The sequence below is a fragment of the Diorhabda carinulata genome, chromosome 5 (genome assembly GCF_026250575.1).
Source record: "Diorhabda carinulata isolate Delta chromosome 5, icDioCari1.1, whole genome shotgun sequence".
Taxonomy (NCBI): domain Eukaryota; kingdom Metazoa; phylum Arthropoda; class Insecta; order Coleoptera; family Chrysomelidae; genus Diorhabda; species Diorhabda carinulata.
The window spans coordinates 12765039-12982498 of NC_079464.1; the positions used below are offsets into that span (position 1 = coordinate 12765039).

A 217460-nucleotide genomic window follows, 5' to 3' on the forward strand; every position below is an offset into this window, starting at 1 on the left:
AATTTTATTATATACAGGGTGATTCATTAAGAATGTCCAATCTCTGAACTGCAGATTCTAGACCTTAAAATAGGATGATTCTGCTCAACATGCCTTATTCAAATATTACTAGTTTCCGAGATACGGGATGTTCAAAGTTTAAATTTAAATTTTGATTTTCTCAATAATTTTTTAAGTTTTTATGTTTATGTTTTCACAATTTCTCTTCAAAAATTGGAAATTTTACGTTTTTTCGCATGAGGAATCATAATTTGCACTCTAATTTAACATTGGTAATAGAGGGCGCTAGTTACACTTGTTTGTGTTAATTAAATCAAAGTAAATTTTTTTTGGGCTAAACTAACAACTAAAATAATAAAAAAATATTAAAAGCGTAAAATTCTACAAAAAAAAATTGTTCTTTGCTTCGTGTAACTCAATCGGTTATCGAGTTATTTGCTTCTAAAAAGTTCAATAAATTTTAATTTATTCATAAAAAAATTTTATTATTCCTCAAATTTGTAACAATTACAAATTTGTAACAAAAATAAAAAACTTCAAAGCAAATGCTCAAAATGCCTATCATTTACTTCAATACACTTTATGATCCGCTTTCGTAGAGTTTTCTTATTATATTTTCCGTCGCAGTTGTGTAAGAGAAGTAATTTTTTCTTTGTAAACTAATGCCTTCATTTGGGACCAAATTGAAAAATCAAAAGGATTTAAATCGGGGCCTCTTGGTGGCCAAGCAAACTCACTTCCACGACCAATTCATCGAAGCGGAAACTGTTCGTTCAAGTATTGACGAACTTGTAAAGAATAATGTGATGGTGCTCTGTTGTGCACAAACCATATATTTTGTCTTAAAGCGAGAGGTATATCCTCTAGTAATTCGTGTAAATGTTTTTGAAGAAAATCTAAATAAAGAGGTTCATTTAAATTGTTTGGCAGTTTAAAAGGACCAATTAAATACCCACATATTACACCATACCAAATGTTAACCTTAAACTCGTGCTGAAAGTGTGTTTCCCTCATAGCATGTGGATTTTCAGAATCCCCCAAATGATTGTTTTTAAAATAAATATTCCTCGTCTGGAAAATGTTGCCTCATCAGTAAAAAGAATTGTATCCAGAAAATCTGGGTTAACATTTTGTTTATCTTGCAAAAAATCTGTTTGCAGACTTAATCGGCGAGTACTGATATCTGGATTCTCTGTAACACAAATTAAAATTTCATTTTCTTCATCGGCAGTGATTTTTTTTGTAGCACTGTGCTCAGTTTTAGAGCGTAAAGACCCCATTTCACCTAAGCGGTTGTACAGGTTTCGTTCGGTACAGTTTGTAATTGGGTTGGGAAGCAAACACACAAATCATATCGCGCATCTCATTATTGGAAAAATCGTTGTGCCTAGGCATTATTTGATAAATAACTATTACACTTGTTAATTACTAAATTATTAATAAATGGTATACTAATGTATTACTTATTCTTATTATTATACAATTTTTGCTTCTACACAAATCAAAATTTAAATATAAACTTTGAACACCCCGTATCTCGGAAACTAGTAATATTTGAATTTGTTGAGCAGAATCATCCTATTTTGAGGTCTAGAATCTACAGTTCAGAAATTGGACATTCTTTATGAATCACCCTGTATATTGTCAATATTTATATTATACATCCTAATGTCTCACATCTATAAAAAACAAAAATTCTTGAAAAAAATCACTGTAAATATCAATTAGAATACTTTTTTCTTTTATAAGGGGTTGCATTTTTTCTTTTTAAAAACCAACAGTAAAATATCAAAATATTTAAAATAGGCTTTTTTCACATTTCCGAAAAATGGCATTGCTTGTTCACAGATCTAAATTGACCAATGAGCATCTTAAATCTCTTTCAATAATTTGTACAAGTAGAATTAATTCACAACTACAAACAATTATCGATGAAAAATCACAATTGTATAAATCTCATAAATATTTTTTTTGCTTTTAGGTTTATTAGTCGGGATTTGTTTGTTGTTTGTTTGTTATTTGTTAGTTATAAATATGTTTAAGCTTAGATACCTACTCAAGTTGTATTTTTGCAAGTAAATAAAATTAAATAATTATCTTTTTGTGTTTTCGTTTTCTTCCATTAAACACAGCAATAGTAACAGCACTAAAACATTGGCTGTCGTGTCATACCTTATACATGGTGGCCTATTAGTGTGTGCAAGTGCAATAACTCACTTAATATAGAATATACAAAAAAAAAATTAAATAAAAGTTGTTATATTTACATAAATACACATTTCTAAAATATTTTGAGGTATACAGGATGTTCAGCCTAAGGGTGACAACATGAAGTAAAGTTCAGGACACCCTATATATTTGTTTACCGTAGTCTAATTAAGCGTAAAAGTCTGCATCTAGCCCTGTCTTTTCTTTTCCCATAAATTGTGAAGTTAAGTTGGAGCGAAAAATATGAAGATTTGACGAAATTTGGTGCAATATAATTGCTGCCCAGTAAACGTTATTAGTGAGAAGTAACTTAACTTGTTTGGTAAATACGAAGGTAAAGGATGGCTGAAGTTTCGTTTGGGGTTCGTAAGCATTAATTCAGGAGATTTCAATTAGCAGAAACTTCATTTTTATAAATGGAACATCCAGTATATTATTCTACCCTCTTATAAAACTATTTCATCCCTTAAAGTTTAGTTACTTCTCACTAATAACGTTTACTAGACACCATTTATAGTCCCCCAAATTTCGTTAAATCTTCATATTTTTTGCTCCAACTTGGCGACGTCACAATCTATGCGAAAAGGAAAAAAACGCTAAATTCGATGGTAAACAAATATACCGGGTGTCCTATTTAAAAAAACTTTACTTCATGTTGTCACGCTTAGACTGAACAGCCTGTATACCTCAAAATATTTCAGAAATGTGTATCTGTGCAAATATAACAATTTTATTTAATTTTTTTTTTGTATATTCCATCTTAAGTAAGTTATTGCACTTGTACACACTAATGGGCCACCTTGTATGTAATTCACTGTCTAGTATAATACCAAAGTATTTATACTCGTTAAAGACCTATAATGTTCGATCACACAGAGTTAAGCTCTCCAATGTGGGTCTATGTCTAGTGAAAAACATAATTGAACATTTTTCAGTTGAGAGTGTCATACCAGTCCACTCAACTACAGTTTGCAATTTCCAAAATCTCAAGACAATCAGCGCATGTATCCTGGATGGAGTGTATAAATATGGATGGAGTGTATATAAACTGTATGCAACTTATCGTTTTTGAAAAAAGTCTATGTAAATCAGCGGATTTTATATTAAATGAATCAAGGACTCTAAATCAATCCGGGATGAACAATTCTGGAAACGTGCAATGCATTTTTACTTAATCCGAGCAATCCTTTCACTAAAAACCAATATCTACTATTTTATTTTTAAGTGAATTGATATCCACACAATCATAAACAAATCTCATATCAAGAAAAAAACAAACAAGATATTTGTTTTTAGGAAATGTTACTTGTATATTATTTTCTAAATGAAACTCATTACATTATACTTAAAACGAGGCAACATGCTAATCTGGTACAGAAATGTCTTCTAAAGTTATTCCATATCCCAGGCGTGATTGTTCTAATCGCGAGCTTGATTCGTCTGTTTAAGTAATCCAAGCTGAGAGGTTCAGTTTTGTATACAATATCCCTACAAAAAGCAGTCTAATGGTATCAGATCAGGAGATAGTGCTGGCTATTGTATCGATCCGCGTTTTGGAAAAATTTGGTGCAGTTACTGCCCGATATTGATCTGGTGGCGTGACAGCGTTCCACCTTTCCGAAACTATATTATGTTCTCAGGAATTAGTGAGTTTGCTGGATCGGGACATAAAGAGACCTACGATTTAATGTCCAACAATTTCTGCAAAAAATTTTTTTATGCTCTTCTCTCATCCAATGAAGTTTAAATGTGCTCTCATTAAAATGCATTTCATTTTCGAAAAATTGATGTGTGGCTAACGTTAAACGGCGGAGTTGCTTTTTGACCAGAATTATGTGGGTTTTCTTGAAAGTCAAGCATGATATCCAGTTTCATATCAACATTCACTGTATCGGCAGGTACTTTTTTTGTCTTACATGACCAAGCTTGCGAAATTGCTTCTATATTTTGCTAATTGCTTGCTTTCTATAAATCTAGGCGATAATAATAAAAAAATTACAGTACAAGCAATAAATTCCAACATCTTGCCACCTGTCGGAAAGTAGCAGTACCTATGAGTTTGAAATAAAGTGAAATGTACATCGACATCTCTACTTGTTGAATAGTTTTCTATATTTATCAATAGATGGTGAATTGCAAAAATCAATGGATGAAATGAAATGAAATAAATTATTTTTTTGTTTTTTCTATTTTACTATTTACAATATTTATTTTCAGCTCCTTTCAATTAATATTGCACAAGATTGCTACAATAGATAGGTTATTAAATTATTGTATGTTGAAACGATGAAAAAATACTTATACAGGGTATTTCAAAACAATTTTTGAATATAATTTTGCCAGTAGTTGCGGCAAAATTCGTAAAAAATGTGTATACGCCCTTTATAGTGGAGTTACGAAAATTTTTTACTGAGCAAAGCGCAAATATCTTTCAGTTTTCTAACTAAGAGAGGGTTCACCTTTTTTTGAAATACTTTGTATATCAATGAACAGAAGTGTGAATATTTGAAACATTAATCAAAGTATGGGACTATGGAAACGACGTATACGAGGTCTGGCTTCTACATAACGAGATTGCGCGCCTAGAGGGAGACCTTGACGGTTGTGGTAAAAAAACTAATAGTGCGTTGGGGATTTAGATATCTTGTCTATGCAATCGATCTTTTTGTCGATATTAACATCCTCAATGGCTCGCAATTGCAAGGAGAGTTTCTTAAGCACTAACTAGTTTCGACGTTATTACGTCTCATCAGAGCAGTTTAACACCCGTCGTTCGGGCTTGAGAACCGAACTGAAGACGACGTCAAAGAGCGTCGCATTTGGTACATGTAGTTAGACATTTCTCCATTAGGAAGTCATAATCATTTGAAGAAATTTGCAAAAGTGTTATAACAAAATTTATTTGTCTACAAATACTGATAGTTCAATAAAATATTCTACGTTCACAAGTTTCGTGTATTTTTGGATTTGTTCGAATATTTGCTAATATGTTGTCGTTATCTAACCATGATAACAGATAAATTTAATACCTAAATCTTCTTTCCCTATTTTTGATGCTGCTTGATAAGCAAAGTGAAAATATAGAGCCAATTATCTGAAATAAAAAAATATTGGGTAAAATATTATTCATCACCTTATAATCACAATAACATTTGAATCATCACGACTCCCTAAGAGGTCACTAGCGACCGACTCTCAAAAACTCAAAGAATTTTTATATTTTATGCCATATTTTATTTCACTTTTAACAAAAAACACTTTTTTCAATCATCTCAATCAGGAAGAGTTCATCATTCTGGGCATTAATGGGTTAAAAAAATACAAACAAGAACAAAAGTTGGATTTCTTGTGCTGACGGAATACCTCCGCCGTTTATAACTCATAAATATTTACTCTATAAACTGTTATCAAAATTTATTAGTATTTACCTCTAAAGATGAAAGGGTCAAAATAACAATTCCGATAATTTTCAAGGAGTTCTCCAAAAACTCGTAAAAAGCTTCCGCACAGCCCTGAGTATATAAAGTTCCTGTAGAATTCTGATTTGAATAGCAAGTATCCGGTGGGGTAGTCCAATCACTCGAAGATTTTATACCACAACACTTAAACTGAAAAAAGAATAAGAATAAGGGATTACATCTCCATAAAATCAATAACAAAAATTTGTACAGTTCGGATCATGTCAGTCGGCGTGAAGTCATGATAACAGGAATATGTTCCATTTGTTTTTTTTTTAGACTGAATTTGAAAATACCGCCAGTTGTTAGTTGCGGTCATCGATAAGGTTTTTGTTTGCGAAAACTTAAACCCTATGGAACCCACGAGAAATTCATTCTCATTGTCTCACTCTGAATCCTTCGATTCGGGTCTAAAACCGACAATGATCAGAAGCTGAGCGATCATAACAGATCATTATTCATTAATTAAATCGAAAAAATTAAAAAATATAGAGTCAACATTGTTTATTTCCTTCACTTACAAAGAAGAAATTGAGCGAAAATTACTCGCTCAATCACACTTTTTCAATTAACAATGAGGTCTATTTAGTTATGTCAAATATCGTTATAGACATAAAAATATCGAAATTGTTTGATTCCAAAGCAACGTGATTGAGAAAACCGTTTATTTATCATTATAAACGCGGAGATCGAACGAGAAAATGACAACGCGCAAAGCAGTTAAACTGAGTGTTCGTAATTACACTGCTTCTGATTCCTTAAAGTCAATCAGAAGGATACCTTCGTATTTAAATGTTCTTGTAGGATCCTTAGAGCACTTGTTTTGGAAATGTCAGTCTTTGCTGGAATGTTTTATGTTTTTAGATTGATAACTGACAACAAATTTTTTTTATTAATTTAATGTATTCTGGAGTAGTCACCATCACAGGACCTCCCGCGCGTGTGTCATCTTCTAATGATTCTCGTCCCTAGCGAAACAACTCCAATTTTTAATTGTTGAAAATGTTGTTTTTGATTTGTGTTGCTCCAAATCCTTCTTCAAATTCTTGAAGGCCAAGGACTCATGGACTACACCATGTCAAAAATACAATTTATATATCAATAGTATTGTTTCTTTCTTCCAGAAATTTTTTCTTCTTCCCCGCTAGAGGGTTGGCGTAGCTCAATTGAAATCTAGCTTGGGTTCAAAATGAGTGTGACGCGGCTCTTTTGTGAATTTTCTAAAGTTCTCTAACTATATAGTTTGTTATGCTTTCAAATTAGAATTTGATAAATGAAATATTATACAAATATATACAAAATTGAAACTTACCTCTTTTTGGATGAGGTCTACCAGCTCTTTGGTGGTGTTATCTGTATTTTGTATGACCGGAGTAAATACCTTTGTTATAGCTGATTCTACTTTAGTTTTGAAAGTATCCTCGTTATTCACTTCCACCATAACAAATATTCCTATAGCAATTTGCATGAAGAATATGATAAGTAAAATAACAGCGTACTAGAACAAAAATAGCCAAAGAAATATTAGAAAATAAGCCTCAAATGATAGGGCTTAGAACAACAACTAGGTAACTTGGACTTTTTTTGGAAAATAATGTTACATAAAGGTTTGTAGCGTTATGATTCAGTTCTTTCTAATGCTATAACTAGATAAGTCATACGACATTTCAATTGGAGGCGCTAAATATGTTTATGAATAGGTATCTTTTAAATCAGATAAATCCTTGTTACTACAATCAGCTATTTTGAGTTACCTTGTTCTTGCTAGACCAAGACCTCGCCAAATCCAGTTTTCTAGTTGTTCAATTAACATATTGTAAATAACCTGAGTACATGTTCAATCCAATGTTCGTTCTGGTAAGTAGTTTCTTCTGGAGAAGCTCATATTTCTACCACAAATAAATTTGTTCCTAGAGCATGCTTGCATGTAATATAATATGTCCAAAAAATAGCTTCCAAAAGGCAGATTTTGTGTTTTTAGAAAGTACTGTAGAGTTGTGAAAAAAGTTACTACTACTAAAGCATCAAGATAAAACTATACTGTTTGTTTTTATCTACAAATACAAAGTGAAGGTTTGCAAGACCACGTTTCTAAACACACTAGGCATTCGTAAAGGTGTTGTTGACATTGCCATGACCAAAAGTACAAAAGAAAATACAATCAAATCCGATCAAAAAGTTCGATACATAGGGCGGATCACTTTATAGCCAATTTGACATAAAACGTAAATATCTAGACCCTTCACTCATCATTAATCTAATGTGTGAGGTAGCCAAACCCTATGCATTTCGAAAAATTTTAAATGAAGAATATAATCTTGGATTCCACCACCCTGTAAAAGATCAATGCCATATTTGTATAAATAAAAAAAACCTCAAGCTCTAACGTTGAAGGATTTGAAGAAACTTTTACGTCTTTTGGTAAAGGATGAAACTAGTTGCAGCATGTTCTATTGGTACCAAGACATACTAGAAATAATGCCCTCTTTCACCAGCAGCGATTTAAGTTGTGAAATAGCAACACTTCCTCTTGGAATTAGTCGCATACCGTGTTTCAGTGATCGATGCAGCATGTTCTATTGGTACCAACAGATTCTAGAAATAATGCCCTCTTTCACCAGCAGCGATTTAAGTTGTGAAATAGCAACACTTCCTCTTGGAATTAGTCGCATACCGTGTTTCAGTGATCGATGCAGCATATTCTATTGGTACCAACAGATTCTAGAAATAATGCCCTCTTTCACCAGCAGCGATTTAAGTTGTGAAATAGCAACACTTCCTCTTGGAATTAGTCGCATACCGTGTTTCAGTGATCGATGCAGCATATTCTATTGGTACCAACAGATTCTAGAAATAATGCCCTCTTTCACCAGCAGCGATTTAAGTCGTGAAATAGCAACACTTCCTCTTGGAATTAGTCGCATACCGTGTTTCAGTGATCGATGCGGAGGACAAAATTTAAATAGATTTGGTGCAACAATGTTTTTGACTTCCACATTTGTACCATAGATTTGAAGTTCTTGGTTGTTGGTCATATCGAAATCCAATGAATTCCACTGTAACTACCGAGTCGGAAAAGGAAACTGGCCGACAGTCTGGAAAACAATTGTCCGAAGTACGAGAAAAAAAAGGAGACAAACATCAGAATATCCACGAAATGTCCTTTGTGGAATCAATAGACTGGAAAGCTTATACCGATAGTAACTTGACTATTCGGAAAGACGTTGTAAATAGTAAGTGGTGAGCTAGCAAAAAATGTGTTGGTTAACTTTTGTTCGGAAGAACGTCCATTTACTATGAGATTTAAAAAAAATTGAAGGAGAGTGTAGAACCCTTGATTGTACCAAAAGAACGAGGATCAACAGCAATTGGAATCATTGCCAATATCAAACGAAAAGTGTACCGATTAAAAATTTCTTTTTACATCTATCCCTCCAGCAAAAAATTTGGGATACAAACCATTATATGAGAATATTCATCACAAAGAAAATATCAAAAATAAGAAAATTGGGAATTTACGTGATCAAGAACTTGAAGAGTCTGGACCTGGGAATGACTTAATTTCTTATTTTTTTAAATATATGAAAGTTTCACATTTTACGATCCAGGTATAAATTGAATTTATTCAGTAGGAGTTCTTCTTCTTCTTCTCATTGCAGGTTGGCGACTATATTTTTAAATGCGTCTCTGTCCTTCGCAACACGTCTCTTCTTCCTGCTGATGCCTTTCTTTCCCTCTATTCTGCCCTGCATTATGTTCTGTAGCAGTAGGTATTCGTCGTGTCCTATGTAAGATGTTTTCCTTATCTTAATAATTGTAAACAGTTTTCTTTAGTGACCAATGCGTCTTAGTACTTCGTCGTTGGTGATTCCGTCAGTCCAGGGTATCTTCAGGATCCGGCCACATCTCAAATGCTTCAAGTTTTTTGATCATTTGAGCTGTCAAGGTCCAAGTTCCCGGAAGTATTGACCACACATAACATTCCATGAATCCTATTCGGACGTGGAGATTTACATTTCTGTTTAATAATGGTCAACAGCTTTCTTTAGCGACCAATGCATCTTAGTACTTCGTCGTTAGTGATTCTGGCAGTCCAGGTATCTTCAGGTTGCGTCCACATCTCAAATGCTTCAAGTTTTTTGATCATTTGATCTGTCAAGGTCCAAGTTCCCGGAAGTATTGACCACACATAACATTCCATGAATCCTATTCTGACGTGGAGGTTTAGATTTCTGTTTGCAAACATTGAGGATTACTTGACAAATGCCTTTCGAGCCATTTCTAGTCTGATCTCGATTTCTTTTAGTTGTATACGAGCAAAATTGTTTTGGAACACGCGGATCCGCGCATGTCAAACATATTTTAGATCGTATATCCTGCTTTGTCGAGTTGGAAAACATTTTTCAAATGAAGATGGGGTATTTAGTCGTTGGTGGAGAAGAAAATGAATGAAACTGTATTAAATATAATCCTGATTTTCTTCTTTTACCCAAATTTGGTAGAGGTAGTGTTCGCGCAACAATTTAAGGCATGCGTGGTGTTTCGAAGTTCGAAATATGGCACGTGTCTATTATCTGACGCATCATATAGAGACAAAAGCACGCGATAATCATGCATAAACTCTACATATATAAATTAAAATATTGTCTATACGTACTGTGGTTAGCATACATGAGCTCTCTCTGAAGGCTCCGCAGCATCCAAAAAAAGCTATGACAAATATAATAGATCCTACTATGATGGTCAAAACAGGCGCTAGACCTATTGATTGATAATCGTCTGGAATTGCATCTGTGTAGTGACTGAAATTCACCTTATATAAGATGCCTACGATCAGAAGAGCGAGTCCTCCAAGCTAAAACAAAAAAAAAATGATTAAAAACAGTTTGAAATTGATATTCATTTCACGAACAAGTTTATTAAGAAGAAATATCAACAACCGAGTTAATTTAACTTGCTCCATCGTTTCCTGCATTTACTATTCCTGCTTACTACTCTTCCTATTTGCCTCCTAATTTTTTATATACATTGTCTTCTGGTCAGCTTGCACTTTATTAGATTTTATTTGGAGTTGTACATTTTAGTTTAATTCATTCTGTTCTCCATTCCTTTTAATTGTTTTCCACTACACATTTTCTCTCACTTTTTTTCTTCTTTCCTATTCATACTATTTGTCATTTTTATCTGTACCAGTCTGTAATATTTTCTTTTTGGCCTGGTCGCTTTTTCTCTCTGTTTAATTTTCTGTATTATTATTTTATTAGCCGCCTTCTGTATCCTTTTCTTTAAATATTTCCATTCATCGTTTCATTTTGGATTGATCGATTTTGGATGCTTTCGTAAATATACAGTTTTTTTGGATACCTATAAATAAAGTTTCACGTGCGAGCTCTTGAGGTTCCTAGAGTCCAGTTGTATCCATTAGAAAAGAACTAATTTTCGTCTGTTTGTTTATTTGTTTTTTCATTCGAAATAGATAGAGAAACTTTGAATATCGTGAAAGGTGTTTATCAGAAATTCGAGTGTTAAAAATATCAAATATTCATCGAAAACATTAAGAATATATTTTCAAATAAGATTTATCAATTACTCACAGAAATCGTAAAGTTAGCTCCTGATAAGTAAAATTTCACACAACTTTCACCAAACGCCATTATGTGATTCTACAAATTATTAAACAATTTTCTTTGATCTTCTATTCAGTAATTACTCATACCTTCTGATAAGTAGGACTTATCTAAGTTTAGTATTTATCTAAGAATGAACGTCATTGAATCATAAGATTCTTAAATAATTATATTTCGATATATAGATAATAATAATAAAAATGATAATAATTCAATTCTCCGATATGAGTTTCGTTGAAGAGGTTCTATAACTTTGTTTTATATTGATCGTTGAATTGGAAAAAGAAAGAACAAAGTTTTATAACCAAAAACACAATGGGTTACAGAAAGACTTTTCGGAAACTATAACTAACCCATAACGAGATTCAGATCACAATTTTCTAACGTCGCATTCAATTCTCGGTGGAAACTTTCGTTTTTTGTGTAATTTTTTCATGATATTTATTTAGTTATAAAATCGATTTTAGGTCTTTTAAAATTGTTATTGAGCAGTTATCAAAAATTCAATCCATCACGCGGATTTTGCATTTTAATACCAATAAGCTGAAATACCGAAGAGTATAGAAACGGCAAAAATCAGTGACCTTTCAATAACGCAGCTCATGAAATTTAACAGTAGACAGTCGTTTAAGGGTAACAAATAGTTTTTACCGTTCAAAATCATATGACTGCGAACAAATTGACTCGGTGAGTTTTCAAACAACAATGAATGTGATCTGTGCTAGTTTCCGAATATTAAGATCAGTCTTAGAGATAATAAAAGTAAAAAGTAAAGGACAGCGAAGTTCAGAAAAAGGAAAAAGTGAATTGTGACGAGGCATTACATGGAACTCGATCAAGATATATATCATTATGAGAGCGAAGAAGCAAAACTTGGTTTAAAAAATACAGTAGGAAGAAATAATAGATAAGGAGTTAAAAATTAATGTTTACAAAGTAGGATGAGTGTAGATTTAGTGAACAAGTAGGTTTTCATAAGAGAGTCTAAAAGATGTTACTGAGTGTCTGCGAATAAGGAGATATATCGATAAAATGAGGTTCCAACGAAAAGCACAAAGAACATAAGTATGTGTTACATCAAAGATTCAAGAAAATTTGCTGTACGGAATTAAAAATAGGTTTTATACAGGATGTTCCGGGACTTGATGCAAAAAATTCGGGAATGAATAGATGAAGTGACCATACGACTCCTCGTTTCTGGGTCATATGCCGAATATTATGTATTTTTAATGAATGATTACGTATGTTTATGTAGTGTGATGAAATAAATAAATCTACACTACTACCTGGAAGCCGGGGGCGGTTCATGTCCTATGGTTAACAATCCGTAGCTTTTATACAAGGACAGTATAATCTAAAGATAAAAAAATGAATTTTTCAATCAAAAAGTACTCTTTGTTTAACAATATGAAATTTATGGCTTAGGAGATATACAGGGTGTCCCACGATGAGTTAATACTATCTGTATATGGCAAAATACTTATAGTAAAAACAAAATTTCAACTAAAATATTTTTAAAGATAGCCGACTTTGTTATTATATATATCAATAGAGCATACTTTATATTAATATATTTTTGAAATCTACGTAAATTATAGTATACTTTTGTCTGAAAACTTTTTTCGGAAAATACATACTTCTTGAGTTATTAATTTTTTTTGTCAAAAATTGCAGATCCTTGTAAATTATTTTTTTACGAGAACACCCTTAAAGATATGAAAATGGTTTCTATCTGGTTGCTATAAGCAGGGTTAGACGTATTTGAACCTATGTTGAAAAATTATTTTATACAGGGTGTGTATAAAAAGTGTACAAAGTTTAACTTCATGAATATTGAATTTTTTCATTTTTTTAATTATAACTACCCAGTTTTTTCTATTTTAATGCATTCAAGGATAAAAAATAAAGGAAATTCATGCATACTTTTCTATACCTAAACCTTACCGTTATCCAGATATTAAATATTTTCTGTAAATTTTTAGACATGCAATGAAGAAGAAATTTGATATTTATAAAGTTAAACTTTGAACACTTTTTATACACACCCTATATAAAAAAAATTTTTTTTCAATATAGATTCATATATGCCTGATCTTGCCTAAAGCAACCAAATAGAAACAATTTTCATATTTTTAAGGGAATCCACGTTGAAAATACTAATAAAATAATAATAAATAAAATACTAGAAGTATTTTACCATATACAGATAGTTTTAATTCGTCGTGGGACACCCACCCTGTATAGATTCATAAATTATTATACATGCCAAAAACACCGTTCGTCATAAAGAGACATTCTGATGGAAATTATCATAAATTGTAATTATTTATTGAAAATAGGTACGGGATAGGTACGGGAAAAATTAAAACACAATAAAACATTTCTAATTGAATTGCATACTGTCGAACATCGTGTAACTTACATAAGGAAAAAATTGAAATGCAGAAAAATTTGAACAACGTGGAATTCTCCTGGAATTAGGTCAACTCTAATCCATCTCCCAATATGGTTCGATGATTACTTGATGACTGTTTCATATAGTGGACCAAATTTGATATTTTTGAATCAAAGGGTTGTGAGGAAATTTTTTTTTACTAATATCGAGCCTTATTTTAGAAGACCTATAATTCCCCTTGGATCAAAATTGATATGGAGGTTAATTGCTCACAATGGAGAAGTTTCATGATGTTGTTAATATTATATTTAACGTGATGCTATTAAAATATAGATCAAAAGTAATTAATCACTGAAAAAATTTTTGAAATCCATCTATAAATGAATAAATTATTAAAGTTTACGTATTTTAGTACGGAACGTCTGTGGTTTCTGATTCGCCTGTGACGTCATTTGACCTATTCAATATCACCGCACCACGAATCATTCAAGTATTAGTTTCCGAGTTGCGCTAGGGTTCTTGCTTCGTTCTTGTTTATTTACGTACGTTTTTAGTTATTTTGTTTATGGTATCATTGCAATATTGAGGCTTGATTGTGTTTGAGAAGGAGCTAACTGAACTTGTACTGTTCAGTGAAAATATTGATGCTTTTGATTGGGAACTGCTTAGAGAAGATATCGATATTGTCGATGGAGAGTGCTGAGGAGATTCATAAACAATTTGGGAGTATTTATTTCCCGTATTTTTCGCACTGTTCCTCCTTACAATTGTTTGCACTCCTTTGTTTCTCTTTTTATTGGGATGATTATCTGATTCTGTAAAAATAATGCTCTCTGGTAGCGGATACTCTATTTCATCTAACTCCATTTCATCACTCACAATCATTTCCAAAGATTGAAACGAAGATGATTGACTTGAAGTCGACGGTACTTCTTTTGTTAATAGATTTTCATAAAAGTCAATTCGACGTCTTTTTTCATACGCTACTCGTTCTTTTTGAGGTTTCACCGCCTTTTGACAGTCAATTTATGAGGACATATTATGTTGGCTTTTAACTTCAATGTTCCCCCAACTAGTCGATGTTTAACTAAATTTTCTGTGTCATTTTCAACCTGTAAATAAATTCGATATTCACAGTGCTTACATACATATGAAGTAGATAATAAATATATTTACATAAAATATATAGTTATTTTTACTGAATTAGTTATTCCGGACCTACTTACGATTCAATAGGTATATCGATCAGAAATAGGCACCTATTATTAATAGTTACTAACATCAAAATGATCTTCACACACATATTAGTGCTTTTAGGGCCAATTAAATCAGTTTGCAAAGATGGCAGTTTCAAAACAGGACACGGAATATTTTTCCTGCTTTCTGATATTTTTTCAGTGCGCTAAATAAAAAAATACAATTGGAATCAACCACTTTTTCCTTGTTGTTATATTATTTGGTGCACGAAAAAAAAATTATTGGGATTTTTAACTGTTGTGCTTTGACACATAGGAACAATACAATATTTGTAGGCATTTTTTTTAACTTCTGTTATCGGGTAATAAACAAAATGCGAATCGAACGGCGCAAGCAACTACACAACAAATACATTCGTACGTACTCAGCGAATACGTTCTGCGTCGTCTAGGTCAAATGACGTCACACGATGGAGCGCCGCATGTAATAAAATTATTCTTGCAAACGCAACTTCAAAGTCCCATAACTTTTTAATTTCTTGAGATATTTTATCAATTCTTTCACGTGTTTATTTTATTTTACTAAAATTTTTATAATTTTTCTACAAAAAAAATGAAAAACTTCTTCATTGTCATATTTTGGACTCCCCTATACGCCTTTGCTCTGTATCGATTCTTATGCGAGATACCCTGTATTTTACTTTGTTTTACTTCATGCTTTCAATCTAATCACACTGTATATTATTATATCGACCCCTTCAGAGTATTAGGTTAACTTAAACCTAAATGATTTGTCTTTTTCTCCCCAATACTCTTTCTTCAATATGTAATTTTAGCAAAAACTTTTCGTAACGTTTTTTTCCAAGGAAATGGGATGTAACTTATCAATCGGCCTGTGGCGGTTTTCTAAAATATTTTGTCATTTCATTAATTATTGCATAAACACATCCAATATCTAAGAGAATCTGGTTTGTCGAATTTCAATTTATATTTTATATTTCTTTCACAACTTTTGATTGCTTCATCTGGATGATTCCTGATTATTTGTTTGGTATTACTCATTTCGAGCCAAACCGTATTAAGCGGTGTGAGGACGTATTATCTATGTTTAATCATTAAATAAACACCAGGAAATAAAAGTGATAAAATGACTATCCTTGATTGCTACGATTACGTGGAAATTTTTCAGGTGGAAGACGACATTAGATAGCTGGACTACAATCAACAGTGGAGACACTTATTCAGCAATCTGTGTACTATAGTACATACTTTTTGTGTAGGGTTAATGAAAATTACTTATAACTACATGATTATATTTGTTAAAACAGATGGTTTAATTATTTTAAGACGCCGGCTTTTACTACTCCGATTAAATAACCTTTTATCTGGTCTATTGACACTTTGTAAAGCTATTTGTCACTGAATTGTACAATCACCTCGCTTGAGCGTTCACATTGGCAACGCTCAAGCGGTAAGTGTGGAGCGATGCCGCTCCAGCGGTGTTAAAACATCTTTCTGGCTATAGATTTTAAATGAATGTGTACACAATGCAAAAGACCGCCGCTCAACGTCGCGCGATGAAACGCATCGCGCTGCTAGAGCTTCGATCTTGTTCGTTTTTTTGAGCTTCATCGCCTCCAGAATATTCTTCAGAAACACATCTTCAAGAAAAACAACAAGGATTTACAGTACCTCCAGAATATTCCTCAGAAACACATCCTCAACCAACAAGGATATAGAGTGCTTTCAGAATATTCTTCAGAAACACATCCTCAAGAAAACCAACTAGGATATATAGTGCCTCCAGAATATTCTTCAGAAACACATCCTCAAGAAAACCAACAAGGATTTACAGTACCTCCAGAATATTCCTCAGAAACACATCCTCAACCAACAAGGATATAGAGTGCTTCCAGAATATTCTTCAGAAACACATCCTCAAGAAAACCAACTAGGATATATAGTGCCTCCAGAATATTCTTCAGAAACACATCCTCAAGAAAACCAACAAGGATATATAGTACCTCCAGAATATTCTTCAGAAACACATCCTCAACCAACAAGGATATAGAGTGTCTCCAGAATATTCTTCAGAAACACATCCTCAAGAAAACCAACTAGAGAATATATAGTGCCTCCAGAATATTCTTCAGGAACACAAGCTTGTAGATTGCAAAGCATCCATTACTAGTTACATGCATTGTCCTTTTTTTCGTTTTATTGTATTTACTATAAACGTATCATAAACATACAAATAAAAATGCATAACTGATTTTTCTTGCTTGATTTTTCCCAGAATGTAATTAAACTTTTCCACTGATATTCTTAAAAACTGAAAAAATCTTATTGGATCACTACGAAGTTCATGATGAAGGTGATGGAATTCACCATAAGCAAATCTATCTCTATTAAGTTCATGAACGCCTTGTATTTTTTTGCTTTTCTTCAAAATGTGCGCAGTACCTTGTTTTGGAATCTGCAGGATCTCTATGTTGGAATTGCTGGCTGTCCTCCAGAGCTAAATTTCGTAACTCCATACCGCCTTGACCATGCTTTTATTGCCTTCGGTCTAAGTGAAGTCCTAAGTATTTAACTTGTGGAAGTTTTGCTTCATTAATTTTTTACAAGAGGACATGTTTCCTTTCCAAGTGTAAACGTAACATGAACGGACTTGGATTCATTGGTTTCAATACGCCATACTTTGAACCATAAATGAATCTTGTTTAGATTCAGCTGCAACTTCCTTGAGGCAGCTGTGGGATATCTGTGGGACAATAATATGGCAGTATCATCAGAGAATGTCCCCAATGCTGTTTTGCTAATTAGTAGTAGATTAAATACAATTTGTACTATAATACTACTTTGACGAAGGCTTGTGAGATGTCCAAGAAGGCTGCTGAGCAATTTCTTTGATTAGTCGGTGTGCCTTGTGCCATGTTTATTTTGGAATCCGAATTGATGTTGTGGTATGACTTTTGTTTCTTTTAAAATGCTATTTGATCTGTTCATGTAATTAGATTTTTTCAAATACTTGGACAAGATGAGCAGCAAGCTAATAAGTGTAAGGTCTAGTAAGATGTGGCTTTATGTTGTCTTTCCCTTGTTTTGGAATCATAATTATTTGAGTTAATTTTCAGGTACTTCGTTATATAACTAATTCTGCATTTAAATTTATAAAACAAGAATTTAACAAAATTAACAATGTCCAATTAAAGTATATCGGATGTCTGCGAAGTAGTAACGTTTTTCGTATTTATTTACAATCATGTTCTTCATTCATTTACATACTATAATTCACTTAACTTATAATAATTTAAATAAACTTAGTTATATACCACAAATAGAATTCTACAAAGTTCTAGAACAAAAAGAAACAAATAAATAGACAATTCTAGATATTATTTGAAAGAAATATTGTGAATAAACCGCTCGCTATAATAAAAAGTTCTAAGAAGGAACATCAAAAGCGCTTCCGCCATTTATAAAAAAGTAAAAGACGCCGCGTGAATTCGCCGAATTATTAAAATTTCATACTAGCTGGACAGGGCTGGCCTAGGGAACCATTTTGCGATCTTGTTCATAACAATATGTTATAGAACGATTAAGACATTATGTCCATCGGATAATCGCACGATTTAGTTGTTTTAATTATCCATTTAGCGGACAACTAGTGATAGATTATTATTTTCTTTAGCCACTACTTTTTCTAAATATTTATCAATTACCCAATAACGTAAATTGAATCAAATCATATGTGTTTGTAAATACTTGTTAAAAGAAATTTCTTATTTGAATGTAGGAGTACTTACAGCAAAAATTAGATTTGCTCCGGCAACTAAAAACTTCACAATCCCCTCTGCACAACTCATGGCAGCACTACACATATTAATTACTTATCTATTGTACAGTTTATTAGACGAGCCAGGTACTCCAGGTTATCTTTCACAAATAAAGGTGACACTATTGATAAGGCTATTTTTATATGAATTCTACCACATAGATAACACTAATAATTGTAAACATTTTTACGCGATAGATCTACCAAAATTTTCACTCACAAAATAAATTTATTTTTTTTACTTCAAATTCTTCTTTTTATAAATTACAGTGGAAATATCCATTAGAGTGCATAGTGAGTTATTGAAAAAAATTATGTTAACTTATCTAGAACTAATTATATTTTGGTACTAAATTTAAAGTCTTCCAAGTATTTGAAAAATTTCTGTTTGATAATGAGGATTTAGAATTTCTAGTAGAGTGTTTCAAAAATCTTCTTTTTTTTAAAATGTTGCTGGCAACTAGTTGAGTAGTATTACCAACTGTCAAAATCAGCTGTGGCTCGTATAAAAATGATCATCGTGGGGTAAACAAATGCTTTTACCGTAAGTTTGTGTGTGGTTTGTGAAGTTATTTGTTGAATTTTACACCTTCTGATGATTTATAGTTTTATTTCTTGAAGAATTACTACGACTTATTTTTTTTTCGACTATTCAGTGTTGGGCTTAGTGTAGATGAGCGTTGAATATATTGAAAGGTGAATAGATTGGAAACTAAAGCTCTCTTTATCTAATGAAAAGAAATTAACTCAACCTAAAGTTTATCCTTATACCTTTGCTGCAATTGAGTTATCACTTTGCATCTTTTAGCTTTTTTTTTTAAATATTGCTGGCAATTAGTTGTACGGTCTCACCAACTGTCAAAATCAGCTGATGCTCGTATAAAAATGGTCGTCGTGGGGTAAACAAATGCTTTTACAACAACCCTCACTAACGGAAAAAACCAAGAAAAACTAACATGGGTATAAACGTGAAAGTTGATTGTTTACCCCACGGCCGTATATAAGCTTACCCTAGATTGTCTAATTAACAGTTTTTTGACACAAAAATCTGCTTATGCTGCAAGTGCTTATGGAATCATCATATTATGAGTATCCAATCAGCAGTTTTTGAAAGTTTGGTAGGATTCACGCAAAAAGGGGATCCTTTTTGCAGTTTTTTTCCATAACTAGATTGGTTGCTACTTTCTAGATATTTCTGAGGTTCAAATTGAAGATATTGTCTACGTATAAGAGCTTTTTTATATGTTGAGTATGCAGACCTTATGTATGTATGTATGGATTTGGGGTCTCTCATACACTGCGACCCAAGGGATTGTTCTTTAAATATTGGGTGTTTTTGTTCAAAGGCTGAAAGTATACTACATAAAATAGTTACAGATTTCTCCATTGCAGTCAATGTTTACTTAATACCGGTAACTGAGAAGAGGTACCTAAAATGTTATGTGGGCGAAAAGGGGTAGCGTGTATGAGAAACCCTGCCTTTTAATGAGATCCAAACCATTCATAAAATTGATGCATATCAATAGGTTGGGAGATATATAAATAGTGAATTCATCTTATTCTTAATAATAATCATTTTTTTTATTTCTTGCTTTTTCAGTAAATAGTAACGAAAAAAATCTGGCATTAAATATTTGAGTCGATCCCTGAAAATATATTCAATACCTGCTTTAATGAATTCATAAATTTACGGCTGTGTTTATTTCAGAAACGTTTTACGTTTAAAACAACAAAAATCAAATTTAGATTTATAAAATATGATTTCAGTGATAAGTCTCTGTAAATACCATTTTAGAGAATTTATATACTTTCCAGAATCAAAACGTTTTGAAAAGGATAAACTTCCGAAAAACGCCAAGAGGATTTGGAAAGTAAAAATGATAGGGAATGGTCACAATGGAATAAGGACTAAGAAAATATACCTGGGATCGTGCGCATGCACGAAAAATGGTCAAAAAACGCCTATTCGGGCCCCGGAAAAGAAAAGAAAAATAGAAATACGATAGTTAACGCACTGGACCTAACCTAACCTAACTTTATCTTACCTAACTTAACCTAACCTAACTAAACCTAACCTAACTTAACCTAACCTAACTAAACCTAACCTAACTTAACCTCCTAACTCAACCTAGCCTAACTTAACCTAACCTAACTTAACCTAACCTAACTTAACCTAACCTAACTTAACCTAACCTAACTTAACCTAACCTAACTTAACCTAACCTAACTTAACCTAACCTAACTTAACCTAACCTAACTTAACCTAACCTAACTTAACCTAACCTAACTTAACCTAACCTAACTTAACCTAACCTAACTTAACCTAACCTAACTTAACCTAACTTATCCTAACTTAACCTAACCTAACTTACATTTTTGAAAGTATTCCTTTCAATTTTAATTCAAAAAACCAAACTACAAAAAATGTTTTAAGCTTGCAATGTTTTATTTACCACTAATTTAAGGAAACGAGCAAAATGGCGGATATTTCTTCTCCTACTTACTACCTGCGGATGAAATGACCACGATTTTCGACCTTGCGAGGTCGCGGGAATTTCAAAAATATTGACGTCACCTGTAAAATTTCATTGGCGTTTTTCGGAAGTACAGCAAAATATAAAAAGTATTTATCTAGAAATTATTTGCAGAATCGTTTGGTTTACAAAATAAAAGGTCACCCTGTTGTCTTAATAAAAATTAATAACACCTATTATTTTATTTATTTGGAAGGTGAATAATCATATTTTCCATCTCAGTCATTTGATATCAGTAATATTTTATTTTAATTTACACCGTTTTGTTTGTCTAGTTATTCTACCATTCGACGGTTTTACTTTAAATCCTTTATGCTGAACATGCGTCATAAATATGACTATAATATTTTTATGGTATACCTAATAGATAAAATCTCTCGATTTGTCAATGTTCGACAATAGCAATTCTATGAACTGATAAATAAATATCTGATGATATTTTATCCATATAGAAACCTTTTTTATTAGTGGTTTTATGAAAAACAGTTATTCTTGATAAAAAGTTCTGCATGGTTCAAAAGTTATAATGCAATTATCAGATATCCATTTTTTGATGCAGTATACGAGGTTTGTCAAAAAATTTGAATATTATGCAAAAGTAAAGAATCCTTATTTTTCGCAATTCAGAAAAATGTTATAAAGTTGTTTTGAATTAAAAGTTATATTCAAATATTCAATTACAGCCATTTATTATGAATATTCAGTTATTGTGATTATTTACTAATCATTACGTATTAATTATCCTGGCTGGATACAGTTTATCTTTGTACCTGTTAAAAATATGAAAACCTTTCTATTCATCACTGTTTTTGGTAATTTTTTAGCTTAGGTTGCATACGCCCGATTTACTTAAAATTTTAGTAAGTTATACAGCTGAAAAAGATGTATATATATATATATATATATATATATATATATATATATATATATATATATATATATATGTTGGGTGGCGCGGAAAACATTACTTCACATAGTTTTTATGGTTTGAACATTGGAAAATATCTTGAATAGTTGGTATTTTGCAAATACTTGATGTTGGAGAGGGTTAGGGACAGGGGGAGGGGCTCTGGTAAAAGCTTTTGTCAACTCTCCTCCCCGCCCCCAATCCTCTCCAACAATAAATATAATTAGTTACGAGTAATGTAATGACACAAATCAATTTCTAACAATAATAATTTATTTACACGTACAAATAATTCTATAGAATACATTCGTGACATTCCTTCAATAATTGTTTCAATTCTATTTGAATATGAATAATTTATTTTAAATAGAAATTCCCCAAAATTCTGACGATAATGAGATCTAGTTCTTCCATAACGAGGTAAGTAACCTAGCCTAACCTAACCTAACCTAACCTAACTTAATCTACTCTAAGCCAACCAAACCTAAGCTATCTAAATTTTCAATGTAGAAAAAGTATGTGAAGGAATAATTTCCGCGCCCAACATATATACATCTTCTTTTTCAGCATCAAAAACTGTATGAAATACTAAAATTTCAAGGAAATCGAGCTTGTGCAACCTAAACTAAATAATTACCCTGTTTTTAAACAGCCTTGCAATTTACTTACGTAATGAATGCATGATAATTATTTATTGTAGAAACTGAAAAATTCATACGAATATTTATTAAACAGAAACATAATTAAAATGTCCTACAGCTTTGATATATCCACCTTCTCTTTGTAAACATTTAATTGTTCTTTTGTCAAAATCTGGCATTACTTTCCGTATCATATTTGGAGTAACTTTTTAGCGCTCTTAGAAATAATCCTCTCCAAATGGTCTGCATCATCAAATGGCTTTCGCTGATAAACCTGCTGTTTTAAGTAACCCCATAAAAAATGTCAAGGGGAGTCAAATCAGCAGACCTAGGAGGCCAAAAAATATCTGAATACCTGTGAATCACCTTCCCATTAAACATATTTTCAAGGAATACTCTAACGTTTAATGTACTAAGGATGGAAGCACCGTTTTGTTAGAACATTCTTGTGAGATGGTGCAAAAAATCACTTACTTGATTTTCTAATTAGTGTAAGTATTGTGCGGCATTTTAGAAATGTCGAAAAAAAAGGTCCAAGAAATTTATTTTTGTACACACCACACCATACATTCGTTTTAAAAGAATATTGATCCGAGTTTATATTACAAAGTTTTATATATGAAACGCCTCAATTTTCTTGGAAACGGCTCGTAGGATTTTTAGAAATTTTTGTGTATATGGGCGGTATTATGATGGTATTTACATTGTTGACATATTTTTCCTTTTTCCGGGAAAATAATGTGCTTTGTTATTTCAAATGGATCACCCTATATATTTTGTGTCATTAGAAATCCTTTTATTTATCCATATCATGGTGCAGAAACAACATACAGTAAAGTTGATTACAGCAGATGCACAAAATGTTCACCATACATTTTAATACAAGCCAAGCGATTTTGAAAACTTTGCAATACATTTTGCAATATCCTTGACTTCTCAATTCTTCTATCTCTGTAGTAATCCTGTCTTTTAATTCCTGAATATTGGCAGGTTTTGTTTTATAAACGATGATTTTTTAAGTGACTTCATAGAAGATCGTCTAAATGATTCATATCGGGTGATCGCGGGGGCCATTCGATAAAACCTTCCAATATATCTTCTGGAAAACATATAATTTAGGTATTGCCTCACCACACACATATAGTGAGGTGGGACGCCATCTTGAAAATACTTGCTTGGAGCTGGGAATATTCAAGCCAACTCAGGTATAATACTATTTTCAAATAAATCTATATACTCCATTTAAGCCACCCTCAATGAAAAAGGGACCAATTATTTTTTAGCTTATTATTCCAGTCCATACCTTCAGTTTTTCGGGGTATTTGGTGTGGGATTCACACATCCAACGAGGATTGTTACGTGACCAGTATTTACAATTATGCTGATTTACGTTTCCATTAAAACAAAAAGTGACCCAATCGCAAAACATAACAATACTTGAAAATTTGGATCGTTCTGATTTTTCCATTATCAGATCTGCAAACTCTTCACGTCTATTAAAATCGTCATCGGACAACTCTTCAACTAACGTTACTTTGTATGGATGGAATTTATCATCACGTAAAATTTTCATTTCGGATGTTTGCGAAATATCAAGTTTCCTGGATATTTGTCTAGTACTGAAGTGTAGATCGTCTTCTAACAAGACACAAAAGATTTGTTTTCAGTTGATGCAGTTTTTCCGCGTCCTGATTTTACTGTTTCGTTAAACTTTTTCACTAATTTACTGACAGTAGCTGTTATGAGGTTTCGGTTAGGATATAAATTATTGAATGTATTACACTTTTCTTGTTGCTACGTCTATCACCATATCCTAATATCATTAAATCATCAATTCTTTCTTCTTCAGATAAACCATCCATTGGACTTTTTACAACTTCAACAAAAATAATTTATTAATACGTCAAATTTGCTATTGTAGCAGTCATAGCCACCTTAATGTATTATTTTTACGCAAATGTAATTATGACATTTAAGTAAAGGGAACATTAGATGAAAAATAATTAGGATTTCGAAAAGTAAAAAATATACAGGGTGATCTATTTGGAACAATAAAGTTCAAAACTCACTCTGAATATATACGTAAGCACATATACAACGCATTGTTATTCGTTTTTTGATCAAAGTTAATGTGAAATTCGCGAAAATTTATCGAAAGCTATTTTAGCAATTTGAAGTATTCAATACCTAATTTTATAAACGGTGTTCTGTTTTCTGAAAATGCTGAAAAGTGGTCGTTAATCTGCCCCAGATCAAGTATTACCGAGAAGTGAAGTTTAATAAACATATTCATCAAAGTAACTCGGAAAAGAAGAAAGATATCGATATGCGGCTTTTGTATTTCAATGATAATTAAGTTTAGTTTTGAAAAACCTACATAAACTTCCATGCATCTATTTAAATTTGCTAAAAAAATTTTGCTTCTCTCGTTTCATATTTTCAAATACGCCCTCTAGTAATGTACTTTAAATTCTGAAAATAGTTTCCACGTGATTCTCGGGCCTTTTTTCTAATTTTTTTCCTCGAAGCTGTAATATAATATAACTTTCGCACAACTCTGTATATCATTGTTCTGATGGTGGATTTTCACAAGTAAATGAACTATCTACAAGCAATACGTCGATTTTCAAATTTTGTTTTGTTTTTCTATTAATTTGAATTTATAATATCTATTCGAAACGATCCTATTTACATATACTAAATAAATCTTAAATCTCTATCGCCTTATTTAACCCTAAACTTTTTGGAATATCACTTATTAAAACATAATATTTTTTCACACCAATTGAGTAAATTATATTCACACCTTTATGACCTTTATTGTTTTCTATAACCTTTAACTTAGTTTTACGTGAAAAGGAATTCAATGTCCGGTTATGAATAAATTAAAAATTCTATTTTTCACATAAATATTGATTTTCTTTCCCATTGCCAACATTTCGTGTCGAGGTGCGAGAGTTGTTGCTGTTTCTGGAAAAATGGATATCGTACCTTGTGAAGTTGTTGTTTCTGGTATTGGCGGGTATTTTCCCAAAGCTATCAATGTAGAAGAATTTAAAGAAAGGTTATTATCCAACGAATCCTTACTATCACAACGATTCAACGAAAGTAAGTATAAAAAATTAAAACAACTTGTAAATGAACATTTTCAATATACTCATCTGGAAACACCTCGTTTTCATCTGTTTTTACAAAGACGAATAGGTGGAATTCTCAAAACAGTGCGAGGAAAACTTTTTCAGAGCTCCGATTTTTGTTTCGTGTGCTAGACAAAAAATTCAATCGAAATTAATTATAACAATAATAAATATATCTTTGGTATGAAGAAGTTTAATGTTTAATATTATTATGATGTATAGGGTGTTTCAAAAAAGGCGATTCTGCTTCTAGGATAAATAGAAAACTGAAAAATATTTGGAGTTTACCCAGTAAAAAATTTTCTTCATCTTCCTTGTTATTTGTCTCATTAGATATTGTTAATCAAAATGTACTCAAATAACCTTAGAAAAGTGTTTAGGAAATTCCAGTGCAGTTGTAACGCGTTATGCAGAAAAGTTAGTTTCCTCAAAGAACCTCACCAAGTAAAAATATATTTAGGACCATTGAACTGGGAGTTTGAGACGTAAAAAATAAATTCTGGTAGGTCGTGAACAACAAGAACCATTGATAAAGAAAATAAGATTTTAAATTCAGTCATTCAAAGTTAGCCAAGATAAACAGTACATGGAGGATATTTAAATAGCAACAGCTACATCCTCATCATTACAGATGACTTCAAGAGCTCTTACCAGACGATCTATCGGTTAGAAAATTACAAAAAAGTCCTCAATATCATTGGTAGATAATAGCCACGCTTTCTTTCGACCCATTTCTTCACGCTCCTGATTAGCATTAATTTTATTCAAGTAAATGGAATAAAAAATCCTTTATTGCTAGGTTCAAGGACTGTCAGTGGCATAAGCAGAAGTATGAATATGAATTAAACTTTTTACAAAGCGAAATTCGGTGATGATACTTCCTTATTGTAATAGGGACAGAATTACCCTGTTTGTTGTAAGTTACCATTCCTCCAACTGTTTAAATATATGTTAAACTCAAATTCTCATAACAAATTTTTCAAGATTTTGAACATATGTAAAAAAAGACATTATGATAGAAACTACGACTTGAAAAATTCCAAAAGAAGCAAACAATAGATCTTTATCGGAAGAAGATTCATTTGAATTACCATTTTCTGTTCTCTTATGAAACGATAATTTCGAGAGAATGTCTCCAAACATTTTAATGGTGTCCACTTAGTATCGATTTGAAGTTATCCTCACACTTACCAATAAAAAATTTATCAGTTCTTTCTGATTTTTTTGAAGTCCCCGATGGAATTGAGAGAAATTCGTTGAGAATTCTAGTTACAAGTGTAGCGTCCCTGAGAATAAGATTGAATGTTGGTTAACTTATATTTAATCCAACACATTATGGCAGTTTTGTATCAATTCAGCAGTATTGAATACGAAGCAGAAATACGAAGAAAGAAAGCAAAGAAAGCGAGATAGGCAGACTTCGGAAACAAACTGGGAAGAGTCAGCAAAAGAAACCAGAAACTGTTTCACAAAACAATGGATCTTCAGGAAAGGGTAAGAAACAAAATGGAATATACATAAGGGATGAAAAAAGTAGAATTTATTAGAAGAAGCAACAATAATAGAAATATGAATGTCGTAGAAGAAACTGATAAAATAATTAAAAAAGACGACTACGATGGTAACGAAGAAAATATAACGAATTAAGAAGTTATACAAGCAATCAAATAGCTAAAAAATTCGTGAAAGCTATGGGAAAAAGTGGTATAAACCTATTTACAAAAATATGTAACATAATTTCGAATACGACAGATACCAGCAGACAGAAATAGCATTGTTATATATAAGTACGTAAATAACAATTTTAGAAGAATTGTTCGATAAAATCCTAAATAACAAATTGAGAACAAACGTAAAAAATACATTTAATGATGCAAAAAGTGGCTGTTCGCCTCGAAAATACAGATACATTATTTGGTTTTATTGATATGTAGTAAGCTTTCGACAGAGTACCGAGAATAAAAGTATTATAAAGTTTAGAAAGAAGAAAAATAAATATTTAATTGCAATTATGAGTTTATATAATCGAAATGTGAAATGTAAAATGTGAACTATTAACAAAGTAAAAACCTAAATTCAGAGGCTTTTCTAACCATAGAAGGAATAAAGGGGATTGATTGAGATATTTCTAAATGATATAATAAATATCTGCTTATCCAATCTAGAGAAAATTTTGCATACAAAATTCTGAAAATACTGAAAATATCTGCAAGAGCGTATGTTGATGATACAGACCTTGTTGCCTACAATCAAGATCTACAGAAAAACTTTGACATTTGAAACAACACACTAAAGCAGTTTGCTATAGAAAAGTCTACAGAAAAGGCACTCAAACAACAAACAATAAACATAGAAATAGACGGACATAGGATTAAAACTGTGAAGCACATTAAAATACCTATAAACAGAAAGCCAAACTTATAGGTAATGAAGATGCAGATATTAGGGAGGATTCAAAATACATTAAATACAAATTAAAGCATGAAAAACGCCTGATAAATTAAAGAAAAGTCACAAGAAATATTGATCTTCTTGAGTATCTAGTGAGAAATCCAATTTATTGGAATGAGGACACTTAAATTAAGAGGAGATCTCTTAATTCCCACTGCGACTTTTCACTGTTGAAGTTCTGAAAAATATAATTCTTAAAATGAAGTTTTTCATTGTCTGGAGTTCCTTGATGACGGTTTTGTTCACCGATTCATATGATGTAGAAAAACAGTCTAATAGTGGTCTGCCAGCTTCCCATTTCTATTAGCTACCACTTTCAAAACATTCAATCTCTTTTGACGTTCCAAGGGTAGATTATTCATCTATATTCTGCAAGTTAATTTGCTGTCTAAGTGAATTTTACAGATGCTAGCATTTTCAGATTATGGCCATGCAGTCTAAGACTAGGTTGAAAGTTCTAATTTTGCAATAGCAGTGGGTTTTAGATACCTAGAAACGGACACCTGTTTATGAACACTAGTTTTCCAGGTGTGAGAGAAAATTTTGGAGAACATTATTCATTGTTGTCAAATTTCTACCTTCCATAAAAACATCTAAGTCATCAGGGTGTATTTTTATTTCAAGAGTTGTTATTATAATTTCTAAAGTACTATTTGATTATACAATAAATAATGTTGAGCTTATTACACAGCCTTGCGCTGTCCCATTATCTTGTAATTTATTTTTAGACATGTGTTCCATCCACTCAAATTTCTTTACATATGATACCTTGTCAAGTGCCCGATTAATATCGAAAAACAACAAGGTGTTGATGATTGATATATAATTTGCTTTGTTAGACATATAACTAATGCATACATATATTTTAGATGATCTACAATCGGCGAGTGGTCTTGTTGGTTGCATCGATAGCAATTTATTCGACAACTCCTATTTTGGAATACATAAACAACAATGCTTTTACATGGACCCTATGCATCGTTTAGCTTTAGAAAGAACTTTTGAAGCTCTAGCTGATGCAGGTGAGAGATAATATAGTTATTCTAAAATGCATATTTCGATATTCAATACAATTTTAATAAATTCGCAATTTGTTCAGGTGTTAGTCTAGCGGAAGTAAAAGGAAAGAGAATAGGAGTTTTCATGGGATCAACCATTGGTGAGAACGATCATTTATTTATGGAGTCAGTTGTAAGTGGTTTTGGTGTAACTGGACACTCCAGGGCTATGTTGGCCAACAGAATTTCATACTGGCTTAACTTAAAAGGTAATTGATTTTTCCAATATCAGGAGAAAATAAAACTTTTCGTACAAATTTGGAAATTGTATCAGAGTTTATATAAAATGTTATTGTAGATATCACGATGGAGTTGTATTTTTTGTCTATATTTCATGACTACTTTTACTTTGTCTAAAATCTCATTATAATTTATTGTAAATGATATCTAAAAATTGAAATAACCTCACATCACTCTCACACATGACCGAATGCATCGTCCAGTCACATGTCAGAAATAAACTATTTTCCAAGGACACCAACCCACTACAGAAATTTACTAAAAACGTTTTTCTAACAAAGTCCATTTTTTCACAAAAATGTTTACCAGAATAACGTTAATCTAATATCGAAGCAGAGAAAATAGAATTTATGACAACTTTTCAAAATAAATGTACCAATTTAAAATTAAATTTCTTCAATTTCTTATTTCTTGGACCTTTTGATATATTAATGCTTCTAAATGTTCTTGATTTTAGGTCTCTTCTGTTTTAAAATTAGTTTTTTTTATAATTTTCGAAAGAAAGATCAAATTTGACCTTTTTTAAGTCTTTATTGTAATATTTTGATGAAGACTTAAAGAAACGTCGAAACGTCAAATTTTATCTTTCAACAATTATTTAAGAAAACTAATTTTAAAACAGAAGTGACCTAAAATCAAGAATATTTAGAATCATTAATTAAAAAAAAAAACGTGACGAAAGCTACTAGTAACGATTTTCTTCACTATAGAAATTATTCATATTAGTTTTGGATACTTTACATATCTGTATATGCGACTCTAACACGGCTGAAATGATTTCTTCACAAAAGATTAGTGAATCAACTAAACAACTACTCATTAATTATCGAATATTGAGGAAACTCACTTTCGACGGAATGATTGAAGTAGAGTTCATAAAAGCGTACCGACACGACCCAACGTTCGCAGTTATCAGTGTTTTTACAGAAATGGATCAAAAAGTTTTTGTAATGCAACAGGAAGTTTTTGTGAACTATTTTTATATTAGTAGAACAATGAACGCTGATTCTTAATCTTAGCTGCTGAGTCTCACTAGATCTTATAAAAGATCTGATTTGTCGATTTTGGTTTCACATCAGCTCTGGATATTCTTAAATCTCATAAATTCAGTGTGTATCGTAGCTCAGGCAAAGTATATGGATTAATTTGTTCCTCAATAATATATCAAAAATATAAAAATTACTAGAACTATCTCTAGATGCTTGATCGTTTTAAAAGTATAAATTTATTTATTCATTTACTCGTATGCAACAATAATTTGTTCTTCAATAATATCCATCCTCAATTTTTGAACTCTAAACCATTTTTCATCACGAACACTGGTAGTAAGCAGTGTCGCCAAATACTAAGAAGTTACTTTTTGCTAAGATCTACAAATAAAGAAAGTTTTCCAACTTTGGTCTTCTAATACACACAAATTCTTTAATTACCGAACATGTATCCGTTACAATCATCTCAGTTCTACAACAATCTCGTAAAAATACTGATAACTGCGAACGTCGGGTCGTGCTTATATGAACTCTACTTCATTCATTCCGTCGAAAGTGAGTTTCCTCAATATTCGATAATTGATGAGTAGCTGTTTAGTTGATTCACTAATCTTTTGTGAAGAAATCATTTCAGCCGTGTTAAATCCGCCTATATAGATATCCAAAATATCCAAAATATTTTTAAATTAATGATTCTAAATATTCTTGATTTTAGGACTCTTTTGTTTCTATATCTCAGTAACAAGGCCCCGTAGAAATAAACATAACTCATCAAATTTCAGGTCCAAGTGTCGCTTATGACTGTAACTGGGTAACCGGCGTGGAAATACTTCGTTTGGCTTATTGTGCTATCAAAACAGGACAATGCGATTCTGTCATAATTGGTACTACAAATTTGGCTATGCATTCACAATATCATGCCATGTATGAAGAGATGGGATTATTATCCACCGATGGAAGCACTAAAGCATTCGATGCTGATGGTAAGTAATTTCTTAACATCGCAACCACTGTCGAATTTTTCAGGTTCATTAATTCGTACATTTTTTCACAAACACTTCAAGTACCTCCTTGTAAAATTACAAATTCCCATAGGTTTCTTTTTTCTACAATTAAAGGAGAGCAAAACTTTCCAAAAGAAACTTAACGAAGAAGAAATCAAACTATTACCTATTGCAAAAGACAATAGACAAGTTGAGATTTTAGCTAATTTACCAGGATAATGGGCAGTTGGCTGGTGGCGCGCCACGCATACCTATTATTAGCTAAATTAGAGTATTAGCTAAATGTCGGACCATAGATTATTCGTCGAAAAATGACCAAGTGTCTGTTTATTCTCCTGGAACTTTAGCTAAAGATGACAAACTATTGGGTTTACAGAATAAGATAAAAAAATAGGATAAAAGAAGTCTTATATCAATCAATCATTTATTGCAACACGTGAAGGCTTGTTTAGGTCAGGTTAGGTTTAATGCATCACGTGGAGGCTTGGTGACATTGTGATACACATTTTATTTTAATTTTGAAACAAGAACAACGGTTTGTTACACATTGTTTATTTGCGGGCTTGCATCCACATACTTTTTTAAACCCTTGTTCTCCTGAGACTGACTGCCTAGAAGATGTTTCTAGTAATGATATAAATTTTTCTTTATCAACATCTGAATTTTAGCTCCCAGGAGAATAGACAAACGTTTGGTCATTTTTCGACGAATAATCTATTGTCCGGGTGTATCTTATACTCCAGGAGAATAGGCATGCGTGGCGCGCCATCCGCCAACAGCCTATTATTCTGGGATATTAGCTACAATCCTTGTCTATTGATCTACGACATATACATCAGATATACCAGAGACACAGTATACAACAACAGGAACATTCTCTCTACTAATGAAAAACCACAAACACCAACAAAGAATGTTCATCTTAACGAATTACAAGAGTAGTTTCAAAAATAAAGCATTGGAGTAAATGAAATAAAATCTAAAGGGAACGTGCCAAATACTTGGGAATCCACCTAGACTAATAACATCACGTGACAAAAAAGCAATTTGATATAAAAGCAAGAGAACTGAATTGGTTGATAGGAAGAAAGTCCTGCTAGAAATCAAAGTGTCTCAATAAACCTAAACAGACATATGGAATTGAGCTATGGGGTTGCGCTTCATAATCTTATCTGGAGATCCCAATCGAAAATACTTTGAAAATTAGAATCTTGATCAATTGTTATACGCTAATAATGTATTAATTTAATTCCTTGTAGCTAAGGGATATGCTCGGAGTGAAGGTGTTGTCATTTTATACATTCAGAGATCAACAGATGCGCGAAGACAATATGCCAGTGTTGTTAATGTAGCTACAAGATTCGATGGAACCACTTCGGACAAATTTCTGTCTATAGATGAAGATAATATGGTTAAGTTTTTAGAAGAGTTTTATGAGAAGTGCGAGGTTAAATCCAATGACGTAGAATTTGTAGAAGCTTATGGCTGTGGACTTAAAGTGAGTTCGACATCGACAAAAGCAATTGATTTTTTATTGTCATTTTTTTGCAGGAAATCGATAAGAGAGAGCTCAACGCACTAGAAAGAGTATACTGTAAAAATAGACCCAAACCACTTTCAGTTGGCTCTATTAAAACTATAACTGGTCACGCCGAAGCGTCTTCAGCACTTTTTTCAATTGTTAAAACGTTGTTGGCAATGGAAACTGAGACTATTCCAGCAACTTTACAGTATACCACCCCCAATCCGGAGATTAAAGGATTGTTAAATGGAAATCTCGAAGTATTAACGACTAATAAGAAATGGGAGCCAACTTTTGCAGCTGTAAACGCTTTGGGAACAAGTTCATACTTCGGTCATGTTGTTTTTAAAGCTAATCCTAAAAAAAAGGTTTTGAAAAAAATCAATTTTCCGGTATTGCTTAATGTTTCTACTAGAACTGAAGAGGGAATCAATAAAATTATGGAAACGGTAATTATTATTCAAATGTTTATATCTTCTTGGGTACAGATATCGTTTTTATCCTCCTTATTTATCAATTCAATAGAAAAGTCGTATTAAAATGTTATGTGATGTGATTTCTACTTAAACCTATAGCTCGTGAATATTTTTTTACTGTATGTATTTACAACTTGAATTCCATCCATTTCCACTGAATGTTCTACAAATTGTTCTTTTAAGAAGCCATTGACTTCATAGTCATCTTCTATTTTCAGTAGGATTCTTGGATTTGTCCAGTCTTCATCTTTACAAACCATAATTTAATTGAAATTTCAACCTACGAATTGTTCTTTTCAAAAGCCATTGACTATATAAATTGATAAAAAAAGAAGAAATGACCCTTTTTAGTAGCCTCATGGTATTCTACCTGAAAGGCTCCACATATGGTGAAAGTACTGAGATGACGTAAAATTTCCTCTTGGCTTATCCTGTACTGAAGAATCCACTATTTTCAGTAGGATTCTTGGATTTGTCCATTCTTCATCTATATAAACCATAACTCAATCAAAATTTCAACAATTATTCTATTTTAGTTACAAAAAAAACCGCATGATCCAGAGTTCTACAATTTAACTCAACAGTTCTTCTCACGATCAATCCAGGGACATCTCTATCGCGGTTATATTCTTCTTGGTAATGAACAGCCAAAGCAAGAAATAATGGTGAGTGTTATCGTTCATTTCAATTTTCTCTTATTCCAATATTCTAATAACATCACGTTATAGAATTATATGGGAAATAAGAGACAAATTTGGTTCGTTTACTCCGGTATGGGGAGTCAATGGAACAACATGTTGGGAGATTTGATGCAAATAGACGTTTTCGCTGAGTCTATTAATAAATCATGCGAAATATTGAGCAAAAAGGGAGTTGATCTCATGAAGATATTAACCAGTGAAGACAAGACAATATTTGACAATATTCTACATTGCTTCGTAGGAATTGCCGCTATGCAAGTACGTATAGAGTAATTGAGATGTTGATTTAGCTGTAATGAGCGAATATTTTATTCTAGATAGCTTTAACAGATGTTTTAAGAGCTCTTGGGATAGAACCTGATGGTATTATAGGACACTCAGTAGGAGAGTTGGGATGTGCTTATGCTGATGGTTGTATGACTCATGAACAAATGATCCTTTCCTCATATTCAAGAGGAAGGGCATCTCTTGAAGCTACTCTCATTAAAGGAATGATGGCTGCAATTGGTATGTTCTACCCCTAACTTTATATTTTGTTCCATAACTATTTTCTGCTCTAGGTCTTGGTTATAATCAAATCAAAAACAGTATTCCTGAAACAATAGAAGTAGCGTGTCATAACGCGGCCGATAGCTGCACTATTTCAGGTCCAGAGGAAGATATGGAGAAATACGTGAAGGCTCTGTCCAGTCAAGGAACTTTCGCCAAATTAGTGAATGTAGCTAATATAGCATACCACAGTCGATACATCAAACCAGCAGCACCACTCCTTTTGAAATATCTCAAGGAGGTCTTACCGACTCCAATGCCAAGATCTTCGAAATGGATTTCGACTTCCAATTTGGAATCCAACTGGGATACTGATTTGGCTAAAAACTCATCAGCTGAATATCATACTAACAATTTGCTGAGTTCCGTGTTATTCGAGGAAGGGATCAAACATATTCCTAAGGACTCCGTTTTGATTGAAATTGCACCACATGGTTTGCTTCAAGCTATTTTGAAGAGGGCTGTTAAGGAAAGTATCAACGTTCCACTAACCCGTAGAGGAGCCCCAAGTGGAACTGAGTTCTTACTACAGAGCTTTGGAAAGTAAGTCAATTCCTTTCAGAAAAAATCTCAAAATCTCAATCTCTTTCAGAGAATAATTCTGCAATAAGCAACTATTGCAATATTCTGCAATAACCCTATAAAATATCTAGAGATATAAGATCTGGATAACTTGGGGCTCATACTTTTGGTCACCGTTTATCAATCCTTCTCTTAGAAAAAATTCTTTGTATAAAATGATAAAAACAAGGTGTTTTCAGATAAGTATGACATAAATTGACTTTCAGTAATAATTATATTTAAAAATTATTCAAATTCCATTATATTCTGATATTTCTCATTGTAAGAACTTCAATATATCGTGAAAATAACTAGAAACTTGCTAATAAAGAGTTTTTTGATAGCTATCTAAATTTCAATCTCGAGAGATCGATAAAAACTTCTTCAAGTCGTTACGAATTCACAGAAAAAACAAGGAAAACAAACTTTGTTTTGCTATTGAATTTGATTTTCAGGTTATACTTAAATGGCGTGGACATGAATCTCTCTAAGATTTATCCAAAGATTGAATATCCAGTTAGTAGAAATACGCCCTCTTGTTCTGATCTAGTTCATTGGAATCACGCAGACAATTGGAGTAGATACGAAGATAGTCAGAAATCGAAAAAGGGAGTTCGAAATGTGGACGTCACTCTCTCATCCACCGAATTTCTCGAATGTAATGGACACAAAATCCACGGCAAAGCTGTTTTTCCTATTAGTCAATTTTTGGTGAGTCGACAATCATATAATACCTGTCAACGAATAGCGAAAATGTTATCAAGATATTCGCCTTACAAATCCATTAAGAACTGTACCAAGTTGTACAGCGAAAAAAATTTCAGTAAATTACAAAGTTGAATTGGTTGCTTCAAAGTTTTAATTGTAATACAAAATCTAGAGTACTTCATCACTTTTTGATGAGAGTCATTTAGGGGGCTAGAAAATATTTGGCAAAAAAGTTGTTAAGAACAGTGACTAATTCATAACAATGAAATCATATTAGGTAATAACTTTTTAAGTTCATAGCTATGAAAATTTTAAAATTGTGACTCCTCGACTTTTTCCTCTGTGGTTTTCATTTATAATACAATTAATTTAAATCACTAATATCGTAGTTGCTTCTTTGTATAAGGCTCATTGAATATGAATCTTATACAAGTAGAAACTCCTGTATGTCTGCTTTAGAAGCATTCGTCTTGAATTATACAAGGCGTTATCTAACACAATTACACTGTTTGAACATAGAGTGCTAGTATCAGCTTTTATTCGAACTAAACCTCGAAAAGAATCCCTTCAATAACTTGTCATCCTTGAGATGCGTCTGAATTGTTTTATTATCCAGAGCTTAGAAAAAACCAACTAACACATGCTCAGTTTTAATCTCTTATCTGAGTTTAATATCATAGACCTAAGACCCAGGAGCATTCTATAGATTGTTTCGCTTATCGTAGTTAATCGTGATTTTTGAAAAAAATTCCTATTTCGTCTGAATGCCATACTTTGCTGGGCATTTTTGTAGTTTAGTTCAAGAAGTATTTGTCAAAAACATTATTCCGTGGATATGTATCTCTTGAAGTTGAAACAGAGGTTTGAACCGCTTTGTGACAGATGTTGCTGTTCCTTTTCAACTGTTTGGCTCTTGTAAGACGTTAATCGAATCTGTGAATCGACATGTTGATGGTTGATCTTGAAACCATGGTTGCTGTATACTTTATAGTTCACATAACTTTTATTTAATTTGATATACAATACACACCGCGTATTGGCAAAGTTTACAGCTAATTACTGCCTCTGAACCAGGAACCCAACTAAAAGTACCATCTGATGATTCACCAATCGGTTTAAAGGGATTTCCAAGGATTAATTTTCTATTTAATGTTGTCGTTTATCGATACTTTCAAATGATTTACTGAATCTGGAAATTAACTAGTGATGCCCTGACCTGGAAAAGTTGTTTATTATCCAATTTTAAAGACAATATTTTCGCTATTTGATGATATCACACTTCTCTGGTAGATTTCTCCGAATATAAACAAAATAGGTTATGTTTTTTTTTGTTTTAGAATATAATACTACAAATATCAGATTCTGACACAACATCAGGAGTCATAATCTTCGAAAATCTGCATTTCAAAAAGTCCTTAATTATACCTTCTGCAGGCTCAATTCCCCTAAACGCTATGATTCAACTAGGCAGTGGAGAATTCGAATTTTTCTCAGACAATGATCAAATTTTGACCGGTAAAATGACTGTCTTAGAAAATGAAGAAGATGTAAGTTTACAAGAAGTTAAAGTTGAATTGAACCAAGAAAATGTAAAATTGAATGACGATGATGTTTATGGGGAACTGGAGCATCGTGGTTATAAATATAGTGGAGCTTTCAAGAATATTAAAAATTTGACATTGACTCTTGATGGTTCGTATCCAAGAGAAGCTCGCATTACTTAAAATTAGAATTAATTCTTATTTATGAATTTCAGGTTCTGTTGGTAGAGCTCAATGGGATAATAGATGGTTGACATTAGTCGAAGCTATGATCCAACAGCAACTTTTCAACGAAGGAGAAAGAAATCAAGAGTCACGTATTCCGAAACGTATTCAAAAAATTATCGTGGTATATAATGGATTACCAAAGAATGAAACAGAAGTTGATGTTAACTTCGAGTACGATACTAGGATATTAAGCGCTCCGGGAATCGAAATCACCGATATCGAAACTGTACCGTTCGATCAAAAGTCGCAAGATATTCGGATTTGCAAAATGGACTTTGTTCAATTGGATAATAGCGTTTTGAATGTAAGCATATAAACTGTAAAATAGAGTATTCCGGAACTTGATGCAAAACATTCGGGAATGAGTAGGTGATGTAAATATAATGCCTTCGAAGTTACGAAATCAGAACTTATGTTTAAGTATATTTTCTAAACTATATATTCGATTTTATTGGATGATTACGTATGTCCATGTAGTGCGATTGACAGAGTAAATAATTCTACACTACTATTTGAAAGCCTTACATTTTACGGGGACAACCTGTACAATCTAAAGATAGCTTTTCTTTACTTAACTCGACAAAATTCATGGTTTAGGAGATATGTAGATTTTTAGATCATTGTTAATGCCAAAGAAACCATTCACCATAAAGAGACATTCTGAAAAAAATTATCATAAATTGTAATTATTTATTGAAAGTACTTACAGGAGGTATTGAAACGCAATCAAACATTTCTAATTTAACTGCCTACTATCAAATATAGTTAGGAAAGATTACATTAGTTGATCAAATTGAAACTTATCAAATAAAACTGAAATGAAATCTATAATAAATGTTCGAAGAGGGCACCTTGCACCTCTACACACACACACTACCGAAGTTTTTGGAAGATATTTCTTTGAAGTTGGAAGAGCATTCCAAGATTCTTCCTTATAGCGTCTCAATGGAAGTTTATTCTATCGATCATTTCGTTCCTCGTGTTTACCGGTGTTGCAAATGGACATCCCCGACTTATTATGACAAATGTTATCAAGATGATTTTTTACACAATTTAAGTGGAAAAGAGCTACATCGTGCATGAACCACATGTCTACAGCTTTAAAAAATTGGGGAAAACCATAGCAAATATTATTCCAGTAGCTCTCCATAAGTAAAAGGAAAAATTTTTAGTTAAAATGACGCGAAGCTCGGAATGTTTCTTATTAATATTCAATCTCTAAGACTTAAAACAGATGAACCGTGTTTTTGACTGAAGGATCCTCATTTTCCAGAGATTGTTGCCATCACTTAACATTGGTTAAATAACAATGAGTCAAAAACTATACCACAGTAGCCAGATGCAATAGAACTAATTTATCTCATTCTTGACCAGCACCAGAATAACTAAAACCAGTTCCAGTATTATAGACTATGTCGTGATATTGTATGATCCAGAATCCACAGACTGTACTGTCTTTATTTCAGATCCAAATCCAATACTAAAAATGCTTCTCGCAAATTATGCCAAATTATTCGGAAAAAAATATTTAAAGCTTCAAGCACAGTTATCAAACAACTGACTGGTACATGCTCTCTAGTGATGTGCATTTAGTATTTTCTAGATTCATAAAAACACTAACTAGTCTGGCATCCAATTATTTTCCTCTCAAGCGCATAAAAAATGAGCAAAATAAACCCTAGTCCTCAAAAGGTTTACAGAACACCTAAAGCTGACGTGCATACTCTCTGTCACAAACTACTGACCTTACTAGAGTCCTTACCTCTCAAAAGCAAACTTATTCCATGTGGCGATCTCAATATTCATTATTCCAGTATGTGTGCTGATCAAGAATATCTTCAGTCTTCAATCTCTGCGAATGTTTAGATGAATATCACATAATATGAGTGGGGAATCATTTTGGTGAAATTCTGAATATCTCTGATCACTATTCCTGCCCGGACATTAACACAAAATCGATGTTGAATCTTCGTTTAAATTGTACCTTGAAGTTTTTCATCTGCCTTAAATCTTGTGTGAAACCAGCTTATTAGTAAAGAGTACTTTTCCAACAAATGTTTCATCTAATCGTTATTTATCTAGAAATCATCGAGCGTAAACCAGTCTTACTGGATAATCCTCTATTTCCATGGCATGCATTTTCCGGATTAAAAAGAGATTAAGAAATCCTATGAATCGTTGATGCGTTAAATTGTAGTGACATTTAGCGTACGCTAGTTGTGGGATCAGCATCTAATGCGTTTTGCTCTAAAGCTGGTGTTCGCGTAGTTCGGTATTAACCCTCGCCAACTTATTTTGGTAAGACACTTCCTCTATCATTTTATAATTTCAAATGGTTCTGCGAGCTGAGGACTTTCGACTTTTTCAAATTGGCAACGTTTCGATCTTTTATTTGGTCTTTATCAAGCCTTCAACATTCGAGTTACCTCTGTGTGTTGTCGAGAAGATATCATTTAAAAAATTATTTTCATTCCTAGTATGTCATCTACCTGAATTTCTTGCATTGCATCCAGGAGCACAATATTTAAGAATCTAGTGAATTCATTCGATTATTATTTCAGAATATGGCGGCAGGAATCGAACAGGCACTACTGTTATGTATGGCCAATTTCAATCAACAGAACGTTACGAAAGTATATGTCTCCGAATTAATCACTAGTGACTCCTTACAGGATCATATAAAGGAAGTTATCAAGGACTATACCATGTATTATGTAAGTTGATATGATAAAGCTTGTACTGCAATAGGTACGATCACGAAGGTTGTTTTAAAATATCTTTGTTTCAGATAAACTATACTTCTGTTAAAGAACTCAAACATATCACCGTAACAGACTCATTCCCTCAACTAATAATTCTAAATGATATAATTAATAAGGATGTAATAAGATTGCTCAATCAATCATCGACTTCCTTTTTGTTAGCAAAGGTAGATCGTACGCAACAGTTAGATCCGAAATTATCTCGCGTAGCATACTTCCGAATAGGTCAGGACCATTACATAATTTGTAGGAAGGTGAGAAAATATTTTTTTTTGTTAAAATACGTACAAGATATATTTATGTGTTGTTATTTTTTAGGCTACCACTGTTAAACCGAAGATAATAAATGTGAAAGAAAATACTGTCAGCTTTAGAGACGTGCAGAAAAAATCGACTCCATGGGTTTCAGAACTTCTTCGAACGTCCGAAGAATGCGCCAAAACAGCACTTCCAATAATGCTAGTTATATCAACAGTACCAGCAGAAGGATTTAATCACTTCTATGAAAAAATCAAAGCTTCACCCAATATGCAGAATATCCGAATTTTCTACAATTTAGATAAGAATTCAGATAAACTAAATGAAGCAATAAGAAGGGATATTTCGTTGGTAGTACTTAAAGACGGACAATGGTTTTCTCACCTACCTCTATCTGTGAATATTCAAAAGAATAAGATTTCAGAGAGACCTTCCACTACTCCAATATTGGATAACAAAACTATTAGTTATCTTGGAGTGAATTTGGTTGATGAAACATTGAATGTTGAAAGCAAATGTGAAATTGGTAATATTGATTATTGCGGTGTCGCCAAAAACGGCCAAAGAGTGATGGGTTTGGGGTATTTGGATACAGAAAATTCCAAGTTAATCGTTGATAATAAATTGACGTGGGAAGTACCTTCCAACTGGAATTTAGAATCGGCTGTTACTGTTCCAAACGCATATGTTTGTGTAAGTGAATATTTCTATCAAAAAAATCATTTCTTCTTCTCCTTTCATCAATTTTTTCCGATCTGTCGCTTCCTCATTCACCTTCTATTCTTAAATCTTTTTGCCTCTGTTAATTTTCTTGAACATCTGCTTGGTTTCCTATTGGACCTTGTTTGAGCCCCTCCTACATTATCCCAGTTTTATCCAATCCATCGTTTTCTTTGCTATTTTCTTAGGTTGCTTCATCTCCTTCTCCATATAATAATGTAGATAGTAGATACAGTTATTAAGTGGTATACTTAGCCTCTTCGCAGCTACAGATGTTTGCAGGCATGCCGAGAAGATCCTTGGCCATTTTCGATAATGACGGTAGATATTTTCATCTCTTCTACAATCTCCCTACAATCTGAATACACTGTTTTCTCTACCACTACTACCACTATATCAGCACTCATAATTATACTGTCTAACGCGTCTTTCAATAACCAAGTTATCGTCTTCAGAGAATGAAGGTAAACTGAAACCTAATGACTTGACCTATCTGTTTTATACTATATTTTCAACCAATAAACCTTCTCCCGTGAAAATTAATTTCCCCTTTGGAGACAAAAGGTCAAATACTCACAGTCCATTCTATAGTTTAGTTATCAAGGAACAATTGCGAAGATTGCCAGGAATCCAATTGGAAGTACCTAGCTTCAAATATTTCTTCAAATTTTTGGAATGCCTTTGATTGGAGAAGATTTACTCATAGAGAAGAAAAAAATACTTCGACTTCATGTCGACAATCCAGAATAAAAACTATACGATTAATTTTGTTATAGTACTTCAGTATTTTATCTCTGTTAACAATATTCTATATGTGATTCTTGTTATCTTCTTCTTAGACTTGTATGATGATCATTCTCTGATATTATTCATATTTTCATTATTCTAGTTATTAATGTGTTTATTTCTAACTCTTCCTTATCTTGATCGTAAATAATTTTCAATCTAAAGTTAAATTAAGTAACACCATTTTCTTTATTCTTATTGAGTTCAAAGCTCATCTTCCAGTGAATTGGTACTTTCATTTACAGGCGTACTACATGCTGGTGATAAAAGCAAGAGTCAAACATGGAGAGACTGTTCTAATACATTCTGGGTGTTCGGCTATAGGACTCGCAGCTATTTCTATAGCTTATAGCTACGGATGCCAAATATTTGTTACAGTCGCATCCGAAAGGCAAAGAGCTTATTTGAAGAAACAATTCGACTTTGTAAGTTTATCATTCTTATTTATCAAGATTCAATCATCTACTCATAGCGTCACTAGATTATAGGTGTGAGCATACGATTCAATGAATTGAATTTTATAACAGCAATTACTTTAATGCCTTTCACCTATATGTGTTGAAAAAAGGATCAACTTTAAGCTCTGCGTTTCAGTGTAATATTAAGTCTCAAGAAAAGTTGAGATTGCGCTGGTTAGAGGTGAGCGCGATTAACAACTTAAATACTAAGCAGCAAAAGAATTACGAGTGGAAAGCGTTGAAGAAGTGACTTGTTACAACTGAGGATCGTCACTCAGAATATGGTGTGTAGCATCCAGAACCTCATATATATATATATATATATATATATATATATATATATATATATATATATATATATATATATATATATAAATATATATCTCCTTAAAATGGTAGGAATCAAACTCAAATTGCCGAAATTAACTGTTATATTCACAAAACTGTTACGGCGTTGGAAATAATGTAGATTCGTGCAGGTGTACTGCTGCTGGAAAACTTTTCTGAATCTGTTGTAGTGTATAAATGTTTGTAGCCACCTACATCGATGCATGGCATGGTATGTAATTGGAAATTACTAAGTCGAAGACTCTTTGCTCAGATATGGTTTCCGGGTCTTTCCAAAGTCCTTATTTCTGTTAATGTCGAACAAAGAAAGATCACAGATGAGTGTTCATAATCCGTTCATACTCTATGATGTAGAGGTGTAGAAGATATTCAAAGTAGAAACAAATCGTAAGCGACTTGCATCGTTGAACTACCTAAAGGGGTATTGAGAGAAAGATCGAAAACGAGAGAAAATATTTCCACTCTCACAGTAACGCTGGAAAACCTAACGTTGACTTTTAGGTTTATTGAGTGTACTCGTCATTGGGTTTTATTCTAAGATACAAAAACGAAGAAAAAGACAAACTAAACAATATCAAAATTTTTCAATCACTAGGCTGTTCAATATAGTATCAGATTGGATAATACGTAAAATCGGCCTAAAGAGAAAAGGGACACTGAGAAAAAAAGGACAACACAAGTATTGGTCTACGTGGTAATCCTTTCAGAATATATATCAGAAAATATCAGAAAACGAGTTCAAGGATATTTACAGAGCTTCCATAGAAACGGAAGATAAATTCAAGTACTTGATAGTGACAAGGTAAAGAGCAATGAAAAGTTTCTTAATACAACTAAATTAACAAGAAGTAATAAGCCTACAACAAGTTCAAAGTTATGTATTTCTTGAGAGAGTTACCATGGACGAAGTTAACGAAGGAAGAAATCTAAGGGAAGTAAACAATTGGAAGTACTGAATGCGATAAAAAGTCTAGAAACAAATTTCAAAAACGCGAATCTACATCTGTAAAAAATAATACCAACAGCGACTACGGAGGCGGAATGTGTACCAAGGAGGATACTAGGGAGTGAAGAGGAGTAAGAACAAATAACAGAATATGGAATTTATTTGGAGAAGCAGAACTGAGCAAAGTAATAAGATATAAAAGAATGGAATGACTGTGTCATATACAGAGAATGGCAGATTTTAGAGCGATAGCGAGAGTAGATTTTTAGGAGGTAGTTTCTTTCAGAAGAAAAGAAAAACATCATATTTTGTTATACGTTAAGGAGTACTAAAAGATCTGTTTAAGTTTATAATGTAGTTAGTTTAGAAAATTGTTCATAAGTGATATTAGTGATTTGAAAGTGGAGATTTATCAGGATTTATCCATTCTACTAAACAAAGTACAGAAAAGATATTTGAAGATAGTCCAACTGCTTATTTAAAACGTTGCAACATCATTGAGAAGGCCATGAGACAGCAGATTGGAGTAATTCCGAAAAAAATGATTCCAATAACGGATGCAACTTTAAGATGAATGCCTTTCTAGCTACACAGGAGATTTTTGATCACACATCATATCATGATGAATGTCCGAATTTCTTTTCCCTGAGGTTTCAATACATATTTTGTTTTTCAGTTACAACTTCGAAATATCTTAGACTTCAATACTTCAAAATTCGAGAATGACCTTTTGTTTGCGACTGGCGCTAAGGGAGCAGAAGTTGTTTTAAATTGTGTTTCAGGAAGTTTACTTAAGAGTTCTTTTCAATGTATTGCAGCATATGGTAGATTCATCCAGTATGGTAAGTTATTTATCTTATCAAATCGTCACTGATATTTATTTAGGATTGCTTGGATTATGGGTTATTACTTTTCTAATTCTCATTAAGCGCATCGAATCTCAAATTACTTTAATATTCCACAGGAAAATATGATATGGAAGAAGGTACTAGCATCGGTATGTTCAAATTTTTGTACAATGTCTCTCTTCACTGCGTAGATTTGCAAAATATATTTTTCCTGGATAACGAAATCAAAGAAGAGATTCACCAATTGATAGAAGACGGTATTAAAAAATATGTCGTTAGGACATTAAGAAGAGTTGTACTTAAACCCGATGAAATTAAGGATGTTATTAAGTGAGTTGTATAATTTTTTAGACCATTTATGAAATTTTATGTATATAGTCTTTCTTTAACTCTCTCCATGTCTTTTCTTAATTTAATCTATATTATTATTAAGAATTGTTTCTTCTGGGTTATCTCCAAGTTAGAGTCTTGCTACTAAAGGTGATATCAGACGGTTCAATTTTGGATTCATTCGGATGAATGATCACTCAAGTGAATGTTCAATTTTTTTTTATTCCACGCTCACAAGACACACATAAAATGAACTTTATTCGCTCATTTCCTCGAATATGTCGCGAACGAACTCGAGTGAACGTTCACTTTGTGTTCATACGTTTCATTTTTCGTTTATTCAGGTGCGAGTGATTGATGCCGAATGCCGAAATCCAACATCGCTGGATTGGTTCACTAATAAATTCATTTATCACTTTTGATTCATTTAATGCCTGGACGTTTCATTCGAAGACAGAAATGAATAAAAAGTGAACCGTCCGATATTATCTTTAGAAACACTTATATTATCATGAATTATTAACTAGCTTGTCCTCGTCATCATAACCTTGTTATTTAAATAAACGGAAGGGAAATAAAACAAATGAGAATAATAGGGGGACAGGATAAACAACAGAAGGAAGGATCAAAATAGTCGGCCCTCAAACCCACCATTAAGAATTGTTAGGATTGCTTTTAATATAACAAGCGAAGTTCTTCCTCTTTTTCCTTCTTGTATGATAGGTTTGAAACCTGTTTCTTCTTCAGTAGCAGCCTCCTAGATAAAGATTGTCACACTATCGCTTTCTCGGTCCACCAATACTTCTTCTGCCTGTTGGCGATTTATCCCTCGCGATACGCACTAGTCTTTCGTTTGTCCTCTTTATGTTTTCACTTCTTTTTCTGTCTAAAAGTGTTTTTACTACTATTTTCTGGAGTACTTTCATTTCCGTTGTCTCTAGAAGTCTTTTTGTCTTAGTTGTATCAGATCTTGTCTCTGCTGTGTGTGTCATTATAGGTCTAATTGTTGTTTTATATATTCTGCTTTTTGTCTCTTTTGTGAGATGTTTATTTTTCCAAATAGTGATATTGAGTCGTCCTGCTACTTTATTTGTTTTGATGACTAGCTGTCGCACTTCATTCTCGACGTTTTCATAGCTCTTTATCTCTAAATTTTAGTACCTGTTTACTTACTGTGTTGAAGATGTGTACTAGTCTCTGGAGATCGTCCTCGGAATCAGCGAACAGTAATCCTCATCAAATTTTGTTTCAGAGTCTTACAAGATCCAGAAACAATAGGAAAAGTTATAATTCAGACCGGAAACACAATGAACATCAACAAAATAAATTTCAAAGATCCAAGTAGATTTATATGTAATTCGCAAAGTTCATATTTAATCTTAGGTAAGTTTCTTGTCCAAATTAATGATGATAGCAATAGCAATATAGCTAAGATGGTTGCCCTCGGAAAAGTTATGTTGACGTTTTTCCCATGAAATCACATCCTTCAAGTTATCAGACTCACGCCTCATTAGTTTTTCAACTAAAATAATTTTGAAAAAAGAATTCGCAGGGATTGATATAATGAAATATCATCGCATTCAATAGCGACCTCTATGAATTGGTTACGATAAGAAACAAGCAAACTATGACTTCGAATCCCCTCTTTGAGATAGTTCTTTGGCCCAATAAACGGATCAAAAGGCATAACATGTTCGACAATGATGTTGTCTAAGTAATATTGTTGTCTAATTAATATTCATACGTACGTATAGGGACCAATTCCTCCCCAACGCATTTTGAAACCACCCCTAAAAGGCATTTTAGGACACTACAGTTGGAAAACATTTCTGTTTGTCTTTGCCAGACACACTTACGTCAATTTCGAGCTTTAAGGCTCTAACTCTAGCTTCATAGGAGAACTAAATTCTGATGTAGAATTTGAATGTAGAATGTAGAATGTAGAATTTGATCTCTGAACTTTGTGTTCTCTGGTAAGCAAGGATTTTTGGCTGGTCTTCTGTTGCTGGTCTTGCTTCATATAAACGTCTTCTAATGGTTCTGATAATTCATTTTTTAGCAGATTGTTGGTGACTCTCCTGTCTCTAAGAATACGCTGTTTCAAAAAACGATCATCAATTTGATTAGTTCAACGTTTTAGCTCTTGTCCTGGTCTTTAATTGTAAGAACCAGCTTCATTATTCAGGAGGGTCGATGCCCGCACTGTTTCCTTCATTGACAAATTTCTTTTACGGTTTATTTTTTACCTGATACTCTCCCAATCCCACTATTTGAGAAAATAACACAGTTTTAGTCTAAAACGAAGTTCGATACGATACTATAGTTAACTTAAATAACGATTGTCATAGTCAAGTAATGTCCATGACCTACCTGTCGGACAGTAATCTCCAGTTATTCAGTTATTGTTCTAGTCTTATCCAAAAAATCAATCATGATTACTCCATGGCAATACCAAAAAACTGAAGCAAGAACTTTTCCAACAGATTTTTGAACACGAAATTTCTTAGGTCTTGGAAAACCAGAGTGTCGCTATTCCATCGATTGTTGCTTTGTTTCTGGATCATAGAAATGTACTCAAGTCTCATCCATGCATGCTCTTGGCCAACATTCAAACATTTGGGGATCCATTTTGCAGCAATTTTTCTCATCTCCAAATTGACGTGAACTATATGATGAACGCGTTCGTATGAAATATTCAGTGCTTCAGATCAAAACTGTTTTAGCCGAATTCGACGGTCTGATAAAATCATGTCATGAAGTGCTTCGATATTTTCGGGGACTAACAGAGAAACTGGCCTTCCCGATCGGTCATCATCTTCAATGGAAAATTTACCTCTTTTGAAGCTTGTATTCCAATTTTTCGGTCGCATACGAAGGACATTGATCACCAAGGGTATTAAGCATATCTTCGTAAATCTGCTTACCTCTTAACCCTTTTAAATACAGATACTTGATGAAGGCTCGATACTCCAATTTTTCGATTTTCAAAATTTCGGTTAACATCTTCTTTCTTTTAATTTATTGCGTAACTCTGGTTTACTTTTTTGACGTAAAACTTTACACTGACACTTCTAATAAGTTATTGTTTGTTGCTATGGTAAAGCAATATTTTATTTATACATGGAACTGGTCTAGGCTAACTAGATATCAATACATCCTCGTATTTTCTAACGATAACCATATTTCTTGCCGAAAGACCGCTGAAACTAATGAAAATGTTATAGATAGTTTTGTTTATTTCCTTGTTAATTAATATCCTAGAACATAATGTGGTAAAAAGTTCAAACAAAAGAGTATAAAAGAAGAGTATAAAATACAAAGAAAATATGGAAATTATGGAAAGTGAACTATATAATTTTTTTCGAAAGACTGTACAAGATTGATTGTCACTGTTTTATAATCTAAGAATGATTTTTGTTGTATCTTCAAACTAACTCTGCACTTGAGAATGAAACCAGCGAAATTTTAACAATTAATATTGTGTCATTCACACTTTTGGGACAGATATATTAACACGTTAAGCCCCGGTGCGGTCCATAGGTCCGCAACTGAACTTTCCCACAGACCGGAGCGATAATATTTACGACGTATTTTATTTCATCTTCTCCTTGACCCAAGTGACCGTATTTAAATATGTTTACAGTTTGGTTAGACCGTCCTGGGTCATAGAAACATTATCCTACACTTGATCTATTCGATTTTTTTACATGATCTTCAACTCCATTGTAATATAGAAAACTTCACTTTTCATATTTTTTCGCTTTTTTCAACATAATTCGAAGAATAATCGTTAAACTTTCCCTCGGGTCCACAAAAAAGCATCATTTATTCGCATTTCTTATTTCAAATAAATTTTTTCTTGGATCCACACTTCATATGGAGCGTAAAACCACAAAAAAATTATTTGGAAAGTTTATGTTTGGTTGGCGCTCAACGTGTTAATATCCTGATATCAATTATTCAGTTCATAACTTCATCAAATATTAAGAAAAATATCTTTAGGTTGCATATCCTTATAATATAATGATGAAATTAAGGTTCCAATTAATTTTTTTGATAATTTTTCTAGGTGGATCTGCAACGAATTGGGCTTATGTAACAGAATGGTTGGTTCACAGAGGTGCGAGAAAAATAGTTATAGCTAGTGACCATAAACCTAAAGAGAACCAACTCAATAGAAGACTTCAAATTCTTCAAGAATATTATGGTGCAACATTGATAATCGGATCTAGTAAAATCCAAACCAAACAGCATGCCTCACAACTTTTAGCAGAAGTTGGTAAATTGGGAAAACCACACGTGGTTTTCACATTACCTCAACAATCGAATAGTACTGGACATGATGATTCGGTTGATATTTTCGAGTCTGTACTGAAAGATGTAGCTCCTGAAGCTATTTTGGTTAATTTTGATGATTCGGCTGCAGGTAAAGCAATAAATCAAGATATTAGCTTATGTCATCAACTATGAATTATATTCGGTTTTCAGTACCCAATTACCAAGTACCAAATAACCCAAGCACATTGATAATTGATTGAAAAAAATTTAGTAACAGATTTGGAAAGCTTGGAAACAGACCGGTTGGTTTTGGAGTGATTAGTAATCTTTTTTTCTTTGGTATTCAACTCAATAGCTTACCCAAACGCTTTTGTACAATTTTCCAATTTCCAATGGGCATATTATCATACCAGTGATCATTTTTCGATTTCCGGTGACGATTTGTTCATTGAAATTATCTGTTCATTTTAATATTTGTATCCCATTGTTTTCTATTGACAATTTGCTTTCAATACACATTCTTGTTGAACCACCTTGGCAAGCCATCATCATCATCATCAAACTTTTCAATCCTTTGATTTATCGCTATCACTTTTAGCGATTTAAAATCCTTTTTTGTTTTCTTTTTAGTATATATATATATATATATATATATATATATATATATATATATATATATATATATATATATACTTTATCTTAGCTGCTTTTTATATCATTTTCCATTCCTTTCGGTCCTGGCATTTTGCCCTCCAGTTCTCTATATCAAGTTTTATGATTTTGTTTTTGAATAGGTTTTTGTTTCTTCCATAGGCTTGTTGAATACAGGGTTATATTTAAATTTATTCACAACATTTTTCTTCTAACAGTTTAATTGTTGGGTTCTACATGGTTTGTCCGCAGTTTCTATAAATATTGTATCATATTTTCTTATAATCACATCCCAATACTTTGCAACCAGTGCAAATTTTTAACGCCGTCCGATTTCCATCTAATTGATATTTTACAAAAGTCCATTAAAGCTTTAATACGAATTTTTCACTCATGGTTTGATGATAAAATAAATCAATATGTATCCTTGGCAAGGTGATGGAGTGAAAACAACCCATGGGATCTTGTAGTCGTCTTTAGTTGACTGATTGAATTGGATTTCTATTGGATATATATATATATATATATATATATATATATATATATATATATAAAGCTTTTTATCGATTTGAGATAATTCTCAATGCTATTTGATTTGTTTTAGGGGTATGTTATAGAAGATCCTCTTCAGATTTTCAAACGTATAATATTATCCCAACAAATGGGGAAGATTTGAGAGATGCAATATTTGGTTTGGATGCTATTCTAAACTCAAATCTGAGCAACGTCCTATTGAGCCGAGACAATGAGGAAACTTCAACACAAGAAATGTTCAAGGCTGTAATTAAAGGTAAATACCACTTCTATTTATCGCTAGGTGTTTTCTTAATACACAACATCTATCTTCTTTCAGATGTTACAAAACTTGTACCTAGCCTTGATGATATCCTGCATCTTCAAAAGAATACTTCTAATGAACCTGAATTGGTTCAAGTACTAACAGAAGGCCCTATCGAAATAAGAGAATTGGCGCCACTATTCCTTATTCCTGGTTTGACTGGTTTCACAGAGACGGAAGAGATGCTGAAAAATTTGCTATATCCCACTTTTTGCGCTGTTTTACCAGCAAATCCTTGGCCATGGGAAAAGCTTGCTGATGTTTATGCTCAGGTAAGATTTGACATTTTCCATATTCATACCATAATCAATTTTCCATTTTATAGAAAATGTTCGAAGTATATCCTAAAGGCGTCTTCAATATAGTCAGCACATCTTCAGGTGGCGCTTTGGCCATAGAAATAGCGAAGCAGTTAACAAAGAGAAACGCCAGGCTGAACTTGTTCTTCGTCGACAGTAGCCCACTTAGAATACAACAAGGATTGCAAGATCTTGGAAATGGTGTTCAGTTCGAGATAAACCTTTTAAGGGTTATATTCGAAATAAACGATTCCGAGGTAGGGAAAAAACATAAAATCTTGAAGTACACATCCATATAAAACCGTTTCTTTTTGTAGATCGTCACAAAATTGAACAATTGTCCCAACTTTGAATCAAGAATGAATTTATTACTTGGTTTACGTGAAGATAAAACTGAGAAGAAAATCAGTGTTTTGCAAAAAGGACTCGTTAATATCAAAGACTATATTGAGAAGATTAAAGTATATGCTCCCGATGGAAATCTGGTACCAGGAATAGTACATGTTCTCGTACCCTCTGATTGCAGCCCATACGACAGCTACGGCTTATCATCTGTAAGTATATTTATAATTTAGTATTAATTCGTTAAAATAATCATTTTTCCACTAGAAAATGAAATATCGGGTGTACACTTATATTTTCAATTTAAGTTAATTGACCGATTTGATCCCATTATTGCACTAATAAAAATAAAACTTCGATTTTTTGTAGAAGTAAATAAACGAGAAAATAATTAACAAAACTTCTAAAAAATAATATAAATAAATAATATATATATATATATATATATATATATATATATATATAAAATAATAAGTTATAGTGAACAATTGTAATAGATTTTCAATTTTTATTAGACAATCTTTTCCAAGAAAAGTTGTAGATGTAACAGAAAAAAGTGAGGACAAATTTTGACTCGTTTTATCTGAATTTTATGTATCTGAGTTGAGAAGCTTTGTGCATTTCCATATACTCTGTTTGGAGTTTACGAGTTGAGGGTAAAGTTTCTCAGACAGAACTAAGACACTGAATGAAAACTCTAACGACATAATAGAGTGTAGGAAAGCACAGTCATTACTTCCTCTACCTTTCGTTGACTCCCAGGGCTTTACAGATATTACGCAGTCCTTCCAAATTTCCCATAATCACACTAGATTGCTGAGTATACTCAACTTTGACCTCCTCACTATTTAGAAAAAAACCCAAAGTCTTATTTTCAGTGAGATTCTTGCGCATCACTAAGAATTATACCTAGGTCTAAATTCCAATCCGGTTAGGTTAGTTGAAATTGTGTTTTGGTCATAAAATCCCGACAAGTTCTTTCAAATTCATCCAGATCTATTAATTAATAAGTAAGCTCCTGGTAAGAAAATGGTTAACCAGAATTCAATATTTGGATATCAATATTCCTGGGAAGTGTAATTAGTTTACATTTCGTGGAATATCTTCCTAACGCAATTAATATATGACCCGTACAATAACCGGGATTATTATTTGACTGTGAAAGTTAACTCGTACGCAACCGATTCTTGGAATTGAAATGAATAAAAAAAATGATGAGGAGGTGTTTTAGATTCTATGATATGGCTACGTAGTTTTCAATACGAAGGGCTTTTAACCAGTCCAAACCTTTTTCTATTGCTCTACTACATGTTATGATTATAAAAAGCTGATAAAAGAACAAAAACTTGTAATGAATCATGTAAATTTATGGAAATTTTAGGAAATCTAAATTATTCTATTAAAATATTTAAAATGACAGTATTAAGTTTTGGAGCACACTGTAAAAAATTATAATTTATGGATAAATTCACTAATCAGTGTATGTGAATTTAAATTTTATTAGATAATTAAAAAAATTTACCTGTAATTTTACGATTCTTCAATATAAATCTTATTTGGACACTAATTATATTTAACTGTTTATTATTTTTCAATAACAATGTTTCAAGATTGAAAAAAATTCCTAGATTTTGATTTATGTTTCATTTTAAAATTACAAAAAAATTGTGATGAAAGTAGTCAATAGATGGCGCTAGCTACGCCGTTTGCATTCATCCTGGAGGCATCTCAGTTTCTGATTTAATAAATCACAACTATATATAATAGCTTGACAGAAACCGATAGTTTTGTGATATACTGAATAAAAAACTTTATTTTGTTATTCAAACTGAGTTCAAGTTAATTGAGTGGTGAAGTTACAGCACTACATAGTAAATTTACTGAGTATCTCACACATTTTTGGTAAGATTACCAAAGAAATTTTTAACAGTGTAGTGAGTAACTTTTAATACTTTCTCGTAGGTAAAAATAGGGTATAATGCAATGAAATTGAAAGTTTATAAATATGATAACATATAAATAATCCATATAATGATTAAGTTTTTTTTTGTTTCAGTATTTCAAGGCCTTGCCGCTTATTTCGCAATTTGGTGGTGATCATTTGAGCATCATAAACAATTATGATGCTGGTGAATATATTAATAAGAATCATAAACAGTACTAACAAAATCTTGTGAAATTTTAATAATTCCCAGAAATTCTTTCAATTAATAATAAAGGTTTAAATAAGTTATTTTCTCTGTTTTTCAATTATTTCATCAATATTTTGTATCCTATACACTGTACCAGCATTTAATGTGGTAGCAACTTCGTTTCCTTAGATGGACGTACTTTTAGTACAAAATTTCAAAATCCTATTCCGTTCATTCTATCCTATTCCGAGGCTTTTATTACAGTTGGTCTTTCAGGGGACGGGGTCGTTAGCCCCAAGCCCAACCTCTAGCCCAAAGAAGGAGATATCGCCTTTCAAATTTCACCACCACGACTAGTCCATGTCTTCCCAAGATCTGCTGTACAGTATTAAGGCCAGTTGTCATGTATGGTTATGAACCTTGGGGAATGACTGATAGAAACAAACTCGTGAAAGAAGAAAGTATCTCGGCGCATCTATAGCCTAATCCAAGACCAAGGAAAATGGTGCATACGTACTAACGCTTAGAGATGCCGAAAGGTCCAAGAGTGCATACCGGGAAAATCCAGACTACTAGGACGACCTAAAAGAATTAGGCGTCCCAAACTGCCGGAGAAAAGTATAACATCGAGAAGAATGGAGAACAGTTGTCCGGAAGGCCAAGGTTCTTCAAAGACCCTAGCGTCAATTGGTAAGGTAAGATGCTTTGAATGATGGAATTATTTCTACTATGGTGGGCATTAATGATCCCTTTGGGCTTTAATATGATGAATTGAGTTATGAAAAGAATACAAACCATTCGTTACACGATAACTTATTCATTAGATTTCTACGTATAAAAAATAAAATAAATGTATATCATCTTCGTAATCCGTTAGATTAATTGGTAGGTTGATCATTCTCAAGTCATGAGAGCTTGTATTAGTACTAATTAGACAGCTAATTAGAATTCATTATCTTCTTGTGTTTATAAGCAAGAAATATTATTTTTACAAAAACAATGTATTCTTAATTCATTGGCCAGTGATAGCGAACATAAAGTGCATCGTAGCATTGTATGGAGATCAGCGTATGAAGCAATGAAATTTAATTGTTGTATTCCCACCAAATTATGCTTCTATCTACAAATACTATAGAAATAATTGGTAATTGATACTGCGCCTGAGAAAGGTATATTCGGATATGAACTTTGTAATAAAATCCATCACCCTACCTCTTAAATTTAATATCTGCTCTCATGTTTTCTGAGCTCTTTCTGAGGAGAGAGAGAGGTAAGGAGAGAGAGAAATATTGTCAAAAAATTATTATAATTTGTAAACAAAAGTTTGTAAACTAAAAATTATCTGAATAAAAATACAGATACAATAAAATTCCAATGTATAGAATAAAACCATAATGAGTAACTAAATTATAGGTAATAGTAATACGTAATAATTAGTACATGAGTTCATAGCAAAAATTAGAGAAATATGCAGAATTAGATATTATTAAAATAGAAATCGTTTATAGAGTAGAAGGCACTTTCCACTAAATATGCCCTTAAGCTACTGCGAAATGCGGGAAAAGATAATATCGATTTCAATTGGCAAATGATTGTGCATTTTTTTAAATAGTATTATATTGAGCCCTCAACTAATAATGAACGTGGAGTAGGTAGATAAAGGTCGTGCTTCACGTTCCAAAGTGGAGAAGCGTGATTACGAATTAGACAAATGGTTTCAAAGATAAATAAGGAATGAAGAGTCAGAATTTTTAATTTTTCAAAGAAGTACCTGCATTGAGCCCTACTGTTTAGTCCGAGTAAATATCTAACAGCTGTCTTTTGTAGTTTGAAGAAGAAATGATAAAATGATTTTTGATCAATATTTCTATTATCTTAGATAACGTGGGAAGGAGTGCAATTGGGTGATAATTCGACGCTTGTTTTTTATCTCCTTCTTTGTGCAGAGGTATAATTATAGTGATCCTGAGGCAATTGGAAAAAGTGCCATTTTAAAATGAAACGTTAATTAAAGTGGTAAGGTAATTTAATGTGGAATCGGGTAGATTCGAAAACATTTTTGATGTAAGTCCATCAGTTCCAGATGAGTATTTATTTTTGATGTCATTAATTGTACTGCGAAGCTCTGCTTAAACTACGGTCATGAAGAAGAAACTGTAAGCTAGCATTAGCATCAGGTAGATATGAAAGCGGATAATGAGAAGGAGTTATAGAATTTGATAATTTTTTGGCTACATTTATAAAGTCATTATTGAGTTTACCAGGTGAAGTAGAGATTATGATAATGAAGAAGCCTTATTTCTTAGATCCTTCACAATAGACCATGTTTCTTTAGAAACATTACGAGAATTGGCGAGTCTCCTATTATAATAAATATCTTTGGCAGCTTTTATTGTCTTATGATAATTTTTTCTGTATAATTTCATAATTGCGAGAAGCATTTTCAGTATTGGATTTAGACCTAAATTAAAGACAGTACAGTCGGTGAATTCTGGATCGTACGATGACACGACATTATCTATAGTACTGGAACTGGTCATAGTTATTCTGCTGTTAATCAAGAATGTCTTCATTTTTGACCAGCACATACACTGGAATAATCAATATTGAGATCTCCACAAAGAATTAGTTTGCATTCTAGAGGTAAGAACTCCAGTAAGGTCAGCATACTTTCTTAGATATTATATCATTGAACTGGTTATTTCGAAAATCTCGTTGTTTGTAGACATGAAGGACTTCCATGAGATAAATTACTGAATCTGGCTACTGTTGTATAGTTTTTGACTCATTATTATTTTGTTCAGTGATGGCAACAATCTCTAGAAAACGAAGCTCCTCTAGTAAAAGATACAGTTCATCTGTTTTTTGTCTTAGTGATTGAATATTAATAAGAAACAGGCCGAGAATACTATCGTTTAATCCTTCAGAGAATGCTTGCTTCTCTGATCGCGTCATTTTAACTAAAAAGTTTTGCTTTTACCTGGAGAGCTACTGGAATAATGCTTGCTATGGTTTTCCTTAATTTTTTGGAGCTGTAGACGTTTCTCCTTTGAAGAGAAAGACCTGAAGGCGGAAAGATCTGCGTCAACTTCGGCTGAACTAACACCAAACGCGTTGTGGAAGCGATAATATAACTCACGCCAAGATTGCCAGCCTTGGCAATATATAGCGTCCATTTGCTGCATCCGAATCTCGCGATAGGTGGAGTCATCGGATCTATATGTGAGCAATCAACTCTTTTCGCATTTTTGAGACCTTTCTATCTTCTGGGACTTACAAGCAGCTATTGCCTCCCTGTCAGAACCTATTTTAACAGTTTAACAGGGGAACTTTGAATACCTTGTATTTATTCTATTTAAGATCAAACTTTTTTTTGTTATAGCCGTATAGTGAAGAATTGAATATGTACAATAACGAGTTATTAAATAAATAACATCGTTTTATGCTCAATTACCATTTATAATTTTTAATACCACTCTATGTACCAAACAATTAACTAATTATTATTTTCTATTCGAGTGGGAATTAATCCAACTGGTCAATTATGTCATTATTATTTGATCCCATAATTTGCAAATTGTATAAGCAATGAAAATTCCTCAATACGGAATCATCTTTCGAAATGTTTAGTTGTAGTCATTTAAAAATTTTGAAGATACTTATGATATTAGCCGGACAATGGAAATTCGATAATAACACTCTTATAAAAAAAATTTACAATCACTTTTCAGATGTGGTACTCATTTTGTTTACCATATGTACCCATTATCTCCTTCTTACCATCGTATTTTATAACAAATGTTCCAAAGCCGTATTCGAATCAGTGTTTTATTACGTACATTTTATTATAGCGATTATATTAACTATTTTGTTGAAATCTGAAGAAATTAAAAAAAATCTCAATTGGATTTTGGAATACGAACAAAAAATAATTTTGAACAAGGAAAAGGAAGCACGTAATATCTATGAGAAGTTTTGTTGGAAAAACAACGCATTAGCTCTATTCTTTATTATAAACGTCAACATTGTTTCTTGGATGTGGTATTTTCTAGGACAAAGGTAATTATAGTAATTTCCTTAATATTTTTCAAAAAAATTTTTGAATAAGCATAATAACAATAGAATATGAGAGAGTAGATAATCAGAAGAGTAGGGGAGACTGTTGTACCTTGAAACATTTTTCTGTAATAATCACATTGAATGGGTCATTTTAATTTGTGTCCATTCATGTATCAAATTCGTAAATAAAATTTTGAAAAAATTTATGCATTAAGAGTGGGTAACACAAACTTTGTATTGTTTATATTGCTTTCCATTGTAGTTATGTGCAGGGTCCTTCACGACGAGCTGAATCGCATATGGGAAAGTACTGCGACTAATTTTCTGAAATTTGCATGGGTTTTCCGAACTGCTCGTTTCAGCTAAAATAACTTCTGTTTTCTGAAACTTCCGGTTATACCGGAAGTGGACCCAAACTTCGTTATTTTATACGGAATGCTATGGTTTTTATTAAATTGTTGGAATGTAGGTAAAATTTCAATATAACTTTACATGAGGCTTGGTATGCCTAAAGTTCACCATTTCTTAATTCTTTCAAATTTTTGGACCCCTCCACTGAAAAAAAAATATATTTCTAAGTTTAAGTAAGTCAGGTCTAATATTTTTGGGATTTGGACGAATGACACAGCTTTCAAAATCTTTGAAAACTTTGACAAAAATGTATATAGGGTGTTCAGAAAATGGTGCCGAATTTCACTATTTAAAACTTGGAAAACTTCATTTTTTCAAATGGCAACCCTCATTTTTTTCTTTATTGGATTTTACGCTTTAAATTAAGGGGTCTTTGTTAGTAAATTCATATATCTCAAATTAACGGTTTTTGTAGAAACTTGAAAAAACTGAAATTTTTATAATTTTTAATTGTCACCTGGCGAGGACCAACAACGAATAACATAAGTTACCGTATTAAAAATTAAAATCAATCAATTGAAAAAAAAAAACTACACTAAGAGGAAAAGAGCAAAACTAAGATTTAAACCAAAGTAAATGTTCGAAATGAAATTTAAAACCATATCAGCTTTTTCAGGTTTCTACAAAAACCGTTAATTCAAAATATATGAATTTACTAACGAAGCTCCCTCAATTTAAAGCGTAGAATCCAATGGCTAAGAGAAAAATGCTATTTGAAAAAATTAAGTTTTCGAAGTTTTTAGATAGCGAAATTCGGCACCATTTTCTGAACACCCTATATAAATTTTTGTCAAGGTTTTCAATTAAACATAGAAATTATTTTTTTAGTGAAGGGCTGCATGTGTCTAAAAATTTCATAAATGTGAAATAATTAAAAAATGGTGGACTTTAGGCATACGAAGCCTTATAGTTATATAGAAATTTTGAGTGGATTCAAAATAATAGATAAAAACCATACGATTCTTTCTAAAATAATTTCTTTTTCAAGGGTTTCTGCAATTAAATTCAAAGCTTTTAATGCCTGACGACCCAGCTCTTGGTTCATCTATTGTTTTTCTCCATTTGAGGTTAAAGACTATTTATCATTATTAAGAAATTTGGGATGTGGTACGTTATTTTACAATTCTCGATCCGTTAAAAAATATTTCGCCGCCGCTCGGCAAACCGATTCAATGAACTCGATAGTGAAGAGTGCGTGAAGTGATATGATCTGATTTAGGTGGGTAATACTATGGGGGCTCCAAATTATATGTTGGGTTATGAAATCGGTCTCATTGGCAGAATCCTTAAGAAATTTGGGTTGTCTACTGGAATAAAGACATGTTGAAATATGGTTTTAAAGACAGAGGCGTTGAAGAGTTATCCCTCCTTTACTATCTGTTTTTTGGCCAATAAACCTGTAGAATTGTTGCAGGCTCAAATTGAGTTCCACGCTGTTTTTGACTGAAGAAATATTACAAAATAGAGGCTTTTTAAGGCAAATCGTGTTCATCATTTCCAACAATTGAAGATTGTTTCGTTAGAGACGTGAATAAATAACTGCCGACTTAAGAAGAATTTGCAGAATACAGAATTTTTCGAAAAGTGTCCCGAGGGTTTTATATGAATATTGAAATATGACAATAATTAGTACAAGTAGAATGGTTGGAGCGATTTTTAGAGCGAAGACCAAAAAGTAGAAAGGAGAGCTTGTGCCAACAGAGGAAATGTGACGAAAAACAGAAAAAATCAAATACAACCATGAATGCAGCATATTATTCTGACTTACGAAGGCCGTTGGTCAAAAAATTATAATTAGAGGCGCGGCAAAATCAACAGAGGTGTCCACTTGCTTCATATCAATGCTCCCGTCCTTACTACTTCGCTTTCCAAAGCTTATGTACACGAATATGGCTCACAGAGATTGAACACCCACTATATAGCCCCAATTTGTCCCGTTCGACTATTTTGAGTTGAGAGATAAAAGAGTTAACAGCGATGATAAAATGAAACAGTCACTGTACGATAATATTAAATTTAAAGATATAGAGACATAGAAGCTTTAGTTATACGCCTGAATAGTTTGTAGAAATAAAGGAAGAATATATAGAAATATGATTATTTTTATTTATGGTCTTCCTGCCTATGCCATGCTAAAAATTTATGTACTGCACTAAGTATGGAAATTTTAGAAATACAGTTCTAACAAATTTTCATGTTTTCAGTGACTCTGAGCACGCAGAATTCGAACCTGATTGTCCCTACAATAAAGGTTTTGTTTTCCAAATATGGTATCCATTTTCTCCTGATAACTATCCGTGGATATGTTCTGCTTTTGACAAAATAACTGTATTTTGCGGTATGCTTTTGTTTTCTTACTATAAAACAGTACCGTTGTCTTTGGTCATATTTTTTCTAAGTCAGGTTAGTTTATTGAAGTATTATCTGAAAAATATCAACTTCAATAAAGTTGAAAAGGATGATAGTTATTTCGAAAATAGAAAATCAAGTGATTCACGTCTAAGATATTGCGTCAGAATGCACCAATACGTGATAAGGTAAGAATCTAAATTTTCCGCATTTATAATAATATAAATATATATATATATATATATATATATATATATATATATATATATATATATATATATATATATATATATTGATTGATTGATTTGAGATCTCTTCTGATTGAATTTTTTAAAATTATACAAGAAACTTTCAAATCAGAAGAGACCTAAAATAAAGAACATTTAGAAGCATAAACATATCAAAAGGGCTGAGAAATAAGAAATTTTTCCAGTCCTGAGTTCCTTTCTCTGTTTGTCTTATTTTATTGTTTTGTATAGATGTGGTTTCTTATTCTTATTAACGTATTCAGTGCTCCCAACTGTTTATTTCCCCTTGTCATTTTCGTTACCGTCGTCCTTGATAACCACCACAAGATGTAGATAACTTTGAACTTGTTCTAAGCTCATTGCCTTTTCTTCATTAAGTTGTATCGACAATCTTATTATTGCTCTTTTCCTTTATGGTGTTATCATTGCCAAGAACTTCGATTTATCTTATTTGACTCGTAGATTCATTGCTTTGGCATGAAGGCTCTGCAAGTTTCCTTAAGCTCATTTTCCGATTTCGAAATTATCACTGCATTGTCTGCGTATGCCAATAGGTCTTCATTTTTAGTGTACCTGTTCTGCTCAAACCGATTTATAACTTAATATTATAGCCACGTCGTTCTGCTAGGGCTTTCTCCAGTTTCTCATCGTATTTTTTCTTTGCTGTTTTATTATCTATAGAGATACCTGCAGGTATGCTTGAGATTGCTTTTGAAACTTTCAATAGTTACTATGAACATATTCAATTCATAGTAGAAAAAGAATCTGACAAATGTGGACCATTGCTAGACACAAAACTGATACTAACCAATGAAAACAAGACAATCCCTGGCTGGTACGTGAAACCTAACAGTTCGGGGAGATATTTCAATTTTAAAACAAATCGCACATACACAATAACAGTTAATTGAGCGCTTGGAATAAAAACAGAATTGCAACAATTTCGCACCCAATCTTGATCTCAAAATATAACAAAAAACGCACAGATACCCTACATAAAAAAGGGTATCCTATTGAAAAGTTTGATCTATAACAGCGCTACTCGAAACACCACTGATGAAGTAGGCACTGATGATAATGAATAAAATATCTCCGATAACCAATGGTTAGTTTTTGAATCTATTCCATATATCAAAACTCTTTCTGAATAAATTAGTGGAGAATATATAGAGATATAAAAAATCTTCGACGTCTTTCTTGATTAGTCCAACACACTCTTAAGACCTAGACGCATTTAGGCAGAATCTACCATATATTAGCAATAGGATATAAATTAAGGTCTCTCATTGGTTGTTGCTAATCACTGGTACGTTTTCTACAGCTGAGGCTAATGACACATACTCGATGGCAATTTTTGCATTAGGAGATAACGCCAAGGAATGGGATTTTTATGCACCGCTTGTTGAAAGTAAGTCCATCAGCTGCTTAAATAATCCAGATTTAAATGAAATAGGTTTAAATTATGAAAATTATGATGCTGTAAATGAAGATACTAAAACACTGTCAGTCCTAGAAAGCAAAAATGCGAATGATAATGAGTTTGAACATTTCCTAGATGCACTTTTGAGCAGATGTTTAAAAATGCTGGATTAAGCTAAAACAAAAAAGTATGTGCGGTAGTGGCCTATGCAATCGAGCTGGTGCTTTCAATAAGAGTTCAGCCGACGTCCATCTCCAGAAGGAAACCAGGTGTAACTAGAGGCAGTAAGCGCCGACCAGCAACTGGTGAAAAAACACACTCAAAAATGAAAAGAAATTTCAATGTAAATGAAAATGTACCAAATGCGAAGTCGCACTAAATATAAAAATGTTACTGTAATAATTTAAATGTTTAGATAAAACATACCACTGTTAGCAACATTAAGGTAAATCCTTCCTCCTATTGGCAATAGTGCGCATAGTATTCCCAGGGAGACAAAATCTACCCGCGATTAGCAATTTTTGTACAAAACGTACCAGCGATTAGCAACAATTAATGAGAGACCTTAATTTATAGCCTATCACTAATCAATGGTAGATTCTTCCTAAATGCGACCCTGCCATCTTAGAAACTTATGGGTATGGGGTGGGTTTTTTTAGGTACTTTTAGTGACAACAAGAACTTTTTCTTTTAAATGAAAATGGACAAATCATACAAATAAAACTTATCTTCTTGAGAATATCCTTAGTAACTTTATTATTAAAAATCTACAAAACCGTTATATTTTCCTTGATAATATTAAGAAGTTTATGATTATGAGGTTATCAACCACACGCCATTTGCTACGTAATTGACAAAATGTCAAGCATTACAAAAACGGACGCTCCGTGGTAGTTGCAGTTTTATGCATGGCTTTAACTGAAATTTAAACTTGTAAATGTGGTCTACAAATCAAAATTTAAGAAGAAGAGTAGTGAATTGTATGAAATGATTGATCGTTTTACGTATTGTGGATGTAAACATGCCCAGAATCAATAATATATTAAGAGCAACAAAACAATTGTCAACTATATCAAATCTTTCAGATTGATGAACTGGATACAATTTTCTTTGAAAGGAATCATTTTCATACAATATTGTAGTTACGTTTTGGATATTGCTGCTTTTATGATACCAATATTAACAGTAAGTACATATTATTAATGATGTAGTTTGGGCGTTTATGATTAAGCCGGTACTACACGATGCGCTTAACATTCACCTTGCTACGCACAGCTAAACATTGAACGAATACTGAAACTTCACCTAAGCTTATTTAAAGGAATGGAAATGTGGCAACAGCATACAACAGATATAAATTGAAATAAATTCGACGATACTGGCAACTCTGGTGTTTCTTAAGAAAACGTAGCCTTCACGCGCAAGAAGACCAGAAGTATATGTAGTTGTACCACAAGTTTTGGTTTCATCTCCATTTTAATGGTAGGTACTACTTAGACGCGGGTCAAAATAACCCATTTTCCATGGCCTTAATGCCAACGTTGGCCATGGCCAACATCGAAACTATTCAGTGGTTAAGTCCCTCTCCCAGTCGATTAACATCACGCTCTTCGGAGGAGTTGTAATTCAATATTCGTCGAGGCATTAGCCAGGAAAGTAGCTGTTTTCTCCTTTGAAGAACGGCATATGGAATTTCGGAATTATTTAAGAGGTTAATAGTAGAAATCTTTTATTATGATACATACATATAATTACAAACAAAATTAGTGTTTAACTTAATAACTTTTCAACAATACCCAACGCTAAGTAAATAAGTACATGACAAGACTAAGGTCCCGTATGAGGATACATAAAAGGAAGGGGCAAACAAGTTGAGGAATTTCAAGTTGCACGTATTTCTTTGAAGGTGGCGTTCTTCATATACCATAGCAAGTTCCGAAGAGTTAAACAAAATATATAAAAATGATATGGTTTTCTCAATGATCAATTAATTTCGACTTATAATAATCATCATAATATCTATGCTAAAAATATTGCTAGGTTTTCATTATTTATCTATATTTCTTTATTATTGTGTTTCAGGAAGATTCTCTCGAAATAAAAATACGTTGCTTTGCTGCATTTTCGATGTCTGTAATACAAATGTATTTCTTCTTCTATTTTGCAAACGAAATTCAAGTTGAGGTACGTACAACTCATCTTACAGAACAAGAGGATTTGGACCAAAGTTCATCTTTTATGTTCCGATTCTTTCCTTTTGGATCACTTAAAGAATACACACTAGATTTATAACAAATTTCTTATACTTTGCACTTCCTGATCTTGAAGTTTTTGTAATAGCATTGAAATATTTTTGATCTACTGCTTCTAATTTATTCATTAAATGCATACGAGGTCTGGCTATTAAATAACGAGACTGGTTACGAAAAATGGGTTCATTATAAAAAATATCCTACATTCGAATGCTTCCCTTCATTATACTCCCCTCACCTCGCCAAACACTTTTCAATACGTTTTTTCCATTGATCGAAGCAGTACTGGAAGTCTTCTTTGATGAGCCTTCAAGAGCTCTGCTTATCCGCTTCTATAGACTCAAATCGGGTACCTTCCAAAGCAGATCTTTTTGTAACCTTTCAAAGAAATCTGAGCAGACCCGCTGACGCAAGAGCTTTTGATCATGAATAAGATTTTTTTGGCAGCAACTTCGCACAGCCTTTTGCCATGTGTAATTCCTCGAGTAACATTTTTTTTACCGTTCCTTTATCGGTGATTACAGCCTCGGCAATCATCAGGATGTTCATTCGACGAACTGCACGCACAGTTTGGTTGATTTTGGTCACTGTTCACGGAGTTGAAACAGTCACAGGGCGACCTGGGCTCTGGTCATCTTCAGTGCTCTCTTGGTCCTCACTAAAGCGCTTACACCACCCAAAAACTAGCGCACGAGTTAGAGAATTGTCCCCAAAAGCCTCTTGCAATAATTTATGGCACTCAATTGGAGATTTTTTAAAATATAACTAGAAATTTGAGATTAATACGTTGCTCTTCGTGACATCGTTGTATTTCATTAGAAATCTAATTTGTGGGTCATCAAATATACCAGGTTTCAATTTTTTTTTGTATTTAGCCTGGAATGTGGAATATCTCGATTTGGAGTATAATTTTATCTTTAGCCAGTTTCTAAAAGATTGTTTTTCAACCGTTTGTTTTCACAAGGTAATAAGTAGCCCAAATCGATGAGACGATAAATTTCAAAAACAAAATCTAGTATTTGATTTCAGAGTACATCCGTTTCGGATGTAATTTATAATGAAACCAATTGGACGGAAGCAACACAAAAAGCAAGAGCAACTCTACTATTAATGATGATTAGATCCCAACAAACATTATCGTTGAATTCTGTAGCTATTGGAAAAATGTCTCTTGAATCATTTACAAAGGTACTGTATAAATATTTCAATTAAATCTCAATAATGAATCATACCATATGGATTGGGAAATAAATTTATTCTCAAATACCAGGTGAGTCACTAAGAACGGCCGTCGGCCATATCTAAGAACGAGATTATTTTACAGCTTCAAAGAAATAAAAATTATAGCAAAAATGGCACCGTCAAATACCAGAAAATTATTCTCAGATTCTCACGTTCCCCACTAGAGAGCATTTTTGAAAAGATAAAATTAGTTACCGAAAATTTCCATACACTTTATATAGTATAATCGAATTCTTTAGAAATCTACGCATTTTTCATGGGGGAGAGTGGAAACCCTGTTATGATCAAGTCCGGTTCTGCTTAGCCGATTTTCTTAAGCAAAATATATACAATATCTTATAAATTTCATTAGCAACGTGAGTGCGTTATTTCATATATTTTAGATATTGTGATTTCTCTTCTCAAATTTGAATAGAAGCGTAGAACATCACGTAGCTTTTCCAAAAGAAAACTAAGTTAATATTGAAACAATGAAAACTTTTATTTTGCCACGAGATATCTCTAGAAATGTGTAAACGGCGAGAAATCTTCATTAAACGGCTAGTAAGCTGAAGAAGTTGTGTTGAATTTTCTCCGTTATTTTAAAATATTTTATATAGTTTCTAGTGAATAGAAGCGGAAAATATGGGTAGGAACCTACATATTGTGATGAAACTACGTTCCATAGTAATGGTAGATTGAATCGTCAAAATATCCACTACACAAAAAAAAATCCATGGCGATTCAACATCGGGGTCGTCAGTATGTAAATGTGCAGACATATAATTGGGTCATTTTTTCAATCATACATTTAATGGAGAAAGATATTTCGACATTTCAAAAAACGAATTGCCACTTCTTTAAAAAGGCATATCTTTAGCTATTCATCACATGCCCATCATATTATTTCATATATGGTCGGCATAATTTACATCAAACATACCCTGATAGGTGGATAGGATATGGAAATTTATTCATTTAGTCATCCATATCTCCACACCTAACTCACTGAGATTTTTATTTCGGATAAAGATTTCGTTTACACCAATAGAGCTCCGACAAGAGATGATAAACGACTGATTTTCGAACACCTAGGGCGCCACTAATTGCATTAACTAGTTATCTAGGTTATTATTTGTTGGACTTGTTACAAGGTTTATTTGATGATTTGTCCGCATTGTTGGTAGTATTATCTTTACATTTAGATAATGACTTCTAGCAGCAATATTTTGATAACTTTCTATCCAAAATAAATTTCCGTTTGGGTGATCTATCATAATAATCGCAGTTTACAAATTTATTAAGATATCTCGGGACCAAAAAAAGATCTCCACATACGGTTACCGTTATTTCCATATTCATTTGGTTTACTTTCAAAAAACTATTCAAACTATTATGGTCAATAGAAATCTCAATATCTAAATGATATGAAATAATGATGCCCTCTAACGTTTATATTGCTAAATACGAGGATGTATTGATATCTAGTAAGCCTAGACCAGTTCCATGCGTTACCATAGCAACGAACAATAACTTATTAGAAGTGTCAGTGTAAAGTTTGACGTCAAAAAAGTGAACCAGAGTCATACAATAAATTAAAAGAAAAAAGATATTCACCGAAATTGTGAAAATCGAAAAATTGGAGTTGTATCGAGTTATCATTAAACCGAATTGTTACTATGGATGAGATTTGGGTACATTTCTACGATCCAGAAATTAAGCAACAATCCATGGAATAGCGACACTCTGGTTTTCCAAGACCTAAGAAATTTCGTGTTCAAAAATCTGCTGAAAAAGTTCTTGCTCCAGTTTTTTGGGATTGCCATGGAGTAATCATGATTGATTTTTTGTATAAGGGTAGAACAATAGCTGGAGATCACTATTCGACATTACTGACCACTCTACGGGAAAAAATTAGAGAGAAAAGACATGGAAAGCTAACCAAAGGTGTTTTGCTTTTGCAGGATAATGCCCCTGCACACAAATCTCATGTTGTCATACGAATAATTCGTGATTTAGGGTTTGAATTACTAGAACACCCCCTTTATTTACCAGATTTGGCTCCGTCCGACTATCATCTCTTTTCTCAACTGAAAAAAGTAAATTTTCTTCCAGCGAGGAGGTAATTAAAGCTGTGGCGGTCTGGTTTGCAGAGGAAGAAGAAATATTTTTTTTTTGAAAGTTCTAGAGACGTTGCAGGTTCGCTTTCGTTATTTTCGAAACAATGAATTTAAAGCAATTTCGTGTGTTAATTCATCATTGCTTCAAAAGTGTTTGCTCTAACGAAAAGAGCCTTTAGTTATTTGTTTGCTGGTTTAAACGTGTTCGTACAGCCACCGATAAAGCTGAACGTTTTGTTCGTTGAATTGAGAGAGTTACTCCAAAAAACATCAAAAAGTCCACAAATTGGTTGTATCTAATCGTAAATTGAATAGCTGAGACCGTAAAGACATCAAAAGGCAGTGTGTTTTGCTTTTTTAAATAAAAACAATAATCATTTGTATGAACTGCAACCGGTGAATCACGTCCGGATACCGTTAGGAAGTCTATATTCAATTTATGTTTCCTTTAGTACAGTCGTGAGCCTCCGTGCATCTGTTTAGGTTTATTGGGATCAATTTTTTTATGTTTTCGTCTCTTGCGTCAATGTGGCTTTTACTTCTATATTTTGTTGTTCTTTTTTCCCTTATATTGATATATTTCTTTTCTGATCCGGTCTGTTTTGGAGCTGCCTATTCTGTCGAGGCCATTATATTAGGATAGTTCATAATCGTATTCTTAGCATATTGGACATTTATTCACCTTTATCCTTTCCCATACCTGGTTTATGACTATGCCCTATCTTATGTTAGTCTTTCTGAGTAAGGTTACGATATCATAAGTTGGTAACATTGTTGTGATGGTTTGTGTTTTAATTCGCATCGACCTAAACACGCTGATTTAATACTGGTCTTTCCATCTCCCAATCTCTTTTTCTAATCCCTCTATTGCCTCGTATATGTGTTTTTTTCTGTGCTTCAGTTGATAGGCTTTTATACCTCCTTCCATTGTGCCTATTGCTCTTTTTGCTTCGTCTACATCTTCATTGTTTTTATCTATTATTATTAATAATTCATCTCAGGGCTTAAATCCACCTACAGCAAAGAGGCACAGACTGATCATAGTACACATAGGTAGTTCAGAAGGTTTTGTTGAAGGTGGTTTATTTACTTTTGAGCTACTCGTTTCGGTGATGTTGATGTTTTTAAAGAATCGTTCGACCATATTATAGATCTAGATATGTTTTTCATACACCGTGGAAAAATGATTGCACCTTTTCACCTTAAGCTGTTTATTATAAGCAGGTTAATTAGGTGAAAATATTAGTGCATCCACTATATATTTATTATATTTACACAAATAATATTTAATAAGAAAATGCTCGTGATATAACTTGAAAAAATATTTCAAATGTCTACCATAGAAGTGCTTCCTCGTTTTATTACTCTCTTATGTTTAAAAATAGACTATAATTTCAATTGAGAATTATGATCTTCTATTCAATTTTCTTAAGTGTCTTTTATTTTTTTTTTTCAGATAATGAGAATCTGCTACAGTACTTGCACATTTTTCACAACAATGTATCACGATTGAAGATATTTTATTTTATGATTTTATAGTTTTCTTTGTAATTTTAGAATATCAGTTTATATAACATGCGCACTTGGAACAAATTTGCTGTAAACTACATAGTTTAATGAATGTTATCACTTTCTGTTGTTATTGATTGAATGGAACATAAAGACCTTTCTTTGAATAAAATAAATAGCATTGAATGTCGAGATTTACTTGAACCAATTCGTATTTATGTTTATCTATTTGTTGACAAAACAAATCATGTCAAGTTTTTAATAAAAAAATCTTTATTAATATCGATTAATATTTCATATTCTTCTTATTACATTGAAATATTCCCTTCTTGATAACCGGTATATGCAGAATGTGATAAAGTGAGATATATATAAGGAATCAAGTTTTATTTTTTCATCAAAAATTACGTGAAACTATACAGGTGTTCCACGACGAATAAAAACTATATGTATATGGAAAAACTCTTATAGTAAAATCATGAAAATGTCTGCGTTTGGGTTTTCGGATACAATTTTTTTAACTAAAATATTTTCAAAGATGGCTGACTTCCGGTTCTAAAGGAAATTGACTTTGTTATTTTTGATAGAACATCCTATATATTAATAAATTCTTGAGATTAATTTTTTTGTAAAAAATTTGACCGTTGCAGAACCTTATAATTTATTTTCTTAAGAGGATACCCTTAAAGATATGAAAATGGTTTCTGTTCGGTTGCTTTTAGCAAAGTCAGAAGTATTTGCATCTATGTTGAAAAATTTTTCATTTTATACAGGGTGTGTATAAAAATTTAACTTCATAAATATCAAATTTCTCCATTTTTTTGAATAGAACCACCCGGTTTTTCCTATTTTATTGTATTCAGGGTTGAAAAATAAGTCAAATTTATATATACTTTCCTATACCTAAACCTTACCGTTATCCAGATATTAAATGTTATCTGTAAATTGCTGGTGCTTTTAAATTTGGTTTGGTTTAAATTTGATTTATTCGTTATTGAATTTTAACGATTTTTGACAGTACGAACAATTGACTAATGACGGTTAAATAAACGTCATTTATTACAAAGCCAAAGAATTTGTCTCATTTTTTACCCCTGAATGCATTAAAATAAAATATACTGGGAGGTTCTATCTAAAGAAATAAAGAAATTTGATATTTATGAAGTTAAGCTTTGACCACTTTTTATACACACCCTGTATAAAATGAAAACTTTTCATCATAGATTCAAATACTTCTGACCTTGCTTAAACCACCCGAACAGAAACTATTTTCATATCTTCAAGGGTATCCTCGTAAAAAAAATTATAAGTGTCTGCAACGGTCAAATTTTTTACAAAAAAATTAATTACTCAAAAAGTATGTATTTTTCGAAAAAAGTTTTCAAAGAAAAGCTTATTAAAATTTTACATAGATTTGTATAGGGTGCTCTATTCAGAATAACAAAGTTACAGTCGACTACCGGTAGTATCGGAGATAAATGTGTTCTGTGCCTTATCACGTACAAAGTTTTATGGACCAATTTTTTTGCGAAAATAACTGTGACTGAAATAACGTACCTAGATTCTAAGGACTTCATTTTTCAACAGAATGGAGCTCCACCCCATTGGAACCTCGATGTACAAGGCTTTTTACATAAATCCCTTCCTCGCAGGGGAAATGAAGACCTAGCTCTACACTTCTGACCACCGAGATCTCCTGATCTCACCCCATGTGATTATTTTTTATGAGGTTATGTTAAGCAACCTGTTTTCGTCTACCAACAATTCTGAACGATCTGCGGAACCGTATCACTGCTGCCGACCAATCAGTAACAGCAGATACACTTTCCCGTGTGTGGAATGAGTTTAGCGTAGATGTTTGCCGTGCAGCAGCTAGAGGCCACATTGAATACTTGTAATAAATTAAAAAAAAAAACTTTTAAACTTCCTCTTTTCATTACTATAAAAATTATTCATGTAGTATTTGTACTTTAATAAATACGAGTTTTTAAAAATGGGTCCTCCATTTAGAATTATCCTGTATTTCTTTCACAAAAATTTGGTAAGTTAAGTGCATATGACTTTACTATAATATTTTTATGATTTGCTGGACATAAATCGGCTTCCTATATACAGACGTTGCTGATTTGACATTGTGCTAAAGACATGTATGTTTCCTAAAGTCATAACCTGACCAACAGCTGAAGAAATATTCTCATTAACCTAATACCATTATTATTCTATGGAATTTCGGTCTTGACAAACACGCAACTGTCTGTACGAGTTTTTGGATTGTGCTTATTGATAGATTGACGAAAAAAATACTTTTTTAGACGACGCCACCTGAAAGTTGTTCATTTTGTATTCATTTACATACCGAAAGTTGCGTTTTGAGTGTTTCATGTAGTGAAAGTGACAGTTCCGTACTGCAAAACACTTCCGGGACGTTCTGAAGTAGACAACTTGAACTTCCTTAAATGTAACTCTAGACAATTCAATGTCGACAGTTGACAGTTTCACTTCGATGATTTTGATAAACCTTAGAGCTTATACAGTATGGTGCAAATGAAAGGAATAAATTCGTTAGCCGGTGACTTTAAGGAAAAATCCCAAAACTCGTCGATTTTTATTTTTGAACAGGCTACAAGGATACCTTTTTATATTGACGTCATCTATATGAGCGTGATGTTGTCATCGCTAAAATTTTTAAATGGAAATTTGGGAGTTGTAATATATTATTTGAAAGGTCTTTTAAATATCTATTCAGCCATATCAATATGTACAGTAATTGATTTGCGTATTGACACAAACAGTATTTATGAAATTTCAACAGATTTCTTAATAAAATGTATTAAGTATTGGTATGATGTATTTATTGACACCCAAAAATAAATTTTGTAAAGGCTGTCACTGGTAATGTATTATCTACCTACTTTTTACCTTTTTTAAAAATCTAGTTACCTTATCAACATCAACATTAGTACTTGGACATAATTAACTTTCTGTCAAATGATTGATAGTATTAGACGAATTCAAAAAGTCTTTGTATCTATCAACATGAAGCTGACTGAAACGCAAAGAATCGAAATTCTAATAATGATTGGTTGTGGAGATAAAGCACGTATGCAGAAAGAAGTATGTACGTTATTTGATAATAAATACCCCAACCGAGAACCAATTTCACAATCCACTATAAGCAAAATTAAGAAGAAATTCAGAGAAACGGGTCATGCCAAAGACCTCTCTAAAGGTAATAGAAAACCAATATAAGAAAACAAACAACTAGATGTTCTGTTAGCCTCTAAAAATAATCCCCATATCAGTTCACGGCAAGTAGTATTAGATAATGACTTGAACCATTAAACAGCTCTTAGAATCCTAAAGAAGGAAAAGTTGCATCCCTATAAAGTAAGAGCAAGATCTTATGGAAGATGATTTTGATAGACGTATTGAGTTTTGTGAAATTTTGATGAAACAAAATAACAGAGATCCGATGTTTTTAAAGAAGGTTCTTTTCTGGGTGAAGCTACATTTCTACTAAACGGTCATGTCAATCGTCAAACTTATCGGTACTGGGCTACAGAAAATACACACTGGATGCAAGAGTACCGTACTAAATACCCAGATAAAGTTAATGTTTGGGCGGGAATAAGCGGGAATGGGATTATTGGGCCATACTTTTTCGGAGAAACTTTAACAGGTCCTCGATATTTAGAATTTCTTCAAAACTTCTTGCTACCTGAATTGAACCGGCTGTTTCCAAACAGAAATGATTTATGGCTGCAGCAAGATGGTGCGCCTCCACACTATGTTGTATTGGTGCGCAACTATTTGAACAATGTCTTTCCAAATCGGTGGATAGGTCGAAGAGGAATAATAGAATGGCCGTTTAGGTCACCTGATTTGATTCCTCTTGGTGTCTTTTTATGGGGATACTTGAAGAGTAAAGTGTACCAAAATAGACACAAAATATCAATGAACTCAAAGAAAGGATACGTATTAAGATTGCACAAATAACTCCGGAAGTTATAGAGAAGGTTCGAGAAGAGTTCGGGCACGTCTTTCTCATTGTATTTTAGCAATTTGAGCACTTAATTTGGGTTTCGTCATCACGCTCGCATAGATGACATCAAAAAAAAGGTATCCTTACGAATAGCCCGTTTTAAAAGAAAAATCGACGGGTTTGGGGATTTTTCCTTAAAGTCGCCGATTTACTAAATAACGAATTTATTCCTTTCATTTGCACCATACTGTATAGATGACTCAATAACAAATAAGATTGAAATTGCTAACAGAAAACAAATTGTATCGAAATCACAAACATATCTACAAAGATTCATCCAATGAATATTAATAAATATTAATAATTGTCTTGGAGGTACAATCAACATTTTGTAAATAATTGATAAATTAATATTGAAATTGCAAATATCATTAAGTACATTATATTGTTCGATAAATATAATGCTTATAATTCTCTATTATTTATTTTCTTTCCTTAGTGTAATTGAAAAAGTTTTGGATCTTATGCGTCGTCTAAAAAATATTGTGTACGCCGCGGCTGAAATACTACTTTGTAGAGTAGCACTTTCAGTCCTTAGTATACAAATAACTATGACACCCTGTATATATATTCTTCCTCGAATGGCAAACAAAACAAATACGAGCTGTTAAAAAGATTCATCCACTATGTGTGAAGGGTTGGATGCATTACTTTACAAAATAGATTATAATATGAATTAACTCTTTAAGTTCTTACTCTATCCGCCCCTATTAAGTCATTTTCCAACTGACAGCGAAGAAGTAATTTCTAATTATCACAACAAAGAACGACATTGCAGTGGCTGCGCGCTACACCTGGGCCCCACCAACCCGTGCGACTCCCTACATCATGTGAGTATTTGGCGGCAGATTGTATGGATTTCTTGGATCACAATACATAAAAAAATTCACAATAATATCATGTGCGACAAAAATAGCGACCATTATTAGTTCGACTCAGCAAATAGTCGACAACATCGATGAGAAATTTTTTTTCGGTGCGCAGTCACTAGTCGTACGAATACACGCGTTTTCCTACGGTTTTCCTCTAGTTTTCCACTGTGGTTGTGTTAAGTAAGTGTAGCGAGGGGTGTTGTCGGACTAATGCGAGGGTTTTTCTATTTGGATTTAATGCGGTATTACCAGAGGTGACGCAAATGTTGAAGGTAATTCGCTACTATTATTAAATTGTCAACCTCAATTTGTTACATCTTGCGAAATTCTAAGCTAATAATATATTATTTTGAGAAATAGATTTGACGAATTCAACCAAAAGAGAGTGTTTAATATATTTATGGTCTTTCAAACATTATTTTTAGAATGAACAAATCTGATAATGTCAAATATATAAAAATAAAAACTACGACAGTACTTGGAGTGAAAATATACTTAAATTATTATAAAAAAACATCTCATATACAGGATGTTTATAAGAACTAGTGACAACCATTTCAATAGTTTTTCGATAAAGTCAAAAAGAAATCGATTTTGGTAAAAAATATTTTAGAGAAATTACTTAAATTCTTAATTCTTAATTTAAATACTTAAATAAATCCTTAAAATAAGGATTTATTTTTCAAATATTTTGAAAAAACTTCAGTGCCAGTTCCTAGTCGAAATCAATTGCTTTATATAGTCGCAAATCGTAACTTGAAATATTATAACTTTCCGCTTTCGGTTATTTTTGAGGTTATTGTATGTGTTATACAAAAACTTACGTTGTGGTATTGTTTTGCGTCGACCGTAGTAATCAATAAACTAAAAACCTTGTTATATTTATAAATAAAATCAATGTTCTTATTAAATTTTAACACAGAAAAACTACAATCATTTATTAATGTTGAATCAATCATACAAAAGATTATTCAACAAATAATTATAATTATTCAGCTGTTACTATAAATAAAGGACGAATTGATATTTGAATCAAAATCCTGTACTATGCCGATGATGTAATGATATGTAGCGAAAACGAAGATCATCTTCAATCTAAGAAGAAGTCAGTAGAGATATTGAAACTGATTGAGGTCGATTGTCAGTTTATGTTGATTGAAAATTTCTGATTTCTATAGACGCCGATTGATGTCGCATCACAACAATTCTTATATATTTGGGTGTATTGGCGTTCACTTTTGTCAGATATATTCGATTCACATCCATTAAAGCCGATTGAGGTCGATTGTTAATTTATGTTGTTTAAAAATTTCTGAATTTGATTTTTGATTCTGATTAAAGTCTCATCACAACAATTCTTATATATTTGGGTGTATTAGCGTTCACTTTTTTCAGATATATTCGATTCATATCCATTAAAACCGATTGAGGTCGATTGTCACTTTGTGTTGTTTAAAAATTTCTGATTTTGATTTTTGATTCCGATTAAAGTCGCATCACAACAAACAATGGAAAATTTGAAAGAAAACGAAAGACGTGAAATAATTGTCAAACTTTATGAAAAAAGCAAGATCCGAAGAAATCGTTTACGGTTGATCATAAATAATGGTAATAGCCAGTCAAAAAATTTACGATATCTGTCGGCGTGTTGAAAAAGGTATTTCGATTGAGAGGATCAGACAAAAAAAACAAAAAAGAAACCAAAAAAGAATAGAGAAGCTTTAGTTGAAGAGGCTCAGGGAGATAGTTCATGGTAATTGGACAGAAATTTCAAAGTTAGTGACAAATATATAAACAACATTCTAAATGAACAGAATGTAGTTCAAAAAACAAGAAAATTCTCAGAAGTTACAATTGGAACAAAAATCAAAATTTAACAGACTCAGAGACGAGTTTTCGCCCGGTAAAAGTTTGGAAATTATTTTCAATGACGAGTCATATTTCACTTTTGACAGGAGTGAAATGACGAATATTGAGACCTGTCACAAATAGACCGGGAGCTGGATGGAGTTGAGTATGCAAAATGTGAGGTCAGCATTCGGCTCTGAACTCAGAAAACCATGTTTATCATGAATCTGATTGTTGTATTGGTTCATTTTTGCTTAACACCCCACTTCCTTAGAAATCTAATAAATGAACTGAACACATATTTTGGTATCAATAGAAGGATTGTTTTAGTGAGAATATCCCATTGATTTTTATGATTAATAAAAAAATGATTATGATAAAAAAAATGGAATTTGGAATATTTTGTTGAATCATCAAATCCTCCACGAATAGGTAACTCGCAGCAGTACGTAGAAATCGAACAAGCTGTAATTTATTTACAGTGCCTGAGAAGAAATTATTTCAATTAGTTGGGATTTGAAATTATAAAATTTTTGCATCATTTGACCTATATTTCGTAGAGTAATTAATTGAAATATTGGGCTACAAATTCCTTTTTATTGTCTACTCAAAGCTCAAGGACTCAGAAACTAACCGAGCAGTGTGAAGGATTGGGAAAAGGGAAACTCCATCCGGCGCCTGGACTAAAAGACAAAAAAGCTAATTCGAAAGTGTAGTTCAAAAGATACAAAAAGTTTCTCGGCATACATTTGTCCTTCTGGAAATCCTGTAAGCGCCAAAATAAATGAAAAAGAGTGTGTTAGATCCTTATTAATGCAATTCATAAAAAAGGCTTGCTGAAGGATATTCTACATTGTGGAAGTTTTAATGTTAGTTCAATTTTGAAAGATCTATTTAAACTTCTGTACTTCAATTTGAATATAAAATATATGAAGGCCCTCTTGCATTCACGTTGCTAACTGAATTGCTTTGAATTTATATATTGATGGATAAAAGCTAAATTTTGGTTTTTCACATGCTTATTATCAAATACGTCCACTTGTCGTAGACCTAAAATTCAGGAAATAATTTCTTGGGACCACTTTTGTACCAATTTCTTTTTCCCTGAAGTCTTAGTTGCCCACCCGGTAAAATCGATAACGAAATAGTGAATTTAATCATTAATTATTCGATCTATAAATTTGTGTGACCTTTTCTTGACTAGCAAATCTTGCTTCCTCATTTTTAAGGCGTGTTATTGAAAATTTGAGAGTTTGGCACGTTGACAATTTCGTAATTTCGCAAGTCATCTGCTTTTATTTCACGACACATAAAACATCAAAATTTGGTTCCCATAAAGTACAGGTAAACCATCTGTAAAACATGACTTAACCACATAAAATTCGCTTTCAATATATATAACTTCTTTCATGCAGTTTGCTCCAAATATTTTATTATTTGACACATTATTTCTGAAGTATGATTGCATCACGATGTTCTCTCTAGTCGCACTTCCACATTAAATGATGAGAATGCTGGATAATATGATACATCTGGCATCGTTCAAGTGTGCCTACAGTCGCTAAAACTGGAAACAATAAAAAATCCGTTCAGCGAATTTTTATGTTTGAAGATGGCAAAATTGTTTGAGGCGTTTCATTGAATACTATTGAAAATGACCCATTTTATTGCAAAATTATTTATATTAAAATGAAAAAGATGTGTTTGTGGAATCTGTGATAAGGATAGTGGCAGGCGTCCTTAAGAAGATGACAAAACAAGACCACCAGCATTGTTCCAAATAAGGTTTACATGGAGCATTTTTGATATAGAAGTCAAGTATATACTAGTCATTATAAATAAAATGTATTGATTGAAATTGAAATATTTTACGGAGTCTATTATTTTAAAGGTTTTTCAAAAGTTATGGATGATATGTAAAGAATATCAGAGCTCCAAATATCTTAGTAACTCCAGTGAAAGTTTCTCGTCGAAATCAAGGCAATACTTTTCTTTCCCTTTCCATCTGAACATTCAATATTTTCTTCTAGACATAGTATCATTAGGTGTTTATTGATGCAGAATTTTTCCTTTAGAAGGTTGGTTCTGAAATTCTGAAATATGGCAATACTGATATGATTTTTTCCAATCTGACATTGATATGATGAAGTTTGACACTTCTAATGGTGAGCTTATTCAGAAAGTGTTGTATACGAGTGCTATTTAAGTTGTTTACTAATAATCGAAAAATTCATCTTTGTCAAAAAAAATCACGAAAATTTACGTGCGATAATTTTCTATCACTTTCGACGTAGATTAAACCAACTAACTCACTTAGACTTTTGGTAATCAAGCATCATGTTTAGCTAGTGCAAATGCAAATGCAATCATGGACCCACTTCGTTACAGGATGAATTTCGCGAAGGTCGTCCAAAATCAACGTGGATTGAGCCGACCGCCGACCAATCGTGATAGCATTTCGCTACATGATGAATTGACTGCTGTGTCAGAAAACATCGATGCAGTGCGTATATTGCGAGATTGTCATGTGACAAACCGTGAAATTGTTGCATACTTAGGCATTAATACCACTTGCCTTCATTCAATATTGTATGAACATTTGGTTGTCAAAAGATTTGTTCGCATCGGATCTCGCGTAATTTGAGATTCGCTTGAAAAAATCTCGTTTCGATTGGTGCAAAGATATGCTGAAAAAATTCAATTGCGATGGATCTATGCATATAAACTCTAAACCGACTCTATGGGTCTTTTAAGACGAGTCAAATCAAACTAAAACTGTTCCCGCACGAAGCACTTCGAAGCAATTGTTTCTCGCCTGTTTCCTGGTATACCTGGATATGTCACCACCGTTTCATTAGACGTAAAATGGTCGATTCTTAATGGCACACTAGCATTTGTTTGCCAGTAGGGAAACCCATCACTTTTTTAATAAGAGGATCCATAATTCGTTTTCAGATTCTTTACAGTCATAAAACTACTTGTACCTTAGATATTTTGTCACCATTACCAATCATGGATTGATCACCAGGTGTGATATCTGATGATCTCTAGAGTTTTGGTGGGGCCAAAGTTCTCGTAATACATAGAGAGGCTTCATATTTCATTGAGGGTTTTCTTGATATAACTCATACTTTGTTATTCCAAATTACCGCATCAAATCTGATTATAGGTATCTTGATAATAATCTACACCCCGAGCAGTAGTTTAGGTTTATAATCTTAATTTCTACCAGCTAGAAATATGTAGATAATTAATTGTTCACAACATATTTATTCCAAAGAGGCTTGCTGTCCCGGGTTATTTTTAAATATTTGATTCCACCTTTCTACCCTATTTCATATTTAATTAAGGATATATATTCGAAATTTAAATGTGAACTCCAAGCATCAATATTCAACAATTTTGAAACCTCCCTCACATCACAGCAAATTTGTATGTGTCTGTTTCCATTCAAACAGTCATTGTAAAGAGAATAGATTCATTAATTTTTAGGTAGATTTCATTGAATGGTATTTAAGGCATAATTTGAACCTTAATCACCTCAATTCACATACAATTGAAATTAAAATGTGTATAAAATCGTATATGTCTTATGATTTGTCCGTGCATGATTTTGTAGCATTCAGATATTCTTTTACATTCACACGGAAGGCTCTATCAGTCTGACCTAAATACTTTCAAGGACAACTATTGCATGATCATGACTAGACACGAGTTTAATATATAAATTGTGTGTATATAGTTGCCAAATTATGCTTCGCATATTGATTTCCAGAATGGAATAAAACAGTAGCGGACGTGATGTTTATTTTGTAGATTTTTCATTCATTGGGTTAATCTTTTTATCATTACAGAAATCTTATTTAAAAAACCTCATTAACAAAAAAATGCGATAAATACTTATTCGTTGAATATGAATTTTCACGAGAGATTTTCATTTTGGGAAGCGAAGTATTTTTTAACTTATCTCAGAACCAAAAAACTTAATGCCCTGATTAGAAAAAAAATTTTCTTTTGATTTGATAACATTAAAATGAAACCTGAAATAGGTAATACGAAATCTACGTCTAAATACACACGTATCAGCTGATCCATAAGCGAGAAATGGGTATCTATAGACAAAATCGGAAGAAAATCATCGATTTTTTGAAACATGTTTTTCTAAAAGAACAAAAAAAGGAATGAAAAGGCAATCAAGCTCATATTTTCATGAAAATATGAAAGAAACGTTGTAAATTAGCTGATTTTTCTGTTTGTAAGTTAACTGATTTCGCGAAATAGCTGATAGGTTAATATAAGTTTTTATTTCTCTAAAATTCATTGGTAAATAAAATCCTGAAATTAATTTTTTAAGTCGAAATCGAAACCCAGTTATTTTTAATGTCTATTTAGCTATATTACTTAATTAAAAATCTTAATTTTTTACTCGTTATTACACAAAAATAATTAGGAGAAAAACAAAGGTTATGAGCTTCAAAACAAACTTGGTTAAAAAGAAATAAATTTTACAATTTAAGTTGTAATAATAATTAAAAACAAAAAAAAAACAATATAGAACAACTGATCAATTAATATTAAAAAGATAAAAATTTTGAAATAAAAATATTGGGTATTAAATTTCCCAAAATTTGTCATCTAGTTCATGTAGAAAAATAAGTTTCGCAGCCATATCCTCTGAGAGGTGATTTCTGAGAGAGTTCAAAATCAGACCTGCTTGGGAGAATAGACGCTCAGATAGAAAGGAAGTGGCGATTACAGGTACATATTTGAATACTACTTGAAAAATAGTAGAGTAAGTGTCCTTCATCATTTTCCAGAAAGCCAGAGGGTTCTGCTGAATTTTCTCGTTTGGGGAATTTAACTATAACGAAAGTTCTTCGGGTATTGATTCATCTATTGATTGTTTCTTTTTTTGCCATGCGCTCTGAATTCACTCAAAACGTAAACCCGTGCTCCACAACCTTTTTTATTCACGGGAGGGGATTTAAATAATGAAATAATTAGCCTTGGCTAATTTGAAATATATTAATTGAAGTAACTTTCAACAACTAGGATTTATTGACATTACCAAAACATCGATTTAAAACCATCGAAAACTGCAAAACATCGAAATAAAATCATGGATTGAAAAATCATCAATGTTTTCGTGAAACCATCGATACCTATCCCTACTTTATTCAGAGGCGAGCAACTGTGTTGTTTAGTGAGATTCTAAAGCGTCCGGGAGCACTTGCGTAGCCTGCTGGAGGTTAACTTGACGATATAAAAAACTTCGTTAAACGACTTTAAAATGTTTATTGACCGCAGTTATTCAGGAATTAGTTTTCTTTCTCAATTGGGCACCTAGTATTGTATTTGAATAGCCCAGAGCAAACGTGTTAATCTCGTATTGAATTTTCGAATTACCCCTCTTTACAATCAAATTGCCCCCCTGTTGTGCGTGAGCCCTACGTTGGGAAATACGTTTAGTAGATACCAGATCACTTCTTGATATCACTTGATAGCAATATTTTCAGGCTTTCTAATTGAAACCTCTGGGTGTCGTTTAAGGAAGGCATTCCCTACCAGTTTCTTTTTTCCCAGCGTTGAATGAATTAGGCTTATTATTTTTATTTGCTTAGTGGTATAATTTAGATCTTTAACCGTAAATCCATGTCTAATAAATTTCTAATAAATAAGCAAAAAGCAAATTCTCTACAGACACAGAGAAAATAGTTTAAAACCTAATAGCATGGGTGATTTTTTATCAGATATTTTGTTCAATACTAGTCGAGTAGCCTCAAATTTTCTCTCTAATGTCGTCTGTGGCACATCAAATTGTTTATCTGCCTCAAAATAACCCTTTTTCAATCGAAAACTGCTTGGAGTACTTCCCATGTGGATTCTTTGGACCACGACCTTTTGTCAGCGTTTGAAGTCACGAACCATTCTGAAAAAGCAAATTATGACAAACACAAAAAACAAATTGAATTTTACTATACTTCGTTACCCCATCACAAAAACTATCCAAAAATCTTAAGGAAATACAATGCCTAACGTTAATCACAGTAACATTATTTAACAAACCACAGACACGTGTTAAACCGGCCGGTGGGTCGAACGATGACTGAACGATCGTGATTGGTTGATTTTAGCTGTGAATTTCTTTGGGTACCTTATCTACTCCTCCTCCCCTATCATTCTTTAATCACTTCCCAGACACAAAACAACTGCACCAATTGCGACGAATATTTGTACTTTACTTCAAGAAACAACCGCAGAATAAAGCCGCAGCTGTACCCGCCCGTCCCAAATTAAAATATTAAAAAAAAAACTCCAAAATTCCAAAAAAGCGAAAAAGAAAACCCCAAAAATAAAAAATAAAACAAACAGAGAAGAGCCGTTTTTAATTACAAGCTTCACCACTTCGTTTTCTTCGGCAAAATTCCCTGTTATAAATAGTTAAGCAAACACATCCCAACGAAACCACCACAACCTCAGCCCTGCAGAGGAGCTTTTTCTATATCAGGGCCTACTCGAACAAATCACATACCTTACAAAAATTCCAATGAATCTCTCTCTCAAGAAACAACTGCTGAGTGCAGCTGTAGATGCAAGCAATCTTTAAATAATAAAGCTGCAGAGTGAGAGTCCGTAGTGAGCGACCTCTGAGTTAAAAAATTCAATTCCGGTGTATATTAGAACCACCCTCGTACTTATATTGACATCAGTTCTTTGTATTAAAACATATGTCTTAAATATATGTCTTAATATATATATATATATATATATATATATATATATATATATATATATATATATATATATATATACATAAAATTTTCTGTCCGTCCAATGGATATGATGGATTGGAAATAAAACTATTTATTTTTGAATTACAATCAAATTCTCATTGTGAACTACGCATATTCAAACTATTTTGATTTTATTTGTCTATACATTAGTTTTATTGTGTTTTTATTTTGGGAATTTCATTTCAGTTCCCATTGGCTCGTACACTAAATATTTAATTCATCGTTTTCGTCAACTACAGACGACTTTAAAATTTGGCATGATATGTGATTTTATCAATTTGTAATATACACGAAGAAAAATAATATAAGAATGGTGTTAAAAAATATAATATAAATATTCTTCACTTTCAATACATCGGTTAAATAAATTAAATTCGCCTCAAAAAATATTCAAGTTGTACTTCTATCCATAGAAATCAAACATAATAACATATATGTATGTATATAAGGAAAGTTTCCATAAGTGGAAGCTGTTCCGACTAAGAGAGACAAAATGACAACGATTTTTCTATCCTCTGAGGTTTCACTTCGGTTCTGCGCATTCTCAAGCATGCGCAGTATAGATAAAGTGTCTCGAACGTACCAACTGTATTATATATATATATATATATATATATATATATATATATATATTCATAACAACAAAAAGATCGATTTTCTTCTTCACAAAACTAACTAGAAGATATACGTCATGTTTTCTTCAAATTAACAGTAATAATAGTAAAAAGAGAAAACGATATAATTGACGTAACCTGAATAACTGGCCATACTAAAAGTTGATGGATGGAACGTGTAATAATGTTAAATTCAGTTGTTTTGAGAACTAATTTCACTTCTTATTCACTTTTAGATCAGTTATTACGAATATAATAGATCATCAACTTAATTAAGCTGGAACTTCTGGAATCGTAGGTGATATTGATACTAAATACGACGTTTACACCACCTCTACACCAACACCAAAATAATGTAAACAGTATGTTTAATACCTCGGGCTGTCTTTTTTTCAACCTCCGATATGCTATAAATAAAAGACAAGTTCATATAAAACAATAAACAAAACAAAGATTGGTTACTATTCGACATCAACGAAGAGATTGAGACATTTGGCATATCTGTAGACAAGCTTTTCAATACCCCTTCAAAGAAATTTGCTGTCAATGAACAAACCTTGAAACTTCTGAAAATTCCGTAGACAAAGCAATAATGGTGATTCTGCGGTTTTCTTCAACCATCATTACACATCATTACGGCCATCTTTAAGCTTTCGACACCATTCACGCACAACACCATAGCTCATGAAGTTTTCTCCATACACAAGACTCATTTTCCGTAAAATTTCTCCAGTAATATATTTTTCGCCTGTAGGAAACGCTTCGAAATTCACACTTTACGTTTCCGCTATCCGTATTCAAGAAACGTTGAAGGAAACATGCACATTTTTTACGATTTTGGTGCAACTACTAGCAACATTGTATCGAAATTTTATGCGAATATGCTTTGGAAGGTGATACGTACATTGAATTTGTTTTTATGTGAGAGTCTCATCGAGGGCGCTAGTTACACGGTTCGTACCAAGTAGTAACTTTTTCAATATAAGATTTATTAAGCAAAATTTAAAGCGAACTCAAACATCATTCAATTTCTCACCAAAAAGATACTCCAACGTTGCTATAATCCAAGCTACCATGCTTGGTACTGCTCCTCTCTTCGCAGAGTCTGATGGAGGTCTTGGCATGTTGCGCTATCTCTTTATACTCCATAGATTTTTCCAGTTTTCTGGTTATACCATGCAGGACAGAGACAGTCGACTCTCCATTTTGGTACGCAAATTGATTTGTATGTAGAAGGACCTTTATAAGCAGTTCCGATCTGATGTTCGAATCAATAATTTATTTCCATCGATTTCAAGAAAGAAAATATACTAATAGAACGATAGAATTAAGCTTTTAATCTAGGTTTTCTTTCTGCTTTGGAGATGAAGTTAACCTAAGTAATCTCCAGGGCTTAGGGATGTGACTTCATGAAGGTAGCCCGAAAAAGGACTATAAACCTCCTTATAAAGATTGGTAGTCCTTTTTGTAGTGGAATAGGTTAGATTCGGTCTTTTCCTGGAGATTTGTACAGCTTGGAAGATTATATAGTGATACTTTTTGCCGTTAAGACCTCACGAGAGCCCCGCTTCGGCTTCTCAACTTTCGATGGCGGGTCTGCTTCCTTCTATAACAGCGGAGCCTGGAAAATTAGTATTTAAGAGTGGCAACATTGTTCCACCGTGTGTTCTACTCCAGGTACTTCCTTTGCAAGCTCCTCTTTTCCATCGTTATGGTCCTTTGCTAGGACTTTGTGTATTTGTGTGTTTCTCCGATTACACGCCACGTTTTTCTTTGAGATTTACGCACTATTCCATGTTGGCTGCCTTATATGCAGTCTTGTCCTCTATTTTCCTGGAGGTAGACTATTTGTTATAAAGGGATCGGGCCCTTTGTGTCAAACGTACATGAGGGCAAGTCTCGATTGTTTCTGAGATATTTCAGTGCATTGCTGTTTTCTTATGCCGAAATTATTAGTTGAGTAGTTTCTGTGGCTCAATTTCTCAGTAGTGTCCACTACCAACTCTCTTGGGTATTTCTCATCGACTCGGAATATTGGTCTCAATTCGTGCGCTCCAAATTTCTTTTTATTGTTTATTGCTTGACATTTGATTTGAGATTGAAGCGAATGTTAATATGTTGGGAACATGAAGCTTTCCTGGATATATGCCTATTGCCGATATTATGTTGTATTGCAGGACTTATAAGTGTGAGATCTAGGACTTTCTCTCTAAATTACAGAAGGATATTTTTAATTTAAATAGTTATAACGAAGGAACATGGTTCCAGCAGGACAGAACAATTTTATGAACATCAAATAAATAAGAGAAATGACATAAGTTTGCCTCCCCTTAGTCTCAATTTAACACCCATGGGGCGAGGTTTTGTCAAATCTAAAGTTTATGCTAACTTCCGGGGCACAATTAAAAGGAAATATCTGTTACAAAATGGCAGATATCACGGAATCACGGAGAATACCTGCATAATAGACAATTTTATTTAGAGCTGGATTGAATAAATGCCGATGCTATTTTTTTCAATAAACTCCTTATTTCTTTTAAAATTATTTCTTTTAAGACACCTTATATCTTCATTTATAGAAAGTATGTTTATAAAGTATACAAACTAATGCAAGACATATTGTGAGGTTATGTTGTTCATCAATTATAAAAATATGTTCTCACTAATTTTACTTACCTCTTCAAATGTACTACTTTCTCAAAATTAATAATTCTGTTTCAAGAAAAGAGAGTCGAATAACATATATGGTGATTCAAGATGTCATCTTTCCTCTACGCTCTCATAGTAATTTCTGATTAAAACGATTATGGCAGAGAGCCTTTGAAACTGCCATTTAATATTTGACAGTTATGTACAACTTCACACTTCCTATAAAAATAGCCATCACAATGTCAATGCTGCTATTTATCGATATCAACGATGACGAGATATTTTTAAATTAGGACACACTGTATACGTAGTATTTAAAAACCGCGGTTGTAAATACCAACTGTTGAATTCATTCCCAATTCCAGAATTTGTCTGAGATATAATAAAAAACAACTTTCCACATCATATAAATTCATTTTGAGTTGCAAAGTACAAAATTGTACAAAAATGGTGTTGTAAAATTTTATCAATTCACATGCTTTATGTAAATAAGAAAATAAGCTTAAATATTTATACCAACGAATTTGTCATTAGTTCTAAAAACTAGGTAGGTATGCAGATTGAAATAAAATGTTTTCTAATAGTACACAAGTTTAAGGTCAGTAGCTAGGGATAATTATAGCTTCTTGGCCCACGCCGGCATATTTCGTCGAAGATAAAACCACTGCACTTTTGGCAAAACATACAATTAGTGATTAATAATTTTAACTAAGTGTAAATGAAATATATCATATTATTTTATAATATTAATGGAATGATTTTGATACAATGAAATAACATTATTAGAAACTAAACGACATTTTCCAGTATGAAAAAACAACTACGAGTCTTGTTGGATACTTTTGTGCACGTTGAAAATAGACATGGTTAGTGACCTAAATAAGGCCACATTAACCTTTGCCGATTTTTAAAAGGTGACTCTTGACTGAAAAAAGTAACAGTAGCTGAAAATTATAGTTAACTTATTGACAATCAATACGCGTTTCAATTTTACAAAAAAAAAATTTGTAAAATTGATTCTCGCGATTTTTTCATTTTTTTGTAAATTTTCAATTTCTACATTAATTTTTAGTTGGTTATGTTAGGTTAGGTTCGGCAAAATACCAAGAAATCTCTACAGACAAATAATAATATTTGACAGGTTTGAGTCAAAATTATTATATTTTAAAAGCTGAAAATGATAGTTAACTTATTGCCAATCAACACGCGCTTCAATTTTACAAAAACAATATTGTAAAATCTATTTTTTGCAAATTGGTCTTATCAAGGCCAGAGGTTCTAAATAAGGCCAATACAAGAAACACGTTTGGTGTTTGTTTAGGTTAAAAAATAAAAATAAAATGACTGCAAATGAAAGTTCATTTTATTTCACTTCGTGTAAAAAGAAAAACATTCAACTTTAAAATTGAAAACATGAAAACTCTGAATAAATTTAAATGTAAAAGTTTTATTCATGTAAAAGGTACATTTTGGGCAGATAAATTCGTCGTCCCATTTGGTAAGTTCCATGTATTCTTCGTGAACATACCGTCCACAGGAGTAGCACATCCTCATAACTTTGATCTGGTCCTCGTCACAAATGAAACAGTATTAACTGTCTTTCTAGGAGACACCTTTCTCCGAAGACTCTGTTGATGGCTTGATAATCACACTACATGTAGACGGAATTGATGGATTAAAAGCTTGACTGCTTGAAGATTCGGTTTTCATTTTCTTTTGGAGAGGTTTGAGCTGTTCATTTTTATTTTCAATACTTTTCTCAGGTACAGCTTTGTTTTTATCAGAATGAGCGTCAAACAAGTTAACCACCAGCTTTTGGGCTCGTGAAATTTAAGGATTTTTTCCTTGACCATTTTTTGTCTTAATCTTGGGGAGTGGACAACATATCTGTAAAGGACGTGTTTAGCTTATATTTGACGTCTTCAAAGGTTCCATTCGTCGTCTGATAAGCTTATGTTATGAACCGAGTAATCCGAAGAGTCATTGCTTTCAGAGCAAACATCTTGGTCTTTGGAAGAACGTTTTGATCCTCTTAGCTGAAGATTGAGTAATCGGTTCTGCAGAAGAACTTTGTTCACTTTTTCTTCTGATTTGAGGAAGTGGTTGAGCAAAAGCACACTCTGGAATTACTAAGGGTATATTCCCGTAGTTTTGAACCCTGACATAATATTCCCAGGTGTCATTGCCTTAACCCATACTTCAGAAAATATTTTACCAAATACTGTACGTCTTATCGAGCGTTCAGGATTATTTATCCAATAACGAAGAACCTCGTCGTTCCAAAAAGATTCAAAAGATTTGAAAACCGACTTGTCCATAGGCTGTAGCTTAGGAGTTGTGTTACTTGGCAAACAAAACAAAGTAATATTGTACTTTTAACAATCTTCGCATCCAAATGAAATTTGACATCTTCAAAAATCAATATAGCGTTTTTACCTACTACTCGAAACTGTTGAAAATGTTCGATCCACTTTACAAAAACATCGTGTGTCATACTTCCTTTGGGTGTCATAACGACCTTGGTTCCAGGAGGAAGATTTTTTCCCATTCTGGTTTCAGCCTTTGAAGCTTAAATTATATCATCGGTGGTATGTACTGATCGCTATCATTGGTACATGACACAATTGTCACGTTTTAAGCGTGCTCAGTTGCTACTATATGCATTCTCTTGCTTCATTTTTTGGCAAAAACTTCCTGTTTGTGGTGCATTGTAGAACGGAAGCCTTTTTCATATTGTAAATGTTCCTAGGCTTACCAGCAACATCCAATTCCTCCATGACTTCAATTTGTTAAAGAAATCAGTGACAATCACTGTATTAAGTTTACTTGCTCTTGACGGATTCAAATTTCGTGTAGCCACATCTGGATGGCGAAAAGTCTCAACCACTTCCGTTCAGCTTTTTGTTTCTCTGTAAGAAAACACATTTCTTAGAAGTATCTTGTAATAAGCATTCCAACACCATCCAACTGAAAGATTCTTGAGAAAAGTTCAGTTTCTTGATCAGATAATAAAATTTCGTAAGGTCCTCCTTGGTATCCGAAAATTCCTTGAAGCCTGGTTGACGGACATTCTGTTTCCAATAACATTCAAAGCCTGCTCCATTTGCTCTTCATTACATTTAGCTCGCGTTTTCTTAACTGCATTTGATTCCATATCGTATGAAACATAGGAACAAAAATAATTAGTTCAATGCAACATACTAAGGCTTATATTTCTAAATTATTTATATTTATAAAACTTAAAGCACTGCTAAAAAGGTTGTAATATGTATTAAACAACTTCCCTAATAAGGCCAGCTGCTGGCACCCCTGTTTACCAATAGAATTTGATACAGTTTGTTTCAAAAACCAACTTTAAACCACAAGGACATCATCATCACCGATAACCCACTGGCAGGTTCTGCGAGCATCTGCCCAGTGTGAGTACTTATATAAATAAAAGCTTTTAGCCTTATTAGGGCCATGGCCTTATTTGGGTCACCTACTTTATTTGAAATAACGGATAATTGTTAGCCAATGGCAATCAGCAAAACCATAGAATTCCTATGATTTCACTAAATTACAATGGCCGAAGAGAAATTGAGAATTCTAGCAATTTCATGAAGCAATTAAAGTTTTTCAATAACTTTCCTTCGAAATTTATCAAGGATTGACATCACCAACTTAACACAAAGATTAATAACAAAAATTGGAGCGTTACTTGATTTATTTCTCGAAGTTCAAATTGAAATGTTAGGGGATGATGAACGGTGCGCAGATTTGGTTGCTCAGAGTACGGAACCTATATCCATATTCTCTTGAAATGTGAAACACTCCAGAGCACTACACCTGGGAAACTCTTTAAAAGGAGTGGGATTAATGTATCAGTTGTAAACCCTGGGTTCTCCAGTATCGCATCAAGAAAGAGGGACTCAGTAGATTGTTTGGATTGCAGTGTATACGAAACCCCAAATCTATATATACATAGGGGATTATGAAGGTATGGAGGAAAATGAATCATTTCAAGATTCTTAATAGCATAGCCAAACAAATTATGGGTAACTTTAATAAATAAATGCTGAATAATGTTGGAAGAGGAAGTACTGACAGTTGTGTTCATTAAAAAGGAAGTATGTTTCCGTCATAGACCTGTGTTGAATTACCAACCATTAGTTTGTCGTCTTTCGATGGTGCATTCACAATATGGCGTCAATTCAACGACCTATCTAAGGACATCTTTGAAGGGTGAACCAAGAGGTTTAATTAGGGCATTAAAAACAACAAAAACTGAAACTAATTATTATATATCTTATGAATCATAGCAAAAAAAGATATGATAATATAGAGAAAGAGCTTAGCTTTTTTTGTCAAAAAATTGTTGTCATTTGTAAACAAAAGCTTGTGAAAACCGGGAAACAAACATAAAAATAACTAAATAAAGATTGATTTCAATTGGCAAGTGATTGTGGATTTTTTGCATTGAAAAATATGGATCCCTTAACCAATTCTAAGCGTGAAGTAGATAGGTAAAGGTCGTGCTCCACGTTCCTAAGTGGAGAAGCTTGCTTACGAATTAAGCAAGTGGATTCAAAGATTAATAAGGAAGGAAGAGCTAGAATTGTTAATCTCTTAAAGGAGTCCCTGCAGTGAGCCCTGCTGTTTAGTCCGAGTAAATATCTAACAGGTCTCTTTTGTAGTTTGAAGATTCGCTCAAATTGAGTCGCACCATACGTATCCCAGAAGGGAAGGGCATATCGGAGGTGCAACTCAATAAGGGCATAATAAACTGTTGAAGAGATGGATAAGCTCAGTTCATATTTCATTAACGGAAATTATTGATGCTACACAAATTCATTTAAAATGTCTAAGGGCGTTAAAGCAACCAGTAGAGTCATGAGATGTTTTGTTAATACCAATTATCACTAGAAACTACACGTGATTCGCGAGCTACAGGTTGCCTATTCCTGTTACAGTTGCAAAATACAAGAATGAATACAACTGCTACCTAATTGACTCAATTAATTAAATAAGTTTAATTTTTGTTTAACTTTAAATCATCAAATATTCATCTATTTATACAGTATGAGAAATTTTTTTCGATTTAAAAATAACATTATCGAATAATAAGCTGAACCATTCTCTAAATAAGATGGAGGCATCTTCAAAACTCTCCGATGAATCGTCCCCTTTTAATTGATACACCAATTTCGAACTTCGCATAAGCATGAACGTTTCTAAACAATTTTCGATGAAATGGAACAAATCCAGAAAATGATTGTAATAGCTTATTATTATAATTATCATCTTCTTTTCAGGTTCCATGGTATCGCGTATATTGCTTATGGAAAGGACAAAAAAATATGTTAATATCCTGAAACGAGGCTGTCACATAGACTGACTTCGCCCGTTCTTAGGACAAATCCTTCTACCAAAAAGTGAGTCATTTCTCAAATTAATTTGTATAAATAAATATATACTCAGTGATATTGGGAGTGTAATAAATTATTGACCATGATTTCTGGGTAATACGATAACCTGATAGAGATTTGTAAGATCTCTTAAGTCAATTCACTCCAATAAGAGTCTAGACATTAATTAAAAGTTAGTCAATGTCTGCCTTAAGTATCTTCCTTCCAATCAGATAAGCAACTAGACTTTAAATAAGACGAGTTGATATGTTTATACAAAAAATTATTGCAACAATTGCTACTCCAAGTCACGCGATAATGTCAGCTTATGTCTTGTAATTCTCTCAATCCGTTTACCAGAAACTCTCGTGGTATATTTCTTCAACTTGTTTCTTCAGATATATGTATATATATATATATATATATATATATATATATATATATATATATATATATATATATATATATATATATATATTATAGACATAATTTGATTTAGACCAGACTTAAACAACCTGATGGATATGTTTCTTGGAAAAACTAAATAATGTCGTGCAATAAATAGGATTTTAGAATAGGTAAAAAGCAATATGGTAACCGTTTTTTAACCTTATATATAAGGGCTTCATGTCAAACTCTATAGAACGCTTGGCTAGTGTCCGGGAATTCCACTTTGTGGTAGGATTTACTTTCTAGAGCTAAAGATATCTTTTTCACTACTTTATGTACCTGTTCAATAGTGCCATGAGCAGATCTAAAACCGAACTAGTGGTTTAAGATAAGATTTCTGATTTTTCGAATACTTTTGAAAGAAATGGTAGCAAGCTGACTGGGCGATACGATTTCAATTCTTCTGGCTTTTTCCCGGGTTTCAGTATGCTGAATCTATGATTTGTGGTGGTATTACTAAGCCAGTATTCATTCATTTTGGTTTGTCTTCGTGATCTTTTATTTTCTTTTTCTAGACCTTTAACTCTTCCTACTAATAACTATTTGCCAATCATTATTAACACAGTACATTATTTGGTTCTTGAATTGTAGGTTAATAGGTTGGTATGGCAATATAGGACAGATTTGCAGTTGTTGTTAATGAAACATGAATGACTCTGAAACTGTGGATTGCACGTTGTTGACTGGGAACCGAAAGATCCAGGTTGGACCATAGGTATCGGTGCTAGACTACCAGTCCTTTAATGTGCGGTATTAGTCTATTTCATTATTATAGTTAACCAGTTTTTAGACTTTATAAATTACAAATGAACGGAATGATTACCGTAGGATTTAAGTCACGATGTTCTCTATAAAGTTTTTGGCGAGATCGTGACACTAATTTTTAACTCTAGCTGCCGAACTATTTGTTCTTTGCAATCGTTTGTGCACTTTGTCTTTTGCTTTACTATCTTATCGAAGCATATAACCACAACGATACGTCTTTATTAACTCCTGGAGTTATCCTGATATACAAGCTTCACATTCTACCATGGGCAAAGATCTCATTACTATTAAGTCCTGATCTGACGCGAACGGTCTCTGTTCAAGCACTGAGAAAACTCTTTGTTTTATCCTACAAAGAAGTTTCACGTTTCACAACCTCTAAACTTCAACAATGACTTCATACGATCTTCAAATTCGATTAAGTTTCTGTACATTTAGAGACCTTGGCAAAAAATTATCATCTTGTTTTTCCATTAAATCTGTGCCTGAGCAACTCGATCCTCGTACTGCTCTACCCTACTGGAAAAAAAATTTACTTAACTATTCTGATCTGGTAAAAAATTCCATTATTTTCAACGTCAAAAAATTATTCAATTAGTCACCTTCAGAATTAAAAGTGTCAAATACATTTAATAAATTCCAAATATGGACAAATGCATGAAAACAACTACTTTCTCAGCTAATGCCTCGACGAATATTGAATTACATCTCATCTGAAGAGTGTAATGTATTCGAATTTCGAATTACTCAAACCAATCTAAATATCCAGTTGCAGATGATGTAGTAATATTATCAACAAGAATAAAAAAAATTGAAAAGACGTGCAGGGCTTCCATAGAAATGGCAGAAGTAGAGAAAATAATCACCAGTAAATTATTCGAACATCTACTTAAACAGAGACAACAGGAGGCCTGCAATTCGGTTTCAGAGCCGACCAACAACCGGAGCCTCCAGAAGGTAATCGACACCTTTTTGGAACTGGGCATATACTGCCACGCGGTGCAATTGTGGTGCTAGCAATATAAGACATGAATAATGCCTTCAACTCGGTCAGGTAAGTGGACATCCTAGAGGCACTTAAGACCGCTTCGGGATCCCAGATTACTTGACCCAAGTGGTGGGAGATCGTCTGAGAAACAGGCGAATAATCTACGAGACGACAGGTGATTAGACAAATTACCGCAGAGGTCGCTCATGGGTCTATTTTTGGACCTATGTATAAGTCTATATGATAGTCTGCTTAGAGTGGAATTACCTCTTGGCGTGCTTCTCGTTACTTACGCCGATAATGTCATAGTTGTGATTATCGAACAATAAGCAGAATTAGGGCAACTTAACTTGAACCAGACAATAGGGAGATGAATGACAGATCACGGTCTTCAATTTGCTATGGAAAAAACTGTTCCTCACATGGAAACGGATACATACAAGGACTTCATATCGAGATCGGGCAAACGAAATAGAGTCTAGATGCGAAATAAAGTATGTGAGCATAGATACGAAGATGACTTTCACATGCGAAAGACAGCTTAAAAAGCAACCGAAAGGACAGCATTTTTGAGCCGCTTAATGACAAATATTACTGGATCACGGCCGGAGAATCGAAGGATGCTGATGGCGAGAACTTATTTAATTCTTCTGTATGAGGCGAAGGTCTGGTCAGACGTCATGAGAATGAAGAAATTTTGCAAAGCGATGACGATGGTAAACAGACAAGGTGCAATAAGAATCGCCAGCTCCTATCAGATTGTCTCTGAACAAGCTGTCCTATTGATGGCGGGTAAGATTCCCGTGGACCTGCTAGCTTTCGAGCGTATGAAGATATATAGAAGCAGCTCAGATATAACACGACAGGATGCGGCAACTATCGAACGCACTAGAACAATACGGACGTAGCAACATAGAAGAGAAATCAGCGGAATGGACGTAACGACTAATAAAAGGACTGAAAGGAAGTTTAGAAAGGTGAACTTTTACAATACCCAGCTTTTGACGGGTCACGGCTACTTCCAACGGTATCTTCACAAAAATGAAGAAGTACAAACACTTGAGTGTACGTATTGTGAAAACGATACCGAACACACGTTCTTCGTGTGTAACCACTGGAGTGGTTTAACGGAGAAGGTAGAGGAGACTGTCGGTAGCATAAATCCTGATAATATCGTCCAGGTGATACTGCAAAAAGGTAAAATATTGACAACTGATTGCTACCTATACAGAGAGAATTCTTAGGCGATGGAATGTAGGCGGTTACCTGGTATGACCATATCATAATAGAAATGTAACGAATGGAATCATACAAGGATAGAGCCATCATACAGAAGTAATATTAAAACAAATCCTGATTCTCTTTTATTCATCACAAACCCGATCAATGAAATCTTGGAAATTGTAAAAGTTTTTGATTCTTTAGTTTTCTTTTTTCTTTAAACCGTCAAAACCTTTTCACGACAACCCTAAATAAATCAGGGCGTGGCTCAACTTGTTCGATAATAGTCACTGATATATTTTCAAATGGTTACTGACCTAGTTATGTCAGATTATAAAACGTTATTTTCCTTAGTTGTCCAGGATCACGAGAGAAAAATGTATTAAATTAGTCAACGAAATGAGGTGAATTAAATAAAATGCAAATGTATGGTGTGAATGAAGCTCATCAATAGTTTCATAATTTTCATTTATGAGAGGGTTGGATGATTTTAACACCGTTTAGGCCGGATTCACACTATAAGGTTCGTTGGCGGTCCGATGTAGGTCTGGTGAAATCCAATCATATTTAGAAACTATCTAAAATAAAACCTCATAGTATTTAATATTTTATAATATTCGCTGCCGGAGATTGTCATTGAACTTTTCTATAGAAGAATTAGCTCTTATATCTTTTATTCTTGATCAAGAAGATGGTATTATCAACATGAAAAAGAATGTGGGTGCATCCAAATGAATTGGAGTAGGTTTAAAATAATTTCAAGGAAAATCACTAAGAAAATAGTTAGAAAAACATAAAATTACGTGAAGCGATTTTTCAACGAAAAAAATTCATTGTACACTGTGTCCCATTTTGGTTGAAACTACTCTATATCTCAGCTATTATTGAAGGCATAGACATGAAATTCATTCTTTTGTAAAACTCTCAAAGCCACAAACAGAAAAATTGCAACTACTTTTGTTCCTGGAATACAAAGACAAAACAAAAATGTTAATTTTTGGAAATGTTATTATTTCTGTCCTGTATAAGATAGAAAAAGGAATGATACAATACATTGATGTATCACGACCTAATTTATTTGATAGTAGCTTGGATTATAAAGGGTGTCCTAATTCTTCAATATCGACATCAACTTTGGAATTTTAAATTGAACACCCTATATTTCAGTGCGTTTTCTGATTTAGTGTCAAAAACAAAGGGAACTTTCATGGAACTAACTAATTTGATTACGGTTTACCACACGGTTTAGGAATATTTAAGATCATTTGAACTTTTATTGAAAAATCTTAATATTTGGAAAATTCCGTAAAATAAAAATGGGGCTAACTGGCATCATTCGCAAAATAAATTTCCAGACACAAAACTTAGGTTCATTGAATTTTCGTGATTTTCGAGCCTAGAATCATACTGGGTGTCTTTTTTTACTGTACGAATTTTGTAAATAACAAAATCTCCTTTTTTAATGGCACACACTGTATATTATACCTTTAATAAACGCACATGAAAATATATCATACATACATTTCCTACACCTATGGAATTATTCCACCTTCTCTATTTAAAGTATGATTCTAGACTCGAAAATCACGAAAATTCAATAAACCTAAGTTAAATGTTAAAAAATTCATGATACCATTTTTATTTTGCGGAGTTTTCAAAATTTAATGATTTGCTTAGGACCTCTAGATGGAAAACATATAAGATATAATGCATCCATTGATGGATATATTTTAATTACAAGAAAACATTTTCCATGGTACTGTCGGGATTTGTAGATTTTTGGACCAGAGCTTGAATGCACACATAATTTACATTCAATAATATTTCATCGGACCTAGTTCGGACCAGGAACGAACAGTAATATATAGTTGGGCTAGAAGAAAAAAGCTACTAACTTTTTTATAGAGTCACGCATCCAATGGAATCGTTTCTCATTTCTTTTATTCTGTGAGTTTAAATTTATTAACGAATACTTGAAGGAAAACAGATTTCTTAAAGTTTGAAGCATTCCCATTTGATAATAAAAATCACAATTCTAACAAACCAAACTTTTTCAATCTACCTTCAGTCGTGATAGATTTCGAGTATTTTAACTAAAATGATGAACTACATCGAATTATTTGAAAAAATACTTCAATAATTCAAAGTAGATTCCCGAAATGAAACCCAGCAGCTTCTATACTTTTCTGTTGTCGAATTGATAATTGCTTTATTGAATTATGGATACACTGGGGATAGTTACTAATAATATTACGGAAAAGTATAATTCTATCAATTAATTACTCTCAGTTATCAATATTCTTCTTGTAAACTCTATCGTCCTCAAATATGATAATCAACGGGATAGGTCATAGATTAGGACGTTGCCTGTTGCAATAAACATTATTTGGATGTTGTTTCACTGCCAGTAAAAAGTGAGGGGATGCCTCATCATGGTAAACATAGATCCCTTGGATAACAAAGTTCGCCTTGACAACCTCTAAAGGACGATCATAACCTACTAATTGGTCGATGGTTGTTAATTCATCTCTAAAATTCCAACCTCAGATTTCATCTCCACGATGTAATTACTGAACCATGTGAATATGATTTGAGTACTTTTGACTGAGTAGAATTGAGTTCTTGACTTGTTTAGTGCTTATTGTAGAGTTCATAGTAACAGCGTTAATAATGTCATCTTCCTACGCTCTATCCATATGTAGGTTTTTCCTCTGAGAAAATTGACATTTCCTCGCAAATAATTAAAAACTGACCCAAATGTTGGACGACTAGCATTTTGACGATCAGGAAATCTGTGATATCCTATAGCAGCAGCTCTATCACTACAATTATAGAACCAATAAACAAATATTCAACGCCAGTATTGATTTTAACAAAGCTCGTGTTGACAACCTCTAAAGGAAGATCAAAGAAATGAGGACCTACTAATTGGTCAATGATTGTTAATCCATCTTCAAAATTCTAACCTTTGATTCCATCTCCACGATGTAGTTAGTGAACCACGTGAATATGATTTGAGTACTTATGATTGAGTAGAATTGCGTTCTTGACTCACTTGTTTAGTGTTTATTGTAGAGTTCATAGTAACAGGGTTAATAATGTCATTTTCCTGCACTCCATCTACATGTAGGTGTGTTTTTCCACCAGAAAAAGTGCGATTTCCTCGCAAATAATTAAAAACTGATCCAAATGTTGGACGACTAGTATTTCGACAATCAGGAAATCTGTGATATTCCACAGCAGCAGCTCTACTATGACAATTATAGAACCAAAAAACGAATACTCAACGCTAATCTTAATTTTAACAAAATTCGATTTGATAACCTCTAAAGGACGATCAAAAAGTGATGACCTACTAATTGGTCGATGATTTCTAATCCATCTACTAAATTTCAACTTTAAACCTTTTTAGAGTTGCTCGTTGTGTCTATTTGGTACAGTTGATGAAATTTTACGTCAGATAATAATACATTATCTTTATTTTAATCTTTAATCTTTAATTACAATCGGCACACATTTACACATACATGAGATTGAACTTTTTAATCAATTGAATTTATTATTTATCGAAAATAATGCCCCAATGCGATTTTTCTCTAAAAATTGAAAACTATTTGATTTGGCCCTTGGAGATAATACAAAGTGACAGTAAAGATACAGTTGAATTGATATATGCATATCAAATTATGTGTAGGTACTTATTTCAATTAATTAAACTTGAAATTTATAAAATTTGCTTAAATCATTACTCAATTAATTATTATTAATCGTTCTCTTAAATTAAAAAAAAAAAAGTGTGACAACTTTGTCGCATATGTAGTTTGAAAATCACTCATTGAATTTGAGAAAATAATAATATACAGAGTGAAATACTCGATATGTATCTCTAAATCGATTTTTTCAAAGCCGATCCAGGACTTTCCAGTCGATAGTAATGTACTGGATCATGTGAAATTTTAATAAATAAAATCAGCTGTGTGAACACTATAGATAATCAAAATTTATAACCAATTTCGCAAATCACTCTGTAAATTAATAAAGAAGAGGAATTGACTCTTTTTAGTATCCAATATTAACATTAAGTAAATTAAAAAAATTATTTTCTTCATACCTCAAATTTCTTAAGACATAACAACCAAAAATCAGTTCATATACGAATATACTGCATGATAAAACTCTTAACTTCCATTTTTCTTCTTACTAAGTATAAGTTGAGTTTCCTGCATTCTCCTAGATGAGTTAATGACTCTATCGATATCTGATGAAGCCAACCACTCCGTTCTCTCGTAGGTCTTACTTCGAGGTTTTTCCTTTCCTTCCTCCAAGTGATTTATGGGGATGTCATTAATTTCTAGACTCAATTTAACATCTCCGCTATCAACAGAGACACAACGTTTAGTTTACTATAAAAACGACATCATCTCTAATTATTACAACAATATCTACTCTCGAATTTCATTCAACTTTTTTATATCAAGAAATTTTCACATGTTAAAGCGCATCCGTTCATCGATTTTCAAGTTCATAGTTTTCTAGGTCTTTTTATACTCTGTTCTATGTCAAAGATCGTTAAAAAGACATTCTCCACTTCTACCACATGGAAGTATTTCAAGGAAAGTGTATCTTGAAAAGAGAAGTTAATGAGAATTTTCCCTGCAGCTTTAAGAGTTAAGAGGGTTACATCATATCGTCCTTTGAGAAGCGAATCTACTACTACTTAAGATAAAAGAGAAGAAAAAGTTTTAATGTGTGACGAATGATTACTTCATAGCAGTGCCGGATTAAGGCAGCCCTGAATCTGTAGCAAATTCGGCTAGGAGTCCTTAGCTAGATACTCCTTACCGAAGGAAATAAAATACCTTCAAATCAAGGTACCACACGATCCGTTTTTTATTTAATATTTTGGAGGGGGTGCTTATAATTCAGGGAGTGTGCTGGAGGGGGATAATATTTTGATATTGTCAATTATCAAATAAACATCGACCTTTATCAGGTTTTTTTACATAGTACATAAAAACGTTAAAATTGAATTCATTCCATATATATGAACCGCATTGTATATTAGTGTTAATAAATGACATCCATGATAGTTAAAAAAGAGAGTTAGCTTATTAGGATTAAGCCATGAGAACTAACAAGAAACTTTGACTACCCTTATTATACAGTGAATTAAACTTACAATATTAACAACCTTACTTTGCACAAATTTTTAATATCGCGGTTAGGTATTCAAATGTTGAGAATTAATAGTTTCTAATAAAGCTAGTTTTCTATAAAGTTTTCTATGCATAACCTCAAGGTATGCGTAAAATATCTTACATGTCTTATGGGGCTTGCAAGATATTTCACGCTTATCCAATTTTGAATTGTCTGACCGCGATTCGCGGGGGCCTTATCATTTGCTACTCTTGCTATGTGGATAATCCGATACTGCTTTATACTGAACCTTTCCTTTTAAAAGAAGAAGCGGGTGAGTTGAATATAACTCAAATACAATTCACTATACAAAGGAAGGATACTGAAAAGTCGATCCCATTCCTTGTTTTGGATGTTATATCAATTATTGTTCATATCATCTCCGAAATCAATTTCATTCAACTGAAGGAGAATAGAGTTATGAAAATTGCTAATCCAATATTTCAAAGAAAAAACCTAAAAATATTTTTCAAATTTCTTCATGAAAACAATATTATATTAAAGTGACTTACAAACAAAACTTGACTCTTCAATCAATAAATTAATTAAAATATTTTATAATATTTCTTGTTTGAATTATTGATAACTCACAGAAGTGACACCAAATTATAACAATAAAAATTCAAAATCACTTTCAATAGCAACAAGTATCAACAAACTTAATATTCATGTTACGTGTTATTTGGAATCACATGAATTTGATAATCTTTGATAATCAATAAATGCAAAAAATACTTTTATACAAATTTTCACATCGTACTTAGACCATCATTTTAGTCAGTACCCTTTGGTTTTTAGCTTCACATCCCACTAGTACGACATAAATGCAGAAATTATCAGAACAGTTATAAAATTCAAAAGCACTTTCAATAGCAACAAGTATCAACAAATTGTAGGACAGGATCAAATTACATTGAAGATAATATTAAGAAAGAAATAACGAAATCGAAACTCAAATACTAAATTCGATGGCAAAATATAATAAAATTCTGTTATATAGGGAAATATTTTGGTTTAAAAAAAAAGTTTTTGCGATTTCAGAATTCCATTACCATTCAAAAGTTGCAGTTTATAACATAGAATTCGGTAAAAGTATTAAAATAATTCTAACTTGTGTATTATAGTTCGCGCATGTAGCTTAAAGTAGAAAAAAGAGATTGGAATAAAAATAAAATAATATCCGGACTCATGTCTTTGGTGTAAATCTGTGGAATCAACTACCAAGGCACATCTTTCCCGAACACTATAATTTACAGAAGTTGAAGATCAATATCCACAGACATCTCCTCATGACAGGCACCAATCATACTACTCGTGTGTAAAAGGGGTTACCCTCTTATTATTGCTGTCTTTTTTCTATCTATATCGTTTCCTATTTTTTCTGTTTTCGTTTTTTATTTGGATCTTCCACCATTGTGTCAATTTTTTGTTGGTAGTTGTTTTGCATATTCCACATACTTGCTTATAGCTACATTGAAAACATCCCACGTTTGTTTCATGTTTCCCGAAAACTACTTGAATCAATCTATGTAAAAGAGATGTTGAATTTTTTGTTGGCAATAAAGTTTGGCGTACTAATATGGTTCTTTAGGATGCTGCAAATAAGTTTACAACAAAAGTATATTTTCTCTATTGTTAAAAAGTTGGTTATGAATTGACTAATGTTGACGAAACTAAAGCAGGGGAGTAGCATATGAAAGATCTCAAGCCTTATTATGATGGAGTTTCAGCCTATTGGCTGAAGCTGTGGAGTACAAAAAAGACTTAGTCCACGTCTGGTACCCTGTTTAAACCAAACTCCGTTACAGGCAGATACATTTTACTCGTCTATTCACGTTTTATAATTCAATATTCAATTATGGCAAGTTATCGAGGTATAATAATTATATATAATAATTTTTTTTCCAAGTAGGACTAGAATTAAGTGCATTTGTCTAAATAACGGCGTGTAATGCAGTCCAATTTATAATAATTCGATTCGCTTTTTAACGAATACTATCTCGCATTAGATCTACATATTTTTTGAAGTATTTTTAAAAATAATAAATATATAAAATGAGGTATCTACGCCTAATGTAGATCAAACAAATTTGTCAGCAATGGTTTCGAACCAGTTTTTATAATCGGCAATTGATATTAGAAGAACGATATCAATATTTTTAATATAAATTAACCAAACCAAAATTGTACAATTCAGTCTGAGTTCAGTCTTAGTTTTTTTATATTGTTAATTGTGTATACTTTTAAATTTCTTGTAAACATCGTAGTGCTTATGGAAAAGTGAGTTTTCAAGAAACGACTCATATTTCACATAAAACTAATAATCACCGTAGAGTACATCGGTCGATAAGGAAGAAGATGATCCTATTTAAGGCCAACAACCTTTCTCACAATATCCAATGACACTGATTTTCGAATCAGTTTGCAAAGGTGGCAGTTTCAAAACAGGACACGGAATATTTTTCCTGCTTTCTGATATTTTTTCAGTGCGCTAAATAAAAAAATACAATTGGAATCAATTAGAAGCAAAAACATTTATTTATGTTTAACGTTTTTCAAAAAAACAAGAATTAGTAGGTATTAATACTTACAATTATCGTACAATTTGTATTATTGCAAAAGTTAGGTCCCTTTGTATTTCATTCTTTAGAACTACAGATGTCGAATAAGGCGGTTCGCAGATTTTTATTTTACTGATGGAATATCGCAGTGCAAGTGAGGAGGGTTAAACATTTTTTTTAAACGACGCCATCTGAAAGTTGTTCGTTTTGAGTATTGAAAGTGATAGTTCCGTACTGCAAAACAGTTTCGGGACGCTCATCAGCGATGAAAAGTTACTGGAATCCACGCCCCCTGATCTCACCGAAGAAAGCAATGCGGCCGTTCTTAATTCGTTGTCGGATAAATCTCGAAAATCTAGTGCTCGCTTATTTTTCAGAAAAATCTAAAATCTGGAAAAGTTCTACTTCATGGTCTACATTGATTAAAACTTCCCTTGAAATTAAACAAGATGTTCACATCTACAAATATCCAAAGCCAAATTACACTAGCGAAAGAAAATAAATAATAGAGAATTATAAACATTTAATTTATTGATCAATATAATGTACATAATGGTAGCTGCAATGTCAATATCAATTTATTAATTATTTGCAAAAAGTAATGTTGTGTCAATGTAATTGAAAAAGTTTTAGATCTTATGCGTCGTGTAAAAAATGTTGTGTATGCCTCGTCTGTTGCTCGCCTCGCTTGGCTTGTCTCGCAATTTTCAGACTCGTCCAACACTTTCAGTCCTTGGCATACAAATAATACTGTGATACTCCTATTTTTTTGTTTTATGGATTCTTATATTCTTCATTCGAAGTACGTTTTAACCCATGTCAGGTATGGAGATAACACCTACGATTTCAATATGCTATAAATAATCTTCAGTAGTTCATATATTTGGCCGTAGATCTGCATATTTAAATTAGAGTGCACAGGGCTCGAATGTACATTCCTCATTTGTTGAACTTTTTGACATATGATTTCTTTCATGTCACAAAATCATAACAATGAAGCGGCCATTATTTTCCACATCGTCTAAACTCAAACAAATTATCTCCCACTCCTAATGGAAGCCAATTAAGATCTGTCAACCATAAGTTGAGTTATACAATAAGCCTCTTATTTTATTCTCTAACGTATCGTCTCGGATAACCTCAAGATCTATTGTAGACTAACCGTCCTCAATGTCTTACTTAAGCAGTTCCAAATGTCCCTTGGACATTTGGAAGTTAGATTATCCAAATTACTTATCCTCTTATATTAATTATAACTTTTGTATTCAATAGAATTAGTATTTAAGAGAGCATAAACTAGCATAGATTGTCATATACAGAGCGGTCGTAAAGTATGAAATAAATTCAATAATTTCTAATCCAAGAGATATTTTCAAAAACCCTCGGACACGTCAATTTTATTTTTCGACGAGGATTTTTTTGAAGAAAAAATTAATATACAGGGTGTTCTCAAAAAAGCTGGGCAGGTAGCAACTTTGTTTTTTTAAATAGACACCCCCAATTTTTTTACATTTTCGGATTCCTTGTAAAATTCTAAGCATTTTTCATGTAACACTCCCTATACCTAACTATAACCGTTTTGAAATTAGAGCGTGTTAAAAAAAATTCGCCTCGATATTACATTTAAGTCAAAGTAGGATATAAGCAGCTGCAAACAAGAGAAAAATTTATACGAAATTAATAGAATCCATGGGTTTTCAGGTAACATTTTTTAAAAATTACGATTTTTACACGACATTTCAACTGTAATACCTAGTTTACATAATTTGATTTTAACAAATGTTGAAAATGTCTTCCATTTGTTAACTGGCAATAACCTAACCGATTAATAAATTCATTCTGGACACTATTAATGACTTGTGGTGTGATACGTCGCATTTCTTGAGTAATACGATTTTTTAATTCTTCCATATCTGCAGGTTTTGTTTTAAAAAATTTTCCTTTTATGTAACCCCACAGAAAAAAGTCTAAAGGGGTTAAGTCCGGGGACCTTGGAGCCCATTCGATCGCCCCCCTTCTTCCAATCCACCTATTCGGCAAGATTTGATCTAAATATGCGCGAACTTGTGCATGTTAATGTGGCGGGGCGCCATCCTATTGGAACCAAATGTTTACATTAGGTAAATCCTCTCCCGGATATAACGTTGCTAGGGCTGGTAGAACATCGTTATGTAAAAGCTGCAAATACCTTTCACCAGTTAAACTTTCTTCAATGAAAAAGGGCCCTACAATACTGTTTCCTACAATACCCGCCCATACGTTAATTTTTTCCCTATACTGAGTATGGCCTTCGCGCATCCAATGCGGATTTACGTCCGACCAATAACGGTAGTTTTGCGTGTTTACTTCTCCATTTAAATTAAACGTAGCCTCGTCCGAAAACACAATATTTTTCACAAAGTTTTCATTCTCAAGGCACATAGCTTGTAAACGTTCGCAGAACTCGAGACGTCTGTCATAATCGTCTTCATAAAGTTCTTGAAGGACTTGCATTTTGTAAGGGTGGTATTTGCTTTTATGTAATGTTTTGATCACTGCTGTTTTACTAACATTTAATTCTGAGGCCAGTTCTCTAGTTGTACATCCAATTGTGTTTCTTCTGAGACAGATGGTCTACCAGACTTTGGAGCATCTCTTACATGACCAATTTCTCGAAATTTTTTTTCAATCTTACTTACTGTTGATTGCGAAATTGGAGTCCGATCGGGATATTTTTGGTTAAATAACTCGCATACTTCCTGTTGCGTTCTGGTTCTATTCCCATAGCCAATCATGATTAAAACTTCTATCCTTTGCGTCTCAGTAAGCCGCATCTTGATAATAAAATTAATTATAAAAATATTTTTTCAAAAAGAAAAAACTATTGCGACCATGCAAAAAGATACTTTGATAGATATTTAGAAATCGAAAAACACTTTAGGCAGTATCGAATTAAAAGCAAAATGAAATAAAGTGCTGTTTTGTGTCAAAAAGTCATAGCCTACTTATAATTTAATAGTAAATTGTTCATTCCTCTAATTTCAAAACGGTTTCAAGTTAGGTATAGGGAGTGTTACATAAAAAATGCTTAGAATTTTACAAGGAATCCGAAAATGTAAAAAAATTGGGGGTATCTATTTAAAAAAACAAAGTTGCTACCTGCCTAGCTTTTTTGAGAACACCCTGTATATTAATTTTTTCTTCAAAAAAATCCTCGTCGAAAAATAAAATTGTGTGTCCGAGGGTTTTTGAAAATATCTCTTGGATTAGAAATTATTGAATTTATTCCATACTTTACGACCGCACTGTATAGTCTTAGCATCGAACGAAAACACTAGTCAGATTATTGAAATCGCTTTATTTATATTTTATGTTAATAAATAGTTTTTCAAAGATGTGAATTAAGTTATTTAACTAACGTATTGAAACATTTGCGCTATAGATCCCAAACAATAAAATCACTTGTTCTGCCGTTATAAGCTTGGACATTTTTGGTATATAGCCCAGAACATAGTGGTGTTATAGACCTTTTTTGTATTCCCAAGAAATACATGCGAAATAATTTCCATTCGGATTTATTATGAAACTCACCTTGACCCACCTTGACTATTGATAAACGATAATGGAAAAAAATGATTTTTACCATAAGAAAGCATCTTGAAATTGAATTGAAGTAATAACGAAATATTCTTCATTCAATCCTAGCCAGGCACCAAAGTCTCCTTAGACGTCCATAAATTACATATTTACATTTTTCCTTGAACTAGCGTGTTTTATAATGATTAAATGGAAATTTATTTCCCTCTCTCTAAATGAAATTAGAGTGAAATTAATTCTATTTCATATTAGCCGATTTGTAGGATAGAATCAAAATAATATTCACTAATAAAACTGAACTAATTTATTCCTATTTATGAAAAGTCTTTTCCACCAGTATTGATTCTGAAACTAAATTGAATACTGTTACTAACTGCGCCTTGGTGACTCGAAATTACAGTTTTTTTATCAAAAGAGGTGAAAATTGATAAATAAAGGAAAACACGAAATTTGATTAAAATGTGCCCTATAATTTGGGTAATAGTACGTTATATAATGGAAAGAACATGTATATAATAACTGCTTTTCACTAACACATCGCCGTTCCCAGACAAATTTTATTTATCAATCTCTTATCTGACTTTGCTATAAAAAAATTTGACATTTAAAATGGTGAACGTACTTAAAACGTGTTATTGGAATTTTTTACAGATTCTTTAAACATTTGTCTTGGTCAAAAATGGTAAAAATCAGTCAAACAAAAACCTTTTGGAACAATCAAAACATTGAATTGATGGATTATCAGCCGTACAGTCCTTGTTTGGCACTCATTGATTTCTTCTTATTATCGCAGATCAAAAATGTATTGCGAAGTCAACGTTTTTCTACACCTGAAAAAGTACGAGTTGATGCATCCAAATCACATGTTTTGGAGGTACCTCAATCAATAGAAACAAATGCTTCGAAAATTGGTTTAAACGCATACCAAAGTTGATCTTAACAAAGAATATTTTGAAAAGCAACTTTTCGATTTTGCCATTGAAGATTCGATCAGCTAGCTCTATTTGGGCCAACAAGAACGGCTATTTCTTATAAACAAAAAATATTTTCCATATTTAGATATTTCATTTGCATGGTAGAAGAAAAATCTAGTCTCCGTTCCATCTGTTTAAAATTTAATTTGTTAATGTTGTTTCTATTTATGGTTAAATTGTGTTATTTCTGCTGTTTTTGTTCATAAATCTCACTTCAAATTCTCCTTATAAAACAACTGTTCGAGCTCAGCTATGACGACAGGTCGGAAAGTATGGACGTTGTTGAGAAACTGGGAATGTGAGACCTCGAAAAATAAATTTTTGTAGGCAAAGAACCATTAATAGAAGAAGAAAATATGATTTTAAATTAAGTTGATCGAAGCAGTAAGCTTAAGGAATGTGGCAAGACAAACAAAAACGTCTTCTCAAGGTACTTGGAGGATACTTAAAGAGCAACAGCTACATTCTTATCATTAAAGACAAGTCCAAGAGCTCATGGCAGAGGATCTACTGGTTAGAGTGGATTTTTTGTCAAACATTATTAACACTTATTTAATGTTAATGTTTGGGCAGCAACTTTAAATAACAAATTGATAGGTTATCACATTCTACCTGGAAATTTAAATGATAATATATACCTAGATTTATTAAGCAATTACTTATTCGAGATACTCGAAGATTTAACACCAAACGAGGGATGATCTATATTTTTAATGCACGACGGTTTAGTAACCATTTTCCGAATTGATGGATTGGTAGAGGCTGCAGAAACTCCGATTCATTGGCCTCCGGCGATTTTAATCCCTTGGATTATATAATTTGGTCGTATCTTAGAGAAAAAGTTTATAGTGAAGAGGTAAATTCACCTCAAGAATCGGAAGACACTTAATGACCTCAAAGCTGATTCCCAATCGTTTAGGAGGTTAATGGATTCTTTAGAAGATAGGATAAACTTGTGTATTCTTGAAAACATTCTGAATACCTACTCTAATTGAATTTTTCTTGTAATTTTTAGTTTAATTAATACTTTATACCAGCATCGGTTATATTACTTTATAATTTTCAATCAAAATATTCCGAAAACTGTATATAGTATCGAGTTTTATCAAAAGTACTTTTTTTGGTCTAAAATTAAATGATATTCAAGTTCACTTGAAATTTTGCTTAATAAATCTAGTATTGCAAAAGTTATGTTCAATATTACTTGGTACGAACTGTGTTACTAGCGCCCTCTATGAGAGTCAGACATAAAAACAAATTTATTGGATGTATCAGCTTCCAAAGCATATTTGTAAAAAATTTAAATACAATGTTGCGAGTAGTTGACGCAAAATCGTGAAAAATAATTTTTTTTCTTCAACGCCCTTCATCTTTACGAAATTCTTTTACCGAACAAACCACAAATATCTTTCAGGTTTTTATCTATCCTAGAGGTAGATTTTCATTGTACTTTCTAATTTGTTTTCCTATTAACGCGTGTTTTCCTTAGTTTTTTGAACTATTATGTATTGCCTGTTATAACTAAATAAGTATTCAAAAATTCTACTTTGAAAAAGACAGTCGACCCGTTCGATGTCAAGGACAATTATTTAAAGCTACCTCGCGGGGTCGAAAGGACAGGAGGCGTTAGCGCACTATAATATTTATAAAGCAGTGATCGATACACAATAACGAAATTAAATAGACCGAAAAAAAAATTATCTAAAAAAAGGGAAGTTCACATAAACTTATTTTGTCACTAACATTTCCTTCCGTTTCCGGGATACGACCTTATAAGAGGAAACATAACTCAACAGTTGTGGAATTCACCAACCTTTTAAATGCAGTATTCAGGCTTCAATACGTACCGATATAGGGAAGAACAGAAAAAGTGGTAATGATACCCAAACTAGGAATAACCAATTATTCAAAATTATTTGAGAAAATACTATTGATAAGGATACAAACCATACTTGATCATTTTGGAAACATTCGCGTAGGTTTTTCAGCCGGGATTTTCTCTTTCTACTTAATCCTGCTATCTTGCCTTTCACGATAAGCTGTAGCAAACCGTATGGCCTAGGTAGCACGCTTTTCTTTTCTTAATAGTTACAAGCAATTCTAAATCTTTAGCCATTCTTCTCGGTACCTCCATATTGGTTACTCAATTCAAGGTATTCTTGAAATGCGTCTTTACAGCCACATTTCAAAAGCTTCTAATTTTTGCATTGTTCTACTTTTAGTGTCCCCCCTTCCTCCACACCGTGAAGTAGCTCAGGTTGCGGTTGATCAAGAGCTTTCTCATTAATAGTTCTAGAAGTGTGTCGTGATTGATAGTTTCAAATGCTTTCTCGTAATAGATAAAGCAAGCATAAACATCGTTTTGTTGATCCAGACATTGTTGAATCAAGACCTGCATCGCAAAGAGGGGTTCCCGTGTCCCATAGCCGCATCTAAATCCAAACTGTATATGACCAAAAGCTCTTCTAATTTTGTTCTTATTCTGGAATTAATAATTCTTCAGAATACCTTCAGGGTGTGACTCATTAAGCTTATCAGGTGATATTCGTTGCACTTTTTTAGGGAGTAGATTTCAACCAGTCGGATGGAATTTGACCGGTATCGAGATCTTATTAAGCAGGTTTAACACGATATTCAGATTATTCTCATTGATAATTTTTAAAAATTCAACAGGTATTTTTTCGCATCCTGTTGCTTTTCCATCCTTTATTTGATCTAGTGCTTTTATTATCTCGGGTCCATCCAGATCAAGAGTGTTCATTGCATGACGATCATCTGTGAACAAATTTTTGATGTAGGCTTTTCATATCTCAAACTGCTCTTCTTTGTCTATAATATTCTTGTTGTTTTCGTCAACCAATTTCCCAACCTGTCTTCTCCTGTTAGTATAGGTAAATTCTTTGACTCTGTTATGTACAGCTCTTCTATCTCTTGACATTTTTCTCTTAACCATTTTTCTTTAGCCTCTCATATTTCTGTTGGCTGTTCTACCTATCTCTTTACAACGCTCGGGATTGTTCTTATTTTCTTCTTTCCTCGGATAGATGTAATATTTACTACTTGATCATAACGAACTTTCTACGGAAATTTTTGAAATATCCAACTGCTTATTATGTTCAGATAATAGATTCCTACCTGAAAGACCGTTCATTAAATAAGAATATTCGACTTCGACTTATTGAAGCAGAGGTTCCTCAAGGCAGTATTTTGCGAATAAAACTGTACCTTTTACATAATTATGACATCCCTGTTACGGAAAATGGGTACATTTGCAGACACCGCAAAACTAGTTGTTGGAGAGGTTGTCAAGAATCTTCATAATTCAAATGACAAAATAGATACCTGGACTAACAAAGGGCGTATCAAAATCAATTAGGGAAAACCTGCAGGTATCAACTTCACCTATAAGTAAATAAGCAATCTACCAGTTACACTAAATGATAAGTTTATCCCATATAAGAGAACTATATCTGGAAACAATTAACATTTAATCTTGGTAGACCATTATGGGGCTGTACAAGTAATCATGCTTGACTGCAAAGTGTACAAAAGTGAATACTAAGGAAGATTGTTAACTTTTCGTGGTATATCCAGAATATAGATATACATCAAGATCTCCATATAAAAACGGTCAGAAAAGAGATTAAAAAGATTGCTGAAGGTCGCGAAGAACGACTCCTTAAATTTGGAACTTCGTGATAATCAAGACTCACTCCGCAGGTTCAAATACACGAATCCTTTTGAACTTGTGTGAAAAGTTATATATCTTGAGTAAATCATTGGGAATACTTAGGATAGTAAAGTACTTAGAAAATTGAGTTAAATGTGAAATGTCGGTTAATAGTAAGACCAAGAGCATTGTTCTGTCATTAGAAAAAAAAAATATTTTGGCTTGATCTTTGGTGATGTGCTCTATTTTAATTATTCGATTTAATTATAAATTTTATCATTTATAATCCTTTGTACATGATTGTTACACAATTTTTATTTCTATGACGTTTCTTGTTCTTATAATGGATTCATCGTATCAATTTTCAGCGTTTGTATCCACGTTTTCCAATTTTGTTAAAAGGTATCTCTGAATGCGATATCCGCTGTCAACCACTAAAGATGTCTTCCAAAGTGTCCTTCCTCAAACTGCCATCTACTATATTCGAAACGGAAGCCGAGCATCGGATATAATTTATACGATTAATAATAAAAAAACCTTTTTAGACGACGCCATCTGAAAGTTGTTCATTCTGTATTCATTTACATATCGAAAGTTGCGTTTTGAGTGTTCCATGTAGTGAAAGTGACAGCTCCGTACTGCAAAACAATTTCGCGGCGCTCTGGAGTAGTCAACTTTAACTTCCTCAAATGTCACTCTAGCCACTTCAATGTTGACAGTTGACAGTTTCACTTCGATGATTTTGCATAACCTCAAATTTTTAATTTTCTGAAATTATTTGTTTTATCCCTTTTTTTGTCTAAATTAATGAATAACAATGAATTATGATGGAAAAGAAAATCTGGAAAAGTTCTACTTTATGGTCTACATTCTCGATGATTAAAAGTATTCTCGCAATAAAACAAGATGTTCACATCAACAAATATCCAAAACTCATCAATTTCCTGAAGAAACAAAACAAAGGGTACACTACAAAAAAAATCAAAAACTTTTAACTAGAGAAAATATAATAGAACTCTTGTTACATTCTTATGCGTCGTCTAAAAAATGTTGTGTACGCCGCGGCTGAAATATTACTTTCAATCCTTGTCATACAAATAACTATTTCGACTCCTACAAATTTCTGCGTATTTGCCACCCTGTAATTGCAATAGATTGCACTTATAGCGGGAAATTCAATTATTATTAGATGAATAGAATTGTTTTGATAATATACATTCCGTAAGTTTGATGAAATAAATCAGTTTGTATTAATTCTGAAGAACGAAAAAATTTGATCTTTTTAAAAGTAGTTGAACGATCTTGACATAACGCTGATTTTTTCCAGTAGACATTTTAGAACTTGTGCCCGCCCCTGCTAGAACGTTGATATAATTCAATTTAAAACAACCCTTATAATGTCCTCTTAATAGTAAATGATACATTGCTTTTCATATTTTCAAATTTTCAAGTGAATTCGTATTTCAGGAATATATTTATTCTGTTTCAGATGTCCTAATATGGGTCAGCAGTCTTGGATGCTGGTGCGCATGGCTACAATATTTTTTGTGACTAATCAAACTTTAGCTCTATCCGATATGTAAGTACCATTTGCATTAAAATTGAATAAGAAGAAACTTTCCATCGATTCCATTATTGAGTCGAAATCTATGACCTTCAAGACTTAACTATTTAGTGTGTTTCAGCCGGTGGCATAAGCCAAAAAATATGTACAAATGAGTTAATTATAGACTCAGTATTATACAGAATGGAAGTTTCGGATTATTTCTAGCTCGATCAGCTCCGAAAAACAATAAACGTGATCCGGTGTCGTTTCCCAACATTCAAATCATGATCGGGTTTCCAAAAAGTCTTAGTAATTGTAATAATTCACTAACCGTATGCACGCTCAAATTAAGTACTTGGCTTGAAGTTTAGAAATGATAAGAACAAAAATTAATTAATTAGCAAAGGAAAACTGGACATGGACAGATTACGCTTCATTTCTATTCAGTGATGACAGACCAAAACATCCTAGGATAAGCATACCCACTGAAAACTTATCCGGCCCTCCCATTATTCGAAGACATCAAAAGCGGTAAAATGCAGAGATAATTAACTGATTAGTTTAATGAGTCATATACTCAAGCTATTTCTCCATATCCTTCACAAAAGAATGTTCGGAAAGTTAGAAGAACTAAATGGAGTAACCCATTTTGGTTTCAAAAGTGGTGTGGGTTTTGCAGCAGTTTTCTGCCTAAATATCCTGCTTTAACCAACGAAAAGATATTTACATCACATTCATCGACTACAAGAAGGCGTTTGATACCGTCAAGCATGACACTATGATAAAAACTCTGCAAAGCGCCAACATCTACAGCAGAGATATAAGAATTATTCAAAACCTCTACTGGAACTAGAAAGCAAGGGCTAGACTGAATCAGACACAGACTTCAAAGTTTTAAAAGGGGTACGTCAGGGGTGTGTTTTGTCTCCTATGCTGTTCAATCTCTATGTAGAGAATGTACTTGCTGAGGCCCTTGAGGGCTCTGATTATGGCGTTAAAGTTAATGGATAACCACTGAAGTAGAAATACAATTTTAAGTGTCCAACTGCATATAGATAACACGCCTATTGAGCAAGTGAAGACGTTCAGCTATCTAGGGATAACTATAAATGAGAAAAGGGACCCACAGCAGGAAATTGATGCCGCATTGAACACGCAAGACACGCATCCTTTGACCCTCGGTATAGAATGGTCAAATGTTATGTGTGGTCAATTTTACTGTACGGCATGGAAACATGGACATTAAAGATATCGTCCATCAATAAACTATAAGCCTATGTCATGGCAACGCAATATAAAACACTGTACTGGCATAGATAGCACCTGTGAGCTGTGTCATGCCGCTACAAATAGGTGCAAGGAAGTAGAAGAAGAAGGATATTGTCAGTAAAAAATATAAACGGTTTTATCTTATGGATATCACTATAAAAATCATTATGGCCTTTACTAGCTGTAACATAAAGTTTTGGTCAGCAAGCAAAGTAATTGTTCACCTTCTTCAATAAGAACATTGTACTTTTCTTCTTTCACAACTTCCAACCTGTGTGAGTTCTGATAATCCTCAACTAATTTGATAGATATGTTGCTTCAGGAAATTTCAACCTTTTTGAAAGTATTGTGGAGATTTGTGTATATAATTCTATATCTAGAAAGCACCAATTGAAATCTAGTTTGAGGCATAACACAGTAATTCGTTACGCATAAACTGAATAGCTTCCATAGAAATCAATGTGCCGTCACAAGAATGAAACTTGTGAAGAACTAAATCAATCTGGAACATCAATGGACAACTTTCGATTTACTTCTTTTCACCTGGTATGATTTCTCCCAGGTTGATTACAGTTTTGGATACAGTCCCTTCTAGCACTGTGGCTCAAAAAATAACACCATATCATCCTCATAAATACAGTCACAGCTTGCTCTTAGGATGCAAGACTCAGAGCTCGGTGGCTGAGTCCCGATAACCATTTCATTGACGTCTGTCGTTTCGCGTGAACTTAGGCTAAATGGAAGTGTACTTCAGTATGCCTTTGTCTAGGTTAAGTATGAACTCGTGTTTTCTCATGAAATGAATTCCCAGGATTACTTCGTCTATGATATCAGCACTCATGTAGGAACGACGTCAAGCCCAAGGCTATTTCAACATTCGTTTTCTCTTTTGACCTCTGGGTTCTGGCCCGTTGTTGTGCGAAATTTCACTCCTGGTATGGATTCAACTTCTTTTCATAATAGATCAGTGGATCCCCCTCAAATATTCGAGACGGTTTTTCAAGTCATCGACTTCTTTTGTGATGTTTTTCACTTGTTCGGCTATTTGTCTTGTTCTTTCTACAGACTTCTAGAATAATGACTCTATTTTTGTACATAGTGATAGTTTTTATTTGAATTTTATTATATTCTAATTCTTGTTAGATACATAAAAGTACTAGAACATTGGGGATAGCAGCAAATTTGGAGATGAGAGTGGATTCAGTTTTTTGTGATTTTGCTAATGCCTTCGATTGTGTTTATCATGAAATTCTGATTAACAAACTAAAGGTATTCTCTTAAAATGGTTCATATCTTACCTTGAATGTCGAAAACAAGAAGCTAATGACAAAGTTTAAAGTAAATTTCCAACTACCGGTGGAATTTCTCAGTGCTCATTTTTGGGTCCAGTTCTTTTTTTGCTATTCATTGATGATATCACAGACTTACGAATCAATGGTAGGACATATTGCGAATTCTATTTTGAAAAACACGAAATTCTATTTTTTCTTGCTCTTTTCATTTAAGAATCTTTTACTTTCACGATTCAACTAAAAGACCCATTCATGCCTTTTAATATTTTATCCATATTTTGAAACGATTCTAAGTCATTTTCGTACTCAACTGAAACTTCTTGAAATCCATTCTTGAATCCTCATGTTTTATATATGTTTTGAAACAAAATAATTGGGTCTTACTCATGATGATGATGAATACTTCCCAAAAACTTGTAATCATAGGTCAATATAGAGTTCTAATTTCATCTAGCTCTTGGTAGTTGATGTTGGAAAAGACTTTTCTTTGAACAATGTGGTTGCTTTGGAATCTCAAACACTGTGCCCATAATCTCTGATGCATTCCATTGTTTTCACATTTTGTGTATTCACAAAAAAATTCACTCGAATCACGTTTGAAAATAACATAACAATTGATAGAGTTTTTAATGATTGATGATAATTTTTATACTTAAATCTTCAATTCCGTATAGAATTTACCTGGCTTCAAATAGCTGAGAACGTGGTTCTTGATACGTATATATTCAAGAAAAGTCTTTGCCTTTCCACAATAATCATCTTTACAGGGTGATTGATTAGTATAATAGAGTTCAGTGCTTTCTTTGTCTTTTTAGATATCAATGTGAATGTTCCAGAATGTTGTTCTATATTAAAGAAGCACCCTATATTTTATTTGAAAACAGCTCACAATAATATAGGGTTGAGATGCATTCTACAAAGTATTTAATAAGGTATAACCAATTTTTCATAAAATGTAGCTCGACAGGGTATTGAAAGTTATAATTAATTTTACGTAAATATCGTTATAAGTTCTATACCCTGTAGAATATAAGAGAAATAAAAGAATGAAAATCTGTTGCGATCAAAGCATTCGAGTAGTGTTGAAAATTCTGGAACATTATTTATTTTGTTTATATTCATTGAATCTGATTTAGGGTGAATCAAAATACTAATACATTATTTTATTGGTTTGTACAAATCACCCTGCATTTTTGATAGATAAATGTCGCTACAGTTCCAAGAAAATTAACCAATTCGTCGAAAAAATAAAATGACTAACTACTATATACGTTTTTGTTGAAAGAGAACTTCGATACTCCGATGTCTATAGGGCAAATGAAAACCTTTGTCGTTGATTGAAATTCAACATGAGTCAATATAATTGAATTTTATTTTGGTACAACTCAGCGAAAGGTCCTTGGGGAATTCGACCGGTTGAAATGATTATACGAGAATCACTAACGAGCAAATGTCATCGATATGTATTATTGATAGATGTTATAAACGGAAAACCAAATTTTGAGTGTCCTGGAGGCTGTTCGCCATAAAAACTTCAATATTATAATATATTGTACGGGAAAATATAACGAAAATATAATTAACAACGAGACTCATAGCAAAAGTGATTTTGAATTCCGATATGTATAATTTATGAGGAGAAGCTTGATTAAAATTCTTGTCATACAAAATGGGGATGCAAAAAATTCGACATAAAGAAAATGCTGTAACATAGAAAAAAATTTTATCATACGAGTTATAGGCATTTGATGTTACGAAATCAGAACTAATATCATTACGCATGTCCATGTAGTGCGTTTAACTGAATAAATATTATCTGAAGGCCAGGGGCGGCTCATGCCCAACGGTTAACAATTCCTAACTTTTACATGGACAATCTGTACAATCAACAAAAAGGTACTCTTCATTTAACTCCACAAAATTTATAGTTTAGGAGGTATGTAGATTTTTATATCGGTGCACATGCCAAGGAAACGGTTCGCCATAAAGAGACATTCTGAAGAAAATTTTCATAAACTGTAATTATTTATTAAAAAACTTACGTATTGAAGCACATTGAAACATTGTTAATGAAACTGGATACTGTCGATTATGTTACTTATAAGAGGAAAAAATTGGAATTTTAAGAAAATTTATCACGCACTATTTCTGCCTATACATCAACACAAATGGATGTTGATTCTTCGTTTGAATTGAACCGTGAGGATTGTCATCTGCGAATAAATGTAAATTAATAAAACCGTCTCGTGTGAAGCCAGCTTCATCAGTAAACATTACTTTTTCAACAAATGTTTTATCAACTCGTTTATCCAGAAACCAATCCTCTACTTCCATGACTTGCACTTTCTGGATGTTAATGGGGTGAAGAAGTTGCTCCTGGAAAATCCTATGGACAGTTGTTGTTGATAGCTTGAATTATAGTGACGTTTTGCTTGAGCTATCTAGTGAGATCAGCATCAATTGCATTAATGCATTTTGCTCTAAAGCTGGTGTTCGTATAGTTCGTTGTTGACCTTCGCCATCTTTTTTTGGACACTCTCTAAAATACCATTTTATAAAAAATAATTGAACTAGGTTACTTAATTTATATGGACAAACCTTCAAAAAAATATCGTCCGTAGACTCTGGAGATGTGTAGAAGTGAAACATGCCCACTACGAACTTCTATTTTTTTTGTTTTGTTTTTTATCAGTTGAAGGCTAACCTGTACCTCCTGTTAGTATTTCCAATAAATAATTATAATTTATGATAATTTTCTTCAGAATGTCTCTTTATGACGAACGGTTTCCATGAAAAATTCATTTCTCAAACCACGAATTTTATTGAGTTAAACATAGAGTAACATTTTGTTGAGGAATCGATTGAAAAATTTATTTTTGCTATATTGAGATACAAGAAATTATACAAGAAAGGATCATCAAATACTACAAAACTATAGAAACCCATCCAAATCCACTACTAGAGGAGTTGTTAACGCCATGAAACGCGAAAAGACTGAAAAAATGTTGGCCAATAGACCTAATATGAGGTGTTAGAGGTTGTATCACTGGATGTAAGCCTCACCAAGACATTTTAGATGTTATATTATGTAGCACTCGCGAGCAAATTAACCCATAGAATGTAAAAAAAATTCCGATTGGTTATAATAAAAAAATCTTTAGATTGTATAGGTTGTCCCTGTAGTGAAGTGAATAACCTAGTTCCATTATTACTTATAAAATTGTATTTTAGGGAGTGTCTTACCAAAAAAGATGGCGAAGCTCAACAACGGACTATGCGAACACCAGCACCATTAGATGCTGATCCCACAACTAGCGCACGCGAAATGTCACTACAATTTTACATATAAACTTTTTATAGGATATTTCAGGAGGAACTTTTTCATCCCTTTAACATCCATGCCATGGAAGTAGAGGATTTTCCTACAAGAGTGAAATACGTTTGTTGGTTGCTGGATAAACAACAAGTTGATAAAACATTTGAAAAGTACTGTTTACTGAAGAAGCTGGCTTCACACGAGACGGTTTTATTAATTTACATTTATTGGCAGTTGAAAATCCTCACGGTTCAATTCAAACGAAGAATCAACATCCATTTGTGTTGATGTATAGGCAGAAATAGTGCGTGATAAATTTTCCTAAATTCCAATTTTTTCCTCTTATAAGTAACATAATCGACAGTATCCAGTTTCATTAACAATGTTTCATTGTGCTTCAATACGTAAGTTTTTTCAATAAATAATTATAATTTATGAAAATTTTCTTCAGCATGTCTCTTTATGGCGAACCGTTTCCTTGGCATGTGCACCGATATAAAAATCTACATACCTACTAAACTATAAATTTTGTGGAGTTAAGCGAAGGGTACCTTTTTTTTGATTGTACAGGTTGTCCATGTAAAAGTTACAGATTGTTAACCGTTGGGCATGAGTCTCCCCTGGCCTTCAGAGAGTATTTAATCAGTTAAACGCACTTCATGGACATACGTAATGATATTAGTTCTGATTTCGTAATATCAAAGGCCTATAACTCGTATGATAAAAATTTTTTCTATGTTACAGCATTATCTTTATGGCGAATTTCTTACATCCCCTTCGATTTTGTATGACAACAAGAATTTTAATCAAGCTTCTCCTCATAAATTATACATTATGAATCTATTTCCTTCTTCTTCTATTTCATTCGAGTTATCGGAATTCAAATCTCGATCTTGTTCCTCGTTGTCAATTATATTTCGTTCAATTTTCCCGTACATTTTTTCCCGTTGCTATCCATTGGGTATGATCCACGCCTGGTATTCAGATAGTAGATAAAATGTTTCATGTCACAGTATTATTTTTACATCATGTGTTCATATATTTAATGGAAAATACCATTTATGACTATCATATTTCATTAGTTTCTTTCCTGATCAGGCTGAGCTTTAGTACTCCTCTATTGTATCCTATTTTTTTATGCTTGTTTCAGATTTGAAGAAGGTAAATCCGACAAAGAAATTTTGGACAACCTTCTTAAAGCAACACGTTACGACAAGAGGCTTTTACCGCCTGTTAGAGGTAAGTTTTAGTAGAAACGGGCACTTGTCAGTGTTGCCTGGTAGATCGTTAGATAGAGATGATTTGACATGAATTGAATATGAATAAGGAATTTTCGACGTTGTTGTTTCTATGTTATTAGGTTAGATCTAAATATATCGCATTCCTTCAATATCAATATGTGCATAACCGAACTATTATACTGTAAATCAGATTGGATTGACATAATTTATAATTAGTTATAGGTATTTCAAGTTAATTGGCCAAAAGTTTAAATTTCCATTAAATTTTTTTTCTACTTTATAATAGGTATAATCATTGGATTTTGGAAATATACTGAAACATGTAATTTTTTTGTTTAGTGGACACATATATATAAATATAACGAATATACAGGGTGTCCTACGACAAGTTAAAACTATCTGTATATGGCAAAATATTTATAGTATATATATAAATATATATATAGTGTATTCAGTATGAATATCGCCAACGGTTTCAGAAATTCCAACTTAACAGCTAAAGATAGAGATGCGCATTTTTTTTGTAAAATGTTTCATTGTTCTATTGTAATAATGTCCAACTTCCACGTTTTCTCTTGTTCTTTAATCGTATGTTTAACTGCTTTTACAGCGTCCAAAAACATTTGTTTAACTTTGTCCTTTTATCTGTGCCCATACCAGTTCAATCGGGTTTAGTTCACAATGATATCGTAAATACGGTTACCAACCGTCCCATATTTCCCGGGACGGTCCCGTGTCCCACCTTGCCCCTCAGGATAGGAAGTTTGAAAAAATTCGTGAAGGAAGCTGAAAAACAGTGGCAAGAACTTGTCAAACATGTACCAACGACGTGGTTGTCATTAGGCCCAACCCTTGAGAAGATTTTAAAATCTTATCCTGCTCTTGTTTCATATTTTTTCTTTTTAGTAGAAAATTGCCTAAACGCGGGGCTTCGAAGATCAACCAGAAACATTTGATCACAAGAAACCTCTGCATCTTTTAATTTTCATATATGTAACACTGGATTCTTTCTACCATGAAACGTTTAAAAGAAACAAATTATTGCTAGGAAAAAAAATTTCCAATTGCTTGGTTCCTATCTAAGGATGGCCAAATTTTTTATGACAACCTTTGCCACTATTTAGATAATCATTTTGACTACGGCGGTGATAACCTTTTAAAGAGAATATCTTGTCAATCTACGATAGAGTATATCTCTATTGAAGGCTTTTTAGAAGCTGCTACTTCACTGGAAATACCAAGAAAAATCTCCATAGATTATCTATCCTATGATCATTCTGGTGTAGACCAGTTTTTTCCTGAAGATAGCAAGCGTTCTACTTTGACGGTGCTGGAGAAATGGGATCAAAAACCTTTTTGTCTTGCATACAAAAAAATTACATTGGAAAAAGTAGTGACTGATTACGAATGTCAAAATAATACAGTCGTTAATTTTCTGTATTGTTTTCGTGAATATCGTTCGCTATAAGAATTGTGGATAGCATTCGAAAATAGTATTTATGTGTTTCTTCCGATATAATTTCGAAATATAATATTTCGAAAATATATTCTGCCGTTCTTCAAGGGAGAAAACATTTACTGTCTTGGCTCGACGGATATTGAATTAGTGTGAAGAGTGTGATGTCAATCGACCCTTTTTGTCGATATTAACATGCCCAATGCGTCGCAGTTGCAAGGGTTTGTATCCACTAACTAGTTTCGACGTTATTACGTCTCATCAGAGTAGTTTAACAACATTCGTTCTAACTTGAGACCCGAACTAAATATAACGTCAAAGAGCATCGCTATTTGGTTTATGTAGTTAAACATTCCCCAGCGAACGCTAGCTGGCGCCATCCCCATTCCAACTGCGAACCATTGGAAGGGTAGAAATCTAGCGTAGTCGCTGATAATATAGATTTCGTTGGTAAATGATGGTAAAATACTACTATTTACCTCTGAAATAATTTCCAAATTTAATATTTCGAAAATATATTCACAAGCCACTGTTGAATTAAATTATTTTGAAATAATACCCGGTTACTTATGTTTTTCTTCAAATATAATCCCTGTTCCAAAACTACACCCAAGTATGTTCACACTTTCTATGTATATTATATTTAAGAAAGTTTAATGTTTAGTTCAACAATCCAATAGTCGAACAATTGAATTAGAAATTCTGCAACAGTAATTGGCACAACGTAACAATATTATATAAAACAGGCGTCCATTTCCTTCGAAGTACTTTTCGCGCTAATAGATTTTGTTGGATTTGGATCGACTTGAAAGACCCATACAGTCGACTGTTGTTTAGTTTTGAATTCATATGCAAAGATTTTTGATTCCTCGATTGTGACCATGTCATAGATGTCTTTAGAAGCACCGCAATTGAATTTTTTTACAGTCAAATATTCATGCAACATTTAAAGTATGCGACGAGAACTAATGTCCAAGTATGCATTAATCTGATGATATGCCACACGACGATCCTGCAATATCTGTTTATCCATAGCATCGATTTTTTCTGTCACTACAGCCGATTTTGGACGACCTTCACAAAAATCATTCTGAGTGAAATGTGATCACGATTAAATTCGGAAAACCAGCGAAACACAGTGGTTCTAGATGGTGCTTCATCACCAAAAGTCAAAGCAGTTGATCTACACGAGAGAATGTTCCCTATTTGAGCTCATTTTTTGAACAAGATGAATGTTTCAAATATCTTCTAACAACTCAAATAGTACTTCTATGACAACACGTTCTGAGTACGTTCAAGATTAAAAACAGCAAAATTTATTATGGTAATGACAGATTTGACATATCCACACCAGTGTTGCCGTATCTCAAACCTTAGGTAGCAACCTTAGTATATGGAAAACCTTAAATTGTATTTTCGGAGCATTCGTCAGGAAGAAATAAGATTAGAACAAAATTTCAACATTTTTGACAAATTAGTTTGAACATTTTTCTATTGTTCTATACAAATTATACAAAAAATAATACCACTAAAAGCCCGGAAACTTGTATTTAAAATTATGAAAATTGTTGGAAATATTTAGATTATTCTGTAATAATATATAAATTAACCATACTTAATTTTCTTCTTCTTCTTCTTTTTCTTCTTCTTCTTCTTACGTTAGGACTAGGTCCTGTATTTTCATCAAGGGTTTGCCAGGAGTAGTTGGGATGCTGAGGACCAGCTTTCACACCACCTTATAGGTGGTCGTCCAGGAGGTCGAGTTGTGTCTGGTTTCTTTTCTTTTGCAATTTTTGCTAACCGTTCATTTGGCATTCTGTCAACATGGTTTCTCCATTCTCTTCTGCGACTCCTTGCCCATCTTCCTACATCCTGAATATCGCACATGTCCTTTATTTTTTCATTTTTCTTCCGATCGAGTAACGTATGTCCTGTTATTATACTTAATACTTAATATACTTAATTTTGGATCAGTAAATACATAAAAACAGATTATATTCAAATGAAATTTCACAAGACAAATTGATGAGAAAATAGAGTATAATGGAGTGGCCTGCCATATCTCCTGATTTATTTTTTTTTATCAAAAAAGCATTGAGTGCCAAAAAAAAAGCTAATAATGAGGATAAAGTAACATCACCCCGTCAAATGACAAATCAGTTGATGCATAATAATCTGCTTTACTCAAATAATGGTGTGGAATGAATTTTCAGATAAAGACGTAACATCCAGACTATAGAGGCACTTTAGCTGGATGAACTTTACCGAGACGGATCGATAACATTGCCAAGTCCTCATACCAATCTCACGAGATTAAATGGCGTCAGTGCGTCCCCAAAACTCATTCAATTTGTATTGTAGCATAGTGTAGATTTATCACAGAAAGCGGAATAATTGAAAAATTAATTTGAATCAAGTTACTCTAAAGAAGTAATCTAGAGCGCGCTTCTGAACGCTCATTTTAAAACCTGCAGTACTTACAACTAAGGGTCGAACATATAATTGGACCTGGTCAAAACATTCGTATTGATTAGCACTTTAAGCTATTATGAGGTGAATATCGTTTTTTGTTAAATTTATATATCTCTAAAATACTTATAAACAAATACGCTGTTTTTTTCATGAAAATTTGTACATTCAAACTTCTGTAATGTATTAAAAGATAATATTTAAAAGTTATACTACACTTCATTTTGAAGCTTAAGCTTTAACGTTTAATATGAGCTGTTTAAAATCTTCTTTATTTGAAACTATTTTTCATATTTCGGCTCGGCATCCTCGAAAAATCGATTCTATGCATCAAAAAACGCTCTAAAACTGGGTATGAACAGCTACAGGACCCCCGCGTTGCTGCCGTATTAGAAAGAGTTGAAATAAAATATATTTATACCATGTGGTTCATAATCACGTTATACATATCACGTGATTAATGATGTAATTAAATGACGACAAATTGATGTCAGTTTTTTGTCATTTGACACTTGGAATGAAACTGGAAGCATTTGTCATGGTTTCCAAAAAATTTAATGAAAATTATAAGAATTTCGTTAAAAAATATTTTTCTATTCTCAATATTAACGGCGATAAATGGAATGTCAAAATATGATGAATCACTCTGTAAATAGTTTCAACATTATAGTGACAAGTGCATTATTTTAGCACTAGACTAATTATCTTGTGCTGTAGTGTATTTTCCAAGTCTTATGTAATGTCCCAAATTACTTAACTTTAAGCACAAAATTACTCAAACAAATATTCATAGTTCTTATAATATAAATTGCAGATTATAAAAACCCTTGCCGACAATTTTGTTTGATCTACCATAGGCGTAGACACCTCATTTTATAAATTTATTATTTTTATTAATACTTTTAAAAATATCTATATCTTATCGTTAAAAGGCAATCGAATCATTATAAATTGGACGGCATTCTACTCGTTAATCTGCTCAAACTGAATAATTAATTATAAAACGTAAATATACGAGTACCATGTTCCTGCCTGTGAGGGAGTTTGATTTAAACAGGCTACCCTTTTTGTACCCCATTTGTTTTTTTTTTCTGAAAAACGAAATTTCCAAGCAAAAACCTTAACTCGATAAATGGAAATTTTATTTTCTCTAGTTGATTCAGCAGTATAAAGAATGCCATATTTCTACTTATTTAAAGAAATTTAAAAATTAATTGAATCTCACTAAGTAACGCCACTGCATATCACAGATTGTCTGGCAGGAATATTTCGAAGAAACTTTGTACATACGCCTTTCGACAGCTTGTTTTAGTTGGTAAACTGTGGAGATGATGAGTCCACGTGGACTGACTGTTAGATGTTTGTGTATGAGTTCCGTGAGTATATATGAAATATTGATGATAATTTAAAGAAAATAATGACTGGAAATACAATAATGAGTCCTTACGGCAAATAATCGCTAGATAAGTAAGCGGGCTTCAAACGGAAATTCCTGAGCTGGTACATAAACTTCTTAACCAGACTCTAGATATTTCATTTTTCCATAAAACAGCGATTAAATATGATGAATTATTTTGGTTTATTTGAAATATTTTAGCTATAAGTAATAAATCAAAATCTGTTGTAGTATTTACAATATCAATGTATTTTGTAACAGAAATTTTTTAGTGGACGCATTGTGATTATTACCTTTAAGGTATGTGTGTTATAGACATTTTGCATGCATATATTTTGGTTCTTGAATTATTTTTATCACTTTTACCTTCACACTGCTAGTATCATTTTATCAATAATATCTGAAGTTCATTAGAATCCGTTCATGAGCCTATTTTAGTCGGTTGCAGCAGTCAAATGTTGAAAATCGTGCGCCCAGCTTAAGAGGTGGTGCGCAAGCACGGAATATCCGTCTAGACCTACTAAAATGGGGCAAAGCCGGGAAACCTCACTGGCCCGACTATAAGGGGCCGATGCAGTGAAAAGGTTAATACCGATAAATACTGAATAAAAACTTTTTTTGAGTAAAATAACGTAAAATAAAGTGTTCCTTTACTTCTACAAAAATTATTTGAACGTGTATTAGACAAGTTGGAGAAATTACAATACAAATCGTAGATATGTGCTCGTAAAAAACCATCCTCAAATTAAATTACTCGAATTTCATGATTTTTTGTACCTCCCCCCTTCCTTATCACAGTTGGCCCCCCTCCCTAGTAATTAATTGAAAATAGCGATTCCATAGTCAGTTAAGTCATTTAAATTATTTTTTGATAAAATTAACATCAAATCGAACAATTAACAAAACAAAAAGTGATTGACTATATTAATTAAAGAAATTGTCAAAAAATTGTGGAGGAAAACTGAAAAACCAATTGAATATTATTATTAGAATAAAAGGCGTTTCTCACTTTCCAGTAAATATGCCCTCAAATTATTGCGGAATGCAGAAAAAGATGATATCGATTTGATTTCAAGTCGCAAGTGATTGATGTCACATGACGATCTTTCAATATCAGTTTACGCACAGCATCGATGATTTCTGGAACATCTGATTTTGGACGACTCTCACGAAATTCATCCCGTATCGAAATGCGACTACGATTGAATTCGGAAAACCAGTGACACACAGTGATTCGAGATTATCCACGTTGAAAATTATAGAAAATTATCACACGAAAAAGTTGATTTTTGATTTCATCCCATTTTATGATCAAGATGAATGTTTTAAGTATTCGTAATAAACTCAAATAAAACTCGTTCTGAATAGGTTCACCATTAAAAATGTCAAATTTCATAATGGTCAGATTTGACTTATGCATATCAATGTTGCCATATATCAAAACTTTAGTAGCAACCCTCGTAATGGGGTGAATTTAAAAAAAAATATCTCCCATATTTTTTTCGTGTTTCCCGAAGCGGAAAATTTGTTGTAATGTACTTCGTTCCTGAGATATGGCCGACGGCTCTTCTCAGTTGCCCACCCGGTACATTCACCTATTATTGTGAATTCTCCATTCACTCAAATTAAATTGAGCAACGTTATTTATGAGATTATTTTCTATATATTCTCATTTTCAACGAATTCTCATTCAATCCTCATATAAATTTCTATATACAGGGTCCTTCACGACGAACTAAATCGATATGTATATGGGAAAGTACAGTGACTAATGTTCTGAAAATTTGCTTTTCGGGTTTTCCGAAATGCCCTTTTCAGCTAAAATAATTTTAGTTTTCTGAAACTTCCGGTTACACCGGAAGTGGACCCAAACTTCCTTATTCTAGAAGGAATGCTATGGTTTTTATAAAATTTTTGAAATTTATTCAAAATTTAAATAAAACTTTATATGAAGCATCGTATGCCTAAAGTACATCATTTTTTTATTATTTCACATTTTCGAAATTTTTGGACACATGCAGCTTTCCACTAAAAAAATTATATTTCTAAGTTTAAGTGAGGCAGGTCTAATATTTTCGGAATTTGGACAAATAATACTTACAGCTTTCGAAATCTGTGAAAATCTTGACAAAAATTTATATAGGGTGTTCAGAAAATGGTGCCAAATTTCGCTATCTAAAAACTTCGAGAACTTAATTTTTTGAAATGGCAACCCTCATTTTGTCCTTTACCATTGGATTCCGCGCTTTAAATTAAGGGGACTTCTTTAATAAATTCATATATCTCAATTTAATGATTTTTGTAGAAACTGGAGTAAAATGGAAAGTTTACAAGGTTTTTAATTGTCAACTGCCGATGGCGCACAACGAATAACAAAAGTTAACTTATCAAAAATTAAAATACTTTAGTCAATTAGAAAATATTTAAAAACACTACACTAAGAGGAGAAGAACAAAACTAAAAATTAAACTAAAGTAAATGTTTGCCCCAACTTCCAAACATTTATGGATTTGAAATTCTTTCCTGACAGTCTTTTTTTGTAGTTAGCGGCGAAGCAAACATGATATCTTTATACGACCCCAAAGAGAAAAATCTAATAGGGTGATATCAGTGAACAGGGACGCCATTGATGCGGTCCATCGTGTGCTATCCATCGGTCCTCAAAATGAGTCTAAAAAAGTTGCTGATACCACAGCTGATTCCAATTCAGATTTAGTGAGTGTAAATAATTTTCTAATATTTCTAGATATCTGTAAGATGAAATAAAACAAAAATTTGAAGTGAAATTCACCCTCAAATTCAAATAGAAAGATTACTATTAAAATTTTTGTCATAAAAATGTACCACCAGCATACTGTCATTTTTTATCGCAGCAAAAACATTGAAATTCAAGTACACTTGAAGTTATCTTTCACGCAATTCGACGGTCTAGGACATATCGATTCAGCTCGTCGTGAATGACTCTGTACATAAAACGAAAGTTTTTTTATTGATTGGCACAGATTTCGAAATTAGCATGATTCTAGTTTTCTTGATAATAGAAAAATCCTCTATCGGTGTATTCCACTAAGCGTTCACGGCGCCTAAAATACTCTTTTCGGCGTTCCACATAGTTATTACGATCGTTGTAGTTGCGACGAGAACGTCACTCATAACTAACGTTCACGAAAACCCTTGTTAAGAGGTGGGTCAAAATGAATGTTGAAAGAATCAACTCAAGCAACACAGATTGAAACCATGAGAGCTCATCTCATTATTTGATGCGGTATGGGATATTATAAGTACTTCTTGTGACGCACCACCAAATATTTCACTATCGTCGAAGAAAGTATTCTGATTTTCTGACTCCACTAAAAAATTCAATGACTCACAAATTATAACATAACCTCTTAAAGCTTTCGCTTTATTTTGTTTTGTTTTATCGTTAGTTAATATTTAACTTTAGATGCTCAAAATGCCTCGTAAGTCATTCCACTTGGGTTTAAGATTATAACGCTCTGGACTAAGTGGAACGGGAAAGATTGTGAACATGATTGTCATGAGTGCTTAGTGGAATGTACCCTGTGTAAGTATCCGCTGAGTGTGTTTATGTCTTGGATTTGTTGCATCACTAAAACTGTATGCTTGATAAGTTATGACAATTTTTATTACAAACTTGAAATAAATCTGACGACGCCATTTGAAAGTTGTTCGTTCAGTATTTATTTACATACCTAAAGTTGAGTTTTGAGTGTTCCATTAATGAAAGTGACAGTTCCGTACTGCAAAACACTTTCGAGACGCTCTGGAGTAGCCACTTCAATGTTGACAGTTGACAGTTTCACTTCGATGATTTTGCATAACCTTAAATTTTTAATTTTCTGAAATTATTTTTTTTTCCGAAGTTCTGTCTAAATTAATGAATAACAATGAATGATGAAGAAAACATCAGCGTTGAAGAGTTACTCGAATCCACGCCACTGGATATTTATAATTCTCTATCATTTACATTTTCTTTCCTCAGTGTAATTGAAAAAATTTTGGATCTTATGCGTTGTTTAAAAAATGTTGTGTACGCCGCGGCAGAAATACTACTTTGTTGTACTAGTCGCTTCGCTCATCTCGCAATTTTCAGACTCATCCAAAAAAGTAGCACTTTCAGTCCTTGGCATACAAATAACTATTAAACAACTAAGATCTATTACAATCAGCATGCGTTTTTTTCTTTACATATTCAATAACAATAATCAAAATTTCAGTATTAATAATCATTAGATGTAGAAATATTGGCTGAACATATTAAAAAATAGTGAATTTCATTAGGAGTCTGGAAATAAGGATTTTTTCGTGTGCGCTTGACAAATCCTCGAAAAGTCGTGCTACGTGCTAGCAGGAAAAATCCATTTCTGAACGATACTTTTATTATATTTATCTGAAAACAACGCAAAATGGGATTGTTTTATTTTTTGTCAGTTTAATTAATGTTAAATATAAAAAAAAGTAAGAAATTCCTAACAACATATTAGTGCTAGAGGTAAAGCCAGTGCAGCAAAATCCAGGTCGAGATATGAACATGAGATGTCAAAAAACTGTCTTTTTAGTTAATTCTTTTGGAAATCTCAAGAATATGGAATTATTCACGTTTCGTCGTTTCTCAATGCCAAAGAGTTGTATAGTTTTTAACAGAAATAATGACAACACAAACTATGTCTTTTCAAGCTCCAGGCTGTGTACTATGTGAAAAAAACCTGAAATAGACCGATTTTTATTCTTAAATTGACAATTTACAGTATAAAAATATTATATTCATGTAGCACTCCCTCTGAATTATAAGCAGCCACTCGAAATGTTGGAAAAGGATTTTAGTCCTTTGTTCAGCAATATGAATTTTATTCAAATTTGGTACAATCATAACATAGAAAATTCATTTTTAAGATGTAAAATTTTGATAATGTATCTATCACAAAACTTTACGTATAATGAAAATAATAATATTTAGAATGTATCTTTCAATCTACTTAATAATTAAGTTACATGTTCAAAATAACCACCATTTATTCTTGACAATAGCCGAGGTGATTTTGGAATTCTCGTACATAATTTTAAATGACCTCAAGTGTTATTTTGTTAATTTCTCTCATTATCCTAACTTCTAAATCAGCAATATTGTCCCGTCCATGGCCGGATTAAGATTTATAAGGCCCGGGGCTAAAATAATGACGGAGCCCCCTTTAGAAATTCGGAAACCCGAAAAAATTAAAAAAATAATATCAATACGTTAGATTTGTGATATCAACACATCACAAAATACAGAATGATTGGGGCCCTCTAAGACTTGGAGCCCGGGGCTATAGACCCCCCAAGCCCCTAACTTAATTCGACCGTGGTCCCGTCTATTCAAATATACTCTTCGTTCTACGTAAAGTTTTGTGATAGAGACATTATCAAAATTTTATATCTCAAAAATCAATATTCTCAATAATGATTGCACAAAATAAAAAAAAAACTTTATATTGATGAACGAAGGACTAAAATCTTTTTCTAACAAGTGCCTCTCAGCTCCCTCTTTTATTTAAAATTTAAGATAGAGCCTTTATAATTCAAAATGAATGCGGCAGGGCAATAATATTTTTCTACTGTAAATTTAAGAATAAAAATCTACCTGTTTCAGATTTTTTCACATAGTACATAACGTAGTACGTCAACTTATTTGGTAGAAAATAGCACTCGCTGATTTGATCAATCTGAAAAGACACGGAAGATGGGGCTCTTCTAACGTAGCAATTAGAAAAATCCATATAAAGAAAGAAAGAAACATCACAACTGATTTGTAATACAAACAAATTCCATCAGGAAAATCAAAACATCTGCGAATCAACAGCTTCAACTTATAGTTATAAATAATAAAATTTTCAAATTCTGCCATGGTACAAATTATACAATAAATGCTATTATTAATACTAATGATTCCTAAATATATTACTGATATTGTTGTTGTGTTTAGAAAAATGTTTTACAAGTAAATGATTTTCCATGCGCTGATATGAAAATGTCACCTCAACATCTTTGTAAAAACAGATGAAATCATAGTGTTTTCAGATAAGTATAATATACGTTAAATTTTGAAATGAATAGAAATGAGGTTTTAATTTTACTAACAGTTATGTATTATACATCAAACGAAACGATTTCATGGCAACATTGAAAATTCATATGGAAAGTTTCGCTGCTATAATTTCAGAACAAGAAATATAGTCGATTCATGTCAATTTCACAAATGGAAATAAGCAGGATGTATTAATAAAAATAGATGACGAACTACCATATGCTAGTACAATAAAATTTCTGGAGCTAACACTACACGCGAAATTACGTTAAAAACCTCACATAAAAAAGAAACGAAAAGTACCTAGTAGGTATTAGATACAAGAAAACGTATTGGTTGCTAGGAAGAAAATCAGTTCTGTTAATTTATGATAACTTACTTGTAAATAAACAAATCCTGAAACCGTTGTGGATCTACGTGATTCAACTATGGAGATATATCAGCGAAAACAACATTCAAATAATCCAGAGATTCTAAAATAAGGAGCATTTTGATGGTACGATCTTCATCGGGACCTGGAAATAGAAGGCAGGTAACCACTAAACAGCAGCTCTCAAAACTTGTGAATATGAAGGTAATTCAGCTCCTCGTCAACACCACACTAAAGAGAAGAGACCCTAAGCTTCAAGACATTCATAGTAATTTAGGATAGAAATGTTCATTGATCGCGATGATGATCATATCACAATTTTAGGAAAACCTTCAAGGTTTTTTTTTAAAAACAAGGAGTTAGTAGCAACGATCAACAAGCAGTTTGTATTTTACATTTTGAAAATTTACTTGAAAACCTCCTCTTTGAATGTAGTTAGTTCGTGACCGAAAAAATCGGGATAACCAAGAGTTGGTGAAGAAAGCGTTAAATAAAGACCAGAGACTTCCATAAATAATGCGAAGAAATCATTTCTCAAGGTTATTCGTCTATTAGAATTTCCTGTAACGGCTATTTTGAGACGTTTTCGGACATGCATACTACTATTTTCTCATCTTCGGAAGTTATGACGGGCTGTGAAGCATACTAGGATTAGCATGCTAACTTCTCTAAAGAAATGTTGCTCAATGAAGATGGAAATTTTATGTCAATTTCAGTGATAAATCGATATTTTAGCTAGAAAAATATGCGATAAGAAACAAAAATATGATAGTTAACACGGAATACATATTAGAGAAATGGAAGAAATTTTTTGAAAAAAAAGCTTAACTGCAGAGGTAGAATGAAGAGGAATTTTACGACGATAGAAGTAAAAAAGAAGAGATAACATAAGAGATAGGGTAATAAGCGGTAGGGTAAATCAAAATAGGAAAAACGTTTGGAGGAGACAACATAGAAGCTGAAATAAGAAAGTATTTAGTACAAACAGAAAAAGAATGTATATTAAATATATTTAATTTATACTGAAAACACTGTTCACACCAACACTCACAATTACACCGTCTGTCGCGCGTCTTCAGACAGTGTAATTGTGAGTGTTGATGTAGTGGTGGTGTGAACTATGTATTCAGTATGAATATCGCCAACAGTTTCAGGAATTCCATACAATTTAGTATGAAACACAAATAAAATACCCAGAGACTGTGAAATCAATTGATAACACAACATAAAAAAGGGTATGACCTAATGTGCAAAAACTACAGAGTGATATTCTTTGGAGGAGGAAATACATTCATGAGGAAATGGAATAGAAGCCAAGGAAGCCAGGAAAGAAAAACAAACGGTAGATAAGCTGTACATAATGAACAGTTTTATAGAAAGGAAATATTCCTAGTCCTCTTCTATTTATATTTGTCATGAATAAGATGACACAACAATAAAAAAGGAGGACTACAAACTGAATACGATAATTTGATACAAAAACCAAGAACTAGTAGATATAGACGAATTAGTATATGCAGAAGATATAGTAATTGTAGCAGATACATATAAGAAAATGGAAGAAAAATTAGACATACGGATAAAGACAATAGAAGACTTGAGAATTGAAGTAAATATCAAGAAATACAAAATGATGATAATAAATCAAAAAGAGAACATGGAGAAAATTTTATGATGAAAGCACAACGAATAGATGGAGGGATAAAACAAAACAAAAAAAAATACAATTCAATAAATGTACCCACTTTAATATATGGAAGGGAAACTTGGTTTACGAACAAAAAGATAGTAGCAGCTGAGAAGAAGCAACTGAAGAAAATAGTAGGAAAAACGAGGATGGATAGGTTGAGAACTCAATTTTAGACAAGCTTAAACGGAAACCAATAGAAAATAGAATAGTGACAAGATGTTTAAAATTGTAAATGGTTCGCACACATAAAAAGAGGAACACCCCAAAGCATTATAACAAAAATAACCGGAACAAAAAGATATAAGAAAACAAGATAGGAAAATTTTGCTACAACTAACATAGAAAGACAATACAGCAGATGAATTAAATAGCAACGTATTGGAAAGAGTGGAAAAATATATGAAAGGAGAGTAAAAAGTGGAATTCTAAGACTTTGTCTCGCGAAATAAAGAACATGAAAAGTTCTAGAGAAGAAGAAGAAAAAGAGCTAGATGAAAATGTGAATACTTAAGTAGCGTTTATCTGGGGTTCCGAAACTTCTCATATTTTCTGTTTCTAGATCGCAATTTTCACTTCTTGCTAACGCTACGACATATTACTCATCTGGAAGAAGATAAATTAGAGAACTCAATTTCTAACAATACGAAGCACCACCTCATTGGTATAATAAAGTACCGATTGGCTCAATGACACTGTAGGCGACCTCGGGATTTTAAGGAAGACGCTTAATGAGAGGGCTTGTTTTCTATGTTCTGCGTGGCCACTAGATGAAGATTCATCTTTCCGAATTGAGAAAAAAGAAGAGGATTGATGCAACTATTACTACAATTACATTTACTATCATTTTATGGGAAAAATCACAGGCTTTTATGTACAACTTTTTGTTTTTCATGTATAATCTATGACTGTAAGTTAAATATAATTAATATTATAAAACTTAGCCCCGCTATTCATTTTGAAGTTAGCAGTATTTATCTTAATTGCCCTTTGTTGGAATGCTTTGTATTGTATGTTATACGTTTGTTGCCTACGCTGTTATTCCATTGCTTAAACTAGTTTGTTTTATGTTTGAACATTTATTTTTGATTTTTATATCACACGGCACAGCACACAGCTAAGTATTGTTATTATTTTTTTGTTCACAGTGAACACACGTACGCTGAGGCTAAGGCACATTATCCAGAGCATGCTTATATACTCCCATTTGCAGAGTACCATTCAACGCCGAACCAGGAACACGAGAAATCCAACAAAGTAACATTCATTTATTGGTCACATTGTAAGATTGTTTAAAATTGTGATAAAATTAGCGTTTCGTAGTGAATGTTTAGAAAAAGTTTACCATTGACATTCGAGTTACGATAAGTCCACAATCACGTCATATTTAGATCATGAATCGTTTGTTTTTTGGAAAGTTGATCTTCACTTGTAACTCCAATTGAATTACAGTTATAACATCCAGTTTTTGATTTGGAAAAATTGGAAATGTGATACATTGTTTGGAGGATCACTTTTTTCTCTATTCAAAACTTGTTCACGTTTTAAATCCTAAAATTTCACTAAATAATACAATTCCCTGCAATATGCCGACATGTAACTTGTTTAACGTTCTGCTTTACGTTACAAATGTTTATAATACGAGGGTGGTTCAAATATAAACCGAAAGTTTTGAATGGGTGTTCGGGGTTAAGTGCTTCTCCAACATTCAAATGTAACAACTTTCTAAAAAGACCGAGAAGTAGTGGCAAACTATACATGATATTGCTGAAGAATTAGGAATCGGCGTAGGTAATTGGAGCAAATTCATGAACGGCACAGTTTCCTCGAAATTTCAGCAGCATTAAAAGGAAAGAGATAATATCTTGATTCGAATATTCACCACAGACTAAACTTGTTTACCGTGTTTTGGGATATGGGCGATTGATGTTCTCACTAAATAACTAACTGTAGATCTCCTAAAAAACACGGTGAAACTTGTGTACCAATCAAAACAACGCTGAATTGTATACAGTTCTGCTTATGATGGGAACGTAGACCTATTTGGAACATTGAAACACCCTCCTTATAGTCCTGATTTGTCGCTGTGATTATTTATTTGATTCATTGAAAAAGGCACTTGACGGATTGCGATTCGAAATCAATGCAGAGGTAGAATTCTTCATGTGTAAAAGGTTACGTGAATAGCCTAGAGATTTTTCTGGAAAATACATCAGAAACCTTGCGGAGAAATTATAAAAGTGTGTAGATTTTTAAAAATTTCATCCCTGTAACTTAATAATTTAAATTTTATAGCAAAATTCCGATTTATATTTGAACTACTACTAATCTCCAGTGGTTCAAATCGTCACTAGAATCGACTAATTTCGAGTCGAAGATGGAATAAATTCTTTCATAGTTACTATAAAGGCGCCGGAGAAGTTTTAGTAAGAATCCAAGACTTTTATAAAACTCCTTCGAGGGTTGACGATTAATAATACTGACCTCAAATTAGAAAAGTTGAACGGGTGTGAAAAAATGAAAACAATTCTTTAATAATACATATTTTATTTCTGTAAACTGAATGTTTGTTTATAGCATTACTTTCACATCATCTAATCACTCCAGAATTTTTTGCATTGAGTCCTGAAACACCCTGTATAACATTAGAAATCCTTAGTAATCAATCAACTTTTATGACTCATTTTCGAAAACTTGGTTAGAAATTGGATAATAGCTTAAATATCAGTCGTATGACAACACTTTCTGGGTACATTCACCATTAAACTTTATGAAGGTAAATTCAGATTTGTTATCAGTGTCGACAAAACTTCAGTATTAACCCCCGTATGTAATAAAAAAGTTTATGGCCAGAGAATATCATAATAATTATATAGAATATTGTGAGATCGGTAAAATTTTTATCGATTCTATTTCCAAAATTGAAATCGGGGCTTTCTCTTTCTAGGTGCCTTCCAAGAAGTCTATATAAAATCGATCCATACTTTTCTGGAATTTTAACCGATTGTAACTATTTATTTCTATATTTATTTCAGTGGAAAACTTCTATTAATTCTCCCAGAAGTTTTCTTTGGCAAAAGTCCAGGGTAAATTAACCCACAAAGCGTGAAATAAGTTTTAATAAATGGAATAAACTAAAACTGGAACTTCTGGAATCAATGATCCTTCTAATCTTAAACGAGAACCTTGAGAGAAAACCAAATAAAATGAATTCGATTCGTGAGAAAACTGAGGAAACTTATTAAATAGGCCATAACTAAGTTAAGTGTATTAGAAGTGTTCCCATCTGCTTCTACAAGCTTTTATTGACAAAAACCATTAGTTTGATGTTAAAGAATAATATTAGAAGAGTAGACTTCTCTTGAAATTGCTTATCTTTATACTGAGATCACTTTTGATTGGTTTTTCATGCAGATTAAACGCTAGTTATTTGAAGAAATTAATTGGAACGTCATATCATTTTCTTCAAATTTATATTATTTGCATAATTCCATATATTTAAGAAATTTAATGACTGAAACAAAACGAAAATTATAATTTCTTTCTACCTGAAGCTTCAACGTAATTCGCTCTTGAGATATTGTCAACGGCGTTTATTAGTTGCCCACCCGATACATGAAAATTAGATTCCAATAATCATGGATCAAAAAGAATAAGAAATCACTGGGAAATATCCAAATTACTGGAAGATAACCGTAGATTATAAAAAAATAAGAAAGAAAAAAATAATAATTGTAGAAGAGGAGTTAGAAAAACCCTTGGAAAATCAAGTGAATTAGAAGTTTTAGAACAAAAGAAAAGAAGATAAAAAATAGCTGAATAAAGAGACCGTCAATCCTTAGATTTGGGGCACCCAGATTTTGATTCCATCTCCATATGCTTTGGTACAAAACACCATACCATGGAAATCTCTACAATTCCAAAACCAAAATCCTCCTAGTAAACTATTTCTGGATTTCTGGGACAGTAATAAAATCCAAAGCTTCCACAAAAAGAAACACATTGCTGACCAACGTTATTGGAATTCTCTTACGAAAGACTTAATGAATCTTCCAGAAGGACCCAATGGATCTCTTCTATATTAGTACAAGAAAGTGATGGCTCTCCTTAATACAATATCAAACTTATAGATCTCCATAACAACGATTCCAATATAAAACAAGAATTGATTTTTACAAAAAAAAAGCATTAACAACTTTGCTATCAGGACCTCGAGAAATCTTGAAACCGTCTTTCAGAGTAATAAGAAACATGGAATAACCAACCATCAACCATCAGACATATGAACACTAATCGCCAATATAAATCATCAGCATTTCTTATGTCTTCAACCACCAATCTTCAGACCACGATATAAACTTTGAGGCTTGAAGTTATATGAGTTGTATGAGGAAAATCAAAATATATGTGATAAGAAGAAACTATACCAAACCCTCCTCCTAAACTCTTCATAGATACTGACGCTACCAAATATTTCATTAATCTTGTTATCGCCTCCAAGTATTCTCATGATTTAATAGTTATACGAACCCCTCATATTCCAAAATCATTCCCTATTACACCGATATTATCAAATTATAGAATAGAGATTTAAAATTCTATGAAACCTTCGATGGATTAATAGGTCTTGATAATCTCATGTTGCTCCAAACCATACTCAATTTCTCATCTGACCTCTTCACAGAAAATTCTATTTTACGCAGAATTAGTTGCCAAAATATTTGGAGTTGCGGTTTGAGCAACCTGCATTGCCAATTATAAAGCTGAGCGAGAAATATTGCTATCGTGTTGTGCGAGGTTCAGACGAATTCTGAGATCGAACCCAAAGATGATGATGAAAATTCACCGGACGACAATTTGGAAGTTTCACAAAATGAAGGAATTGATGATACACGATCACCTTGATTAATTGGAAAAGATGGAAAAAAGTGGAGAAAGCACGTTTACCAAGCGCGCAAGGAGATTTGGGAATGTTTTTATGCCACAGACAAGCTAGAAAATATTGTAAGCCATACAATGCAATCATATGATACACAACAGAAGATCGCATTGCTATGCCAACTGACCTTATCGAAGTAAAAGTATTATTAGGACTTTTTTATCTATTGGTAGATCAAAGGATATCTACAAGCTGACATTGTCTTACCAAAAGTCCTTTGACAAGCCTATCAGGCACTTTGACTTGAACCTTTCGTGTTCTCACAGCTTACTCAAGCGTTTCAACCAGTTCTGACACTCACAGATGACGTGGTCTATAGTTTCATCCTTCTCTATGCACCGGCATTACTTTGGATCGTTCGTGATGCCCATGGTGTGGAGATGTCATCTTAGATGTCCATGCTTAGTTAAAAATCTGGTCACTAGTCGGGTTACGCTCATTTAATTAGAGCAGTTGTTTGGTAAGAGGGCTGAAGGTGGATCTATGTGTTTCAGCTTCCGTGGCAAATGTCCTTTGGAAACCATCTGATGAACCATATAAGCATATGAGCTAACAAATCCGCTATACAAACTCTTTGCAAGGTTTTTTCCCTGAAATATTGAAAAGTTGTTTGGATTGAACCCACACCAAAAAAAAAAATAGTAAAAGACGTTTCCCAATAACTACTGTCCATTTGTTTCAGTCCCAGCCACTACCAAGATCATGGAGAAGGTCGTTAACCAGAAAATCTGTTTGAAGCAACTTAACCTATTTATTAATTAGATTAAAAAGAAGTTTTCCCTTATACAGAATTTTTACTGAATGATGTTTATTTTTGTATCGTCTTTTTTCATTTTATAGAGCGGTAAACCTAATCGGCCCAGGGAGTCAAATTTGAAAATACGCCACTGCTAACAACCAGTTAAACATTCATTTACCAGACTAACTTATCGATAGATTATCTTCACCAGAAGAAGAAGTGCATATAAAAGAACTGGGTAAAACTTGATTTCCACCATCCAGACATCCAGCCTAGACTTTTACCAATAACATCAAACATAAGATCCTCTACAAAAAGGACGTTATTCATATGATATGATATGATTCAATATTCTTCGTAGGATGAGGCAGGAAATTAGTTGTTCTCCTCTTCGAAGAATTGCTGATCTCGTTTTCAAAACATGAAATTCCTAGTAACTTTCAGAGGTGAATCATAAAAAATATATATTTTGATGTACAAGGTGTTTCTACATTGATGCGACAAAATTCGGGAGGTGATTGCTCGTATGAAATTGAGATGGATCTTTTCTATAAAAAAATTTCGCCAGCCCACGTCATTTTGAGATATATTGGTGACTAAAATTGAGATTTTATTTTTTTTTTCAAATTTCATTAAAGCTAGAAACTTGAATTTCAGTAATTTTCGTTCACTCGCAAAAGACTAACTACGTTCTTTTATTCAATATTCCTGTTACATTATACGAGGGTGAAATTAACAACCCTTATTTCATTTCATATCATTATTTATAAATATTTTTATTGTTTTTCCCCAAAGCTAATAGCCTCAGAGAAAAAAAAATAAACACCATAATTTATAATTTTTTTATTAATTGAGTAGAAAACAGTAAAGATGTGAAATGTAATACGATTCATAATGAATGCTGAAAATAACCAACTCTACGTTGTTTTTTATTGCAAAGTTTCAGCATAATAGACTGTTGTCACATCATTTACCATGTTCACTTAATGTTTATTCAAATTGTAGCAGGCTAATGTCAAGATGATAGTATGGGAAATGTGAATCATAATTCATATTCATAAAATATAGAAACTTTAGGAAATCAGACCAAAAGTGCGGAATGTGATATATCAGCTTTTCAAAAGAAACTGTCGCAAATCTATGAACCGAAAAAGAGCTGGAGAAAGTCGTCACGGAGTTTGGTATGGGACAACAGCTTCAGCAAGAGCAACACAAAGACCAGGATTTTGACCAGGAAGCAGACAACTGCATAATTACTTTACTAATGTTGAAGATGATAGTATGAAAAACGTGGACAATAATTATAGAGAAAACGCCAATAATGTAGAAACTTTGGTAAATGAGACAAAAGTGCAGAATGTGATATATCAGCTTTTCAAAAGAAACTGTCGCTAATCTACAAGCTAGTAAGAAACAAAGGCCAGGATAGTGGCCAGGAAACAGACAATCTGTGTTATTACTTCGCTAAAGCTGAAGACGATACTATGAAAAAAGTGGATGGATAGAGAAAACGCCAATAATATAGAAACAGGAAATCATACCAAAAGTGCAGTTGAACAGACTAAATGCAAAAATAAATTTGATAAACCAAGCAAAAAAATGAAATGACATGTTTTGTTGGAGATACACTGAGAGTAAAAACCGATGACGATGTTTATAAACTAGCAAACAAGAGAGAAACTATCGAAAAAAATGTTTTCCAGAAACCATTTGTGTTTAATGAGAATGCTAGAGATCTGAAAAGTTCATATCCGGAAACGAAAAGTTAACGATAACTTGCAATAAAGCAGCCACTTTTAGGAAATCTGAGCTATAAACGATGTATCTATGTAAAACTAACTGTATGATTAAAAAATGTAAATGTGAGGATATTGGGAATCTTTGTAATTCCAAATGTCACAGTTGCTTGACTTGAACAAAAAGATTATATTTTTTATTATATTCTTTATTATAGCATGATACAAGTTTAGTGGTTCTTCTTTTATTTGTAAAATATGTTTTCCTATTGAATATGTTACATTCCTTTTTCAGATCTCATAATATTCATCTAGGCGAATGAGTTTTTGATTTCTCTAACCGTTATTCAGAAAAAGTCCTTTACCATATTGTGTAATGGTTAACTTACGCTTTTTTTCAACAAAATATCGGTATTTTAAGAAATAACACTTCTCTCCTACTCTTTAAAAAAGATTTTATGAATATCACTAATGAGTACACCCAAGAGTTGGTATGTAAATTTTGCTGCATTGAGATCGATACGAATTTATTATATTTAATTTTGTTATTGAACACAAGCTGTGCAAAAACGCTTGCTGTTGATTACAACAGTAGATAAATCAGCCAACAATACAAAATAGTTCACTATATCGATTTCTAGAATTTTGTGCCAAGGTTTTCCCTTTGTACAGGGTGCGTGAAAGAACAAATTGAATATTTTTATAGTTTAAGTACAGATATCTAGTAGTATGTAGTAAATCGCTTACTACCTTTCTTACTTTTACATCTACAGGTTTTGCAGAGACCAAAAACTAATTCAGACTGACATTTGGTGTTACCACAAATTTACGTATCAAACTGTCGAAGCATTGAAGCAATTATTGTTAAAATCATAACATCAACATCAACATTTATCCTTTCCAAGTTACATTACGACTGGGTGTGATGCGGAAATAACATTTTCACATTCAAACACATCATTTTTACAAAGAAATTAATTAACGTAGAAAATTCTATTGTTTTTTTTTGTTCATAATAATTTCTATTAAAAATTAATATTAATAAAAATTAGTATGTAGAATGTTCAGAAATGAACATTAAAATGAGAATACAAGTCGTTTATAACGTAGAAATCACTTTCTAGTAAATATACCTCCAAATTGGCAAATGATTGTTCATTTTCTCGCATTGTACATTATTGAACCTTTAAGTAACTTGGAGTAGGTAAACGAAGATCGTGCTTCGAGTTCCTAATTGGATATCAAAAAGGGTGTGTGATAAATAATTATAGAGGTTGGAAATAGTTGGATACAAATATGAGCGCAAAACAAATTCAATGATATGAATAAATTCAATAATGGAATTACATAAATGGCAATCCTCAAATATGTGAAAATTTCTATCAAAAATAAATATTAACATTAAACCAGTATGTGGAAAGTTTAGAAATAATATTAGAATTACTATACAAGTTGTTCATAGCGCAGAAATCAGCAATCAAATATTTTACAGTATAGAGCCTTCAAGTAACCCTGAACGTATAGTAGGTAGATCAAAATCGTGCTTCGCTCTCTCAAATTGCGTCGCACAAGACGTACATTAAAAGGTACTACAATTTGTTAATTAAAATATTATTTCTTACATAATAGAAAGCCTAAGAAAAATCACAGAAAGTTGCTGCAGTTCAGTGATGGATTGAAAATTATTTAGGAGATGGTATATATCATCAATTAGTGAGTATTTCATATTTAAACAGATAAGATAGAAGACCAATCTTTCAATGATCTTACATACGTGGGAATGAGTGTAATTGAGCGATAATAGAAAATTGCCATTTTAAAACGAAATGTTCAATAAAGTAGGGAGGTGTTTTGATGTGCATTCTGGCACACTATAAAACACATTTAATGTAAACCCATCGTTACCAGAAAAGAATTTAATAGAATAAACTGTGTAAGTCAACATTAATATCAGAAGTATGAGAGCGGATCATGAGAAAGAATCATAGAATTGGTAAAAATTTGACTACATTCACAAAGTAATTATTAAGGTAATCAGGTAGTGCTCAACGGAGAAGCCTCAATTCTTAAATCGTTTACAATACCAGGTTTCTTTAACAATATAAAAGGAGGTCACGAATGAAGTTATGTGGATTTTTTATCACCAGGAAATGCTCCTGTCGGTGGGATTTCGCTTTGCCTTTAATACACAACTTTATAAGTCTCTAAAGACATATTTCTAAATTGATTTTCAAAATCACAAATCTTGAGCTAAGCCACGACGCTAAAAAGGCGAAATGACAGAAGGTCAGCAGCATTAACCAACTCCCAAGAGCACTATCTCTCATCAAATATATTGTATGACATTCCTAATCTGTTCTCTGACATCTTAAACTATCGTCATCGCCGCATCTGTCCATACCTTAATCATCTTGTGTGTTGAGTGCTGAAGACGTGGTCTGCAGTTTCTTTACCCTGATTACACCAAAAGCATTCCTGGGTATACGTGATGCCCATAGTGTGGAGATGGTATCTTAGATAACAGATATCTGCATGTTGAAGCACAAAAAAATATTATGATGTTCCTATGATTGAAAAGAAAAATAACCCTTCTAGCAAGTGAAGAATATATCGAAAACGTCAAAAGAGGCATTATATAGAACGATCTCAACACGTTATCTCTGGTGCTGGCTTAGCTTTTCTCATCAAATAGATGCATGAAATTGGAGAGTTTTTGGACTTAACGTATTTAAAGATGATGCCACCACTTTAAGTTGGCCTGTCTGACTCGTAATCCCTAAATGCTGGGTAGAAAAAAGATATTTCTGCATAAACAAAATATTGCTTAGAAGCGATTCGCTCGCTCAAGACACGTCTAATATAGGACTATTAGGTTACATCATCCTGTAAGTGAATTTTAATTTTTTACGAGCCAAGTAAAAGAACAAACATCTAAAATTGAATAAGTAATTTGAAACGATAAAAACCCTTCCATCAAAAAAACATAAATAGATTTGAACGATAAATAATTAACCTGCGAGCTAAAAATAGGCATTATTTTTAGGTCACAAAAAGTCCTCACCTTATATAGAAAATTGATATAACGTAAATTATTATGAAATACGTAAAAAAACACAGATTTAACAATAAACAAAAGAAATGGAATGTGAAATGATGAGTACTGTTTAGATACAACAAAGAAAATGAGGACTTGATTGGAAGAAAACTGAAAATTGCAAAACTACCACCAAGAAAATACGGAAAATATAATAAAATGAATATGCTAATACAGATAATGAAAGAGTTGAAGAATGAAGAGGAATAACAAAACGGGTATGAAGGTAACGAAAAAAACAAGCAATTAAAGGAAGAGAAGATAGACATCTAGGAATACGTGTACAATTCAGAACATAATATGGAGTGGTTTGAAAGATAAAGGAGGCGTTATCGATTTGGAAAGTGATGAAGATGAAAAGAAGATTATGAAAAACGAAAAAACTCAACACCTTAACGAAGAGAAAATTTATATGAACAGTGATGAATGAAAAACTTTGGTAAAAAGGAAAAGAATATATTAAAAAACTTTAAGATGCTTCACAACAAAGTCACTATAGAAAAACGTTTAGGGAACTGTACCAATAACAAAAACAGTTTGTGAAACAAAACACAAAAACCCGGAAACCCGGAAAAAGACAAATACGGGAGAACCAAAGAAAAGACAAATGGATCAAAATAAGAAAAAACATTTTGATCGAAGTAGTTTGAAAGGTCAATTTTTTATAAAAAGAAACATTTAGCGAAGTATAGTAGATTTTTCCTCTATATCGTGTAATATAGACTGGGTTTTCCATCAATTTAATTCCATATGAAGCTGACAGCTTAATATCAAAATTTAAGAAAAATGGAAATCATTGATCTACATAATAATAAAATGGATACCTCATTTCACACAGTATACTAAAGCTAGTCGTCTCCTGTAGTACTTGAACAAAAAACTTAATTGGAGTTGGTGGATTTAGTAAAAAAAATTTATAATAACAATAATAATAATAATAATACCTCATTCATTGTGGAGGTCTTGCAGATTTATAAAGTTCACCCAACTATTATAAGCTTCCTTTTAACAACGATGAAGAGATGGCGAACAAATCTACATCAGTCCAAACTCCCTCAGTACTGACAAAATACCCATAAGTAAGGATTCTACCATGCTCAATTATACAAAGTACGGATTCAACATCAAAGCGAAAAGAGACACCAATTGTACCATCTTCTTTATATGGACGATATCAAACAATAAGCTGCGAATAAGCGTCAAATCAATCATTTTCTCGATATAACACATCGATTTTCCACCGATATACATATAGAGTTTGGATCGTCCAAGTGCAAGACTCCAGATATCGAGAAAGGCATCATCATGAACGGAGATGTGGTACGCCGTCGCTTTCAGCGTATTCGCCAAATCATAGACTTTCATCATAACCGGACAGGACCGGCTTCAAAGTGCATGTCGTAACAATAATTTCGGCGTGATAAGCTAATAGAAACTCGAAACAACCACATTGAAATATCAACTTCAAAACTTCTAATAGTCAATATTTCAATCATACTTAATCATAAATTACATTACGTCAGTTGGGCTTTGTAATACCATTTTCAACAAATGAATGGCTTGACTGATGAATTTTTTCTTCTGATGTCATACGTACCAATCTTGTCCGCCATGACACCTATTCTTTCCTTTTTCACTTTTAGTGCATTCTAAACCTTTATCAAGGGGATTTTTGAAATTTTTTTCAATATTTAATATAAATCATTGTTAGTTTAACGGTGTTGATCAAATGGAAAATTAAAATAACCCAAGGATTGACTTGCAGCCCCTTTGTCAAGGGCAATCGATACCTTCAAAACAGTATCAAAATGCGTTGTTTACAATATAGGACGAAAAAAATTCTATCATACGTCATTAGGAAATATTTTCATACCTTGAAAAAAGTAGTTTCGTTATCTCTTTAAGATCTTGTCAAATGATAACAGGTACATTTTTTTCAAATATCATATGGGATTTACTTCGAAAAACATTTAGAAATTCGATTGCAATATTAATCAAGTGTCAGCCATAAATAATCCATTTGTCCAGTAAAATCCACGATTCCATGAACGACAATCACCTGAATAAATAAAGAGAAACGAAAATCTTTAGACTGGTTAAAAATTAAATAAAAAATTTCCCTTGAGATTTTGAGAATCGTGACAATGAAATATATGACTGTATATAATTTATCAAATCAAATTATTAATTATTATTATTGATTGATATAAATACGCAAATTGTCAGGGTCAATATCACATTTTTATAAAGACTCAAAGAAAAGTTGAAACGTCAAATTTCATCACAAAACCATAATATTTGACATTTGACAACCAACTAATATGTCAATCGATACCCCAGACAAAAAGCGCATCCTTCTATCTTTGTGAGTGGCGATTAAAGTGCGCGAGAACTTGTTGATAATTGATCAAATTAACAGCTGACCCGACCTATCCTTATCTCACACTATTTTGTTTTATATAGTTGGTAGCCATGTTTATATAAATTTTTAATTTAGTTAAGTTGGCAGGGGACAAGCACTCTTAGATATGTTCAGTGACAGTGAAATATGACACAAAAAATTGTGACAGGCAAACGAGTTCCAATTTGTAATTTTAAGAATTCTTAAGTATTGAGCAACAATCCAACGACTGTTCATAAAAAGTTTAGTTAATCAAAACAAGTATCATTTCTTCATTATTTTTCAACAAAGAACCCAAATAACAACATAACATTTTTATTAATTACAACTTATGATTCCGAGGAGAACACGACCTGACTTAGATCGTCGCGTTCAGTGGGCGGGCTACGTCACGTGTTAAACGTACTGATGATCAGAGAGAGACAGATCAGAATTGCGAACAATCATGAAAGAAAAATACAAAGGAGATGATTTCTTGATCCCGCGTATACTGATGATTCCAACGGATTCACCATTCGACTTTAAACGTTTACAATTTCCGGTAAGTCTGGTATTTGCGTTGACCATAAATAAATAGCAAGGCCAGTCGATGGAAATTTGATAGGAACTTGCAGTTTCCTTGTTTTGTGCATGGACAATCAAACCAAAAATTTGGTTTATTAAAAACTCTGTTTTGTAAGTAAGCAATCGATAATAATAATAAAACTTCATTCATACCGAGCATTTTTTTTATTTGTTTCAATAAAAAAGATTCCTATTGTTTGTTTCAAGTTTATTTTATCCAAAAGTCTTCTATATATCGATTGAGGCAGTACGAAGTCTGCCGGGTCAGCTAGTTGTAATGTTTTCAGTATAATATTTCACAAAGAAGTTTTCGTTTTTCCATTTCCTCGGGATAGATAAATGTAAACAAAAGAATAACTGGGATCTTCGAAGCTATTATTTGAATTTTCATGGTCACACAGAAACTTTGATAAAATTTCAATTAACTGTCACCACTATCTCTTCTGGATATGATAGAATGAGTTCGATATGAACGTATCTCTATGTGGCCATTATGCATGTTTGCTCAGTAATAAGAATGATACGGTTGAGTTCTTATAGTCCGGGAACCAGCCCATCTCAACGCCCAGCATATAAAAATAATCAAATGAACAAAACTATAACTTAAATTTTTTTATGCTGATTCTATATCTGTTTTACGTTTCCCTCTATCACGTCTAGATTTTGTTCAATTTTATAATCCAATTTCACTCGACTATCATATTTGTATTCCACCTACTTTGGTACAGTTTTTCTATTTCTTTTATGTCTTAGTGGAACTGCTCACCTTGCTCTTTAATGTAATTCCCTGGGTTCTGAGGTAAATAATCAAGGTGGGAATGTAGGCAGTGCTATTTCACGATCATGTTTTATCCAAGACTTTTATAACGACGGAATTTTGGTCCTACTAGGTTTTTGGAATATTTATTCCTGCCCAGGAAACTTGCGAACATTTTTATAAAGCTAATCTAAGCTAGTTTTTCTTTCTGAATAATACTTTTCCAAAATTTGCTTGTTCCATCGAAATTCGGATTTATGGATCTACGAAAATCCCCGTCTTGACTTTTTCTGAAAAATACTTGAAGCAAGCAATCTTCTTATGGTCAATCAAAGGTTTAGGGCACAATTTTTGTTTCCAGTGTTTGTCACGATCTCTAGCCCAGCTTTGACCTATCAAAGGGCATATCATTTTGAAATCGTCACACACAAGCCATTTTTGCTCCGCATATTTAATGTTGCCCAATAGGGCTCCTAAATTTCACCATGTTTCCTCCAAGTAAACGGAATTGGCAACAAGAATTGAGGCGTTCTTATTTCCATTATTTAGAACTCTCTTCAAACTTCTTTGAAAGGAATCAATAAAAAGTGTCCACTCAGATGGTTCTTGAGTGATTTCAAAATATTAAGTTGAAATAGACAAAATACAGGTTCTTTACTAACCCATTAATAATTGCATTTTTGAAATCATCGTGAAAAGCTGCTTAACCATGATCTTTGTTCATTTTGATTTTGATGCAGGGTGGTATTATCAGTCATTTTATATCCATTGATAATTTGTGGGTTGCTACTCAAACACTTATGTGAGTATGTCAAATTTGATATTACCATCATAAAATTTGACAATATTAATGGTGAACGTTCTCAAAACGCTGTTGTTTACAGATACTTTAAACATTTATCTTAGTCAAAAAATTGAATTAAATTTTACATTTAACCCAATATACTTTACTGTCCCAAGTATTCCCAATAATTCACTTGATTCACCTCATTATTATGGTTACTAACTATTTTACTGGGCTATAACTATCACTTTTCACACAAGTTCAAGAGGCTTAGTGCGAACTGTATCAAGAAGTTCCAACATTTCTTTGTTTATGTATTTATGGAGTCGTGTTTACCTGTTTGTGTATCATATCAAAGCTACATTTTTTCCATAAAAATCGTAACAGGATCAACACCCTGTACAATGTAAAAAACAATACAAGAATCAAGATATGATTGTTGCGACCAGAGCATTCGAATAGTAGTGAGAAATCTAAAAAATTATCTATTTCGTTAATATCCATTGAATCTAACCTAACTTTCTGTTTGTTTTCTCAAATCTAAACTTATCATTATAAAACTAATAAATACAGGGTGAGTTTTATATATGGAACACCTCAATTACCTCGTAAACGTTTTGTACGATTTTTATAAGTTTTTGTGCGAAAGGGTCTTGTGATACGGCCGGTATTATAATGGTATTTACATTGTCGACAGATCTTTCCTTTTTCCGGAAAAATAATGAACTTTGTTGTACCAACTAGATCGCCCTGTATATTTTTCGTATTTAGCTATTATAGCTATCGTTAATACGAAAAAGAACGAATTGATATTTAAATGATATTGGGAGAAGGTGATAGGCGTAGGAGTCAAAAAGAAACGTGTTATATCTTTAATAATTTATATCCTAATCGAAATCTTATAACAAGATCTACTGTCAATATCACAAGATCTCAAATTAGTCGAAGAGTAGTTACATTTTTGAAAAAAAAATCATTGAAAATATCAGCATAAACAAATTATCTGGATAACTATCATAAATTGATCTTTATTGTTACAGAGTCTTTGACAGTTAACGTAAGTGTTTTACTTCTGAGTTTGGCATCTCCGGATGAGTCGAGTTTGGTGAGTACTTATTATTATCGGATTCAAATATTGAACGATGGACACTTTCTAATTCTAAATTAAATCCAAATAGAATTATCAAGAAATCATTAGATAACGATTAGGAAAGGACCATCAGTCTCAGGAATCATTCTTCTATTGTTTTATTCCACATCAAAATGCTCAGATTTTTTCTCTATTGTTCTGTTTTGACATTTATTCACATAAATTAACTCCCACTTTGATCTACGGAAACAGAAACAGAAACAAATACTAGAAGGAAGAAATACAGCTGATCTATTTATTAATCACACTGCTCTTAGAAAGTTTAGATGTTGCTATGGCTGTAGATGTCATAGACCTTCGTATTCTATGCCATACTTTCCCAGGTAGTACTCCGACTTTCCGTAGTCTCTCATACTTCGAGAGGTCTTGACCTCTGCGCAATAGAATCTGTACGCTGCATTATCTGCAAAGTCTAACGTCTTCAGCTGTCAATTGAGACGACAGTGCCCTCGACGGGACTCTGTACCTTATAACACAGAAGGGTTGAAATCCTATGAAGGGTGTGTCTGCCTCTATTTTAGTGAGTCTGTTTCCCTCCACTCCGCTGTGTCGGAATCCATTGCAGAGTAACTATATTTTACTTGCGAAGCTAGTTTAACTGGTCCTGGCATTTTCATACTAGTTTGAATTTTATGATATTGGAGCTTAGACCTCTAACAGGATGTTGATCTTCCGTTTGTGATAGTTCCTATCTGGATTGAAATGGATGCATTTTTGGTTGTGTATATTTTTTCTACTTGAAAAATCTTTAATGTGACCATGTATTTGTTTCTAGACCCTTGTACTCTAATTTCAGTTCTTTCTGCTGTTTTAGAGCCATTTGAGGACATTTCTGTTCATTTCTCGTTTGTTGTTTTGATCCCACAATTTTGGCAAGTTCCAGGTATGGTAATTATCTTTGAAGACGGTTTTTCTTTGTTTTCTTTCAATTTCTGCTCAAAAATCAGAACTCTTGGTATCATTTGGATAAAAATTTGCAGTTCATGTATTATTTTCTCTATAATACCTACGTTGATGCTCAATTCCTTAGCCTTATCACGTACAGGAATCAGTCGGTTTCCCAAAATGAGTTTTTCTACAGCGCTGACGTTTTCGTCGGTAACAATTGTTCAAGGGCAAGTTTACTACCACTTTTCGGCTTTTTAGAAAAGCAGAACACCATTCATTCTCTCGATTCTTGAAGAGGCACTCATTCCTTCAGTAATTTTCGATAAATTTCCTCAGATTTCACATTATCTTTTACCAAAAAAAATGATGCGTTGCGCAACAGATACTGGTATGTCCTTTTCGCCCATGACTATAAGTACACTAAAAAGTGAGATTATGCTATCCCCACTGTTCTCTACGCTCCGTAAAACAGCAGTCTAATATCCACTTTCACCAAATGTTTCGCGCGTGCTCTCAAAACTACCCTCGTAACAGCAGCTTTCCCTTCTTCACCTTCTTGTTTATATATAAATGAATAAATAATTTCATACACTTCTTTCTAGTTTCTACTTTCTCTCGTTTATTATTGTACCACGAATAATAAATAGGTTTAATACAGAGTGGATCACATACAACATTCCACATCTATATTTGGTAGTATTCATTATATTTCCAGAAAATATTGATACACATCGATTTTTATTGAAAGCAGAACATACTTCAACTATACAGACACCTGTCATTTGTCAACTACCTCCCTTCCAATCTCACTTTTCCTCTCTTTTAAATAAGGAACATACGATGTGTGAGATCTAGGGAAATATTAATTTATCACCTTCAAAAATATAGACTGATGTCAACTTTTTATCCATTCTTTGCTTCTGTTATGAATATTATGAACAAAAATCGGCTTCTTTGAGCATTTGATAAAAAATTGATGAATACTATTTCCTTTGACGTACTCCTCTGTATATCTACTTCTCATTTGACATTATTTCATTTGTCATTTAGCGAAAATTTTACTTAATTAACTCATAGATTTCTTTGATTTGATACGTTTCCGCTTACTGATGGTGATACTTTCATATTTCCCTGGTATAACGTTGACTGAATTAAAATATGGTTTATTCACATTTTCTATCAACGTCCAGTCGATAGTGAGAAGCATGATTCACGGTAATTCCTGATCAAATGACCTTTGATAATAATATAACGATATATTTTACACACGAACATGAATAATTAAATTACAGATATCTGCTTTATCGTCGCCACCGAGGCAATTCTGGAAATTCTCTGACTTTTTTCTTTACCTCTAAGTCTCCAGATATCTACTCATGCAATTACGTGACAACTGCATCGTACTAGGTCAATACTTAACAAGGTGCTAGGAAAGGTTACTCTAAAATCAATAAAAAATTATTTCAACTATGATTTTAATCAAGAGTTTAGTACCAATCAGCTCATGATTTAATCAGAATTTCTATTATATTATCAATTGTAACTTTTCTTGATGAATATTTATTTATTATACAAGAGAAAAAAAATACTAGATTTTAACTTGAGGTTGTGAACAACGAAAGCTATAATCTAGTACTTTTCCGATGTATAATATACAATTTTTTTGTGTGACCTAAAAAACGATGATTTGATATTGAAAAATTAAATTATAAAAATATTCAAGTCAGGAAATTATCGATGTAAAACTTGAACTTTGAAATTAGTAGACTATGTTGTGTAGATAGGTAGAGGACGATTTCGAATACATTCCGAGGTTTTATTAAATTTCTCGAATAACAAATTAATTTCTCCATAAAATCGAAAACTAGAATAAATAAATCAGAAGTGACTACTGTGCCACAATACATAAACAAACGAATATTTAGAATGTTTGAAGAAAAGTTTAACAAGCTGAATGGCAGAGAAAAAAAGAAATTCAAGGAATCGCTTTATTTGTGAACTCATCAATCTACGAAAAAGAAAAGCCAAAACAACAAGATTGTGGTGATTAACAACAAGAAAGTTTAGTAGGAATCACATATTGAAGAGACTAAATGGAAGACTGAATGGAAGACTAAATAGAAGAATAGTGAAAAAATGAGCAATAAAAAGAAAAAAGTATAGATATTAACTAGTAACTGCTTTTCTAATTAGAGTAACTTATCCAATTGGAAAATTGTTGTTTCTACCCCTAACAGAATTTATGTTATTTCATAACAATGAACCAGGTGCTCATTAAAGCATATCTAAAAATATTTCTTGTTTTTCTGAATTATACTATTGGTCAAAACTCAGGAGCTCTGTGAATGACTATTCATTTTGTGTTTCTTGTGAAACCCAAAATTCACCTAAAGCTGGTGTTATGGATCATTATAAGGATATTAATTTTACATGGCAATGGATTTCGGCTGATTGGATAGGTTTTTATCCAAAATCAAAATCTGGTAAGAGATTTGTTTTAATAATAACTGATTGGTTAACTAAATTTTGTCTTGTCTATCCAATGCCTCACGCAACCGATCAGGGTATTGTGTGTATAGAAAACATAGTTTTTCAATGAAACCTCGGAATGTATTCGAAATCGTCCTCTACCTATCTAAACTTCGAATTAAAGTAAAGTTTGTATGAAGAAAACTTACCAGCGAATATAAAAGAGAGATTCGTTGGATATAATTTGTAGAATAAGGGAAATTTTAATAGGAGAAGTGTTTGTTGGAGTGCGCACTGATATAGGAATTGCTCCTCTGCAGGGCTGGGGTTCTAGTGGTTGCGTGGGGTTGTGTTTGCTAACTTTTCTGGAGGAGGATTTGGATTTCTGAATAGAAGAAACGAAAAGAGAATTCGACACCCCACTATCTACATACATCTAACATAACATAAACGAGTCAGTTTAGGTTATGTTGGATCAGGTTAAATTAAATTTCCTGTATTTAATGTACAAGTTGTTATATTTGCATTTAATTTATGACCCCGTCATTCTTTTGGTTGGATTGTTTCAACTTCCTACACAATTTTTTTGGTTACAATCAAGAGTGATGGAATTATATACAAATATAATGTTCATAACCCTAAAATTAATAACCTAACTTTGAACTTACCCAACCTAACCTAACCTAAAACATATATTGACCAAAAACGTATATTTCTTGTTTGTTTGTTGTTTTGTAATGGAATATCTGTTACGATTAGACAATGAAAATCCATTTTCTCGTTTCAGAAATATGAAGTAGAGTTTTTATTGCAACAGCAATGGTACGATCCAAGATTGAAATATTCTAATCAAAGCCAATACGACTATTTAAATGCCATTCACCACCACAGCGACATCTGGATTCCCGATACCTATTTCATTATGCACGGAGATTTCAAGGACCCAATTATACCGATGCATTTCTCGCTGAGGATATACAGAAATGGAAGTGTAAACTACCTTATGAGGTAATAACTGTTTTCAAACAATCTTCACACAGGTGTAGTCTTGATACTCTTGAATATCGGCGAAAGAAAGTTCTGACCTATTCAGAGACGTCCTTTTGTTAAAATAACTAAATTGTATTGAGATAGGCGGAGATGTGACTTATCTAAGATACAAGTATCTCAAATACAAGATACAAGATACGTATTTGCATTGGAATATATTTTATTCGGTATCTTAGTATTTTAAAAATACTTTTCTGATAAAGTTATTCTAGTAATATGTTGGTAGACATTTATAAAATAAATGCGTAAAACTGAAAGTGTCATTATTAGTCCAACATCACATCGATAGATGGCGACTCTTTTTACTAATGTCACACATATACAAGCACCGACCTCACTGACCTGTATGTATACAAGATTTATGTCAGTGCTTGCAAAACAACGAACATCAATGAATTATTGAATTTGATGTGGGTCATTTTTGTATTTTTTTCACCCCGGGGGCTTCATATTTCTTTCTTAACCTAATCTAACTCTATATTTGTTTGGGTTTTCAGGGATCAAGGGATAGAAAACAATTTGGGTACACCACAAATTTCGAAGCATTGTTTTAAAGATATTAAACAAGTCGATGTAAATGTTGTGGATATATTTGCAACATGCAATGTATGTTCAAAAGTTATAAGGGGTAGTATTATTTCTAATACGAATTTCTTGAAGCATTTAAAAGTGGGTCTTTTATGCAGATTACAACTGGTTCTAGATATGTTAATTTGGATAAGTTGATTGTACAATTTATTGTTGAAAAGCTTTGATTAAAGTTGCACAACAACTAACAAAATCTCCAAAAGTCATGTGTGGTCATACAGCTAAAAATAAAATTGGTGAAGAATACAAGAAAAAAACTAAAATCGAGTTGAAAGCTCTTGAATTGAATGCTCTATACAGAATAATCCTCCTAATCTCGACAAAAACTTTGTCTATAGTCGAAAATTCTTTTCTAAGGATGAACTTTTCTTCGAAGTTTTTCTTTTAAATGATTTTTCATTTGAAATTTTGATTTCGTGCTGTTCTAACAATACAAAGCTCGAAAGCTATTATCCACTCAGGTATATTTATAAAAATTATTGAAAATATTTAGAATTTTCTGTTATATTTAAAATGATCGTACTATCTCGTGTAAGAAGATAGACTATAACACGATGCAAAAGTTAATATTTCAACGTTTATTTTTTTGTAGGAGACATTTAATTTTATCCTGTCAAGGAAGTTTAAATATTTTTCCCTTCGACGACCCAACGTGTACATTTTCAATGGAAAGTAGTGAGTATTGTTATTTTTGTGTTTGAAATGTGTGATAAGGATGAATTCATTGAATGGATGCTTATAACAGACTGACAAGGCAAATCCTAATAACTCAAATCATTTAGAACGAGAGGCTTCGATTATATGAAAGTTTCTGCTTGTGTTTTTAGTATCTTATGAGATGACGGCAATCAAGTACGTTTGGAAAAACGACGAAGACGTTTTACGTAAATCCCCAAGCTTGATGACTTTGAATGCTTACCTCATAAATAATTCAACATTAGTGTGCCCAATCAAATCTAGCTGGAGAGGTAAGAGAAAGCGAATTTTCATTTATATTTGTGTTGTATCCTAACATAATTAAAAATCACATTTACCCATTGTTAACTATCTACTGCACCAGGGTGTCAAAAAACTCTCGGCCCGCGGGTATTATAGCGACTGCAATAAACATTTTTGCAATCTGTACGTAGTAAAATTCAAAGAAACTCGAGTATGATTACTTTGGATTTGTCATTTAAACGACGGGAGCAATATAGAAAGAATATGTAATTTGAAATAAATTCAATAGTTTGAACAATACTTTTCGTTTTTTAAAATAGTATTTTACTATCATTTCTAATCATGATTTTTACATGCAATAATAATGTAAACGACATGTCCCAATTTAGCATCATTGGTTTTATTGAATGACAAGAATGTTGAATTGATGTTTATTAGTATAGAATGAGTAAAGTTTCTCTTTCTCGTGTACCCAAGTTTTCATTCTATGTGTCTGTCTCCTACTTTTATTCTTATTCCTATTACGTTTTTTCTTTCTGATCCCATATCTCTTCACATTCTACTCGGCCTACCTCTTCTTTCCTTAATTTTGCAACACCTTTCTTGCGACTCTATTTCCATCATGTGAGGGTTTCCATACTGATTTAAGTTTTTCTGTTCTTACTTTGACATTTATTGGTCCTTGTTTTATTATTTGCTTCACCTCTTAACCACAATCTTCTCGGCCTACCTCTTCTTCCCTTAATTTTGCATCTTGCTTCCAACACCTTTCTCTTGAATCTGTTCCCCTTCTATAAAGGTTTCTATACCGATTTAAGTGTTTATGTTCTCACTATCTCTTTTATTTGTTCTTGTTGTATTATTTGCTTCGCCTCTTAACCACAAGCTTCTCGGCCTACCTCTTCTTCCCTTGATTTTGCATCCTGCTTCCAACACCTTTCTTGTAACTCTGTTTACATCATGTGAAGGTTTCCATACTAATTTAACATTTTCTTTTCTCACTTTGACATTTATTGGTCGTTTTTTTATTATTTGCTTCACCTCTTAACAACATTCTTCTCGGCCTACCTCTTCTTCCCTTAATTTTGCATCTTGCTTCCAACACCTTTCTCTTGAATCTGTTCCCATTTTATAAAGGTTTCTATACTAATTTAACTTTTTATGTCCTCGCTTTCTCTTTTATTGGTTCCTGTTCTGTTATTTGCTACACCTCTTAACCACATTTTTCTCGGCCTACCTTTTCTTCCCTTAAATTTGCATCCTGCTTCCAACACCTTTCTCTTGAATCTGTTCCTATTCTGTAAAGGTTTCCATACAAATTCAACTTTTTGCCTGTAGATCATTCGTTCTCGAAGAGGGTAATTAATCTGTGTGGGCATATCATATAGCCGACAATGGAAGAGCCCAGATTCCGGTTTTTAATCCGAGAAAGGGGAAGGGACAATAAAGAATCGGAAAGAGTTTTGCCGGATATGTTATTTGATGTATCACAAAAAAGAGTATTCCAGGAGCTGAAGTAACCCATGATAATGGCTGTAGGGAGAGTGGATGCATATTTGAGAAGGTCGATAAAAAGTGCGGATGTTTGTATTAAGAGAAGAAGGTTGTGGTCTCGTTATTTAACGAGATATCGATAGTTTTGCATCCCAGGTTCTGTTGTGACAGAAATTGAGGGAGTTGGTGAGGTGTCAAGTCTCTTGCCGTGTTAAACTAACCTTAATATGGTTTTCTAGCCCTTCTGGACTACTTGTTAAGAGGATTTTATCACAGTAATTTACCAAATAATCCAAAATATTCGTTTACATTCTAAAATTAAATTCAAATCTTTATAGTTGACAACCGAGTTTTCGTATCGAACAATTCTTTCTTGTTTGCTCCTGTGCTCATTAAGCATGCCAATTAATTTGTCATATTCCTTCATTTCTTTATTTTAAGAAGTCTTGGCCCTTGCTGCAGAATAAAATTCAGAAAAAAAGAATTTTTTCTGAATTGTCTACGTCTATTTTAATGTCTTAAAAACATTAGAATCATTTATAGGTTAGTTGTGATTATACGACTCCGTTTTCAAATTCCTACTTTTTCGTATTTTAGCAATACCTAAAATTAAAAATCACGCCCAATATTTCTTTCGAATGCATACCAAATATCAACTTTGAAATTTTATATATATCATTTTGTATATAAATAAAAATAATAGAAAAGTCAGAATGGAAATTTTGTCATCGAAATCCTTATATGGAGTTGAAATATTATTCTTACGATTGTGACTAAGAAACATACCAATTATAGATTAAAGGTCTTGTTTATTATTTCCCGTTGTATACAAGGTCTGATCTGGTCGTACGAAAGTATTTTATATTTTTCCTCAAATTAGTTTATTCGTAGAAACTTGAAATTTTGTGATGTTTTGATAGAATTGTAAGTTTTCTTCATCATTGAATTATTCAACTTTGATTAATTTTTGTTATTCTTTAGTATCCGTATTGTCTTCTACATTTTTTTGTATCTATTTAGCATCATCTTGCTTTTGTCACTTACTCGTTAATTTTTATTACCATTTTCGTTTATCCTATAACATCCTATGTTCACATTATCACATTTTTCGTCTACTGTTCTTAACTTTCCCATAATTTTAACTTGAAATATTCCTTGATGAATTCGCTATCAATTCTTCCATTATTTCTATGACTTCGATCTTGATCTTTCTTTCTTTATAATGAAAAAATTTTTCTTTACAATAAATCGTAACTTTGTTTTGTATCTTGCATCAATTTTAAATTACCACATCGGCTAAGAGCTAAAAGAAGAGCAGCATCGCTTTTCTGATAATCTAAATTTTTGTTCAGAATTGAATTTCTCATATTCGAATTTTGTGTTATGTTTTGATCAATAATTTTTTTGTTTTCCATTCTTTAGAACTTTTTCATACCAATTTATTATTATGAGCATAAGATCTGATCATCCACATCGACATTTTAACAAATTATTACACAAGTATTGTTAATGGTAGTTATAAAATTTTCGTTTGTATCTTTTAACTAGTTTTGATTACTTTCAGGGAACTATAGTTGTTTAATGGTAGAATTAATATTTACGAGAGATCGAGCTTTTTACTTCACAACAGTATTTATACCAGGTATAATATTGGTTACGTCTTCGTTTATCACGTTCTGGCTAGAATGGAATGCTGTACCTGCCAGAGTAATGATTGGTACGTTTCAAAAAACAAATTTTATTAACGAGAATATTTTCACAAAAATGCAGTTTCTACTCTCCGTATAATAAGTGAATTGAGGCCAAATGTATGTACATATGAATGAGCGATAATTAAATTTCATTCGATATTTCTTATACAAACTACTGTATTTGCATAATAATATCCAGAGAATTTAATTTTGTATGAACAAAAATAATATTCTTCAATTGGAAATTCAAATTTTCCGTAATAGAATACGACGTATTCTGTTGATGCACGTCGTGCATCAACTCAAATTCCATGCTAAAATTTGTTCGCTCTTTTGAATTTACAACCAACAAAGGCGTGCAAATAGGGACTTTTTTCAAGTAATTTACGATAATTAAGTCACCTTTCATAATTTCGATTATACAAGTTGATTGATTAGTATAATAGAGTTTATTGTCTCCTTTGTCCTTCAAGCTATCTGAAAATTTGAAGGATTTCAGCCCATCATTAGTCTTCACATTTCAAAATTATTTACAATCTCAAAAGGAGCTTCCAGATATTGAAGTTACGTTTTTTTATTTATTTTATCGCAGATTTGGAAACCTCCTCAGTACAATACACACCTTGTAATATGTAAGAGGAATTCAAAAATGAAAATCTTTTACCGCCAAAACATTCGAATAGTAGTAAAAATTCTGGAGAATTATTTATTTCATTAATATTCATTGAATCATCATTTTCTGATTTTATTCAAATAAATAACCCTGTATGCTATGTGATTATCGAAGAAATCTACCCTTTACTTCTTTTTTATCAAGTATTCCCTTAGTTTACTTATTAGTTCTTGAGATAATCGATTTTTCTGTCCCAAACAACGATTATGTACATATATCTAATTAGTTGACAATTAATTATGAGTTGGCTATGATTTATCTGTCAAAAACAAATCAATAATGTACCTATTGTCATGTCATGTCATTGTCAATTATCAGTTTTTGACAAATCAATCATAGCCAACTCACAATTAATTGTCAACTAATTAGATATAAGTACATAATCATTGTATAGATATGGCACATTATTCTGTAACACCCTGTAAGACTGTGAATAATTTTATAATGTGAAAACTAATGACGGCTATAATTCTGCAAATTTTCAAATTGATATGTCAAAGGACAGAAAAGGCATTGAACTTTATAACACTAATCAATCACCCTGTAAAATTTATAATGAAATTAATGCGATCAGAATGGATCAGCGTTAAAGCATATAGGTAAGCGATTATACGCTGGGAGACGTGCTTTAATCAGTTCGGTTTTCCTGTGGGTCAACAATGTATGTTGAACATTGCAACCACCTCAAATTTCCAAAAGAACTCACAACACATTTAGCAGAAGAGCAGGCATACAAGAAGAATTGAAGAAACATGATGTACCTGTACAATGATACGGATGCCAAGGATTCCATCACTGCCAAAACACGTACAATATGGACGTGCATTACTTGAGATTGTCGTCGTGGGATTTCTAAGAGCATCACTTATCCTCACAAAGAAATAAAATAACTAGATTGGTTTTCAAGCTCAATTTTAGAAGATTTTTGCTCAAGAAGTGAAGTGAAGTCAATCAGGAGCGATTAGGTCGTGTTTTTATACTATTTTGCCGCTCTTGCTTCTCAATCACACCAACGACCGCAACGGAACTAGTCTTTGTCTGTAATCGCGAGTTCCGGATAGCTCCTTCTTTGTCAGATTCCTCTACCAGTAATTGAACACTGCTTTGGCCTTCCATGATGTGGTACAGGATATTTCTCTCATTTAGAAAAAGTGAAGTGTCTGTTACAACCAAGATCCAGCGATTACCTCTCGTGGATTTTTTCTAGGATCCCAGGACGTCAAAGGAGACAATCTTCCAGGGCTCTTTTGGTTCTCTGGCTTCCATCGATGCTGGTGGCGACTTGATAGTGGGGCGGACGAGACCTGATTTGATGTATTTCTTGATATCTTGATATCTGGAGTGTTGGTTAGTAGTATAATCGCTTAATGGCTCTGGAGATTTCTTTCGTTCCAAAGGATGTCGATTCGTGGTTAGGACTCCTTTCTCGTGACCTCCGGGAAAAATTATTTGGCGTTGTGTAGAGGCAGATATCGTTCTAGATGAAGAAGTCCCCTGATAGAGCCTGTTAGCTTTTTTTCCGGACTTTCTTGGTCTCTAGGCGTTGTTTCAGACTTCCACAGTGCGTCTTGTGGTATCTGGTGATGTGGGGTTAGTGCTTTCTTCCTGGACTTCTTGGGGGTCTTCTAGAAGGTATGAGATGGGGAAATCGTTTATTTCAACTGTTTTTAAAGGAGGCCATACTCGTTTACGAAGTTTTATGCATCGGAGAGACTGGAGAAATAGTCTAGCAGCTCGTTGGAGTTTCCTGAGACGTGGTGGATGCTGAGATTGTGTTTTTGTAGAAGAAAAGTGAATCTTAAAAGTTTTGCTTTCTCCAATTTGAATCTGCTTAGCCCAGTCAAAGCTCTGTTGTCAGTATAGAAAGTGATATGTTGATCTTGGAGATAGTGCTTGAATCGTTTAATTGACCAGTCGACTGCGAGGCATTCGATTTCGTTTATGTGGTATCTTCGTTTGGCAAGACTTAGCTTGACATAGTAGATGATCCTTGTGTTTATTGGTTCCCCTTGATTCAGGTTGATGAGGCATCCGTCTGAAGGCTGAAACTCTGTGTTAGGTCTGGTCTGGGCAGCTGGAAGGACTTCTCTGATGTTCTAGAAGGGGGCTTCTTCTACTGGAATTCAGTCCGGATAAGCTTCCCGATCAAATGAAGATCGGTTCGTAGAATATAGAATTTTGGTCAGAAAAAAATAGAGAAAATAGAGTAGATCGCAAAACCCGAAAAAATGTTGACCCAAAATATCCAGTTAATAAGTCAGTTAAATCGCATACAACAAAAGCCTAAAATCACAAGTGCACGGCTAGTTCTGATTTTTTGGTATGTTGTTTGGGACTATTGGGGAAGTCTAAATCCAATTTTTCAGGACTAAAAACCTTGTGCTTCTTTCGTAGTACTCCAAAAATCTCGAAATTTTTGCCGTTTTGCTGGTTTTCTCGCTATAACTTTGAAATAATACGTTTGGCATGAATGATTATTCTATACTTATTTACGGAGCCATATCATATGTGAAATGTTCTTTCAGTTCTTTATCACTTCTCTATATACATTCGCTGGAAGATAGTGAGGAAGATAGAAAGTCAAGTTGACATTGAATTTTATCCCTCACTTTTATGGACGTGCTCATTGATCTATTATCAATTTTATTCAGAATCTGAGGGTGCATAATTTTTTCACTTTTTTTTTATACAATATACCTCTCAAAATTAAATTACAATCGTTTCTTAAGAGTACCTACTATATCTCCTGTGTAAATTACCCATTATCATTGGAACTCATATGGTCAAATTTACAAAAAAACCGATTTTTCCATTTTTGGTTATTTGAGGATTGTGAGTGGTGTAAGGCCTAAAGACGTACGGTTGAGCTTAAATGCAAGCTAATAAATTAGCTGTAACTTCTATTATCATAATTACCTTCGTAGAATACGTATTTTTTCTGATGTTCAGGTCTAAACTTGACCAAAACTTGAAATTTCACTTTTTTGGAAAAAATTAGCAATTTTTGGAAGGCTGTATTTCAGAAACTATTATACCTACAGAGCGACACTTGGCCTCGTTTTGTAGCAAATTTTAACTGCTTTAAATAAATATGGAATAGACATTCACGACAAACGCATAGTTTCAAAGTTATAGTCAGAAAACCAGCATATCGGCAAAAATTTCGATGTTTTTGGAGTACTACGAAAGAAGCACAAGGTTTTTATTTCTGAAAAATTGGATAGAGACTTCCCTAATAGTCCCAAACAACATACCAAAAAATCAGAACTACAATTTGACTGGGGTATAAGGTATATATCAAAAATTTTACCTTTTTCGGTTCATTTACTATTTCTCCGATATGCTATGATGACTGATCTACAGATAAAGACATACGTGGTGTTGTGTTCATAACAATTCATGACAATTGGCGGACTGCGATTTGAAAGCAATGCAGAGGTAAAATGACAAACCGAGAAATTTTTATGAAGAAGGCATCAGAAAGCTTCCGGAGAGGTGGCAAAAGTGTCTAAAGTGTGACGAAATTTATCTTGAAGAACCGTAAAAAATTTCAACTATGTAGCTTAATAATAAAATTTTTTAAAGTAAAATTCCGGTTAATTCAAATGATCCTTCCAATACCCACCCTCTCCTTATAAATATATTGTTGTCCATAAATATCAAAATCATTAAATTATGATTCTGTAATACAGGGTGTTTTTTCATGGCAAAATACAGGAAGTGATTGCTCGTATGATATTAAGATGGATCTTTCCTAAAACCAAATTTCCTCAGCCCACCTCTTTTTGAGATATCGCCCCATAAAATGTGGTGATTGGAATCGAGCTAGAATCTTTTTAAATATCAGTAATGCCGGAAACCTTAAATTCTGTAAATTTCATCAAGGACTAACTACGAGTATTTTTACATTATTCCTGTTACATGATACGGGGTGTAATTAACAGCCCTCACTTTATTTCATATCAAAATTTTTCTCCAAAATGAAGTTTTATTCAATAAAATTATAACTTATATTCCTTGTTTCATTTAAAAATATTTTTTATTCTTAAAATGTTTTCCCAAAATCAATCGCTACATATAAAATAATAATAAACCTCATAGTTTATAATTTTTTTAATAAATTAAGTAGAAAACTGTAAAATATAATACGGAAATAATCACCTTTACTTTGTTTTTCAATTTCAAGTTTTAGAATGGTGTAGTCACTTGGACATTTATTTACCGTGTTTACTTAATTTTTATTCAAATTGTTGTAGTCTGATTAAAAACAGTGTTTTGCGTTGTCTGTGTATTATAACATGTATACGAACGTCGAAATGGCCGACATGCATTGTGTTGATATGGCTTTATGGTAATTCTCGACAAGCTAGACGCATTTAATCTTAAAAATATCCGCAACGAATTGCACCTCATTATTCCGTATTTGCACGTATTCACAGTCACTTATCCGCAACTGGAAAGTTAAAAAAAAATTCAATCAACATTTGTCGTTTCCGGATAGTTTCTGAAATTGATGTACACCCGGAAACAAGCATTTAAAAAATTGACAACACCCCAAAAATCAGTTAAATAAGTTGTTTACGGATGAGGCACATTTTTCAATAGTCTCTCACATAAATTTTCACAACAATCAAGTTTATGCAGACGAGAATCCCCATGAGATTACAAAGCACCATTATCAAAATGTTTTTTCAGTGAACGTAAATCGTAGAGGATAACTAAATTGGCCCACATTTTTTGCCTCAGCCATTAAATGACATTTCTTTCACCAGTTTTTGAGGAAATGATCTCTCTGAACAACTTGAGGACATTGCACACAATATCAGACGAAGTATGTGGTTCATGCACGATGGTGTTTCAGTATACAGTCGGATTGTTATGCAACATTTAGATTAATCATATTTCAACCGTTAGATTGGTCGAGGAGGGCCTCAACATTGGCTTCCTCGATCTCCAGATCTGAATATTTGTGATTTCTGTTTATGGGGTTACCTCAAATCATTAGTCTGCACGACACACATAGTTGATGTTAACGATTTGAAAAATCGTATAAAAATATCGTGTGATACCATAAAAAATGCATGTCAAATCTTTGGAAGTGTATGGCAATCCATGACACGTAGGATACGTTCATGTATTTCGGCTAGAGGTGGTTATTTTCAACATTTATTATTAATCTTATTACGTTTTACATTTTTATTGTTTTCCATTCAATTCATTACAAAAATTATGATTAAGAAGTTTTTTTATTTCATAAAACTTCATCTTAAACACAGTTTTGATATGAAATGAGTTGCTAATTTCACCCCCGTATAATATAACAGGAATATCTAAAAAAAATACCCGTGATTAGTCCTTTGCGAGAAAATTACAGAATTTAGCCGCTCACTGTATAATTAGTCTGGTCAAATTTGACTAAAAAAATAAGAGTGAAGCTACATAAATTCCCATCAAGCTGAAAAAGTTGCTTAATATACTTTATAATAAATAATAAATTAATTAATAAATTTTATTTAAGGTTAAAGGTCAAAAAATTGATTTTCAATTTGACGGGAATTTATGTAAATTCGAATGTCTAAATTGACCGGATTAAATATCGATTTCAATACTTTATATGTATATAGTATATGTTTTTGTTTTTAGGTGTAACAACAATGCTCAATTTTTTCACAACTTCAAACGGTTTTCGTTCAACATTACCTGTAGTATCGAATTTAACAGCAATGAACGTTTGGGACGGGGTCTGTATGTGTTTCATATACGCTTCCCTTTTAGAATTCGTATGTGTTAATTACGTCGGAAGAAAAAGGCCGTTACATAATATCGTTTATAGACCAGCAGAAAATATTTTAACACAGGTTAGTAAGCAATATAAATTTTTTGTTATTTTGGCTGTTTATTCGTGTTAATTTTGGTTCTTGGTGTGCGCGAGTGTTAACAATTCTTATAAAGAGGATAGCACATTACAGAGTTGTGGAAAATCACGGTTCCTACTTTCGAACATAGATATTATTATATTCCAACAGTTTTGTTTATCAACCATACGCACAAGAAATAAAACCATAGTTACACGGAGAAAATTCTAGAAGGACATTTATATAAAACGCAATTGTATTAAATATCGTAAACACTTCATCAGCAATTATTTTATTATAAATACAAATATTTGTAAGCAACTTGGTAATGAATATATGTATCGCTCTTGAATATATAGTTCATTCAATGAATATTAGTTAGTTCGCTTTTGAGATTAATTGTATTCATTTAATTTTATTGTAAAATAAATTTTTAAAAACAATTTTCGAAAACCGAAAATTATAATTCGATACATCTTTTTATTATTAATGACAAAAAAAAATTTATCGAAATCAATAATAGTACAGTCAGTAGGTATTTGTACTTGAAAAGTTCTTTTGGAGTTTTGAAAATATTTATAAATTTTATAGGTTTTGGCCGAATTTCAACTTTACCACCTCGTATCTTCACCATATCGGAAAAATTACGTTAAAAAGCAGTTTTTTAATGAGTTAGAGAAAGCGGTACCCCGAATCCACGTCTGCCTCACTATTTCCAAATATAGTTCAATCTCCTTCGATTCATTGTTGTTGAGGGACCAGGCGTTGTGCTTTCATCGTCTTCAGTACTGATTGAAATATCAAAAACGGAATTTTCTTCTGCATCATCGGCGATGGAATCATCATTTCATCGCGTTCCTCTTCGTTCTCGATTTCGACGTTTAATTGGTCGAGAATAGTGTCTGTTTCTTCTTCTTCACTGCTATCTTGTAATGGAAACTGCGAATTATCACAAGAACCATCACATTTCGCTCACACAACCGAGCACTGTCTTTATGCATCCGCAAACTTCTTGAAAACTTTTCGTGTATTCGCAAGAAATAAGTTTCAGCAAGCTTTCTGGAACAGGGGGCTCGAAATTAGTAACAGGAATGAACTCATTATTGTTTTTTTTTCAAACCCATTGCTCTATATTTTATTCGTTCCCATACCATTAATAAACCTGGTGATAGGTTCGAAACGAATGTTGTTGCGCTGCTGCTTCTGTTGGTGGTAGCAACTCCTCACATCAATGTAACTGTATATTCAAAAGTTATCCAGCTTTAGCAATGATCTCTGGTTAGCTTAGGTTAGGTATTTGTACTTGGAAAGTTCTCCTGGAGTGATGAAAATTAACAATTCTATAGGTTTTGACGAGCTCTTACTAAATTTCGGCTTTGCCACCTCGTATATTCGCCGTTCGCCTCACCATATTGAAAAAACGAAGCCTAAAAGCAGCTTTTTGATAATAACACACGTTCCAGCAGAAATACTCAATTCCACACCACCATGAGTTAAAGAAAGCGGCGAGTTTTTTTGTGGTATCCCGAACAGGCCTAATCCACGTCTGACTCACTATTTCCAAATGTAGTTCAATCTCCGACAGTTCATTGTTGTTGAAGGTCCAGGTGTTATGCTTTCATCGTCTTCAATACTGATTGAAATATAAAAAACGGAATTTTCTTCTGCATCATCGGTGATGGGATCATCAGTTTCATCGCGTTCCTCTTCGTTCTCGATTTAGTCGTTTAATTGCTCGAGAATAGTGTCCGTTTCTTCTTCTCCACTGCTATCTTGTAATGGAAATTGCGAATTATCACATGAACCATCACATTTTGGTCACACAACGGAGCAGTTTGGCGCATCCGGCATCCGCAAATCTTTCTTGCATTAGCAAGAAATAAGTTTCAACAAGCTTTCCGGTGCAGGAGGCTCGAATATAATAAATGGAATTGTTTTTTCCATCTTCACTGTTCTACATTTTGTTTTGTTCATTCCCATACCATTGATGAACCTGGTGATAAGTTCGAAACGATTGTGTCGTGCTGCAGCTTTTGTTGGTGGTAGCGACTTCTCACTGTATCACTGTAACTGTATCATTCGATGAGGAAGCTTTAGGAATGAATTCTGAATAAGCATTTGGATTTTTAAATACTTCGATAACCTCATTTAAATCAAGGTTTTTGCGACTTTTCCATCTTTCATACTATTTATGAAGTATTTTTGCTGTGAAATTTTTTATTTTGCTGGATTGAGAATGTATTTGCTTCGTCAAAAGAACGAAGAGATCTACATCTTCACCGTCATCTACTACAAAATCAAATGCTTATTTTGGTATTAATTATTAATGTATCTTCGAAAGTTTGCTTAACCATGAAGTGTTCAACTTCAAATTTTGTCTTCAACATTCCAATGAGGCGGTACTTGTGCGCATCATTACCCAGGAAGTTTGTTTGGTACTAAGATTACTACATCTGTTAGATATCCGTCAAATACGATAATGACATTGGAGATTCAATGCAATTGGACGTAGGTAATGATTTTATTGCAAATAGATGAAAAATATTCGCCATGTTGCCAAACGACTCGGTGAAATAAGCAGTTTATTAAATTAGTAATAAATTAAAAATTAAATATTAGGCGTGGATGTACACCGAAACTATTAAAATTAGGAAAAAAGATTTTGACATAAATTGTAGGAAAGTTTTTTTACAATTATCTTGTATAGATATGTTTTTCCTGTAAAATGCGTCAAGAAAGAATTATTATGAAAAAACTGCTTTTAGACGCTTTTTCTCCAATATGGTGGCGCGAGCGGCAAATATACGAGGTGGCAATTTTTAAATTCGAAAAAAGCACGTTAAAATCTTTGAAATTGCCAATTTTTCAAAACTCCAGGAAAACTTAACAGGTAACCTCTATTTTTTCAACTAAATGACTAGACTATAATTATAAGAATAAAAAAAAATTATTTCCATCAATAAGTTAAACAGCTTATAAGCTCCTTTAAGCGAAAATATATTGAAGTATAAGTGGATATTAATTGGATCTCTCCAGTTCCGCTGTCGGCTCAAAATACCACGCGTGTTTTATAGACTTGGAAATCATATAAAAGCTGAATCCTTGTGATTTCTGTTCATGGGGCTTAATCATTCGTCTACATGACACCCATAGTTGCTATCAACAAATAGCGTTTAGGGCAAAACTTTCATTAAACTTTATCTTGAAAAAAGGTTTGATATGAAATAAAAGGTTGCCAATTTCACCCCCATATAATGTAACAGTAATATTTAAAAAATACCCGTATGTATGTACAAAAGTTTCTAACTCTAGTAAAATTTTAAAAAACATTTAATTTTAGTCACCACTTGGTGATAAGGGTGATATCTCGGAAATGGTTGGGCTGAAGAAATTTTATAATAGGAAAGTTCCACATTAATTTCATACGAGTAATTACCAGCAAAATTTTGTCGCATGAAACACCCTCTCTGTGGATTAAGATGTACGAGGTGTGGTTATTAAATAAAGACAAATGTTTCAAAATTTATTCTGAATTAATTTCCATTATTGGAAACAGTAATGACTTCTAATGTACCTAAGTATGCCGTTTCCTAATCGTCATCTTCAATGGAATCAAAAAGTGAAAAACCACAATTCACATTACAAGTTATTATCCTTTCTAATAAAGTTTGAACCATATTGGTTGAGAAATTTATCACACTTGCTGCATGTTGAATGTGTGATTCAAAATTTAGTCAAAGCTTAGTGATCGAAATTATTTTGCTAGTTCCAAAAATCGCGTGTTCAAGTTCTTACAGACCTCAGAGGAGTGAAAGTAGTATTTGTACTTTATAATAAGAGATTAGACCAGTACGCAATATTTGACAGTGCTATCCTCTTTGTTTTTGCTTTTGTAATGAGATAAACATCTATAATTATATAAACAATTAATGATATGAAAAGTACAGTTTTGTATGATGATGACTAGAGGCAAGATCTCCAAAAAATTAGAAGATTTTTTCAAACTAATACCACGTACACGCATAACGTTGTCATTTTAGGCACTTCAAACCTTAATCTGCGGAAAAATTCCTAGTGAACTGAAGATGTGGAAAATCGACATCTATATCGTGCCGACTAAAAAAGTTATGAAGGTCAAAAGGTCACGAAAATAAGCTTTTCACAAATAACTCGCCATATATTGCTTGGAAATCAATAGCAGTTATAATTTCAAATCATCTTAAGAATTTTTTTTTGTTATTGTTTTTATTAAACTTTTTGCCACGTGAATCTATTATTTCCAACTATTTTTATTGTTGTTCAAATTGTGCCAGACGCTAATTTTTAATTGAAAAAAGGTTTCTTACAATCTAAAATTAATTTGCCAAACAATAATTCGATTGTTAAACCAGAACGATCTAAAAATGGAAAGTGATTGGATATGTTGGAAAAGTTCAGACAATCACGGATTAGTTGCGCAAGCGAGGTAGACGGCAGTAGCTGTTTGTAGTCAAGTTAGCGTTAGTTTAGTCACATTGGTGTATTCGTTGTTGTTATTTTTAATGTTTTTGACAAAATTGTGTTACATGATGAAGATGTATATGTGAGTCCTCTCGACGTTTTGTCAGCAATTATTACTAATATACAAACTGAAGATATCGACAAAGAATAAGAAAAAACGATGTAATGAAATAAAACGATTTATTCTTGAATAGGAAAATCTTTTATTGAATATCATTGATTATGCCTACGGGAAAACCATGTTTAAAAAAACCCCTTTGCATTCTACCTTGTAGTTTCTAAGGAAACGAGTGCATCGTCATGATATAGTCGCTTTCTAAGCACTTTATTCCGAAAACGGTTGATTTTACAGAAAAATGCAAAAGAAATTTTTTGTAGATAAGTTTACTAGGAAAAATTTTTATGATAACCGCTTTTGACCTCGGAGCGATAGATTGTGAAATATTTGCGAAAAACTGATTTTCATGACTTTTTGACCTTATTTAGCCCACACGATCTCGATGTCGCTTTTTCACATCTTCATTACAACACAGTAATTAAGATGTATACAAAAATTTCGTTGACTAGTAATTTTTCCATAGATAAAACCTGGATGACTGGACTTTGTTGGAATGAAGATGAAATAAAAATATTGAAATGATTAATAGCACAACAAACAGTTGAAGATGATTTTGTAATTGAATTTGGTCTTGGTTCAAAATCTTTTAAGAAATAATTCAAAGTAGCATTTTTTAATACGATTATTTTCTGTTACCTATACGTCTAACCGTACAGTTTATTAAGCTGTATTACGAGGTCTGACTATTATATAACGAGACTTATTGAAGGGAAACATTCGAGTGTAGAATAATTTTTAAAATAAAACCTTTTTTCGTAACCAGTTTCGTTATTTATTAACTACTCGTCGTATATTATTTTTCTAATCTGTGCGTGCTAAAGCAAGAATTCGCTCAAATTAGACGAAAAAATGAAATTTTTGAGGCGCCTTCTTTTAGACGTAACTTTATTGTATGTATTGGCAACACGTAAAGTTGTATTTCAAAAGAATAAGAAGAAAAGTCCGCCTGAAGTTATATAGTTAACATCAAACTATCAAATATAATTTGAAGAAAGTCTTACATCGAAAATTTTTGTTAAACTTGTATATTTTTATTTATTTCTTCTAAAATCCTCAAAACATTTGATATCTGACGAATCCAATATTTTTGTTAAACATGTATATTTTTATTTATTTCTTTTGAAATCCTCGAACTATTCGGAATCTGATGAATCACAAATTTTTGCTAAACATGTATATTTTAATTTATTTCTTCTTTAAACTTCAAAACATTTGAATTCTGACGAATCCAGTATTTTTGCTAAACATGTATATTTTTATTTATTTCTTCTAAAATATTCAAACCATTCGGAATCTGATGAATCTTCATTGTTATTGTAGCTGCAAGCTTTGGTGATCAAGCCTCAGGTACTATTGCTAAAATAGTTATTTTACAGCTTTGTAGACTTGAGAATTGAAGTTTTCCAATTCTGTTTTCGTTATATATAATATGTATTAAAAAAAATTTGTTTTGAAGTTACAACCATTCCATATCTCAACGGAAAGTTCAATTCTCAGACTGTATAAAATCGCGGAAGCCTACATTGCTTTGTAGATTATTTTGACAATTTTATATCCAATACTGAACAAGCATATTATTCCCTGGTTTCGGTTTCTTTGAATTAATAATAGCAAGCTTATTATATACACGCTTCATTTTTTAAATCAAAAATTATTATAGTGTAATCATAAACTCGACGGGATAATAGATCAATCAATTGGCCAAAAAATCCATAAGCGTACTAAATATGGATTGAATAATTGATTTTGATTCATTTTTATTGTTACCTGTTGTGTATACTACTTGCTTTACAACAGAATCACTTAGTTTTAAGTCTTCTTTGTACTATTATTCGAAATATGTACATCTTTCATAAAATGTTTTTATTTTGGTGATCTAATTATAAGTTTGAAATTCGCTCCAGATCGTTATTAGCTGACGGTGGAGGTCTTCCATCACGTGACTAATCTAAAGGAGCAAATCAAATATAAGTCAACTATGTATAAATAATCGTTATGACTAATATTACAAAAATCGACCTTCACGAATTGGTAATTAAATAACAGATTAAGTTATAAAATAAATATAAGTTATAAAATCCAATATTATCTTATTACTGGAAAACTTATTCACCAACATATTTATATAGTTCACAGAAAGGACGTAATATTTAGTCTATCAACTTGGTGTCCCTCTTAACTAAGTTAAAATTTCACTTCATAAACTTATTTGTATTCAAAGCGTTGGTAATTTCATTCATACTCCTGTAACTTTGATAGCAGAATATATTACTGAAAATCTTGCTTTATCCGGTCCGGAATCTGCGCTGTCTCCACTAGTATTTATTATCACGGGATCAATATCAATATTCACCAAATTTCGTTCTAGATTTGTTCGGTATGCCTAACACTTTTTTAGAAGCATGATGGTCCTCGACAATATGAAAATCATGCAGTATTTGTTGTTTAATAAACTTCTTACGCTGAACTCAACTCCCAATTCAATTCTACCATGAACCTATCACACTTTGTAAATAAAAATACATAGATTTATTTTTACGATTCGATGTTTTCATTGGTAATTAGTGGAGATGATGAGTCCACGTGGACTGACGATTTCATAATAAGCAAGTAGTACCTTTTCTTAATATTTTTCTAATTGCACTATTTTCCAAATTTTTGGTAAGCTAGGGCGTACCTACTTCTTGATTTTTCGTGTATTAAACTACCCACTGCAGCATTTACAAACTCTCTTACTTCAAATGGAATGCCTGATTTGCTAACTCGAGACATTTCAAGTAATTACTTCTGACTTGTTTTGAAAAATCATCGTTTGCTTTCATAGTAACAAAACTTCTATCACCATTTGATTTCACATCAATATTTTCAATGTAATTGAAGATTCTATTAAGTATTAAGCGCGAAGTTAGATAAAACTTTGTGCTCGTTTCCGCAAATATTATGTTTGTTGAACAATATCGCTCTTTTCATAATTAATTACTTGATAAGACAAAATTCCATCAGCAAACGAGTACAATTCTTAACGCTTATCAAAAAGAATCCACTTTCTATTTCTGAGACAGTAACAGTATACAGGGTTATAGCTGCACATGCTGAAGCAGAAAATTGTACCAAAAGTAACTTAGTTTCAAAAATTATTATAAGTAACACGATTTCACAACAATAATACAGAACACGCGACCCACGACCCGGATTATCTTAACCGAGTTTAGGTACTGGGACAAAGTCAACAACCAAATCATGCACCTAATGAATGAATTATCATTTTTCTATCATCAGATCAATCAGATCAGACCAAGGAAGAAGAATAACTATTAACGATCTATTACCCTAGCAGAAATACTTGTTATTTCAAATGTTTGCCAATTAATTTCCAACGAAGTTGTCTAAGAAGCTTTAAAAACTATTGGATAAAAACTAATGTCGAATATAAAATTCTTATAATTGGTGTAACTGACCCTGCCTACAGCCATATACATAGTTTTTGTCAAGTTTAAATTAACCCACCAGATAACTTTATCGTATCAGACAGGATTCTTATACAATTCTAAACAACCCGCTATCGCATTTTTTTCAATATCGATGGTCAAGATTGCTATAAAACTAAACAACCAGATGATATTAACTGACAGATTTGTTCACTAATATTCATCGTTTAAGTGATCTAATGATCTAATCTATACAATAATAAGAAATTATAACACAGATTCAAAGTCTCTCGTTGATATGCTGGAAAAAATCCCAGTAAATCCGCATAATCGAAATAAGAAAACAATTACGATGATACATATCAGAAGGCACCATTGAATCCGGTAGTGAATCGTCATATCTAACCTAACCTAACCTAACCTAACCTAACCTAAACTAACCACATCTGTCATATTAGAAATGCATCTACTGCACGGATGCTTGGACGCTGTTATGATTGAACGCATATTGTGGTCGTAGTGCGCATGTTATTCGACGAATGTTTTGCTCGGAAAATTGGCCATGGAAAGTCTGTTTTTTGATCCGCGTTAAAGGAGTACCCAACATTGAAACGAAGCTGGAGCCAACACTTGTGATACAAATACACACACTTCACGTATCATCCAGTTTATTTAAATAGAATTTAATATCTATTATATGCTGATCATCAACTTTTTTGCCATGTTTTCATTTCTCCAGGTAAGTTTAGACAAGGCTCCAGCCTTTGTCCAATATTCAGTTAAAGTTGGAAGGTAAATGTGAGCGCAAACGTTGGACGCATCGTGTAGTACCGTCTTTACCAGACTAAAAATATCGACATGGGGATTCCACTATTTTAATGTTAATTTGGTTTTTCATAACAAGGCTTCCTACTCTCCCTCAACTATTTTTTGAAGTGATAAACTAAACTGTATTTTATGTTTTGAAATATGCCTTCTAGTGGTGAACCTTATAAATAACTTCCACTTGCTTATCAGGACCACTTCTGTTATTTTTTCTGTTTCCATAAAGCTGCATTAGAATCCGTTCTAAAGGTATGACTAACGACGGCCGTTCTAAGATAAAGTAACGTTTTATTAAAAAAAAGCACTAGAACATGAATGGGACTCATTTATCTGGAAAGATGAATCTAAGTTTGAGGTCGATATTGCCAATTCATAACGTAAAGTATATTAAGGAAAAAATATCAAAGATTCCGTCAAAAAACGAGCTCCCGATGTCTCTCACATTTCCTTGTCATTTATGGCATTGCTAATACTACGAAATACATGAAATTGAACTACTGGGATGGAGGATTATATTTTAATATTCTTGTACCAATATCAGTATGTGAGGAACATATCTCAACCAATTTTTTGGGAGTTTGGGTATTCCGGAAACCAGACTATTTTTTTTTATTTCAAAACACGAATTTTTTTTGAAGCTCTAGTACACATAAATTTCTTATGGATAAAACTTTTCAGACGGCTAGGTTACTATAAATGCTGGTAAGGAAATGACTGATATTCAAAGAGATTAGTTTCACGAAAAATTGATTTTAAAATCAGCAAAACGGGAAAAAAGTTTTAAATTTCTTGGAATTTTTTACTACAAACTTCAACGTATCCCACTAACCTCTGCTTCGATATGAAATTTGAAAAATAGTGTAAATGTTATCATTTCCCTTACTCAGGGACATGAACCGGGAAGGAATAATTTATCCAACCTTGATATTTAATAATGTGTGTGTGTAGCTTTACAATAAGAAAGACATATTTACTCAAAATAAAAATTTTTATTGTGTTTGGCCACCTCGTAGCTTTATACACTCCTTTTTTGGGTTTTGATAAGATTCCTTCAATATTTGAAATCCTATGGACACTGACACCTGTGGCAATAGCAACACGTCCTTTATAGGTTTATTTTCTTATGCTTCCTGGCTCAAAAAATGAATTATATTTGGTAAAATTTCTCGAATCGATACTTTTATTTTCACTTTTGATTTGAATTCCTCACTGTAAGAATAATTCATCCAGTAAAAACAATGGAAGTAGGTATCCACGCGATGTTCTTCAGTATCTAATAGATACTATAGAACTGAAAATAACAGCTCACTGGTCGACAAAAAAAATTTTTGTAGTAACATAAGGATGAATAGCGTATTGTGATAAAATGAAAAAAATAATTGTAAACACGAGTTACATGGAGAAAATTCCAGAAGATTCTTTAAATAAAACGCAACAGCATCAAATATCATAAACACTTTGTCAGCATTTATTTTTTTATAAATACGAATGTTGTAAATAACTTTTTAATGAATTTAGTTCATCCAATGAACGAATATAATAAATTTGCTTGTGAAATTAATTTTTTTCATTCAACTCTATAAAATTATTGTAATTTTGAGTTTAATAAAGTTTTTAAAAACATATTTTCGGCAATCGAAAATAAAATTTACGTAAGATTTTTAAGTTACGTTTATAGAACCATATTCATTGGTAAAATATTTCATATTTATTGAAAAAAATAATTTCTCGTTTTTTAAATGGTATATATTGACAATATTTATAGTTTCCATCTAATAAAAATGACTAACATCTATTAAAAACAAAAACTTTAATAAAGTACTTTAAATATCAATTAGCACAACTTTTTCTTTTAATGAGGGGTTGCACTTTCTCTTTTCAAAAACCAATAGTTATCACCCATTATACCCGAATCCCATCGTCCTTGACACTTTTCACCCTACTCATCACTCACAACTCCCAAATTTTTAAAAAATATCAGATGGGAATGAAGGAAATGATTTTTCAATGACATTTGACCACCTCTAAGTTCCTGCCTGGTGAGTTTTTTTTGTCATGGTCCATCAATTTTCTTATTTGTGGTTTAATAAAAAAACCTTCCTTCAATTTGGCATCATTCAAATGGGGAGAGACTTCTCTACGGTATTTAAATTCATCACCCTCTTTATCCATAGCCTTTACAAAGTTGTTCATCAATCCAAGTTTAATGTGAAGGGGGGCAGAAGGACATTTTTGGGTTCTACAAGGGGTATAAACTTAACATTTTAAGATCCCGGCTGAAACTCACTTCTTGCTTGCCAATTTTTTTTACATAGTGTTGATCTACTGCCCGACTGTCCGATAGACAAAGAAAACGGCAAAGTTTCGTAAGCCCTATCTGAAGTCTCATTAAAACTCTTCAGGTCCCCACATATCTGCCACGTATAATTGTTGTAGTTAATTTTGTCTAGAAGCAAGCGAATATTTTTATAAGTTTCCTTCATCTTCGCAGAATAAGCAACTGGTACAGACGGTTTTAAATTTCCATTGTGTGATAACACTGCTTTTAAACTGTATTTAGATGACTCAATAAATAGGCGCCAACTCAATATCAAGTTCCTTCATTAGACCATCAATATCCGTACACGCACACAACGAATTTTCCATACTGTAGAATGCAGAAAATATAGAATTTCTTTTTCTAATGGGCGTAATTTTTGTTTCTTGGGCTAACAAGTTCCATTCCTCAAGACAGGAAGCAAGAAGTTCAGACTGTTACTTTCATAACCTCAAATCACGTGCTAAATCATTCAACTTACTTTGAACAATCAAATGTGGAACTGGTACTTGGAGTAAAAATAGGGTGGGAGCATTGTTCTTCGGAATTTCTTGTTGTCTCCAGTATCTTCTGAAACAATATTTTGCGGATCTAAAAGCGCAATTGGTACTGGTAAATCTTCATTATGCGGAACAGATCGTATAGCAAACTGAAAATTTGGATACTCGATTTTGTACTTTCCTTTCTTAGAATAACCTTCAGTCTTTGTTAGACAAAAATAACAGTCGTCAAAAAGGGTCAGTAGGTTCCCGCCATACCATTGGAATTGCAAAAGGAAGGTTTTTTTGTTCCCATTCATCCTCTGCACCAATGACACGCTACAACTAACACAGCACGCGTTGGGGGCACACTGCTTGTCTTGGTCTCCAATTAAAGTACCAAAACATTTAAAATAGACTTTTTTCACATTTTCCGAACATGGCCTAGCTTGCGATTTCACCATAAATTCTCCACAAATATAGCAAAATTTGTCAGGAAAAGTTTTGCAGCTGCGGCGCGTTTGATTCGACATTTTCGTCTTTATAATAACTTTTTGTACCATGAATAGAAAACCACTTATTATGAATACTAATTTCTAATGTTAGCTTTATGTTTATTATTCTGAATAATACGGTACAGGTACTTTTTCGGCCATAAAATTTACCGATATTAACCGCCCCTTTTATAAAATTACCTACTGTTAATATAAACAGGAATAATCAAGCTATTGAAAAGTGTTAGGGCTTAATAAATATTTTTTCTATTATTCCATTTCAAAAATAAAGGTCTCGACTGTGTTACGAAAATCTTGTCGGCCAGTGAGTCAAGTATACCTACTTGAGGAACCGTACGAATCCCTACTACCATCATCTAGTAAGGCGCATTGACCGGCGTATTTCTTATTCATTCCTGTATTTGCCAAAGTGTACGTCTATGTATTACGAATGCTTCATCATTTTATTACTCTCTTGTTCATAAAAATAGTCCATAAACTTGTACTATTAGGATTTGAAAATTTATTTTTGTGAAAGTCGTTAGCATCCTTATTATAGATTTTTCTCAATTTATTGTTAGAAAACATTAAGGTTAAGAAATTACTCTTTCTAATTGTATAACTTCTGGAGTTACTGACTATTTCCTAGCAATATGCTTTCATAATGCTTCTTAGATTTACTCTTATACAATTTTTTCGTATACTAATAATTATTGAGAAATTGGGAAAACCTAACCGAATTGTTCAAATTAAACATTATTATAATGAATATTTTGTTGGGGTTCTAGAAAATAATAAATATTTTTTATTTTGCCTTTGCAGCAGAACAACAAAAAAAGAGATTCAATGGTTCCTAACGAAATTATCACGTGCACCAATTGCGGACCAAATCCATGTACACACACTGCAAATAACGGATGTCCAGAGGTAAATACAAACCGTTACCATTTTTAGTCCCTACAAAATTGGTGTTTGTACAATTCCAGATGGAGAAAAAAGAAATATCAAAAGATTGAATGTATAAACGGATGAATGTATGAAAGGTTAAGTGTGAAAGAAAAAGAAATATTTGAAATATCTTACGAAGAGATGAATATTAACATTCAACGTGTAAATGCTTATAATTGAGGACCATTCTGGTAGTAAAAACTGGTCGTAACATGAAAATAATCATAGGTTTGAGTGGTTATTGACAAGAACCTAACCGTGTACAAAAAACAAAATCAATCAGCCGAACAAGAATTTGTTAAATTTGTACTTCTTCGTGGAATGGCGATTTTAAATCAGGAACCGGTGACCATAACCATGTTCCACACAAAATGGGATTAAGAGGATGATAATGAAACAAAGATTGGCGGAAAATTTATCAAGGATCCCCACCACAAGATGGAGGTACAAATTGTTGCATTAGAGACCCAGAAAATCTACGAAAAGTATTTTAAAAATGGCGGAACAATTTACTTCCATAGATGGGCGCTTGAAACAGGCAACTTTATCCATCCAGTTAACGGCCAGTAGCTAAGAATTATTTTATTTTCAAATAGTAATTAAAATAACAGTAGATAGTTAGTTAACCTCAAAATATTACATTTGTTGATATTATATAACATATTAAAGTAGAAGTTCTTTGTGGTTTATATACTCTTTGTCTTTAGAATAGTAAGATAATTCGTGATGTAAGATTCCAAGAAAATACTACTACAAAAGACCTTGCTAAAATTACTTTAGACCTTATTGATAAAATCGCTTCACGAGTATTTCATATTGAAATTAAAACTTCTAACTCAGATTTAAAAGTACAACCAAAACAAGTGATTTAAAATCTTCCGCTTCAATTCATATCCTAACCTCACACATTTTTAAATTCAAGTCGTTAATAATCTCATTTACCTCGGAAATGACTTTTTAGTGAAACAAATTTTGTTTGGTTCATCATATCTATACCTAAACAGGACAACAAACTAAAATACAACAGTTATTGTGGGATATCAAGTATAATTAACAGGGTATGTACAAAAATAATAAATAAACTGATAGATCAGGATCTGGAATTACGGAGATGAAGAGCAGGTTGAATTTAAAGCTGGAAGGTCCTGTACACACAACATATTCTCTTTAAAGCAAATGATAGAGAATAAAACAGAAAGAAACAGACCAGTAAACCTAATGTTTATAGATTTACAAAAGATCTACGATAACATACCAATATCAAAATTATGTGAAGCTCTTTGGAATATATTAATCATACTCTTACAAGAACTTGTATAAAGATATAAGTCTGCAGTAGAAATTGGAATCCTTCACAGTCAACGAAGGCCTGAGACTATTCACTAACACTTCTCAAAATATATGTTTCAGAAGCTATAACAACAAAATGAAAGAGAATAGGGAACCAAATCGAAGATGACATCTGTTTATACACCATCCAATTTGCAGATGATCAGATAATACGTGCAAAAGACAGAGATTACTTAGAATATATGGTACGCAAACTAAATGAAGAATACGGTCTATCAAGATTGCAGATGAACGAAGAAAAGACACAGTGATTGTGTATAAGAGAAGATACAACAGACATACAACTAGAAAACAACGAAATTACAACGATATGTGAAGACTATCTAAAAGTTGTTTTTGTAAAAGATAGGACCGATGATACAGAAAAGAAATGTAGAATAAACATTGCAAGAACAATAACTGAATCACTAGATGGGATGTTCTGGAATATTGAAATAGAAAAACAACAGAGAATCGTTGGTATATGGATCGAAAATTGAATAAAAAAAATAGAAGCCACTCTAAGAAAAGCAAACAGAACATCAAGGTAAGATCTAATCAGAAACGACACATTAAAATAACAAATGAACCTGAAAGAAACAATTACAGAATAAATTAAGGAAAAACAGTTGATTTAATACGGGCACGTGCAGAGGATGGAGTAAAAATAATAAAGTAGATCCCACTTAAGAACAAATTATCATGGATGCATGGATTAAGAAAAAAAGATTAATATTGTTATATTTTTTTATAAATATTTTTACATTGTACTATGACCATAATTATAGTTTCTGATGATGAATATATAAGTATTCGAAAGCATGGAATCAAATTATATTAATCAGAGTGCACTTTGGTGTTTGATCGTCAGAATACAAAACATTTCTTTTGAAAAACATCGAATTTATCAATTTCAATAATCAATATACAATTTGATTCTTTATGGAAACATCAAGTTAATTGATTTATCTATCAAGCCTCATTTTGAATATTTATTTTTGAAATAAATCAATTATTTCCCAAACGATGAATACATAAGTATTCGAAAGCTCGTAATGTATTAAAGTTAGTACATTTCGGTGTATAAAACGCACATAATATAGCTGGAAAAGAGATCCAATATATTTCGACCTGTTGTGTCTATATATACGGGGTATTACATTGTTGTTTGATATGCATGTTACCTTAACATTCGCTTTTTAAATTTTAAGTTGCGCTCATTTAAATTAACACGTATATTTACACATTACTTGAACGGATAATCAATACTGCTCTGTAGATCACTTCAACGATATTGAAGCGTTGAAATGTCCCATATAATTTATGCATAAAATCTGTCAAACGCATGAGGATTGATTATAATTCTGATGCTATGATTGATTTTTATATATATATATATATACTATTTCTACAAGGCTTCATGCAAATCTTAAATTGTTTGAAATAGTTTTCTTCTATGAACTCCTATATTCTTTTCTACAACTTCAACTGACTCAAATGTTTAAATGTGCATTTTATCTTAGGAAACAGATAAAAATGACATAGAACAAGATACTATTATTGAGGATCTAACCTAACCAAGTTTTTCTCGAATTTTCCATAGAACTATGGGAGTAGGAAAGAATTAAGAAGAATTTCTATTGAACTGACAGAAGGTTGAGCTATTAGTATATTTTGAAACCGTTCACCTTGTTTTTTGGAATAGATTTTCTCTTTAGTATCAATAAATATTTATGAATAAAGTAACGATAAAAATCACATGGTACAAGATGATGTAATTGAGGACCTAACCTAACCAAGTTTTTCTCAAATCTTCCATAGAACTATGGGAGTAGGAAAGAATTAAGAAGAATTTCTATTGAACTGACAGGAGGTTGAGCTATTGATATATTTTGAATCCGTTCACCTTGTTTTTTTGGAATAGATTTTCTCTTTAGTATCAATAAATATTTATGAATAAAGTAACGATAAAAATCACATGGTACAAGATGATGTAATTGAGGACCTAACCTAACCAAGTTTTTCTCAAATCTTCCATAGAACTATGGGAGTAGGAAAGAATTAAGAAGAATTTCTATTGAACTGACAGAAGGTTGAGCTATTGATATATTTTGAATCCGTTCACCTTGTTTTTTTGGAATAGATTTTCTCTTTAGTATCAATAAATATTTATGAATAAAGTAACGATAAAAATCACATGGTACAAGATGATGTAATTGAGGACCTAACCTAACCAAGTTTTTCTCAAATCTTCCATAGAACTATGGGAGTAGGAAAGAATTAAGAAGAATTTCTATTGAACTGACAGAAGGTTGAGCTATTAGTATATTTTGAAACCGTTCACCTTGTTTTTTGGAATAGATTTTCTCTTTAGTATCAATAAATATTTATGAATAAAGTAACGATAAAAATCACATGGTACAAGATGATGTAATTGAGGACCTAACCTAACCAAGTTTTTCTCAAATCTTCCATAGAACTATGGGAGTAGGAAAGAATTAAGAAGAATTTCTATTGAACTGACAGGAGGTTGAGCTATTGATATATTTTGAATCCGTTCACCTTGTTTTTTTGGAATAGATTTTCTCTTTAGTATCAATAAATATTTATGAATAAAGTAACGATAAAAATCACATGGTACAAGATGATGTAATTGAGGACCTAACCTAACCAAGTTTTTCTCAAATCTTCCATAGAACTATGGGAGTAGGAAAGAATTAAGAAGAATTTCTATTGAACTGACAGAAGGTTGAGCTATTAGTATATTTTGAATCCGTTCATCTTGTTTTTTGGAATAGATTTTCTCTTTAGTATCAATAAATGTTTATGAATAAAGAGTGACTTAAAATAATATCTTTATTCCACAAAATTGATACTGGAAGAGAATTTTTTTTACTTAATCTAGCCGAAGTGTTAAAAATTCCAGTGGTTAGTGGAAATTTAATTCATAGAGCATGTCTACAATTTTTTCGCATGATTTAAGAGTGCCATCGAAGTGTTAATTTTGTATTAGTACGAGAATATTCATAGAATAGAACAGGAATGTCAGGAAACGTTTCAGAACTACTTTTCAGTGGCACGTGATTTCGTGATACATAGTAAACTAACTAAGTTCGGATCTGGAACGTCGCCGAAAATTCGATTTTCGTTCATTTAAAGGAAATAGATCGGACCTGTTTTCTTTTCAAAAATAATCTAACCTTTAGTAGGTGTCTTTTTTACAGGTCAGGAAAAAAGAGCCTCCGCATCCTATACGAGTAGCAAAGACCATAGACGTCATAGCGAGAATTACATTTCCAACAGCCTTCGCAATTTTTCTTATATTTTTCTTTTATCACTACAAGAGCTTCACCAACATCACGCATGAGGATTAAATTTTAATTAAGATTAAATGGACATTTTCCATTTATGCTTGTATGTAATAAACTACTGGATTATCCACGTAATTCTTACCAACATCGTATAATAATGAAATATGAGAATTTAATAATTATTCTTTTTACCAAAAATCCTACAAGTGATTTGAAAGTTGAATAAATATAATAGAAAATGTCCAGCCAATTACTTTATTAAAATTAAATAGTTATAGTTCATATTGAAACTTTGTTAAGCAATTGTGATAAGCTAAGGCCAGATCGCCTATATTATTTATTGTATAAAGGTAAATTTTAGAAATTTAAACATAAGCATGATTTTTTCTGTACTTTTTGTCAATTTTTAATAATTGATAACACATCATAATGAAGTGGTCCAATAAATACCTATACCATAAAACCTCTCCATTCCCATACCAATAATATCCGTTCACTAAGTTTTCAAAAAATAATTTCATTCGATGTATACAGGGTGATTGATTAGTGTGAAAGTGCTTCTTTTGTCCTCCGAGATATCAATTTGAACATTTGAGAGATTATATCCATAATTAGTCTTCAAATTTGGAAATTTAAAATATGCAATAAAATATGAAATGTTTCATTCAAAAAATGTAACTTCGAGATGGCACAGCATTCTTAAAAACCCTGTAAGATTGTAAATAATTTAGTAACCGCTATAATCCCTCAAATTTTTAAATTGATATATCAAAGGAATAATGATGCACTCAATTTTATCGTACCAATAAAACACCCTGTGTATATATAAACACAGGGTGTCCCTAAATTTGATTGCCTATCTTCTAGAGGAAATTCCTTGGGTCAAATTATACTTTAGGTGTCGGGGTTTGTGTAAGTGAACATTCATTTTAAGCAGTTACTTCAATTTATTGTGTTTCACGTATTTTGTGTTAATTAAATGTTGTTGTAGCATTAGTGTTTCCTTGACCCCTGCTGCACGTAAAAAACTAGAAATAATATATTACATCATTTGAGATTTATCGTCAACAAATTTATTTTTAAACTTGTATCTGGGAAAGGATACGGTTGCTGACATAAGTTCCCTATAATTTGACCCAAAGAATTTACCCTAGAGTATTGGCAGTCGAATTTATGGACACCCTGTATATGAGAACTAGGATATTCGGTAAAGCAGCAAATTTGGAAATGAGAACTATTTATAGATCTTTCGAGCTTACGGGAAATCATCAGGAATACCACAAAATAAGCCAGGCGTCGTCTTTTATACGTCAATATTTAGTCATTTTTTGACCAAAAATTATGTCCTGGAGTGTCACATGTCACAATCATTTTTCAACGTCCTAGTTTTTACTTGACTTACCAGTTTTATACTAAATTTTTCCACCAATAAACATTCTCCTGCGAAAATTAATTCTAGCGGGAAAAACTTCTAGAGTGAACTGTAAGGAATTGGGCCTTTGTCCCTATTTAAGCTACTATTACATCTAGCAACTTCCATGCTTTCAAATGCATCCAACAATTTATTATTGGATACATTTGTTAACAATTTTACATTATTAATATTTATGTCATTATTGTGACTAGCAGCTTGATCGGCAATACCTTATTTTCCGGACCGACCATATTCCAAATGAGCTATGTGCTCTTTAAACCGGACAATAACGGATCTCTTAGTCTGCTCGATATTCCGTCATAATCACCACAGCTTATTTCATATATAAGTACCACTTTTTTCCAAGGATTATCCAACAATTGGTTTAATGTATTGTTTGATTCATAAACCCACTCTGCTAAATATTCCTTCCAACCCTTTTGTATAAAGAGGATTGAAAGGTAACTGAGCAAATTTTCCTCGTTTTTCACTTTGGGTTTGGAAAAAAATGGTCTAACATAGAGATTTCTTAAACCTATGACGATTGATTAACCTATTTACAATTCTTTTATCATAACCATTGATTACAGCTACATCTTCAATGAAGGACTTTTCCTTATTGTATCTCTCGATGGTAAGTGGAAAGTGGATAAAACGATGGATACAATGAAAAGAATCAGTCAGAATGTACCTGCACGTAGCGTGTTTTTCCTAAATACATCAAATTCTAAACTATTACTATTCCTAATTACTAAAGTATCTAAAAATGGTAACTGTCCATTATTTTCCATTTCATAGGTGAACTTTATAGATGGATCTTTTGAGTTGAGTTTGCCTTCTTTTATGGCGAAAATATCCATATACCTATATCACATACCTCGGGAAAATACTGAAACTTTTAACTGATTTGCTTCTCAAAATGACTCATGAACAGTTCAGCCATGAACGGTGATAGGCAGTTTCCCATTGCTGTTTCTTTGTCTTGCTTGTAGACTTCGTTGTTGTACTGGAAATAGTTTTGTTCCATACATATTTTTGTTAACCGTAAATACTCTTTAATTACATCAGCTCCCAAATTATAAGATCTCAGTAAGTCCTCAAGGTACTCCAAGGTCTGCGGGATCGGCACGCTGGGAAATAAGGAACTTAAATCAAAGGAGATTAAAATTTACCCATCTTTAATTTCCGTAGTCTTCACTTTGTGAATTCTTCACTGAAAAACTCTCAATTTTGAAGGGTAGATTTTCAAACTCCTTTGTTAACCACCTGGAAATATTGTAACTAGATGTACATTTAGGTCTCATTGCCTTCCTAGGTTTGTGAATTTTGGGAAAACAATAGAGCTTTAACAATGTTGGGTTAATTCCTTACAGCCCACTCACTAGTTTAGTAGTCAAGAGTGGAATATGAAGATTCCTGCCAATGAGTTATTCCCGCTAGAATTAATTTTCACGGAAGGAGGTTTGTTGGTAGGAAAATTTAGTATAAAACAGGTAAGTCAAGTTAATAGGTTTTATTTTACCTTCAGTCTTTGAAGACGATAACTTGTAGTGGTGATGAATGAAATAGAAGAGATATAAATATTATTCTTTCAATCCCAAAAAAAGGAAATTTTTATTTAAAATTTCTATGAACTAGATGTACTAATATGATATTGGAAACAGCGTATGAAGGATCAGTAAGCTTTTGCCTTCTTAGTAGCTAGCTAATATGAGTGCAAACCGGTTATTCTTTTCATTGGTAAACTCAATACCTACAGTAATGGACTTCGTTTAATAATTATAATAAAAAATTAGGGTTAGATTAACTATGAAGACAATTAACGAAAATACGCATAATTAATCGGATATTATTTGGATAAATAAACTATTCTACTTTTATAGTGACTTTATTACTTCACTTCTCTAAACGCATCAATGCACTACCACCAAATAAAATAAAGTCGTCAATACAGATTCGAACATGATTTGCCAACACAATCCAAGCTACGCATTTTACGAGCGATTGTACACGACAGTTTATAGAAGCAAATAGCCAATCGCGAGTGAGCCATTCCAACGTTAATACAATTGTACCAAAGACAAACATTTTAACACTGCATTTCGATAAGGGAAGAAAATTGTCGTGGAAAATATCTGCAAACCGTGAAATAAAAGAAAAAGTTGATTGATGCATTGAAATGAGTGATTAAGGAGTAGGTACTGCTCCTACAAACCAAAATATTTATGAGTTTATCTGCTTTGACACTCTTCTATTGACCTCTTTCGGTCGGAGTATATTCGTTACCAGTGATAAAATGGTTGGTCTGGCTATCAAGTAACGAGACTGACTGCAAAAATGAGCTTTGTTATAAAAATTATTCTACATCCGAATGCTCTTTGTTCTTCAATATACTCCCCTACCCTCTCCACATACCTTTCCATACATTTTTTCCAATGATCGAAGCAGTGCTGGAAATCTTCTTTGGTGAAGGCCTTCAGGAGCTCTGCCGTTTTTTGCTTTACCGCTTCCATCGACTCAAATCGGGTCGCTTGCAAAGCAGATCTTTTTCTAACCTTTCAAGGAAATCTGAGCAAACCCGTTAAAGCAAAAGCGAGAAAGCGAAAAAGAGAATTGTCATAGAAGTGCATAGACAAGATATATAGATACCCAACGCTCTATTCGTTTAGTTCTCCGCCCGTCTAGGGCACCCTCTAGGCGCGCAGTCTCGTTTTTAATATCCAGACATTGTATTCCATGTTTCCTCATTCGTAAACAGTATTGACACTAAACACAATCACTTCTAGTCTCGATGGCAGGTATTGAGGATTAAATGTGTGGAGTTCGATTTCACGGGGGGTTTTAGATGAAATGTTGTTGTTGGCCGAAGTGGATGAAGAAGGTGTTAATGATAATCTTTGGTTATCGCCTCTCGTGTTCAGACAGTTTGGACGTTTCTCTATTTCGATAGCTTCTCGAATAATCCTGAACTTGAAGAAGCGAACTAGGGCTATAATTTTAGTTCTATTCAAATCGATTGTGTAGCCGGTATGGATACGATGTGCGGCAAGGGTGAAGAAAATATCAGAATTGGTGACAGCAACAAGAGTTTCTTTACTCTGAGGGAAACACGTGGATTTGTTTGGCCTATATCGTAATACGGGCAATTTGAGCAGGTGGAATTGAAGATGGCGCCAGATAGCGATCGCTAGGGAATTTGAATAGCAGCGTACGAAAATCTGTATAAAATGATCAATGTCTCCTCGAACGTCATCGCTACAACGACTAGCTTTTTAAAATAAAAAGCGAAAACTAAACAAAATTTGTTCAACGGTAAAATGATCTTATTGGTTAATTCTAATAAATTACGTGAACCAAATAGCAACGCTTTTTGAGGTTTATTATAGAACACTAGAGAGACGTAATACCGCCGAAAATGGATAATAGATACAAAACTTCCCTTGCAATTCCAAACCGTGCTCAAAAGAGGATGTAATTCAATATTCGTGGAGGCATTAGCCAGGAAGAAAATATCTAGAAGATGGAGTTGATCATTCTTCATTCCATTCCTCTTTTTCGGTTACTACTTTCAAAATAATTCTTCCCCACTCCTACTGTAATGGGTAAATGCTACCGAATGTTGTAAATTTCAACAATTGGTTATCGAATCATTGAAGTTTCCTCCTTAAACTTTGAACCAATGATGAAATTGCCTTAAATTCAAGCAATATTCTTGGTAAGGATATTTCTAAGGTAAAAAAATTTAATTACAATAATATTAAAATTGGCACATGCATCTTACTCTTTTTTATTAATATATTTACCCATTTCAACTTGTTTATGGCAATGGGTTCTTAGGATAATGATTGTTGATCCTTCACAAATTAACAAAGGTAAAATATTTAAGATCAAAATTAACAATATTTATTTACATTCATTATAATATACATCTCTGACAATCCCATCGAAGCATTACTGTTTTTATACTATGAAGCAATTATTTAGACAGCTCAAATTATAGTATATTTATCTTGTAGGATATTTACTGCAATGAGTTTGGATATTTTGCTGTTTTGTATCACTTCAGTAAGTTTTAAGTAAAAGTTAAAGTTACAAGTGTCTTAATCTCTAATAGACCCCAAAAAAAATTCAAAAAATATATTTTGAAATAACTAATTCTTCTCTAGCATCAACTGTATCTCGTCCAAAGTTTTCCCTTTCGTTTCCGGTATGAAAAAAATAACATACAATGAAGTCATAAAAGAACAAGATGCAAAAAAATAAAAAGGAACATAAATGCCGTAAGTATCTTTCATAATGTTGTACAAATTAATTGAAATCAAAGCCGATCCAACGTATACGGTATCCACCAAAGCCATGCCCAAAGCTTTGATTTTTGACGCGAAAATTTCAGCAGTTATAACTATAGGCACCATCCCTAAACCATATTTATAAACCAGAGCATAAACCATAACTGAAACTAAGGGTAGCCAATTAAAGTCCATAGAATCATGTTTTAATTCCTTTAAATGAAAATATACGGCTAAACTAAGAAGACTTAAACCTGTTAATATACTGGAAAGACATAATAACATTTTCCTTCCAAATTTATCGACTGTACTAGAGGCTAGTGCAGCTGCCAAAAACATTATACTTGCAAAAATAATAGCCGTCAATGATGGTTCCAAATACACCGAACCGGCTGCTGCTAATATTTGATGCATATTCATTAATATGACGTTGACACTGCTGAATTGTTGGGCTGCGTTCAGAACGGTCATAATTAAAAAAGCTTTTCTATAACTTTTTACTTTTATAATATCTTTAATGCCGCCATTGTCAGATTTTTGTCTCTCTACGGCCAACATAATATCAGCCAGTTCTTTTTCAACTGAATCGTAGGATCTGTAAAATTTCAACGATTTTTCTGCCGCTTTTCGGTTACCAGAAAGAAGTAGGTAGTAGGGAGTTTCCGGTAACATAGAAAAAATAGCTAATTCAATTATTAGCAAGCATATACCTATAATCGGTGGCGTATTGTAAGGTGCGTAAGGACCTGTTATGTAAATAGTTAAAACTCCTGTAAGCATCATCAAATATATTATGCTAGATAGAAATCCTCTGATTTTTTGATCTGCTATTTCCGCAATGTAACAAGGAGCTGCTACAAAAGCCATATCCCCACCCATTCCTGCTATCACACGTGATAAGTAAATAAATTCGAGTCTTTTTACAAATATTAAAATAGTCCAAGCTACGAGTAGTAAAAAAGAAGCAAGAAGTAATGATTTTTTTCTCCCTATTTTATTCACTAAATAAACGGTAAAAGGAAGTCCTATGATAGCTCCCAATAAAACCCACGTTTCCAACCATTCAGCTTCGTGTTGGGTCATGGTTATATGGCCGTTTCCACTGACAAAGTAAGGTATCATTGGCGACGTCCAACCTACAGTCATACCATCCGAAATGGCCATTAAATTAGCTACAAAAAATAAATGTATTTAAAGCATAAATAATAATCTTAAAAATATAGGGTCATGGCATCGTCTATTCTCTATAAATCTAAATATTTCAGAAGTTGTTGAAAATATAGGACCCCTGTCATACTATGAGAAAGAAATCGATTAACCTAATACTGAAGAAGAAGATAATGAAGAAGCATATGACGCAAACCAGTAACATAAGACCAACAATGAATGTACGCCTAAATACGTCACTCAATAAGTCGTGTGATTAATACATAGATGGCGCTGTCATTTTTATGTAAAAATATTCCATAGAAGGAAAACCCTTTTGTATTTGTATTAGTTGAGAAAGTGTCCAGCTGAAAACAGCAAATTATAATACGAAAATTCGCCAAAATAGCGCTAGTGTAGCAATTGAAAATATGAATTAGCTGTTATATATTTTATGTAGAATTTTCGAATAAATTTGTATATTATAAGTTTCTTCGAAATATTTTTGTAATATAATTTACTATCCTACTCTAATAGTTTGTGGCGCTTTTTTTTAAATTCTTCCGCTTGCTACTATAGCGCCACCTTAATTTGCTTCCTTTCAACAGACACTTTTCGATACATCGAGATGGTTCTCATTAACTTTACACTCCATATCTTTCCATATTTCAAATAGTCAGAAAAAAGTGACAGCCATTTAAGTGAAACTACTTTAGTTATTTTCAAAATAATTTCGGGTGTTAATTTGTCATTGCTTCTTGATAAAAAATACTGTACAAGCTCTGCAATGGCTTCAAAAGTGTTATCCGGGCTCTGCTCCATCAAAAGAACCATTTGTTATTGGTTTGCTGAATTTAAACGTGGTCGTATAAACACCGATGATGGTGAACGTTTTGGTCGTCCAATTGAGATGGTTATTACAGAAAACATAAAAAAAGTCCACAAATTGATTATGTCTAATCGTAAATTGAGATAACTGAGGCCCTTAAGATATCAGAAGGCAGTGTGTTTACTATTTTGCATGAATATTTAACCATGACAAAACGTTTTTCAAAGTGGGTACCGCATCTACTCACAATCTTGCAAAAACAACAACGTGTTGATGATTCAGAGCAGTGGTTAATCATGGTTACACGTAATAAATCCGATTTTTTGCGTCAATATGTGACAATGGATGAAACATGGATCCAGAATTTCACTCAGTAATCAAAACGATCATCATCTGAATGGACTGGGCCGATGAACCACGTCCGAAGCGTTCAAAGGCACAACAGTTAGCAGGGAAGGTTACGGCATCAGTATTATGGCATGCGCATTGAATATTGTTCATCAATTATCTCCAAAAGAGATAGGCTATCAATAGTAAATACTACATAAAGTTGTTGGATCGTTTGAATGCCAAAATTAAGGAAAAACGAATATGTAGAAGAGAAAACCACTGTTCCACCAAGACAATGCACCGATTCACAAGTCTATGACAACGAAGGTTAAATTGAACGAATTGCTTTCTCATTCACCGTATAGTCCAGATCTGGCCCTCAGTTATCACAAAAAAGAAATTCAGCTCAAATGAAAAAGCAATTGCTGAATTTGAAGCCTGTTTTGAGACAAAAGACAAATCCTAGAGTGATTTATTACATATTGGACTTGTCATTATTATTATTAAAGAGACTTCAATTTAGCCCATTATTGCACTATATAATAAAACATACAGTATCTATATTTGTATATTAGATGAACCACTTAGACGTAGACATTTTCCAGTTCCTATTATCTTTCTCAAATTTCTCATAAACTGACTCATGGCCACTTCACTTTCACCATTCAATTGTCGTCAATATTTGAGCTGCTGCTAATACCAGCAGCACTTGGGGCCTTTAATGGCGTAATATTGTACTCAGCGACTACCGTAGAAAAGAGAGCGACCGCACTGGGGCAGAAAGATCCTTTATCTGGCAATAAATCGAAAAAGTAATTAGCATAAAAAGGTTACTTTTCATAATTTTTGAAACCAATATCCCCTTTATTACAACACAGGTAAATGTTAACATTAATCCCAAGCGTTTACTACATGTACTAAAGTAGTTTTCTATTGAGAGTGTCCGTGTATTTTTGTAGATTTTTTTGTGTGGATTTAAAGTTATATTTTCAAAGTTTCTGTTTGAATTTCAACATGGAACCTTCGACTTCAGGTATGTAACAACATTTTAATAACATAATCTCCGTAGAAAAGTTTATGTATTCAGTTAATATTACTTAAAACAAAAAACAAAATAAAACAATATTATGTTAACAATTTACAAAATATATTTAAGCTTTTAGTTGACTTCCAATATAGTCCAAGTTTTCAAATATTTTTTTATAATTATTATTATTGTAGCTTTTCACAATTGTTTAGTTTTCTTGCACTTATTTGCACTTTTATTTCAAAAATTTTTGTCTGTGGAGGATAGAACTCTTTAATTTCAAATAAAAATAAAATTGTTGAACAATTTGATTATTTAAAAGATGAAATAATGAAACGAACGAAATGTGAAAGTGAAGAGCTTTTAAAGCGCTTAAATAAAACTTCATCATATTTCAAATCACAGTTTAAATCGCGCTGGATGAAAGCGTTCAGGATAGAAAAAAAGGTTTCTCAAAAATAATGCTGAGTGGCTTGATACATCAATTCCATTTACAATGATATAAGATGTAGAGACTTCTAAAAGGAAAAAAGGTCGCCCAGAAATTCCATTTGAATCTAGTTCCGATGCAAACGAAACGACTAAAAACAAAATAGTTGAGATGTTTTAAATTATGCCACTCAAATGAGTTTAGGAGCTACTAGAAAAACGCAAGTTTCAAAAGTGTTTGATGATATTACCAGCACATATTTGACACGTGCGAGTCGATAGCATTTAAGAAGTCGCTTGAGAAACAAATTATGTGAGGGAAGACGCTCTAGCGGTTTAGTGGACGCGAAGTTATCTCGACACCAGTGTGACATAATCATTATCAGGGCTCCAGAAAAATTTTTACACCGTCATAACCAGTAAAAGAAAATTTCAAAAGAAAAAAAATTGAGTGCCTTCCTAAAGAAGCAAGGGATTTATTAAAATCGAGCTTCTGCAACACTGTGGTTTTGACAAAATTAATGACGCCAAAGATGGCAGAGAAAGCGATGACAAGAACAGCTCTTTTGATTCTTTTTTGTATGGATTTGTAAACTATTTATATCTAACGATAATGTCTTTTGAATTAAAATAACTATGTACTTTATTTGAAGTAATAACGTTAATAATAATTAATAATAATAAACTTTGGCATATATTTATATAGTTCCTGATTTATTGCCAGGTATAGAACCTTTTTTTCGCAGTATCGACGTTATATTGGAATTGCTGTTGACAGGTATGTGCACCGGATTACTGAAGTAACAGTTTGGATGATTATTACTTATTGTAGCCGATCACCTATTATGTTTATTGCAGGCAATCTGATAATTCAACGTTATATTAATAATAATTTACAAATTATTTTGGTGGCTTTCCCGTTCACAATCTTTCTTTTTAGAAACACCATCCATATTCACATACATACAGGGTGTCCCACGGCGAGTTAAAACTAGCCGTATAAGACAAAATACTTATAATAGTAGAATTATAAAAATTTCTACGTTACAGACCCTTATAAATTATTTTTTTTTTCGAGTATACCCTTGAAGATATGAAAATGGTTTCTGTTCGGTTGTTTTTAGCAAGGCAAGACGTATTTGAATCTATGTTGAAACATTTTTCATTTTATACAAGGTGTGCATAAAAAGGGCTCAAAAATTAACTTCATAATTATCACATTTTCTCTTTTTTTCAATTGGAACAACTCGGTTTTTCTATTTTAATGCATTCAGGGTAAAAAATTAGGCAAATTCATGTATACTTAGATCTTTCCGTTATCCAGATATTAAATGTTTTCCGTAAATTTTTAGAAATGCAAATGCAGGTCAATAACTGGTTTAATTCGATTAACTTTTGCTTCAAATGAACCGTATAGCTTCAAATTGTTGAGGATTCTTTTAACAGTATGCGAGTTTGATCGTGGTCCATCTGGATATCTTGCAGCAAATAAACTACATGTTCTTGTAACAACTTTGTCACATTCACCATGTATTAAAAGCAAATTTAGATAATCTCCGTTATTAAATTGAGAACGAGCCATTTCGAAAGTAACAACAATTGACTAATGATAGTTAAATACGTGTCATTTATTACGAAACCTACTAAAACTATACATGAAAAATTAAAACTTGTTAAAAAATACAATAATAATTTAAAACCTCAAATATCTCGAAAACGAATAAAAGTTGGAATAGGATTTGTAAACAGAATTTGATTTTTGTTACACACCTTGACAAGGTGTGTAACACCTAGGAAAGTATACATGAATTTGCCTCATTTTTTACGCCTGAATATATTAAAATAGAAAAATCCGGGTTGTTCTATTTAAAAAAATAAAGAAAAATGATATTTATGAAGTTAAACTTTGAACACCTTTTATACACACCTTGTATAAAATGAAAAATTTTACAACATAGGTTCAAATACGTCTAGCCTTGCTAAAAGCAAACGAACAGGAAACATTTTCATATTTTTAAGGGTATCCTCATAAAAAAATAATTTATAAGGGTCTGCCACGATAAAATTTTTTACAAGAAAATTAATAACCCAAAAAGCATGCATTTTTCTAAAAAAGTTTCATACAAAAGTATACTAAAATTTTAGTTCGTATCCGAAAACCCAAATGTAGAAATTTTCATGATTTTACTATAAGTATTTTGCCTTATACATTTTAACTCGTCGTGAGACACCCTGTATATGATAACAATGAAAATATAAAGAACAGAACAGAGAAACGAACTAGTTACAAATTAGATGTTACTACTTACCTACAAGGGCAGCAAAAATTTGAAAAATTGTACCTCTTTCAATTTTGTACATTTTTTCTAAATGTGATTAGTATTTTATTTAACTATCTCTAACCGAACTAAGCTTACCGACTGCTAAAATTAAAATTAAAAAATTAAAGCTAGAAGTAAATATTAATTTATGAATATGTTAATTGTTGTAATTCAAAGTATTAAATGAAATCTTATTTATACTTTAATGACGGTTTAATAGATATAATACATTTTCCAACGGATCTAACAGATAAAAACAAAATTTTACTTTTTGACATTATTCACTCCGATGCAATTAGAGAAAACACGAGCTGTACTTATATTAGAATAAAAGAAGTTTAATCAGCCCTCATTGTTACAAGAGATACTTGATTAGTGATAGGGTAGCCCAAAAGGGACATTTGCGTTCATATAGGAAATAGCCTTATTCCTAATATAGGAAAGTGCGTCGAAAGCTAGTAAAGTATAGAACAGACTAATATAGAAATCGTTCTTTACAAAAAATCGATCGCAACAGATTAACACTAGACAAGATTAATACTCGAAATACCGCACTGCGATGGTTTTTAACGCATTGTGTACAAAAAAAATTCATCCACTTACAAATCCTGTCAAAAACCGTATCAAAAGTAAAATTGTGTGCTTTGCAATCCCTACATCGTCGCCCGCGAAAGCTACAAGCCTCCCTCGGCAAAATCAGTTTTAGTAGCCCATGGTACTAGCACTAAATTTTGGGGAAACCCTCCAGTTATTTTGTACTTATTGGGCCGCTCACTATATTGTAGATGAGGATTCTGTAGGTTAAGTAGGAAGCTATCATCCTCTGCAGGTATCCTAGCACGCCCATTGTTCGAAGAGCTTCCATAATGCGGTCCGATCTAGTTGTATTAAAGACGTTCTAGTTTTTAGTTCCTTCTTTCCATCTGGCACCTGAGATCGATTCCTTTGCGGTGTTAACGACGAAGTATTGGTTATCTCCTAGTTCTACTACGGCTTCTATCCTTCTATGTAGTACGCGTGCAAGGATTTTACCGGCCGTATTCAGCATACAGAGCGGACGATAGCCTCTTTTCTTTTAGCAGAAACCCTAATCTCTGCTGCTTCTACGTGGTAGGAAATGTTCCCTCACCAAAACACTCGTTATTCTCTGTGCATCAAGGATCAGTCCTGGTTCTGAGTTGATGGTTATTTTGAGAGAAACGTTTGGAATTCCATCTGGATTATGGATCTAAAAAATAAGAATAAGATTGCTTCTGGTAGATACCTGCCTTGCACAACCTGCTATAGCCGATCTAACCAATACCACAAATGCCAACACCAGAAGTGTCCATAAAACAATGGACAAAAGTATCATAAAAAGCCTTAAGTCACTACCGAAAAAGGATTTTAATGGAATTGGTAAGAACAGATGGAAATTTTAAGGCTATTGTCTTGGACGCAGTACAAAGGATCAGCAGGAATGAGGTACTGAATACACTGTTTACACCACCACTACAACAACATTCACAAGTACACTGTTTGAAACGCGTTTCGATAACCAAGTTATCGACTTCAGAGACTAGTAAACTAAAATCTAATGACTGGACTTACCTGTTTTATACTAAATTTTTCCACTAATAAACCTTCTCCAGCAAAAATTAATTCTAGAGGGAAAAAACTCCTTGGAATGAATGTAAAGATTTGTGTTTTCCACTCTGTCGTAAGCTTCTCATAGTTTTTCTTCTTTAATTATTGCTTCTTAAAGCATTTGATAGCTTTATTGAGTTTCCGTCGAGTCTCTTTATATTTTGTCGTCAATTCTTCGAATTGTGGTTTTTACCGCGCCCGTTTCGCTTGACTTCTCCTTCTGGTGTACTCGATTGAGTCGTTCCACCAGTACACCGGTGATAACTTATTTCCTCCTCACTTCCAAGGCATAGAAGCATCACGGGCATTGGTGATTCCTCGTTTGTTTTTGCCGCCGACCTGTCAGTATCGATCCGGTGATTTTTCAGTGCTATTAAAAACGCCTGGATCGAAAGTGCTTGTTTTCCAGTCAATTGTTTTGGTCTTGCGGATTGCTATTCCCCTATTTCTGTTCGTGGGTAACTCCCAGAGTATCTCGCTATAATCACTGGCGTTGTAAATATCCGAAACCTACCAGGTGTAATTTTCTCTGAGAAGGCTGCTGCTCACAAAGGTGACGTCCAATATTGAGCTCGCCACTGTTCAGCAGAACGACTTTTGTGTGTGTGGTAGTCATTAACCTTAATAATGAAACAACACTTCAAGGTTATATTTATATTTCATGTAAAAAATCCCAATGCTAATTTAACAGGTGGTTTGAACTTTTTTGTTTGGTTGTAGTGTTACCTACACATAAAATAGTGGAAGATTTTTTGAAACAACAAGCAAATGATAGGATCATTAAGAATAAATGAAATATTTTTTAATGCGGGGGTCATCGGAAAAGGTATTTATCGCGATTTGGTTCTGTGAATGCTCGAGAAATAAAATTATAAAAACGAAATCATAAAGAGATCGAGCATCATATACTGAACACACTATTCAATAACACACCAACAGTCACAATAATATGATAAGTACATTGACTGCGTGCGTTTCATTAAAAAACGTGAATATGTATATTAATTGTAGTAAACAGTATGACCAACAAATCTAAAAAGTCAAAGTAAAATTTTCGTTTCAAAATATTGACCGGAAATTACACTTACACTTAAAAGTGTAGCTGGTCAATCAACATGAATACAGTACAGCAGACAGCGCAGTTTACATTTATATATGATTGAAGATTGATTTTAGATCTCTTCTGATTTAAAATTAGTTTTTTTCCTCTCATTTTTAACGAAAAGGTGAAAATTTGACGTTGAGGTCTTTATCAAAATATGACTTGACACTGACAATTCTCTTTTACGTGTAGTAGATTCTGTTGCAAGAATTTTCGAATCTTTATAATTTTTTTTATATTTTCTCATACAGCTTTAAGAAACTTCTTCATTTCCATCGGGCAACTAAGTGTCTCCTTGGTTTTTATATCAAACTGCTGGTATGCGGTAGAAGTCGGTGAAGATGTGCTTAACAGACACAGGAACGTGACAATTTTGGCAGACAGGACGACTTTCTGACCACAAATAGCCGTGAGGTTGACGCGGAGTCTTCTTATTGTCACAGCTTCTCTCCTATTCAAAAAGTTTAGTGGATAGATGTTATGTAATGCAGCAGTACTCTAGCTCAATATATAGCGTCAAGATTTTTGAAACGGGTTTTTGGAGTCAGTACATATGGAAAGATAAATTTGAAAGCTACTGTATAATTTACCAGTGTAAACACGTGGAGGTTAATCGGAAAGAACTTATGAGTTCGTGGTTTGTAGTGACTGCGCAACAGACACCGGATTCAGCTTTAGATGCATCCGTATAGAGCATTACGTCGAAGGATTTTTTATACAAAATGTTTGTAATCGAATTTATGTTGTTTTGATATTTCGTGGTTCGTTAATGCAGTTTTTTTTATCGTATTGATGACCTTTTAGTCTATTTTCTAAATACTGAGATATCTGCCCTATGTAGACAGCTCACAATCAGTACAAGGTACTTGATATATAATATTAATACTTTTGTTTTTGGGAGTTTTAGATACAAATCCTTTAAATTTTTAAATTTATGTCATGGAGGCCTAATCGTTGAAGTAAATAGATTTTCTGAACATTAAACTTGAGGAAATTTAAGATATTCTCCGCTTACTTTGATATAAAAATAAATATTTTCCATTTTTAATACTATTTTTATTTCATTCCCAAATCCCGAATACCTTTTTCAATAACCTTGTATAATAACTAAAAACACGAGCCAATTTCGAAGTCACACATAATATTTTGATATTTTATTAGACATTCAGTTTGTATTCTAAAAGTTTTATCAAAATCTCATAAAACATACAGTCCAACGATATTCTAAAATAATACTGCCCCAAATCATTTTTAATTACTGCAAATATTGTAATTAAATAAAACATGGCAATGGGTGATATATTTGATGAAAAATCAAGTCATTTATTGTAAAACTATCTAATGAAGATAATTCATATCATGAATTTGTTTAACATTTGAAAGTATAGTGCTAAAACCTCAAAAAACAAATTAAGAAATGGAGAATTCTTCAACCCAAAACTTGGTTATCGAAACATGCGTCAGACAGTGAGTGTTGTACATGAACAGTGTAATCAGTATGAATATCACGGTTCCAGCAATTCTAACTTAGATTGAATGAAGTGACAAAGAAAAGATTCATTGAAACATGCAGTAAAAAGAAAACCAAGCGGTAAGAGAAGACGACGATGATGAGTTACCTGCGGTTTCAGCTCGACAGTTGAAGTTCCCCTGCTGCAAGATTATGAAACCATCTATGAAGCAGTTGCTACCATAGCTGGAGTTTCTAATGAAGATAGTGACCAAGAGATCCAGAGGTAGAACCAGTTTCAATTCCTCAACAGATCTTGGAGGCAGCTAAAATCATCGACTAATTCTTCACCCACCAAGAGAAAGATCCAATGGCTACGAAGAATAGTTCGCGGTTCCAATATAAAGTAAGATTATTGTTATGGAAGACAAAAAAAGAAGACTTCATGAATTAATATGTATTTTTAAAATCGATTTCGTTAATGCTATCTGATTATAATGATCTTTCTTCATATCGATGAAATCCTCAAGTCCTTTCAAGTCCTCGTTACAAAGGGAATTTACTATATTTGAGTACTATAACTAGAGGGCTGTAATTACCAGTATTCTTGTCACTGAAAAGACCTATTTGTAGGTGTGCTACCTGTAATGACACTCACAAAGAGATACTAAAATTTATACACTATGTAAACTCAGGGTTTATGAGACTTTTGAGAAAACTTTAAAAATGATTATATGTAAAAAACACTTGATATGAGTTACAGATATCCTCTTACAACATAATACTGTGGTAATTGGCAGTAATTGTAAGTTGTAGATAAATATTTCGAATATTCAACAAATATATAAATATATATTTTATGCCATATATTATTTAACCTTAAAGATATTTCACTATACTAAATCCATCCAACAAACAGATCGACCCAAACAACAATCTATGCGTTGTCGAAGTATGATAACCACAGGTGTTTGCATCTATTGGTTAAAATAAACATGCCTCCTTACGCTGGTCAATAAGGTTTAATCTATAGTCTCGGAAGGGTAAGTTTCGTTTAAACTAACTAATAAAAAGACGAAAAAACTGCATTTTGATATTAATGAGAAGAATGAAAATTTTGGATATTCACTATAAATGAAGTTGGGGTAATATTCTTGTCCGGCTTCAAAACCATACGAAGGAAAATAATTGATACGACAATTTTGATTTCAAAGTTATTAAAGGAATTCCAGAATACATTCAGTTTTGAAGAATGCACTTGATGATAGCGGGGAAAAGAGTGAGCAATGAATAAGTGACGCTGTACAATAATTTTTTTTAAATATATTTACAATAAAAAAAAAATATGTTTTGACATTTCGTTTTGACCGGATTCTCATGAGCATTGACGAACCCGGTTAACTTTGGAGCGCTGTAACAGCGTTTAAAATGAATGAAATTTAAAAAAAAACAGAAAAATTGTCCTCAAAAGATCATTCACAAGATTTGTCTGGAGTAATTTTTTTGTAAAATGTTATAAAAAAAGTTATAGAGCAAAAAATAAATTTTTATAAAAATTTTTTGCTTCTTAATTTCAAACTTGGGCAAAAAGTTATATAAACAGATTTGTTGGCAAAACAATTTGCAACAAATTATGTCTTTACGAATCTTTTGTAAGACGCATAATTTCCGAGATATCGCGAAAAAGGGGTTTACACGGGGTTTCCAAGATGGCGAACGGGGGATAAGGGTGTCGATCCGAAAAGCTTTAGGTTAAGCTTCTATTGACCCCTCATACTTGTCTAACAAATGTAAACCTCATGTAACATTTCAGTGGACTTTGTACAAACAGCTTGCTTGAGAATAATTTCGAACACCCTGTTTCTTGGATGGACAGAGTTTAGTCAAGCTCCATCTTTAATTTGTCGATTTACACATTCATACGTAATATTATAAACTTTTTTAAAATTAACAATAAACTATTGAAACACTGAAATTTCAAAGTTTAACAGTATGATACATATACAGTGTCTTTCGGAAAAAAAATTGACTTTGTTGTTAGAATATTGGAAAAAACGTTTCAAAACGAAGCTTTTCCAAAACAAAGCATGTTTTAAATGTCTAACTTACAACATATTTTATTTTCATGTAAATACAACCGTATTTTTGATCACATCTCGTATGAAACTCAACATTTTTATTAGAAGTAAAACTTTTAATTTCGAAACGTTGATATAAAATTTATATTGTTGACAATGCAAAAAAATTTGTTAGCATGTTATACTTAGAACTATCCATCGCACAATACCTTGATAATAAATTTCAATAACAAAAAAAAAACGTTTTTTTTGTAACAATTATCAAATGATGTTTCATTTAACAGTCTTATCAACAAACTATATTCTCACTGAATATAGGCCAGGTACCAACCGATTTCCCCTGGAATTTTTATAATCAAGGTCGATTTTCTTGAAATAGGGTATGAAGGTAATATTTATAACCCTATAAATCCACCGTGTGTCGAAGGTTGCTACTGCCCTCGGGATGAAAGCCACCCTTCTTGGTGATAAAAATTTATTTTATCAAAATAATCTCGTAGATCGATAGACTGATTAATTCTAAGCAACTTTTATCCTACAAAGTTTTTTTTTAAGTTGCTACTTTTTGAGTCAATAAACTACTCATTTTTTATTGACAAAATCTTTACCGTTTTTTGAAAATAACTTTGAAAATTTTCATTTTATCAGCAAAATCATTCAAAACAATAATGTGCTAATAAAAAACAAAGTGATTCTTTTTTTAAGGACCTCTAAATTCAATAATAAGAGAGTTGAAGAATGTCTATTGTTGGAGAACCGCGACATTGAAAAACTTTAACCTCAAATAACAAGAAATTGATGAAATTTTCGAAAAAAACTCAAGAGTACTTTTTCAAAGCTCCTAGAAAAACCTTTAAAACGAGCAATGTCAAAAGTCTCTCATATAAGAATTGGCTGATTTATAACAAAAATAAGTTTCCTTCTTTTTTTGTGAAAAAATGTAATGATTATATCCTCGCCATTACCACCCTAGTTGAAATTAATCGTAATCCACTTGCAATTAAATCTTAATTTATGTATTATTGATAAGATCCATGTGATTTGACCGGTTTTGAATGCTTATATTAGGAAAAATAATTGATTAAATTGAACACTGCACTTCCGTAATCTTGAAAAATAAATAATTTTTCTCAAATAACCTAAAAACTATTCATGTTATTGAAAAATGTTTCAAATAGGATTTTTCGAGCCAAAAATTTTGAACTTTTTTAAATCTATGTGTCATAAAAATTGAAGGAGATATATTAGTTCAAAGTTTGCATTCGCGTACCAAATGTGATTTATGCAACCCCTTTGAGCTGCACCAAACCGAAAAGTTTTAATTGATATTAAGTTGAAGTACTTGAAATTCCCTACAAAATTCTTTCTTAAAAAAGTTTCTAGCTTGAAAATTGAGCGAGTTATTGTTTTTTTTTTCAAAATTTCGGAGCACGAATTTTGGAGTATTGGAAAGCTGGCATGAACGAGAAGAGAGAGAAGGTATTAGTCATGATGAAATATATTTATTCAAAATTCTTTTTTATATTATTTTCTAAATAAAAAAATATTGATTTCTAGTAATTTTAGTTTTTTTATTATTTTTCTGTAAAAAAACTGGAATTTTGAAATTTTGGGTCTATGAAGTTGGGTTTCATAAGGGTTGAAATATTTAAAAATAATACTAACGAAATATTCTCAACTCAATATAAATACACTTTTGAATAATTTTGAATAATAAAAAAATCCTCGAAATTATTTTTCATATGATTAGGGAATGATTTGGAGGGGTTTCATGGATCTGATTGATTACAAACGTGTTTGAGAATGTGAACAGATTTACGAATAAGACATTGAAACTTCATTTTACCCGTAACATGCATAAAATCTGAGATCTTAATTTTTTTTACAATAAAGGGTAGTTTACACTCCACAAAATATAAAAAGCTCGGTTAAGTACAGGGAAAATTACGTAGAAGAAGGTAAGTAGAGCTTGAATTCAAATTTTCATGAAAATCGAGATTATAATAGATATTCGTAAAAAAAGTTTTCGATATAACTACCCTCGGCGAATGCTATTTAAAAAAAGCTTTCAATATTACTACCCTCGAAGTATTTGGAGTGGTTGCATGATAGCGATTAATCATAAACAAATCTAAGAATAATTCATTCAAACAGCATTTTACTTAAATACACGCTTAATTTATGATAAGGAATAGTTTTCACCCCTAAAAAATAAAAAGAACCATTCGGCACAGGGTATATTTTGAATATCGCTAAAATTGAATTTATTCCAAACATATGGACCGCATTGTATATTCAGACGAATTGGCGTCTTTAAATTTTATTTTTCTACAATCTTTACTGTGTAGTTTGTTTAAGTGAAAAAATTTCGATTAAAGAAATCATTTATTTTATCCCTAAAAAATACCCTAAAACTTTTTTTACCCCGAACAAGTTTTTCCCCCTAAATTTAGTGATCGTTTCATGAATTGTAAGCAAAAATAAATTTCAAATTGAGGAGAACAAAAATCCTATAATTAATAGTTTAAAATTTGAAAATATAATTAGTTAAAATTACGGAAATTTCGTATTAATCATTAAATCTTTCTTTGACTACTTTGACGGCAAAACAAAAGTTGTATTTTCGATCACTCCAAGGTTGAAGAGGTTAGAAAGTAGATGAGGTGAAATTATTGAAATGAACATCAAATAGTTTCATTCAAAATTTGATGTGACATTTTTTTTTGATTATCGTAACTCAAAAAGAACATTTTTTATCTTAAGGTTAATGGTCTAATCAGGGAAGCACGTCGTGCTTAGATGCACAAAATTCTTCGAGCATCTCTTGAATAGCACTAGAGCTAATTAATTAACTTTAATGGAATATAAAAAAGTAGAAACTTTCATAGAATAAAATATGAAAAAATTGAACAATTTGCACCATTTGAGGAATGTATTACAACGCTCAATAAGTCGTGTGACTTACACACAGATGGCGCTGTCAAATCCATATGACGTTTATGAAGTACCAACTTTCTAACGACATTAATTAATAATTTAGCTTCACAAATCGATAGCAACGATGGTTAAATTGAACGTATTGTTTTCTCATCTACAGTATAGTTCAGATCTGGTCCCCAGTGATTACTAGCTATTCACTGATCTCAAAATAATGCTCGCCGGTAAAAAATTGAGCTCAAATGAAGAAGAAATTGTTGAAACTGAGGCAAAAGACAAATCCTTTTACGAGCACGGTATCGAGAAGCTATAGAAGCGTTGGAAAGATTGAATAAAATCTATATTTGGCAAAAAAAAATGTTTTTTCTTAGTTATTCACACGACTTATTAAGTGATATGTTGAGAAGTCTTAAAATTCCTGTAATTTGAATTATGTAACAAATAATGTTATCATCAATAGTATAGTTATATCAATTAAGAAATATTTTGAACGATGCATTAAATGTGGAAATATTCGGCACTATTAAACAAATTGGTTGTAAAAACTTTGCCAAGCTTCATCGCCTGGCAGCACTTCTACACGAGGAGAAAATACAAGGTTGGAGGTGAAGAAATTGCGAGCCTCTAAACTCTCGTATTTCTTCTTTGGTCGGGAATTTCGTACAGAAAACAAGGTACTTCAGTCTGTCTAATTCGGTCACGCATGGTCACTGGTCCATTCGTGAGATATCGCGGTTTTAATCATGAAAATTCATGTTTTAGATGGGGATCTGGCTACAAAAAAAGGGTCGATAAGGTGCGCGCTATTTCAGCTTGTAATCTAGCGGTCCCAACTTAGTACATCGCCAAACGCAGGTCAGCGCAGGTCGGATATGGAAATACCAGACGATTTGGAGGAATATTGGAGGAAAAGCCGTTTTCGTTTTCGGCTTAATGCGAAATTATTTTTGATGTCTCCATTCAAAATATCTGTTGATTTTATAGCACTATACTCGAGCCGTCGCCAACAATGCAAAAAACGGGCTTCTAATTTTTTGTTAAAGCTTCTGGGAATAATTATACTTTTTGATAAAGTTGCTCAGAATGAAGTAACGGCTCGTGGTACCCCAAGATTTGATTTTCAATTACCACAAATCGCGCGCGATAAAAAAAAAAAAGAAAAGTTGTAGATTTGAAAAAATGCATCTTGCTGGACTGGACTGTTCTGATCGGTTTGGAATCTTTGTTTTTACAACCAAGCAAAAGAAAAACGACAATAGTAACAAAAAAAAAATTGTAAATATTAATCAAAAACTGTCTTGTCGCCAATTTGGTCGGAATATCTTATTTGATATAACCTGACGAGTAATTGATTATTCTAACATCAGCATGAACAATTTTGGGATGACTGTACCGAATCGTGTTCGTTCAAATCTTTCGGTCGACCTCGTCTTCCTGGAAGCATAGCGCGATCTACGGCGGTTTCTATTCTGATCATTACTCGTTCTACCAAAGTTTCAACGGCCCTATTTACATTTTGTCCTGTCGCTGCACTGGTCTCTAAATACGGTAGTCTATAACATAAATATAATACAATAAATACAAATATGATATACAGGGTGTTTCAAAAAAAGATCCCGTCTCGATGATAGATAGTAAACTGAAAAATATTTGGGGTTTACACAGTAAAAAAAATTTTGTAACGCATATTTAAGATAAAGGGACGATACTTTATAACAAAGCCTATTATCTACTAGGTTAAAAAAGCCACACAAATTTTTGTGTATGATTAATAATTATGATTTCAGAATTTGCTTAAAATGTAAAATTGTGACTTAGTGGCTCTGATAAAGGAGAGTCAAAAACTCAGAAACTATAATAAGTTTCTAACGCAAGCTCTAGCTCGAGCTTGACGCGAACGAGAGCGCGAACGCGAACGTTCGAGTTTATAAATTCAACTTAAGTGCGAGGTAACAACTGTTCAAGCGGGTGCAAGTGACATAAAGAAAGCTTACTTATAAGATGAGGCAAATTCTCGAGCTCGCCATTCAGTAATGACCCTTTTATCTTCCATATCCGCTTTATTACCACACAATACTATGTCGGGTGTTTCGCAATAGGCATGTAACTGAAAAAATTATCATTAATTATTATTAAATTCAAACCAAAATAACTAGAACATACCAAAATATGGAACATATCAAAATAAGGAAAATATTATTGGGCGCTAGTCTTGAGCTCGAGGATTGCGAAGAGGTAACGCAATAATCAAATTTCGATACTACTTAGTATATATATACATCAACAAAACAATATACAAGAAAATATATACAAAACGTAAAACTAAACCGCGCCTATCGAATTTCTAGGAGCAGCGTAGCTCCGTTGGAATCTAGTCGTTCGAGATCTGCTCGCTTCGCTGTCTCGAGAAAGAATAAACTTACAATTCGATCTAAAACGTCTCGCCCGAGATCGTATGAATAAGGAATACAGGGAAAAGGAATGAGGGTATGTTAGTTGACAAAACAATTGGTATCTTATAATTACACAGATATAATTGTGGCGCAAAAAGAACGCATGAGTAGTGGGAGGAGCGGAGGGACGGGGGCTGGTTGTTTTGTATGTTAAGGCGTCCAGTTTTAGTAGCAATTTAGCAGTCGACCGTGGCACATCGCGTTTACTTCAAAAGTAATGAATTTGTTATTACTTTTCAACGGCTCTTCCGCACAGAGTTTAATGTTCCACGAAATGGAACACAATACTTCGTTGGGTTGCCTCTTTTCGCACAACTGAATCACTTATGAAGCAGAAGTCGTCTGGTCGTCCTCGCACGGCGTGAATCCCACAAAATATCGATAGAGTTAGGGCGTCGGTTCTTCAAAATCCTCGCCGCTCCACTAGGCGACGCACTCCTGGGGCCTATTCCACAATAATAATTTGCAACTTTGCACTTTTCAATTTGCATTTGCTACAAAGTGGAAAGTCTTTGTGTTCCACAATTAACTTACACTAACTTTGCACTTGTCACTTTTTTTGAAAAAACTTTGTGGATAAGGACTCCGCTCCGCGTCGTTCGGGACAATTGCAGTCGTGTGCGGGAAAGTATCATTTTCCGCACTTAGGAAAATAACTATTTGCAAACCACTCAAAGCAGAATAATTTGACAAGTGTCAAGATGACAATTGGTATTTTGCAAAGAGATATATATTGTGGAATAAAAATCGGAAAAATATAGCTTATCAATGTATTCTTTGCACTTAACACTTTTCATTTTGCAACTTCTTGTTATTGTGGATCAGGAATTTGAAAATATATTGTAAACTGCAAAGTATTATTGTGGAATAGGCCCCAGCTCTGAACTTGTCGCGACGCAACACATACTGAACGATGATTGTCAAAAGTAATGGAAAACTTCGAAGAAAGAATTTTGATGTGTATCGACGGGGTAAGACGCCATCTGTCTGAATTAATCTTATAAAAGTGATCAGTTCACTACAAACATTGCATATCGACATTCCAAGAACATGAACAAAGACATAAATTGGATAATCTAAAGATTTGAAATTCATCCGTTCTTTTTGCGCCACCTGTATTATAATAGATTTTCAAATGTGGCGTCACGAAATTTAGGACCACTCCCACCCCCTTGTCACGCAATGTCACACTTCGTCGACTCCCTCCCACAAAACGTGTGACGTAATTTATGGATGGCTCCTGTTAAATCTGACAACAGTGTTATTAGCATTGTGATAGACAACTTCACTCATTTAGTTAAAGGAACTAAGAACTACAATTTTGCTGCAACTACCGGCAACACTGTATGTTTTGGAAGCTGATGCATCCAATGAATTTGTTTTTATGCGTGACTCTCATAGAGGGCGCTAGTTACACGGTTATTACTAGATTTATCAAGTAATATTTCAAGTCAACTTAAACATCATTTAATTTTATACCATACAAGACAAACCGATCAAGTTCAAGAGATATTCCAACTTTTTTTGATCACATGAGGCCTTCTGAACAGGTTATTTTCCCAAAATAATCATTTGGTTTGATGGTATAGTAACGACAAAAAATGTTATATTGTTAAGGGTTTTAAGGTCGATCCACACATATCCATGACGTGACGTACCGTACCGGTGCGTGTTCAAACATGACAACGTGACATATTGGAAAGAACTGGTCGTTGCCGAAACAACTGGAAGAGAAACTCGTCGTTCATATTACAAAACTAACGTACCAACAGAAATTATTGAAAAATGAATCGACCAAACTCTTTTTCACGGTACATCACGTGACAGCACAATTATGTGTGGATCGATATTTAAAATACACCAAAATGAGTACAAAACGTGTTTTGAGCAAAAAAAATTCCTAATCTGTCAGTCTGTTAGTTTACGTGATAACGAAGAAAAAAATTTTCATAAAAATTCGATTCAAGTACAGTACATTTTAGTGATACATTCGGGGCGTCCCATTCTAAATCTATTCACCCAACAAAAAAAATCGATGTCTTCGATTTTTTTCAAACTCTGAGATATCATTATATATTGAAATTGAAAAAATATGTGCCCTGTGGAAATCTACGTTGAGAATACGCCATTTAAGTGGTACAACAGCCGCCACTATGGCCCAAATTGACCTACCGTGACCAATTTTTTTTTAAATGTGTCTCTCATTAATTTCAACTGATTTTTTAGGTACATATTTCCTATACTTTTATTTCTAATATTATCCAACCTTATCAACAAATTTATTACATTTCATTTTTATTATCAAACAAGGAAGTGTGGTGAACACGACATTTTTTGATATTGATTAATTAACTATTTGACTTTGATACAAAAAAGACAAAAAACTTACAATCTATTGTAATTATTAATAATCAATGAATAATACGAAAATGTAGATAATAAAATACAATAAAAAGAGCCAAAATTGAAAATAAAACTTATAAAGTGCAACGGCAAAAGCCAAATATGCAAGCTACCAGGCTGTGACCTTACAAGCAGGCAAAATAAAGTCAAATATCAGAATTTATCTACTATAACCATACCCTTAGTTGTTCTATCCAGTTACGTATCTCAATAAAAGACTGTTCATTTGTAAGATCAAACAGTAGTAAAAATCCCATAGCATCTCTATAAAATGCTGTTGTTAAGCTGCGAAATCTAACAACAAAAATTTAATTTTATTTATTAGTAAAAAAGACAAAAATCGTATGTAATTTTGAAACAATAACCATGATTTTATTTAAGGCTAATATCAAATCTGTTATAATTCAAAAGCACTTTAGAAATTACATATAGATTATTCTATGGAATGAAAGTTAATTAATTATGTATTTCTAGTTTCATCACTTATGACAAAACTTACCTAATTTAGTCTAAAGTATAACAAATAAATTTACTTTTTACACCTTTCTATATAAAACAAAATTGAATTTTTGAAAAGCCTGTAATTTAATGTTTGCTTACTTACCTTTCTTGTCCTGCAGTATCCCACAGCTGTAAATGGATTCTGTGATTTCTGCCTTTTGACTGATAAATCTGAAATAATAACTTTATTGAATTGAAGACAAATTAAACTATTAACGTACCATTCTCTTTTCCCTGAAATCAATTCCAACTGTTGATATAAATCTTGAATGAAATACTCCATCCGTGTACTGATATAAAAAACTAGTTTTTCCCACTCCGGAGTCTCCAAGAGCCAGGAATTTTATAAGATAATCATAGTCCATGTTTTTATAGTATGTAAAATTTTGTAAATATTTTGATATATTCTTAAAAAAATAAATTCTTAGCGTATACCTGTCAAGGTTTATATGTATATTTGATCTTTTTCTTCTTCTCTTTTACAAATTATATTGTACAGAAAAACAATCTAGGACAATTTTTAAGATTCGTATAAGAACTTTTTCAATGTTGTTCATACATGGTTTAAAAAGTCATATTTGGTCTGAAATATTTGATTAGACCATATTTTGCTTAAATTGCACCAAGGACTTTTCAAAAAACGTTTTTTAAGCCGACAATATCCATTTTCTCTCTCGTTCGGGACATTTTATCTATACTGCGCATGCTTTATGCGTACAAAAGCACAAAACTAACTGAAGCGCTCGGAGAAGAGAAAGAACGATACATTATTTATTTTACTTAGTCGCTTTACCTTTCACTTATAGGAACTGATCGTGTAGAAGGATTACATATATTATTTTGGGTTAAGTTTTTTTCATTATTCGCCAATCTACAACCTATGAGCACGTGATACAAATCGTTTACTGCTCGTTCTGTTCCGCGAACAACATCACCGAACGCAACTTTGATTTCTGATGTTGACAGGTTGGTGTCTACTCCTCGATAGTACGGATGTTTTTATAAACGATCCTACATTTCTTAAATATACAAATGAAGTTTTTATTGACAAAAACTTGAAATGAATTGATGTCTTTTATTAATATGTTTTTATATTATTTATAAACAGAGTTGATAAACTTTTTTAGGTGTGTTATTTACAAGTATGAAGTCAAAGAAAACATATATTTATATATTTTCAGGTTTATATTCAAATGTATTTACACTGCTCTGTGATATTTAGCATTCCTATTTACATCAACAAAAATATCTTTTTGTGACAATGTTTATAGGACACTTCACTAGGATATGCCATTGGGGGCCCTTAACTGCTCTAGGTACATAATTTTGACTACAATAACACTTCCAGAATGCAACTGTTTCATTAATTTCAATTAAGGAATTTTATGCTGTGTGTTATCTAGTTTAACTAAATTATTGTTGTATCTGAATTTTTATTTTACAATTAGGTATAATCAAGGTAATAACAGCAATGACCATTCACTGTTCAAATATGTGGTGGCCAAGGAACACAATAGGAGGAAAAATAAATTTTTTCTGCTTTATAAGTTTTGCTGGACTCACATTATACAACTTTCTCTCATCAGTATACCATGGACCAGGGTATTTACAGTTAAAATGGAAACCAGTAAGTTTTTACATAAATTTTTGTACTCTTTGAAACATATTCAATTAATGGGTTTAAGAATTATTCCAAATAGGTAAATATTTAAATATGGGGCTTCACACCAAACTTATTCCAAGAATTTTTTGCTCCACTTCAGAACCTTTTAGGGGGTAAAATCAGTTATGTTAAGGTTGGTGAAAAATCGTGGATCTCTGTAGCCAATGAATACAAACAATTAGTGTGGTTTTCATAAAGGCCTCTGAAGAAGAATTTCACGATGTAACAAATAATATTCTGGCATCACCCCATACTCTCTCCACATTTTGGGGTGTATGCACACTAATCAGGATCCACTAGATTATAAGTATGATTAACTGTTAAGAATTTGAAGCCTATATCAAATAAAAGAAATACATACATATTTCACCATAAGCTGTCAATGTAATGAATGTATAAACATTTAGATAAGATTTCGTGAGAGTAGAGAAGAGTTATAATCTACAATACCGCCCTCAGATCCCAACTAGGGCTAGGCATTTTGGAATCCACCTCCTTCCCTTTTAGTGGATAATTACAATTTGCTGATAAATTCTCACCAGAGTTACCCATTCACAATAGAAGAGGTGGAGGGAAAAGGAGGTTTTAATTAAGAGGGCCTAATTTCAGATGGGGTCTAAGGGCACAGTCACTTGTATATATTGTAACTTTTTCTTCCTTTCACGAAACATTACCTAAATATTCACCTATCTATTAGTTTCATAGCAAAATCTTTTTCAATAATAAAATTGATAACAACAAAAATAGCTGAAAAAAAAATAATAAAAGATGACAATAATAATAAAAAAGTAACAATGTAGCACCAGAGTGATGGGGCTTAGGTTCCATAAAAGTACTTTTGGAACACTAAAAAATAACCCTTATGGGGAAAAAAATATTTGGATTAATTTTGGAATGGAGCTTCACTTCAAGATAAAGTAAAAAATTCTCAAGCCTGCACCAATACTTCTATGAAGCTTATTAATGCCAAAAATATTGTAGGAGAAAGAAGAATATTGTAAATTTTTGCAATTTTGTGTTCAATGCCAAGGATATAAAGCACCTAGATCTCATCATTGCAGAAAATGTAGGTATATTGGATTTTATATTTCTAACCAATAATAATTATTACAATTGGCTTGGAAAATTAAAAAAAAAGTATATTTAATTATAAAAAATATGGCTTAATTTTACAGGAAGGTTAGTGTTTATTTCAAGTTAACTTACAAAGTTTAGAAGTCTGGTTTTATGTCGCCCAAGATTGGTTCCAAATAGGTACTACGTCATCAGCACCGATTATATGGGAGTCAGTTTGATAAAATGCTACCGGCTAAAGCGCTATTTTGACAAGAAAGAATTGATTTGTTGATAAAAGCAGGGGTTTATTTGAGATTCATCAGTTCCAAATGGATTCCTTTGTAATGGCTAGTTATTTCGTCATAAATAACGATTTTATTTATTGAATTCTACGGCATAAAAGCAAGTGTAGCATACCTGTTATGCTAATTAATTAAATTATTTGAAGAGTTTAAAAATTAAGGGGTAGCTTGCTTTAGATGCTTCAAAAAATCGATTTTTTCGGGGATTTTTTTGGGAAGGAAAGACATATCCGATTGAAACAAAAATTTCAGGGTTTATTGTTATAAATTTCAAGAATCTTCTCAAATTTTTTCATCAAGATAACATGCCTAATAAGCATTTTGCCGAAGCGCCTCAAGTGTGCATTTATCGTGCGGCGGGGAAACATACAGGTCGCAATTTCCATCTGTGAAACAAAGGACCCAAAAAAAATTTCTTTTTTTAATAGTATAGTTTCTAGTTAAATCAACAAAGTGAGAAACTAACAATTTTTTGCAAATTGAAAAAAAGTCATTTTTTGGAATTGTCAAATCTAGTAACTGCATGGATTTCAATACTGCACTGTAGCCTTCATCGAACATTCCTCCAGCGATGTAAGCAGCAATCTCGGGTACCATGCGCTACAGTGGAATTGAACGACTCGTTCGCATTTTCTATGTGTCCACCCAAACATCTCGCTAGCAGCTCGTCCTTAGATAATTCCTCGTACACAGGACGAATGTGCTTCCCGTTCGTCAATTAGACGTGGAGGATGTTTAAAAGCAACCAGGGTGTTTGTCGCCATTCACACCAGCTTTCGGCGTCTTTCGGGCAATTGTCGTAACGAGGCAATTCATCTGTGGAACAATAATGATCAAGTGCCGACATTATTGCATTTCTTTTACTTTCTGCAGAGTTCAAGTTTCTTCGAATCGCCAGACATTCCTCCAGCGATGTAAGCAGCAATCTCGGGCACCATGTGGAACTCAACGGCTTATTAACAGCTCGTCCTGTTGGTTTAATCCACATCAAAAGTCTGCGCATGAAAATGTTTGCGATTTAATTCGATTTTTTTGACCAAGTTGAATGTTCAATGTCATACTCTATGATGGAAATGTCAGATTTGACATATTCACAACTCGAGTAGCATTCATTGTATTATCAAAGCTACATTGTAAGACTCACTCTTTCAAATTTGGAAAAGTGGAAAGATAAATTTTAATGTCAAGTTTTTTCTATTTCCATGGTCAATTTGTTGTGATCGACGAACCCTCTGAAGTTCTCTAAACGGAAAGTTTTGTTTCAGGTGGTCGCTGTGTATTAAAAATGGACCATCACTGCCCATGGATCAACAATTGTGTCGGTTGGGGAAATCACGCTCATTTCGTGTTTTTCTTAACGTTCGCCTCAGTGGGATGCTTTCAAGCTTCGGTAATTTTAAGTTGCTGTTTATACAGATCCATTCATAGTGTAAGATACTATCATTATGGGGATGTTTCTGTTCAATTCAGTCTATACGGAATGATTTGCTGTGTACTAGCGCTTGGATTGTCTATTGGAGTAGTAGCCGCTGTTGGGATGCTGTTATATTTCCAAGTTCAGTATGAGATATCTTGAAAGAAAATAAATTTTGAAGTAGTATTTTTTCATAGATTCGAGCAGTTGTAAAAAATAGAACAGGCATAGAAGATTGGATCTTGGAAAAGGCGGTTGCGCGACGGAGACCTTCCGGGGAATCCTTCAAATTTCCTTACGATCTAGGACCCATGAAAAATATACGTCAAGTGATCAATTTCTCTTGCCAACCTGTTGGTGATGGCATCATGTCTTGGCCAACGGCAGAAGGTTGTAATGAGTTTTCATTAACGGTAAATATATGGATTAGTTACTTCTTATTTTTTGTTTTTGTAATCTTAAAACACTGAAACAACAAAATTAAACCAAGATTCAACTGTGTACTGTAAATATTTCCTGAGGAGGGACTAAAAAGAGAGGAAGACAAAATCAGATGATTGATAGAAGAATGGTTAAGCAGAAAAAGATAAAACGGAAAATAAAAGTGAAGAAAACCAGGAGTCATTCAAAACCAACCATAAGAAACAAAATTAAGAAAAAAAATTAGAAAAACCAAAAAGAAAGCGTGTAAACAATTTGGAGAAGAATGAGCGAATAACTATAAAAACAATCTCCAAAAATTTTTGGAACAAAATTAGAGCATTGGGAAGAAGAAAAAGAGAGAAAATAAGAATAAGATTTATAAGAAACAATATAAAAGTAAACACGGAAGATATATTATAGACGTGGAAGAAAAATTTAGTCCCAGATGTAAAAACTTGACAAGAGAAGAAGAAATCGAGAAATTGTAAGTACAAGAGAGGAAATCACAAAGGAGGAAGTAGATGAGATAAAAGAAATAATCAATATTGAAGGAGACAACTTAGAAGTGGAAGTGATAATATATTTAGGATAAACAGGGATAGTAAATCAATTTAGTATAATGGAACATAAATAATAAAATACCTAGAGACTGTGAAATCAATTGATACCACTACATAAAAAAGGAAAAAAGGAGATGACTTTATATGCGAAAATGCAGAGTAATATGATTATCGTTACTTGGATTGAAAACATATGAGACAAATAAGAATCATCGAGACAAAGGAAATAGATTGATAAGGAAATGGAAGAGGAGCTGAAGGCATTTAGAGAAAAGAAAACAAACGATAAATAACGTAAACATATTAAGGAACTTGATAGAAATGAAAATAAAACAGGGAGAATAATTAGAAAAATAGGAATCCATAGAAAAGATATAATAAAAGGAATTTGTAAGAGTTTGTAAGAGGAAAAGTGGTAGAAGATCGTCGGAATCGAGGATGGAGATGGTCAAAATTAATTTTTAAACACAAAACTAAGTTTTATTGAATTTTCGTGATGTTCGCGTCTAGAATCATCTTTTTTTACTGTATGAATTTAGATTTTTTTAAATCACACATCCTGTATATTATACCTTTAATAGAACGTGCATAAAAATAAGAATCATTTCATACATACATGTCCTATACCTATATATAATAGTTGTGGAATTATTTTGACTTTTTTTCATTTTTCACCCTAAACATTTCTCCATTTTTGAGGTGACTTCGAACAAGTATTCAAAATGTTACAAATGTGGCTTGGGATACTTAAAAAAAGTTCCCAACGCTAAATACATCTATATAGAGAGAGAGATACATACAGGGTATCCCTAAATTCAACTGCCAACGCTCTAGGGGAAATTATTTGAATCAAATTATGCCTATCAGGATAGGGAAAAGTATCCTTTCCAAGATACAGGTTGTTAAAATTAAAAATAAAACGATTTTTTGACGATAAATTTCAAATGGTGTGATCGATTGTCATTGAAACTATCAGGTTGATAAACTATTCGTTTTAACATGCATAGATAGCAGGGGTCGACTACCCTTTTTACACCCCTGAACTCTCTGCCACTTGGTAAAATGTTCTACCATCATTTCTTAATAAAAAAGTAGACAGCCAATATTGAATGTATGCGATTGGAAGTAATGCCAAGCAAAATCAATTTACGCATCATGCTTTCTGGAACAACAGCCAATTTTGGACGACCTTCACGAAATTCATCCTGTACAATTAAATAAGGAAAACCATCGAAAAAAAAATTAGGCTCGAGATGATGTTTTATCGTCAAAAGTCGAAGCGACTTGATCGGCACATTCCTGTTGGTTTCATCCACGTCGAAAGTCATAGAAAATGCTAACGATTTAATTTTATTTTTTGACCAATATGAATGTTTCAACTATTTGTTAACAACTCAAATAGTACTCGTATGACAACACGTTTTGAGTACGTTCACCATTAAAATCAGTGTTGCCATATCTCAAAACTTAATTATATTTTATTTATATTTACCTGATTACATTTTTTACATAGGGATTTTGATCCTTTTAGATTGAACAAATAGAACAGAAGCAAGAAAAAAGACTCAAATCTCGACTATATAAAATAGTGAAGGCAGCTTCGGGATATTGGTTTCCGATATCTTTTGGAATTAGAGTATGTCTGAGTTACCCTTTCACGGATGAACCTAGAATACAATTAGATGTAGGAGATTCAGTAATAGTCACCAGATGGAGAAAGTGAGTTTCTTTTTTTGATATAAATGATTTTTAAAACTATGGAATTTTTACAGGCATTGGCTTTTTGGTGAAAAATTGCAAGTGAATGAACATACCGAAAGGATACGCGGTTGGTTTCCCAGAAAATGTGCTGTTGAATTAATTGAAAATAATACGGAACCATTAACTTCTAATCATCATAATAGTAATCATACTTCAACGTCTGGTCATAAGCGCCATAAAATTTTTAGTGATAAAAAAAAGAAATAAAGCCTTTAACTAATTTTAGTTTTTCTAATAATAAGCTCGAGAACCAAAAAATCCAGTCGAAAGTCAAAAAACATTATTAAGAAAGGAAAATACATGATACTATACGAATTTTTGACTAAATTCACGGTATGACCGTTTTGAATAGTGTTGTGAGTTGATGACTTAAAATTAAACTGTCTAAGAGTTTTTTTTTTAAATACCAACGTTTCTATCTTTTATTTGAACTTTTTCTAAAATATATGGTATATTTCAATTCGAATTTTGGGGAAGATAAACAAGTAATTGTATTGATTCTCCTTTAAATAAAATAGTAATCGCCAATAACCACCACGTTGAATATAATGTAAAAAACTCATATGAATTTGTGGAGTTAACAAAAGATAAACACTGGATAATGGTTATATTCTGATATCTTTTAGGGCGAATTTACATGGGGGATAGTAGCTTAAGCTAGTAACTAAAACTAGTTACCAAATTTACTTACTGGCAAATTACTAAAATCAGTAACTAAAATTTAGGTTCGGTTTTTTAGCGAGTGTTTACATTTTGACGGCATTGTATCTTGGACATTGGTGTCAGACTTCATTATAGAAGGACCAACCTTTTGTAGCATTGTGTCAAATTGTTGCTTGGACATTCTCATGTAGTTTCTATACTCCTCGAGGTCTTCTACGAGCTAACCATTTTCTTATCCATACACGCTTCTTTTTATTTTGTTCACGTTATATTACTTTATTAATTTCTGCGCATAATATAACTATACACTATTTTACGACTGATCTAAAACGTTTTTGTTCGATGTACGCCATTTTCATTCAGTGACTAAACAGAGCGTGCTAAAATATCGCGTAGACAAATAATAAATGGTAAGTAACTTGGATAATTGGCTCA

General features: G+C 32.6%; 6 protein-coding genes across 22 annotated transcripts; 4 read left to right on the plus strand and 2 right to left on the minus strand.

The window, feature by feature from the left end:
• Positions 1–5092: 5092 nt before the first annotated feature.
• Positions 5093–18989, minus strand: LOC130893598 (CD63 antigen-like). 2 transcript variants are annotated; one of them, XM_057799820.1, is made up of 5 exons: positions 18694–18989; positions 10324–10521; positions 6979–7164; positions 5637–5816; positions 5093–5302 (listed from the first exon to the last, which is right to left on the minus strand). In XM_057799820.1, the coding sequence occupies exons 1-5, from the start codon at positions 18766–18768 to the stop codon at positions 5231–5233; spliced, it is 711 nt and encodes a 236-aa protein (XP_057655803.1). In that variant the 5' UTR covers positions 18769–18989; the 3' UTR covers positions 5093–5230. The 2 variants fall into 2 exon arrangements, with proteins under 2 accessions (XP_057655803.1, XP_057655804.1); XM_057799821.1 differs by lacking the exon at positions 18694–18989 and adding an exon at positions 11261–11421.
• Positions 18990–25732: 6743 nt separating this feature from the next.
• LOC130893601 (fatty acid synthase-like) lies at positions 25733–54066 on the plus strand. The gene is made up of 26 exons (XM_057799824.1): positions 25733–25912; positions 29262–29414; positions 29492–29659; positions 31462–31662; positions 32943–33181; positions 33235–33654; positions 34218–34346; positions 34410–34640; positions 34700–34889; positions 34943–35474; positions 35948–36203; positions 37538–37892; positions 37957–38273; positions 40531–40683; positions 40758–40985; positions 41050–41682; positions 42741–42920; positions 44924–45089; positions 45212–45425; positions 46678–46808; positions 49495–49851; positions 50959–51144; positions 51208–51464; positions 51518–51748; positions 51809–52045; positions 53890–54066. Exons 1-26 carry the CDS (start codon positions 25783–25785, stop codon positions 53995–53997), a joined length of 6402 nt encoding a protein of 2133 aa, XP_057655807.1. The 5' UTR covers positions 25733–25782; the 3' UTR covers positions 53998–54066.
• A 6709-nt stretch (positions 54067–60775) lies between these two features.
• LOC130894519 (odorant receptor Or2-like) lies at positions 60776–69729 on the plus strand. The gene is made up of 5 exons (XM_057801401.1): positions 60776–60972; positions 63538–63637; positions 64535–64636; positions 65734–65892; positions 69502–69729. The coding sequence occupies exons 1-5, from the start codon at positions 60776–60778 to the stop codon at positions 69556–69558; spliced, it is 615 nt and encodes a 204-aa protein (XP_057657384.1). The 3' UTR covers positions 69559–69729.
• A 4695-nt stretch (positions 69730–74424) lies between these two features.
• LOC130894644 (glutamate-gated chloride channel) lies at positions 74425–183311 on the plus strand. Of its 11 annotated transcripts, none has more exons than XM_057801574.1 (12): positions 74425–74740; positions 91668–91787; positions 112651–112740; positions 119735–119823; positions 149343–149407; positions 153597–153817; positions 155040–155122; positions 155275–155415; positions 158445–158597; positions 164888–165102; positions 178083–178187; positions 182762–183311. In XM_057801574.1, exons 3-12 carry the CDS (start codon positions 112661–112663, stop codon positions 182909–182911), a joined length of 1302 nt encoding a protein of 433 aa, XP_057657557.1. In that variant the 5' UTR covers positions 74425–74740; positions 91668–91787; positions 112651–112660; the 3' UTR covers positions 182912–183311. The 11 variants fall into 11 exon arrangements, with proteins under 11 accessions (XP_057657557.1, XP_057657554.1, XP_057657562.1 ...); XM_057801571.1 differs by having other exon boundaries at positions 74429–74740; positions 182747–183311; XM_057801576.1 differs by lacking the exon at positions 178083–178187 and adding an exon at positions 171038–171064 and having other exon boundaries at positions 74470–74740; positions 182747–183311.
• Positions 183312–188109: 4798 nt separating this feature from the next.
• On the minus strand, positions 188110–209636 carry LOC130894643 (ras-related protein Rab-27A-like). 5 transcript variants are annotated; one of them, XM_057801570.1, is made up of 6 exons: positions 209405–209625; positions 209287–209354; positions 208862–208976; positions 205821–205933; positions 205220–205379; positions 189544–189723 (listed from the first exon to the last, which is right to left on the minus strand). In XM_057801570.1, exons 1-6 carry the CDS (start codon positions 209546–209548, stop codon positions 189715–189717), a joined length of 609 nt encoding a protein of 202 aa, XP_057657553.1. In that variant the 5' UTR covers positions 209549–209625; the 3' UTR covers positions 189544–189714. The 5 variants fall into 5 exon arrangements, with proteins under 5 accessions (XP_057657550.1, XP_057657551.1, XP_057657549.1 ...); XM_057801567.1 differs by lacking the exon at positions 208862–208976 and having other exon boundaries at positions 188110–189723; positions 209405–209618; XM_057801569.1 differs by lacking the exon at positions 189544–189723 and having other exon boundaries at positions 197582–205379; positions 209405–209636.
• Positions 209637–210125: 489 nt separating this feature from the next.
• LOC130894646 (palmitoyltransferase ZDHHC6) lies at positions 210126–216582 on the plus strand. Of its 2 annotated transcripts, XM_057801584.1 has the most exons (8): positions 210132–210310; positions 210365–210499; positions 210632–210810; positions 211828–211912; positions 213470–213759; positions 213816–214031; positions 216133–216320; positions 216374–216582. In XM_057801584.1, exons 2-8 carry the CDS (start codon positions 210445–210447, stop codon positions 216567–216569), a joined length of 1209 nt encoding a protein of 402 aa, XP_057657567.1. In that variant the 5' UTR covers positions 210132–210310; positions 210365–210444; the 3' UTR covers positions 216570–216582. The 2 variants fall into 2 exon arrangements, with proteins under 2 accessions (XP_057657566.1, XP_057657567.1); XM_057801583.1 differs by having other exon boundaries at positions 210126–210499.
• The last annotated feature ends 878 nt before the right edge of the window (positions 216583–217460 follow it).

Coding starts and splice junctions, on each gene's coding strand:
- LOC130894519 (XM_057801401.1), top strand. CDS start 60,776: ATGCTTTTGTTTTCTTACTATAAAACAGTACCGTTGTCTTTGGTCATA. Junction 60,973..63,537: donor ATGCACCAATACGTGATAAG/GTAAGAATCTAA, acceptor CAAATCTTTCAG/ATTGATGAACTGGATACAAT. Junction 64,637..65,733: donor CAAACGAAATTCAAGTTGAG/GTACGTACAACT, acceptor ATTTGATTTCAG/AGTACATCCGTTTCGGATGT.
- LOC130894643 (XM_057801566.1), bottom strand. CDS start 194,673: ATGTACAAAATTGAAAGAGGTACAATTTTTCAAATTTTTGCTGCCCTT. Junction 189,724..194,621: donor AATTTTTGCTGCCCTTGTAG/GTAAGTAGTAAC, acceptor TATTTTTTGTAG/CTAATTTAATGGCCATTTCG.
- LOC130893598 (XM_057799820.1), bottom strand. CDS start 18,768: ATGTGTAGTGCTGCCATGAGTTGTGCAGAGGGGATTGTGAAGTTTTTA. Junction 7,165..10,323: donor GCTCATGTATGCTAACCACA/GTACGTATAGAC, acceptor TTTTTGTTCTAG/TACGCTGTTATTTTACTTAT. Junction 5,303..5,636: donor TGACCCTTTCATCTTTAGAG/GTAAATACTAAT, acceptor TTTTTATTTCAG/ATAATTGGCTCTATATTTTC.
- LOC130894646 (XM_057801583.1), top strand. CDS start 210,445: ATGTTTATAGGACACTTCACTAGGATATGCCATTGGGGGCCCTTAACT. Junction 211,913..213,469: donor ATCTCATCATTGCAGAAAAT/GTAGGTATATTG, acceptor GTTTTGTTTCAG/GTGGTCGCTGTGTATTAAAA. Junction 213,760..213,815: donor GGATGCTGTTATATTTCCAA/GTTCAGTATGAG, acceptor ATTTTTTCATAG/ATTCGAGCAGTTGTAAAAAA.
- LOC130894644 (XM_057801571.1), top strand. CDS start 112,661: ATGGGTCAGCAGTCTTGGATGCTGGTGCGCATGGCTACAATATTTTTT. Junction 153,818..155,039: donor AGTGTAAACTACCTTATGAG/GTAATAACTGTT, acceptor ATTTTTTTGTAG/GAGACATTTAATTTTATCCT. Junction 155,123..155,274: donor TACATTTTCAATGGAAAGTA/GTGAGTATTGTT, acceptor TTGTGTTTTTAG/TATCTTATGAGATGACGGCA.
- LOC130893601 (XM_057799824.1), top strand. CDS start 25,783: ATGGATATCGTACCTTGTGAAGTTGTTGTTTCTGGTATTGGCGGGTAT. Junction 46,809..49,494: donor AAGTTCATATTTAATCTTAG/GTAAGTTTCTTG, acceptor TAATTTTTCTAG/GTGGATCTGCAACGAATTGG. Junction 51,145..51,207: donor GTTCAAGGCTGTAATTAAAG/GTAAATACCACT, acceptor ATCTTCTTTCAG/ATGTTACAAAACTTGTACCT.